The following is a 216,538-nucleotide window of genomic DNA, read 5'->3' as shown; positions in this document are numbered from 1 at the left end:
CCTTAAAAAAAAATCGCAGCAACCAGGTGGCACATTACTATTGGTTGTGTTCATTGATTGTGTAATCCTGCTTATGCACACTCAAACGTGAAGCACACTTTTGCTCTTCAATATAAAGATTTGTTTAGATATTGAGTATTGATACACTTATAAGTGCTTTAGAACTATGCACAATGCTGCCAAAGCTATGGCAACTGCGAAAACATTGTATTCTCAGAACTTTAATGATAGTATTCTATTATGTAATTATGATATTATGAAAACATAAATCTGAAAGGCCAAGCATTCATCTTAGTCAAGTATTCCTTTCTCTGAACTTTTTTGAAAGGCCATAAGCAGAGAAATAATTTAATAAACATCATTGTGTTGAGCAAAAGTCAAAAATGTGTGGGAGGTTGGGAATCCAAGATCTCTGCATGAACAATAGTCAAGATATTCTATTATTTGGGTACCCTCAAATTACGATATTAACCTCACAATTCACGAAACACATCACACGAATTAAACACGGTATAGGAAAACAATGTAACTGTACCCGCTTTCACCTCTGTTTTAGTTATTTTGTCAATGAACGGCTCCTTTTCAAATAGTGGGTTGTCATAGATTTTTTTTGAAAATATAGTAAACTAAAATTAAAATCACACTATTTTCTCGTGGAAATAAAAAGCTCAAAAAATATAAAAAATAAAATTGAAATCAAACTATTTTCTCGGGAAAGAATCGTCTGCTGTGGAGCATCCACACAACAACTCTTACCATGCACAAAAAAATGCTCGGTTTCCATAACTTTTTTCTCTTCTTTTATATTACTATTTGGTATCTACATTAATAAAAAAATATTAAAAGTGGAGTACAATATTATTCTAGTTTATGGTTGATTATTATTTTATTTTTATATGCACCAAAAGATGCCATTTTTATTTTCAATTTATTTTCCATAGTTATAAAATCTAATAGCATTAATTATTAAAAATGTTATAAAATCCAATTACATTAATAAAAAATCTATTTATGCGCTTAAAATTAAATATATTTAATCAATTCTAAAATTAAAATGATTATCTAAGAAGAGTACAATTTGATATCGAAGCATTAAACTAGTATCGTAAAAAAACAACTCTTAAGTAAAATAGTAATTGATCTGAAGTCTAAACAGAGTTGATTTATGGAATAAAAAGCAACTAAAAAGGGGAAAAAGGTAATGCAAACGACGCCGTTTTGGTTCGCTGAGCTGGGGATTCTTGCCCTCTATTTTCTTACACCTACCCGCGATTTGAAGAACAAAAAATGCGTCACAAACTTGAAGCCTAGAATTCTTTTAGTTTTACTTCAGACTTTGTTGAAAAATATATCCAGATAAAAATGTATCTACAAGTCAAATTTATTCTAGTTTTTCTCTTATCATCGTATATTATTGCTTCAGAAATCGAATCAGTGAGAATTCACGTCGGCCTGGATGCAAATTCAGCTCAAACATTCAAGAAAGTTCAAAATTCCACCGATTCTAGCAAAAAGTTGGAATCTTTGCAGGTGATTCTGAGTGGGAACGCCACAATTTCAAGCGAAAACAAGACATTCAAAGTGGGTTTTTTCTCCCTGAATGACGAATTTTGGTATTTCGGGATTTGGTATGCTTCAATCCCGATTCCGGCGTATATCTGGGTTGCAAACCGCGAAAATCCCATCAAGAACTTACCGTTAGCAGCTGCGGAGATCACTGGCGACGGTAAGTTGGCCGTAGTAGACCAAGATTCAAGGAACATCGTGTGGGAATCGAACAATGTCGAAGAAGGAAGTGATTTGAGGCTGTTAGAGCAAGGGGATTTGCTGCTGTTGAGCAGCGACGGCCGGATTGTGTGGCGGAGCTTCGATTTTCCGACGGACACGTGGCTTCCCGGTATGAATTTGACGGCGGAGCGGCAGCTGACTGCTTGGAGGAGCTCAGTCGATCCTGCTCTGGGCAGGTATTCTCTGCGGCTGAATCCACCTTATTATGGTGAACTTGCACTTGTTTATAGTAGTAATAATAATGATATTAGTGTTGGTATGAACAATCCTTTTACGTATTGGACTACTGGAAATTGGAGTGGAAATGCATTTGCTGGTGTGCCTCAAATGACGATTCCATACATATATAAGTTTAACTTCGTAGACCCTTTTACTCCAATGGCAACATTCGGGTACACGGAGGTGCCCTTGGAGAGTGGGCTTCCGTTGACGAGGTTCGTCCTTGATCATATGGGGCAGCTGAAGCAGTTTACATGGTCCCAACAGAGTCAAGTGTGGAACACTTTTTGGTCTCAGCCTGATAATATCTGTAGAGTTTATGCATTGTGTGGGAATTTGGGGCAGTGTAATGGAAACCCTTTGAGTCCTTGTCAATGCTTTAATGGTTTTAAGCCGTTGAGTAGTGTTTCGTGGGGTAAGGATGATTTTGCAGAGGGTTGTTTGCGGGAAGATGATGCTAGTTGTAGTGGGAATGATGAGTTTCAGAAGGTTGGAGGTGTGACCTATGACAGGACAATGGTTGTGTCGTTCAGTGGGAGTAGGAGTGAGTGTGAGAGTGCGTGCTTGAAGAATTGTTCTTGCGTAGGTTTGTATCATAATTCAGATAGTAACTCGTGCAAGAATTTGTATGGTTCGCTTCTGAACTTGCGTAATTATACTTCTGATAATACAATGAGGGATAACGTGTATGTGAGGGTGGAGTCCAGGGGCGGTGGCAAAAACAAGAAGAGCAAGGAGACGGCTCTTTTGATCGGAATGATATGTGGGATTCTTGTGATTTTGAGTGTGGGAACCGTACACTTGTACTTGAGAAGGAGAAAGACTATGAGGAGGAAGGGAGAAGATGACAGTGGGTTTCAAGTTTCGAATCTAAGGGTGTTCTCCTATAAAGAGCTTCATGCTGCAACTAGGGGTTTCTCGGTGAAGCTAGGTCATGGAGGGTTCGGAGCAGTTTTTCAAGGTGTGCTGTCGAATTCTGCTGCCGTGGCTGTGAAGAGGTTAGAAAGGCCTGGTGGCGGTGAGAAGGAATTCAGAGCAGAGGTGTGCACTATAGGAAACATTCAGCATGTTAATCTGGTGAGGCTAAGAGGATTTTGTTCTGAAAGCTCTCATCGTCTCTTGGTTTACGACTATATGCCAAATGGACCTCTTAGCATGTACCTGAAACACACTAGTCAGAGTCTGAGTTGGGATGTAAGGTTTAGGATTGCTGTTGGGACAGCAAGGGGTATTGCTTATTTACATGAAGGGTGTCGAAACTGCATTATACACTGTGATATAAAGCCCGAGAACATCCTATTAGATGAAGATTTCTCAGCGAAGGTGTCGGATTTTGGGTTGGCTAAGTTGATTGGCAGAGACTTTAGCAGGGTTTTGGCAACCATGCGAGGTACATGGGGGTATGTTGCACCAGAGTGGATCTCTGGTGTTGCAATCACATCGAAAGCTGATGTGTATAGCTATGGAATGACATTATTGGAGCTGATAGGTGGCAGGCGCAATGTGGAGGGGCCACCTTCTGCCGGTGGAGGCGGAGAGAATGAGAAAGAGAAGTGGTTTTTCCCTCCCTGGGCGGCACGCCAGATTATTGAAGGAAATGTTGCAGCAGTCGTTGATAAGAGGCTTTCCCATGTGTATAACGAGGCCGAGGCAATGCGTCTTGGCTTAGTTGCCGTTTGGTGCATACAGGATGATGAATCTACTAGGCCTTCGATGGGGATGGTAGTGAAAATGCTGGAAGGTGTGGTGGAGGTGACCGTTCCACCGCCTCCGAAGCTGCTGCAAGCATTAGTATCCGGTGAGTCCTTTCAAGGCGTCCTGCCTGATTCCGGAAGAAGGGTTCCACAGCAGGATGCTGGCAGTTTTGGTGCTAACACCACGATCTCCATGGACTCGAAAGATTCCAAATCGTCACAATAATTTCTCCTTTTTGTGTTAGCATAGGTTGAGAATCAACCTACTGATAACAATTTGAAGATGTGCTTATCAAGGTTCATTGCTTAACTAGGGCTTATCCATTTATGCTTGAAAGACTCGATCGTTCTTTCAATGGTGAAGCAGGGCCGACCCTTTACCACTGGTGTCACATAGGATGAACTACAATCTTCAAGAAGCTGGTGAGACATGCTGTGAACATGGCGACGACAACGATAACTACCTGCAGATGGAGAGATGGTAGACTAGGTGATCTGTTGCAGCTTTTATTGATGTTTATATATTACTTCTTTCTCCTATTTAGCTTCTGCTAAAGATGCTTTTATGTTCGTTCTTTTACAGTTAAAAAGAATAATTAAGGCTTGTAAGAATTTCTTGATCAATGGGTAGTAAGATAATAAAAACCATATAAATTCGCAACAAATGGAAACACGCGCAAGAAATTTAAGCAGATTTTTTAAAAGATTGACTCTTTTACAAATTTCTTAACAGTATTTTGACAGGAAAATACTATCATGCAGGAGGGAAAATTTCAAAGATATTTGGGTTACGGAAAATGCTGGAGGAGCAGCATTGAACAGCAATGGCTCACCCTCTGCAACATCAACATCGTCATGAAAATCGACTGCAATCTTGGTTTCCATAGAAATCAAGAGACCGTTGTCTGATTTTCTGAAACAATCTCTCTTCTGCCGTCATGCTTTGCTTGGAGATCAGGTACTTCATTCAAGGATCCTGTGCTGGCATCAGATCCCTTTCCATTTGGTAAGAACACTTCATCTCTGTTTATCAAGAATTGATTCTTTGGTTGAAATTTAGCTGAAGCTGAGTAAATAACTTAAATTTGTGTATAAGCATGATATGGATGGGAAGGCATGCTATTCATTGGAATTAATGTAGCAATAAGGGATTATCAATAAAACACACTATCCCTGATCAAAAACTAATATTATTTGGCAAAAACTTGCGTACATTTAGATATGCATCCACCCCACAATTAGGGTTCATAAATTACAGTGAGGATTAAGCTAGGTGATGCACCAGAGTGTGCCTCACTCTTTTTATGGGTTATCGCTTATTACCAATTTATGGCCTGTGTTTTGGTTCACTTTGCAATGATGTCAAGACTTTTCAAAATATGCATCAACATTTTTCCAATGCGTATAAATCCATTTTAGAAGTAAAAATAAATTTTCATGCGGGACTCCTAATCCGATGAGCAAAGGTGGAAAATTTGATCTGGTGAAACTTTCTTTTGGGAAGGTGTTGAAACTTGAAAGCTTTTTTCCTTTTTTTTCCCCCATTTCTATGAAGGTCGGGACATTTTTGCAAGTGCAAAACACTTGATTTTTGAGGCAAGGGTTGATAATAATCCCATATTTGAACTTGTCTTGCAAATCAATCAATTTTTTTTCCCTTTTTTACCGCATTTGTGTGTCGGGGGCTGCAACTTAGAGGTGCCCACGGTTCCGGAACCGGCAGTTACGGTTCGGAACCGTTGGTTCCGATTTTAGAAATTGTCGAACCGGAACCGAACCACGAGGGTGTTTCACGGTTACAGTTCCGGTTGGCTATTTTATTACGGTTTTCCACGGTTCCGAACCGCCAGTTTTTGCGGTTCCGGTTTGGATTCACGGTTTTCCGGCGGTTTCGGTTTGGAACCACCCAGAACCGGCGGTTCCGGCACGGTGTCGGTTCGAAATTTTTTGAACCTGGACCGAACCACGGTTCAAAAATCAACGGTTTCGGTTCAAATAAATTCTCACAATTTCGGTTCGGAACCGTAACTGGCGGTTACGGTTTCGGTTTTAACCGCCTCGGTAAACCTTGGGCAGGTCTAGGGCTGCTAAGTTCTCAGTCCATGTGACCATCTTTGAATCCCTCCTCATAGGTTGTTTTGCATAACAGGTTTCCCATCCTTTTCACCAACAGCAAGCCGATTAAGAAAGCAGAAGGCGATTTGTCCATCTCCTTGCTTTGGCCATGTTGCTCAACTTCAATCAAGTCAGTCATCAGTTTTTTTTGTTGAAACTGGCGATTTTGTCAAGGTTTTCTGCTAATCTATGCGACTTAAGTTGAACAAATTCTTACGACGAACTGGCTTTATTCTTGCAGGAGGAGGGCAAGATTTGGTTGCTTTCATTAATCTCACTTGTTACGACGTTATAGGTCCACACTTCTCTCTCTCATTGTAGCATTGATGCAGAAAATTTGGATGGGAATGATATTTGAGACTTATCTACAAATCCTTATAGGTCCATATTTGTGCTTACATCTTGTGTTGCGTGATCTCTATTTGATTTCGTGTCGGATATCATGCTAACAAGAAACACATCATTCACATCGAAGAAAATTGGAGATCAGATGATGATTGTGTGAATTACTTTTATCTTTAGAAAGAAACAAGAATTGTGAGAGTGAAATTTGCTTGAAAAGGGGGACACAGTTTTTCTAAGTCGAGAGTCTTGTGTGCGAACGTTCAAGATTCTTTCATGCAAGTATGTAATCTCTCTCTCTGCCCAATGGTAGTACAAGTAGTTGTACACTGCACAGCACAGCATAGCACAGTTCTTTATTTGCTTAATGTTGAAGTGATATTTTAGATGAATAAGCAGTTTAATATTCAGAGAATGATAATAGCAGTGGACGCATGTGCCAATTTATGATAATATACCTATAATTCAAATTAAAGTCATATAAAAGGAGCTAATGGTATGGGGAGTCTGGTTGAAAGTTGATTTCATTTATTCATTCTAGTCAACACGACACAACATGATTTAGCACACAACAAACAAATAAAAAATTATTAAATTCATTCATAATAATGGTATATCATAAATTCTGAAAAATAATACTAGTAGTAGAATCACAAGCAATATCTTGCACCTAAGAACATGAGTACAAAAAAAAATGTCATATGGTGATGGCTTAAATTGGTTGATATAAATTACTTGTGCGGCCATATTAAAAACTTGTCATCGTAATCAATTATGACCTACAAATTTTAATCTAATTCATGTATGGTTATCTTTATTTTTATATTTTCCATTTATTTTGAATTTTAAAATGTGTTAATTTTTTTATATGCAGTGTTTGCGGGCTATGTCAAGGATTTGAGAGGCAAATAATAGAGCTAGAAATATACAACATGCAAAGCTTATAGTTTGAGATTTAAATAAGAAGTTTGTTTCTCAATGAATAAGTGTCCAATTTTTTTATAAGTAAATAAATTTCCTACTTTGATTTATTGGGTACTATTTATGGATATTAGTTTTCTACTAAAAAAAGAAAGAAAGGAAGGTTGTTTAGAAAAGAAAAATCAAAGGTTTGAGAAAATGAGTGAAATTAGACAAAATGTATAGAATAAGGTCAAAGTAATTTGGATAATGAAAGAAAAAATGAAGTTCATTTATGCTCAACTTGGGATTTTTATTTTTAATCACTTTTTTAGTTAAATATTCCTTACCTACCAAAGAATATGTATTACAACAAAAAATAAAGATTTTTTTGAATTTTTTATGTTAATTCACAACAAGTAGAGGAGAGATGAGACTTTGAGTTAAAGAAAAATATAGAGAATATTATTTTAAGTTTGAACTTAGTGTAAATGGTAAGAGTAAAATCACTATTTAAGGTGACATTTATACTAAATGGGTTTGAGTTCAGTGTAAATATTTGGATATGCTCTTATACTCATAATACCTTATACACTTTGAGAGTGAGTGATAAACACACTTCTCATCTTTGGAAGTTGAAACACTTGTGAGTACATTATTCCAATGTGATAAACGAGTTAGTAATGAAAGTGTACTAATAAGCCTTACTTGGTTTGATTATTTTATATCTTGCTTCATTTATCTTTTCCTTAGACAACAACAAAGTTTAGTCCTTAGACAATTTGTTTGTTTTATTTATGTTGTTTTCTTGTTTTGTTTGAGGACAAACAAATAGTTAAGTTTGAGGGAGTTGATATGCTCGGATTTTGCACTGTTTTAAGGCCTATTTGGTATATTTTGAATGTCAAACTCGCATTTCATGTCTGTTACTGCATATTTTATACATTTTGGTATTTTGACGTGTTTTGTGAGAAATGTGTAAAATTAAGCTGAAAAGGGACAGAAAAATGTCAAGTTCTAGAAACTAAAGATTTAGCATCGCCCAGCAGTCCGCTGACACTATGTCAGCGGCCGTCGAAGAGTCAACGGTCCGCCTCGAAAATTGAGCCTAAAGCTGAACACGCCCAACAACCGCTGAAACATGGTCAGCGGTTCGATGACACTAGCGCCGAGAGTCCAGAAGACTCTTTGCGGTCCATTGGGTCAGTTCAATGGTCCGTTGAGATTATGCGGCGCACCAAATTGACATACTTTCTCTTCAAGACTTACCATGTTGGGCTTGGAATCATACCATATAGAAAAACGTCCATGCATGTATAAATACTCCCTCAGTTCCGCGATAGTGGAGTGGTTTCTTTTCGGCACGCGATTTATGATAAAATTGTATTAAATGAGTTAAATAAAGGAATAATAAGTAGGAAATGTAAAAGGGTAGAGAGATAAAAAGAATAAAGGAAGAGAGAGTAAAGTAAGAGAGGAAAAATGTGTTGACTATTACTAGAAAATGAAATTACTCAACTATTATGGAACGTACCAATATGACAAAATGACTCAAATACCGCAAATAGAGGGAGTACTTCATAAAAAATGATCTTGTTTCCTACTCTCCACGTCTGACTTGAGACTTTGAGAGTTCCATCTTCCACCATCTTTCTATATTCATACTTGGAGTTTGGAGCTTGGATCAAAGAAAAGATTGTAGCATACAAGATTCTTCCTTTGGATTTTATCTTTGTTGTTTTTATATTTTCTATGTTTTTCCTTTAAACTAACTATGAGTTTAGTTTGTCTGTCTCTGAATAGCTAAATCTGTAGGATTGTAATGATGTGTTAGTAACTCTTTTGGTTTATATAATTCCAGTTTTTTATATCCGTTTGTAACTTATGTTCATATTTACTTTATTCTAATTTGTTCAATAATGTTTCAGGTTTGAGTGACATTCTATGATGATTTCTTGGCATGCGAAGTAATCAAAATAGTATAGCTAAAGGTAGAGATGCCCAAGGTTTTCGGTTCCGGCGGTTAACCGCGGAACCGTAACCGCCGGTTCCGGTTCCGAACCGGAACCGTGACTTTTTTCTTGAACCGGAACCGCCATATTTTGAACCATGGGCCGGTTCCGGTTTCAAATTTTACGAACCGAAACCGTGCCGGAACCGTCGGTTCCGGACGGTTCCAAACCGGAATCGTGAAAAACCGTCGGAAAACCGTGAAACCGAGCCGGAACCGCGAAAAACCGCCGGAAACCGGCGGTTCGGAACCGTGAAAGCCGTAAAAAAACCGCCGGAAAACCGGCGGTTCCAAACCGAAACCGGAACCGCCGGTTTTCGAACCGGAACCGGAACCGTGAAATAGCCTCACGGTTCGGTTCCGGTTCCATATTTCCCGAAACCGGAACCGGCGGTTCCGAACCGGAACCGCCGGTTTACGAACCGTGGGCATGTCTAGCTAAAGGTCAATACCGGGATATCGAACTCAAGAAATATAACTGCAACAGACTATCATATACTGAGCGTCATATACTATCTAGAGAAACAAGAGTTTTGGGTTTTAAATGAAGAAACTAAACAAAAATAAATAAGATAAAAGGAACAAAGCAAATAAGATAGAATTAGGCAAATAGAAGAACTTCAAGGATAATGATTTCACTAACTTTTTAGTTATTCTAATTAGCTCTACGTTCATCTGACTCAAGTTTTACCACGATTTCTCCCTACCATGCATCAATACTCATGTCACAATTATTGTATGAACATATAAGATAAACCAATCAAAACTATCACCGATCAAAGATTGACAATAATCAAGGTAACAGTCCAATTAGTCGAACAAAAGTTCAAGAAAAATCAAGTGGAACGAGTTCTGAACATTAAACATAAAAAGAACTACATAAAAATTAATTACTATCAAACCTCAAGATTCTATTCTTTCGTAATCCATAGACAGATGAACTAAAACAATAATTAAAGTACGAGACATGAAATAAACAAACAAAACCCAAGGTTGAATCTTGAAGTCTTCATGCTCCTCTTGCCTTGCTTCAATCTCCAAGAATGATGGAAGAATTGAAATATGGAGTGGAGAGGAAGGAGCCTTGGAGGCTCCTCTTTTGGGGCTATGGAATGGTGAATATTATGAATTAGGTTATGGGATATATATAGACTTGAAAAAGATTTAAATTTGGTAAAAAGTTTCCTCCAAGCAATAGTAAATAAGGAATTTTCATGCCCCATAGGTTAAGGAAAAGATTTGGCTTCACAAGGTAATGTCTTCTTTTCTTCTTTGAATTTCCATTTAAACTTCTGCACTTGACAGCTTTGCGCGACTTTGGTAGAACGGTCATAATTTTCTCCACAGAACTCCGATTGAGATGATCAAGGTACCAACGCGAAGCTCTTTCGAAGACGAAAAGAATGACATGTAGAACGCCCTGATCAGACTTCAGGATCGCCGGCAAATGAGTTTGAACACAGGTTGTCGTGCGCGACCGGTCCCAGCGGACCGCTGGACAGCTCCAGAATTCCCTGGACTCGTTGCAGCGACCGCTGATATGGGTCCAGCGGGCCACTGGGTTGCGCTTCAGTTCTAGCTTCCAGATTTGACGTTTTTATGTCATTTTTCAGCTCTATTTTGCACATTTCTCACAAAACACATCAAAATAATAATATGAATAAAATATACAAATAATTGATATGTAATTCAACATTGACACTCAAAATAAATCAAAAAATGGTCTTAAAATAATGCAAAATCCTAGCTTATCAACTGTGCTAGAATTTAATAATTGTATTTTGCTCATCCATGGAACAACTCTACATGACCAAGCAAAATATATCTTGATCCTAAAACTACCTAATGTGACCCCACACCAATCATATAACAAGATATAATAATACCTTCCTATTTTCCAACTCATATATCTAATCTTTCAAAAAAAAATCATAAACTAATGCTTTGTCATCTCCTTTTACAACCCTAATAAATAATCTCTCAATGAATCAATCCACACCCCAGCCAGTCCCCAAATCTCCTTCTTACCCCTACCCCCAAAATCAATGAATGAGAGTAAATAGAGCAAATATGCTACCCCTCAAACCTTAACCCTAAAACTCAATTTCTCAATCTCACAACCCAACCCACCCCCTACCCCACCCTAGTATAAAGGTGAGCATAAGTCCAAAATTTGGAAGGCAAAGAAAAGAAAGAGAAAAAGGAGGGGGTCAAGAATTGAAGAATAGAAGAGTCATCCCCAAATCCCAAATAGCTCGATTGAAAATTGGTTTACTGGTACGTCTCTCTCTTCCCAATGACCCCTCCATACATTTATTTCTCCATTTAATTTTTAGGGGTTTTGCTACACAAGCCCCTGTTTCTGTTCAAATATTCAAAACCTACCCATTCCTTTCTCTCTTTCACTGTTCAACACAGAAAAAAAAGAGCGGGACAAAAAAAAAAACTTTTCTTTTTTCACAGGACCGCAAAAACAAAAATCCAAATTCCCGCACACCTTTGGTATTTTCGCTTCGTCCCGCCCAAAACCCATCTCAAAATCGGAGGTCCGCAAATTCTCTTCTTCTTCTTCTTGCTTTGATTTTGTTTTTATTTTTTTGTTATTCGGAGTTTAACACACACACATGCACCGTCGTTTTGTCTTTCTGGTTTCGATTGCGAAATGGATTTGATTTGTTTTAGGGTCTGAAAATTATAGAAAAAAAATAAAAACAATGGCAGGATGGTTGGAGAGTGAGAATGGTGAAGACAATGGCGGTGCCGAGGTTAAATGGTCGTTCACGGAATTTCTCAAAGCTTTTTTGGAACATGTTTACGGCAATTCCTGCCTGAGGCCGCTGCCGCCGGTTGTTGGTGAGGGGCAGGTTGTTGATTTGCTTAAGCTTAAGATTGTTGTGAGGAAGAGAGGTGGATATTGCAGAGTGTCGGAAAACGGGCTGTGGAGCTCGGTAGCAGCTGATTGTGGGCTTGATTTGAGGTTTTCAGCTGCTTTGAAGTTGGTGTATGTGAAGTATTTGGATGCGTTGGATAGATGGTTGGGGAAGATTGAGAGACATAGAGAGGACGGAGTGAGTGAGGATAGGTGTTTCGATTTTACTCGGTTTTTGATGGGGTTGGAGTCGGGTCCGAAGGTTTTCGTATCGAGTAAAATTGAGAGAGATGATGGGTTTGTAGAGTTGAAGAAGACTGAATTTGAAGTTGTTGATGGAAATCAAGTGTTTGTGGAGTTAAATATAGATGTTGAGGGTTCTGATGAGAAGGGGAGCAGTGAAAATGGCGTTAGTGATGATGTGAATATTAGTAAGGAGAAATCTGTTGACAATGGCGGTGATGGTGATGATCTAAGAGTGGATCAGGACTCCGTTAGTAAGAAAAGGAAACGAGAGTGCTACACAGGCTTGCTGAATTGGATACGGAATGTTGGAAAAGATCCTAGCGGGCCTGCTGTTGAGCCATTACCTGAAATGCAGAAGTGGAACTGTTATGGGAGTGAGCTGCCGTGGAAGCAAATTCTCACTATTCGTGAGGCGATGCTTTTGAGAAAGAATGTCGATGCAGGGTCTCAACGAACTGTCTGGCAGGTCTGCATTTCATTACTCCCATGCTTGATTCCAGCTGATGAATATGAATATATATTTGTATGCAATACCCCAATATAACTGCATCATGACCAGTTTTAGGATGCATGAGAGTATGTTGTAATCTAACATCTACGGTTGATGATAAATCCAATCAAATAAGCAGTTAAATGCCTTTATCTTTTGTGGGCTGAGTTCTTATATCCAGTGGGATCAGTATATTAGCATGCTCTTTGTATAATATTTTAGCCGCTATCTAGGGCTATAAAACTCCGCCCCCAAACTTTTTGACTTATGGTAGTCAACTTTTTACGGTATTGAATATTCATTTGTTGTTCATGTGCACGATGCACAATAGAGGTATCCATCGTGTTGCCTATCAGTGTTTGTGTCGGTTTGCATCTTCATGTGCTAAGCACATCACCACTATTTCAGTATGTCCTCTGTCAAGGATCTTTATGTTCTGAAAAGTTGTTAGTTGCGCATGTTTTCTTATACAAAGACTATTATGTTGATTTCCCAGAAATCATTTAAGCGAGAAATATGCTCAAGCTGACATTCCATTCTATTCTATCTTATTTTTAGTAAATGCAGCAAGTACTTTTAGTTATGTCTTCTCTGATTTGCTTATGTCTCTGAAAATGGCAACATGGTAAGTTTACTCCATAGCTAACTTCCAGTGATAGAACTTCATCTGTTTATTTGTGTTCTATGTTTAGATTTGCAATCCCCATGTGTTGTCAACAGTGACTTGCATGCATTATAGAGGCCAGACATTCTTTAAACGCGCTTGTTGAGTTAAAGAATAGATCTCATGAAATTCTGAGTGATAAATATAATTGAATTGACAAAACAAAAATTCATGAAAGCATCCATGTTAGCTTGCATTGGCATATATTTATCCATTACATGGTATGTCATATATCATCTCTACTTTTAGAACAACTTGGCTTGGAACATATACGTTTCTTAATTAAAACAATTTCTTCGTACTTTTTAGAAGAAGCAAAAGATACACCCGAGCATGTATGATGATGAAGGGTTAAGATGCAGTCAGAGGCTACTCTCCTCCAAGGATCGGAAGTCGAGAGACAGGGGTGGAGCTGAATCATCTTCCTCAGATTTTCAGACCGACGAGGATAATGCTGACAAACAGTCTGATGCTGACTCCCCAATCTATTTGAGCAACTGCAGGAAGAAACGAATCCCCATAGGCTCAAATCATCAAGCAGATTTGCCTGAGTTCCAAGGTGAGGATTATGAAAGTGAAGCTAAATGGTTAGGTACCAAAATCTGGCCTTTGGATAAAGCAGAACAAAAGAAGAAAACCCTAATCGAAAGGGACCGTATCGGAAAGGGAAGGCAAGAATGTTGCGGATGTCAGTTTGTTGGATCTTTTGAATGTGTGAGGTTCCATATTAGGGAAAAGAGGCTGAAAGTGAAGCTTGAACTTGGCTCCGCTTTCTATCTATGGAAACTCGACATGATTGGAGAGGACGTCGCATTCTCATGGACAAAAGAAGACCAGTACAAGTTCCAGCATACAGTGCAGTCCAACCGTCTCTCATTAGAAAAATACTTTTGGAACGAACTTTTCAAGCAATTCCCGAAGAAGGGAAGGGAAGCACTAGTGAGCTACTACTTCAACGTGTTCCTTCTCCAACGTAGAGCCATCCAGAACAGAACCAGCCCGCTCAACATTGACAGTGATGACGAGGAGTCAGAATATGGGCCGGTTACTAATAGGTTTGGTGCTGGTTCAATTTTTTGTTCCCCAAAGAAACCACATACGAGTAGCAGATAGGTTGTTGATTCGAGGTGTGTAAATCGCAGTTTTTTTGGTTCGATAAAAGCTCATTTTGGTTTTGCACAGTCAGACACGCCCGGTTTCAGGTGTACAGATGGCTGAATATGATAGATGAAGCACAGTCAGAAGCAGTGGAAACATACAGTTAGTTACAAGGTTACTGCAATACTTTGCAAGGGCTAATTTCTCTTTTTGGTATGTCAAAATTTATCATCTTTCAAATTCATTATGATTATGAATATCAAGAACTAGCTTTTTTTGTTAAGTTCCTATTTGCTTCTTCGTCATATTAACGTTCTTTTTTTATGTTTTGGCTAGCAAGTCTATTACATAATTTGGCATGTTCGATTTAGATTATTGCATTTTCTTGGTACGAATTCGATATTTGATTAACAAAATAACAACCGACAGCTTCCTAATCCACAAATCAGCAATATTAACAGTTGACATGGAGCCATTTTATAGTGAAACCAATAAAAGTAGGAGTTATATTTTTAGCTCTTTTATAAGTGAGATTTAGTTCATTAATGGATGTTTAATTCTTATATGGAATGTAAATGGTAGTAATATATTTAAGTCAGCCAAAATGATACAGATCTAAAATCTTATCTGTCATTATACATCTAGCCCCTATTCATTAGTTAATATTAATAGAATTTCCTCTGGCCCATTAAAATTGAGTTATTATTATCTCATATACTTTATTCTCTTTCTTATTTATTTTCTAGTAATTTTTTTTCATATCCAAAAGAAACAGTTCAACTCTAATGGAATGGAAGGAGTAAAGAAATGTACATGCATATAAATGGTTCAAAAAATACACTACTCCTAATAAGTCGGATGATCATTGACTCTTTCAAAAATTTAAAGTTTAAAACCCACCTCTCATTAGTTGCAATGAGTATTTATTATGTATACATATTAGAAGATTAGAGATGATTTTTTTGGTTTTTAATATCTTGTCGTATGCTCTTTATTTAATATTCACATTGGAGTCTGAGTCTGCCAAACTCTATCCATACCCGAAAAATTCAAATTTTCATATTTTATCTCAAAAATGCAATTATAGTGGTCTTTGTATTGTAATGCATATTTAATTAGTCTAATTCCGAAAAGTCGCAAGCCACGAACTTCTTCGATTTACATTTGCAAAGTGACTTTATTTTGGTGAGCCGGAGGGAAGACTGTTTGAATTAATAAATAGGATAGCAAATTAAACAGAGCCGAAAAATACATGTACTCATATATTTTAAAATAATGGTGTTTGTCTTATCTATTTAGCAATGTTATAATATGGTTCGGATTAAACTGCGGCAATTGTTTAAATACATGACATAATGATGCAAGGCTCTATTATTAATTAATTTATTTAATTTTTCTATATATTATGTTCATTGGATTAATACACACACATCATACTAGCATATAATAATACAACTGGTTCACTTTTCTTAGTATAGAATCTGATCCATTGTTTCAATACTTCATAGTTATACTTTATAGCCATCTTGTCACACTCTCTCTCTCTCTCTGACTTATGTATAATGCGAATATATATTTGCGGGTATTTATGAGGCGAAATAGGAAATCATAATATTCTCTGTCTAAATACACCTGGTAAATATATGCACGCAATTACTAGTGTTTTTTTAATAAAAAAACACTAGGTTTAATTTGTAAATTTAATCAAACACAAAAATTGTTATACTATAAATTATATAATCTGTGACTGTAGTTATGCAATTCGAAAAATCGGCTATAATTTTATAAATGAAACTGTCGTGCCATGCACTTTCATTTTTTGGGGCATCAAAATGTGTCAATGCAAAAAATTGACACTGCGTATTAAGATTGTAAATTTCGAAATTGCATTTCTTTTTTGTGAATAACCTGCAATTAAATGATACTCCAGTTTTGTACGTAAAAATAATATAAATTGCAGTACTAAGATTTAAGTGAAATTAAATTTTTAAATAATTTTTTAGAGAGAGAAAATGATTAATTTGAAAATCTAAATGCATGAATTATATAAATTCCATTGTTTCTAAAATATTATTCCGCACTTGTTTATACGAAGGATTTATAATTTTTTAGTTCCGAATCTAATTACTTATATTATGATCTTACTCATTTTATAGTGTAGAGTGTAGATAGAAAGGAAAGCAACGTACGTATTGATGGATAATCAGATATGGTGTGCGAGTAATCAACATACTGTATTAACTTCACACCCATCTTGTTATCTTCATTCTGTGAGAGTTGAAAAAGTAGCATCTCTCTCTTCAACCTTTTCTTGTAACCATGTCTTCCCCAAGCAAGAGACGAGAGATAGACTTGATGAAACTGTAAATCTTCATTTCTTGTAGTTTTGTTTTGTAGAAAGCTTTGACATTGTTTCTTGAAATAGGATGATGAGTGATCGCAAGGTGGAGATGAGCACGAGTTCTATGTGTATTTCCATGGACCCACTGAAAGTATTTAAATCTAGAAGAAATTCTATCAACCTGCTCTTGATGAGGAAATTGGAAAAGGACTGGATTTTTTGCTGTAAAATTGAAGTGTACATTCTACTTCTACATTTTCTGTAAAATATGAATTCAGTTTTGCTTCTCTATCCTACTCTGTTTCTGTCTAATTCACTCTCTCTCTTGATTTTCCAATGTAACACGATAGGTCCGTATCATGGCGGTGTGTGGAAGGTAAGAGTCGAGCTTCCTGATGCCTATCCCTACAAGTCTCCTTCCATAGGATTTATTAACAAGATATATCACCCCAATGTGGATGAAATGTGAGTTTCGATTGCGAAATGCTCTCTCTTCTGTCGTGTCATATATCCATGTTTTCAAATTTCAGGCCGGGTTCAGTTTGTCTAGATGTTATTAACCAGACCTGGAGCCCCATGTTTGGTAATAACCAGTCTACTTCTTGGTTAAGCAATGTCTGATTAGAGTCTCAAATTCTTGATTGCTTGATGCTAACTAACCTCCTTTAACAACGATTTTTTGCAGACCTGGTTAATGTGTTTGAGGTGTTTTTACCTCAACTACTTTTGTATCCAAATCCATCAGACCCCTTAAACGGGGAGGCTGCTGCTTTGATGACGCGCGACACAACTGCATATGAACAAAGAGTTAAATCTTCCTGAAAACTTACCTTAAGCTCTCCTCTATACATATGTTTTGGTAGCTTGTGCTCTAGGATCAGATTGAAGTAAAAATAAACAGTTGACTGGAGAAGTATGTCATGAATCTGATTTCATATGTTTAAAACAAAGCATATGATCTTGTTCTTACAGATACGTGATACAAGTGAAAAGGTTTATCTTATTCTTATGACATGTTTATAAATGTGAGGAGTACTAATTTAATCCCATAAACATTACTTCCCTATGGGCAATCCTCAGGGTTATACTGTAACGCGATTGTGACACACTTTACTGTTCGTATTCTAGAATACTGACTGAAATACGCCAAGGAGGAAGATGCGGGGGCTGTGCCGGAAGAGAAATCGAGCGATGAGGAACTGACTGAAGACGAATATGAGTCGAGCGACGATGGTGTTTTGGGGCCTGTGGATCCTTAGTCTTCTCTGTGTCTGTAGCTGTAAGCATGCATATCGTTTCTTATATCATGTTGCTTTTCTCTCCCACAGTTACTTACAATTTAATTACATATAGCAATAACTATTCATTGGAATGAATTCAAAATGACTCAAATGTGGCTTCTTGAATCTGCTTCATGTACATAGATTGTTCTACCAATTACCTCACAACGAGTCTTCTTTTCAGCATCTTTTTTGTGTGGCTAAATACTGAAATATTCACATCTTTTTTGTGTGGTTATATTGAAGAAACAATATAACTACTTTTCGCTTCGTAGCAATATAATCACATTTAATACATTTTGATAGTTATAAATTCCACTCATCTGCTTTATTGCAATAATGCACAAAATGTCGCAGAAACCAAAATGAGATTATGCAACTTAGTAAAACATCTATGCAAAAGGACAACAGATAATATAAATATAGAAACTACTAAGCTTGCCATAATAATGGTAGAGGCCATGAATATGAAGAAACTATCAGAATTGAAGATATCATCACATTACAGATCATATTTGCATTTTTATCATATCATTTCATTTGAACAGAAAAAGAATCCGAGCAATAATTGGAACTGCTACATAATTCAATTCTCATAAATGGCTAGGCCGCCGCCTTCCAGCGTCAGTTCTCATTCTCTTTACAGGATTCGCCCAGCCGACGGAGCCACCGCTGCTGTTCCCTTGTTGAGGGGAAAGGGGCCCCCAGCCATGTTGGCTCGAGCCAATATCTTTAGCGCCTGAGACTGACCCTGGACTCTTCATCACACGTCCAATGCCTGTAGGTGACAATGGACCTGCTGAACCGTTTCCAGACTTCGTACCCGATTTCTCCCTGTCTTTCCTCTTCTTTTTGCAGATAACGAGATCTCCTGGGTGAGTGAAAGGGCGAGCGTCATCTGGTTGGCCAAGATCCCGACTGCTGCTGCTTCCGAGCCTCGAATCCTTGTGAGGCATCAAGTTCCTGGCTTTAGAACTCTCGACAGTGTGAATGGGTGTGCGGGTCTGTGTCTTAGGGAAAGGAGTATTTTCTGAATCCACGTCTTTGACTGATTTCTGGCGCTTCCCCTGAGCAGAAGGAAACTGTCGTGAAGATGGACCGGTGGCTGGCGTGGAAACAGGAGCAGTGAAAGACATGGAACTTCTGGCTTCTCGAAAGTCAGTATCTGAGAATGCTACCCCAATTATATCGAAAAAGAGGTCATGGACTTTCTTCGCCTCCGACCTCACCTGTTGCATTGTATCGTACAGTCCACATAACTAGTTTGTTAAAAATGCATAAATGGCGACAGATTTCATTCAAACTATTAAGGCAGTTTAATTACTCCTAGAAGCCTTTAATTTACATCACAGATTTCATGCGATGCAAATAATGATTCTGAAAAGAAACAATAAGGCGTACAAAATATCACCTAGAATTTATCTAAGGCTTATTCCTATGCAGTTATACCAAAAAATGCAAGATTCAGAGATCACTTGGACAACTAGTACAGGGGGACAAAAAAAGCAAAGTGATCTTGACACCAGCATGTTCACAAAAGCTCCCTATGGACTTATTAATGCTACTTTGTAACTATCAGGGTTGCTGCTGAGTCGAGTATGAACATGGACATTTCACGAAGAATATACAGACAGGGAAGGATTGGGAGAAGAACATCATACCTCATATGAAAAACCGAAATACTGCATGCTAGACTTCAACATAAGCTGCACGTCAGACACAAATCCCATGACTCCACTGTACTCAGATTTGTCAACACGGTTATGAATCTTTCTCAAATCCAAAAGGCAATCACCATCTCCACTGGCATAATCATTTCTTTTCCACAGCTCAGTTAGCTGTGGTATTATTTGATGACCTTCATAATCTATTCTTCTCTGGAGCTTGCTTATAACAGTCTTGCACTGTAACAAAATTATGTTAGAATAGATCTTAATTCAGAAACAGAAAGCAGGAAGGCAAAACAACATCAAAACTGAGTGTGTGTGTGTGCGGAGGGGGCGAGAGAGGAATGTTGGATTAAAACTTGAATTAAAAAAACAGACTAAGCATTTGGTTTAACTTTACACAATAAACAAAGTGAAATCAAATTTCACATTTCCCCACTCCATTTTGCCTGGATCAGAGTCATTGCTAATACACATATACGCAAGTATTTCTTTCTATTCAGTAAACGAGTAACATAATCAAATTGACTGATACAAAAAAACAAAGAGTAACAGAAGCATACCTTTCTCAGAACGACCTCGGACATCTTAGGGCCACTAGTTTTAGGCCCCTTCACAACTTTAGTGTCCAAGTTTTCTGTAAGATGTTCAGAGGAATCATATGCAACAGCAGGCCCATAGTTCACTCTCCCAGATCTAAGAGTACTTTGCACATTAGCTGTATTTCTCCTTGATGGTAGATTTCTTTTGTTCTTGGTAGATGAATCAATTTTCTCTGATTTCATCGAACTAGTATCTCCAAGAACTTTATGGGAACGGTCATCACTTGCTTGAGTCTTGTATTTATTATCCATGTGTACTGGTAACATAGTAGGATCACCAGGACGAAAAGATGACCTGTCACTGGGCTTCTCTTCAGTCCTAACAGGCCGTGGGCGAAGCCGAATACTCCGTTTTCGTTTTATCTTGGGTTGCAAGACCTGTTCATCTTCACCTTCATCACGATCTTGGATCCAGCTACCAGAATGCTGCTGATTCATAGGAGAATCTCCAGATACAGCAATCTCACCTTCTTCTAATTCATCTGCCTGGAAAATAAAAACAGCATGTAAGATAACAATGTTGAGAATCAATAGCATTATACCAAATCATAAAGCAATTGTCAGACATACCAATTTCTTTGATCGGGAGCCGGGCCTGCCATCTAATGCAGAAAGTGATCCAAACTTTTGAGAGGACACGGAAGGTGAGACCATGCGCATTAACTTCCTACTATGCGAAGAGGACCCAGAAGAGCCAGCTTCATCAAGTATGCTATTGTTTCTGACGTTATCCAAAGCTCTTTGGTATTCATATCCATCAGCAGAAACAGGAGCATCTTCTTCTGATTGATCTTTATTGACTCCAGGTGCTTCAGTGGATTCATCATCTTCAAACTCCCCAATGTCTCCATCATCTTCTTCTTGAACAGAATATCCATTTCTATCATTGGAGCTTGCGTCAGAAAATTCTCCATTTTCATCATCTAATTCAGTATAAACAGGAGTCTTTCCCTTAGGCCGCCCTCTCCTCCTCTCAGAAATCTCAGAAGCCACTTCACCAGGAGGTTGCATTCCACCATATACAGCATTCTTTGATGGCTTCTTTGATAACTTAGCAATGGTAGTATTTACTTCTTGTGTATTAGCACGAAGCCAATCAGGGACCTGATCATATCGAGTCATGTCCTCTGCCCAGTCAAGTTCTTCATCCATTTGATCAAAAAGCTCCACTTCTTCTTCACTCCTAGCAATCATACGGTTTACCTCATGAAGAGAAGGAACGTCGTGAACTGTTTCTTGGTATCTTTCTTCATCATGCAAAAGTGTTTCTAAAGTTAGCCGCCTCTCTTCATGTGTAGTCCTCTGGTCAAACCGCCCAGCATTTATAACTTCATCAGCCATGTCAATCTTATACTGCTGAATATTATTCCGAATCAAGCTCTCAATTGAACCCACATACCGGTCCTTTCCAGCAAGGTCATCATCGGAGTCAACTACTCCTCCACTCCCGAATTCATCCTCTTTTTGATGGCTGGATATTTTGCCGACCACAGCTTCCATGTAAATGACTTTCACCTCCCTCGTCTGCCCAATACGGTGGGCACGAGCAACAGCCTGCTCCTCATTTTTTGGGTTTGGATCCGGATCATATATGATCACTGTGTCAGCAGACTGCAGATTGAGACCCCGTCCAGCAGCACGAATGCTAAGTAAGAAGATAAAACAATCGGTGTCTGGTCGATTAAACTCAACGATAGCACTTTCACGGTCTTCCAAGCTAGTCATCCCATCAATTCTTCTGAAAACAAGCCTTCGCCACTGCAAATATTCCTCCATTATATCAAGAAGTTTGGTCATGGTACTAAAGAGCAGTACCCTGTGTCCCGTTCTCTGAAGCTTCATCAAAACTCTATCCAGAACCCACAATTTTCCACAAGACCTCACAAGGAAATCCTTTGAGAAGTCACTGAAATAAGGGTAATTTAGCAATGGATGGTTACAAGCTTTCCGTAGCTCCATGCATCTATTGTTTAGAGTTTTGTAAGTTTTAGCCTGATAATTTTGGTTCTTTTGACACTTGCGATGTTCATCTTCAGGGTCAACCCTGAGAGTGCCAGTTGATTTGATCCAATCATAAATGGCACTCTGTATTGCAGACATTCGACATTTCAAAACAATCGAGACCTGCATTTTAAAATGTAGTTTGAATCAATATATGCAACAACACAACATTATAATCGTAACAACATACCTTTGGAGGAAGTGATCCTTCTACATCTTCAACACGCCGCCGAAGCATAAACGGTTCCAATATTTGATGTAGTCTATGGATAATTATCACCTTCTTCTCTGTCTCGAGCCAGTCATCTTCATGTGCAGGCCCTTCCTTTTGGAATGGTTGAGAGAACCAATCATGAAATGCTTTTCTATTATCAAAAACTTCTGGGAGTAGTAGGTTTAAAAGAGACCAAAGCTCTTTAAGATCGTTCTGATAAAACACAAGAAAGAGCAATTCGAGGTGAGAAGATGTAAGAAACATGTTTTAGTTTAGTTGTGAATCTTGTGATGAAGGAGTACAAGTTACGGCTGCTGTGAATTATGAGAATTCAATAACAATAAAAGTTGGCTAGTACTCGCATCATACTTGTGTACATGTTTATATGTAGCAGATAGATGCTACAGTTCAATGAGACTTATTGTCAAGATAATAGAATTGAATCACACCCTTCTATCCCATGCCAATACTTCATTTTCTCAAGGCATTTATTTTCCAGAAAAAAACCTTCCTACCTAAAAGTCCTAATTGGACAATATCAACTCTAGTCTTAACTACCACTTTTACGGTCAATAGTTTTCCAACTTTCAACCCTTCATTCATCTTTTCTTAAACTCAATTTCCAGTCACAAAAAAAGGAATACTTTCCAGATGAAGTACAACCAGAAAAAGAGTCCATGGCACAGTGAAATTGAATGTATTATTTAACATGATACAAAACTCAAGGAAATAGCTTCATTGTAGTCCAGAAAAGATAAGCACAAGCATAACAAAATCACACCTGCAATGGTGTCCCTGTAAGAAGCAAACGCCTTTGGCAGCGATACCTATCAAGGTCACGAGCTAATACTGACTCTCTGTCCTTCATCCGTTGTGCTTCATCAATTACAATATATTTCCAATCAATTTTTGAAAGTTTTGTACGATCATACATGATGAACTCATAGGTTGTCACAAGGACATTAAACTTCATGGCTAGCACTTCCTACACGATCAAACCAACGGAATTGATAACATAGAAGAATATTTATGAAGCAAAGAGTTAAGCTATGAGAGTCTTCTTTTCTTACTTGAGAAAACAATTTCGCCCTTTGGTCTTTCCCACCAACATAATATATACAGGAAACGCTAGGAAGCCAAGTATGCAATTCACTCTAAGACAAAAGCCAGAGATGTTAACGTTAGATGCTTATAAGAATTCAAGTAGATGCCACAATGAACCCTTACCTTCCAGTTGACAAGCACAGCATTGGGAACAATAATAAGATGAGGGCCATAATTTCCTTTGAACTCCATCAAATGAGCAATCAAGGCCATCACCTGCATAAACATAAATTTGCTTAGGTTAGGTCTCGAATCATGAAATTCCACAAACACAAATAAGTATGGCTGTTTGTCAAAGGGACACAAATAAGTTTGAAGGGCAAAAAATGAACTGGTCCAATAATGTGCTTCATGCGTCTTGATTCGGGGGAAAAGAATTATAATAAAAAAGAATCCTGAGCCAAAATTCAACCTTTTAATAAACACCAAGAATGAGACATATTTCAAGCTTGAAAGATAAGCTTGAGCCCCGAACTATCCAATCTGTTATTTCTCAGACTTGATGTTTGTGAGCCTCTTACAGCGTTTGAGTTCAAGTTCAATTAGTTAATTTAGTTTATATGCCTTTGAGCCTATCCATAGGTTCAAACTTACAAAACTCATTTGGGTTTGTTTCCAGTTTGTATGCTTAATAAAGTCATATCCATCAAATTAGATAATTACAATCTGGAGCTGTGGGGCATGGACTCAACTATCTTCTATTATGCTTAGTGAGCCAAGCTCAAGCAAAGCTCATTATAGTTGATAAATGAGTCGTTTACAAACCCAAATCAACTTGACTATAAAAGCTAGAAAATCGAGCTTGAACCAAGCTTGAGTCCACTTTAGTCCTACTCATCAGCTCAACAGCCTCAGCTCAGCTCATTCCCAGGTTATAAGCTCCAGAAAATTATATAATATCTTGTGTGGAAGACATTAGGCATGAGGAGACCCAAACTTTTTAATCAATGTTAATCTGAACTACCTCACCTGCACAGTTTTGCCAAGACCCATCTCATCTGCCAAAATTCCATTTAATTTATTATTGTATAATGATAGCATCCACTGCAGACCAACCTGCATAATTGAGTAGATCCAGGTCAATAAATAGCGGTAATGTGCAGAGAAACTTACATGTAGAGCTGATCAATTGAGGGGTCAAGTACACAGTTCAAACAAAACAAAAACTAACAAGTTGATAGTCTCGTAGAGTTCCAGCTCGTAGCATTGAAGGCTGTCTTATGACCCTTTCATTCACAGCATGTGCCAGATTGTAGTACCTGGTAGAAACCATGAAAAGGGGGGAAATGTAAGACGATTTTATGCTAAAAGCTAACTTAAGTATGACAGGAAGATGTGTTAGGTCATAAACTACAGAAAGATAAACAGCATCCACATGGTATGTCCAGTATGTATAATAGAAACATTAAGCATGTTGTAATAATTCAAGGGAAAACCAAAAAAGTTAAAGCATTTGGTCCAAAATTATTCCCTAACGGCATCCATATATTATGAGAAATGAAATAAAAATAAGCTAGCCTACTTGTTAACAGATTGACTATCTCTTGGTGCATTCATCTCTGAAAACCGGTTCCTTATCGAGACTTCGTCTCTCGCACAAGCAGCGGCAGCTCTAACTTCTTCTTCCGAGAGACCCTTTTATCCAGAAAAGACATAAATGAAAATAATGAAGTATATCTGAAGCCACAAAATAGCAGATAACAAACATAAATACAGGATAAAATACATAAATTACAGGAGGCTAGTGGTTAAAAGAAGGTATTCTGAAATACAGGCCAACAAGACACTCAATCCAATACCTTGATCTTTTGTACAGAAATCATCAGCTTGTGCAATTAAACTTTTATATAAAGAACAGAACTAGCAAACGTCGTAAAGGCCATTATGGATTATGCAGTGGGAAAATGCGTTGTCAAAATAGTATGGTGTACTCAGTACAAGATTGATATATTTTTGGTTGCATCTTCCCACTTTTCCAAAGATAATTCATAAAGAAGGGTGAGAATTTTATTCTCTTCATCTTTTGTATGTACAGATGATGTGAACTGCCATAATTTAAGCATCAACCATCTTGACATCTTCTTTGAAAAAAATTTCATAGATGGAGCTTATCGATTATGATGTTTTATACATAGCAAACACGGAATAATTCCTTTTTAATTGATGTTTTCCAAGTGAAGATGATACTACATTAGTCCAAAAATATGTTTAGTACTGAAGAGCAGGGGAGATAAGAGTAGAGAGCATGCCTGGGCACGTGCAGCAGCAGCTGCTGCATGAGCTGCCTCCTCAACCTCCTGCTGATTTTTAGTGGCTGTTATTTTACTGCCCAATTTGTGTAGATACTCCTCAGTTTGACTTAAGAATGATGAGAGAACAGCGTATCTTTCTGCGGCCTCCCCAGGTACATTAGTCTGTTGTTCCAGAAGCATCTCTCTATATCTTTCCACATCATTATTTTTCAAGGCTTCCATCCTTTTATTACGGTCATCATCCTTCAGTTTGGAGAACTCCCTCAACATCTTTTCATGATACTTATGTACTCCCCTATTCCGGGCAGTTCGAGCATCACGGAAAGCCCAATGTGCCTCGAGAAGCTTTTTGCGCCAATGGAAAATGGATTTTAGTTGCTTCTCCCTAGTTGCCTTCTGATTGGCCTGTGATTGCCTGTTAAGATCCTGACGCTGACGTTCACAAAGTCGAACGAATTTCCGATATGGTCTATCAGGCATAGCCATTATTTCCTGTTGTTGTTGCTCAATCTCATCCCTCAAGCGTGCCTGGCACTCAGCAAGCTGAAGTTTTTTTGACTCAATTTGTAGCCGAGTAACAAGATCTGGTTTAATTCTCTTCCTCTCTAAGTTAACACCAAGTATTTCATCAATTTTCCCAATTCTTTCTGCCCTTTTCCTTTTGTGAATCTCCCTGCCTTCATCAGCAAAAAGATCTTTGATATCATAACCTAAAGTCAAGTTACTATTGTTGTTCATCATAGACGATCCAAGGGTCTCATGTTTTCTAGTGAAAATGGGGAAATCAAATAACGGCCCATGATATTTTCGTGTTGAACCAGCATCCTTAGGTTGGGGTGTATTACTTGCTTGAATGGGTTTCTTGACCTGCACTGGATCTGAAGCACTTGACTGTGTTGCAATTCCTTTACCCCTGTCTACAGCAACATCATTTCTGACAGGAGTGTTCTGATTGCCCGGTTCAGACTCCTGTTCGCATTTCCCAGAACTACCAATATATTGCGGCTCTTCTTTTCCAGGAGGACCCACAAACCTCTGCTCCTTTGCTGCAGAAACAGAGTTCTGCATGCTCGCAGCTGCAGCAGCAGCCCTACCATCTCCTGAACCTTCAGTTTTCATATTAACTACTCCAGCTACTGATTTTGCATCATGAGCCCCTTTCTCACTGAACTCCATATGTTTGGTCTGCTCCTCTACAGTTTCACCAGATAATTTGTCCTTTCCAGCATTTGCAGGAGGTGAAAGCACCTGTTGCATCTGTAAATCAAGTGGTGGAGGAGCAATAGCTTGGAGCAGTTCACGTGGCAAAGTTACATCGCCTTTCTGCTAAGAAAGTAAAGAGAGAACTTGATGTGTCAGTGTAACTGCGTAAGTGTCCACGAAAGAATCAGAGAGATATTGAACAGATATTCATATACAGAGTTTTAAAAACAATTCAGAGCAACCTATATGAAAATCATTTACAGATTTCTAACCTTCAGGCGCCTAAATGCAAGTATCTGTGCTTTAAGAACATGCAGCTGCTGCTTGGTGAAACCAGTGTGCAATTGTCTCAACTGCGAACTGGGTCCACCCTGAGATGTTGATGGATTACCCACATCACCTTCATTAGATGGAGTTGCAGATTGAGGAGACCGATTAGGCTGTCTGGCATTTTGCGCCTGAGAAGATTCTGCTACCGAAGTTTTTGCAAGAAAACTATCAACCCCTTCATTCGGATTCCCTGGTGACTGTGAAGGCTGAATAGGAGGCATTCCATGACCAAGAGAGGATTGCTGCCTATGGGGAAAATGCTGCACAGAGAACTGTTGGGCAGAAATGGTGCTAGAATTGTTAGGTGGAGCTGCATTGGAATTCACACCAAGAGTACTAGGTGAAACTGCCTGCCTAGCTTTAGATGACCCAGATTGTCCTGACACATCACTTGAGGAATTACCATGGGGAGAACTTTCGTTTCCAACTGGCGGTGAGGTAACATGCTGTTTGTTGAAAGATCCAGAAGGCAAACCAGTACTATTTTCATTAGCTTTTTGCTGAGCAGCCATCCTAGACTGCATTAGTGGGATAAGCTGTGCAACCACATTTGCATTTGCAGGGTGTGACAGATCAATATTACGCTCAAGAGCCAGTGCCTGCATTGACTGCATCTGTGCAGCCATAGCCATCTGATTGTTTGTCATGCTCATGATATTTTGCTGAGATTGTGGAGCTTGCATAGGTGCAGGTTGGATTCCCTGACCACCTAATGGAGGATAGTTCGGTTTGGTATCACTTCTCTGATCGAGCAAAGGGCGATGACTGTTATCTGCATGTTTGTCACTCTGAGCAACCTGCTCAGAGGGTTTCTTGGAGGAGGAACCCTGAGACTGATTTGCTCCTTGCATGGATATCAGCTCTTGCATTTTCATGTTTGCCATCCTCATTTCTTGATCTTTGCCAAGAGAACCAAACATCGCTGGTCTCACCTGCTGCTGTGATTGCATCCCCAATGTAGATTTCTGTTGGGCTGACTGAAATGCATACTGCATATAAGCTTGTTGCATCGGATTCAACATTTGTAGCTCAACACCTTGACTTCTATTATGACTTTGATCCGGATTATTAGGGGAACCATGCTGCTGGCCCAAATCAATGAACTTCCTGGGCTGTTGAGGCAGCTGCATGGAGCCAGATGCGGCAGAAAAATTGCCCGCCCCCAGGGGTCCATGTATCGTGCCAGCTTGGTACGCTAGAAGGGCATCATTCCCTTCAGGTCTCTTCATAAACTGTTGAGACCTTGACTGCAACGACATTCAAAGTTGGTCATATACATCTAGAATTTATGAAAAGCTATACAACAGAAACAAGTAAAGACAACGTGAAAAATTAACAACACATACTTACACAAAGATATAGGCAAATAAAAACCTGTTTAAGTTAAAACTCTAGAGCATATAAAAAGGCAATCTTGCAGCTTGAGAACATTGCAAGGAATGCCCATAAAAAGAACCAGTGCCCAAGAAGCTGAAAAGTTTAGCTTGACAAGACACTATAGAAGCATAAATTGCCAAACCAACAACAAATGCATTTACCCTCAAGACGAATAACTTTTAGTTCAAGCCACTCTAACCGGAAAGAAGTGGTAGAATTTTATCAATTGGGATGGGCACACAAAATGTGCTTGGGTAGATAAATTGTGTAGTACTTAAGTCAAAATATAACTTCAGCAAATAACTTTTAAATTTCTCAGGTGTGCAATAAATCGTTTGCATCTACTTTACGAAAATTATAAGCCAATAAATATGTTTCATTTGCTTTCTTGGATAAGTGTCATCTAGTCTACGTTAATAAAATTTTATGAATACATCCAAACAGAAGAGAAATGAATAAAGACAAACTATAGGAAAAAAACCCTCTTCTAAATACACTAAACGAACCAATCAATTCTCGGTATCAGATAGAAAAGTCGTGACTAGCAGCAAAAGATATGTCGGTAAACAGGGGGCTGACACATAAATAAGTCGGTTTAGACTCGTCATCAAAGGGAACTGAAAATTACTTCACGCATTTAAAAATTAAAACAAATTCTAATGTAGCAGGGGAAGGATGGAAGAAAGAAGTACGCGGGTTTTCACCTGTCTCTGCTGTTGATGTTGCTGCTGCTGTCTCTGCTGTTGATGCTGCTGCTGCTGCCTCTGCTGTTGCTGCTGATCAAATGCGGACCCGGCGGAGGACGATGGGGACAGAGAAGCAGAGGCCGATGCGGCATTAGTCCGGCCATGGCCGCCGCCGCCTCCGCCCTGTTGGGCCCCACCACCGGATTGCATGCGAGAAATTCACACAAAAGCCCACTGAAGAGAGGGCGCACCTCTAAGCAAAGAATACGTTTCACCCAACCCCCGCCCTTCGAATGACAGAAAAATCAAACACCGTTGTCTCGAAGCCACTGCCTGTAGAGACAACAGATTCCGCAGAACACACCCTTTAGCTCAGCAATTTCAGCAAACACCTTAGATCTTCCCTAAAGAGAAACCAAGAAAATCACAAAAAAAAAAAAAATCAATTACTCGAAGTGAACAGGTGAAATGTCCTTTGCGGCAATTGAACCTTTGCTACGAAGACAAAACGCTGTCGTGCTGCAATTCCGATCCCAAAAATTCAAATTACAACGCCTACGACACATGTCCCGCATTGAATGGCACGCATCCTCACATATATTCTTCCGCCTAAAATCGCATCAAACCATTCTCTCATCCAGAAAACTTTGGGATATTTGGCGCGATATCGAAGCCCCCGGATCGATCTGATGGCCGGCGATTTTCCGAATTTGCCGGAAATCTTTTTCTCGCACTTGAATTTCCTCACTTTCCAATTTTACTTTGGGTTTTTGGGGGGCCAAGCCCTAAGGGCATTTTTTATAGAAATATTGTTTGGAGCTTCATGGGCTGAACGGGGGTATTATTGTAATTGGTCATATCTTTGGATTATCCGCGTTAAATATGTTGATTATGTAATCAAGACTCTGATCATGTGATTGTGAACATTTTCTATTTCTGCATTTCAATGTAAATGCAGAAACATATCTATATTATGCAGTTTGTTGCTCTTATATAGTAAGTCACATTCTATAATTGAAGTTAAAGATAATTTAATCAAATTTGTTGTTCGACAGTTTTTTCTGTCAAACATTACCATACTATTTTGTGATATTGACATTAAATATACCTATTTTTATCTGATTTATGAATTGGACATAAGTTTTTATCTGAGTTATGACAACACATTCATGTTCACTTTGTTTTGATTTTACACATTGAAGTTTTTGAACTATCTCTTCAATTTGACATGAAAAAAAATAATGACAACACATTCATGTTCACTTTGTTTTGATTTTACACATTGAAGTTTTTGAACTATCTCTTCAATTTGACATGAAAAAAAATATTCCTCTGACCATGAAAAATAGACAAAAAATTTTGCCATTTTAGTATATCCACAAAAAATAGACTAAGTTCAAAAATGAAAGTTTTCAACCAATACTAACCCTACACATCATGTTAAATGTGGATCTCACAATCCACTAACACTTATTTCACTACCTTTTTCCTCCCTCTCTCTTATTTTTTCCATATCTCTCTTACTTTACCAATTACTCCATCCGTCCACCATTAAGAGTCTCATTTCTAAATGGCGCGGGTTTTAAGAAATGTTAAGAAAAGTGGGTGGAAGAAAGTTAGTGGAATAGGGGTCTCACTTGTATATATTAGTTTTAAATGATATGTGAGTGGAATGTGAGGTCTCTTTATCATTTATGGTAATTATCAACCGGGCAATGACGGACCCAGAAAGTCAAATTCGTGGGGTCGAATAAATTAAATAAATAATATTTAAATAATTATTCTTAAAAATAAAATATAAAAATATAAATAATTATATTAAAAATATGTATTTAAATTGAAATAGTATTATCATCTTAGAATTATAACGAACATATAATATGATTTAGTTGTTTGCTATGTTCAAAACTTGGTACTATTTCAAAATATATTTATTTTAGATTTATAATATACTGTTATTGTTATTTTTTATCATCATTATTATTATTTTAATTATTTTTTTGTTAACCTTTTTAGTATATCATCTAATTTTATTTGTTATTCTACCAATAAAATTATTATTATTTGTATTGTAATTAAAACATTAAAATAATGACTTACAATAATTAACTGTTTTTTATGTTTTAAGTTTTAATACGGTTAAAAAAAATTAAAGAAATAGTTCAAAATAAACTATTAAAATCCCTAAATAATAATGTGAGAAATTACAAGAAAGTGTTTTATTTTACGTTTATGAAACTAGGAATAGTAATAGGCTAGAATTCCTTGTTACTTTCTAAAAGTAAGCGCCCCTCTTCTTCTCCGATATACTCCCTCTTCTGCAATCTTTTTTTCAGATTATATTTTTATGTTCTGTATTTTGTAATCTACCACTCCTGTAATTCTCTTCCCTCTCTATTCATCTAATATTTTCTTAGCCTCCCAAATTTTCTTCCCATCGGTCTATCGTGGGGTCGAAGGCGTGGGTCGGCGAGCAAAATATGTTGTTTCCGGCGGCACTTGTGGACCAGCGGTGGGGCTCGGCCGACCCCACCCGACCCCACTTGGGTCCGTCAGCGGAACTGGGACTCTTATTCGTGGACGGACAAAAATGAAAAAAACGGGACTCTTATTCGTGGACGGAGGGAGTATATATATTAAAACCCGTGTCATTCACAATCTTGTCTATTTTTCGTGGACGAATGGAGTATTTAATTAGCGTATGACACTATTGATATTGACATGTTAAAAGTTGGCCAAATAGTACTCCCTCCGTCCCATTGAAGATGACTCGTTTTTCTTTTTTGTTTGTCACAATTAAGATGACTCATTACTAAAATTGAAAACATCTTTTATCTCTACTTTATTCTCTCTCTCCTACTTTACTTTCTCCACTTAACACATAAAATAAAGCTGCATAAAATCTCGTGACGCCCAAGGAAGGGGTCATCTTCCTTGGGACAGAGAGAGTACTCCTATGTATCCCATACACTATTTGACCGGTTGGAAGGTAAGCAAGTAGCATGTGGTGTTGCTGTGCACAAACTATCGTTTGAAAACCTATCATTTCACCCGCTAGACGATGAGCAAGTCGCAACAAAAGGCAGAGGGGAATTATTGTTTAAAACTCTAGGCAGATGGCAATGTGGTTAAACGCTCCAATGCTACTGTCTAGCAGTGATAACGATCTTGTTACTCTCTCGTATGTTGATGACTAAGGTTGTTGTTTTGGCGTAGGTCGACACCATGAAGAAATGGTGCATCGTTAGCATCGAGTTGTTTGTTGTTGAACACAGATAGGGTTCAAGCAACAAGTTTCTGTTTACGGGGATTCTAACCTAGCAGTAGGTCTTCAACGGTACAAACAACGACATTGGACAGTCTCATGTGACTTGTGAGTTGTGAGACATTGTGCAATTTGGTGTGCCTCGTGTATATTTTTGACGAGGCAGACATGTTTTCAACCTTGGATTTTGTAGGCTGCAGCAACACGACTATCGGATGTCATTTGACAAGCAAGACAGTGCAATACAGTAAAATCATAGTCTTAAAATAAACTAACCAAAAATTAATTAAAACCAAAAAATGATGTCTTCGTTGAGTTTGGAACGATACCATTTTCGTACATGGGACGAGGAGTGACGTAGGCAATTTCCGACCTCCACATCATCTTAAATTTATGGGATTTTAATTGTGTTAGAATAAAATAATCAAAGTTGTTGTATTGTTATGTTATTTTAATAAGTTTATGTGCATTTCATTAATTATGTAAAAGTTTTATCATAATAGAATTTCATGTATAATATGATTATGTCGTCAACCACTGCAATTATTAAATATCCCCATTTAAAATCTTTTTGGGGAAAAATGTACCATTTGTAATTAGGAGTAAGTATTTTGCTTGGTAACAAATGTTTAGACGAAATCTGAATATATCTACAGATTCGATTTTGAGTCTTGTAATTGATAAATACTATGGTTTATAGTACGGATTTGATACAATTGTGAAGTTATTAATGTACATTTATGCGTACTAAAAATCACTGATAATAGGTAAATAATTAATACTCCGTACACGTTCTTCCGAATTGTGTAGAGATTATTTTCTATGAGTTATTAATTACAATTTCAATTATATAACGATTCTCATCTCATAGTCTTATGATTCCATAACTAAAAGTGAATTTATCAAAATTGACTGTTTATAATAAATAAATAAAAAGAATCTTACTATAAAAATTTATAGTTATCGCAATCAAAAGTGATTGTTGTTATTAGTCAATAAAAGTTACTCAGATGCAAGACGATGGCCTAGGTATCCACGAATCTTTTTTATTATTATTATTATCTTGGTATCTCACTCTCAGTACTTTGTCCAATAACTGTAGTTAATAGTAATAACAAAAATAACATAAAAGTTAATAAATAATTAAATCCATTACATACACAATATTCTAGCAATTTAAAACATGAGCCTTTAGAACATCCTCATCCGTGCTCTTAGCTAAGAGCACGGAAGTGGACCCGGACCCACTTTTATTTATTGTCCTTAGCTAAGAGCATAACACCGGACACCCACATCCGTGCTCTTAGCTAAGGACAAGCTCAAGGGTCCCACCATTCCATTATTTAATTTAAATACTTCAATTACTAAAAACATTTCTACATTATAAAAATACATTAAAAAATAAAAATTACATAATTAAAATCCTAAAAAATAAAATTTACATAATTAAAATAAAATTACAGAATTAAAATCCTATAAAATAAAAAATACATAATTAAAATCCTATGAATTAAAAATTACACACGTGGAAGACTAGTCCTCTATCCCCAATTGCCTCTTGAGACCCCGGATCATTCTCTCATGTGTTGCAAGTTGCTCCGGAGTCATCTAAGACGTATCGTTCATATAGAGTTGACCCAAGAGGGTCCACAACGAGTTGTTCGGGGGTGGAGACACAAAGGGAGCGGGAGCGGGAGCGGGGGCGGGGACGGATGGAGTCGGGGCACGACGGCGGGTGGCCATCGCCTTCTTCTTTCCTTGCGGCGCGGGAACTGCTCGGGCCAGCGTCGGGGCTACCCAAGTTAGTTCCGGCAAGCTGGGTAGCCACATCATCGGAGGCGCCGTCGGATAGGGCTACCGACCTCGACCGTTTGCTAGAGGAGCTGGAGGAGGATGCTACTATGCCGCCCCTATACTTCGGATGAAGGCACCCCTCCTTGCCAACAAGCGAGGTACTTGAACGCTTTGAACTCCAAGCTTTGTTAGGTCGTCAAGGCGGCACTGATGATGTCGAGCTCGCTCTTTCCGCTCCCCGCCGCCCGCTTTTCCTGTTGGAAGTACCCCTGGAACTTACCAATTGTCTCGTTGCATCTGAAGATGCAATTGCGCACCATACTATCATTGCGATAGATGGTTCCCCCCGGTCGGGTTTCATTGTAAAGACGAGTGATGCGCCACCAATACGTTTCTCCGGTTTGGTTTGTGCCAACGTCCGGATCTTCGGAGACTGCCAAGTAGGCTTTGAACATCGCCATCATCTCACCCGGAGTGTACGGGGTGCGGGTGCCACGAGTAGGAGGAGTAGGAGTAGGAATAGAAGTAGGAGTAGGAGTAGAGCTGCTGCTCCCTCCCGATCCGGGTTTGGGTGCCCACTCGACCCCGGAGGCATTTTGGTCGTCCACCGGGTAAGGGCGGTAGCCACCCGCAACTTGCGAACCTTGGGTTTGAGAGGGGCCGTAAATTGCCTTTCCGGACTAGGGAATGAGTCGGAGTTGAACCAATCGTGGTTCCAACCGCGATTGCCGGAGGGGTGATCGTCGGAGCCGAACATTGTGTAGTGTAGTGTGGTGGGAATTTAGATGAGAGAATATGAGAAAAAAGATGAGAGAATGTAGATGATAGAATAGATGATAATGTGATTTTTTTTTTGTTGAAGTGGGGGTATTTATAGATGAAAATGTGAATTTTGGAGAAAAAATTTAAAAAATAAATTAAAAGTGGATAGAAAACGGATATAATTTTTTGGAAAGTGGAAAAATATATTTTTTTTATTTAAAAACTTTTTTAAAATTAATTTCAAAATTTAAAAAAAAAATTAAAAAAATTGAATATGCCAACGGCTATGCCGTTGGCGAATCAGAGAACGCCTCGTGTGCTGCTCAGCGGCACGGACGTGCTCTTAGCTAAGAGCAGCGCCGTGTCGCTGGCACGGACGGACAGCTCGCAGCGGCGGACGAGCTCGTCCTTGCCGCTGACACGGACGGACGGACGCCGTTTTCAACACCGCTACGGATGCTCTTAGACAAACATGATGATTTAGACCAAAATCAGAAAATGCTCACAGTACAATAAAACTCTAACACCTTCAAAATTTAACAACTCTATCATTTCTTTTGCAATTTTTTTTCAGTAATTCTAAATGTTTAAGACTTCGTAGTTAACAATAAAATATTTTTGACTGAAATTGCAAAATGCTCATATGTTTAAAATCAAAATGGACCTTAGTTTTATGTTTACATGTTTAACTAGTAGTGTTTAATTTACTAATTGAGTCAAAACCGTTTTGATCGTCAAATTTAACAATATCATAATTTTTAAGACAAAAAATGGAACAATTCATAATTTAAGGATCCGAAGCTATCAAACTTAATATTCTAACCCAAATTTATGAAACGTCATATGTTTAAAATTTAAAACATTACTCTAAATTAAAATAAATTTGTTGTATTCGTGAAGTATGCCAAGAGTTTTAGAGTTTTACTTAGTCTCAATATCATTATAATCTACATCTCTTTTGTTTTTCACTTATTTATTTGAATATTGAAAATGTTGCAATAAAACTTAATGCACCAAAATCATTCTTTTTCGGTGCGGCCCATTGTTATAATATGGATCTACCAACACATGTTTATAACCTTTGTGATTTTGTTTAATAAAGTATATTGAAAATGAGGTATGGGTTGTTTTGATCATGCACATATGTAGAAATTATCTTACGCGCGATTGTTGTTTGATTTATTTATTGGGATGGGAAGTATTAGCGAGAGCATCTCCAAAAAGAAAGGTAAATAAAAGGGTAAGTTAATATAACTATCGTATTTGAGAAGGTAGGGTCATGATAATCTATAAACCCTCTAAGATACAAACTATACAAACTCTAATCCTACCCACTACTTATAAGTAATCTACGGTTAAATATCATTGGGCTTATGAAATGTCAATATATCCTATAACTCAATCAACAAAGGGTAATTTGGAGACAAATGTAATCCGCTGAAATCATTAATTTCGGTATGATTATGAGATCCCGTTAATTCCATTGTTTCACTTCTCACTCCTCTATTCAATTCTCGTCTCTCTTCTTTCTCCGATTCCATCTTTTCTTCAGCAACACGAGACGTCTTTTCTTCTCTCTGAAATCAATCGACCCTAAATCAATCGACGCTGACATTCTCGTCGCCGTGAAGCTTATCATCTACGGCTGCATCATGAGTTCTGTCCGACAACGAGGGCAAGCATCGGCGGCGTCAACTGAAGGTGAGATTTTCGGCGAAAAACCCTAGTTTTCAAACGTTTTGACATTTTTATTCTGGTTTTTTTTTGTTTTCCCTGACAAAAACTATTCTTTCAGTCTTTGTTGACATTTATTTCTTTTTTTTTTCGTTTTATTGGGCAAAAACCTATCACATGATGAGTGGCCTCCGATTTTGAGAAACCCACAAGATTTTTCGGGGTGATTTCCTCTGTTGATATTTAATTCCTATTTTTGTGTTGCTGACATTATGATTCTCGATTGATTTTTTGTTGCTAACATTATGAATTGTAGACATTCTCGGTGTTTTTTGTGTTGCTGACATTTTGATATTAATAGTTGATTTTGTGTTACTGACATTATGATTCTCGGTTGATTTTGTGTTGTTGACATTATGAATTGTAGACCTTCTCGGTGATTTTGTGTTGCTGACATTTTGTTATTAAAGGTTGATTTTGTATTGCTGACATTATGAATTGTATAAGAGCTTTTGTTGACATTAACAAGCAAGGAACCCTGTTATGATTTTTTTTTTGCTTATGTTTGTGAATTATTGTAGCACCCGATCTGGAATTACTGCAGCTGTACACATAACAGAGAATCATCATCGAAGAATGTCATCACTTAATGTCAGCGGCCGAATTGTCAGAATATCATCGCAAACTATATCAGATAAAACACATTGCTGGCAGGTGGAAATATTGAATGTTGGATACATTGACATTGTATGATGCATTGACATTGACATTGAATGATGTTGAAAAATTGAAACTTGAACTGACATTGTATGATGCATTGACATTGACATCGCAAACTATATCAGATAAAACACATTGTTGGCATATTATGTATATGTATAGAGCATCAAAAATCTACATTTCGTAAACAGATTCATCAACCATTTTGAAATATAACCTAATGCTCATGTCTTCTACTCTACCTACTCTGTCGGGTCAAGCACAACAACTTCTACACTAGATATTCAACAATTTTTTCACCAAAAAATCGTGGAAATTGATATGAATTAGCAAGAAAAATACCTTGAGCTTTGTAAGCCATTTCCATTTCAACACAAACGTTGAAGTTGACTGTACGCCGGATAAGATTTGGGATATGAATTTCAACATGAGATTGAAGTTGATATCGCAATGTTGAATAATTAAAATATATTATATTTTATGGCTGAATGAGTAATGTAATCTCTTTCAAAAAAAAGATAATAATGGTAGTTTGGGAGAGTGGAGATAAATTATGGCCTCGTCATTGACTTATCACACCTAGAGACGGTTACAAACAATTCTGGTTATAATTATACCAGATTGGAGTGAAATGAGGATGTGTATAACTGACCACAAATAACGATTTTCCATATACACTCCCGTTGACATAAATTGTACTACCCGGTGATATCGAATTTGTAACCACCTAACAGCCGTAGATTAGTTACAATGATGGTGTGTGATTAAAGTTTGTAGTTTGTATTAGAGATGAGAGTTTGTATTTGATCACACCTCCGGTATTATATATTTTTTCATTTTGAAAAAGGTATCTTTACTTCTCCATCAATGCAGAGGTACCATATTTGCATTCTTTTCATGAAAAAACATTCTTCAAGGGGAAAAGGTATTCGAGAATGTATTACACTTTATATATTTTTAATGCATTTTTTACTATTATTTTATTTTTTAAAAATAATTTAACTTTCCATATACCTTTTTCCTTTGGAATATGTTACTTTTTAGAAAGGGTACATTTTACTTTTTTAAGAAGGTATACATGATATATCTTTTCTATATACCTTCTCTCCTTTGAGATGCTAGTACTCTCTCCGTCACACCGAAGATGATCCACTTTATTTTTTAGTTCGTCCTACACCAAGATGATCCATTACTAAAAGTAGAAATCCCTTTATGTCTACTTTATTCATTTTTTCTTATTTTATTCTCTTCACCTAACCCACAAAATAAAATTATATAAAATTTCGTGCCGCTCAAAGAAGGGACCATCTTCCTTAGAATGGAGGGAGTACTACTATTTTACGCATAACTATTTTTTGTGCAACTCAATTTGTATTTATAAAATTCTACTATATGACAGTAAAATTAGAGACACTCGAATACACATCACAGTTTACCTATTAGAAAGACAAAAATCTCTTTCATTTTCCAAAATACACTCGATTAGGTTGTTACAAACTTCAATCTATTTTTAAACAATAAATAATGCTGAAAATATATGTTATCCATCATTTCTCACGTCAATTTGTGTGGGAAAATAATTCTATCCGTTTATGGATTCCTTCCTATCAAACTACACATATAATTTATAGTACTACTCCATATATACGATACTACGAAGATACAAACAGATAGTAATTTTGAAAAAAAAAAAGTCAAACCAAATCAAATCAAATCAAATCAATTACAAAAATAGATAAAAATATAATTAATTTACTACAAAAAAAATAAATATATCCATATCATACTTTCCATCTCAAAAAATTCATGAATGTCATCAACTCATCATTACACACACGAATAAGAGCATCCGCAACGCTGCCTCGTTGCGGACTCGATCTCGTCTCGACGAGACGAGACGGCATCGAAACAAACGTTGCGGCTCCCGTCTCGTCTCGACGAGACGAGATGTCTCGGCAAAACTGCCCAGCGTCCCCGGCGAGGCAAGTCTCGAGGTCGCGAGACACGCGCGCGGGCTGGTGGCGTGACGCCCACTCGCCGACCCGCGAGTGGGCGTCGGATTTATGACGTCATAATTCAATTTTTTTTAAAAAAAATCAGATTTTTCAAAAAAAAAAAAAAATGAACATTATCAAAGCCCCGGCTCGACAGTGGTTTATAGAGAATATGGTCGACATCATGTATACGTGCATAATCTTGCACAACATGATTGTCGCCGACGAAGGACCTGAGGCGGGAAATTGGTTCGACCCTGAAACCCCGGGAAGCTCAACCGCAAGTAGTCCGCCTCGAACGGGAGTGCATCCGTCTTTGCAAGAGCGGTTGTCTATTCGGGCAAGGACACGTGATTCTACCGCCCACGCCCAACTCCAGGAGGATCTAATGGAGCACATTTGGGCAAAATTTGGCAATCATTAGATGATCGTCACTAGAGAACTCCTTCTTCTGCTTCTTTGCCTCCATTTTTTTTTATTTGAGTTTAAGTGTGCAATTTATAATTTCTAGTTTTTTAATTATGTCTTTTTTATTTTTTTATGTATTTTAAATTGTAATTTTATTTTATTTATAATGAAGTGTGTTTTTTATTAATTGAATTTGTTGGAATTAAAAATAAAAAATGAAATTGAATGAATAGTTAAGAGATGGTTAAGAGATGGAGGGATGCAGGTGTTGTCTCTTAGTTAAGAGATGAGCTGAAAAGTACAGTGGGGCCCATGAATAGTGAAGAGATGAGACGGTTAAGAGACGGATAAGAGATAGCGTCGCAGATAGCCTAAAGGATAGAGCCTCCAAAAAATTGTGAAACACCTATACAAGTTGATAGTTTTGCAAAAGAGAAAACCTATGAATTTTTAAATAATTTATTCATTAGCATTCCTTCTTTTTAATTATCGAACTCGAGTGTGTATATTTCTTATACAGTAAATCTGAATTCATCAATCATGATCTTTGGCTTGCTCCAAGTGCGCACGTTAGACTCCGTGCGCACCCTCAAGCAATAAATACTAGCCATAAACTCCGTAACCAAATTCAACTCCAATTCCAATTCCAATTCCAATTCCAAACCCACAGAATGAGAAACCCAACCGCCAAATTCCACCACCACCACCACCGCCGCCGCCACCTCCTCCTCCTCTTCCTCTTCCTCCTCCTAGTCGCCGCTGGAAAATTCCAATTCTACAAATTTGCCGACGCAGCTCAGCGGAAGATCCACATTACGGACGATCTGGACGACGTCGTCGACGACGAAGAGGACGACGAGTGGAGAGAATGGGGCACGGTGAAGGCCCGACCCGACTTCGACCCGCCCCCCACCGACTTCACCAAGATGCAGGAGCAAAATATCAAGGGCCCTGTTTTCGGATTCGTTAAACTCCGACCCGGAAATCGTCGGACTTCGGTAATGACCTTTACTCAATTCGAATTCCCATTAAATTGTGGTGTTTAGCTTTACCTGCTTCCTCTCCTCTTTGATTAAATTTCCTAATTTGATAATGGAAAGAAAGAATGTGAGCACGTGCGGGATGAAGAATTCTTCTCCTAAAATGATAAGGCGTGGAATCTTAATTTATTAGGACGTTGGGGAGTTAAGGTGTTCTTTTTTAGTTTATTACATTTTTTTTTAGTAATACTGATTCATGAAATTGTATTTTGGATCCAGATTAGTATACTACTGCTATTTTACTATTTCTAAATTTTGTCTTATGCATCACATCTGAAAGGAGATGGTATCAGAAATAGCCATGAAATGGACCAAGGTGGCAAGAACCGGAGCAACTGAAGCCAGGTTCAGCACCGTTGATCTCAGCACACTAATGTTCACCATGCCCAAAGCTCTAAATGTTTTCGAGGTTTGTTCCCACAAATAGTTATCTATATACATATATCTTGCAAACCTGTTCATTCTCTTTATTGACCATCTTATTAGTTAAAGGAATACCTGTTGAGCCAACCAGAGGCTTATGAGATCAAGATAGGCGATCAGCTCTTCAGAAGACCTGGGGATCCTACGTTCGATGAAGTTTTTCGCAAGCTCCAGATGGAGAAGGCTGAAAGCTCTGATTCCACGCCCAACGACGAGCTTTAACAACAGAATTACTACTCTCTTACTAGATGACTGAATATTCTTGTATGACTCATTTCATCTTCACTTTCTTGTAAAATGTTTACATTTTCAATTGTACAACACTTTCCTCTATTTCTGTCAAAACTGCAGATATCTTAACGTGGTTAATAAACTGTTTCTATTCAGTGATGCATACATTTCTAAGTTTTTTGAGTATAACATGATATCTACACTTTGCACTGTCATCAAGAGTGTCATCGGGTATTACAGGGAGATGTAATCATACAATGAAGTGTTTCGAGAATTCTGTTCAATGAAGAGGTTAATGTGTTTGAATAACGAATTAGGAGACTAACCCCAAAGAAGATCAGATCACTTGAGCTTAATGCTGAAGTCTGACAGCTGAAGAAGTTCTTGCAGCCTCATCTCGCTCATTTGAGTGTTATAACCCTAATCCCCTGCTTCAATTACTTGAATTAGGAATCGAATAATGTCGTGGAAATCAAATAATCTCGCTCTTTTGAGTGTTATCAATCACCTAAATATAGGTTCCATTTGTTCAACCCCGGCTCTTTGATAACATTCTTCAGAGTTGCATATCGATCTTTAACAAAGCTTTTCAACATAGATAGCTCATATTGTTTGCAAGTTTTATTCCAGTAGCAGTAGATAAACATCATGATCCAGATATCTTATGCATGAGGATATTAGTAGACTAGCAATGTTACTTCACATTTATGTTTGTCTATAGAAAATACTCACCCAGTTCCCAACCCATAGTAACTCAAGCAAGCTCTTGAAGCAGACCATCTGCTAAACAGCCATGCAAAAGAATATAGCCGAAATCAGTAAGAATCAGGCTACTTTCCCTCACTACCAAATCTCTCACCAGTTGTGCAATTAGAAAATTGAGAACATAAGGGTCCATTCAATCTTAACCTTTCCAAAAAGATCTATTAGTGCATCCCTGTCACTCCCATCCGGCCATCCCATTCTGCCATGATCACGGGTTTTATAGTCGTCCTGTTCTCCATCATTCCGGCATCCGTGAGTCCAATGGCGGAGGGAGGTGGTAACCAGGGGGTTCAAGTGACCCCCCAAATTTTTTTAATTTTTTTTATTTAGTACTATTATGTACTCCCTCCGTCCCAGTTTTATAGTCACATTTTGTCATAAAAGTCCGTCCCACATTTATAGTCACATTTATAGTTTTTCATATTTGACATAAAATTTTACCCCATCATTCACTAAAATTACACTCAAATGTCATTATCAACACAAAAATAAACCAAAACAAAAATAAAAAACCAAAAAGTCAACAAGGGACCCACCTTCAACCAACTCACTTCATTTATTACACACTCCACTATCTCACTTCATTAATTACACACTTCACTTATTCCTTAAAACCCGTGCCCTAACTAAATGTGACTATAAATTTGGGACGGAGGGAGTATATATTTAGAAAATTTTAATTTTATATTAAAATGTACCCATATTCCTATTTGACTACTCCTATTCGACTACTCGTACACCCGAATATAAATTCCTGGATCCGCCACTGTGTGAGTCCCTCTGCAACCTTACGCAAATATATATGGCTAGGTGCCAGGTAAGAAGGCACAATCTGCAAGCCTTGTGTAGTTGTGTTACATCTCCTCTTACTTTTAGAAATTCATTACTCCCTCCGTCCCTCATTAAGAGTCACATTTTTCCGTTTCGGTCCGTCCCCTATTAAGAGTCACACTTCATTTTTACCATAAATAGTAAGTAGGTCCCACATTCCACTAACTCAATTCACTCACATTTTATTATAAAACCAATATAAAAAAATGGGTCCCACATTCCACTAACTTTTTCAATCAACTTTTCTTTACATTTCTTAAAACCCGTGCCCGGTCAAAGAGTATTTTCTACTACATGAAACGTATAGTACCATTTTCATGAGTTCCTATTATCAAAATTTGAATAATATCATAAATGGGGCATTTCAAATTTTAAGCAAGCGACGATAAAAAGAGCTCGAACAATGCTCAAACTTATTCATAAAGAAAACTGTGTGCATCTGATCAACTATTCAAACTTATTCTTTTGACCATCATACTTTAGCAGCCTTAAACAGGTATAATAAAAACAAGTAAATTCGAAAATTTGAAAGAGAACACACACTCGCACACAAAAAACATGTAAATTAGATATATTCAATTTCCACAGAAGCAGATAATTCGATATTGGGGGAAAAATTAGCATCGCTTTCGTGCAATATAACTATACCAAACCCCATAAAACATTGATAACATCAAAAGCAAAATCGAGTGGTCGGAACAAAGTGAATGCGAGTGAAGACCAAAATTCTGAAGCAAGACGCCAATATGATCTCAGTTCAGCAAAACCTTGAAAGCTGAGAGGGAGCTCTCTTCGTAGCTGTCGCAGACCACTCCATCAAAATCCTGTGCATAGAATGAGTCCATGACTGTGTGTGATTTTGAATTGAATTGAATTTTGGATATTTCGATCTAGTGCAATATTTCGATCTATAACCCGCCACACCGGAAAGGCGGCAAGATATAATACAGTCATGTTCAATGGAATTGGGCCTGAAAACAAGACACCTCTAATTGAGCTAAAAAGTGCGGGCCCATACTTGTTAGTTTCACTTTGGATCTAAGTATGCTCCTTCCCAACGAGTCAAAACTTTTTAGCAAGGAAATTAAAAAATCTATACATATATGAAAGGCGAGTTTTGACCTTTTTTAAAAATATATATAAGTTTTGTTCTTATTCTATAATTAGTTACTCTTCTATATATTTTTATATTCTTTAGTATTGATGACTATTGTTGTGTATTAAATTTTTTATGTGAGTGGTATTTTAAAGTGCTTGTGTTGTCCATTAATAAAATATAAAATTATGGTTGCTATTTTGTGGTATTAGAGATAAGAAAGTAGTTATTGGAAGTTTTGAATAATTTCATAAATAATGCAACTTTTGTACAGTTACCGAAAATATGTGTATTCACATGATTGATTTTTAAAGTTGTTTAATTTTATGTTTTGACAATGTACATTTAAATTGTTTTACATGTTTGTGATTTTTAACCCTTGCTTACTGATTTTAAGTAATTAATTCAAAATATAAATTTAATGTGATGGAATTAATTCCATCCGTACATCGTACGGGCGTGACACTAGTTTTAATAAAAAGTAAGGGAGATGAATAACATAGTAACGATAAGAGTGTCCTTAATAATGTGGATACTTTGGTGGACAAACCACTTTTTTATTGTCCACAACCACAAAAAAAATGGCCACAACAATAGTGGACACTCCCAAACCACAAATCACATTATTTAATCAATTATTTGCATATTTTAATTCAGTCTAGAATAAAAAATTATCGGACTATAATAATTAGAAAATGAAATAATAATAAAATAAAATAAAAGAATTGGGACCAAATATTCGTTGTATAAAAGATACGGAAAAATTATACAATGAAAATTTTATAAAAAAAACAATTAAAAAATATCGCCACCGTCTACTCGGTGGCATCATCGGAATCCTCCGCCTCTTCTCCATCACTGCCTTTGCCATCTCCCGTTGTCGGCGCTGCCCCCGCGTCTGCTGCACCACACCACCCTAGCTACTCCCTGATCTTCTACATGAACTCGTAGTATATCGCCTTGGTGACTGGGTCGGTCGCGGTCTCGTAATGAACGGCGTTCTCCTGGTGTTATTTCATCAACTATACATCCAGGTTCCTGTTCAACACCGAGGCCGGAGTGGTGACCACGATTTGCGATCCAGACGTGGCCACGGAGAAGCAGGGGAACCTGCAGCTTTAGCGTCTCAGATAATGAACTGTTGGTCCCGAGGACGTGGGCGCCTGGAGTGTGTGGCGGAGGGCTGGTCCGAACCAGCGTCGTTAAGGTCGATGGAACGTGAGCTGCTACTGCTGCTGCTGTAGTTCTCGGCTTTGTCGAGCCTAGTCCGCTTCGCCCCAGGAGCAAGCTCTTTCGCGCGCAGATGGCCTTGAATTTCGGGCAGTCCTAGAGAACCAAATATTCCTCCCAGTAGCCGAACTTAGGAAACTCTTTGGTGTTGAACATGGAGAATGACAATGCCTTCACGCCGGCTTCGCTGCGGCCACTCTCAGCAGTGCGCTGGTTGTTTTCGTATATGCCCGCGAACCTCTTGACAGCTCTTAGAATCCTCCCCCACTTTTTGTGGATCTGGTCCGGCTCACGCGGGACGGCGCCTCTCGGCTTGAAGTCGTCGTAGGCCACCAGGACGCGCCTCCAGAAGCTTAACTCGGTATGATTGGTGCCAACTGGGGCGTCCGACATGACAGCATCCAAGGCCCTTGCCACAACAATGGACTCCGCTTTGGTGTAGTGCGTGGACCGACGCTGCCGCCGACACCTCCACCGCCCCCGCTGCCGGCGCCTACCCCCTTCCACCGTCACCGCCGCCTCCTCTCCCACCGCCGGCGCCGTCGACATCTCCACTCCGACCGCCGACTCTCGTTGGAACCGGCATGTCCACGCATGCTGGCAGAGTCTCCGGTAGGCCCAGACTCATACCCATCATCTGCTTCAATGTGAATCTATCGTAATCAGACAGAGGAGATTGGGTGGGTTGGGAAGAGTGAGAAGGGGTATCCGGACGCCAATTGGGGACGACCTATATTCCTCTAAAAAGAGGAGGATTGGCCCGATATTGGGGTATATGTTGCCACGACGGGGATGTCGGCGCCCACAACTGGGATGGAGGGGGAGTAGGACTCGATCTCCACGGTTGGGTAGGAGGATAGTTGTCGTATCCCGAGTCTCCGGTGCCGGGGAAATCACTGTCTCCACCGTGCATATTAACGAAAATATAGAGTAAAAAAAGGGGTAGAGAGTGAAATTACGGTATAGATATGTGTGAGGTGAAAAAAATGTGGGAGGGAGTATTTATAAAAAATGAACGAAAATTAAAAAAATAATACTAATTGGGCGGCGCTGTGGCAATAACCCGCAGCGGCTAATACCCCCCTCCCCCGCGCCCCATCCACGCCGACTACTCGGCTGAGGGCTGTCCGCCCCTCCCCGCTCCGGCGCATCCATCCAGCACAATAGGGAGCCGCGACTGCCAGGACTCCTTTATTGAGGACACTCTAAAGAGGGAGTAAAATAGGTGATGGACTAAAATAAAAATGATTGAATATTTTATGTTTTGTTAAAAAATGAAATGACTCAACTTAATTGGGACAGACATCTTAAAATGGAATACGACTCAACTTAGCTATACGGAAAGAGTAGTAATTAGTATGTATTTTTAGGTTTAAAAAGTACTCCTACTAGGGAGTTCTATTTTAGTGGATAAAAATTTCGATTGCAATTCAACTATATTGAGATACGGCAAACATTAGCTAGTATTGCAATTTGCACATATGATACTTCAAAATTAATTGATTACAATAATCAAACGGCGCCTAATCGGCCTTAAGGTTTCTATATTACAAAACTTTATACGTGCGTATTGTTAATGGATTCTATTTGTTTGTTTTCTTTTTGACAATTATTTTACATTATTAAATATGTACGTTATACTTATTTACATTACTGTAACTTTAAAAAATTATTAGAGATGAAGTGAGTCATGCCGATCGTCACAAAGAGAAATAATAAAAGGATACAATGTACGTATTTTCATTGTTATATCATTGTGACCGTTGCACTGATAATATATTAAAATGGCGTAATCTATATTTAACAACAGTAAGGGATAGCAATGTATTTGAGTCCTTTTTTGAAATATTATTTATCTAACAATCATCCTAACCAACCAAATCAATCTTTAATAATCAATGATTATATTATCTTTTGATAATAGTATTATTATTTGAAATATTTTATTTTTTGAATCGCAAACATACTGACTCAATGAGCTTGATCATTATTTTTATCGTAAAAAGATTTTCGCATGCGATACTTTGTTCGGAAAAATCGCAGAAGATAAATTGTATCGTCTCATAGCTCTTGTAGGTTGTAAAGATAGAGTTGTTGCACAAATGGCTACATTCTTGATGATCGATTTGCCGATTTTGTTCAAAAATTATTTCTTCCCATTCATCAAAATTAAAACTTTATGTTATTTTTGAGAAGTGTTGAATCAATAATTGTGAGAGGATTTGTTATCTAAGAGGTGTTAAAATGATGCCACGTATCCAGCAATATTAATAACGCTACACAACAATAGTTGCTGTCTAGCGTATTGGATATTGCTGGCCGAGAAAATTTATCCTAGAGCAGTTTTTATAATTGCCACATGGCAGCTGATTATTTGTCCACATGTACAAACGATTGACTAGGAATAGTGGTATGATGTTATTTTAAGAGGTGTTGTCATTTTAACGCACACATATAAATAAATATATAGAAGTTGTTTGTTGAGCATATGATTAATTCCACCGTCACTTATGATATTTAAAATTTTATTTAAAAATAAATTTTGAAGTAATTTACATATTTAATAAGGACTTTTATATTACTCCTATAATATGTACTATAAAATATGAATAAATTTTGGAACTTTATAATAATTTTTTTAAAAAAGTTGGATTCATTAGGGGCTAAAGCCATTCCCATTTACATGTAGTTCTGCCCATGCTTATGAGAAAGAATGACTTGTTATTTTTATTGATTTATTGGTTTTTATGAGCATGTGAGATATTCCATCCGTCCCAAGATTAGTGACTTGTATTCTTTTTTGGGGTGTCCCACTACAAGTGACCTATTTCTATTTTTAGCAAAAAATCACCTCTCTTACTTTATTCTTCACCTACTTTATTCTATCTCTCTCCTATATTTTTCTCTCTCTCATACTTTACTCTCTCCTCTTTAACTTATTTAAATACTATTCCTTAAATCACGTGCCCAAAAGAAGTAAGTCACTTATCTTGGGACGGAGGGAGTACTATTTGTTAAGTATACAATTCTATCTTTAATTGAGAGAAATAATGACTTGTCATCTAGGTATCTTTTGATTTTCGTAAGCACGTTAGATGTTCGATAAACATAGAATTCCACCAACGTTTATAGTGATCGTTTGATAGAAGAACTCGTGACACATCTCAAATAAGAAATAATAAAATAAAAAAGAAAAAATAAATACTACTCCAAATGATAAAGCTTAAGTAATAGAAAGACAGACATCGTTATTTAAATTTATAAACGCTAGAAATAAAGGATCAACCAGCAAATCATAAACATACATTTACTTTTGATAAAGATTAGAAAATTATTGAATATGATACTTGTCCAAATTAAGAAGACATTAATAAATACACCAAAAGATAAAGCTAAAGTAAAAGGAAGGGGAGTAGAGAGAAAGGCTAAATAGCGCTCTCCCCTATCTTAACATTCACATTTTCCGCTGCAAGTCAGTTATTCGCGGTAAGTGCGACCACTCATCGTGATTGCTTTGTTGGATATATTTGTTACTTGAATTCCCCAGTTGTTTATTTGATGGTTTCCCTATTCAAATTTGGTGTGTGAATTTATTTGAAAGCGCATATTTACATATACATATGCATAGACGACTGATCGCATCGAATTAGCTGTAACTGTTCTTTTTTCTGGAGATCTCATGCTTTTTTTGGTTATATGCTTTGTGTAGCTATTCGTTTCTATCTGAATTTGGTTGGGATGTTTTGGAACTGGATATGTTTTGATTAGGTGGAAAGTTTTAGGGCTTTATGTTTATGAGTGAAGATTTTTCAATAGGAAGAAGGCTTATTCCTTATTAGCTATTAGGTCCTGGCTAATTTTACTTTGAGTAATATGATGCATAGAAAAAAACAAAAACAAAAACTAAGCTAATCTACCATTTATGTGATGGATTGATTAGTTTTATGCTTTTTTGACTATTTTGTCGTTTAAATACTCAATCCTACATTTTATCAATCTATACTCTCACTTAAGTAAACTCTTCATAATAGTTTTATTGTTGAGATGTTGGAAGAACATATCAAAAACTTTATACAGTTATTGGGTCACAGTTAGTTGTTGCTACAATTGATTACATCAAGTTGCATTGGACCATAAGCTGCGTATGGAAATTAAGCTTCACACTGGTCCAATTCGATTAGGGTAGTGCTATTAGAAGGTTCTGTGATGAACTGATATGTTATAGCCTTAAATGTGTTTATTTTACTCAATCCTGATATTTTATGCTGATTTTGTCTTAGTAAATATTTCCTTAGATGTCAGAGAATAACAAGAGAGAGGAGATTTCACAGAAAGGAAATGATTGGGAAGTTGTAGCGCTCACAGAATCTGCATATGCTGCTGCTCCTGGTCCCAAAAACATGCTGGATATTAGTGACAGCAACAATTTAAGTGGGGATGTTGATTCGGAGACTGCTCGTGCCATGTTCATGTCAGGCCACTTTGGACTTTCGCCTAATGTGCACGAGAACTTTCCATTAGAACCTGAATGCAAGGAGAAGTGTTCTGGAGAGGTCCATGACCATGATGTCCATCAAGTTACGGAGCAGCAAGGTAATAAATCAGATTTAAAGCAAGACGATAGTTTGAATATAGAAGGGCTCATTTCTGATGAATTTTCCGGAGTTCCACAATTTGACAAAAAATATGGTTCTGACTTGGGCGACATTGCATCCTCAAAATCGATAGACAAAGAGCAGGGCATGTACGTGACTGGGAAGAACTCTTATAATGATGCTGTTGCAGCTGGCACGCCTCTCATTGCTGATGAGGACATGGGCACTGCTGAAGAATTTGAATCTCCAGATGATGCTGCGAAGTCAAAAGTGCATAAACATGTTGAAGAAGATAAGTTTAGTGAACCGACTGATCTTCCTTGTGACACTTGGTGGAGAATACGTGCTGCTTCCTTGTATGGCCACGCGAAAAATTCAAATCCATATTGGTCTCTCGTTGTTGCTGCAGCTGTTATTGGGCTTGTGATTATTGGTCGCAGGTGGCAGCGTGATAGGCCGCAAGCTTTTCAACTCAAGTCACAATTGACTATAGCCAATAAGGTACTTCACCTTTTGTTGCAAAAGTTTGTGTCTGGTTTTTTCATAAATTTCTATACTTTCACTGGTAAGTAGTAACTGCTCGATCACTGCAGGGGTTTTATGATTGAAAATCGACAATTTTATCACTAATTATATCTGCTATATTACAATCTCTGGTGGTATTGAGTCATTTTAGTTTCACTCTTTGATATACCCCTACTTCAGATTCATTTCTCGTTCCACAATCTTCGTCGCTTTGAAAACTTGCTTCCCTTTTATGCAGGAGGGTCACTGGATCCCTAGTCCTGTGGGACGAGTTAAGGGTGTAAATATAGGGGGTCGACACGGTTCATACATTGGACTGAGCTCCGTGACAGAAGGCTAACTATTGAAAGGAAAGAAAACATAAGTGTCCTGTCCAGTCTACCAAGATTTGTGAACATATTATATCGCGCTTTTTTACTGCATTTGCTCGTGACGAGGTACGTTTGGGTATAAATATGTACTGTAATCGACACTAGGAGCTCATACCTATCATATTGCCCGTGTTTAGTTTGTCTTCAATCGTGCAAACGTATGAACGAGGCATCATAGACGTGGCTTGTTGGAAGCTGGTGATTTGTAACTACTGAGATGTAAATTTATAAACAGTGTGTACGGTGACATGTTTTGTGTTAATGCAAGCTTTGCTGGGATATTGATTATGAATCGTGATGTGAGATTTCATTATTTTAAGCTTGATTTTATTAATCCATAGTCTGATAATACTTGTCATATGGTTATTGTCTTTTTCTTTCTTCTTTCTTCTTTCTTCTTTCTTTTCCATTCATCCTCGTGTCAATGACCAAAACCAATTTTATGCTTTGTGTTTGGGGGATCAATACTACCTTGTGAATGTAATCGAACAATTCCGATTTATTTTGTTATCAAACATTTTATCTTTTCAGTAAAAAGGGCTTTTGAATATATACAATATTTCACTAACTTATTGTAACGCTAAGAATATAAATAATTCGAATATATACTATAGATTTCCCGAATATGTAACTCAGTCGAATATTTATACGTTTGCATATAATGGCCACGAAATGAATAAAATTTATTGTACAATCTATTTTCCATCTAAAATCTAGAGGAAAAATACCACTAACGCATAAAATAGGATAATAGGAATATTACAAAACTGCCATTTCGTTCTCTCCCTCCAAAAAAAACCCTTCATCCCCACTCCCGCGCGCGCTAAAATATTGAATTTGGGCAGCCGTTCTGATTCCTTCCTGCTCCACCAAAATCGAACAACTGTCGTCTGCATTGCCTTCCAAACTCCTAAATCAAACGATAACTCGGTAATTCCTCATTCCAATTTGTTTGCTCGTTTCGATTTTCAATACACGTTCTATGATGTACATCAACTGGTAAACCCTAACGTGCAATTGGATTTTCTGAAATTTTTTTTAAGTTATGTCATATGTTCTGTATTATTCCTTATCATTCAGGTTCTTCAACCTTAGATCTGCCTCTTCCACCACAGTTTGGGTTCATTCGCACATCTGTGTTGGTAATTGCTCGAGTATTAGCCAAAATGTCATAAATAATGATTGATTGGAGTTGATTGTTCAATAAACTGCAAGTTGCAATACTTTGATTTGCTTTTTTCTTCGAGATCAGATGGAAGAATGAATTTATATGTGGAATTTGCATTTTGTTTGAAGGAACATCTGATGCATATAAACTTCTGTTTTTGATATTAATAACTTCCGGACGTGTTATGGTAGTTTTGATAATGCAGTTTTTGAAGTTGAAAATTCAAATTTTAATTGAATCCGTAAATTAAATGATCATGAATTCACATGCCTAAGTTCCGTGTTTCTTATTCAATTCATTTTTCTGTTCAAAGGATAACATGCATAAAACTTGAAAGATCTAAATCACCATTGGCGGCAAATAAAGTAACTATTCTTTCTCTATATAGTATATATGTATAATTTAATAAATGTAAGTTTTGTTCAGTTTAAACAGTACCATTGTGTCGAGCGCAAAGTATTGGTTAAAAAAATGCAAAAAAATATTGATTCTGTCATTGCAACAGAGATGGCCAAAGTTGAAAGTCCACAAGTTAGTAGAAGAACCACAAGAGCATCTCTGAATTCCACACCAAACTCAAAAGCTCCTCAGGAGTATTCGAAGGCTACTAATCCTTCACGGCCATTGACTATCAAAGACCTTGTGTTCTGTGGTGAATCAATAAGCCTTGATGAGTTGATCAATTCTTTTCCAGGAAGAAGAGCACAGATTCTTGAATTGGTCCAGTTTTTGGGCCCTTTGAATTCACCGATGATTCCATTATTTGTCTATGGAGGTGCTTCAACCGGAAAAACAAGCACTGTACTTTATATGTTCAGGCACTTGAAGCGCCCGTTCATTTACTGTAGTTGTGTCTCTTGTTACAGTCCTAGCATACTGTTTGAGTCCATATTGAATCAGATTTTGCTTCATAGGAAGAATGAGAGTGGTGGTTATTTGAGTGCCAAACGGTGTGAAAGACCCTCTGATTTTGTCAATTTACTAGGTGAAGCTTTGACTGCTCTCATAGACAGCCTCAAAGGGAATATGGGAAAATCAAGCCCTAATGGGAGCATGGTTTACTTAGTATTTGATCGTCTAGAGCTCGTAAGGGAATGGGATAAGAGTGATAGTATAATACCCCTCTTGTTTAATTTGTACACCCTTCTTAAAATCCCTGAGGTTGGTCTGATTTTTATCAGTAGAGCTTCTCTTGATACATTTCAGTCGGACACAGGTTTTGTTGAGCCTTTCCCTGTCTATTTTCCTGATTACACGGATGATGATTTGAAACAGATATTCATGAGTAATCAGGCAAATCCAAAGCTATATTCATCTTTTCTACGGTATGTATCACACTTTATATTTTCAGTGCTTAAAGCATACTTCTGGCAGAATTAACTCTATTCCTATCCTTGCTTTATTGTTGGACAGTTCGGTGTTGAGTCAATTCTATAGGATTACAAGACGGGTTGATGAATTATCTACTGCATTTTCTCCATTATTTAAAAAGTATTGTGAACCGCTTGGTGATTTGTTAGCAGTCCCCAATGGAGATATGGAGAGCAAGTTATATAGACATCTTCAACCATTTATCTCATTATACCAGAATGAGACATGTACCATTTCTTCTCAACCGCTGCTTAAAGACAGGAACTTGAGGAAGAGTGTTTTTAAGAAGTCTGGAGTTTGTGAAACTTTAGATGAGATTGATTTCCATATGTCCACTTCTGCCAAATATCTGCTCATCTCAGCCTTTCTTGCTTCACGGAATCCAGCAACCCTTGATGCCTCACTCTTTGATTCAACAGGAGGAACTGACAATCGGAAAAAAAAGCGAAAGTAAGGGATTAAAACAACAATTTCTTTATCATGCAAAGAGTTATTCTAGAATTACAACTGCTCCTGGTTCCTGGATAACAAATTTCTGCACCATAATGTTATATTTCAGGGTCTCTGAAAAATCAGTTGACCAGAAGGAAGCAAAAGAACAAGAAATACTCATGAAAGGACCTGGAACTTTTCCGCTAGAGAGGCTGTTGGCCATACATCAATGCATCGCATCAGTTGGAGAATATTCACTTGATGATGAAGAACTACAAAATGATGGATTGAGAGCTGATGGTTCTGATAGTGGATCAATGTCTGACATTCTCTTGCAATTATCCAGTCTATGTAGTGCCAATTTTATTACCAAAGGTGGAAGCTGCCCACTGGAAGGCTCAACACGGTATCGATCCATAGTGTCTGAAGATATAGTTTTGAAGGTAACAAATTCATCAAATCACACATTTGTATTCTTTTCTGCCTCTCATTTTAAGCAGATACTGTAGTCCGTACTGTGATGTTATTAAATGGTTTACAGGTTGCTAGGAGTCTGAAGTTCCCCTTGTCAAAATACTTGTACAGAAGATAGCAGATTTGAACATTTGACTTCATGGCTGAAGGCAATGATCAATTGGCTTCATACAAATGTATACGTCAAGTGGCTGCTCTCGTCCTTGATCGGCCGAGCCTATGATATAGTTCAGTAATTTAATGTACTTGTTCACTAACTACCATCCTGTTTCTTTCTACTTCTTAATTTATGTTTACAGTTTAAACTTAAGAGTTTCCCTTGACTGTACGCTTATTGTTGTGTTTATGAAATTAACATTTTGCAGTTTCCTTGATCTAACGAGCAAAGTACTTTCTAACATGCTAACAGCCTTTTCCCTAGTCACTCAGAAAGTGATATTTTCGTAACGTATAGTTTGGGATATCGTTTATTGGTTTCTTTACCCGTATTTCTTTTATTGCAGAAGAGAGTTAATACAGCCCCAACCCTCAACCAATGTGATCTCCAAACTTATGACCATCATTTTATGAGGAAGTTTGATACTACTCGAATGATGTCTTAATTACCAGATTGGCAAAGGCCCCAAACCATTAAACATCGTATTCATGTCATCTTTCTCATTTATTTTGGACGAGGAAGAAAATCTATGGACTAAGGGATGGGGAATGGTAGATTAAACTAGCTGTAGTCTTTTTTATTCAGTCTACCTGTTTTTCACCCAACTTGCTACGCTACTTGCTGATATTTTTTTTATATTATTTGATGGGTGGTTGTTGAAAAATAGGCTGGTTATTTCGTGTGGGAGATAATGAAGATTAGTGCAAGTTTCTTAGTCATTTTTGGACTCTAACATCTTGCAGTTCAGACGACTCTGAGTTCCACTTTACTTTGAAGTCTCTTGGATTGGTATGACAAAGAAAAGGGCTCAAATTCCAAAATCAGTTAAGAATTTGTTTTACCAAAAAAATGTGACAGAAGCAGGGTTGACTTTTATATTGATCTTATTGGCAGGAAATTCTTGCAGAATGGGGGTTGACTTTTGTTTGCTGTTGCAACCCCTTTGCATTGAAGAAGGTCAAACTCTAGTTATGAAATTGAGTAAGTCTGACTTGGATTTTAGTGGGGTTATCATTTTTCAATGTAAAATCTGAGGAAGAGGTGCAAAAATAAAGATTATATTTTCATTTTGTTAATTTGAATTTTGCTCTTTGATATGTTGAGTCACGTAATCTTGGCCTTGTGCTATAAAGTGTTGGTGGGTTGTTCACCGAACTGATAACTAGCCACAAGCTACAACCCATGTTACATTTATGATCATCATAAATTGATAAATTAATCACGTATGATTTGGGGGAAAAAAGGAAGGCAAACAACCATATCATATTTTCTTTGTTCTCTGCATTTTGGACTCTTTCCATCTAATTTCTTTTCACCTCATAGCTTCTCAACTAATCTCATTTATTTCCCTTCATTGAATGCTAGAAATAAAGGCCCCAGCTCCTCTCCCTGCAGAAATTGGTTGGAGAGAGAGAAAGGTAAAAGGAGATGCACTTTGGAGTTTGGAGAGATAGAGAGAGAGGTGAAACTATTACATGTTTTTTCAGTTTCTTTTCCTTTCCACATATAATTTGCTGCTGGTTTTTTATGGTTTAACAAGGGTGGTTTCCTCTTTTAGGGTTGAATATTTGACTCCTCCTACTTAAATCTTCAACTGTCTCTAAAACGCATTTATGGTAGTAGCATCTGACTGTTGAAGTAAGATGGTGTAAATTCATGGCACACACTGGCCTTAGTTATTACCCCTTTTTCTTCCATTTATTTCCTTCATCTATAAATCCCCCTTTTTCTCCATCAGAACTCTTCAGACACACACACACACACAGTTTCTTTTTCCTCCTCTCTCAGACAAAAAACACCTCCCATAGTTGTTGATGCAAGAAAATAGTTTCTGGGTCTTTTGTCACATCTTTAGGTAAAGCAAAAAATAAAAAGGGTGGTTTTGTTTATTGTCTTTAAAAATGGACATGTCCATGGCATTGTTGTTGTTCTCTGGTGTGACATGCTACCTTCTTTGGTTCACCTTCATCTCCAAATCTCTAAAGGGCCCGCGCGTTTGGCCCGTTCTGGGCAGCCTGCCCGGCCTCATTGAGAATGCCGAGCGCATGCACGACTGGATTGCCGACAACCTCCGTGCATGCGGCGGCACCTACCAGACTTGCATCTGCGCCGTGCCCTTCTTGGCCCGGAAGCAAGGCCTCGTCACCGTCACCTGTGATCCCAAGAATTTGGAGCATATATTGAAAACTCGGTTCGATAACTACCCCAAGGGTCCTACGTGGCAGGCCGTCTTCCACGACCTTCTAGGCCAGGGGATCTTCAACTCCGACGGCGACACCTGGCTCTTTCAGCGGAAGACAGCGGCCCTCGAATTCACCACGCGAACGCTGCGCCAGGCCATGGCCCGCTGGGTGAACCGGGCCATCAAGAACCGGTTCTGCCCTTTCTTGATGTCGGCTCAGCTCGAGGCCAAGCCGGTTGACTTGCAGGATATTTTGCTCAGGCTGACGTTCGATAACATTTGTGGGCTGGCTTTCGGGAAGGACCCTCAGACTTTGGCTCCTGACTTGGCAGAGAACGGCTTCGCGTCGGCTTTCGACAATGCCACGGAGGCGTCGCTGCAGAGGTTTATCCTTCCTGAGGTGATGTGGAAGCTGAAGAAATGGCTCCGGCTCGGGATGGAGGTCAGCTTGAGCCGGAGCCTCGTCCACGTGGATGAGTATTTGTCCAACGTCATTAGCTCGCGTAAGGTGGAGCTGACAGGTCAGCAAAACAAGGATGCCAATCCCCACGATGATTTGCTGTCAAGATTTATGAAGAAGAAAGAGTCCTACTCGGATAAGTTTTTGCAGCATGTGGCGCTCAATTTCATCTTAGCTGGCAGAGACACGTCATCGGTGGCGCTTAGCTGGTTCTTTTGGCTGATCATTCAGAATCCAAGGGTGGAGCACGAGATCCTGCGGGAGATATGCACCGTCCTGATCGAGACACGTGGCACCGACGTGGAGTCCTGGCTCGATGAGACTCTTGCATTTGAGGAAGTCGATCGTTTGGTGTATTTGAAGGCTGCATTGTCGGAGACGCTACGGCTGTACCCTTCGGTCCCCGAGGACTCGAAGCATGTGGTGGCGGACGACGTCTTGCCTGACGGGACTTTTGTCCCGGCTGGATCCTCGATCACGTATTCAATCTACTCGGCTGGTCGGATGAGGTCCACGTGGGGGGATGACTGTCTCGAGTTCAAGCCGGAGAGGTGGCTGTCGAGTAACAGGGACAAGTTTGTTGCCCATGACTCTTACAAGTTCGTGGCCTTTAACGCGGGGCCGCGGATATGCCTCGGGAAGGACTTGGCCTACTTGCAAATGAAGTCGATCGCGGCGGCAGTGCTTCTCCGCCACAGGCTGACGGTGGTGCCCGGCCACAAGGTGGAGCAGAAGATGTCGCTGACGTTGTTCATGAAGGATGGGCTTAAGGTAAATGTGCATCAAAGGGATCTTAAATCACTTGTGGCGAGTGTGGTTAAGGAGAGGGAAGCAGGGGCGGCGCTCGCCGGAGATTGTTTGGATGGGGTGGCGTTGGCGGTGGAGTAAGGGTGGTGGTTGGGGTGGTTTAAGGCGGTAGTTGGAATGAGTTAAAGAAGAGTGTACAATTCTTTGTAGGGTGGGCGCCCATTAACTACTGAGTGTTTTAGGCCAACTCAGCTCAGTGGATGGCTGAATTCTCTTACAAAAAAGAAAAAGAAAAAGAAAAAAGAAATTATGTGGGACAAAACTCACATGGTGATATGGATGCCTAATGATGCTCTTGAATGCATGTAAATGAGGGAGCATATGCATGCTATTCATGTTTTGGAGGTACAACCATTCATTCTGAGATGGTGAGAATCTCTATAGTTAATATTTCTTGTTTTTTCTTCTTTCCCCTATGTCTCTAATTCATCATTTTGGGAGTATTTTGGGTTTCGTTATTGTATTTATTCTTTGAATTTCTTGTTTTCTTTTGCCATATTTCCCAGTTTAATTTAGTCTCTTATTGAAACCTTTTAAAATGTCATCGTACAAGTTAATAATTCAGATAAGATGACTGTCCATGGCTGTATAAGACTAATAACCTACATAGCTTCTAATAGGAAAGTGTAAGGAAAGGTACAAGGGGTTATACAATTATATCTCTGTGAATAATTTATAAAATTAATCATCTTTAAATTGAATGTTGGAAGCAATAATACCTCAGACCTAGAAAAAGTTCTTCCAAAATTTAGATCTCTAGTATTTGAGTTCAATATCTCAACTACCAAAACCATCCAAATTTTGAAGAAACGCCTCCTTCTCAGGACACTCTTCCCTAATCCAGAATTTTCTCTCCGGTGGCGAAAAGGTTCCATGTTAATGTGCCGACGAAGTACAGAGCAACGGCAACTTTAAACACATCATCCCAAGAACCTAAAAATTATAATTCAAAGAATTAAACTCAAATGCATTGTAGAAGAGAAACTCCTGCAGAAAATAGTACTCCATTTGCACAAAGGACAAGTACAATTTGGACCCAAAGTATTAGCATAGTTTTGACTGTAAACTACACTTGTAGAAATTGCAGAAAAAGAGTTCATGAATATGACTCGGTTTAAATCCAGAATTATGATATAGTTTTATCTTTATCTACCTTTTGAGACAAAAGGTATTGTTCTAGATTTGAACGACCTTTTTTGAAACTATATATATGTCCAGAATTATGCTTTTTGCAGAAAGTAAGGTACTAGGTTTGGCTGTACCCTTTTGTAGTATGTATCCAGTAGCAGCAGTTCCGAAGACACCAGCAAGTACGCCAGCAGTGTTAGACAGACCCAAGAGAACTCCCTGAAATAGATAAAGCAACATTTAGATAAATGTGTAGGAGAACTTCGATTCTAACACCTTTAATGTCGTTCCAATTCGAGATGTGAGAGGCAAATATCTCACAGCATAGCGTGGCCCAATATCTTGATGATTCGAGTAGAGTCCGGACTGAGAAAATGCATCCGAACCCTGCAAGAAGAATTGTGTTAGTTGTACTATTTTATCAAGTTTTCAGGGCGACATGCGTCGAGAATGTCTCAAACCTGACTGCAAGCCATGCACAACACTGCTAGAGCAGGTGTCTTCACTTTACTAAGTTGTGTTAAGAAGAAGGCGGGACCAAGAAATCCAATCGACTGCATAATCTGTGTAAATTTATATGCAAAACATTCGGAGTTATGCTTCAGCCATATTTTCCTTCTAAACAAACTGAAGAGAATAAATCGAACAGCACTTGCCTTGCGGACTGAAGTGATGGAGAGACCTCTGCTTATGAGGGTATCAGCAATCCACCCGCCTATATTAGCAAACACGGCCATCGTGAGCCACGGAAGTACGCAGAGCAGGCCGGATTCAGTGAGGTTGAATTTCAAGACCTACGCAAGCAATAAGGAAAAAAGATTAAAATGACTGCTTGTGTAGCTTTTATCATTAGACTATATCACTTCGTTCTTGTCTGCATACAGAATTAAAGGAAAATTAGTTGAAGATATTATCCAGCGATGGCTTAAATACCTGGTTATAGTATGTTGGCATCCATGTCAAGAGAATAAATGTTCCCCAGTTATGGCAGAAATGGGAAACAATTAGAGCCCAGACAGGGGCCTTGGTCAGAATTTTCTTCCATGGAATTTCCGAGACGGGTTCCTTAGATATGCTGCCACCTAGAATTAGTTCCCTTTCCCCCAGACTAAGACCCGGGTCATCTTCTGGTGAGCTGTGTGCCTAGAATCAGTAAAATTCAAAGATTTTCAAAGGTATTTTTCTAACAGTGACACCTACATTAATTCTAACACTAAACATGTGAGTTTGAAGCTTATATTGGTAAAACAAGACCCAGCACTTAGTAAACAATGAAGTGCCAAGTCTCATTAGCATGCTGGAAAGGTGAATACATCAATTTGGTAGCTATACACTGACATGGAAGGAAAAAAGTTAAATACAGAGGCCTTTTATTTATCATAATCTCCACCAATCAAATGATGGATCTGCTTGACCCAGTTCATTCGATCCTTGGATAGTGAAGAGGTAGTAGCAAAAAGAAGCAGGGCCTTACTTTTTTCCACCAAAGTGCAAACCAGATAATCCCAAGGGATCCAAATGCATAGAATATAGATGGCCACCCATACTTGTGGATCATTACAGGTGAAACAGCTAAACCTGTAACTGATCCAAGATACATGCCGCTGTATACTAACGCAAGAGACCTACTTCTCTCGGAGACAGGAATCCATTTCGACAACAAATTATTCATAGCTGGCATAGCAACACCCTGCAATAGAATAAGACTCGTTAAATGGTAAAGTATATCTACACGGCAGACTGATTTTTTTATCAGAGAACGTCTTATCAACAAGTCATGCCTGCAGTTATCTAACTAGCTTCTTTAAGTTAAATTCAAGTGCGAGAATCCATAGTCAGAGCACCACTTTAAGATGGATGGATATGCTACTAAGCTGAGAAGCAAATCACATTATCAAATATTAAAAAAATATGATTAGTTGGCTACTTTCCCTCAGATATTGCAACGATGTACAAAAGATCTACGAAGAACTGAATAATTTACCTCGCCAATTCCCATGAACGCACGCATAATGAGTAAGCACGGGAGCCCGACTCTTGCAGCAATAGGTGTCAATACTGTTGCAATAGACCACCAAATTACTCCAAAACCAAGCACTAGCTTCCCACCTATTTTATCAGCCCATATACCTCCAAGAATCTATACCACAAAAATGTGAAGAAGTTTTAGCTAGAGGAGGAAAACTATAATGCCTGAAGTGACTCCAACGAGTCACAAGTCAACATGCATTGAGAGTTTTTGATGTATTATACTCAAGCAACAAGTAGATAAGGAACAGAACAATCTAGGACACCACATATAGCTCAAAGAGTAATTTTATTGTATTTCGAGATAAACCAATATTGATGGAGCTTCAAAAAACTGCATCTAGCGAAATATGCAAGCGGTAAACACTACCAAAGTAACTTTAGCAACGACGTAGGTATGTATTTCAATAAAATTTTAACAATACAAGATTACTGAAAAAAGTCTAGCTGAACCACATTTCTAAACTGGAGATAATCCTTTGCAAACAACTGAGATTCTCCAGAACATGAGAAAATACCTGTGTAAGCAGATAACCCCAGAAGAAAGAAGACTGAATAAGACCAACAGTGGCACTGCTCCAGTTGTATTCCTTGGACATTGGGAGTATTGCTATGCTCATGTTCACCTAATGACAGAAAGCATAAAATCATACGAAACATTACTTCTGCCAGTCAGTAACAAACTTAGGCAAGAATCATAATCCATAATCATATCAAAGCGAAATATAAACATTAACAGAATGTGTAATACATGAAGAACCTTACGCGATCCATGTTGCACAGCAGAAAAGCAGTAAAACATAGGAGCACCATCACCCATCGCTTTGGTAACTGCTTCCACCAAGGTACTACTTCCCCAACTTCTGTAACCAAAACTGCTTCACTTGCTCCATCTGGTGATAAGATGGAGTCCAAATTGGTTCCTGTTATATCATACTCTTCAGATGTGAAGTCAGCTGTAGTCCTAGCCACTGTTGAATACTTTGACATAGGGTTTTGGCCATCAAGAAAGCTATGGTTACCAAACTTCCTTGCTGGAAACAGATTGCCATCAGTGTAGGCTGAAGAAAGGCGGCACTGACATAGTCCTCTAACTCCTCTCCTTGCATTGATCACTTTAAACTTTCGGCTCAGTTTGTGGGACGTTAAGAGAGGTGGATCTACCCTAAAATGTGACTTTAATTGGCGAGCACATGTATAGCTTGTACGTGGAAGATTTAGCTTGCTATCAATAATGGTACATACATACTTTGCTGCAGCAACACTCAAGTGCTGACCTCCATGGTGATATGTGGCTGTTTCTCCATGATGTAGTCGTCCTGGTAATACAAGCAGATAACAAGATGCATCTATCACATTCCAAGATCATATTAACAAATGAATATACATGTACAAGATGCCATATGAATAAAAAAAGTTTCTCCTGACATTATATAACTCCATGGACTTTCTGCATTACACTCTGGACTAAGAAACTTAAACCTTCACAATAAAGACAAAAATAAAGGGGGAAACCACAAAAAATATATTATCGTTCTAATGGCTGATGGCTCTGGTTACTTGGATATCTCAAGGGCTTACTTGAGAGAGTAGAAGCCTCATCCATAAAACTAGTACAGCTTCAGGATATAAATCAAATAATAGGTGAGGTACAAGTAACACCGAGCTCAGTTCTTCATAACATTGTTAAGCCTGGACTTGCAACACAGGATTACTTGCATATTCATATGAAACATTCAACACAGTCTGCCTAATAGAGATTGCTTAGGTAACTTCAGCTACTAGTTAAGCAGGTAGCAACTAAGATATGGCGTATCAAAATAAATCAAACCGTTTGCCAAATAAACGAAATCAAATTCTCACATTGCCCTGTAGTTCAATACTACAACACTAACGGAATCTCCATACTAGCAGATTAAGCAATGAAAGTCAAGCTATCTTATCTTCCTGCAAAACGCATTCGGTGCGAGCTTATGCAAACTCGAATAAAACCTCTAGCGACGGTTCGAAATATGAATCAAAGCAAACATCAATCAATCTTCAACGAAGCGAGTAAAGTTAAATTGAGTAACACGCATTTACCAGAGCCGATAAAGGAGCCGAAATTGCGGTGGGAAACGACGGCGCCAATTGCCATTTTTCTGGATAGATAAATCCTGCTATGGCTTTGCTGTATTATGCTTTCATATCTGAAGCTATTAAGCAAATAAATATAAATCGAGGTGTGATCTCCGTCGTTGAGTTTCTGTGTGTCGATAAAGGATAATACCCGCGCAGCTACCGTAGTTCCATCTTCATACAAATTGCATTTAGCTCAGATATTTTACTTCTGGAAAGCGGGAAATGGTGAGAGAGGGGTTCACAGAGTGCCACGTCACGTCATCTCCGAGGTCGCTGAACGGTAAGTATAATATTCCTCCTAATATTCTACTCCTACTACAATTTTTTTATTTATTTCTAATACCATATAACGTTTAATTTTGGGTACAACATTTTTTGTCCTATTATTTTATGGATTAAGTGAAATAAAATAAAATGAAGATGCAATATTATTTCTACTTTTAGAGTAGGATCAATATTATTGTTGAAAAAGTTCAACAATAAAAATGTTTTACATTTAGTGGAACTGAGATTTAAGAAATTAATAATTAAATATTAAATTAAGAAATAACTTTTTTTAAAAGTATGAGATTTAAAAAAATTAATGCTTAAAATCAGAGAGAAAATAAAGTAAGAAAGATAAAATAAAAGTAGAGAAAAGAAGATGGAATAAAATAGAAGAAAAGAAAAGAATTTTTTCAAAAAAAGAAAAAGAAGTAAAAAATTCTCAAATATGTTAAACTCTAACTGATACTCCATACATTAACTTAGTATAAATAGAGTACTTTAATTTGATAAGCTCGGGTAAAAAAAGACTAATGTTTGCACTATCCCATTGAAAATTTATATTGACCCACAACAAATATACTACTTTCTTTACCAAAAAAAATATTACTCCTATTAAATACTCCAGTTTTAATCATGAAATAGTATAATCCACGTGCGATGTACGATCCATTTTATTTTCTCATATTGAATATAAGGTGATATAGTAAGTGGAAACTAAACCAATGTAATGCTTCAATAATTCATTTATTTTATCGAAATATTTTCGCCAATCATATAAAGTAAGCATATTATATTATTTATTGGATTGTATTTTATATTTTATTCTCAATCAAAGTATTGAAATATGAAAAGACGCTAAAAATGAGAATGAAAATTAAATGATCGAATTAAATAAAATTATATACTACATTATTAATTTCTCACAAATTCCACACTTCATGTTGCGCCAGCAATAGACGTGGAAAGCAATGCTTCATTATTATCAGTTAAATTCAAGTTTTTTTCAATAGCCAATGAAATCTAATATGCCTAAATTTAAATCCACTCAAAGAAATTGGCATCTGTTGATGCACAAAGTTTAAAACTGAGGTGTACTGGAGCTCATTTAACATGTTCTTAGATTCTTTAACTTAGGAGTCAATTCAAGCTTAGGAGAAAAACATACGTGGAAAAAGGAGTGATATGGCTAACGTAAATTAATTTACGCCTCGTAATGTTACTCTTGAAAGCAAGAGAGTAAACCAATCTATCAATATCTTGACTTATTTATAATTTCATGTATATTAAGTAATCGGTGATGTGATAATTCTATGAGTTTAGTAAAGGTAAAATTGAATAGCCTCAAATCTCCAACTAAACGTAACTCTGTCTAACCATAGGATTAATATCTATTTTTTCAAACTAATAGGTTGTGGATTCATATCTTTATGCAAAATTGTTACTTTTGAAGCTTTCTCAAGGCAAAAGTATACCTGCAAAAATAAGTGAAGATTTTACAAAATAGTTGCACATACATTTTTCTTAATGGTTTGCAATAATATAATAAATAGAATAACATACAGTAATAAAAAGAAAGATAAGAAACTAAAATAAGACAAACATAAAAGATAAAATAATATAATTGAAAACATAAATTAGAATATATAGCTGGGAGAAAAAGATAGTACTCCACATGATTTGGTGGACAGAAGCTTCTCCACTGAGAGCGTATTTTTTATTAATAGAATTGGCATTTAACTATTTATAGAAGATTTGATAGTAACTCAAAATTAAAATAATCATAATAATAAATATCTTTCAAACCCTGTGACCTTTCAAATTATTGTCCAAGTGGAAGTGAAGAGACAAAACTCATTTTTTTAGTACTAAGAACATCTCCGGTGCAAATAGGTCAATCATAGGACAACTGCTTTCTTCCTCTGCCACGTCAGCAGCACTAAAAATCCACCTGCCACATTAGTTTTAGGTCAGCCATAGACTAGCCATCGGCCAGCCGCAATAAAAATAATTCAAAATATACTACATTTACGGAATTAAAATTACGATTAAATTACCGAATTAAATTTACGAGACATATACGGGAAAATTCATTAATTTTATTTAAATAAAAAAAGTACATTAACTAAAAATAAAAAAAATTACATAATAAAAAAAATCCGGGCTTCCACACACGAGCCACCGCCCCACTCTACTCCTCACTAATTTATTAAAAAAATACATTAAAAAATGTTAGTATGCCTTGAATCTGTTATAGTTTGCCGCTAGCCCCCGGCCCGACGGTATGACATGTTTCTGTTTTAGGTCTTAATTTTGTATTGGGCTAGAAATTTAGATATTCATATTAATTTTAATAAATAATACTATTATTAATTAAAATGGCATTCTTGTAAATTTTTTCAAAACTCCCCTTTTTAAATATGTATAGATATCAGACTGAACCGTATCTGCAATTAAGTCATCAATAACACATACTTACCTCAATTAATACCCCGTTGATTGAACCGTATCTGTGAAGACACGAGTGTTTGCTAGTGTGCACAGAAAAGAATAACAAGTTTCCTAGATCCAGCAAATCCACTAGATCACAAGGTCTAGGAACTCACTGGTCGTTGGAAAATCTCGGTCGTCGGACACACAAATCACTTCTTCAAAACCCTTAACCACTTATACTAAAACTTAGCACAGGGAAGTAGGGATCGATCCCACAGAGATGGATGCGTAATGAACATGCTCAAGGATTTGGAAATTATTTTTGGGTTGGCTGCTGCCACGCATTTTTGGGTTGAGGAAATTAAACTAGACTTGGTATTGAAATTTGCTACGCTAACAGCTAGATCTAGGCAAAACAGAAAACATGCACGCAAACTAGAACCGAGACAATCGCTAGATCTAAGAAACTATTCTAAATTACCTAGATCTGGGAAATAAACTGACGGTGGGGACCATGACTGAAAAAGCAAGTACGGACGAAAAGCTGAGAAAACAACTAACTAAAGTACTAACTAACAACGACATCATCTTCTTCAAATCAAATTTCACAAAAACTCAGAAGAAACAGGTATGAAACGTAATCGGAAAACAAAGCAGACTGGATTTTAACGATTTAATGAAGAACAATTAAGAACTAAACAGATCTACGGCTGCTAGACGAAGCAAAACAGAAAGTAAACAGAAAACTCAAAATCCATGCACAACTCGACTTCCCCTGTTCAAATCCAACCTCGGATGCTAAATCCACTCCGGATCCAAGCATCCGACACAAACTCCAGCCAAAAACATTCCATAACTTCAGATTCAACAAACAACCTCCGATCAACAACAACACCGCAGATCTACAGCCAAATTCCCCAGATCAAGCACCAAAGTGACAAAAACAGAGATCAACATGCAACTTGCCGAAATAAAAACTTTTAACAATAGGATCAACGTAGATCAACACGAGATAACACAATATAAAAAAAACTAAGAAATGCATAGATAATCAGTAACATCAACAACCAAATCGACTTCCAAAAGTGAAGTTTGAACGAAATAGAGTGCAAAAGAACCGAAAGTAAATAGATTGTATCTTCGCCCTCACGCGGACGGTGTTACGACGGACTTCCTCTGAAGATTGGACCCCTTAAAACCTAAACTACCCCAGAACTCCCATTTCCCAAGTGTGTGTGCGTTGTGTGTGAGCTAAGAGTGAAAAGTTGTATATGTTGTGTGTTGCATGCTCCTCTATTTATAGGCATTGAAGTGGGGCCCAGCGAGGTATAGATAGACTTTGTTGCCCTCAGCTATTGACTCCCTTATTCTAGCCTTCTTTTCATTAAATTATGCTCACTTCTCCTTCATTCCTTCGCTAGTCTGTTTCCTCCAGCATCTCCTGGATCTAGCGATTATGTCACACACCTGGCTTAAAAACTGTGTTAGACCCAGCAAAATATAGTGCTTTTCACCATATAACCGATGCATGAAATTAGTCTTATCAATCTGCAATTAAACCATTAATAACACATACTTACCTCAATTCATACCTCGTTGATTGAACCGTATCTGCAATTAAGCCATCAATAACACATACTTACCTCAATTCATACCTCGTTGACTGAACCGTATCTGTAATTAAGCCATCAATAACACATACTTACCTCAATTCATACCTCGTTGACTGAACCGTATCTGTAATTAAGCCATCAATAACACATACTTACCTCAATTCATACCTCGTTTCTCCCACATATTCATTCTATTTTTAACGTCAAGCTAACTCCTATAATCTCATAAGTCATAGTCATACTGTCATACCTCCACTTAGGGGTGTAAATTCGGGTACCCGCGGGTACCCAAACCCAAAAATTCGGGTACCCGAACCCGAAATCTCAAAAATGTCATACCCAATACCCGACCCGTATGTGAATTCGGGTACCCTAATACCCGATGTGGGTACCCGAACCCAACTAATCGGGTACCCATAAACCCGAAATTATTATATTTAAAATTTATTCTTTTATATAAATTAAATTGTGATGAGAATAGAAATTTTTTACTCCCTCCGTCCCAAGATATTAGACCAACTTTCCCTTTTGGGATGTCCAACATATTAGACTCATTTCCTTTTTTAGCAAAAAGCATCTGTCTTATTTTATTATCCACCTACTTTTTTCTCTCTTCTCTCTCCTACTTTTTCCCTCTCTCATACTTTACTCTCTCCACTTTAACTATTTAAATATCAATTTCTTAAATCATGTGTCCAAAAGAAGTGAGTCTAATACTCCGGGACGAAGGGAGTACTATTTATTGATTATAATTATATATTATATAAAATAGACATCAAATAGACACTACTTAATTTTAAAATAATTTTTTTTAGTATAAATTGAAACATAAAAGAGATTAAAATAATTTTTTAAGACATTAAATGAACATGTAAATAAAATGGAGAAAGCATAACTAATTAACTATATATTTTCAAAAGATAACAAGTAAGAACATAAATAATGCAACATGAACCAAACACGAATGTAAAGAAGTATTAAAGTCGAAATAATAGAACAATAAAATGTCAAAGCAACCAAACATAATCTAAATAATGTCAAAGCAACCAAACATAATTCAAATAGTAAACTAAGAACTTTATAACCCAAAATATTTATCACAAATACATAATAATCGGGTTAAATCGGGTATTATTCGGGTACCCTAATACGGGTTTCAGGTACCCTAAACCCGAAGAATCCTAACAGTAACTACCCAAACCCGTACCCAAACCCATAATTTCGGGTTTCGGGTACCCAAAACCCGTCGGGTATTGGGACTGGGTCGGGAATACCCGAAACCCGCAGATTAAATTTTCAGGCCTACCTCCACTCCACCAATTTTAATTTTTCATTTACATTAATTATAAATATATTTATAAATATAAAATAAATGACACTGTAAATAGCAAAACGACTTCATTAAATTTCTTAAAATGTAAAAAGATGAACTTCAACGGACGAATTCATTGGTGGGTTCTAAACTTCTTTGATGAGATTGGGTTAAAGGCGCGTATGAACTTGTTCACCATAGAAGCACGCCAGTGTGAGAACTCTTGAAATTATGGTCACACATCTCGAGTGTGAATTAAGAGTAGAGATAAAATAAATGTGAAAATATAATTATATTTATACCTTTAAAATTAGATTTACAAAATAGTACCAGTGCTATTAATTTTCGTCACTCTCTACTCACCTCCCCAAACATGAAACACCACGCCATCCCAGCGATGTGGCGCTTCGTTGTTGTCCCCACTACTCATGATGTGAACCCGGGAAGCGTCAAACCAATAGAAGGAACGAAGGCATCCAATGAACCACATGGGAGCTGGGGTCCGTTTCAAACATCAATATATCTATCAAGATGGTACCCATCAAGATGGTGTTCAAATGCTCTTCTAAGACCACCATTGTCTTCATCGTCAAAAGATCTTCGCGTGAGTACCTTACACGCCTCAATCGGAGCCCGGACGAGGAAGTTATGGTCGGTTTACAAAAGCCACGCAGTCCAACAAGCAAAACGCCCGACCACAGAGAGTTTGCCCGATCTGGAGAGGAAAAACGCCCGTCCCGGGCGTTTTTGTGAGACTTGCGATTTTTTCTCCTTTTTCCTCTTTTGTTTTACACTTTTAACCTCTAGTATAAATACCCATGTCTAGGGTTTTTGTCTTTAGCTTTTGAATATTTGTAAGAGACAACTTCTCCATATTTGAGAGCTCACCTTCTTCATCTTTTGAAGACTTATCAAATTCCATCGGGTTGCATTCGATCTTTTGCCGGGTTAAGGTTGATTGTAAACGTATGCTTGCTAGTTCTTGTGTTGCTAGTTTGTGGAGCCAATAGGTGTTTGTATGTGTAAGTGCCTTTGGAATTTCTTTCTTGTTCTTCACCTAAATCATAACACTAATCCATCCTCTATCCTTTTATCCATTTTTCTTGTTCCATTTCATGGTTTATCTTGTTTATTTGTTGGGTTTATTTACAAGAATAAGTTCGGGGCAAGTTCATGAGTCTTTAATCTAGAAGATTCACATTATTTTCATCTATAGTCAGGGCCAGATCTACATGTACTCAAAGAGGGGCAATTGCCCCACCCCATATTTTTCATCCGTGTATATATATACCTGTAACATCCCACTTTTTCGAACCCAAATTTTTTGAGATGTGAAAATTTCGCATTTAATGTTTTTAATGCTATGATATATGGGGATTTAATTTATGAGAAATTTAATGCATGATTCCTTGTGACCTAAATTGCGATATGGAGTTGAGTTTGAGTCGAATAGTCAAACTTGTTGAATATATGACGTGGCTATGGAATAGTCAATATTGTGGAAAATATGACGTGGTCGTGGAATGGTCAAAGTCGTTGAAAATGTGACGTGGCGGTAAAAATTGAATGGTGGATTTGGTGATGCGAATATGTGAATATTTTGATGCGGGGGAAATAATATTGTGGTGAATTATTTTCCTAAGGGATGAGTGAGAATTTAATAGGAGCATTATTTAATTAAGTGGAATTTTCGACCCCTCCTATTTATTGGAAATAAATCCTATTTTTCTTGGATTTAATTATTGCTTGGGATAATTATCCGAATTAAATCCAAAGTCCGAATATTTCTATTTATTCCATGAAATTTTCGAAACCCCTATCATACTATGGAGATTTTCGAAATCTACTAATTTTATGGGAGAAGGGATTTTATTGTTATATTATTTGATCCCTTATTTATTCTCTTCCATAAATAAATTCAAATATCCTAGCATATCTTACCATATCTAAGAAGATCTTGTCATATCCTATTTAAATTAGGATTTTAATTAAATTCCTTGTGGGAGGAATGAAAATCACGCCTATTTCCTTTTAATTGGGGAGAATTATTATTTTATTTTGCTCCGTGATATTTTATTCTACTCCGTGAAATATTCAAATTAAATCATAGGCTAATTAAAAGGCCTAAATTTCGAAATCCCCTATTCGCTCAACCTTTTTAATGCCACTACAACCACCAAATCTCCTCCAAATCTTTATTTATTTAATTATTGGGTTATATCTTGCACTCTATAAATATAAGAGGGAGAATCAAAACCCTAGCATCACAAAAACCGCCCCATCTCTCCCTCACTCTTGTCGATCTCTCTCCCACTCTCTCTCTCAAAATTTTCTTCTACTTTCTCCATTATTTCTTCATCTTGTGTGAGGAATTGAAGTTGAAATTCAAGAATTTGTTGAAGAATCAAGGCTACTACTTTGTTTCTACTGTTCATTCTATCGAAAAGGTATTTTTATTTGATCTTTTCTTCCTCTACCGATCAATCGGTGTTCTTGAGTCCACATGCATTTAGATTGAGTGAAGGGGAAAACAATCGATGAATTTGGGATGCATATGTGTGTGTGTGTGACCGTGTGTGTGTGTGTGTGCACGCCTCGGTGTGCGTGCACATGTGTTGTGTGTGTGTGCGTGTGTTGTGTGTGGAAAACACTCATGCGTGACACGATTTGATGATAAATCTGGAGTTGTTGTGCGAATAAAAACGATATGATAATCGTACTTTGATTTTGGATGATGATATTAAAACTAAACGATGGAAAAAAGGGAAACGTTGGGAACATGCATGATTTTGATCAATGATGGAGACTTATTTGTGATATACATAAATTAAAGGTGATAGCTCGCGTTCTCGGTGTGATAACAAGAAGAAGAACGTGCTTGAAATCTAGGAATCGAGGTGGGCTTTATTCTTAAACTCTCTCTTATGTTGCAAATTTATGAAAGTGGAGCAATAAGGGTGGATTAAACTGTTATGCCATGCCTATGATTATTTTGGTTATTGTGTGTGTCTGATGCCTAGTTTGCGAGTGCGCTCCATTAGGCTATAGGGCTATATAAACGAATTCGGGTCTGAGTAGGGCCGCAAACCCTATCAGGCTAGTGTACACGGGAGATCGGGAGCCGTCCTTGCTAGTCGGCCGGTCTCATGGGCGAAAGTGTGGCCATACTTCGTCGCACCATGATATTGTTGATTGATGAGAAAATGGGAGGTATTTTTTGACTGGCCAGTCCATGAAATATTTTTGTGATACTCGATGCTATCCTTTAAAATAAATGATAAACCTCGAGTTCACTATGGTAAGGGTGGCATAACTATTAAAACGTTTTGGCATGAGTCCACTGAGTATGTTTAAAATACTCAGCCCTGCATGTGTTTTCCCTATGTGCAGGTTGAGCGGCGATGGGCGGTCGGTGGTGTTGAGACAGTTGAATCGAATAAAATGGATGTTTGGAACTTTGAGTGTAGTCATGTCTTCATACATGGCTTCGCTTTCTCTTGGATTGCTTCCGCTAAATTTTTGGAAACTTATTATCTTTGGTCGATTTGAATTTATTTCTTTGAATTGGAATATTGTGAAATATTGCGTTTTGTTGAGTAAACCCTCCTTTAGAGCTTAGCTTATGTTATCTATTCATCTTGATTTTCGTGATTAAGCCGTTGACTTATTACCTTGATAGTTCATTAAACCCTTGGTTAAATCTCTTTAAATGAAACCTTAGTCTACGTTCTTGTTGCCTTTAAGTTCGCCTAAGTATCAGTCGCCGTATTTATTATACCCTAGAAATCCGGGCTGTTACAATACCTATTTTAAATCCATTTCTTTTAATCTTCTAAATAAATTTGCCTCATTTCCTATAAATTCCTAGCTCTGACCCTGTCTGTACTGCCCCATGCCTCCACCACCCAGCTCTCCCCCGGCAACGCGCTGGTGTTGTTTACCATGTCCCTCTAGCGTTGCAGTTACCCTCCCTGAAAAATGCCTCTACTACAAAGGGACGAAGAGAGTAGTAACTCTTTTCTCTCTTTCATACTCCATCCGTCCCTCATTAAGTGAGACATTTCTTTTCGGCACGAGTTAAGTGAATGAGAACAAAGTAAGAGATGGAAAAAAAATAGAGGGGAGAAAGTAAGAGAGAGAATGTATACTAATGAATTAAGAGAAATAGATCAGTAATATTGGTTACTACCTCCGTTTTTTAAAAATAACAACTCTTTTCTTTTTAGTCCGTTCCTTAAATATAACAACTTTCAAATTTTTCATTTTAGGAAATTCTTACACCCCTTAATAAAGTGGACCCCATCATCCACTAACATTAATTTCATTACTTTTTTCTCTCAATCTCTCTTAATTTGCCAATTTTTCTCTTTCTCTCTCTCTATCTTACTTTACCACTTTTTCTCTCATTCTCTCTTACTTTGCCAAATTGTGCATTAAAACTCGTACCGTTTCAAACAAACTATTTTTAAAAAACGGAGGTAGTATAATTTTTATTGAAGTAAAGGTTTAAGGATTAATGATGATATATTATAGATATGTTTTTTAAGGAGTAGTATTATTTAATGCTCAATGTTGTGATTATTAATGGTTTTTTTCTTCAAAGTTTGCAGTAAAAGAATAGTAATTTTTTCATTCAAAGAAACTAGAAAATTGAAGTATTTATTCTTTCGGTAATCTCAGGTTACTCGAACAGGTATTCGGTGTACTTAGGGGGGCAAAACGGGTAGCGGGTAATGGATAATTCTCATTTCGACTTAATATCCGCCGGGTATTGAGACCCATTACCCGGCGATAACAGGAAACAGGGCGGGATCGGGTAGCGAATATACCCACAACCCGCATGAGTATATCTGTTAGTCCCGATAATACTCGATATTATTAGTATTAACTATATACAATATTTTAATACTTTATGGAACCTAAGTGTTTAAAGAGATCTTTTGAAACATTTTTATATTCCAACGAATATTTAGTTGAAAACTCTGAAACTAGCTCTAGAGCTTCCCTCACTTTTATTCATAATCTATTCAAACTTATCATCAAAATTAATAAAGTAAATTAATTAAGAAACATTATCGATTTTTAAGGTTTTCAAAATTCCATATTAGTTAATTAGTAGTAACAAATATTTTATGTCTCATAAATTTATTTTCTTATAAAATTTATTTTTGGATTGGGTACAAGTACCCGCAATGTCGGGTACGGGATATCCGACACGGGTATCGCGTAATCTCGATATATTGCGGGGTGAGTATTGGAACAACAAATTTAGCTAAAATCGGGTACATATACCTAACTTGTCGGATGCGAATATCCGCGGATAACCCATTTCGCCACCCCTAGGTGTGCCTGTGTGAGTACCTGCGGGTAACCCGTTTCCTATTGTACCTATAATAGTATTATATATCTACAATAAAAATTGAGTACTATACAACTTTCTATATAAGGATGATGGAAGTGAATGATGACACCAAATGCAGCTATACTCGGTAATTAAGTGTAATAATACTTCTTCCACAAAAAAAATGTTGACACATTTTACAGATCACTATTTAATCTATTTTTGATTTATGATTTTAATTGGGGAAAAGCAAGTATTGAAAAGTGGTGGCCTTATCCTGATAACATTGTTATAAGTATCTCCTAATGTGCGCAATTATTGTAGCAATTTACAATACAAGTATTTTTTTAATTCGCATATTATTGTAAGCCCGGCCTACCTATCAAACTAATGCACATGCTATATGATAATGTGTAATCAACAAGATAAAGCGCACTTACCAAAATAAGTTGATGAAAAAGTAGGCAATACAATAATAACTCCCAAATCATACAATTATCTTTACATGTGAGCCAAACACAGGTCCAAACTCAGTAGATAAAATACATAAATAAAACTACAATGAACACAATTCTAGATCATCATCAAAGAACCAAGAAACAGCAGCTTCACACTTTCAAGTTGCAGCACAAGTGCTCACAAACACGAAAATTTTAGTGCCCACTCTTGAATGGGATGGCTCTGATGATCACCTGGTGGTAGAGGGCAGCAAGGGCAGCGCCGATGAATGGTCCAAGCCAGAAGATCCACTGCAACAAGGTATAGTAAACGAACGACATAAGTTAGAGATGCAAAAGAACAATGATCACTTCATTAACATTTCTGAAAGATAATTTATTGTGATGAACTTACGTGGTCATCCCATGCGTTATCCTTGTTGAAGATAATGGCTGCGCCAAGGCTGCGGGCAGGGTTAATGCCAGTTCCGGTGATGGGGATGGTTGCCAAGTGAACCAAGAACACGGCGAATCCGATTGGGAGGGGAGCCAAAATCTGCAAATCAACACATTAGATTCATTCCTAAACCAACTCTGTTTCAAGAATTGCTCTTAAATTCCTACAACAAATGAGAATTGTTTAAGCTGATGTTTGCTAACAAATACATTAAGCCCTGCCAACAATGTTTCAAGACTTGTACTCTAAATCAACACTTAATTTGCATACCATATTAAGAAAAGAATTCATTAATTTAAGCGTGCAGCGATGGAGCTATATAAAGTTATACTCACAGGAACATGAGAATCTCTGGCGTTTCTCTTGGCATCGGTGGCGGAGAAGACGGTGTAGACGAGGACGAAGGTGCCGATGATCTCAGCACCAAGGCCGGAGCCCTTGGTGTAGCCATGGGCAACGACGTTAGCACCACCGCCCTGAATCTGGTAGATGGTGGGCTGGAAACCCTTGACCACACCAGCACCGCAGATGGCACCCAGGGTTTGCATCACAATGTAGAAAACTGCTCTGGTCAGAGACAGTTTCCTCGCCAAGAACAGACCGAATGTCACGGCTGGGTTGATGTGTCCACCTGAAAATTTCACCAACATTCACAAATCACTACATGGAAATTAATTCAGAACAGATGCTGCAAAGGTTTATTCGGCTCGAATTTCAACAATCAATTTGAGATGATTGTAGAAACTTGCGCTAGATCTACAATCTCCCGAGCTCAAACATGGAAAGGAGAGCGCTCGAAGCAGAAATTTAAGCTAGAATTTGCAAAATATCAAAATTCAAGCTAACCATAAACGTACGCACAAATGCAAGCAAATTTGCTAATTCGAGAAAAAAAACAAAATTAAAGTGAATGCATGTCTAGATCAAACACTGATTTCACGACACAACCACAAATTAGCTACGCAAACAACAAATTACAAGCTGAAACCGTCACCCTGAGGTAAAAAAAAAAAACAGCAGATCCACAAAATACACACACCAATAGTGCTAATTTGAGTAAGAAAAGTTACCAGAAATTCCAGCTGTGCAGTAAACTAGGGCGAAAATCATTCCACCGAAGGCCCAGGCGATTCCTTGAACACCAACGCTGGCGCACTTGGAAGTCGACCTGGCGTAGCCCATGACAGTCAGAACAGTGATGTAGAGGAACAAGAAGGTGGCCATGAACTCAGCAATGCCGGCTCTCCAGAAGGACCAGGAGGTGAGCTCGCCGGGCTCGAACAGCGGAGCCGGTGGAGGCTCCTTGTAGTCCTTGGTCTGGGCGGAGGTGCCAATTGGCTGCCTCTCGTTGAACTTGTTCGCTCCGAGCTTAACATCCTCCTCTTTGCCTTCCATTTTCTCTCACTCTGGTTTTTTTCCTCTCTCTAGGTTTGGGGTTTGATGAGATTGAAGTGGTGCGGTGAAGTGGAGAGGATACAGACTGATTTATACTCACGTGAAAGGATAAGTGCGAGGGATATACACCATATTCTCAAATTCTTTTTAGGCTTCGTGTTTGTGTTTTAAGTCCTTGGAGTTTTGTTTATTCTCCTCAACCCACTGTGTTTCTCGCTTTTTGATTTTTGAGCAATGATTAATTTGAGAATAAAACTACTTTCTTCCGTCTCACAAGAGTATGAATTTTTTATTCGACACAGATTTTAATGCATAATTAGTAAAGTAAAAGAGAAAAAAAGTTAAGAAGAATAATTAAATTATTGTTAATAAGGAATGAGGCACGCCTTATTAAAGAGAAAAGAAATTTAGAAAGTGTATGATTTTGTAGGACGAATTAAAAGGAAAATTGTGCATGCATATTCTTGTGGGAAAAAAGGGATACAACTTTTACTTTGATTTAATTTTATAGCTCGAAAGTTAATTACTCGTTTAATTACACTCTAGTTTTAGTCCGGTTCAAACTATTTTTGTAAAATAGTCCGTTAGTTATTTCATTTCAATTTTTGAAATTAAATATCACTCTCTTAGCATCTCATTCAGAAGAGATCATTTTTTATATGATATTTTATGCTGTATTATTTTGTATAAAAAAAATAAAATAAAGTAGTAGATGAAATTATGGTTCATTTTTTAAATATACTAGTACTAGGTATTATTTTAAATAAAACATTAAAACATAAAAAATATATCAGAATCCAAGTAACTTCAATCAATTACTATGATTACGGTTATATATAAACATGGAGTATACAAGTTTCAAACTTTATTTTCTTATATATGTCATTGACTGCTCGTTTATAGCTCTATATTTAGAATGAAATAATGAACTTAACAGAAAAATATAAGGTAATTAATCACAAGTGAGGATCACCTACAACTTTTTCTATAACACCTCCTATTTCACACTTACAAACATGAATACTGGACTCCACCATCATATTTTATATTTGTGAGGAGTGGAGTAAGAGATGTTGTAGGTGATCCTCACCGATCAATCACATACTCCGTATAATATTAATTCGGTGAGTTTTGAGTGGAAGAAAGAGATATATATATATATATATATATATATATATATATATATATATATATATATATATATATATATGCGAGACTAAGAAAAAAAATTATAATGTGCAACAATAATGAGACCTGCATTTTTACTTTTACCATAGCATGTTTATATGCTTAAACATAGGTCCATTTCACTTAAACTAAGTAGAGTTTTATCTAAATTTAAGCATGCATGTTTTTATATTCATTTTTTAATACTTCAACCAACGTGATCAGTTGATCAATCCAATATTTTATAAACTTTACATTTATGGCTTCGTATATTATTTTTAGACTTTAATTATTAGAAGTACATTTTCTATTTGAGTTCCAATAAAAATCTTAATTTAGTTTTGGAAGAGCCGTTGTAAACTCGAACAAGCTAGAAATCATATTGTAAGGACTAGCAGGCAATATATTAAAACAACGGGGTTTGAAATATAATTTTTGTGAAAGTACAAAAAGGAAAGATGTTTCTGGAGAGAGCGAAAGAAGACAAACCATAGCCAATGAATGTGCTCCGCTGTCTGCCCCCTTTCTTTCTGCTTTTTTGCTGTATCATAATTCATAATCCGTTAGATTAACTAATTCATCATGAAAGTGCTTTATTAAACAAGGAGTAGTAGTATAATTTAATAATGCATTTAACAGAAAAAAAAAAAAAATTCCAAAAATTTATTATCCTAGCGAATAATCCAGCGCCCACTTCAATGATTATTTAAGAATTATTTTATTTGGAAGTCTATAAGTTTAGTGTATCGAGAATATCGATATTTTTTTTTGTTTTTAATTATCAATATATAGGTGGAGATTTTGGTTGATAAGGGTGGAGATTTTGGTTGATAAGCAGAGGACTTATTGAGTGTAATTATTAGTAAAATTGAAAATATAAAGTTTCAAGATACCTTCTGTAATAAAGTTTATTGTGTAGACATATCTGTAATAATTGAGGTATTAGTAATCCAACTTTGTGTTACACCTACACATTTATGATAAACAATACCTAATCATAAAAACTATCCAAATTCATGTAAAGTTGGATTTTATAAACTATGCTTTCAATTTGCATGGTAATTGTGTACTAGTACTAAAAAATAAATATTCATATATAAATTCAAAATTATACCATCTAATACATTCACTTTTATACGTATGATTTTTGACGAAAAACATTGTTTAATAAACGGAAAATATTACTCCTAGTATTAGCAATATTTTCAATTTTTAAGATGATAAGAAAGTTGTGGGGTGTAATATAGAAATATAGAATAATTAAAGATGTGGATGGCGTGGTTTTGACGGCTTTCCGACCGTTGTAGAAAGAACGTGCCTCGATATAATAAAAAAAAGGACACGTGTCATATGCTGCTTCCCTCTCTTTCGTCCACATTATTAGTAGTTGCCAAATTTCTTCTACATTTAGCACTAATACACACAATTCACATCAAATAATGCACGCATTTAGTGTTCCCTAAGTGTTAATAAAGTTACTTAGTAGGAGTATTTAATAAATGGAGAAAGAATTCTACTCCAATTCATTACGTTTTATAATAATTGATATAGATAAATCGATAAGTCATGTTTAATTTATTTATAAATAATGGAAAAATGAAAATAAAATTTATATAAAAATAAAAAAATGTATACAATATTCTATAAGACATTCCAAAATGGAAAGCATTTAGTACTGTATTTTTTGTGCGAGGAAAAGTAACGGTAATGAATAGATGAATATACATAGGCCTAGAAGAATCCACAAGCTTGTGAAAAATAATGAACCAACTTGTGTCGTCATCAATATATATACCCACATTTATCCGTTGATATCGTACTTCTATTTGTATGGATGTGATCAAATAAAATATCTAAATATTATACAAACTCAAAACTATGATATGAACCATTGAAAAATGTCAACAGATTACAAAAAAACATTAACAGGAAAATGTCAACAGAATTTTAATGGTAGTCAATGATTGATGTTGTGTTGATATTGTGTTGATACTATGTTGACATTAAAATCTTGAAATTTTACACTGTGTTGAAGCTGTGTTGAAGAGTTTTGAGTTTGTACAATATATAAGTTTGCATTTTATCACTCCCCTATATCTGTATATACTACGTTACTCCAACTTGCATTCACTTCCGTCGTTGTATCCCAATTTCACCATCAAAATAATATCCAGGCATTTATGCACATGCATGTACACCCAAAAAAAGAAATGAAATCTAAATTTAATTTACTAGTAGTATTACTTTACGAAACACATAAATTTTTGACAGGGTGGCATATTTTTACCAACATAACTGCCATAATTTACATTTGCGTTTATAATTAATATATACTAACAATGTTTTCCCCAAAATAATTCTGTTTTCTGAGTTAAAAGAAAATTATGTCTAAATATGATGATGACAAATTAATTTGTTCTTGACCCCAAAAACAGACAATAGTTGGTGGTGGGTTGGGACCATGTGAGTTGTACTTAATTTTTACACTCTTTTTTACGTATTTCTTGGTGGACCACCTTTTTATTCCCTTAAACACTTTATTTATCTATTTTTCAAATTTGGGCCTTCCCCAACGTCTTTTAGTTTCAAATTAAACAGCATGACTAGACTACCTTATCATAACATTAGAATTGGCAATTATATTGTTCAACTTATTTACCAATGGATTAATTGATAGTAACTGTTGTTTTCTTATTTTATAATTTATAAGTTATGGACATTAAGCATTAGAATTTCTATATCACTTATTAAAATACAAAAGATTTCATATGTGCATGTTTTATGTATAGAAAGTGTAATAGATGATCCATAGTATATACTTATATATTATTTGTGAATTGTGAACATAGTGTACGAACACCACTCACGTCATAACCTTATAATTTATGACTATGATCATGAAAATTATGAGCTATACAAAAAACAAATTTGATGCATTTCCCCCATTGACTTGTGATTGATTAATTTATAAGATTATATATTTTTATATAATTTGAAAATTTTACGGTCTCTGTCACAATTTTCAAGGATTATATTAGATGACAAATAAAAATTTCAAATGGACAACACATGAGTGATTTTCGCATAAGTGTTCAAAAACAATGTGTAAGGTAATCATTTTATGCATATATCTGAAGAGAGGTTCAAGTAAAAATATATTATTAGCATTGAAAATTAATTACAACTATTCGATCGTGAAGATTTACAATGAATGCATTTCTTTGTTAACAGATAAAATTTGTTAGTTTAATTTTTTCTAATTAATTTCACTTTAAATATTATGACTTCATACATACAATTAATTTTATTTCATTGACATAGATATAGAGTAATTTTTACATTAGCTCTATCCTATATATACATATAATTGTGTGGTGTGTATGCATTTTGAGAAAATTCATACTCCCACCGTCCCACATTTAGAGTCACTTATTGTCATGGCTCGGGTTTTAAGAAAGAGTGGAAGTGTGTAATAAATAAAGTAAGATGGTGAAGTGTGTAATAAATGAAATGAGATGGTAGAAGGTGGGTCCCTTTTTGACCTTTTGGTTTTTATTTTTGTTTTGGTTTATTTTAATGTAGATAATGACATTTTGGTGTAATTTTGATGAACAATTGGGTAAAATTGTATGACCAAATATGGAAAATTCTAAATGTGATTCTTAATCTGGGACGGACTTTTATGGCAAAAAGTGACTCTTAAACTGGGATGGGGGGAGTATATATATTTCTTGGAACACTTAAGCTGTATTCGATTATATACATAATACAAAAACAAAAAGTTAGGAAGTCCCAATATAGAATATAGTAGTAAAATGACAACTCATAGAAACCTATGGTCCCATGTCATCTTTTGTATGTTTCAATTGGCCCTCATTTCAATCATGTGAATAATGTAAATAGAGAAAAAAAGGTTACCTTCTTTCTACTTTTCAAAAATGAAAATTGGAGGTTTGGTCACCACTACCTACTCCACCACCCAACACAATAAATATAGTAATGTTTTATTCATACTAAAAAAAATAAAATGAATGATTAGCTAAGTGCACTAATAGTTGGCCATGTGAATAGCTCAAATCCTGCAAATTTTCTCTGTCATTTCGAATGTCTACTTTCCGCTCAATTTTTTGTGGTGCGTATCGATTCTTCAATATTATAGCATATTGACATATGTGGCGTGACAGATTTAATTGGAATAACATACTCCTATATTGTATCAAAATATATTATATTAACTAGAAATAATAGAATATTTATAAAATATAATCTATTGTTTAGATGGATGTATTTGAATTATATACATAAAATTTCAATTCCTAAGATGTCCTTGTAATTAAATAAATTTTTGTATTTCAATATATTTACTTTTCATATGCATTTTTCTAGATCTGATGCAATGCGACACAATATACTCCATGTTTTAAATCAAAATTTTTGTTGCACTTTTATTGCATGAAAAAAATGTGCACTACCAATGATACTACTAATCTAATAAATGAAATCCTAATAAACACTCTAACTGATCAAATTGAAACAATTACAAATCAAACATTATTTTCTAAAGTAAGAGATATGAATACGTATGAATTTTTAGTACCCCTAGAACTTTTTCAACGGTAATATTTTACCGCCATTATTTACCCTCCACAATTATAAATTTCAGCTCAATTCTACTGTATTTTCTCTAAATGCGATATTTTTTTCTTACTGTATTTCTTTTCATCTCTATTTGTTTATAATTTTTTCTACCTTCACCCGGATATACATATATAAAATTTCATGTAAATACATAAAGATATCCCCAAAATATGATTTGTCATCAATTCAATTGTTTGGTAGTACATGATTTATTTTGTAGTATGAATTTGGGATGATCCTAATTTTGTTGAGAGATTATGCAAGTCAGATGTAACATTCAAAGATACCGTTAAAATTTATAGATAGTAGTAGCAGAATTCTAATGATACATGAAAGTTGTTGTTACAATTATTTAGAGCATCTTCAATGGTCGGCTAGCCGATTCGCGGCGCTGGCCGATCGGCTAGCCGAACCATTGGAGGCGGCTAGTCGGAAATCGGCGAGCCGATCGGCGTGGGCTGGCCGATCCTTCAGCAGCTGGCCGATGCGCTGGCCGCCATTGTGGCGGCCCGATCGGCTAGCGACCGGCCAGCGCGCCGAATTTTGTTTTATTTTTTTTTAAAAAAAAAACCTATATAAACGCGATTTTCGTTTCATTTTCATTTGCACCACTTGTTTTAACGAGTTTTCTCTCTCTAACTTTCTGTACAAGAGCATCATCGAGCGATGGATCACAACAACGAGTCCAGTCCATTGACGAGTGGATCTTAGACTCCCACGGTACTGTGGAATCTGGATGGGGCCGATGGGCGGGCGAGATGGGCCCAGGGTTTAACGTCCCTTGGGGGCAGTTGATGGGGATGATGGCCGGTGCACCGGGGGGATTGCGGGGGGGAACCAGGGGGTATGCCGGGGGGGATGCCGGCCGGGGCGGGGAGCCAGGGGAGTGGCGGGTGGGGAGGTATGCCCCAGATGCTGCAGCAGATGATGGGGATGATGTGGCAGGGGAGGGATGCAGGGGGGATGCAGGGGTCACCGGGGGAGGGGGGGACACGGTCTATCGTCCCTCTATGGATTTTTGACGGCGTCGTCCCACACGTCGACCCCGGTGGAGACGCAGTTCACTGGCGATGATCTTTTGTCATTGCACGACATGGGGATCGATCTCGGCGTTCCGGACAGTCCCGTTCCAACGGGGCGGGCCGCGACGAAGAAAGAAGAAGAAGACGAGGGGAAGGCCAAGGCGGTCGGTGAGTCGTCGCAGCCCGTTGTTGACGACACCCCCGGCCGGAGGAAGTGGACGGAGGAGGAGTACGCCGGGGTGGCCGGGGGTGGTTGGAGGTGTGCGACGATCCGCCGGTTGCGAACAACCAGGCGGGTCGTCAACATGTGGGCGAAGATTAGAGCTGCCTAAAAGAGGCATTGCCGGCACGGGAAGGACTTCAGCGGGGAGGAGGTCCGGAAGGGTGGGAGCGCATCGGGGCCGCGGTCGGCCGTTTTCGGCGATTGTACGCCAACGCCCTCCGTCAGCTCACTAGTGGGTAGAATGAGGAGGACGCCCGGAGGATAGCCGAGAGTCAGTTCCCCTTGGCGGGGACGTACAAGGAGTTCCACTTCTCGGGAGTGCTTTTTGTTGCTGAAGGACTCCGAGAAGTTCCGTGCGGGGTGCGACGCCGGGTGGCCGAAGAAGCGAGGCGAACTATACCGGCGACTACAGGGCGGGCTAGCCGCGGATCCCATGACCTCCCCGGATGCCGAGGAGTTTCCATCCCCTCCTTCATTTTGCCGGTCGCCCGCCCGGCCGTGGGACGTAAGCGGGCGCAACGGGCTGCGAGGGGCGGATCCCCCTATCGCCCGCGAGGTCCAGGTCCTCTCCGCCCTCCCACCCGCCGCCCCACTCGAGTATACTCTCCATTCGCGTAACCAAACGCGGGCTCAGATGTACAAGGTCTTCCAAGATTGGAGGACCGCCACTGACCCCATGGAGAAGTTGTTTCTTCACTCGATGCTCGAGAGCATGCGGGTTGATTTGGATGTCGCGAGGGCACGGCTAGGTGGTTCCGACGTGGGCTCAGATACCACGGGTGGCGGCAGCGGCGGCGGCGACGGCGATGGCGAGGACGGCGGCGATGGCGATGAGGAGTAGAGAGTGGCGGGGCTCGTGTGTGGAAGCCCTTTTTTTTTTTAAAAAGATCATGTACTTTTTTTTTAAATCTTTGTACTTTTTTTGAATGGAATGGATTAATTTTCCCGTATATGTGTCGTAAATTTAATTCCGTAATTTAATCGTAATTTTAATTCCGTAAATGTAGTATATTTTGAATTATTTTTATTGCGGCTGGCCTATGGCTACTATGCCTGGCCTAAATCTGATGTGGCAGGTAGATTTTTTAGTGCTGCTGACGTGGCAGGGGAGAGAATGGCTAGCCTATTGCTGGCCTATATTATAAAAAGTTTTTAAGTTAGTTGACAATACAGTGATAATTTTTATTACACCTTATAAATTATAAATATTAATGTTATAAATGTTACTCCAGTTTATGTGTGGGGGACTGTAGTAAGTACTCCTCTCTAACTATTAATTAAACAAATTAAAGTATAAGAATCACAAACTCAAATATCTGGATATGTTGATGACGGGCAGTCGAATTGAAACTTGATGGGCCTGCATTGATTTTGAATTTTTGAGGCCGAACCCCTTTTTTGTTTATAATTTTGCATGCCATCCGATTCGATAACACAATTGTAATTTGGTGGTAAAACTTATCTAGATGTCCTTATATTAATATATTCTAGTTTATTAGGTTTTTCTACAAATTCATAAGAATATACTTTTCGTTGAAAAGAGTGTTATGGAGAAATGTTAAAAGAATTAGTACCATTTTAATTGAAAAGTTATTTATTAATAAAAACTATTTTTTATTAATGGTGAGTAATATGAAAGGTCAAAAAATTTAAGTATGAGATATTAAGCTCACCAAAAGTGTGCATGTCAGTTTATGAATATTTTAGTATAAATTTGAAGATTGAATGTATCACTATTTCTGAGTAGTACTTTGGTAGGAAAAAATATTAATCTTTACCCCTCACTCTTCCATAACGTTCATATATGTCAGTATTTTTTTCAGTATAAAAATGGGCAAAACTAAGCAATAATTTTAAACTATTTTATTAATGGACTCTAAGAGTAATATGAAAAGGTCAAAATAATTATGAGATATTAATCTCACTTAAAAATCATTCAATACCAAACACTACAAATCCACTATAAATATCAATTCAAAGGGTCATTACACTATTAGATTGGACAGTGAAGCAGTACGTTCGCATGCAAAATTAAACAATAATTTTAAACTACTTTGTTATTGGACCTCTAAGAGTAATACTACTCTATTTCATGCTACTCGCGCTTTTTATTTTAGGCTGTAAATTAAGAATTAAATAATTAGTGTAATTAAATTAAATTTTAACTTTTAAGTGTAATAAGGAAAATTAACTCTAATATCTTAATAAACTACTCAATTTTTTACTTAAAATAGAAATAATGACAATAGTTCGAGGTGGGTCGAATCAGAAAAATGCAAATAGCATGAGACGGAGAGAGTATGAAAGATCAAAATAATTATGGGATACTATTTATTAAGCTCACTTAAAAATCATAAAGCTGAAAAGAATACCAAACACTATCAAATCTACGATAAATGTCAATCAAAAAGTGTAACTACACTATTAGGTTGGACAATGAAGCTGTTAGTTTTCCAATCTGTTATGATTTCATTCTCTTGCAAAGTTGCAATTAAGTTTCGCTATTCATATTTTTGTCGATTTTGTTGAATTAAACATTTTTCATTTCTTTTGAGGGAATAAAGCAAAAAAGGATTCAGAGCTACAAGTACTTCGTTGTATGTTCTTATACTAACACAAGTTCAGAAATGACTTATCTTAGTACACCTTTGGACATTGTTTAAGTGGGAACGATTTCGATCCAAATGGCAAAAGTAATATATACTCGCTCCGTCCCTCATTAATTGTCCATTTTGATTCTGACACGGGTTTTAAGAAAGGTAAAGAAAAGCGTGTTGAAAAAGTTAGTGGAATACGAGTCTCATTTTTGTATATTAGTTTTATAATAAAATGTGAGTGTAATGAGTTAGTTGAATGTGTGATATACCTATCATTTACGGTAAAAAGTGAAAGTGGACCATTAATAGGGACGGACGATATACTGAAATCAAGAGATTTTACGAGAGTTTTAGTATCTATTTTCATCTTGGTGCTAACAGGGTAATAAGTACTCTCATTCTCTGCATTTGTTGTACAACTTCTTTTATACTCCTTCCCTAAAAAGTATTTAGTAGACAATGTTTGAAATAATGCGAATTTTAATGCACAATTAGTAAAGTAAGAGAGATAGAATACACAAAAAATGGTAGGAATATTGTTAGTGGAGAATGAGACTTGCCTTGTTAAAGAGAAAAAAATTTCTGTAAATAGAATTAATCTATTTTCATGGGACATCCAAAAGTGATAAATATGATTTATTTTTAAAATAATAATTTAGTTGTCTCTCGACTATACTTCACCTTGTTTAGGATCTTACTTTTGAGTTGTGAGGATATGGGCATAGGCACTCGCGAGGTGGGTTTCTGTCACGCCCGCATTTTCTAAGGATAGAAAACACGATTGATCGCAACTAGGAGAGGATTAAAGAAGCGGGAAAGAAAGGGGGAAACAACAAAACTCGACCAAAGCTCAATATAATAGAAGTAGCTCGAATAAAATCAGAGTATCATTTCGACAATCAACAACTAAAATGATATTATCTCAACTTATACATTAACTCAAAAGAAACAACATTCAGCGGAAGCATTTCGAGAGTAGAATAATGCTATGTATGAAGACACAACATATTCCGACCATTTGATAAACATCTTCTTCACTTTTATGCTCAACACCTACCGCGCTAGTCACCGCTCAACCTGCACATTTTTTTTAAAACAAATGCAGGACTGAGTACTTGATGTGAGTACTTGATGCACTCAGTGGACTCATGCCGAAAACATTTTTATAAAAATTGTTTATCATGCCATTAACGAGTGACCTCGGGGTTTTAACTTTGAAAGGACCCAAGTCACTAAAACATTTCACCAACATCATCATCACCATCAACCTCAACATCATCAACATCACCATACCATATCTGAACTACATGACAAGGAATGTGGCCACATTCCAAGTCACTAGACCGGCCAACTCAAAAAGATAGCGCACGATCTACTGGGTGTACACCAGCCTAAGTAGGGACTCACTCCCTAGTCAGACCCGAATTCGATTAACCATACATGGCAAAAGCCACTTCAGATAGGTCCCACATCAACACAAAAATATGGCATGAGAAACATATTTTGCACTCTTTGAAGTAAACATACTTAGGACATAGTCCTTATTTAAAAAGAAAGCCAACCTCATTCGTTTATCTCCTCAAATTGACTTTCAGTTCCGACCTCAAAAGATGTGCATGAAATTCACCCTTTTCAAAGAACATGAAATGCTAAAATTAGACTTTGCAAAAATAAAACTTATATAACAATGCATGCATCTTATATGATATTCATTTTATCCCAACTCTTCGTTAGGATAATTTATAAAGCTTTCGTATCTCAATTAAAACGGATATTTAATTAATCTCGCTAAGCAGCCCAACGATCAAGCAACATGTCCGACTCCCTTCATGAACTAAGCTCGCTGCCCCATAATTTAAACTAGATCATAAATATATAAAATCCTTAGCCGAACAAAATTACACTAGCCCAACACTTTATTTAGAAAAAAAAACCAAAGGCTATTTCCCTTTCCCTTCATTTCAATTCCATAATGCTCGAGACTAAAAAAAAATAGATGTGCTCATCAAACAAGTTAAAATCTAAAAGAGAACTTACCCACTCCATTTCCATGTGCTCAACAATGGATTAGATGCTCAAGCAATCCATTAAATTAGTCTCATTCCTAGAGGAAAGGAAATGCTCGATCAACGCATCTCCATTCTATCTCAACAACAAAAGTAAATGCCCGCACCCGCGTCCCCTCTTCATCGATCAGCATCGTCGCCAGCATTCAACAGTGCCTCGTCACCGCTGTTCCAACTCGTCACTTATCCCTTCTCCCTTTCTCTTTCTAGCTAGTTCTCCGTCTGTCTCTTGGTCTCTTGAAGACATTTCGCCGCTGCTTCAAGGTTGCCGCTGTCTCCTTCCTTGCTCTCGTCACCGTCGCTGGTCGAGCCAGCCAGCGAGCGCCTGCTCGGAAGTCCGCCGCTGCCTCTGTCTCCTTCCTTCCCCAATTCAAAACTGCCTCTATCTTCATCTCTCAAATTCTCAAAGCAGCTTTATTTCTCTCCCTCTCTCTCACTGTCACTCGCAGCTGCCACCTTTGATTCTCATCCCAACCGCCGACTTCTACGTTCAGAAGCAAAGTCGCTCCGTCTTCGATTTGTGACCACCTCTCGATTGCTGCCATCTCATCAGACTCTCTCTTTCTCGATCAGTTTCAGCACCGGGGAACCGTCAATCCGTTCGGTGTCCGGTTGCTGAGAATTTTCGATGCCTAGACTCCGCTGCTGCTGTTCGAGGTTCGTCGAGCAGCCTAGCAGTGCTGCCGCCTCCGATGCCGCTCGATTTTCGTGATTCCAACGATGCTTGCTGAACTGATGAAAGTATGTGTTGTATTGATTTTTCTCCTCTTGCAGCTCCCAATTTCAGAAACAAGGTAAACGTATTTCTTCTCTTCTTTTTGCTCTCGGTAAGGTAATTATAATGTGCCTAACTAAACTGAATAACGTATGCGCACGTATAGGTGGAGATGGTTTCGGTTTGAGATTTGGTTTCCTCTTTTCCCGGTAACAAGAATAAAGGTGGAGGAAGAACGTGGTACTGCTTATATCTACGGTAATATTTAAACATCACTTGGGTTTGGATAAAAATATCTATGTACTTGGATTAGCCCAAAATCTATATTTAAAATTCCTCTGATTTGTAGAAGAAACGATGTTGATAAAATTGGAGATCGAGGCGCTTAGGAAAATAAAATGAAATTCTTCCTCACTCAGATTTGAATACTTGGTCGAAAGATTATGGGCATGGAATAAAAAGAATTGACTACAAATCCGACGTGTCTTCAAATCAATTAAAAAGGCACAGAAAATCGGGATGTTACAGTTTCTTATATGGACAATACAAACATATTACTCTGGGAATGGACCTAGCACCTAGAGTTGATTGGTTTGGCATTGACCTTAGAATTAGAGTCATGTCTTTTGGATTGGTGATTAATATCTACATATTTGGTTCGTGCACTTATATTTGCCGCTAAACTATATCCTTTTCCTATTTGCAGGTAGGAATATTAGTGCCGCCCGCATCAGGTGGGCTTATCCACCGCTAATTTAAGAGGATTAGGTTTAAAAAATTCCCAACCTGATAAAAGTACAATTCGATTAGCCCGTGACTCAAGTGGGCCAAAACCAAAATTCGATGGGTTGGACCAAGGTACGACTATTGTCTATTATTTCTTCATGTTTGACATCTAAATGAAACATTTCTAAAAACGGAAACATCAATCTGTCAACTTTTTTACCTCTCTTACTTTATTCTTTCCACATAACTCACAAAATAAACTACATAAAATCTCGTGGCGAAAAAAAAATATTCCACTTCGAATGAACGGAGCAAGAATATATTAAATATTTATTAATATAATCGGAGTAGTAGATAAATACATTTAAAAAATTCTAATTAACTATAGGAAATATTCTAGTTTTTAGAATATGCTTCAAACTTTTTTAATATATGTTTAATTTTTATTTTATTTATATAAATTTTAAATTAATATTTAATTATGTTTGAGTTTAAACATATATCACAAAAATATCATAACTAAATGTTTTACCTTCTATAAATATAACTTATTTTTATTATTATGTAATAGATGACCACATATTAATTTAATCGGTAGCAGCTTGGCTAGCCTGAAACTCGAATATTTAGGGTTAGGATTGAATCTTTATAACCTGAAAAAGTCACAATCTAATTAGCATGCACTTGATTAACCCGCAACTCGAGTAGGGTTGGCCCGAAACCCGCTAGCTTTATCTGATTGACATCCTTATTTGCAGACATTCTTTGTTTATTTAGGGCATGATTGGTAGCAATATGGGGCTTTTATCAATTTCGCAGATAACTGATTTACAACAATTTTAGATAGTTAATCTTGTTTTTAATGGCGTTTGGTAGCAACCGTTTTTGGCTCAATCCATTGTTTGGTAGCCCTAAGTCATTATATTGGATACTAATATTAAAACAAAAGATATGAAAAGGATTTGAATACATCCCTATATATATATATATATATATATATATATATAGAGGTGTATTCATATACTTTTCCTATATTATATGCTTTTTCCTTTTTAATCCCAACCATTCATTCTTATCATCTAATGGCCGAAATTAAGGCCTGATCATGCATTTTTTATTAATTAAAAAAGTGGAAAAGGGCTTTTAAGGGAATGACAATGTTGGTGGTTATGGAAAGTCCAAGATTTTCTCCTCACAGAATATTGCGTCGGTTTTTTAATTCTTCTCCCAAAATTTTTTCTTCTCTTTCACCGTGAAAATAACCTCTCTTCTCTTTCATCTTTCAACGTTAGTTCTTCGTTAAAAATCAAATCTTGCGAAACGTGCCTTGGTTATAATTATCGTATGCAGTTTGTGCGTTTGTGCGTTATTTTTGGGAGTGTTCCTGGAATATTATCGTTAATACAATGGAAGAAGGTGGTTCCTCAACAATGGACGAAATGATTCAAACATGGACGAAGGTAATTAATTTCGAGAAGTCATAGTTTTTTGTATCCACGTTTCATTAATTTCCAAATCACACATATTAGCGCAAACTTCTTTGACATTCTGTATCTGTTAATTAAAGGGGGTCGCCTAGGGTTTAGAATTGAGTTTGCATGGGCTAGGGTTTAGGGACGGGCGGCTTGGATGTTGTATTATTTGTTAATCTTAATGTTCATTCATTACTGGATGTAAAGTTGTGAATAAATAATCCAACTATTAGTTTGTCTTGTTTATGGTTTAGAAACGTTGATTCATCTAGGGTGTTGTGGTACTAGCTACAAATAATGTAGATTTAGTACTATATAATTTACATTATTAGATAGATAATGCACGTTTTATGTTGTGTTAAACGCTTTAATTAAACTAGGGTGTTGTGTTATTAGATACATATAATGTAGATTTAGTTTTGGATAATGTAAATTTGTAGATAGATAATGCAAGTTTTATGGTTCATAATGTTTGTGTTAGCTGAGTTTTGTTTTTTGTGATTGTGTGCAGTGGTTGTTGTACCTGAGTGTTCGAAAGAGTTGAAGCCTGTGGTTGGCCAGAAGTTCAAATCACTGGATTTTTGTTTCGCGTTCTACGATGTGTATGCGCGGGCTGTTGGTTTTGATACTCGCAAATCACAAATGAGGAAAACTGATGGTATAATTACTTGGTACAACGTGGTATGCAACAGGGAAGGCAGCAAGAAGTCGAGCGAGGATGACCAAGCAAATGCACGGTCTGGTTTTTCGTTAAAACGTCGACGTTTATCCAAGCGTTGTGGTTGTAAAGCCAGTATCTCATTCAAGTTCTTCTCCGACGAAGGAGTTTCAGGTTATACTGTTGAGGAGTTTAACGAAGTTCATAACCATTACATGGTTGGGACCGAGCATCAGCAGTTTATGTCAATCAATCGAAAGTTGGACGACGTACATCACCAATTTATCCTTGATTGTTCAAAGGCTAACATAGGTCCCACGCTCACGTTTAATGTGCTGAAGGAAATTCTGGGTGGTTTTCAGCTCGTTGGCTGCAATGTTGGGGATATAAGGAATGCTTCACGAGACATCAAGGCATACGCTCATGGTTTTGACGTACAAATGGTTTTGGATGATATGGCTAGGAAGAAGGAGATGTCTGAAGCATTCACATACGAGTACGAGGTTAATGCTAGCAACCAGCTTGTTGCTTTGTTCTGGTGTGATGGTTTGATGAAGAGGAATTACCACATGTTCGGTGATATTGTGGCTTTTGACACCACCTACAACACCAATAGGTATACCTGTCGTGCATTATAACATTTCAATATGTACATTATTGTATGCATTACAATGTATTTTGCATGCATTACATATGCAATTTTCTTGAATTATGTTGGCTTATGTTACGCAGGTATTGTATGATCTTCGCGCCATTCACGGGAAAGGACAATCATGGACGACCAGTGACTTTTGCTGCTGGTTTGGTAAGCAACGAGAAGACAGGCGCTTTTGCATGGCTGTTTAGACATTTTGTCCAATGTATGGGGTTTGCTCCGAAGATGATTGTTACAGATCAAGATTTGGGGATGAGATCGGCTATTGAAGAGATTCTTGTCGGGACTCGCCACAGATGGTGTATGTGGCATATCATGCATAAGTTGGCCAATAAAGTTCCTGGTCGGTTGTTGCGGGACGAAGATTTCAAGAAAGAGTTCAATGCCTGCGTCTGGTCGGATCTGCTTGAACCCGACGAGTTCGAAGAAGAGTGGAATGGAGTACTTGAACGTTACGACCTGGAAGACCATGGTTGGTTGAAGACATTGTACGACTACAGGCAATTATGGATACCTGCATACTTCAGAGATTTCCCGATGGGCTCGATGATTAGGACCACCTCTATTTCTGAGTCAGAGAACAACTTCTATAAAAAATTTCTCAAGCCACGCAACAACATTGCCGAATTCTACTTGAATTTCAACCAAGCTGTGGATTTTCAGCGGAATAGTAGAACAAAGCTGGACTACCAAGACGCGACTGCCCTGCCTATATTGGCCACTACTCTGCCTTTCGAGAAACATGCTTCTACTCTGTACACAGATAGTATGTTCAAGAAAATACAAGAGGAGATCGTTGAGGGAAATGACAGATGTCGCGTTTTGGGGTTCTCATCTGCAGACAGTGTTGACACCTACAAACTTGGAGACAGCCTTCGCCATTCCTACTTTGTGAGACATGATAGGACTGACGACTCATATTCTTGTGATTGCAAACTATTCAGTAGGCAGGGCTATCTGTGCAGCCATGTCTTCTTTTTGTTCCGTAACAATGAAGTAAAGAAGATTCCTGATAACTACTGTGCAAGTAGATGGATGAAGACTCCGCTGGTTAAGGCTGTCCATGGACATGTTGATGAGACTTTACCTACACAGTCCGTTGTTGATGAAAGGCAAAACGTTTCAAAGCAAGGGATCTCACTGTTCTATGGATTTCTTCGTCGATTTGAGACGGACATTGATGTGCTTCGTGCATTCGTAGGTGGATTGGAGGAACTTGGTAATTCACTTCATGCTGGAACTCCTTTGCCATCCGCTTCCGAGAAGAGGCGAATGATTGAACAGTTTTATGGAATGGAAAGGCCGGAAGTCGTCGAGGTCCACCCTCCGGATGTGGTAAAGACGAAGGGGCACGCGAGCAGCTCCGCTAGTCGTCTGATTTCGAAGAGAGAAAAGGCTATCAAGGATGCTACTAGGCCCCTTAGACGGTGTAAGGCGTGCGATGAGTTGTGCCATCACGACTCTAGAAATTGTCCTATGCTTAAAGAGCTTGAAACGGAGAATGAGCTGCGTAAGGGAAAGAGGAAATGTTGATTAATTTTCATTATAACAGCATTATTGTTCTTTGTTTTGCGTTTTATGCTCAGTGTTTTAGTCTATTTATTCCCACTTTGAACTAGATTGTGTAAATGAATATTCATTATAAAAGTTTTATTGTGCATTATTGTTATCTATTTGTTACATTAATTGAATTGAGTACTTGTTTCGTTTTCAGAATTATTACAGGAACCGGTCGTTTGGAGAAACAGTATTTTCTATAATTTGAATAACCTTGCATTACAGGCATATTTACATACATTATGCATGTATAAGTGTTACATTATTTGTTATATGCACTGGTATGTCACTTCATTAACATCACGGAAAATTGCATTATAAATCAATTTATTTACATTATTTGTATAGTTATATGCATTGTAGTTTGCATAATGTATAACATTAATATGTTCGATAGCTTTGTTATACATTATTCCCTGTATATTGTTCATTATTAGGCAATATTTTGTAATTATTAAGTTATCTGAAGCAATTACCAGTTTTGTGGAGCAAACATTTTGTACCTACATATCCAAAACATTCTAAATCACCTAGTTCAGGAGTATCCAAAACATTTAGTTCCAAAAAATCGAAAACATTTCAAGATATCCAAAGCATTCGAACCCACAAATTCGATGTTCACCCTTCCCATCCTAAAAAAACATCTAGTTCATATCCAAATAAAAAACCATCTAGTTCACTCGAGCCCATAATTCTCGACCCACTTTTCAAAGCTGAATTTAGGCGGCCTATCCATCCAATGCTTCGTGGCTTGTGTTTGGTTGGTCCCAGTCTTCGAGTTGTGTGGAGAAGTTAGCAGCACCGTCGCAAACTTCATGCGCAACAATTCCAGGCTCTTCGTTCCTTTTGCAGTTAGACCGCAGTCCCAATCCTTCTCCTTCTCTCCGAAGTACGTCTCCATATGCCTCATCACATACACCCCCGTGTCCACGGTGCCACTGTTGTTCCTCCACGGCATTGTCACGACATGCGCACTACATTTTTTTACTTGAGCCGCCATTTTTGAAACCTTGGACTTCGTAAGTGCTGCTGCAAAGAATTTTTTCTACACGCCAAAACCAAAAAAATTTGAACAATTGAACATAATGTACAATTTGTGATGTATAATGCACAAAATATAATGTGTAATGTATATTACCAGAACAGAGGGTGTGTCCCCATATTTCTCTCCAAATGTCCCGTGTGTCTCAGCCAATGTGTGATCAATGATGTTCATCTTGGAATCACCAAGATCAAAACAGATCACATACTGATGGGACGCCCCCCAAACTGGGAAGAAAAACTGCACAACGGAAGCAGCATTAGCAAACACAATTCTCTCCAGTACATATAAGAAACGACTACATTATTTAACTACAACTCACCATTTCATACTTGTCCCACTGATAGCTTCCCGTTCCAATTGTTTCCTCCAACACCCTGGTCCAGAATGTATCGAACTGGAATTCTTCCGTCCATTCGGGTTGTGCGTCCACCATTGACTGAATCTGTAGTTTGTTTGTGTTAGCCGTTACAAACTTTAGATAATTATAGTAACGAGACATAAACATGGAGAGAATGGTGTTCACTCACGCATGGTCTTGTTGAGAAGAAAAGTCTGGAAACTGTCTCCGGCGCCTTGTTCTTTTCCATTGTATTCAGGTAAGAGCTCCATGTGTCGATAACATCGGGGCTCACAGGCTTGAATGGCGCTAATGACTGCATCTCGATCTGCACAGTACTCTTCCAGTTGTCGTGGTAGACAACTTGATCCCTGTACATGTTTAACCAGTTAAAACAATTTCATATGTCCCAAAAGTAAGAATATCTAAAGTATAAATTTTACCTGTTCTTTTCCGCCGTGCTAAGAACCCAGTAGTACAGTTGCTTGTCCACTGTGTGTGGCTTTGCGGTCAGTCTAACAGCTCTCTCGTGGAATGGAGACCGGGTAGCCAGACTTGGCTTCTTCATTCGTCCGGTTGCTTTCTGCAAAATAATAAAGACACATAACAATCATTTAGTAGATCTATTACTTTAGTCCTTGTATTAACTACACTATTCGATACCTCATCCGCATCCGACTCCTGTGCGATCTGTTTCCCTCTTGCCTTTTTTGATCACCAGCCTTTCCACCTACATGTTTTGGATCTACAAGTTGCGGTGGCTCACTTGTTCGCACAACACCAATCACTACGCCCTTACGGGGTGCAGCAGCCTGTACCTTTAAACAATAAATAAAATAACATTTCAATAATGCATGGCTACAAACTAATAATGCAGAAAATGAAGGCTTCCTTTAGATACTCAACCTCCTGCCGAATGTCCATCTGTTTGTCCATTGCTGCCTTTGAAGGTCCATCCCTAGCTGGCTGTTTTCTCTTCGCTGCCGGAACCTCAGCGCGTTTCCCTTTAGTTGTCTGGTTTTTTTTCAAAAATTAAATAATCTAAATGCACTGAATAATGCATACATATATACATATAATGTACAGAAGTTCTGAAAATAATGCAAGTTATACTTGAGATTATATTATTACACAATGCAAGTTGTGATTGAGATTTTTTTACCTTGACGGTGTCCCCTACGGCTGCACTCTTTGTTTTGTCTTTATTTTTCTCGGCTTTACTCTTTGCCGCTGCATCCACCCTATCCTTCACTTCATTGTCACCACTGCTTCTAGGCACCTAGAAACAAACGACCAAAAAAGAAAAGTTGTAATATTGTTACTAATTAATAACACTTAATAATTTAGTATCTTACAACATACCTCAGTCGCTGCTAAACTGGAAGTTTTCTCATGCCGGCCACCACCATCTTTTGCTGCTGTGTCCCCACCCTGGTCAGCAGCGCCACCCGGTTCATCTTGTGTTGTATCATCAGTGGTTTTAGTCCCTGAACCACCAGCCCCGTCTGTCGTCTGGGTTTGTTGTGTAGCAAACGGGTCAGGACATTCAAATCCGTCCAGCACAAAAGATGGCCTATCGAAGCCTCTTGCAATCGTCTTCTTCTTGTCGTATGCCGCCATCATTTTTTCCATCTCATCAATCCACTCTTGACTGTACTCCTCTTCATCCTCCCTCGCTTGAGTCAAACGTGTAACAATCTCTTCTTGCTCAACCACATGTTCCTCCTCCAACCCCAACAACTTCTTCCCAATTTGACTACCTACTCGTACGCAGTCATCCTCCATCATTTCAATAGGAATCATTTTGAAATCATCTACCCACGTCGAAATCGCGTAGCCCAAGAGAGTGCTTGACTTGATAAACTTATCTCTTATACGCTTAGCTCTGTTCTGGCTGGGTCCTGCACCGCCTCCTCTGTTCACATCTTCCAGTCTCCTTGCTTCCTCTCTTCCACCAATCTCCCAGTACTGAATTGGTCGCGCTCAGCCTCCTCTCTTTGTTTTAAGTTTTCCATCGTCCAGCCTTTTACTGTTGGCCAGGCCCGGCTGACTCGCCTCCGGATGTGAACCACGCGGTCCACATACGCCAACTGGTAAACACAGAGGTACTGAAGGTCAATAATCCATTTTCTGGTATGCTTAATGCATGAATACATTATTTTTAATGCAAGAAATGACGGACAGTAATGCATAAGTAAAACAAAATATGAAATATGCTTCAATATGACCAAAATTCACTTTTAATGCAGAAAGGGTTTCACTTACCAATAAAAAGTGCATAGGCCCGGTGAAATATACAGTGTCACCTTTCTTCCATGTAGGATAGGTGGCCTCCAATACTGATAAGACGTAGCCGCACCAGTTGAGACTCCTAATCTCATCAACATCGTCGATGAAATGTAGAATCTTCGGCTTCAAGTTACCGTCCGCCGGCGTCTCAATTACTGCATTTTCTAGCATGAAGATGAACATCCGTTTGAAATCAGGACCACCGTTCACCTCCTGCTTAATCACTTTCGCAACATCACCCGTTGTCATTTTGTAACGACTCTTTCCACAACGTTCTGCAACGTAGTCGTTGAACTGGAATTCGGTTTGCTTATCAACTGGCCTTGTGATTGGTGTTGGCCCCTTTGGAAAACCTAACGTCAGATGGACATCGTCCTCATCGATCGTCAAGCCTCCACCCCCACACAACGGTATCTGGCAGCGTGCAAGATTCAATGAGTTGAGAACCCAGTAGGCGATGTACCCGGGGATCTCGCTGATGTTGTAGTGTAGCATGGCCCCGAATCCAAGTTCTTCCACTGCTTCCTTTTGCCGTGGGGTCAGCTCTTTCAAACAATTCACAAATTTTGTGGTGCTCCTGGTGTATAAATGGTCAACCTTTTTCCCTCGAGTCTTCCTCTTGTCCGCATCTTCAGTTGAGGTACTAGCCTCTGCCCTCTGCTGTTCCTTAATTCTATCTCTAAACTTTTGTGCTACTGATAAAGGCAGTACATCATCCACAGCCTGATCTATATCCAATCTTGGGTGTTTGGAAGCTGCAAAAAGGAAAGTGCACAATTACAATTAATGCATAATAATAACTGGATAATGTTAATGAACCGTATAATAATGCAGAAAATGTACTTAATAATGTAGCAACCACGTTTACAACGATTAGCAACATTAAATCAGCTATGGAATATAGTTGTAATGCAAAAAAACATGACCAAAATGCACAAAAAATGTTAAATAATGTTGAAATCTTGACTGCACCAAATAAGCACTGCAACTTCACACCTTCATCAACAAAACTAACACAAACACAAAGAATGTAGAAAAAGAACTGGATAATGTAAAAAAAAAGGTAAACCACTTCTAGCAACATTAAAGCAGAGATGGAATACAGTTGTAATTCAAAAAAACAGGAACAAAATGCACCAAAAATGTTAAATCATGCATGAAATTTTTCTCTACCCACATTGTAGAATAATAATGATGCAAACTAAACAAATAATTCAGAAAATTTAATGAATAATGTTTAAAATTTGCAACCAACTTCAATAATGTTGATATCCAACCGAATAATGCAGAAAAATAACTGCATAATTTAAACAAAAGGTAAAACACTTCTAGCAACATTATATCAGATATGGAATACAGTTTTAATGTCAAAAAACAGGAACAAAATGCACAAAATTTTTTGAATAATGTATGAAACTTCTCTCTAGCCGCACTGCAGAACAATAATGATGAAACCCAAACAAATAATTCAGAAAATTGAAGGAATAATGTTTAAAAATTTGAAACCACTTGGAAGAACAACTACCCAGCTATGTGAAAGAGTTGTAATGCAAACAAATAACCATAAAATGCACAACGAACGTTAAATAATGAACAAATCAATGAAAAAACACAAAATCGGTTTCTTATAATGGCGCAGCATTCTCACCTTCGGTCTGCGTGGGCTGGCTCTTGTAGGGGCGGCCTCTTTTCGACATCGCAAAACTAACACACACAACAACAACAACAGAAAGCGCGTTAAAAAATACACCAGAACCACAAAATTCGAACATTTAAAGCAAAGTCGACAATAATCGTCAAATTGAGGATGAATACAACCGAAAACCCTAAAATCAAACCAAATTCTACTCAGAAACCAACAATAAACATCCAAATATTGATAACCCATCATCTAATGCTCACTATTTCACATTTTTCAAAGAAAATTTACTAAAAAACGAGACTTAATACTCATACCATACACGAAGAACGGAGATGTATACTTGACCGACGTCGCTCGCGCTCTTAAAACTGAACTTTGAGACTCGGAATCGTCGACCCACGTCGCTTTTCACTGTCAAACCCTGCTTCGAAGTCGCGGCCGGTTCAAAGCGATTTCAACGGCGGCGGCTAGGGTTCGGCTTGTTTGGAAAAATGAGAGAATTGTTGTTGATCGTGTTTGATTTGATAGAATGAGAGAGAGAGAGTAAGAAGTTGGAAGGTGTATCAAAATCCCGCTTAATTATCGGAACTGCCGTTTTGAAACGTGCTCCAGGCATTATATTTTTACTATTATAACCTTATAATGCACAGAATGCTAATCATAATGCAACACGGGATTAATTTCAGAAATCTAATCTTGACCGTCCACTACTATAATCTAATGGATGTGATTAAAAAGGAAATAGTACTCTAAGGGGTAAAAGTAGTTTAATGCTCCCATATATATATATATATATAGAGAGAGAGAGAGAGAGGGTATATACGTATATTACATAACTATTGAAAAGTATAAGCGTGTGTATGTGTAATAATGTGAATTTGTGTATGGAAATATTGTATTACACGTCAAAATGTGCATGGAAATTTAGTGAGTATATGTACATGTTGTTATATAAAAGTACAAAAGTGGACGTGACTAGTGTCCTAACTATTAAGCTATGGTTATATATTTATACTTAATATATGAAATGTTTTTTTTTCAGTAATCATTACCTCACCACTAAATATATAAGTGACACGTAGCACTAAGTACTTAGCTAAGAATATGTCATTTGGAGTTAAATTATCAAAATTTACATGCATGAGTCAGCTATTGACCGACGTGAATGTTTATAAATTATTAATCATATTATAAAAATTTAAAAAAATTAAAAAAATCTATAAAAAAAACGTTTTTATTTAATAAAATATTAAATTAATTGTAAATTAATCATAACCATAATATTAAGAAAAATGAGTGGCCCTAATTTGGTCTCTAGTTCGGTCTTTAAGAATGGATTTGTGGTTAATAGGACTCTCTTTATATATATATATATATATATATATATATATAAGAATGAGTGTCCAAGTCACTTCTTTTTTTGTCCAAGTTGCTTTTCTTTTTGTCGAACTCACTTCCTTTTTTCTGTGTGAGTTTCGGGAATATCCCCATTCATGGGTCCGAGATCTACATCTATGAATTGAAAGGTCCGAATGATCAACTCTGCAATCAGTTGTTAGAATCAATAGGTCTTCAAATTGTTCATTTGAAAAAATGGAAACCCTTCTTATTGGATGATCATGATACTTCCCGAAAATGGAAATTCTTGATCAATGGAGGAACGCCCTTTTTGTTCAATAAGATACCAAAGTGGATGATTGACTCATTCCATACTAGAAATAATCGCAGGAAATCCTTTGATAACGCGGATTCCTATTTCTCAATGATATTCCACAATCAAGACAATTGGCTGAATCCCGTGAAACCATTCCATAGAAGTTCATTGATATCTTCTTTTTCATAATGTTATGACATAATTATCTTTCAGTTGAAGTAAATTCAGTATATAATGAATGCGAAAAATTACTTCATAACATACATTCATTTAGTTCATTATGTAGTGAATATAGTTCATTATTTACTCCAGCAAGTTTTTATCGAATAAAAAAAAATTTAAAAAAAAAATACTAAAAAAAAAAAATTTAATTTTTAAAATTTTTTTAAAAATTTTTAAAAAAAATGAAAAAAATTAAAAAATAAATAAATTAAAAATGTTTTTATTTAATAAAATATTAAATTAATTCTAAATTAATCATAACCATAAGATAAAGTAAAATGAGTGGCTCAAATTTGGTCTCTAGTTCGGTCTTTAAGAAGGTTTCGACATTGATCACAACTCTATATATATATATAAAGAAAAAGAAAGAGATTTTTAGGAGACTTCAGTGGAAGAAAAATAAAAAGAACGGGAAGGGGAAGAAAGCTTTCGGAAAATAGCATCACATGTTGTGGAGCGAGAAGCGGGAACAAGTTCCTGACTAGATTAATTATCGTAAAGGTGTGTATAAATCACATTTTTAATTTTACATGTTTTATGTGGTTAATTGCTATGTATTGAGTTAAATTGAATAATTGAATTATACGATGTTATATTGATATGATATGTGTTTAGTGGTGATGATGGAGATAAATGCTTGGTGCAATAAATATATTAATAGTATATTATATTGGAATTATGTAGTGGAATATGATATGGATATGTGATTAGATATGTTTTGCATATGGTATTGGAATTAATTGAATCATTTGATTAAAGAGGATCTGTGATAGTCATGTCTTGGATCTGAAATCATAGTGGACATATTGGGACCCTTGGATCAATCATAGTGGGACCTTCGGGTCAAATCATATTGGCATATTGGAAATCTCGGGCACATACCAGGCTTGAACTATCACAGCATAATGAACCGAACAATGTGGCATGTGCATATGTGTATGGAATTATTTGTAATATTTGTTGTTAATTGTTATATATATTGGTTAAAGAATATGTTTGATTTTTGAGCTGTGGAATTAAAGGTAAGGTTTATATACACTGAGTTGTGGCTCATATAAACCACTAATATTTTTTTCAGGAATAAGATATGAGTGAAGTATTTGGTTGAGATGAGTCGTAGGAATTGCACATGTTATCAGGGTCGGCGGCTGACGCGTTTTGGCAACCTTCTCCTCCTAATCATTTATGCATGTAAATAAGTGTATTGTATATAGAGTGGTGAGAGGGTCCCACTATAGTTTAGAATGTTTGAAATATGTACTTGATAAATGTTGGTATTGAAATTATATAATGTGTGTTTTATTTACTTGACGTGTGGATTATTCAAATTAAATTTTGAATTTATTTATAGTAAGTGTATAAGTCATAAGGGTTGAGGTGTGACAGTTTAGGTGGTATCAGAGCGGGGATAGAATCCCGCTGGGACATGACACTCATAAATATCATACGATACATATTAGTTATAAGTCGCACATGCATTTGAATTATCATGAACATTTGTCACCAAGGAGAGAAGGGTTAGCCGCCCTACATTGTCTATTAATTATAGAGTGCATTTCGTATACATGTTGCATCATATGGGGATTACTCAGACTTTTAGAACAAAGAGTACATGGATCAATGATGAGGTAAAGAGGTAGAAAATTTAAAGAGTTCGGAAGAGTAGAAGTTGTTGATTTTATGTGACTAATCTGACTGAGGCTGGGATATAGTTAAAAATGATAGAATCGGTGTTCAATCAGATGAGTTGTGTGGCAGAAGAAGGTAGGGTATCTCTTCTTTGAAGCAATACTTACTCTTGGTGGGGAAACAGTCCCACAAGCTATGATACAACATCTGGTATTCAGTTCAGATGATTTGTCTACAGAACTCAATGCTAAATATATACGAAGAAGTGTATGATAAGAAGAAGAGAAGGTTTTGTCTTTAATCAAAGAACTATGTTTGTTGATTATGAGCTGACATTATTTCAATATACACGGTTTTCTAGAGAATGTGTTGCGAGTTAATTCAATTGAGCTGCCAGCGGATATTGATTCTCTTGTTCATACACAAGTTTTGATATTATTATGGGTATAGATTGATTTTCACTTCATTGAACCAAGGTAGCTTGTCAAGTAAAAGAAATGGTAATATAATCATCGAGACGGCATCGAGTGATATTTTACGGTAATCAATATATTGTTCCAAGTTTTCTTATATTATCTAGATCGACTTTATGATTTATTGGAAGTGCAGATTTATTTGGATTTTCACCTTATCAGGAGACATATTTCTCTATTGAGCACTGCATTTATTTTTATATCTACTTACCAACCGTCTTCATTAGAGTTTCAAGAATTTAAGAATCAGTTACAAGAGTTGTCTAGTAGGAGATTTATATGACCCAGTGTTTCATCTTGGAGTGCACCAATATCATATTTGAAGAAGAAAGACTGCACATTGCGACTTTATATACTCTATTGAATGTTGAATCAAATGACAGTGAAGAATAAATATTCATTATCGAGAATCGAAGACTTTTTTTTATCAGTTTAAAGAGTCTCTCAACCATTACTGGAATGGTTAGTAGTTCGTTTTATTAGCGACTTGCTTGTATATTCATGAATTACAGATGAGCATGTATTTCAAGTTCGGCGAGATGAACAACTCTATGCTAAATTGAGTAAATGTGAGTTTTTGCTAGAACATGTGGTATTGTTGGGACAAGTGGTGTCAGGTCTTGGAATAGAAGTGGATCTACAAAAGATTGAACTGGTTTTCAACTGGAAATATTTCTCGACTATTATTCAATAGATAATGAAGTTAGTACGACAGAATTCTTCTTTTATATGGAGTGAAGCATACCAAAAGAGTTTTAATGAGTGGAAGCATCGGTTGAATATGTCACCTATTTTGGTTATCTCCGCAGGTACAAGATATTATGTTATTTAGAGTAATGCGCTGAAATATGGATTTGATTATCTTTTGACTTAATGGAAAGTTTATTGCTTATGTTATTTAGAATGGCTATGAATCTTCAGCCATACACAATCTAATCGTGTGGCTATGAATCTCTCTACCAAGAGAAAGAGTTGATAATTCACCACAAGATGAGAGCACACTAGCAACTATCAAAGGGTGAGGCTGAACTCGAGCACTCTGCATATGTCGAAAGAGCTCCAAAGCCGCCTCCTCTCGCCCCTCACTAAAAGCAAATCCGCCTATCACTGCAGTCCAACTCACTACACTAGGCTTCACCATGTTCGAGCTCTCCAACCTTAGAAACACAGAGAATGTGTCGTCACACAAGCCCATCCGAGCATAAGCCAAAATCAAGGCGCTCCAGCTCACTAAACTCTTCGAATCAAGAGATGAGAAGAGAATCAGGGGTACCAGTTGATAACACAAAAATTCAGGTTATGGAAATTTGGGGGATAATTTCACCGTTAAGACTACCGACTTACCTGTATCGGAAGGTTGAAATCGCCACCAGCAATTGTGTGTTTTTAGGTCGAAGGGATGTCGATCTGTGCTTGTAGTTGGAGAAGGAAAGAGGGCAAATTAGGTATAAAACTTGCTTTCAAATTTTCAGAGAAACAGTGAAAAACTTATACCACAAATTTTCCCTGATAGTGAAATGCCTCAACCTCTGAAACTAATCTCAATTCCTAAGAGATCCGCCACTTTTGTATCGGGTCGTCTGAAAAATTCAAGAGCTACCAAACGTTGGAGAAGGAAGTCGCACAGTGCATTTTCTTATCTTTTATGGGTTTTTACCCCCTACCAATCATGCCCTTAATATACTTGCTGATATGGACAAAGATGTGAAAGGATTGAGGTCTAACTATTAGTGGTTTTGTTACATTGTCATTTTTCTTAATATTTTCTCTTCTTTTTATCATTTCTTCATTTCTCTTTTTCAGATGTGCAATTAGTGGTTTCGTTAAGTTATCGGTGCGCACTTGAGAAACTTATTGATTTTGGTGCAATATCAGTAACAATTTCTAATTATTTTTACCACACAGGTGTTTGGTTGATGAGGTTGGTCTTAATCCACAAATATTCTTTGACAAGGAATATATAATTAAATCTGAAAAATGAAGTTTGAGGTTTGTAGACAGATATCAGTGTACTGTTGTACACATTTTTCATTGCTTCCTACAATTGAAATAAAAAATGTTAATAGTAAGATAAAAAGTGTCAATTTAATAAGATGTAAAAAGTTTTGAAAAAAGCTTGATGTTAGTGGCTCACTTGTACTTTGGTTTCAAAGTCCTTGAATAAACAATTTAGCATTCGCATTTTTAATAAAAGTCTCTAACTACAATCTCACCACTTCTGGGCCTTATGGCAGCAATAGATGAAGCCATTAACACCTTACGTCTCTTTAATTCCTCAAGAGCTTCAGGCGTACAACATGTTTGATCATGTACATATATGATGTGCACATAAAATGCAATATTACATTTACATTTCATGACTTCAATGCATCAAAATACTTTGAATGCACATATCTAGGACATCCTGTAATAACAGGAATAATCATGTCCACCGGTTCAGACACTTTTCTAACCAATATATCGAGCACTCTCGGTGAAACCATAACACATATCGACTTCAGTATGATGTTGAGAAGGTAAGATTGTATGTTCACCATCACCGCAATTAAAAAGAAAATCACCAACAAGCTTTCTAAATATCACAATCTCAGTCAGCTCTCTCTCTCATCACTTTCGCCCGTCATGTGATATAGATGCCACAACTTCTCAAACCATAGCAAAGAACATAAGTAAATAATGAGATAAATAGAGGCAACGAAAAAACAATTACTCTCTTCGTCCCTCACTAGGTAAATAATGAGATAAATAGAGGCAACGAAAAAACAATTACTCTCTTCGTCCCTCACTAGGTAAGACATTTCTTTTCAACACAGAATTTAAGAAAATAAAATGAGGTTTTGTTAGTTAAGTGGAGAAAATAAAGTAAGATAGATAAAAAAGTAGAGGGGAAAAAGTAAGAGAGAAAATGCAAAAAATGACTCACTTAGCTTAGATGTCCCAAGAAGAAATATGAATCACTTAACAAGTACAAAATTATACTTACAACCATCGTTGTTAAGGATGCAATAGTGTTCATTCCCACTTTTGCACGTCTGCCCCGACGGAGTGATGTATGTAATTGTTATTTTGTTATACCGCTCCATATAGGCCAAAATTCTGGCCATGCTCCAACTAGTAGAGATGTTTCAAGTAATGATCAGTCACAAAGTCCAACCTTCTCTCCCATGGTTGAATATATATCACGTACCCAACAACTCAATCCTTGTGCTTTTTCCCTCGATGGTATGAACGAAACGCTTCCAAACTGTCGCACAACTCGTTCGGCCTCATGTGGTTTGACAATAGCCCAACATATAATATACTACCTCCGTTCCATAATAGTGGAGTCATTTTGCCATTTTGATAGTTGTATGGCAGCAGAGTCATTTTCCTTACTCTCTACCTTTTTCGTTTTCTACTTTATTCTTCCTTTACTCAACTCACTTAACACAATTATTTTCTTAAATCACGTACCGAAAAGAAATGTCTTCACTACCACGGAACAAATGGAGCATACAGTATCAGTTCTCCAACAATTGTTTATGTTATGGTCCGGCAATGCTCGACCCATATAAGACTAATTTTATAATTATTTGAAATTTAAATTATCTACTTTTGACATGTACTTCAATTTCAAATCCAAATATTTTGCAGTAGATCCAATTCCATGATACTAACGAAACCTCACTTTAATTAGCTACCGAGGAATGAAAACAGCACTATAATACTACTAATACTAACTAAAACACCGTAATAAAGTACTCACTTTGTCCGCGACAAGAGTTCAATTTCTTTTCAACACGGAATGTAAAAAAGTTAAGAAAAATTGGTGAAAATAGTAAGCAGTATATGATTCTCACTTGTATTTATTAATTTTATATGAAATGTGAGTAAAATGAGTTAATGGAATGTATAGCCTATTACTCCCTCCGTCTCTGAAAATTTGTCACTTATTTTCATTTCCGTTTGTCCCTAAAACTTTGTCACATTTCACTTTTACCATTTTTGGTAGTGGACTCAGTGGACTCCATATTCCACTAACTCATTATCACTCACATTTTTATTATTAAAACTAATATACTACCTCCGTCCCCTAAATTTTGACACAGTTTACCATTTCGGTCCGTCCCTGAAAGTTTGACACATTTCACTTTTTACCATTTTTGATAGTGGACCCCATATTCCACTAACTCATTCCTACTCACATTTATTATAAAACTAATACTTTAAAAGTAGGACCCACATCCCACCAATTTTTTCAACACAGTTTTTATTACATTTCTTAAAATCCGTGCCGGGTCAAACCGTGTCAAAATTTGGGAAACGGAGGTAGTATATAAGTAGGACTCGCATACCACTAACTTTTTCAACTCACTTTCTATTATATTTCTTAAAACCCGTGCTGAGTCAAATGATGACAAATTATAGGGACGGAGTACCATATATAGTATAAATGAACTCAAACTTGTATTCGCGGTCGAACTAAAATGGAAAAATTGGACTCCGAGGGAGAAAGTAAGTACTAATAACGAAGTTATGACGGCATATATCAGCAATATGACCTAAGCATGTCCTGCATTTCAATTTTCACCTTAACACACATCTAATCACACACACACGCAGAGCGACAGATATACCATCTCTTAGCGGCTAATATCCATAGATTTCATTCACTCTGAAACAAGTAAACATCAGCCAAAACATTGTCCCGTTTACATCTATAACTCTATGTACATCTACGTTTTGTATGTAATTATTGATCAATCTCTTGCCCACCGCCATTTCCACAATTCAAAGCTTCGGTTAGCACCAACTGTTGTTTCTTTTTTTCACCGCTTCACAATTTTCAGGTGCGGGCATAAATTATCCCCTCCGTGTCTGCGTGAATAACGAGGCAAGTTCTCTTCTTGCTTTCTTTCATTTTCTCCTATTTACATTTTGCACGTTCGAATTTGATTGGGGGCAGCGGCTGTTATTTTTGTAGTTATCTTTTTCAAACATCAATTCTTTGTTACGGGTCATGGAATTGATTGTTTGTTATTGTTGTCGTTTCAGTGTTACTGATTAAGGGACGGAAAATTGCTGGGGGTTAGGAATTTGAATGGGATGGGATTGGGAATTAGGGCTTTCGCGGACCAGCATTTATCTCTTCATGATAGGCTCTATGTTATCTCTTAATGTTTTGGGAGTTTAAATTGTTTGGTGAGCCTAGAATTTCGTTTTAAGCTGTGCAGTTTGATAAATATGTAGTCTTGGTAGGGCAGTTATGCTCCCAGGGTTTTGTTAAATTTTGTAAGTTTTTTTGGGGGCTTTTGAAATTGAGATATTAGATAATATGAAGTGTACTTCAGCGTAATCATTGACTGTATCATCGTTTTCGCTCTGTGAGGAATGCTCCGTATCCAAGTTTGCATATTTGAGTTTCCGAAAATCAGAATTGTAGTAGTAATTTTTAATCCAAGTTTGGTTGGTGATCTCAGTACTTGGGATTTTGGTATATATGTACGTGTAGTAATTCAAGGAAAAATATTCCACATTCATTCCGTGGATGCCAACAATGAGAACTCACCAACTTTAAACCTATCACTTGGGAGATCACATTGTTTGAGATACCCACTTATCATAAACTGCTTACATATTGCATACCTCAGATTCTCACTTTAGATATGTTTAATTGGCTAATTTGGCTTATATAACGAGTTTGCACGAGTGAATAACAATTTCAATCCTGCATATTATTTCAACTTACACCAATAATTTTAGTATGCGACAATGTATTTTTCCAAAGCACTGGTTTGGCTTCCAAAATCGATACAGGAGTGATATTATCATTCTTTGTGGTTGTTGTAAGGACATTGTCATAACTCTTTCCAACCTTTCCCGCAGGTTTATAGCTCTGAAACTTATTATCTTGACTTCCTGTAGTTGCAATTTTGAGTGCAATGACATAAGTTGATAGTGAAATTATAAAACCGGAGGTATGCTTGTTATTTTTGCGCCCAAGACATCTCAGTTATCTTATGTGTGCATTTAATCTTATACCTTAACATATTTTACCCCACACTCTTTCCATATCATGTGCTATATGCTTTGTAATAGTTCTGCATATTCATACAACTTAATGACAGTGCCTGTTCATGGTCATAGTTATCGATTTATGTTGGCTCTCTAATTGATGCTGATTTATATTACTTGCACGGTGTGTGCATTACAGATGCTAAAGGCATATGTTTGGCTTCAAACTTCTGTTCTATCCAACAAGTAGAGCAAGAAGTTGCCATGTATTGCCCATTTATATGTCAAGAAATACATGCTGGCATGGGATCTTCCAAGAATTATCCCATCATCTCTCTTCCTTCACGTGTCAATCCTTCCATGCTGAGCTTGATACTTGATTACTGCCGATTCCATCAAGTACTAGGACGTTCCAACAAGGTTGTATTGGTGATCGGCGAACTTTGCTTTTTCATGTGACCTGATAACTTTTTAGTGAAGAACACACGTCATCTGATGATATGGAAAAATAAGTTCTTGGTTTTTGTTATACTTGAATGCAGGAGAGGAAGTCATTTGATGAGAAGTTTGTTCGAATGGATACTAAAAGGCTTTGTGAACTGACATCTGCTGTTGACAGCCTGCAGCTGAAGCCATTGGTTGATCTCACTAGTAGGGCTCTTGCACGGGTAATTGAAGGAAAGACTCCACAAGAGATCCGAGAGATATTTCATCTCCCTGATGATCTTACAGAGGTGTTCTATCGTTGCCAGCAGTGTACATGCTTAATTTCTTTTTCATTCTTGGGGAGAATCCTATTATTCTTATCTTCCTTTTCTTATATGTTCCATTCCTATTGATACAGGAGGAAAAGTTGGAACCTATCAAAAACACCATGGATGATCCTAGGATTCGGCTTTTGAATAGATTGTATGCTAGGAAGAGGAAAGAATTAAAAGAAAGAGAGAGATTGAAGGTGATCACGTTATTGTTCTTACAGTGTCATAATTCCACCTATATTACTTTAGGTTTCTATACCACAGTGAATAGAGATGTTCAGCGTCTATATACTGCTTGAAAGTGGTTATTCAGTATTCGATACTTGAGACTGAGACATTCTTTAATGTGTTCTTTAGAATGTTGAGACTGAAGAGGATCGCGGGGACGAGCGTTCAGTTGATGACTTATTATCATTTATTAATGGAGGTGGTGAAGATAATCATACATGAATCATTGAGAAAAAATAATATATTTAGACCTCTATTCTAGTGTATAATGTGAAGGTAATTAGGGTGTGATGTAAATACTAAATATTGTTCCTAGCATTTTTGTTTGCTTGTTGCGCCTCAAGTTATGATGAAATCAAATGAGCTCCCATCCCTTTTATCATTCTAGGGTGGGCATTTAATATGTATCTTTTTGCAGATTCTAAGGGGACTAGAACTTCTAAGAGTAAAAAGAAGAGCCGTAAAAGGAAAGATCTCAAGACTGCTTATTCAAACTGCACAAGTACTTCAAACAATACCTCTTCTTCAAATCATGATGTAGATGTGAACAAGAAGGTGGGAGCCCTTTTAATTTGCATAGCTTTGCATATGGTACATGGATTCATGCTGCTTATGTGACTCTTTCAGCCGTGACTGAGGGAAACGGCTGTAGGTATCAATACCTCATTTTTCTAACTTGTCTCAGCTGACTTTGTTATGTGCAGGAAACAAATGAGCTTCACTCTGAGTCTGGTAATCCTTCATTACATAACAAGCTTCTTAATGATGTTTGTAATGCAACTAAGTTGCTCGACCTTGAAGATGACGGATTAGCAGCTGAAGATGAGTTTGATGGGATTGATCCTGCACTAAAAGAAAAACTTGATAGGTACAATTATTGTCTTAAGTGCTTTTTATTGGTCACAGTGAACTCTACTCTAAAAGCTATGTGGTCACAATGTTAAAGAGTTGGAAGAATATAATGACGGGTGTTAAAGTATTTTGCATCATGCTTGGTCGCTCGTCTCTATCATGAATCAATATATCTGAGTGGTGCAGTTGCATGCGGCTGTTTATCTGTTTGCAATTTGCATATATTTAATTGTCGGACAAACATCTCATGCAAAGCTGGCCCATGCTTATAATCAAGAAATAACTTATCCAACTACTTAGTTATAGGCTCTATCAAGTAGAAAGAGAACTTGCCCCAATTCACTCCACCCATAATCTAATGCAAGATTGGTACTTTTTTTTGGAGTTATTTGAACCAAAGAGTGCACACATGTATGGGCATTAGGTTATCAAACTCCTTTAAACTCCTTATGAGACATGCTTTACTGTCCCAGTGTTCTTATTCACTTAACCTTTGTTATATGTTTATTATCTTGGCAACTTATGTTTCTGCTTTGATTCTATCAATTGTTTTAACTTAAAAGGCAAGTACTAGTATTTATCTGTCGCATCTTGAATTCATTCACCAACGTTTTCAATATTGCTGCCACAGACCTCTGTTTCATGAAAACTAGTAGCTTTTGTTAAAATGTCAATACTATAAATTCGACAACAGGTACAACTTCACATTTTTTATGTGTAGTACTTCTTAGTGGACTGCATTTTTATTGTCTCCCGGAAGATTTGGAATTCACTGAAAACTAACTTTTTATTGTCAAGTGTGGTAAATCAAACTTGCTCAATCTACTTGTGTCTTGGACTCTTGTGCAATCTTGGAAGTTTATATATTTTTTCACAGTAGATCAAATTGTTTTGATAGCCTTTTTGTACTTCTCATGATACTAATTCAAATGCTTCTTTCAAACACTTATTCTGTAGACTGCTGCAAATAATGAGTGGGGCAAATAGCTGGGAAATATAAATTAGCACGGCTGTATATTCTCCATGCTCGTATAACTGTTTTTTGTTTTGTAATGTCTGACTGATCAGGGAAGTAGAAGACTTCGCGAGAAGGTTAAATTCAGATTGGCCAGAAATAATGCAAGAAATTCTTTCTCGAGGTCAGGAGAGAAGACCTTTACCGTTAACAGTCAATGGGAATGGTTCCTTGAGGAGATATACAAGTAGGTCTCTTTCGTGTTACTAATGTCTTCCACGTCAACCAAAATATGGTCTTCTTTTTTGTCATTTATTTTAGTGATATGGAAATGTTGCTATTACGCCCTTGTAACAATGTAACTCAAAATTATAGGAGCTTTACATGCAGAAACATCAGCTGAAACTCTTTGCTTGGTGCATGATGCATGATGCATGATTGACAACTCACATTTGTTTCATTCCCCAGGCTCGGATCAGCGCCACAAATGATACCCCGGAAACACCTATGAACTTCAAACTGGACAATTTGACCAGAGAAGTTAATGGTTAGCACCCGACTGACAGGTTGGTTATGGCATGCAAGCTTCGACCAGAGCATACATATCAGAATGAGATTGGCATTCAATTTCACTGGGAATTTTTTGACATTGTTAGAGATTCAATTTTGACACTTGACCTCCACAGCAAACAATAAGGGAAAGAACACGCTTTCAAGATGCCGATACCAGCCAATTTTGCTCCTCTCATCGTCTTTTTTCTTCGTCTGTTCCCTTTCCTTTGCTTTCAAGTTGACGTATTGACTGTTGGTTGTTATAACTTTCTCACTTGTTGTACCAACCAATTTGGATTAGAGATCTTATTGCTGAAAGTCAACAGCCACGAGAGTTGAAGTGTTGTAAATATCAACAAGTTTGATGCTTTCTTCTATATTTAAAGTTGAATCCAGTTTGTATTCTTCGGTCAAATTTTGCAAAATTTTTCCGACTTCCATTTATTATGATTCTTAAAGACTCGTCTATCTTGACTATCTCTATATTGATGAATAAATGCATGGAATCATCGTCAAATTGCAAATAGCTCTTTCTTCAAGTTAGAAAACAGAATCATACAATCTGCAGCACTTCATTCTCAGTTTGGCTTCTAATATGTATCTACATAAACATATTCTCGGAGGAACTTCTTGGCGCCAGATGTTACATGGCATAGCTCAATTATTGTTCGTCTGATCGGAGACGAACATGGGAGCACGGCCTATCAGGCTCACCCCGGGACCACAGATGCTTAAGATCACCTCTCTTCTTCCCTAATGAGATCAATGTGCCTGAAACAGAAATACAGAAACAATCACCCAGCTTAAGCTCCTGACCGAATGCAGAACCAAAAAGGTCGATGCTTTTGTAGTCTAGGGTTCTTGTAGGTGCCTACCTAGCGTGAACGGCACAATGTAGAGCAGTGCAGGTTGGCCATGGCCATCCATCAAGTTGAGAGCCACATATGTTATCAGAAGCCCTGTGATGAATCAGAAAACATGTAAATCCCATCATGTGGAAGATGTTCATGAGAAAAACAATGATGTCGTGTGGAATCGAGCCGTACCTAAGCCATAAGCCAGCATTGCCCAGAGGAAATATCCAGCCTTCAGGCTTTTCTTGGACAGCCAATCATACCTGCAGATACGATAGAATATAACGATGCACGACTGCATGCAGCACGATAATAGGCATTGCTAGTGCGTAGATTCAAACCTTAGGGAAAAGGTGACGAGTAGTCCGGGCAAGATGATATCACCAAATCCAATTATGCTATATCCACCCCAAGGATCAAACATACGAGGGATTTTGAGAAGCATCGGAATGCCATCTTCCCCACTTCCATCACCACGAGCCACCTGCAAGATTAGGGAGCCAACATGTTCATATATGAAAATTTACTTGTCCAATCTCTAGGGACGAGGATGGGTGTGTCGTACTCACCACTATCATCACACTCTTATGGAACCACCACTTGGAGACAAACACCCAAAATATATCATACAGGAAGGCACAACCGAGGAGAACCGTTCCCACCTAGAAAGACGAAGATGCATTCAGGTGATGTCAAGAATATCCATTTCGAGAATTTAATACAAACTCAAGTGTCCTGTAATGTTACAGCAACAAACAATGGGGCTCGAGCTTAGATCGAGGCTTCTTGTGTATAGCCAAAAGATCATGACAAGGAAATATTCTAAGTGAACTGCGAGCTTCTTCCCCCTATTGAATGCCTGTTTATTGAAGCTATCATGAAGCAGTAATCGAGTATAGCACAAGTATTAGCAATTACCTTCAGATTTGGAACTCGTATTATCTGGAGAACGGTAATTATCAATGCAATACCCTGTCACACAGAGAACAAAGTCAGTGTTCGTGCATCCAACCAGAATCCATACAATTATCAAAGACTGGTAAAAATTTTCAATTTTACTCCAACCAGTATCTAAATAGAGATCTATAGGTAACTACAGTGTGACCAAATCCAGATAGCGGAAGAGAGCAAATGTAAATCAGTATTTGTGGTAGAGTGGTGTTAGAAATGATGCAATTATGTCAATAATCACAAAGAAACAAGAAAGAGTTGATTCTTACGAGTATATCTTGACCAATCCAAGCATAGGAGGTTTTGCGGTATACAGCCCATAAGATTGCAAAGGCTACGCAGAATGGAGAAACACCAACAGTTAAATATGACACAGCCCCCACAAAAGGTACTTTGACGAAGGTCTCCGCAGCATGTTCAAACCATCTGAAACTATATAGAATTCGGCAAGTTAATGCTTTGACAGAAAATCATAACCATGGACTCGTTAAGTAAAAGATGTATGAACCTAGATGGAAGTAAAGCAAGAGGGGGGGGGGAGAGAGAGAAATAAATTATAGTGGCATATGGCACTCTAAAGAATGAATGTAGAAATGAGAACGATGAATGATAATAGAACAAATGTATCATAAACTCTTTGAGACCCAGTACATTTTTAGGCAATACTTTGCATAAATAAACTGAATTTGAAGATAAGTTTGATGGATATTTTTCCTTAACACCCCACGTCCTATTCTTCTATGAAAAAACAGGAAATACCGAGATATTGTAGTTTGAATAATAGGATAAATACCATGATAGTAGAGCCACCAGACATGTTTGCAAACCCTGCAGTACAAGACAAATGAATTCAGCATTGTCTAGAATCTTCAAGTGATCCAACTAGTCAATTGATTTACATATATAATAGTAGCGACAAATACAACTTAAAACATGATGAGTAGCCAAGTATGATACGATTCAAGCTCCAGAAACAATATGAATTCAAGCATAAGAAACAGAATGCAATCACTCTCACTCAAGCTATTTGGTAAAAGAAACTAAATCGTAAGACAAAAACGTAAATTGGATTAGACTGCCTTGTATAAATACAAAGAACATTTCCATCAACATAAAGCTAGCAGAAAAAAAGAAAGAAAAGCATGGTGTGCTATCATACCTCTACACCACCTATGCAAAAGACAACCACAAGAACCTCAATGAATGCTGACGACATCAACTTGTAGAGCATAATCAAGAAACATGAGGCGATCACAACGAACAAAACAGCTGAAGTTGTGTTGATGTCCACAACACCACTTGAGTGGCCGGTTTCATCAGTAAGGAATTCATCAGCACCGTCCTGCTAGGTTGCCATTACATGCATGTGAGATGACCTGATCTCCCCTGAGATTCATTTACTGGAGTATGAATATGTGTTACCTTTACAAGCTTGTCGTGTTCTATAGCTGCTTCTCTGGCACTCCACGCAGACCAATAAGATGCACATAAAATGGTACCGACAGCCATTAGCCATAAGAACACTTCAGCCACATCAACCTCCGGTCTTTGTGGCGAGTACATCTGAATGGATACTGGAAATAAGGACGAGCCCATCAATAACAATGCAAGGAAATGACATATAGGTAGGATGAGGAGCATGACTAAACTACGAGGATGTAGCGAATTTAGCACCAGAATGGCATAAATCTAAAAGGTGAAGAAGCCAGTTTGATCTTCAACTGATTTGAGGCACCTCACAAGCTTACCATGCGAACTGTTAGTCATACTTTCTTTCAAGCTTTGTCCAGCATCTTGTGGGAGCATGACAACAGGTATACCAACACGTACATCAGTTTCATTTGCTTCACAGACCATCTTGAATAGTTCTGAAAATCAAAAAGCCCGTTGAGGGGTGCCATATCAAACCAGTGATGATATCATGCTAAACAATTTGTTGTATCATGATAAAAACAGGGCCAATGATTACATCCATATGCATTGTTTTCAGTTGGACAATAGGTCCAACCCTAGTGATTCCTTTTGAAAATGTTTTGCAATAATAACTGACGAAAACTGCTACCAGAAGAGAGAATAACTCCAGATAGAAAGTCATGTGGTTAAAAGAAGCCTACTGGACAGCAATACTACAATATAAGCTTTTCTAGAAAGAAGTGAGACTAATGATGACGAGAGAGCATTTACCTTTTTCATTGTTTATGATAAGTAAAGCAGAAGCCCCAGCATCTTCAGCAACGTTTCCTTTGGTGACAAAGCTACAATGGCCACGGTGTACCAAGATAACCTCACCCGCAAGCTAAAGCACACAAAAAGAAGAAAGGTCAGAAGCAGTATGAATGTCGACTCTTCACAAAATCCAGTGAGAAGCTGTGACACTTTTACATTAGACTCATTTTTGGTGAAAGTAGAGTGAGAAATGAGAAGGGAGAGAGAAGAGACCTTATTCCTAGGTGTACTGCAACAATCAGGAGGGTCTGCAAGAGCAAGTTTAGTCTGGTTGGCACGCTTCTCTTTTGATTCCAAGGACTTCCCAAATCGCGCTCCAACACCCACAAACTCAGCCACTTCTTTGCCATCTACCCAAACTGGTACTTTAACCTAACAAAGAAAACGATAGAATTCAATGCACGTGAAATAGAAACCGAAACATGGCATGATATAAAAGTTCGCAAAGAGGAAGGATGGAGCTTGACATAAGAGGGGATTCCACACAACAAGGAACTGCACCAAGATGGATATGATACAAAGCATCAATGAATTATTTGTAATGTAACGAGTGAAAAAAATCCAGGATACAGGCACAGCCAAGGCACACTTATAGCACATATACAATCGGCTTAGAAATTCCATAATTACGCTTCTATGGTGAAGCTAGCAAAAGAAGAAATATATGCAAGTAAAATTTTACAAAGAAACAGTAAAGCAAGCAGGAACTCAAAATTAGTGCAATAAAACCAAAATCCCTTTCCTAATGATATTTCAAGCAGCCAAAAAAGGAGACGGTTATTCCAATTCAACGATAAGCCAATACAGCATAAAATCCATTGATATCTGACTTGTAATGCCAATTAATAGATCATACCCCTAAAGGTCAAAAAACAGTAATGACTTCAAAATAATCCTTTCAAATACACTTCACTAGAAAAGAGGATTTCTAGATACAGAAAACTAGGAAACTCTAACAAAACCCTATCCCCAAAAAAACCTTAGATAACACGAAACAGTCAACCCAAATCAACCTGTGAATAAACAGCAAACCACAAATAACTATGTTCAACATATAGGAAAAACTGAAATTACAGAAGTGTGAATGAAAGCAGAATATCTAACTTGAAAATAAGGTATAAAGAAAAAAGATAAGAATTTTACAAGCACGAAATTGTTTTCACAACCGGGCCTCTTCGGGGCAGTATCGTCATGGTGAACTATATCACCTGCGCAAACCACGGAGCTGCAAAGCAAAGCTGCAAAGAGAGAACTGTAGAGACCACCGTTCCTCAACTCCATCACAAACTTGAAGAAATAGTAATTTATTGAAGATCAAAGAAAAAGGGTTGGTCAATTATCAAAGTCCCCCTTGCCAATTCAACTTGAGGGAACATTAAAACTTATCAGATACACAGATAGATGTACGACGAAGGATGCAAGAGAAAGGAAATGAGACTTGTTTGGCTTTCCCCTTTTCGTTTAATTTTACTTTTTACACAAACAACCCATGTTTTAGCCGTTCAACTGAGCTTGGCCCGCCTAACCATGTGCTCATTGAATTTTAGTACAAGTCGGTGCAAAATTGTTTTAGTGTATTGTTAAAATTTATTCAATTTATAATTTTTTATCTCGACCGTGATGACACTGAGGTGTGATGTTTAACTACCTATCAACATTCATGTTAATGTTATTAAGTTAATTATAAAATAAAGTTCATATTCTAACTCATCATCTAAAAATTGTAACATCCATGTGTTCGTAGTATTATGAGTTGGAGGCTGGGAGCTTTGGTTTGAAGAAACAAAACATGAAAATAAGTATTTCATAAATCGAGATTAATTTTATCAATAAAAATGGATTCATGTGTTTCAACAAATTTAATTGGAAACAATGTTTGTTATACGAGAAACTTTGTTATAGAGAAACATAATTTAATTTAGTTGCATTGGAACAACTAAAATTATCTAATACAAAACTAAATTCTTCAATAGTAAAATACATTTAAAAATCATTAAAATTGGTAAACGAATATTTGTTGGGGATAAAAAAAGGCGTTATACGAAACCTGAAACCGGCTAGGTCGGTCATCTACATCCGTACCGATGAGCTGGGATCCGATGCGGCATTTTCACATATGTTGCTTCGACGCCATTGGTTGCTTTCAACATATTATCGTGATTTTTTCTTTTTTCCCAATATTGTGAAGGCCCAATATTTTGTAGGCCCATTAAGCACTCTAGTCGATTCTATATTTCGAATCTGGTGTTTCTCTTCTTTTCAATTCCCATTCAATTTCGATACTGCGTAAAAACGACGCCGGCGATCCTCAGCTATTCTTTATCTCTTTCTCGGGTTATTTTTCTTCTCTTGTTTTTCAGAAATTTTAGTTTTTTTTTGCTCTGTCGAATTTCATGGGTGCAAGGAATATTCTCTTAGTTTCTGCAGTGGTATGATATTTAAAATTATGGTATCAGCTGAATTGGATATTTTGATTTTCATTTAGAGTTTTGGTGTTTTTGCAACTAAGCTTTGTCTTTAATTAGCATTCAATTGAAGTTTATTTTCCACATTGAAGTTTATCTACACCTGCAACTTCAATATGTGGAAGATGATGTGTTCAGTGGAATGATTTTTATGAGATTTTAATGTAATATTGTTGATTGAATTAAGTTGTACCTAGCTTTAGAATATGTTGGGTTGAGTATTAGTAACTAATTGTATATAAGGGTGGTGGCTTTGTTTTCGATTTTGCTGATTAATTCTAGTCGTTCGCTTCGCAGGTTGAAGGATTATGTTCTTCTCGAGGTTTTGTAAGCTAGGAGTTCATGCTATCGGGAACTTGGAAAAATGTATTCTTTCTTGACCTTCAGTTTATGTGATTTTCTCATTGTACTGAAAATCAATGTACCCTCTTAGGCATGTTTCTCAATGTCCTTGACTCGCAGTTCCAAACTCTTTCTCCATCCATTAATTTGATTGAAGTTGTTTGCATGGAGCTGTGAATATCTATATATATGAAGGTCTTGTAGATTGTCCAGTGAGAAGTAAAACTCAAAATGACATTGCTTGCAAATTTGACCTTGAACCTCTTTTGCTTTGATGAGGTTCTGTTGATTGTTTTTTGTTGTTTTGCAGCTGCTACTCTAACAGTGAGGACTTCATACGCCCCCAAGGCTCATAATCAGTATTTAGGCTCAGTGGTTCGTACATTTTACCTTTTCCATAAGCTTGAGCTTCTCTTTTTGCCACTTTTTGCCACCTATAAGTCAGATGCCTATATATGCATATGATTAGTGACGGCTACAATCAAGTTAATGGACTTATGCATATCTTTGAAGTTTGAATTAGTAAACTCTGAAGGTCGTGATGAAATATGCAGCCTCTTAAGTGGAAAGGAACTTGTAGCTTCACGAGGCCTTGCTCTTTTTTTCTGTTAATGGTTTTACTTAAATCAATAAATTATGTTAAAACCCACAGCCACAGGCCTAGAATCACTGACAAGGAGTTGCATTTAAATTGAGCGATGGAAGGAAGGGGTGGCTATAGTTTTGTGGTTTGTGCATTTAAGATCATATCATGAAACAATTTTTCTGAAAAGACAGAAACTCATTGTTCAACTCTAGAATATTTAGGATCAAAGTAGAGAACAAAATTTGTCAAGAATTTTTAATGAATTAAATACAACAGACTTCAACTGAGAAAGCATGACATGTTTCCTTTTCATTTTGCTATCTGGGATTTACTATTGATCTGTCCATGTTATTAACTCTAATGCATACCCTCTTTCTATCTATGTTTCAGAGAAACAAATTTTTTTGCAGTACAGCACCTCAAGACAAGGAAACGTAAGTCTTACAAACCTAATATCATTCACCGCTTTTTTCATCTCCTTCAAATGGCTAAGCTGAGCCCCTCTGTGGTTCTCTAATGTAAAAGTCTTATTAGTTGAGCAGCCATGTGATGTTTGAAGGGTGTTAATTTTAATGTAACCTCATGCTCTTTATTTTGAGTTTACAGAATAAATGTAATATTTTGCGACAAAGATGGAGAAGAGACGCATATAAAGGTCCCAGTTGGGATGTCGATGCTAGAAGCTGCACACGAGAATGACATAGAACTTGAAGGTAACCTTTGTATATTTGTTTTACAGCTAAGTCATTGTTAAAAAGACACTAGTGAGAACTCCAAAAGAGTTAACTTCTTCGTTTGTTTTAGCAATCTCATAAGCTAAATTAACTGAACTATCTATATCATGTGAATTCAATTCATCACAGGGGCATGTGAAGGATCTCTTGCATGTTCCACCTGTCATGTAATCGTGATGGTGAGATTATCAACCTACTTTCGTCTTTCATTATGATCACCAGTCCACTTCATCTTCCTGGTGAAATATTGTGATGCCCATGGAACAATCAAAATTTTCTAACTCTATTATTCTGATTTGGCAGGACGTGGACCAATATAACAAATTATCTGAGCCAACCGATGAGGAAAATGACATGTTAGATCTGGCATTTGGCCTGTCAGAAACGTAAATCTCTTGACTGGCATCAATCAGTGATATTTGGTCCATGTATCCATTTTTAATCCAATTATTTTTCCCACAGATCTCGTCTAGGTTGTCAAATCATTGCCAAACCCGAACTTGACGGACTGCGTTTAGCCATACCTGCAGCTACACGGAACTTTGCTGTTGATGGATTTAAGCCAAAACCTCATTAGATCATATTCTTGCATATAGAAGATGGAAATAAGTCCCTTCGGTGGCTGGTGAACTGTTTCCGAGTGGTTGATGTTTCGCCGCCTTTCTTTATGGTTGTATCTCCGGAGAAGGCTAGGCTTCTGAGTAACTAGTGGTGTAATGAGCGTTATGTCACAGTAAACGAGATAATTCATTTTTGAAGGAGAGCACAGCTTCATTGCTTGCGTTCTTAAGTTCATTGTAATAGTATTAAAATTACCTATTTATTGCTCTCAAAAGTCGAGAGATTAGGTACTAACCAAAATTTTGGGGTTCCTGTATCGAAACGAGGTGTCGAGATTTGCGATTGCAATTTCAAGAGTAATTTGCGATCACACAGCATATAATGATCTATATGTATAAAAAATTGTATAGGATCTTGAAGAATCAAGAGCTTAAACAAAATTTGAGTTTTAAACTTTATCTAAAGAGCTAAACATTTATACTACGAAGTGAAAAGCTTTTCCACTGCCTGCTTCTGCGTCAAAGTATGGCGGTGCAGGAAAAACACGATACAAAGAGGAGACAAGTTTTACAACAAAATGTGTGTAATAAGCCTATAGAGTGACATTTACATAGTACTACTTATATTTTAAAGGAGATGACAAGGCTTTGGCAGCTTCACCGTCGGTGCAGCCAGTCTTGTATTGCAGAACGGAGAGTGTGGTTAGGCACCATATCGGAGTGTGGAAGCTTTAGGTCAGTCATAGGTGATGTATCATGCCCATTCTCCAGCCATCCTTTCAATGCTTCCGATTCATACGTATACCCATCGGCTGCAACAACAGGATCTTGCATTATTTCCTGCACACAATGATGGTGAAGTTAGGACAATAATGCATAGATTTATAGCCAGTTGTGGTAGGAAAAAGACATGTGGTTGATTTCAAGATTCTTGCCAATATCTATGATCGATACTGTGTAAAAGCATGTGTAAACAGACCTGGAAGATGGGGCATATGAAGTATGCCGGAATGTGGCTTTGCTCTTCAGAACCAAAGCGGAGGGAAGCCCCACAGAATCTTTTCATCGGTTCGAGCACCCTCCACACCTCAGAAGCAAGATCTGGTCGACGGCCACGGTTATTGTAGGCGCAACTGAGAGCGAGATGGGCTAACTGTTTTGCTTGCACGAATGGCCAGTCGCCAGCTGTTGGGTCGAGTAGATCTTTCAACTTACCATTATCCAATGCATATCGGACTTCCCTGGTTATACCCAGTGCAGGTCTTCCTGTTAACAACCGCAATAATATAATTCCAAAGGAATACACGTCGGACTTTGAAGTGAGCTCTCCTGTTGTGAGGAATTCTGGATCCATGTACCCAAGCGTCCCTTTCGGGTCAGTCTTCCAACATCGCGTCGAATGTACTGATAATTCATCATGAGGGAGATTGCGGCATATTCCAAAATCACTAAGCTTGGATACGAAGTTGGCATCAAGAAGTACATTAGCAGGCTTCAGATCACCATGGACAATTCCCTCAGGGTGGAAAGAGTGCAAAAAGATTAGCGCAGAGCAGAGCTCTGCCGCTATACGGATTCTAGTTTTCCACGACAATGGCGGTGTATTGTTTTTGCAAGCTAGACGGTCTTCAAGGCTTCCATGCGATTGATACTCATAAACGAGTGCCCAAGCTTCCGGGCAGGCTCCTACCAAGGTGATTATGTTTGGATGCCTCAACGTACTCAGGATATTTACCTGAAACAAGAAGTGTTAAATTAAAATAGTATATTCGTTCACCATATATTAGTTGAGGAGATACTGGGGCGAGGGGGATGTCGGGACCCTTGTATGAACGAGCAGCGCACTAACTTACCTCCTGTTGAAATTCCAAAGGTCCTTGCGAGCTATCTGGATGCAACATTTTTATAGCCACTTGAGTATGTCGAAGGTTCCCTCGATATATACTTCCATAACCCCCTTCACCAATCTTCAAGGTTTGACTAAAGCGAGCTGTTGCCTCTTCAATTTCGAAGAAAGAGAATTCAGAAAAGAACTGAGATACAGATGAACTTGACGCTTCCTCGGTTTGTCTTTTCCTCAGATCCTCTGCCACCTTGAGGATGTCATCTCTCTGAACCTGTAATTCATCTCTTTCTTTTTTGTACTTTTGCAAAAGTTCAACAGCAGCATACATTTTTTGTTCCAGCGTCTCCACCATCTTATCGGAATCAGTAATTTGACGCTCTAGGAAAAGCTTCTGTTCCTCAGCCACTCTGAGTGCTTCCGTGACCTTACCGAGTTGCCATTTCATATTCTCAGCTTCTTCTCTGGCACTTGCAAGTAATTCTTCAATTTCTCTTCTGTGTCTTTGCTCCTCAGCAAGCATTGCGTTAGATTCTTTGGCCTATAATGTAAAGTCAATATGTATTAGCTATCTCTCAAGTCATTCCTGATGAAGGCTTTGCTTAAAAGATTAGCAACCAGAAGTTAGAGAGCCAAGACTAGAACTGCATGAGCATTATTAGTTTCAATATTTTATGCAATTCTTTTCAAAAATTTAACAGCTCCAACGAACTGATAGAAAAGTTTGTACTAACAAGCAAAAATAGCACTAACTTTTAAAAAATACTATGGCTATGAGACAGAACAAGTGCAATTTAAAATCTATATAAGTAACACAATACATGTCTGTGTATGAAATTGATCCTTATTGTATGAGGAAGAAAATAAGAAAGCCGTGCTAACGACTTACTCGGCGAAAAGCATCAATGGCTTCTTTTTCAGCTTTTTTACGCTTGACTGATTCCTCATAAGCTTCTTTCCGAGAATTTTGTGCTTCCACTGCAAATTGCTCAAGCCTAGTATAAAATTCATCATCCATACTGCTATCCTGTTGAAGATCATCAACTAGTCAGAAAAACATTTAAACAGCTTCTGCTGAGAAGTGTCTGCAAGTTCAACACATTTTGGTTGACGTATATCTACAATTAACTTATTGCATAAAATTTTCAGGAATTTTATAGATTTCATGGAATAGCAATGTATATTGTGTTCAGATTATTATTGGGCATGTAGAGTTAGTTGCCAATGCTGCTTATATAAGACAACTGTTTTATGCTTAAGTAATATACTTACCCTGGATGCCACTGAGGACGAATGATAGTTCTGAGAGCTTGAAACGTGGTCTGCAGCTGAATTGTCAATTATTTCACCAGACGAACCAGAAGAAAAGCGTGAACCTACTGAAGGAGTTCTCCTTGTTTGGTTGTCCCGGTCAGAGTTACCTTCTTGATTCAAACTGCTACAAGGAGAACCTCTTCCGGGGCTGCTAAAATGCATGCCATTATTTTCAGACGTGAACCTCCTATGACTTATTGCTGATCTTTGAAGCTCCATTCGACCCCTTTCCCCTTCAGCAAGTGAACGCGATCTCCAGGTCTGCACAACTTCAGAATTTGGACTTGCTTGAACTGGTGGAGAGTATTCCTCTATGTTAACACCATCTAATTTACTTTCCCTTGATAAAAATGAATCATAGAACTGGTCAGCATAGAGTGGAAACTGTATGAGACTATTCACTGTTTTAAAAAAAAAATATTACAGAACAAATCACAACAAGAATGAACTTGATTCTCAACCACAAATGATCATATTTATGCACTCTATCTAGTTCAAAAGTTAAACACATGGTTTCTATACTAGGAGGCAGGAATTGCAAGATCCTCAAATAATTCGACACTAAATCCATACCTTGTATAAATGCGGTTTCCTTTGCATATGAACCAAATTTGGCAGAAAGTAGGTGCCTCCAAGCGCACATGGATTGCTTTCTTAGACTTTGGCTCCTTCATTTTTCTGAAAAGTATACATAATAAATCACGACTCAAAAAATAAAGTCATGATAGAAAGTTAAGAAATTATGAAGCCAAGGGAAGGTACATCACTAGCTGCCATAATCTTCCAAATGATGAGGCAGACTAGCAAATGGTAAATATTCACTATTCAAATGATTAGGAATGGAATATGCAGACTTAGCTGACTAGCAAAAATGATTAGGAAGATACATAAAAGCTTTCACCCCCAACTCCATTTGGCTAGAAGATTTGCCATATACTAATAAACTATGCAGAGACATGTACAAGATAGTAAATTATAATCTTAATGGGTACATGATCTACATTGTTCAAGAAATTCCTGATTGTTGTATTGTATGGTGAAAATTGTTACAATCTCTCAATTTTGTCCCACATCGACTTGGGGAAGATCCCATCTAATCTATAAAATTGTAGACAACCCTTACCCCTAATGAGGCCTTTTAAGGTGGTGAGTGGCCCATTTCAAATAAAAACATTTCGCAATATACCTTGAGTAAGATTTATCAGCTGCTGCTCCCATGACAAGCCATTTTATGTCACGTTCGTGTATGAGCTGGACTATGCCTTTCTCAATAGAGTCCAGTTCTTTGCATAGTTTCTCAGCTTTCACCTAAATAAGCAAAAGAAATCAGAACCAAGCAGAAGCATGTGGATGGAATTCTCTCCAGATGAATGTGAAACAAAAGACAAAATTTCAATAAGTATATGAATATAGTAAGAGCACAAAACAGTCTGTGTCTATCATAGGCTACATTTGGTGCAACGTTGAACATCACATGCTCAAATCATCAGTTGTCCTTTTAGTTATATTTTCAGGTTGCAAAGACATATAAATGGAATACCTAAATTAGAATTTAGGAAAAAACAACGTTAAGAAAACAAAGGGAACAATTCATACCCCTGATTGCTCACAAATCTGGATATACTTGTCAATAATCTTAAGCATCTCTTGTCTCTCATTTTCATGATACGCGTTTACTTGATTTTCTTCCAGCCTACTAATTGCAACCTTAGTACCCACTGCAACCATTAAGAAAGCAAGATAAGTCTGGCATTATATACTTTATATCTTTCCAAAACAAACAAAACAAAAACCAAAACAATGGCAGGAAGGCAGTAGAATAGGATGATAAGTTCAAACTACAATTAGATCTGTTTGATCGTTAAGGAATCATAACTATCATAATGCTACATATTAAGGACTTACAAATTTATTCATGGAAGAAAAAACTATAATAAAAACAGGAAGAGAAAAAATTCAACATAGAGATTAACACTGATTTCCCCAGGAGAAAATAAGAACAGCCCCAATATTCCCATTCTCACTAACACCAAACCACTACAAATTTCACCAACTGCATTCACAAAAGATAATATACTGATCAATCCAATCAATAATTCCAAAACAACTAACTCTGAAGCTATCCTGCAACAAACAGCTGATTAACAGAAACCACACGCACAAACACAGAGAGAAAGGAATTAATCAACAATTGAATTTGAATACTAACACAATGGTATTTTCTGAGCAGGTTGATGAATGTGAAGAACACAAATCTTCATCCCTCTAGAATTATGCAAAGCCCAAATCAGCGTTGCCTCACTCCCCTTCACATCTTTCCCCAAAGCCACGTACATAGTCTCCTCCCTGTGAGCCGGAGACGGCGCGGTTCTGGGCTCCAATTCCTCCACAATTTCCCGCTCGCGACTCATATTTCCTCTGCTCCTCGAACTAAAACGCGCCAAATTGATGTCCGGGAAGCGGATTCTGTTAACAGCCCCCGGAATTTCCACCAGAGCCATCACAAAAGCTCAAGTAAATCCATCCAAAAAGTGTGCATTTTATATTGATGATGAAATGACTGAACAAAAATGGACGTTGGATTTTAGCTTGCAGAAATGGCGGTTGCATAAAGGGGTTACTTGTCTGGAATCATTTGACATATGCGAAAAAATAATGGAAAAAAAATTGAAGATGTAATATGAATAAAACAAATTTAGATTTTTCATTATTGAAAGTGTTGGGAAATTAGGAAGCTTGGGTTGACTGAGACTTGAGAGAAGTCACCTCAACTTATTATTATTGCTGCAAGCTTGCAACACATGATAATATCTTGACAACTTACATACTACTCCTCCTAGTCTCCTACCATAATATGGTTTAATTAATAATTTTATATTCTTTGTATGTTAATTGTAAAAGTTGCTACTACTTTTTTACCTTCTACTAGCAATTTCAGCTTAAAGATTACACGTTTGATTTTTTAATTTGAAAAAATAATTTTTACTTTTTTTCAATTACCACAATGCGCTTAGCAATCAAGTTGTCATGCCTTAGTATATGTATCTTCAGTCGATTTAGGTTACAGTATGACATATTACTCCTAATTAAAGTCATTAAACTATAGATATTCATTGTTATCATTGTAAAAATAAAAGATAGTAGTACTAATTAATTAAGTAAATCAAGAGGATGAAAAACACTCAATTAAAAGAAGATAAAGAAAATCAGTATTCCTAGAATTCTATTATTGTATTGCCATCGAATATTGAGTTACTGTTAAATTCTTCAAATTATTGTCCCACATCTGCTTGGTGATAATCCTAACTTCTCTATATAAGTGTGGATAACCCTCCCCCTTATGAGGCCTTTTAAGGGGTGAGTGGCTCATTTCTAATATGGAATCAGAGCAGGGCCCAAGTCGATGATGGTTTATCTCTTTATCTCTTCTCTTGCCTACCCACATGATGGAAGTCCGATGTGTCATTCCGGCCCACACGTGAGGGGGCGTGTTAAATTCTCCAAATCATTGTCCCACATCGGCTTGGTGATGATCCTAGCTTCTCTACTATATAAGTGTGGGGGCGTGTTAAATTCTCCAAATCATTGTCCCACATCGGCTTGGTGATGATCCTAGCTTCTCTATATAAGTGTGGATAACCCTCCCTTATGAGGCCTTTTAAGGGGTGAGTGACTCATTTCTAATATGGTATCAGAGCAGGGCCCAAGTAGATGATGGTTTATCTCTTTATCTCTTCTCTTGCCTACCCACGTGATGGAAGTCCGATGTGTCATTCCGGCCCACACGTGAGGGGGCGTGTTAAATTCTCCAAATTATTGTCCCATATTAACTTGGTGATGATCCTAGCTTCTCTATATAAGTGTGGACTCATTTCTAATAGTTACCATGAAACTCTTAGGCTTGACTTGCCCTGACCATATTCTATTAAATTTTTTGGTCATGAATGCGTATATTTTGCCAGTGCCAACAATTAACAATTCCCTTAGTTTCACGGTACATAGATATTATATTTTTCATTTTAATTTAGGCAAAACACATTCTTAGGTCCTTATACTTTAATCAAAATGTTCATTAGGTCCTCGTACAATTTTTTGGTTTTAATAGGTCCTTATACCTTTCTCATAAATTTCATCACATCCTCGTACAATTTTTTCGTTTTAGTAAGTCCTTATACTTTGATTATAACTTTTATTAGGTCCTTATACAATTTTTTATTTTAAAATATCTTTTACTTTTATCTTTATAGACTATGCTAAGTTAAATAATGGAATATTAAAAAGTTCATTAAGTTTAATTAAATTTAGATTATTATCCAAGATAAATGTAAAAAAGTCCCTAAAATAAAAGATTGTACAAGGACCTAATGAAAGTAATGATAAAAGTATAAGGACCTACTAAAACGAAAAATTGTACGAGGACTTGATAAAAATATTGTGAAAAGTATAAGGACTTATTGAAACGAAAAAATTGTACAAGGTCCTAATGAACATTTTGACTAAAGTATAAGGACCTAAGAATGTGTTTTGCCTTTAATTTATCACATAAAAGCTTAATATGTAAAATTATATTTTCTTCCTCCGTTTGATATAAAACAATATTTTCCTAAAATCTTGTATCTCGAGTGTGATGCTACATCGGGACGGGAAGCAATACATAATTTTTTAATTAGTTATGAATCAAGAGAACTAATGCGAATCTTAAAGCAAATAATTAAGTGAGAAATAACAAAAAAAAAAGTTATTTTATTCCAGTAGATATTTTAATTATACAGTAGTAGTTGTGATACTACTTTCGAATACGATGGATATTATTCTAGATTATCTCTTGATAGAACATACAGCCGCAAACTGATTTGATGCTAAACGAATATTCCTGCAAGTCAAACGAGCGGAAGACTTCGTCGTCGGTGGAGATGTGCAGTCGTAGGAGTACCCAATAATTTCTTCAAATCACATTACCCAGAATAGAGTAATTACCAAACTAAATTTAAATGCATAACCAATACAAAATTTAATGGTCAATAACTTACATGTGACGACAGAATTTTTAAAAAAAATTAATAGTACTACTAATAATTTGTTGAGGGTTTATATTGGACAATGAAGTATGTTACTTATTTTTTTACGTATAATATTGCAAATTTAATGTTATAATACTATAAATTCAACCCCAACCTAATTCATTCAAAAGTTTATGTGCTTATTACTTATGCAGTTGATTTTTTTTAGGGTATCTTGTCAATTGTCATACTCCATCTCCTCAAAATTCTTAAAAATCATTAAGTCATAAACTTAATTTTCACGATTGGACCACTTTTCAACACTCAATTGTTGTATAAGATAGACAAAAATGAGCATTTTACACGAACTTTCTTATCTTAGTTTTTCTATGGGGCCAATTTCTTAGGATTTCCATTTATCGTGAGTGGATTATAACTATAATTAATCTGAAAATGTAGAGTTTAAATCTATTAGGTCTAGCAATTTATATATTTGAGATAACATATGTTGTGATTAAATGTCTCAAGTATTATGTCGTCAATGAATATATTGAGATTTATAATTGTATAAGAGCAACTCCAAGGGAAGAAGGTAAATGAAAAGGGTATATCATGCTTATACCTTCTCAAAAAATGCAATATATCTTTCTAAAAAGCAATCAACTCCAAGGATAAAAGGTATATAGAAAGGTATATCATTTAAAAAAAGTAAAATAATAGTACAAGATGCATTAAAAAACATAAAGTGTAATACCTTCTCAAATACCTACCCCCTTGGAGAATGATTTTTTATGAAATGAAGGTAAATATGGTGGTTATATGATTTTACCTCTCCATTGATGGAGAGGTAAAGATACCTCTTCAAAATGAGAAAAGGTATAATACCTTTTCAAATACCTCTCCACTTGGAGAATGATTTTCATGAATAAAAGGTAAATATGGTAGTTATATGACTATACCCCTTCATTTACCTCTCCCCTTGGAGATGCTCTAAGAGCATCTCCAAGGGAGAAAGGTAAATTGAAAATGTATATTTCTCATTTACCTTCTCAAAAAAGTAGTTATACCTTCTTAAAAAGTACTGTACTCCAAGGAAAGAAGGTAAATTAAAAAGGCAAATAAAAATAACTAACATTTTACTCTTTCTACCAAGAAGAGGTAAAGATACCTTCTCAAAATGAAAGAAGGTATAATACCTCCCCATATACCCTTTTCATTGGATCATGAATTTTTTTGAAAAAAAAGGTAAATATGATAGTTATTTCTCTTTACCTTTCCATTTACCCTTTCCCTTGGATATGCTCTAAGTCACTCTCCATCAAATACTAGAGGCACTGGCCGAAGGGAATGCATGTTCCCACTAGATCACTAAAGAATAATGTATTATCTCAAAGAAATTTTATACTACTCCCTCCGTCCCATAAAAGTTAAGACAAAACTTTGGGCACAGAGGTTAAGAATTTATATTAAATAAATAAGAGAGATGAAAAAAGTAGGAAAGATAAGAGAGAGTAAAGTAAATGATGGAATAAAAAAAAAAGAGTGATTAGATGTTTTGTCTTTTGTTAAAAAAGAAAATGACTCAACTTTGTTGGGACGGACTAAAAAGAAATACAACTCAACTTTTTTGGGACGAAGGAAGTACTATTTATTAACTATTTAATATATAAAAAATGTATATCCATCTACTATTAAAAATTTTTGACCTTTTGATAGATATAATTCTTAATAAAAAAATAGTAAAATATATAAAAAAAAAAAAGTAAAATAGTATAAAAAAATTATTATATGGCATAAATAGGAGAGAGGGTCAGAAAAAAAAAAGTAGGAGATATAGTGAAAAAGTTGTTGTTGTCAATATTATAAAAATAGAAAGAGATTCATTTCTACATATAGGGCAAAAAAAATAAAAATAAAATACCCCATCCATCCTCCATTCTTAGTCTATTTTGTGTTTGACACGAGTTTTAAGAAATGTAAAAAAAAGTGAATTGAAAAAGTTAATGGAACGTGAGTCTCATTTTTATACGTTAGTTATGTAATAAAATCTGAATGATATGAGTTAGTTGAATATGAGATCTACTTACCATTTATAGTAAAAAATGAAAGTAGACAATAAATAGGAGATGGACGGACGAAAATGAAACAAATGAAAAAAATGAGTATATAGAGAGTAGATTACTTGTTGTGGATGAAGGTACTGGAATTTTGCACTCACAATTTTAATTAAAAAGCCAATAATTTTTATAGACGATCAACTGAAAAATAATTTATGACTGTAGACAAAGATAGGAGGAGTATAATTTTGCACATACTATTTTTATTCAAAAGCCAATCAATTAGATAACGTGAGTGTAATAATTTAGTGGGATATAGAGTCAATTGTCTATAATAAAAAGAATTAAAGTGAGATTTTAAATTATAGAAGTCTCAAAACAGTAAATTAAATTGTGTAATTATTGTTCAAATATAACTAACAAAATACAGAATGGAGTAATTATGTAGGGTTCAAATATCACTCCTCCAGCCTCAGTTCAGACATTTCATTACTTTTGCCGACAACCATTAAATGATGTCATAATGAAGTCTAATTTAACTGATCAAATTAGAAGATATTTCAATATATATGCATTTCTGGAGGTAAAATATTTAATTTGATTTTTAAAATATTTAAATTAATTTTAAAAATATTTAATTTGATAAGCATAGACAATCATATTACCAAATGTCCAAATGTCGAGTCTCTGACACCTCTGTCACGTTTTATAATTTCTACATTAAAATAACGATAAAGCATATTTTTATGTAATTAAGAAAACTACTTATAAACACATAATTTACACTTTTAAAATACACTCCACTTATTTATTAATTATTTTTACTGTCTCAACTAAAATTAAGTGGGGCAAATAAATGCATCTAAAAGAGCAAAAGATTAAAGTTTAGTGCACAATTTATCTTCAATCTGAGGATAATTTTCTTCATACCCTAAAATCATTTTATAAAATATTTACAAAGCAATTATTATATCTCTAGTTTTGTGTCATAGATACGTATCGCGTTTAGCTTTTGTACGACTAGGAAAATAAATTGAAAATAGATCTTAATAAAGTTAAAATGTTTAATTATAAAAACTTAAAAACAGAATACCTATTAAGGTTTGTGTTAAAATGACCCCTCTTAAAATGACACTATGACACCACTTATACAACAATATTATAAACGCCACACAACACTATTCAATACGCTAGACAACCATCTATAGATTGCTATATAGTGTGTTGGATATTGCTGGACAAGAAAAATTGCTGTATAAAGAGCAACAAATTGTTGGCCGAGTTTTTCAATGGTATGATATTATTTTAAGGAGTGGTGACACCCTAACATGTCCATACCTATCAATTTAAGACCCGTAAGACAAAAATATTACTAGTCCATTTGCAATATCAAATTTAGCAAGATACTAACTGATATACTCCATACTCCCGAGTCCTGTCATTCAATTTTAAATAAAAGCCACTCCTGTCATACAATCGTGGTATAGTCAAAAGTAAAATTGGGTTTTAAATAATTACATATTGTATACTCCATATAATTGATTCGAGAATATATCAAGAATGACTTTTCAACGAAGACGCGTTCATTTAATGCATTCACAAAAAATCAACATTTGCAGATACATGATCCGTATGACTCATATTTTTGGGGCGACCTTATTTTTTTTTCTAAAATCATGGAACCATATGTAACGTGGAGAAACTACAGACAATAAATGTATGGATAGATTCTATGCAGAACATAAATCCTGACTAAATAGATGATTACGATTAACTTTCATATTGAGCAATACATCTTTGTTTATTATACTTTATATAATATAGTGCATATAATATATACGTAATTGCATTATGAAAGTACTACCTTTTAAATACCACAGTAACACATCATTTATGATACTACAACGACATCCAGTAAATCCCAAAAAAGTTGTTGAATTATAGTGAAAAACTTCGCATAAAATTAGCACTGGCAAATCGGAAGGTTTCATGAGTATATTTTAAGTTTTGTTAGCAATCTTTTAAAATAAAATCGGATTAATCGCGGTATATATATATATATAGGGATGTATTCAGGTCAGAACGCTAAGTATAAGTAAAACTCAAAACACTTGCAGTCCATTGGATCTTATGATCTAACGGTTAGATTAATGCCACGTGTCATCTAATGATGTAGAATTTTAGACTAATAATGTAGCTCGGATAATAATGTAGCATTTTAGTTTAATAATGTACAGTTTTAGTCTTACAATGTACATTTCCATTCTAATAATGTACCTCGGCGAATAATGTACATTTTTAGTATGATAATGTAGCTTATCACAGCCATCCAATCTAAGGATCTAAGGGCTGTGATTAGTGCTGTGTTTTACACTAAGATGCTGTAAGGACCCTAACACACCCCTATATATATATATCTTTGGAGATTTTTTCATTTTTAATTTTAAGCTTTCAAAAGTTAGCCATTCATTATTAGTTAAAACAAAAAGTTAAAATAAATAATCAGCCATTTTGGAAGTATTCGAGCGATTGCAGAAAGGGCCAGCCCAGCTTAAAGCCCAAATCTATATTGGGCCAAGTTGTTTCAACCCAAATCCCGCCAACTTCTCTCAATATAAACCCCACAAACGGAACTTTTTTCCCTCCATTTCCCCCCAGCTCACGCACACGCTCACGCAGTGTGTTGCAGAAACTCTCCGCAAAAGTTTAATTGATTGGAAATCGGTTTGATCTCGAAATTCTGTTTTCGAAGTTCAACGGCTTTGAATCTGCGAGTTCGCGCCGAAGCTGGATTGCCGATCTAAAAAATGAAAATGAAGATCAACAAAGCTTGCGACCTCAGCTCCATCTCTGTTCTTCCTCCTCAATCTAGGTTTGTTTTCTTCCTCAGTTTGCTTGTGTTTGTGTACTTAACTCTAATTTTTGGAATTAGTTTTTAGATTTGGATGAGTATCTATGTGATGCACGTCGTAGTGATGAGGAAATGTGAAAGATGAGTAGATCAATGTATAATTTGTGAAAAAAAATGCTGGAAATGCTAAAAACGTTACAATGAAATACTGCTTCGATGTTGATTTTTATCCCGTGGTGTTTTTCCTACATTGTACTATCAATTAGGAGATCGAGTGGAGTTTCCAGTGGATTAGAGTCTTCTTCTATCTTCGGGAGAAGCCAAACAGCATCACAGCTTCGACCACAACAACCTCAGCTGTCACTTTCACAGGGAGTTTCTTCTCAGCATGGCCTATTTTCTCAGTTTTCACAGAATTCTCAAGATGAAGTCCTGACTAATGAGGTGATGATGCATATGATGTTTGTTATTTGTTGAATATTTAGCCACATATATGCATGTTTGTATAGTATACTTACACTTAGTTGTGTGGTTTGGATTAGAATGTCAGAGAGGATACTCTCTCTGAGATAGTTTAAAAGCAGTGTATTCTAATATATTTGAATGCACCTGTTTATTCACTTGCTAAGTTCCTTTGTTTTGAAATATAGAAAATAGGATCTCAAGATAGAGAGAGTTCAGCGAGGAGGACAAGCTGCTTGGCTCTAGTTGATTCTGCACGAGATGAGAATCAGATGATTGCATCTAGAACTTCCAATCACTTGATGCGCAAGTGGTCTGGTCAAGAATACAAATGTAAGACTTGCACCTTGACTATTAATTGAACCTGGAGGTAGAAATCATTTAGCTGGCTAAAGCATTCTTTAGTAGTTTAAAACATTTGACAAGAAGTTGTTCTGGAGTTACAAGTTAGATAATGAAAGTAATAATAACTCCATGAAAATCTGAAATACTTTAATTTTGAATTTTAGGTGGAGCCTTTCTGGAAACAAAGTTAAAGCATTTCTTAGTTAGATTAGTAAAGATGAACCAATAACAAAAAATTTAGTCCTTGTCTTGTTAGAATTAGTTTCTGAACTTCCTATATAAACAGGTCATATTAACGAAGAGCTTGAACACAGAATTGGAACGATAGAAAATTCGTTGAGCAGGCTTGGACTGATCTTGGACTCTGTTCAGGGTGACATCATGCAAGTAAACAAGGGCACAAAAGAAGTAGCATTAGAGAGTAAGTATACCAGATCTCCTCTTGTTGTTATAGAAACTAAATGCTTCCATGTTAAAGGTTTTATTTAGAGAAAAATCCATAAGCTTCCTTCTCCCAATACCAGAAATTTTGCATGTGAAGTGATTGTCTTAAGTCTCTAAGAGCTACCTGATTGTTAGTTGAGTAAAATTTGTCATAGCTTCACTTTGTAGAATTTGACAAAGGATAAATTATGGAATTTAAAGAGTCAGGTTTCTTATTAACCATCAGCTCGTAATTCATATTCATTACTTGTTTGCCATGCTTGTTCAGCAAAAGACATGCGGCAGAAATTGAACTCCAATGAGGACTCACTGCAGCTGCTGGTAAGAAGTTTTCAGCAGACTCTCAGAAAAACTTGGTACTTTCATTAAAGGACATGCTATTGAATTTTAAGCATGTTAAATTACAATTACCAGAACAAAGGGCAAGAAGCCATCAAGAGTTGCCTGGACATGGGCTTAAAATCTCTGTATGATCAACTTAAGCAGTTTATGAACCAAGACAATTCAGGGTTGACAAAGTCATCTCTGTCAGATCTATCTGAGAAAATTGACAGTCAAATGGTGAAATTACAAAACAATCTGCACAAGGATTTCTGCAAAGAAATACAGGCATGTTCATGTAAAGCACTCTATAGTATATCTTTAAAGGACTGGGGTTAACTTTTAAATAGAGGGGGTCAAGTGGTGCTGCCCTCTATATCAGATTTATTTGATCATGTCTTTTGTTCGTATCTTGTAGGCATTTTCTTGCAGTATGAAGATGATCACTCAAAAACAAGTAACTTCCTCAACAAACGGGTCAAAAGCACTTTTCTCTGCAACTGTAAGCCCTTCAAGTATTCATTAAGTGCTTGAGGTATCTTAAATTGCCATTAGAAAACTTCAACATTTTTATTATGCTTGCGTAGGCTGTCCCCTGTCGCCCTTCTCCTCAGGAAGTTCCTTTTCCACACAAGTACGTATCAGGCTTCTTTTGATTGGAACTGGTGTATAATCTTGTATCTTCCTCTTCAATAACACATACATATTTGCTGAATTTTCTCCAAATGCTAGAGTTTTGATTTTACAGACAGATTAGAGTTTATACTTTGTGGTATTAAGTCTTCTGGACCATACATTTTGTGTTTTCATCCCAACAGTGTCCTAGTAAAAGTGGTGCGATGACTACAGCAATTAAGTGTGATTATACTCATTCAAAGCTAAAAACAACATTTCAATGATAACATAAAGTCTGGCAGAATGCTTAAACAATAATTATGTACGTAGAAGCTGGCCATATTTTCTTATTGAGTCTTGACATGCCTGTATGACATGCACCCATCTGCATTTATGGCCTAGAGTACATCAAAGTCTGAATCCCTGCCTTAGTTTCTAGATTATATGGAGTACCTGAATTAAATCTTCTCTTTGATTCATTTCCTTATTCTTTTACAAGCTTGCCTCCATATTTCGTACGGACTGTAAGTTTCCTTGGTTGCAGTACAACAGGGCATTTAAAAACACAGCAAACAACTCTACCACCAAAGATCAAATTGGGAGGCTGGACATCAGTAAAGCCAGAACTTACATCCCCTCAAGCTGGAAAATATAATAAGAGAAGTGAACAAAAAAAGGTTGTAAGATTGGTAGCTTTTAATGCCTTTACTTACTTTCTTTTCCGTGCACTTGTAAGATTTACCTATACTTTTAAGGTATATGTAAGCTTAATCGGCATAGGTTGCTAGTATTAGTCGACTATATGCTCTGCAGTAGTCTCAGATGCACCTTATTCGCAGACTGCATGTACATGTGCAAAATACTTGATGGGCAATAATTAATGAATACTGATCTGCTAACAGGAATGCAATATTGTTATTGAATCAGATGAGGAAATTGATGCTGGTTTTTCCTGCTTGTTCAAGGAAAAGGGAACAGGTAATATTTCAGTTGATTCATCCAACTATAGTTTAAGAGATTCTGTTTGCTGCATAATTTTGTCTACTCAGTACATTTATAATATACTCATTCTGAAGTCTTCAGAGTAGCTTTTATAGCCGAAACGAAGACTTTTTGACAGTCAGTGCTATATGAGTAGTCTGCAAAAAAGCCACAAAAGTCTTGTTAACATTCATCATAAATACATGATCTTATGAAGTTGTAATATAAATTCATTGATCATCATTGTGCATTAACCATTTCAGTGGCGATACCGATTCCAACTGTGACTTCTTTTTTCTTGTTTTAGATATAGTTAAATATTCAATAGATGAAGTCAAAAATGAAACTGCGCGTATCCTTAGGAAAGCCCGGAGGAGAAAGAGAAAACATTGCAACACCATTATCATAGACTGAAGGTATTCCTTGCTACTACTATTAGACAGCTCTCATTTGTAGCTCATAAAATTATCCATTGCTTGACAAATATATTCAGCTATTACTTGCACAAGAAGCTCTAATATATCTAGTTCAACATTTCATTTTGTAGAGCCGTTAACCAAAATTTGCATCTGACTAATGTGCTAGTGTGGTTGTTTCAGTTAAGAATACTGAAGGAGCTCAAATAATGTCGGTGGAGTCTCATGATAAGGCAAATGGTTCTTGGTCAGAGCACTTAAAATAAATAAAGATTATTTCTCAACAGCAGGTATGCTCGCCCCTCATATTCCATGATGGACATACCTTGTATCCCACTGCATCATCTCTCGTTCAATATTTTAGTAGTTTGAAACTCTTGAGGAAGTCATTTATGTATAATCGTGACCCTTAGTTTGATCTTTATTCCTTTGCTGTAAAGGTATAGTTTTCATCAAGAATTGATTCATTGTAAAAGGTATAGTTTTCTTCAAGAAGTGATTCTTTAATGTTACCATAGCTGGATAGAATCCCATCCCTTGCTAAGATCACAAAGCAAATGTGCCCTTGGAAACAGTCTGACAACAACACACGCACACGTTTGTGAATTTTCTTTTTTCGTGGAGAAGCATAATTCAATTTTATCTATTTGAATATATGCAAGTCAAATGAGGGAAAAAGTTGCAAATGCCACGTTCATGTTAGGCTTGTGTAGACTTTAGTTCATCACATATAATTTGATGCATGGTCATTGTTAGCTGGAAAGTGTGGTAAATTAATTATAGAGTATATGGGCTATATCGACAGATTCGACGCCGATAGTTATAGGATCTCAGTTTGTTGTTATTTTAGAACACAACGGTCTAGGTTTATTTTGCTTTCCAAATCACATGTGCTTAATTAATCATGGATATTGCTTATTGCGCACTATTTTGGGATTAGTTTTCGATGAGAAATAAAAGGAAGCACTTGAGATTGAATACATAATTATATATTCCATCTTGGACTATACTAGATTATGTATATTACTATTAGAATCCGATTTTCGTATCATTCTTTTGGAGGATAAAAAGAAGGTCGGTTTTGTCTTAATATTGCTCGAGTGATTCGTTCGCAAATACGGTTGGGGACTACACACCTCTGTCATCCATTATCTTATACAATGGTGAATGACTATTATTTCTTGTTAGGAAAATATTGTTTTAATTATCGAAGATTTCCACTTAATATTATTATTAGCTTGTAAAATAGTTTTGTAGGATAACACCCCAGATGTGTGGTACTTTGTTTTAAATGATAATAAATAAATAATGAATTTGAGTAAATATATTAGTTCAATTTAGGTGTGTAACCTTTTATACATTCTTAGGAATTGATCATAATATTCCTTACGCAAATAGTGTCCAATTATACTAACTTTCTCTGATAGATTAACCACCCCCAACTTTACTCTTCTTATTAACACTTTATTTTCTTTTGTTTATTAGTTTTGGGCTTCGAATAAAACGTTTTGTTAAAAGACAAATGGTTTGGTGGTTAACTCCTAAGTTAAAGTAACAAGTGTGGATCATTTTGATCCACCGGGGAGACAAATTTGGATCATTAACATCTCAATTAGACATCTACTTTTCACTTTGCAATTTAACTTTACAATTGTCAACTTTCAAATTTTCAATACTTTTATAAGCATTTTTGTGTATTACAGCTTACATATTTTTTAATTGCTTAGATAAATTAAATATTTCTAGTGGCTCAACTCGTGATTACTTGTATTCTTATTTTCTGAAGTGCTTCAGTGTCTCGAGTCATGAGGAAATGATCTAATATTGGATGTGACCTAATTTGATAATTAAATCTCACCAAATTACACTCAAATTAATTAATTTGGAACTCTGTTGTTTCGAAAATATTCCTTTGTGCTCTAATCAACTTATTTTGAGAATAAGGTCATGTTTTTGACTATTTATATATGGATCGTTCTTATTTCAATTGCAAAGCCATCATTACCAGATTTTCATCACTAAAGAAATAAGCTGTATAGTATAAATTTCCGATAAAAAAAAAGTTGAAAAAAATCAATACCGCCAAACAGCCCCCCACCCACCATGAGTTCCTGCAAGCTCAAGCTAATAAATTATAATCACCAAATTCTCTCCAGGTAAGCTTATTAAATAAGTTGTTCAACCAATTACGACATGTCAAAAGTAGTTAAAATGTTTATAAATTTCTTCTCATTTCCCCCCTTCTTTTTGGGACTGCGTAGTAATTTGAAAACATGTCAAGTCATGCAATATTGGATCGCATGTGTGTGGGGATAAATAATTAGTTGGTGGTGGATATAATTTAAATTTCAGACATTAATGGGTGCTAGTGCTTGGTTGTGTGCAAGGTTAATCACTCTCTCCCACTCCACACCATATGATATGTTACTATCCTTTCATTTTTTATTTTTTATTTTTCCAATATTCCTACTTCTCTTCTTTGATACGCAAGTGAAAAAAAAGGGTGAGAGAGAGAGATTTTAGCTTCAAGGAAGGAATTTCATCATCATCTCCTTCATTTTATCTTCTATCCCCCATAAGCATCAATATATACAATTACATTTCTGGTTTCTCTCTCTATATTAATAGGAATAATGTGATCAGATGAAAACTTTAAATATTGTACAAACTCAAAACTATGATCTGGACCATTAAAATATTACTAATATGTGTACCCTCGTGTGAGAGGATCCATGAGATAGTGAAACAACACGAGACACCTAATATTGCATCATTTGCTCAATCTATCGCTATCTTAAACAGAACATGTCCCCTGTTTGTAACGACGTCGTCTCGAACCAAATACTTCATTAGTTTCATCACCCAAGTTGCGAGAGATCATGAGATGCTAATTAATTAGACATTTATGAACCATAAGGACATATGTATACTGTAGTTTCTTCAGAAAATAACAATTTTGTGTACCCCATTAACTAGTTCTATCAGGTTCAGTTCAATCCTCAGTAATTTAGAATTTCTATTTATGTGTATAGACAGTAAATTCCATGATAATTTAACTTTTTTTCATAAAAAACTTAAAATAAATATGAATAAATCACTCTAATTAGATAGCGGTAAAAGATGTCCATATAATTTCACATGATGAACTACGATTTAATTGATTGGACATTTCCTTTAAACGATAGATCTATATAAGTAATTTTTCTACGATTATTATACTCACTTTTACATGACTACACGAGTATTTTGAAATTGTAACGATAAATAATATTACTTCAAATATTAAAAAAAACTAATATTTTTATATTTTTATTTTCATTTTCAAAGGTGTGTGAGAAATTATGATATGGTTGTGTTGAGCTGGTGGATGCTTAATATACATACAACCGTATATATACACATAATGGGTTGATTCATTGTATAGAAAGTAGAAGCACAGAGATATACATGCGGTGAGATACACTATCTTTGCGAGGAACTCATCCAAAATTGTAAACGCGAAGTTGTGCGTTTGTTGATTGAGTTCTTGAGTGTTGTTCATGTATGTGATCTTACTGAATTTGCGTATTGAATAAAGTATCATAGTCTTCTCTCGTGGATGTAGGCTTTTATGGCCGAACCACGTAAACCATTATCAACATTTACATGTTTAGCATTGCTTAATAAATTCAGAGTGTCTTATTTCTATCTATTTTGAATGTTTTAAGCTCGATAAAGAGTTACAACGAGCTAAAACTGTACTATAGTGTAGAACAAATTTTATTATACTATATACAAAGAAACGATAATATAACGAAGCTGACCTCTATTTATTCTCCTTTTAACTGTCCAACAAATATAACAATGTACTAATGAATAAATGATACGTAATTTATAGTGTTAACTAATTCAATATATAAAAAAATTAAACAATAATTTGCAAAAATTCCATTAATTGGCGAAAATAATAAATTTAATGTCTGCAATTAGATAATATAACCGCTAAACAATTTAAACCAAGCCACATTATGATGTGGGAGGGCCGACCACTGAATTATTAGTTATGTACAGTATTTTTTAAATCTTTTTTACTTGTGGAGCCAAACCTTATTGAATTCAAATCTCAATTGAAAGTTGATCAGTAACAACAATCACAACTTTCTTTATTTTACTATATGGAGTAGTATTTATTTGTTATAATGGAATGGAAAAAAAAAAGTTTTTTTCCCACTATTATGACTCAAACCTTTAACATAGTTATAGAGTAAATATTTTACTAACTAAATTATCGGTAAGAACAATACTTGAAGATACATTGATGAAAACTCTCAAAGTATTAACTAACAGGGACAAGTTTGCAGAAATGATATTCTCCCTCCATCCTATAATAGGAGTTACTCCTATTGTAGACACGAGTTTTAAGAAATTGTAAATAAATATTGGACTGGAAAAGTTAGTGGAATAAGTGACCCATTTTTTTATATTGATTTTATAATAAAATATGGGTGAAATGAGTTAGTGGAATGTGAAACCTACTTGACATTTATGGTAAAAAAGAAATGTGACTCTTAATATGGGACGGGGGGAGTAGTTATTTGAGAACTATCCAAAGCACTAAGTCATTGAATCATACTCCCTATGTTCCAAAAAAGATGACCTTTCCTTGGGCGACACGAGATTTATGCAATTTTATTTTGTGTGTTAGGTGGAGAAAATAAAATAAGTGAGAAAAAATAAAATAGAGATAAAATGGTTTCTATATTTAGTAATGGTTTATCTTAAAAGTGAACAAACTAAAAAGGAAAGTGTATCGTCGATAGGAGACTACAAATGAATCATACAAATATGCTTACATTCTTCAATTATCAGCAACATATTCTATTTAGCTCAGCCTCCTTTAATTAGCTAGTGAGATGACATCGCTCCTGCAAACTGGCATGTAATCGTACGACGAAACTGTTTCGAGTTGCATGACTAAGTAGAAAACAACAAATATACATTTACATGACTAAGTAGAAAAATAATAAAATATGTAGATTTTAAGTATAAGAGAATTTTATACTAGTCAAACTATAAATCTAACAATAATAAAACATACTATTTTTAGATAATTTTCAATATTATTGCTATACGAATGCATGATCCACGTCATTCAGTGAAATAGGGAGAGTATCAACGAGCACTTAAAACTCAAAACTAAGAAAAATGTGTGCCTTTTAGATTGATGAGAATATTTTCAAGTTTTAACCAGTAAAATTAAATCAAGTGCACAACAAGTCTTTCAATTTTCTTAAATAATTAGTACATATACAAATTAATATCCTTAAAACGACCAACGGAAATACGGAATCCCATTAAAAAGTTGAATGCTAAAAAAAAAATACTTTGAGACTATTACTAACGCATAGTAAGAATATGTATTTAATGTACTCGAAACATCTATAATTTCATGAATCATTAAAATAAATAAATTAAAGGAAAAATAAAAATTAGTGTTCGCATACAAAACAATGGGCTATCTATATTATTACAAGATGTTCGAAAGAAGACACAAATACATGATGTAACACAGCAAGTGTTTTAATATGCAACCGTATACAAATAATAATATCATAAATTGTGGTCCTACAAAATATAAGTATGACAAAATGGAGTAGTTATCACAAGCAAGAAGACAACGATAGTTAGAGTAAGCAGTCTTCTCTCAATTTCTCATACATTACTAAAATCTAACTATCCTCCAAAATCTAACAAAACAAAGAAACATGCAACAGTCATTCGTGTATGTTTAGGATTTCATAATATTAGCAAATCAAAACTAAATCAAACCAAATTGCAATAATTCGATTGGGTATGATTTGATTTGTTTGTGTATATTTTAATTTCCGCATATTAATTAATATAAATAATAACAGTTTTTTAAGGAAATATTAATAATAACAGTTGAAAATTTAAGATCGTACAAGCACAGCAACATATCATTAAAGAATAAAATTGAAAAAATCGGAAATTTGGGTTTAAATTAGTTCTTAATATCAAAATCCGGGTTATATACTTTTTTTTAGACGATACACGTAAGTTAACAATATATTTTTTATTAGATAAAAATCCAAAAAACTATTAATAATCATAATTTAATATATTTCGTTTTATGGTTTGGTTTAAGTAGTAATTTTTTGTAGATATCAAACCTAAGCTACAAACCATAACCATCAATCATAAATTTTAAATTGTAAACTACACTATACTTTTCATATCGTAAAGTAAATTAAATCAAAATAAATCCGATTGATCCGATTAATTTAGAATTACACTGAAGTGTGAATACTTAATTAACTTAACCTAACTTCCTTTAGATGAAAAATAAAAATTCAGACTCGGTAATTAAAAGTTAACCGCTGAATAATTACAACACTTATTTTTCTGTTTCTTAAGCAATCTCTGCACTAAATGCCTTTCTTAAATAATCTCCCTGTATCTTAATTAATCTCCTCTGTTTCTTAAATAATCACTGCTTTTCTCTTTCCTCTTCCTCTGTTTCTTAAATAATCACTGCACTAAATGCCCTCTCCCTCGAGAGAGCTGTCTCTCTCTTCTCCCACACTTTCCAACCTTTTCCTTTCTTTTATATCCGTGTTTGCAGTCGTTAATGGCTGCCCCACACATAAGTTTTTCGTTCCAATTTCTTAATAAGTGGGTGGGTGATTTTTCCCTCTGCCTCTCTCCCTTTTTGGTCGGTGTGGAATTTGATACTCTTCCACTCCAGCGAGCCTCCCTTCAGTTTTTCTTCAATTCGATTCACCCTTAAACTTTTCTTTGTTGAATATCTGTAAATACCTGTCAAAGACAGGAATTTTGTTTCTGGGCTTTTGTGATTGTTTAAAAAAAAAAGAAAGCTTTTTGGAGGGGTTTTCTTGATTTTGTTCCCTTTGTAATCGAGTAATCGGATCTCATTTGGTGTTTCCGTCTGGGGCTAGTCCAGAATTAGTGTGAAATAATATTTTTTTTGAGAGACTTGCTTTTGGTGTTGAGAACTGAGGCTGTTTGATAAATTGCCTCAACGAATTGATATTTCCCAATTTCGTTTATAACGGCAAAATCTTTGCTTGATTGAGTGAGCAGTCGTCTGATATTGTCTTCATCTAACCTCCAAGGCAAGGTTAGATGACTTTGATCTAATCTTTGAAGAGGCTGTAAGATTCCTGAATAAAAGGATTTGCATTTTCTATTTCTGGATCAGCCGCATTTCAGGCAATAATTGTTTCTTGAATGGGAAGACCACATTGCCATTATCTTAACCAACTTCCGCTTTTCCAATCTTGCTGGTAGAGAGAGAAGGTAACAAAGGTGAGAGAGAAAGTTGATTCCTTACCAACCAGAGAGGGCAACATTGATTTGGGGTTTTAGTGTTAACTCGGACAACAGTTGTTGGATAGATTCTTCCGAAACAACATCGGGCTGCATGTTTATATAATGTTATAGGTAATAATAAATCCTAACATTTTTTTTGACTTGGCAGTTTTATTTGTTATCTACCCATTTTTTCCTTAATTTGCCTGTTTTACTTTTGCCCTCCAAACATATTGAATCTAGTTCCTCCTTATCTAAAGAATCAGTATGCTTGAAATGCATTTTCTGAGATTGCATGTGTCTCTCATTCTTCAAAATTATGTTATATGGTAAAATCTGAATTAACCTGTGATTCACTCATGAAGCATGGTCATTTTTTATTCAATTGGATCATTGGATCCAAATTACTATTCAAAAGTCTTCTCATTTAAACATTACGTTTCAACTATTTAAGAGTCATTTTTACAGTTTTGAGGGCTTAGTTATAATCATTCTAGTTTCCTTCTCATCGTGTATTCAGGAATATGCTAGGTGTTACTCCCTCCGTCCCCCATTAGGAGTCACACTTCCGTTTCTGCACTCGCTTTATAAAAATGATAATAAATACTTAAAGTGGAGAAATGGTAAAGTAAGAGAGAGAATAATGTGACTCCTAACTGGGGACGGATGGAGTATTCATTAGCAGTTAAGCATTTTTAGTTTTTGTTCCCAACTAATAAATTGACTTCCTATTGGCTAAGCTTGCAATTAGAGGAGTGTGAGAACCAGAGGTAAATCATTATGGCAAAGAAATCACAGAAGCACCTTTTGAGACAAGAAAGAGGCCAGGCAGGTTGTATATCGGGTTTTATTAACATATTTCACTTCCGCCATGGGCGATCCACCAAACGTTTGCTTTCAGATAGAAGTCTTGCAAACAAGCAAGTAGTCGGTAAGACTGTTCACAGAATTGTAATACATGCCAGCTTGATGTTTCATAGACCAATATTTTTAGATTTAAGGTAGTTTATAACTTTTTAATGGGTTTCTAGGTGGTGAATATTCAGGCAACCAAACTGTTTTACTTGATCCGACTGAAAAATGCGAAAGCATCGAGGTATGTGGCTCAGTCTGATGGTGGCTTGTAATTTAGTTGTTTATTTTCTTCATGGTAGTAATAGTCTCTAATGTATCAGTTCACTGAAGAAAGTAATGTGCTTATGCTTGATGCTGCTAAAACGAGCATGAAGGAACTCATGGAAGAAGAGATGTGTAATGAGTCTGGAAACCCCAAAGATTCTGCTACTGGTTCGGAACATAGTAACTCAAATGATGGAAATCATCTCAAAAAACGTCAAAAGAAAAGAAGCAGAAGCCGCATCAAGTCTAGTGATCTGGATGTCATTGAGCTGGGCACGTCTGAACAGCTGAGGCCTGAGAATGGTAACCAGGTTCAAGAGCAAAGATCTCTAGATAATCTCGATCTGGAAATGATAATGGAGGAGTTGGCGCAGATCAACCAGAAAAACGTGAATGGCTCAGAGAATGATCTTCATGGTGGTCTTGATGAACCCTCTGGTCAGACTGTTAATGTGGTTGAAGAAAAGTTGGTTGCAGCTCTGATACTGCTTGCACAGCAGCGGCTGAACAGCAGTAAACATTTTGGGGATGACGGGAATAATTGTTACTCAAAAGAGTTCATGGATACTTTGCAAACAGTGAGTTTAAATAAGGGCTTGCTGTTGAAGCTACTAAAGGATCCAGACTCGAAACTGGTTAAACACGTGCAGAGTTTAGAGGATGCTCGGTTAGGCAGAGATACAATAACCAATTCACTGCCAGCATCCACTTTGTCTGAGGATAAGCTGGGAAAATTAAAATGTGATGAATCCAGTAGCCACAAACAGAGAAACTTCTTCCGGAGACGTACCAAGTCGCAGGAGAGCGACCCTGTGGCAGGTGATAGAGATTTTCCGAATCATAAGAAAACCGTCATACTGAAAACCGGGCAAGCAGGGGCACAGAGCCCTCAAATCGATACCAGAGTTAGCAGCCTTCGTTTGCAGTCTCCCGGAATGGACGATAAGTTTCAGAACGATAAAAATACATCTCAGTTCTCTTTCACGGAAATAAAAAGGAAGCTCAGGCATGCAATTGGGAAGGAACGACATGGCGTCTCTCCCGATAGACTTAATCTAAAATTTAGTCAAAAGCACCAAAATAGCAATACTGGTGACAAAGGCGGTACTGGAGAAAATCTTTGCTGGAGCTCTCCAAATAGGAACCATTTCTATACTGAAAGATTTTTAACAACTTCTCCTAGTTTGAAGAAGGGAGAACAGGTTGGACAGTTGAAGGATCTGGGTACAGTGGCCGTGAGTGAAACCAGCCAATATTCAAGACTAAGGGGTTCTAGCATCTATGTTGAGGCTAAAAAACATCTCTCAGAGATGCTAAATAATGGAAGTGAAACCCCGGAGTTAGTAACTCGGCAGGTGACAAAGTCTCTTGGTCGAATCCTCTCTCTTCCTGAGTATAAAAATGGTACGCCTTGCTGCAGCCCTAGAAAATACGGTGATGATATCTTTATGACGACCCAGATCAAATTGTCTCCACGTGGCATAGTGAGGAGTGACTTGAGTGGTCTATTGCAAGAAAATCTCAGCAATCAACCGATTCCGAGAAAGCAACATCTGGAGGGTCAACCTGGCATCTCTAGTAGCAATTGCGAAGCCAAAATACAGTCTCTGGCTACTAATGATAAAATCACACTCATAGATGATCAAGAACATTTCATTGAAATTCAACCTGTCACCGAAGATATTTTAGATCCTGAAGGTAATAATATACTTCTGTTTTGTGAAACATAGTCTTGAAGGTGTTACTATTTGATCACACTGAAAATATTCTACTTTTTAAACGACAGCTCGAAGGTCGCCTGGAATAGTTGCAGATACTGTAGAAATGGCTGAATCAAAACCTCGGGAAGAGGAAAAAACAGTTACCAATTTCTCTGAATCATCTAATAATTTGATTGGTGGAGATATCGACACCGAAGACGATAGAGAAGTAGACAATACACAAGTTCCTTCTCAATTATCAGTAGACTCTTCTCCTAGCTATAAATTGGTGAGTCTCCATTCTTTCATTCTTTTTTAACTCAGAAGACAACTCTAAGCCTGAGCGGTACTAGGTCGAGTCCTCAATCCATGCGTGCTATTCTTCTCTTGCGTTTCCTAAATTGGAATTATCTTATCATGTTTTCATTCTTTTATTTTTTCAGTCATTTTCTGGTGAAGATCAATTACTGCAATCTTCAGAGTCTCCTCCACATGGTCCAGTAAGCACTGAAATTGAAGATTCTGACTTCGTAATGGAAAAATTGGAGCGACCCAGTCCGATATCTGTTCTTGAGCCATTATTCACAGATGATGACATCAGTCCTGCAAGCACCACTTCGCAACCAGGTTAGATTGTTGATAAAGCACTGAAACAGTCTCATGTTAGGACTTCTTCGTTTATCTCTCATACTGAAATATCATCCTTTGTGATTTTTAGTTGGAAAAGAAATCCAGCCATGTCATATCCATTTTGAAGAACAATCTTCTGCTAGCGACCAAGGAATTTGTACAAGAATTTCTCTCGAGGATGAGGAATCTGCATTCGAGTATGTGGAAGCCGTGTTGCTGGGCTCAGGTTTAAACTGGGATGAATTTCTCTTGAGATGGATTTCAATGTATGAAATCCTTGACACGGAGTTATTTGATGAAGTCAAGTTATTCTCTAGCCGACCCCAGCATGATCAGAAGCTCCTCTTCGAGTGTGCGAATGAAGCTTTAAAAGAGGTGTGTGCGAAGTACTTTGGATGCTTTTCTGGGATATCACATTTCAAAATGAATATACAACCGGCTCCTAGAGGGATGGATCTGATCCTAGAAATATGGCGACTTGTCGAATGGCATCTGCTTCAGCTTCCACAGCCACATTCTCTTGACAAGCTTGTCAAAGCAGACTTGGCAGGATCTGGAAAATGGATGGACATCCAATTAGACTTTGAGTGTATTGTTTCAGAGATGGGGGAGACCATTTTCACAGAACTGGTAGAGGAAGCGGTACTGAACTTTTCCGATGGCGCATTGGAGTGTGAGTTTGCAGTGCTCCAAACTGAATCCAACGCCATTGAGGCAACCAACTTGTAGAGTGAGGATAAGCATGGGCTAAATCGGTTTCAAGCTGATATCCTCTTCACATGATTGCTGGAAGACGAGGGGCGTCTCCATACCAGGCATGATGAAGGTCTCAAACATCTACATTCGGCATATCTCAATAAAGCTCACAGATGGTTTGGATCTCTCAGCATAGTAGAGTCGTGTGTAGTTATTTCGAGTTAGGAATCACAAAAGAATGGACACTTTTACCGCACAAAGGCGTCCGTAGGTACTTGTAGGAAGTCATTTAGTTTCGTTTGATTCCATGCCCATTTTTATTGCAGGTTCAGCGGGGTCTAACCTCATAATAGAAGATCAGGGTGTATGATCATAAAATAATACAGCAAGGCTTCTGCATATTTGGTGTGTGCAGAAAATCCTCCGCATGTTTGCAGTATTTGTTTGTTTCTTGATTGCACATAGGTGCTTTGATTTGTAAAGAAACATGGTTGTGTTGAGTTCTCATCTAATGTTTCCATCCACACCTGTAATTTGACTTGTGCAGTAGATGTATTTGTCTATATGCCATCACCCCAGTTGCATCAACTGTGTTCACTGTGCTGCTCGTTGTTTTTTAGAATCGTCTCGTGCAACATGAGAGTATCTGCAGGTTGATTTTTTTAGCAGTTTCTGTGGTCAAGTGTTTGGGCCGCTTTTACACAACAAATTTTTAGTGCTCTTGGCACGTACCCGCAAAATGGAACACGAAGATCCTTCTTCGTGAAAGCTTTGGTTTTTGCTTCCCGGATTCCTCTCCTTCCTCGGTCAGCATTTCCAATTCCTGCAGATGGAGTCCTCTGTGTTTCCAGTGGAGTTTTCTTCATTGTATAAAATAAGGTTACCAATGTGAAGTAGTGATATCGATCCAAATTCAGCACCTACATTGGGACTTGTTTTTTGAATGATATTTGATGACTTCACATGGCACAATAAAATATTAAATCAAGCTACAAATTCGAATATCATAGAGCTAAAGTAATCTTTTTACTTGACCATATTACTAACACAACAATGTCACATCTTTTGCAAGATGAAATACCCATCAAACTGCATGATCTCAGGTGGACTTTCATCAAACACAATGTAGTCGATTTGTAACAAAAAATTCCAAATGTATAAATATGAATATATCAGCTTTATGTAACAAAAAATTTACTTCGTATTTTACATTAAACTCGTAGAGTTATATTGACTGAATTTTTGGTAGTATTACTGATATAGGGTATAACCTTAAAAAGAATATAATAAAGTTGACAATGATGAATTCATAGTTAGCGGTATGCTTCCACTAAAATAAATAGATTGGAGATTCGAGTAACCTTAAAGAAAAAATGATAAATAATCATTGATCATTTTTTCAAAAAAGAGAAGGAAATAAAAAAAATATATAATTTTCAATTCAATAAACATATAGTGATATTTATCGTGCGTCATGTGAAGGACGAATAAAGTAAGTAGTAGTACCAAATATCAAGAACTATTGTAAATGTGGATAATTAAATTAAAGATCACATGTATTAATAATTTAGAAAACAGATATAAGAAAAATGGAGCTAACTTCTACTCCCTCCGTCCCGCTTTAGCAGTCCCATTGACTTTTCTGCCCTCTTTTGTAAAAATGATAAAAAATAGTTAAAGTGGATAAATGGTAAAGTAAGAAAGACAACAACGTAGATAATACTCTTCTCTATATTATTCTCTCTCTTAATTTACTATTTCTCCTCTTTAACTATTTTTTATCATTTTTACAAAAAAAGACAGAAAAGTCAATCGGACTACTAAAGCGGGACGGTGGGAGTAATTAAATCCAAATTTTAATTTAGTTAGAACTATAGAATATTTCCATAAATGCCAATTTTTAGATGACTTTTCTAATTCATTGTGTATTTTGGAATAGATGCGTAAATGTCCATCCAACGCCGAAATTTCAGATTGACGGAAGATTTTTAATGTCCTTTATCCAATGTTGATTTCATTGTCGTACATCCATAAGCGCAACTCAAGTTGTGGCGAAATGCTAACTCCATTGCGCAAACCCAGGAATAGATTTACTTAGGCCATCCGCAACGCTATCTCTTATCCGTCTCTTAACCGTCTCATCTCTTAACTATTCATGGGCCCCACTGTACTTTTCAGCTCATCTCTTAACTAAGAGACAGCACCTGCAACCCTCCATCTCTTAACCATCTCTTAACTATTCATTCAATTTTATTTTTTATTTTTAATTCCAACAAATTCAATTAATAAAAACACACTTCATTAAAATAAAATAAATATTACAACTTAAAAAAAGCCTAAAAAATAGAAAAAAATACATAATTTAAAATCCTAAAAAATAAAAAAAATACATAATTTAAAATCCTAAAAAATAAAAAAACTACTCCGCCGGCGAATCATCATCCCCCGAAGTCGGCGGTACAACTATACCAAGTTGACGTCTCATATACTCAATTCCGGCCATATGGGCTTCAACTTGGCCAGGATTCATTTTTGAGAGGTCCGCCATCGTGGCGACTAGGTACATGGACATTAGGGTGTGCGAGCCCGTGCCCGTGCCGGAGCCCGAGCCCGAGCCCGCCTGGCTTGGTCCGCCGCGTCCCATCCCTCTCGCTCTCGCTCTCCCCCTGGCTCTAGCCGCCTTCGCCGCCTTGGTCCCTTGCGGCCGACGTCGTGCACCGGAAGAAGACCCCCCTACATCATCGGTTGGCGTGCCCTCACGTGAGGTGTTGCCTTCGCCGCCATCACTAGACGAGTAGTGGCCACGCGCCGTGCGCTTCGTGCGTTTCGAGCCCGAGGCCGACTCGACACCGCCAGCCCACCTGTCAAGGTGGTGGACTTGCGACCAAACATCGACAAGCTTGAAATCTTTGCCGACGTCGTCTTTGAAGACCCGCAACGCCGCTCTCAGAATGTCGGCTCCACTGGCTCCGCTCTGATAATTCGCCTCTTCTCCCCTGTATATCGCGCAAAATTTTTTGACATCTTTGTCCGTTCGGTCCCAATGACTGCGGAGCATCTTCACGTTGCGGCGAACGGTAGTCGTCGGCCTTCGGGCGTTGTAAAGGTCGGTGACTTTTTCCCAAAAGCACTTGTGGGTTTGTTGATTCCCGACGACAGGATCGTACGAGACGCTGATCCAAGCGTCGTACAAAGCCAACGTCTCGGCTTGGCTGTATGCATGCCGAGTGCCGTCTCCACCAACCTCTGCAGCCGCTGCCTCCTCTTCCTCCTCGGCATTGACGCCGAGACTCGAGGTTGATCCTGCCGGAGCCGGAGCCGGAGCCGGAGCCTCCACCGATTGGCCAGTCGGGCAAATTGCGATCAGGCGCCAAAAAATTCTCCGGAATTTGGGATAATCCCGGCGATTGCCCGTACCTTTGGGGGGGGAGGGGACGATAGTATGCATCCACATCAAAATGTGGTGTTTGGTACGCCGGCGGGGTGGTCGAGCCTTGGGTGCCCGGCGACGAACCGGGAGTACCCAAACAGTTGTACATGCTCGCCCAATCGTCGAACGAGTTCAAGTCGAACCCGACGGAGCGCCGCCTGCCGGAGCCGCCGCCGCTGGAGTTTCCATCGCCGGACATTTTTTCAACAATTTGAGAGTAGTGTTTGTGTGTAAAATGGAAGAGGAATGAGGAATGAAAGTTGTGTTTGTGTGTAAAATGGTGAATGGAGTGTGGAGTATATTTATAGAAGAATAAAAAAAAAAAAAAAAAAAATTTGAAAAATTCGACCGTTTGAAAATTTTTTTTTTTTTTTTTTAATTAAATTCGATTTTTTCGAATTTATAAAAAATAAATAAAATTATTACGTCATAAATACGACGCCCACTCGCGGGCCGGCGAGTGGGCGTCACGCAACGCTCCAGCGCGCGCCACGTGGGCGCGCGCGTCGTCTCGCCAGCTCGAGGCCGGCCTCGCCGTGTCGCGTCGCACGACGAGATGTCTCGTCTCGTCGAGACGAGACGCGCCTCGCAACGCTGACTCGATGCTGGCTCGTCTTGTCGAGACGAGACCGAGCCAAAATCGAGCCCGCGTTGCGGATGCTCTTAGCCTCGTTTGTCCCACGCATTAAATTGACTACACATACCGACAATTCAATCACTGATCTTGAAACTACTTCAATTAATTTTTGAGTTTTAGCATTATACGAATGATCGAACGCCGAATCCACAAATCTAGTACAATTTGAAATATTGGATCACAATTTGAAATGTTTTAAAAATTGAACCAATTTTGCAACAATTATTTTAAAAATAATTGGTAATTAATTTGAAAAAAAAAAACATCACAAAACTCTTGAAAAATATTATTTTATGATACAACTGGGAATGGGATAAAACTACTACATTGCAATGTTAACAAGAATGATCATATTTAAACAGAGCAATTACAAAGCAATCATTTTTTTCTTAGATTTTGAATTATACCCTTTGAATTTGCCTAAGAAACCCAATTGTACAAACAATAACCCAAATTAAATTTCTCATGTCAGCATAAAAGTCAACCCCGCATACAAACACAACACACAACCAATCCGAAAACCTTTAATTTATTTTCACTTCATACCCCCATAAAAACATAGATATATGTTTCACACCCCTAAATTATTACGAGTAGTGATTATTTTCAAGACATTAACGCAATATTCTGCATTGAAAGTATAATTTGTTTAGCTTCATATCGAAACTTTAATAACAAGAAATATACGATGATAACTGTGTATTATATATTCATGACATCTTTAAAGCACATTTTTTATATAAAAATAACTTATTAAATATATGCGAGTTTATATATACGACCTTCTAAATGAGATATATTATACTACAGGAGTACTACTCTATTAATAGACGAAACTACCATAAATCATAATCGTAGCATCCTAGTAAAATAAATCAACCAACCGACTATCATGATTTTAAATGCATACCACAATTTAGAGGGAAACATGCCAAAATAAATCTCAAACAGTGTCTAACCTTTTCAATTTTTAGAATAAAAGACAATTACGCACACATTACATTACTATAACATGTTTATATTTGCAAGAATATTAAATTTCATAAGTTATTTGCACAAAAATCACATCCTATATAATTTACATGCATGTCAAAATCTCATTTGTTAATTAATTTTAACTTTCGACCCGCCCATCGAAACAACTCATTATCATTATAGGTTGATCTTCTCCAAAACGAATTGGCAAAAACAAAAAACCTAATAACCAATAAATTCACGTTCCAAATGAAAAAAAAAACAAAAAAACCTAATAACCAATAAATCCACGTTCCAAATGAAAAAAAAGAAAGTTTATATTAGAATTAAATTTCCACTTCTTAAAAATAGTGATAAAAATGAGTAGTTCATGACTTATTTTGTAATTTTTTCTATGTTTGTAAATTATTCATTGTAAAAAATTGATATTGGTATTATTATATTATAATGCAAAACATGTCAAGCATAAGAACCTCACTTTAATCTTATCCAATATTGTCAGTTAAATTTTATCCAATACTAGGATGCATTATAAAATTTAAAATAAATAGGGTAAAATATATCAATGTGGATTTTAGTAAAAATGTTTTCACGGATTAGTTATAATTATTTGTATTCTAAGAACGAATAAAAAAAATTAAGCTTAGGCGATTCGTTATTAGTTTTGTGGCATGAAATATAAATTATTAGTTATTAGGGGTTGAAAAGGCGAATATAGGATAATGCTTATGGGTGCAAAATTAACTTCCGTTGCTCGTCTAAAAACTCAGTTCCTTTCTCTCTCTAGAATTTCTCTGTCTGTATCTTGCAACCTATAGATACACCAATACATACAGGTACAATAAAACAACTACGTAATCTAGAATTCCCCTGAATTTGATTCCACCAACACGATTTCAAATCCCTAATCTGGTAGTAAACTTCCTGTTATCGATACTTGAAATCTCTCATCGTTCCCTCTGTTTCCGCAATTTCTCTCTCCTCACTTCTTGATTTAAGTTATATGTGAAAAACCCTAGCTTTTGCCATTTTCTCCTTTGAACCCTAGTTTAATCCTGAACTCCCAATACTTGGCAATCGTTACTCGCGGGATTTTGGGATTCGATTAGTTTTAGGATTTCTGACTTTGTTTATCAGGTATGCTTTGATTTTGATCTCGTTTTGGGAACGTTAAAAAATGTAACTTTTTTAATTATGTGCTTCTGGGTTTGTTGCATCATTGCCTATTGATTAGCTCATTTTGAGTTATTTGCTAGTTTAGATAAGTGTTGATTCCGTAAAAATATATGGTGTATGAGCTTTTGGTGTAATTGAGTTTGATGTGCTGAAGCTGTTAATGGCAAGTTCTTGGATTGTTATTTGATAGTGATGGTTAGGAATTTGAATAATTAAGGTGAAGGGTTGATTGTTGGCATTTTATTCTGGGCGAGGTGGGGGTTAAATCTAAAATGAGGGATGTATTGCACTAAACTTGGATTAATGGATATTTTATGTTATCTTGTTAACGCTAGTTGGAGATTTATTACATAAGCAAAATTGAAGTTAAAAGAAAGAATTGAATTGACATCTTTGTTCTGCCTTATATCTTTTCTTACAGTTTATCTGAATGGTATACTACTTTTGTGTCAAAAGTTAATGGTGGCACGAGCCATATTCACTGTTCTGCTATACCTTATGGATAGGGCCTGTCAAGCTCTCTTGGGTATAACATTCGTGCTTTGTAAAACTACTAAATCGGTTTTCTACACAAAAATGTAATTTTTTATAACTATTTATACCTTTAGTTGTTATTTTCAGATGGAACTTCTCTTATTTATTTGATCTATTATGTCCTGTACGATTAAACTTGCTACTTTTCATGGATTATGGCAATTTTCTGAATAGATTGTTCTGGTAGATTGTCAAGCATACAATTCCTTTTGCTGCTCAATGCTGGCGGCAGCATGCAGATGATTGTTAGAAGAGATGCAAAGGTATCATGCTGGCAGCTGCACTAGTGCAGTCAATAACGGTGCAATTTCTGGATTACAGTCAAGGGATGCATCCCGTGCTGACCCATCAACTCTGCCTACTAACTTCTCACTAAATGCAAGGTAGCTATCCACTTGCACGTAATGTGCCAGATTCTATTTTATGAATACAGGGCTAGAGCAGGTCAATTTTCTGTCACCTTAATAAAAAGAATTCTAATGTTCTCATTGATAATCTTTACCCTTTAAGAAATAAGTTACTTTGTAATATGTTAATGGTATTCTAGTTTTCACATCAGACTTAGTAAGTTTTAGTTTCCCTTTAAAAGGTTCCTGTAATGAAGGAGGTACACTTTTGCTCCATGATCATCAATTTGTAAAAGATAAATCCTTGATCTGCTTTGACATCATTCTTGATAAAATATTTGGATGAAACTTTAGCATGGAAAACTGGATTGAAATGGAACGTTCTGAAATAGAACACAATGGTATTAATGTAACCACAATTAAGATTTACTGGACGTGAATTGATGTTAGATTATTGCGTTCATGAAATATTAGTAGTTAAAGCATAAAATTTTATAAATTATCATTCAGCATAAAATAGTTCACGTGGAAGGGTTTAAGCGGTCCTTTTTCTCAGTTATGGGTTCAATGCAGATGTTACTGATTTGAGATGGGCTTTATGGTATCATACATGTAATATGCAATGCTGCCCCCTCTCTTGTTGTATCTTGTATTTTCTTAAATATGTTTGGAATATGTATTCTGGCAATTGGATGATTCTGTTACTCTTATCACCCTATAGATATTGTTTCTTTAAATTTTTTTGCAGATGCTCCTAGCTATTTCACCCTTAGGCAAATTTTTTATTGTTTATATTGTTCATTTTTAGTCAATGTACATAAGCTATGCAATTAAAATCTAACTTGAGTGTCCAATATCTTCCACCAACATGCAGTATGTTTATCTTGGTTTATCAAACTTTTGAAGCTATTTCCCTTAACTGGTCTATTTACCTTGTTTTCACACCCAGACGCACTGCACAGCCAAACCAATACAAATTGAGGTGTGACAAGGAACCGTTGAACTCCAGGTAATTTCAGTATCTCCTCTTTATTTTTTAGTACCTGGCCTACTACATTCTTCACTTGATGGACCTTGGAGGTCCTCGGAACAAGAGGCTCTTTTGATTCTTCCCCTCTCGTCCCATTACTTACTGACTATAGTGTCAGAATCTCAGGCCATATGAATATCTTGATATCCCAGATTGATCCTGATTTTCCATTTTACAACTTTTTTTATCACCCTTTCCTTGAGTTGGCTGTACTTTATGGTTACAGAGTTGGGCCACCTGACTTTCACCCACAGACTCCTATTTGCCCCGAGGAGACACTTACCAGGGAGTATGTGCAATCTGGTTACAGAGAAACTGTTGAAGGACTTGAGGTTGTCTTTAGACCTTCTATGTGTCTTCCTATATATACTTGGCATATGACTCTCTTATCACAATTCTTTTGCATTTGTTACTTACAAATCATCATATGATCAAATTGAACTCAGGAATCCAGAGAGATCCTTTTATCTCAGGTTCAGTATTTCAACACTCCAACTATTGCCAAGTCCAAAGAGGTGCGCAGTAAAATTTAACCAGGAACCTTCTCTTGTTTTTGATGAATTTAGAGAATTGCTCATGTTTGCTTCGTGGTATAAATGAAGTTTTTAACTTAAAAATTGAAATCCATTTGCAGGCAATCCGAAAATGTCATAGAGCAATTAATGAGTCTCGCGCCCAAAAGCGAAAGGTGCTTTGTTCTTCTTTTCTCATCCTGGATAGCGGAGAAAAAATACAATATCTTTTTACTTGAAAATGGATCAATTTTATGATCCTTGTTTTTACTAAAGACAAATCTTAGTTATGGTTATGCCTTGTGGGTACTGATGACAAGCTTTGACAATAATAAATATCGTTTTTATGCAGGCGGGTCAAGTTTATGGCGTGCCACTTTCTGGTACACTACTGACCAAGTCTGGTATCTTCCCTGAGCAAAGACCATGTGGAGAAGACTTCAAGAGGAAGTGGATTGAGGCATGTCCTTTTACTTTAATGCAAATTTCATGAAGTTGATACTTGACTTCTAATACTTATCCTTCGTATAATGGATTGCCTTCAAAAGTTCTTCTTGTGAATTGAGACAGGATTGATTTCGGATATTAGGTTGTGTATGCTCTATATTCTTCAACTATGTAACATCCTTTTTCTTTCATTTGTTGATTTTTCATAAGATTATTGATCGGGATTGAACTACATTATACATTACTATATGTTGGATTAGTACTGTACAACCATAATGAAAACAAAATTATGCTGAATGTCGCTGCATTTCCATTCCAGGCTTGTCTTTCAGCTAGGAGATCCATCTATGATAATGAAATATTCCTAAATTTTCGAAGTAGGCAGCCGAGATGTTCTGCATTATTAGTTTGACAAGTGAAGACTTTTTTGACACTTAGTCCCTTCTAGCTTCTATAAAGTTGTCCATGCAGTTGTGTTAGTGTAAATAGTAAGACTATGGTGCAATTTGAAGGAAATGTCGCAATGAAGGTGGAAAATTTTGTGATATGGCATTTAATGTTCATTAGTGTAGTGATAATCTTTTCATAATGGCTAAAGCAACTAAATTGCTGAAGTGCTTTGAGCTTTTTCTCCAGGGTTTATCACAACCACATAAAAGATTGCGGTCGTTGGCTGACCTTGTCCCTCATGGTAACCGGAGGAAATCTCCATTCGAAGTTCTTATTGCAAATAATGTTCCATTATTGAGAGCAACATGGTTCGTCAAAGTAACGTATCTTAATCAGGTATGGATATCCAGCTTAGAGAATAAGTGGCCGAAGTCTTTTTACAATATAAACTGATTTTTTCTGTCCTCAACTTTGGGATTAGTGATCTTATATTCTATTTCAGGTTCGCACAACCTCTTCTAATTCATCTTCTGGGTACCATGATAAAGCTCAAGTTTCACGTTCAGAACAATGGACAAAAGATATTATAGAGTACTTGCAATGTCTATTGGATGAATTTCTTACAAGAAACAATACTCATTCAGCATTGTATGCACGGGGTCGGTCTTCACAAATGATCTTTACTGGCACAGTGCAACAAAAGAGTGATTCGTATTCATCTCTTATTGATGGTGAGGAACCTTCCCTGTATAATAAGTGGTGGTATGTGGTGAGGATTGTTCATTGGCACCATGCTGAAGGGCTGGTCATTCCTTCTCTCATTATTGATTGGGTTCTGAATCAGCTACAGGTACTAATCTTCTTTTGTTTACCTCTTCATCTTCTTGAGGTCCATCTACAATTTTTGCTGATGAATGTGTCATCCTTTTATGGTACAACCCCAAAATCATGTCACTGCAGGAAAAAGAATTGCTCAATGTTCTCCAGTTGCTATTGCCCATTATATATGGTGTCATTGAAACTGTTGTTTCATCTCAAACTTATGTGCGTACACTTGTGAGGATTGCTGTTCGATTCATCCAAGAGCCTTCTCCTGGTGGTTCTGATCTTGTCGATAATTCTCGGCGTGCATATACTACTGCTGCTGTTGTTGAGATGCTTCGGTATTTGGTACTAGCTGTGCCTGATACTTTTGTGGCTTTGGATTGTTTTCCCTTGCCAGCGTGTGTGATAAGTAATGCAGTAAATGATGGAAGTTTCTTATCCAAAATGGCTGAGGATGCTAAGAAGGTGAAGGGTGGTCAAATCGATGTATCCAGTGTACTCAGGGATAAAAACCATGATGTTCAAGCTGACTCCTTTTCATTCCAAAGTGTTGTTTCATCAATTCAAAAACGTTCAGAGACTCTTGCAAGAGCAGCCAAACCCAATCATCCTGGTTACAATGTAGCAAAATTCTTGAAGGTGTTGGACCAAACTCTCATGCATGGGGATGTTGGAGTTTCTTGCAAATTGCTCTTAGAAAATACTTGGGATGAGATTTATACTGAACATTGGAGTGCTGAAGTGTGTCCCTGTTTACTTACATCACTTAAGCATATTAGTAAGGCTACACCGTCATTACTTTACTCCATTTTCCTCATTTGTGAGTGGGCAACTTGTGAGTTTAGGGATGTTCGTGCTGCGCCTCCTCTTGGTCTGAAGTTTACTGGCAGAAGAGATTTCTCTCATATATTTATAGCAATACGACTTCTAAAACTGAAGATGGCAGCCTTACACAGTTCAAATCCGAGAAACAAAGATCTTGTAGATATCTTTGAAAGTCCAAGCCTTTTGCATGATGTTATTGTATGTTGGATCGATCAACATGAGGTGCATAACAGGGAAGGTTTTACAAGAGTGCAACTTCTAGTAAGAGAGTTGATGCGATCTGGCATTTTCAATCCTTTGGCATATGGCAGACAGCTGATTGTAAGTGGAATCATGGATGGCATTGGACCTATGGTTACCCTGGAAAAGCGTAAGAGACATTACAAACTCTTGAAGCAGTTGCCTTCTCCCTACATACTTGATGCTCTGGAGGAAGCCAAGTTTGCCGAACCTCCAATTCTTTTGGAAGCAATGAATGTTTACTCAAATGAACGCAGGTTGCTGCTTGATGGGTTGTTAGGAGTCAGTAAATTTACTTCCGTTGCAAGAAATGTGGCTAAGAAGAAAAAGTATCTCCACATGTCTGAAAATGGAGGTGGCTCTCCATCTTCTGTTGATCAGTGGTATTTTCAAGCAGCATCCAAATTATCAACAGATATTGACATGGATGTTAAGCTTGGGGAATTAAAAGCTTCAATTTCGGCACTGTTGCAATTTCCCAATCCTTCTTCATCAGCTGATACTGCCGTTGATGAATCTCAAGTGAGCTCTAAGAGGCCTGCTGGGGTCTATAATAGAACTGATGGCATCGAAGAAACATCTGGCTGTGAAGAATGCAGAAGAGCGAAGAGACAAAAATTAAGTGAAGAAATGAGCTCAATCCTGCAGTCAAATCCAGCAGAGGATGAAGCAGTATGGTGGATAAAAAAGGGGCTCCAGTATATGGAGTCATATAAAGCAGAACCACCTCCTAAGCTTGCCAAGCAGACCTCAAGGAGCAGGCAGAAATCTGTCCGAAAAACTCAAAGTCTTGCACAATTAGATGCTGCTCGAATTGAAGGTAGTCAGGGAGCATCTACGAGCCATGTATGTGAAAATAGGATAGGATGCCCGCATCATAGAAGTGTTTCTGATGACATCACAAAACCAGTAGATGTGGTCAGAAAACCGCCCTTGGGAGATATTGTTTCAGTTGGAAAGCTGCTGAAGCAGATGCGATTTGTAGAAAAGAGGAAACTCTCTGTATGGTTGATATCTGCTGTTAAGAACCTAATCGAAGAGGCTGAAAGGACTGTGCCTAAGGTTGGTCAATATGGTAGGACATTTCCTGCTAATGATGGTCGAAGCTCCATATACTGGAGACTTGGCGAAGATGAACTGTCAAAAATTTTATATTTAATGGATGTTTGTCATGAATACACTTCAGCAATGAGGTTTCTTCTTTGGTTGTTACCGAAAATACCTAATAATCCTAGTTCTGCCATCCCCAGTAGAAGTATTATGATGCTTCCTAGAAATGCGGATAACGATGTCTATAACATTGGGGAAGCATTTCTTCTGTCATCTATTCGCAGGTATGCTCTTAATTTCAGTCTTAGTTTTTTATCATCTCATTTGTTGATATTGTTTTGGGGCATACCTGTCCCTCACTAGAATCTTGTCTATCATTCTTTCATTATTTTGCACTTAAACTGTGGTGTATATTGATACACCTGATTAGTTGATTCTGAAAAACTTGTTCTTGTACTCCCCTGAGAAAAGCACTGCATATATATACATTTCAGACTCATAAAATTACTGAATTGTGTTGATTTTTAATATTGTCTCACGCGCCTAATTTTCTCTGTTGCAGTTACGAAAATATAATTGTCGCAGCTGACCTTATTCCTGAGACTTTGTCTGCCACAATGAATCGTGCTGCCACGTTTTTGGCATCTAAAGGCAGGGTGGTTTCCGCTTCACCTGCCTTATCTTATACCCGCCAAATCCTAAAGAAGTTTAGTAATTTAACCAGTGTTGTTGAATGGGAAAAGACTTTCAAATCCACATGTGATAAGCGGCAAATTTCGGAAATAGACTCTGCCAAGTCCTCAGAAGGGGACTTTGGCTTTACCCTTGGTGTCCCAAATGGAGTGGAAGATCTTGATGATTATTTCCGTCAAAAGATAACTGGTGCAGCACGGGTTTCTAGAGTGGGTTTGAGCATGAAGGAAATAGTTAACAAGCATGTGGATGAAGCTTTTCAGTACTTCTACAGCAAAGATAGAAAACCTTATGGTGCTGGAACAAATAAAATCCCAAGTCTGGAGAAGTGGGAAGATGGATATCCCTTAGCTCAGAAAATAGTGCAGGGATTGATCGACTGCATGAGACAAACTGGTGGGGCTGCTCAGGAAGGTGATCCTTCACTGGTATCTTCTGCAATTGCTGCTATTGTTAATAATGTTGGACAAGTAATTGGCAGAATTCCTGATTTATCTTCCAGCAATAATCAATCAGAAAGGACAAATGTCACTTCCTCTTCTGGATCCTTAAATTTTGCAAGGCGCATTTTACGTGTTCATATCACCTGCCTATGTATATTAAAGGAAGCACTTGGAGAACGGCAGAGCCGAGTCTTTGAGGTCGCTCTTGCAACAGAATCTTCTTCCGCTCTCATGCAAACTTTTGCACCTGGAAAGGCTCCTCGCAGTCAGTTTCAAATGTCTCCTGAATCCATTGACTTCAATGCCAATTTACCTAATGAAAATCACTCCAATAAAGCAGCTCTTGGGAGAGCAGCAAGAATAACAGCTGTTTCTTCACTTGTCGTTGGGGCAATTCTTCAGGGAGTTTCTAGCCTGGATAGAATGGTTACCCTATTTAGGATTAAAGAAGGACTGGATCTAATGCAGTTTGCAAGGAGTTTGAAAACTAACATGAATGGAAATTCACGCTCCATGGGAGTTTCGAAGATTGACAACTTGATTGAAGTTTCAGTGATCTGGTTCAGGGTTCTTGTAGGGAACTGCAGGACAGTCTGTGATGGACTTATTGTGGAACTCCTGGGTGAAGCCTCAGTTGTAGCTCTCTCGAGAATGCAGCGAATGCTGTCTCTGAACTTAGTCTTTCCTCCAGCCTATTCTATGTTTGCCTTTGTGATATGGAAACCTATGCTTGATGCTAGTGTTGGAGTACGAGAAGAGTCACATCAGTTGTCTCAGTCACTGGGTGCAGCTATAGGCGATGCCATAAAGCACCTGCCATTCCGTGACATATGTTTCCGTAATGCTCATGGCCTTTATGATCTCATAGCTGCAGATACCCTTGATTCGGAATTTGTATCAATGCTACAATCTAGTGCTACGGACAGCAACTTGAAGGCAGCTGCCTTGGCCCCTCTTCGTTCTAGGCTTTTTCTAGATGCACTCATAGATTGCAAAATGCCAGAACCTGTATTAAAATTGGATGGTGGGAATTGGATCTCTGGTCAAGGTGAGTTGAAAAAACAATGTGCAGAAAATGTGAAAAAGCTTATGGGTAGGCTTGTACATGTTTTGGATACCCTGCAGCCTGCCAAGTTCCATTGGCAGTGGGTTGAGCTTAGGTTCCTTCTAAATGAACAGGCTGTTAACGAGAAGATTATGGAAAACGAGATCTCCTTGACTGATGCAATAAGATCTCTCTCACCCCATCCTGATAAAAATACTGCTTCTGAGAATGAGAGCAACTTTGTCCAAATTATTCTCACCAGGTTACTCGTCAGGCCGGATGCTGCTCCCTTATTCTCTGAAGCTGTGCATCTATTGGGGAAGTCACTCGAGGATTCAATGCTGTCGCAAGCAAAATGGTTGCTCAGAGGTGCAGAAGTCCTGTATGGCAAGAAAACAATTTGGCAGAAAGTTATGAATATTGCTGCCGACATCAAAGAACTGTCTGTTAAGCCTCAGTTCTGGAAGCCATGGGGATGGTTTCATGCTGATACTAATTCAGTGAGTAATAAAGGTGAGAGGTTGAAATCCGAAGCTGGTGCCCTTGAGGAAGGAGAAGTTGTTGATGAAGGGTCTGTTGCTAACCATTCTGGAAAAGAACATGGCCTCTCGTCAACCGAAGGGTCGGTTGTGAGTCAGCAGCATCTGACAGAGCGAGCTCTGATTGAGTTGATCCTTCCATGTGTGGATCAAGGCTCCGATGACTTACGTTATAGTTTTGCAAGTGAAATGATCAAGCAGATGAGCAACATTGAGCAACAAATAAATACAGTTACTCGTGGAGGTGGCAAGTCTATGTCAACCCCTTCTCCTGCAATTGGAAGTCCTGCCAATAAAAGTGGCAGCCGCAAGAGTGCAAAAAGCAGCAGTCCAGGTTTACCCAGACAAGCTAATGTATCCGCTGACACTGTTCCACCTTCTCCTGCAGCACTGCGAGCCTCCATGACTTTGCGGTTGCAGTTCCTGCTGAGATTACTCCCTGTTATTTGTGGAGATAGGTAATTTTGTTTTTTTCTGATTGTTTTTGTCCTATTCTGGTCCTTTTTAATTTAATTGATAAAGTCGTTATGGTTTTAGCCTCAACTGATTTGCCAATCTTAAATATTAGGAGTATGAATGTGTGGTTTAACTTAAAGGCGTTTATTACTGTGTTGCGTTCACATCAGTTTACTTTGATACGAGCATATCATTTTTGTCTGGTTAACTTTGAATATTGCTTGCTGGCTTTCATTGTAGCATGGTATTTATTACTAATACATACTGCTGTATGTAGATATTGTGGAACATCCTATTCCTAAGAATTAAATAACGCACGTTTTACTTATTTTGGCTACAATAATATGTAATCCGACACATGTCACTTTTTGCAGGGAGCCTTCAAGCCGTAATATGAGATACGTTCTTGCTTCAGTGATTTTACGTCTTCTCGGAAGCAGGGTCGTACACGAAGATAGCTCCCACTATGTAAATACTGCACTGACTTCTTCAAATAGGGATGCAGGATCTCTTATGGAGAGTTATACATCTACGACATTTCTGTGTGGTGAAAGTCTTTTTGATTGTTTGTTGCTCGTGCTGCATGTGCTGCTGAGCAGTTACCAGCCAAGCTGGTTGAAACTGAAATCTGATTCAAAGTCCACCGAGTCCGGCAAGGACTATGCTGCTTTTGATCGGGAAGTCGCAGAAAGCTTGCAGGTTTGTTCAACATTTTTCGAGCTCCATATTTCTTTCGAAATCCATATCATCATCGTTAGGAGGGGGAGTGTATCGCAGTTCGATTTCTTTTCTTCGTTGTGTCAAGATCTTGTCGTAATTATGCAGAATGACTTGGATCGCATGGAACTGCCTGAGACAATCCGGTGGCGTATTCAAAGTGCACTGCCGATTCTAACACCACCTGCTCGTCCTTCACTCTCGTGCCAGCCTCCGTCAGTACCATCTACTGCCCTTGCCTGTCTCCAACCAAGCAACCCCGTGACAGTGTTAAACCCTTGCAACTCAAATCCACCTCAGAGGAATCCCGGGCGTACTAACATGAAAACAAAGTCACAGATGTCGCATCCGGACCTTGACATGGAGATCGATCAGTGGACCATTTTGGAGGATGGGGCTGGGGCGGGCCAGCCCTCGCCCAGCTCTACAGGCATCGGCAGCAGCGACCATGCTAATTTCAAGGCTTCCTTTCTGCTAAAGGGGGCCGTGAGGGTGAGGCGAACGGACCTCACATACATTGGTGCAGTAGACGAGGACAGCTGATACAAAGATGCACAGGCTAGGCTTCCTCGTTTTGAAATTGTTTCCTGTAGGTCGCCTCCTTGATGGTCTAATCCCGCGCATCACCAGTTGTTAAGTGCCTCTGTGAGGAGACAGGAGGGGGTGCGCGGGGCGAGGAGACTGCGCGTGAGACTCATTCTTTACAGGTGCCAAGGCGGTCGGGTTGAATTCGAAAACAAAAATCTCTATCTGGCTTCCTCGGGTACGTGCGTGCGATCTGAGGGCCTGCTCATCACTAACCCCTTTTGATTGTTCCAAATTCCTGGATGATGCATTTCCGTAGTTATTGTATATATAGATACCATTTATTTTTCCCCTTTTTTTCTCATCGTCTGAGCTGAGAAGTGGGGCTTGTAGCTTGTTTGATGCTCAGCGATATTTTGTTACAAATATTATGGTTTCCGATTATCATTATGTGGCGATTTTTGTCCACCTTATAATCCCCCCAAATTGATACTCACCTTTTAATATCTTCATAATGATGCAAAGTTTTACCTGTTATGTGTTGGTGAAAAACAATACTGTATTAAACACCATCTAGAACACCAAGAAATTTACTTTCTCAACCAAAACTTAAATAAAAAAACCATTCCGAAAACAAGCATATGAAAATTGCCAACAAATACACAAACAGATGAAACAGTCTCGTGACAGTAAGAAAGGGAAAAATGCTACGAAATACAAAAACCAGCCGGAAGAACTTCCAGACTGTGAACGACGTTCTTTATTCTGCAGAGCAACATCCGATACAATAGTTCTTATAACTGCCTTTATTCAGCGAAGAAAACCAGCAGATTCTATCCTCCTCTCTATCCATTAGAGATCGTCAATCCAGTCACCATAGATCTTGCTAATCTTATCAGGGCCTTTCCATTTTTGATTAGGTCTCTGTCCGGTTCTCTGTATCGCGCTGGACAGTCTCTGGGGCGGGATTCCCATATGATAGCCCTCGGTGTGAGGAAGACCTGCAGCGACAGCATCAACTGATGTCCGCACAAGTTGTTTGGCGTCGGGAGTGGATGGATCTTTAGCATCTGAGTCTGTTGCTCCTCCACCGAAGTTGTGTAGTTCTGTTATTTGTAAGAATTCGGAGCTCATCATCAATATAGAGAAATACATAGAAACACACAACAACAGAAGTAAACAACATGAACACCATACCAATTATCAAGATTTTTTTGTGACTGAAATGGTGTAGCATTCTTACATAGTGTGTAACATTCATAATCATTGTGAAACTAACACGTAGACGCACAAAAACGTAAGTGTTTATTCAGGATGACAAAGGGATAGGTCATTGCTAGGATAAGGAAAACAAATTAACACGAGAACAGGTTAAAATGGAACTTATGTAATCGATGTTAGCATTTGTATACCGATCTCCTTTTTCCTTTTCGGTGCATAACTTAAGTAATGAAATATTGAGCTAACTACTGAAAATAAGGGAGTAAATCTACAAGCATACTTATAAATGCAACATAATAAGATTGAAACGAAATAGATGTAAAATTACAACATAAAACAAACGCCATACCTGCAGCACCATGAGCAAAGTGGCATTTGCTTCCAAAAGGGCAGTATCCAGTAAGCTCCCATTTGTTACAAATCCTTGTTTTCCAATTCGAAGGTTTCAGGGTAGGCCCACTCGTGCTGCCTCCATACCCACTACCACCGCCATTGCTGTTGCCAGTGCCAGTGCCACTGCCTGGGCCCAAGCTTATCGCCACACTTTCTCTGGCCTTGGACTGCTCATCATGAAGGAAAGTGCAGTTCTCCCCATATGGGCAGCCTTCCTCGGTGTAGAACTTCTTGCAGTGCCTTCCTTTGTAAGACCTCTGTGTCTCATCACTAACCCCAACAATCGGGATCTGAAACTCCTCCCTTGGTTCAGCTGATGATGCTCGTTCCTCCTCATGTGCTGCCACGATTTCTTGCCAATTATCCGGTGGTTTTCTGAGCTCCTCAACACTGTGCGCGAAATTACAATTGGTGATGTACGGACAAGTCCCAGCCCGGAATTTGCAACACAGTTTAGTTTTGTAAAACATCTTTCCAATGGCTTTTGACCGGTTAGAAGCTGCCCCGTCTCCTGAATTGGAACCCCTTGATCTCTTATTCGGTGGCTCACTTCCTGCACGAGCCCCATCATAGCTCGAGTTTGAATTGGTGTCGAATGAGGCTTCTCCGTTCCACATCCCATAGTCATCCTCTGTGGCCCAAACTGCTTGATCAACGAGCCCGGATTCCCAAGTCTCGTTGACAGGATTCTGAGAGCTCCGGGATAGAACATGGACCACATCGCCACTGGATAATCGATTCTCACGACGATAATCCATTTCCAGGAAGATAAAAAAAACTCCCTCTCAACAACAAATGTTTCCCCAAAAGAAAGTATAACTAACTTACACCAAGAAATGTTAATCTCCGAATCCTAACCTTTTTGGGGAGCAGAGAAGAGAATCATAGCTAATCAAAGTGAAACACAAAAGAAACCCTAATCTTGCATTCCTTTACGGAGGCAATACCCACAAAATCACTTAAAAATACAAACTTGAGCTAGAAATAGCAAGAAATTAGAAGAGTGCAAAACTAACACTGAAAATATCCAAAACTAATCTACTTTGCTCATCTCTAATTTCACATACAAACATCATCAAGAAGCTGCTTTATTTACACCACGGCAAAACAAGCTAAAATCCTAATACAAAATGGCTAAAAATTCAATCTTTACTTAGAAAAAACAGCAAACACCAGGATAAAAGGGTAAATTGAAGATTTCTCACCAAAATTCAAAGTGGCCTCGAGATCTCGGATGCTGAAGGTTGAAGCTACTAATTTCAAGAAAGTAGTCCCTATACATATTCTAGGTAGTAGATAATGTAGTGAATTCAGATAAATTTATCAAAATAAAGATGGGAATAATTGTGGCGAAGTTAAAGATTTGATTTTTGTTAATTGATCAGACAGTTGGAGGACAAACTAAGGAAGTAATCAGTTAAATAATCTATTTGTGTCTTAATACATCTATTTACTCGGATATTGCAACTTGCAAGAACTAAATATCTATGTAAGCTAAAAAAATTATAAACATTTGGTTGGACACATGTTTAAAGCTAGCATAATTGATAACGTGAAAAGAAAAAAAAATTATATATACTAGTAAAAATAGTATTAATGGAGAATGAAATCTAAGTACATTAATATTAATGTAATGGAGTTAGAAAGTTTATACTACTATTACTTCTCAGAAATAAATTAAAAAAATAATTTATACTTTTTAAGGGACGAAGAAAATATATAATAGTAATTATTTATTTTATGTGAAATGCCGTCTTTGTGTGTGTTATAGATTAATACAGAAAATAGTTACTCATTATACATGTAGAAAGGTACTTTTATTCGTATGATTAAAATAAGGCCGTAATAATCCGGACATACAATCTTAAATTTATTTCACTTTGTCATTTTTACACGTCCATCATTATTTTATTTAATTCCATTTTTATTATACTATATATCCTTAATTCTATAATTTGGAACTCTGTAATTTTTTCTGTACGAATTTAAAAAGATTGAACAAATATGAGCCGTGTTATTTTTCTCTAATATTCATTCTATCCAACGACACAAATCCATTTTAATTCCATTGTATATGTTTAACTTTTTTTAAATATAATTTTTATACATTCATTCCACGTTGCATTTTTTTTCAATTCCACAATATAAGTACTAGTTTTTTATGCAAAATAAGTACTAGTTTTTTATGCAATTTCAATTGGAATTATAAATTGAAATTTAGGATGTTTGATGGGCCAAAGAAATTGTTATATTTGAGTCATTCAAAATATAGTTTTTTTTTTGGTAAAGAAAATATACTGAGTATGTATATAATTGTTCATTTCCGATAATATTATCGTCGATCAATTAGAAGTAACTGGGCATTCGTCTTCAATAATCATATTGTGCAATCAAATACACACATATATGATGTCGACAAGCACTTCCCGAAACCACGAACACATCGTATCTTTGATGATCAAAAAATGTGTTTGCAGAACGTTAAATGCTCGTTCTAAGTCTTTACACTCCTAGTGTTCATATCTTTTGGTCCAGACTTTAGGAACCAATGGATGTTGGATATAAAGTAATCATTGGTTCGTTAAATCAATGAAATGAGGTGGTTAGCATCATCATCGTCTAAACTGTTATCGTCGAAGCCATAGTTGAGATTAGAGGTAGCGAATCAAGTATCCGCGAGTACCACCCGATTCGTGTACCTACACTAGAAATGCAAATGCAACCCCACCCCAACTCGATCCGACTGTGCATTTGGATTACCCAAATACCCGATGCGAGTGACCGTATCCAATTAATCAGTATCCGAATATCAAAAATAATTATTTTACAATATTTTTTTTAATATTTCTTCTAACTTTACACTTATTATTCAAATCATTAAATCAGTATGCCATTAGGCCACTTCATACACGGAGATATATCCAAAAACTTTTTTCGGAAATAACATTAAACAATTCTATTCATGCTCAAGAGTATTATGTCCATGTAAGATTGTGAAAATAAGAGGTGGGGCAATAGTAATTAATAATAAATCTAAAAATGAAAAAACAAATCATAGTGCTTTCAATACCGTTAAATTTGAATCTTCAAAGATAGTAATATATAAAAGGTAATAAATCAATTGCAGATGGCTGATATATGTTTACAGGGACCTCAATTTATTAACTGTAGATTCTTCACTTGGATTACAGGCTTACTGCAATTAATCTGATGTGTATTTCTTCCCTATTTAAACTGCATCATTGTAACCCTACTTGCTCATCTCTCTCTGTCTGTTTTTTATTCTATTTTTCAATCGCAAGAATAACTTTTTATTCTTTTTTTTCGATTGCAAGAATCTGTTTTTTTACCTATGTTATGTGCTAGAGTTGCCTTCCAAGTGTTTTTTATCGTCTCATGAATTATGACATACCATATTTGCATCAGATTTAAACCATTTATAGCTATCTTCCTTGTTATAGAACTAAAATTTCAAAAATATATTTGCTGTCGCAAGCATTCTGCTGGTTTACATGTCCAAGACTCTCCTTACTCACAAATGATAAAATTTAGACCTGACTGGATTTCTTAGGCAAAAGTTGCAATGCTGGGTGAGGTTTAGCTAATGTAGTTTACAGAATACGTACAGTTTTCATGGTTAAGAGAATTGCTTCTTTATCCAAACAGTTCCAATTTCTGTACGTATTTCTTTACATTAGCTATGTTTTAGCCACCTTTGATAAGTTTTGCCTAAGAAAACCAGTCTGGTCTATCTATGTCGTCTGTGAAGGAGGAATCATGAGTCGTAAATGCTTTATAATATATGAGGAATCAGTTTGAGTCGTAAATGCTTTATATGAGGAATCAGTTTATGCTGTAACATGTGTGGTATAAAATCTTTCAATTGTTTTTGCTTCCTGCTACCCCTGAAATCTGACAAAGCCATGGTCAAATAAATTAATTTCATAATTAAATTATAGTAGTGATTTCTAATTTTGATAAATTTGTTCTTAATTCACTCTTTATGTAAAATTAACAATTTTTATTTATGGAGTTTATGGTTTATTTCTCTAACTTTAAACTTTTGTAAATATAAGAAGGGGACATATTGTTCAAAGTGAGCTGCGATTCTCAAGCTACATATTTTGACGCTGCATTCAAGCAGAAAAAATGAGAGTTTACTACGAAGATGATATTCAAGATGCGCAGTTTAATTAATTTAGTAGGAGCGACGTAGGAAGCAATGAAGAAGAGGCATCAGAGTTGAAATACGACAACGATATTTATTACTGTGTCCGACCCCCAAATTCCTTTTTCTGGATCCGTCACTAGATGTCGGCAAGCACTTCCTAAATCCACAAACGCCTCGTACCTTTGATGATTACAACTTGTGTTTGCAGAACGTCAAATGCTCGTTCTACTTATTTACACTCTTGGTGCACGTATCTTCCAGTCCGAACTTTAGGAATCAATGAATGAAGCATATAAAGTAAGAGAGAGGTAGAAGGAAAAAGTAATTGTAGTATTTTAAGTGTAGAATGAGGCTCAACTCATTAGAGAGAAATAATTATAAAAAAAATAAAAGTGTATTATTTTTATGAGGCGAACGAAAATGAAAAAAGTTTATATTTTTATAAGATAGATGGAGTACTATGATTTTTGATTTCATATAAATCAGGTTTTATTATGTTACATGTAAACAATTATATTAAAGAATATGATGATTCATTATTCTCTTTTTTTTGAGTTCGAGTTCACCCATAATAAGATTTTTAAAATTCTATTTATTTATTAATGAAAAATCATTAAGTTCGTTATTATCTACAGTTTGCCCTATGATTTTTGTAATTTAAAGTGGAAATTTCACTAAGATTGTCAAAATAGAAATGGGGCAATTGTAATTAATTGTTAATCAACAAATAAAAAATCAAATCATAGTGCTTTTAAGAAAGTAGAAATGGGGCAAATGTAATTAATTGAAGCTACTAATTTCAAGAAAGTAGTCCCTTCACATATTCTAGGTAGTAGATAATGTAGTGAATTCAGATAAATTTATCAGAATAAAGAAGGGTTTGTAAATCAGACAGTTGGATGACAAACTGAGGAAGTAATATGTTAAAAACTTAGGGCGTGTTCACCTTTTTGTTATAGCCAGATAAGGCCTCATTTCTGTCCAATTTAGAGCGTTCACCTTCAATGTATTTAATCTTGCTGGCCCTAGAGATACACCAGGCCCGCACTGTACCTTGAAGAAATAGCCATTTTTCAATTCTTTCAAAAAGGGTGGTAATTATATCTCCATCGATCTATGAGTCCAGAATTGACTGTGAATTTCCTTCTTTACCCATGCATTTTGGCTTCTGCAACCAGCCACCGCCACTCTCTCTCCACTCTTCTCTCTCTGATTTCTTCTTCTTCCTTCTGTTGCATGCATGAATTTATCATGAATGCAACGAGCGCGACCTTGCGTGGGTGAGGGAGCGTATTATCTTACGTAAGCAATAAAGATGAGATGGAGTAATAAGGCACATGAAGGCACATGGTGTTATCCCAATCAGCTTGCTTAGGTGGAGGGTGACGTGGAGAAATGCAAAACGCATGAGGAGTGAAGGGTATTTATAGAAGAGGCCACCACCTTTATCGGCATGTTGAGAGTGTGATTGCTCGTGAGCATTGGGTCGTGGATCCATCGCATCTATCCCATTTTCATATCTCTGTTCTTAGATTTCCTCTGTTTGTTATCATTTGCTGATCGTTGTTGCTTGTTATCGGAATTCTCATTAATATAGCTCATTTTCGTTGTTTATTATCCATCAATTTGTGTGATTGCTTATTATTATCGTTGGATTTACGTGATATCGATCAAAATCGGGAAGTCTCGAGCTAAGATCGTATCAAGTGGTATTCAGAGCCCTAGATTCCGGGCGGGTTCGGTGACACGGGGGTTAGAAATGGAGAAGAAGATGGTAGACATGATTGAAGAACGGATGAGCGAAATGATGGATCAATTCGCGGTGAAACAAGGGGAGAAAGTAGAGGCGATGATTCAGGCGAGCGTAGAGAAGATGACACAAGCGTTCACTGCAATTAGCTTGCAGAATCACCATAATGCGTTGAAATCAAAGGGGGAAGGATCTGGTAGTGGTGCGACTGTGATTCATGGAAATACTGTGAATTCCAATGAGGAACAGGATGAGTGGGATCGATCCACACGCTACGAATTTCCCAAATTTGATGGCGTTGGGTTTGAAGGATGGGTAATGCGTGCGGAGTACTTTTTCGAAGTAGCAAGGGTACCAGAGAGGAAGCGGGTGAAGGTAGCGGCGATCCACCTTGAGGGGAAGGCGATGCAATGGCATAAGGGGTTTGCAGGCTTACATGGTGATGTAGCAAATGTTGACTGGGGATATTATATCTCGGCATTATCCGCTCGCTTTGGTGAGCATGCTTTTGAAGATCCGCTGGCTGATTTGAGAAACCTGAAACAAGTGGGCACCCTACAACAATACATGGATGAGTTCGACGAATTGTATCCACGGGCAGAGATTAAGGAAGGTCAGGCGCTCAGTTTCTTCTTGTCTGGGTTGGTGGATGAGCTACAAATGCCAGTTCGTATGTTCAAGCCAAAAAATCTGGCAGATGCTTATTCCTTAGCTAAACTCCAAGAGCTCATGGTGAAGGCCTTAGGAGGGAAAGCCAGAGGAACACAGAGTGGAGGATCATCATTTGGGAGTCACTACTCGAACACTAAGCCATTGGCTGTGACAGCAACAAGCTCTAAACAACAAGGTGCAATTGGAAGTTGGAGTAATGGGGGTAACAGAGAGGGAAATCGTATGGGAGTCAGAGCAAGTACCAATCTCTCACCGAAGGAAATAGAGGAAAAGAAAGCGAGGAAGGAGTGTTTTTGGTGTACAGAGAAGTTCATTCCGAACCACCATTGTGCTAGGAGGAAATCATTTGTAATTCAAATGTTGGAACAAATAATGCAAGAGGATGAGGAGAAGGAGCAGCCGGATGAAAAGGGTGAAGAGGAGGATGATGGCATTGATCTACAGCTTTCTCTACATGCAGTATGGGGAAGAGAGGGCTCCCAGATCATGAGAGTAAGAGGAGTATGTCAGAAAAGACCTCTGAGGATACTGATTGACACTGGAAGCACACATAACTTCTTAAGTACCAAGGTGGCTGGGAAGATTAAATGTGAATTGGTGGAGGTGACTCCTCGAGCTGTAGAGGTGGCAAATGGACAAGTCTTGCAATGCACTCACAAATGCAGTGAACTGGAGTGGGAGATGCAGGGGTACTTATTTCACTCGGAGGCCCACATCATCACACTGGAGTCTTATGATTTAATTCTTGGGGGGCAGTGGTTATCTACATTGGGGGAAATTAGGTGGAATTTTGATAAGATGAGCATGAAGTTTGTGTTAGAAGGAGTGGAGGTGGCTTTATAGGGAGAAACGTGGTCTTCAAAAAATGAGCAGTTACATGCTTTACACGTTTTAAATCCTCAAGAGGATGATATAGTTGATAGCAAACTGAGCTTGCTCATACCAACTGTGGAAGGAATTTCTGGTGGCTGTTGTGAGCTAAAAATGGAGGAGAGTTGGAAGGAATTAGATCAGATCTTAATGGAGTTTGAGGAATTATTTAAGGAGCCAAAAGGCCTTCCACCACAAAGGGAACAAGATCACAGAATAACACTCAAGGAAGGGGTTGATGCAGTGAATATCCGGCCTTACAAATATGTTGCTAAGCAAAAGGACCTTATAGAGACCATGGTGAAAGAGATGTTAGATTCTGGAGTGATAAGGCATAGCAGCAGCCCTTTTGCAAGTCCTATTGTGTTGGTCAGAAAGAAGGATTCATCTTGGAGACTCTGTGTTGATTACAGATCACTCAATGCCATGACTATTAAGGATAAATATCCCATTCCGGTTATTGAGGAGCTACTGGATGAGTTAGGGGGAGCTCAGTGGTTTTCTAAGATTGATTTACGTTCTGGATATTGCCAGGTAAGGATGGCAACTGAGGATATTCCTAAAATAGCTTTTAAAACACATGAGGGGCATTATGAATTCCTAGTCATGCCCTTTGGATTGACTAATGCACCGGCTACCTTTCAAAATCTCATGAATACGGTGTTCAGAGAATTCCTAAGGAAATTTGTCTTGGTCTTCTTTGATGACATATTAATTTACAGTAGCTGTAAGAAGGAGCATGAGCAACACCTATCCATGGTTTTTACTGTAATGAGGCAACACCAGTTGGTAGCTAAGCGGTCGAAATGCACATTTGGCTATAATAAGGTGGAGTATCTAGGCCACATAATATCTCAAGAGGGTGTATCTACTGATGGGGGAAAGGTGGAGGCAGTGAAGAGTTGGCCTCGGCCTAAATCTATCAAACATGTGCGTAGCTTCTTGGGCCTCACTGGATATTATAGAAGGTTTGTCCAAAACTATGGTGTGATAGCACGACCCTTAGTTAACATTATTAGAGGTGAAGGATTCAAGTGGTCTGAAGAGGCTCAGTCAGCCTTTGAGCAACTAAAATTGGCTATGATCTCTGCTCCTGTGTTAGCACTCCCTAACTTTGCTAAAGATTTTGTAGTAGAAACGGATGCTTCTGGGGTTGGTATAGGAGCTGTTTTGATGCAAGAGGGGCACCCGATAGCATATATCAGTAAAGCCTTATCAGTAAAATATCAATCACTTTCAGTATATGAGAAGGAGCTTCTTGCTATCTTGTTGGCTGTTAAAAAGTGGTATCACTATCTCCAATGTAGGAAGTTTGTTATCCTCACTGATCATCAAAGTCTAAAGTATTTGTTGGAGCAGAAACTCACCACACCAACACAACAAGCATGGATGGCAAAATTAATGCACTTTGACTATGAAATAAGGTATAAAAAGGGGATTGATAATTCTGCAGTTGATGCTCTTTCTCGAGTACCTGAGCCTATGGTGTATGCACTTGCCTCTTATATTATTCCCTTGGAGCTCATTACAAAAATTAAGGCATCCTGGCCTAAGGACTCTCAAGTGCAGAAGCTGATTAATGATAAACAGCAAGACCCTGCCTCTCATTCCCACTTCAGCTGGAATAATGGTGAGTTACGAAGGAAGGGAAAGTTGGTGGTAGGGAATGACTTACAACTAAAAGCTCAGATACTTTCCTTGTTCCACAACTCAGCCACTGCAGGTCACTCCGGTTCCTTAGGAACGTACAAAAGAATTGCAGCTGTTCTCTATTGGCCAAAACTGAGGAAGGATGTTAGAGAGTTCGTGCGATTGTGTGTTACTTGTCAACGGTACAAGCCAGGGAATGAACCACCTGCAGGTTTATTGCAGCCACTACCCATTCCAGCTGCCATCTTCACAGACCTCACCATGGATTTCATAGAAGCTCTGCCTACTTCAAGAGGTAAAAATACTATTTTTGTGGTGGTGGACCGGTTAAGTAAATATGCACATTTTATGGCGTTGGCGCATCCCTTTACAGCAAAAGATGTGGCTGAGGTCTTTCTCAACTATGTGTATAAACTACATGGGATGCCGGTTAAAATTGTGAGTGATCGAGGGTCTGTTTTTGTTGGGGTGTTCTGGAGGGAGTTTCTGGGTCTACTTGGTGTGGAGCTGTTATATTCCATGGCCTACCATCCGGAGACTGATGGCCAATCCGAGGTTGTCAATCGATGCCTTCAATGCTACTTGAGGTGTTCGGTGGGAGAGAAACCGCATTCATGGAGTCAATGGTTGGGGCTTGCAGAGTATTGGTATAACACATCCTATCATTCCAGTATTAAAATGACCCCTTTTGAGGCTCTCTATGGGTTCACTCCTCCCTTACATGTCCCTTATTTACCTGGTGAATCTAATGTAGAAGCTGTGGACATTACTCTTCGTGACAGAGAGGAGATGATTGCTATATTGAAACAGAACTTGCAGAGGGCGGCTGACCGAATAAGGAAACAGGCAGACAAAGGCGAGAGTGACAAGGAGTATGATATTGGTGATTGGGTATGGTTGAAACTACAAGCTTACAGATCTATTCGAGGTCAACACCAGAAGTTCGAACCAAAATTCTTCGGGCCCTACCAGGTGATCGACCGCATTGGGTTAGTGGCATACAAATTAAATTTACCACCTTCGGCCTCCATCCACAATGTGTTTCATGTCTCTTTACTGCGCCCGGCGTCGGCCCCAACTGATCCAGTTCCAGACCTCCCACCTATATCCTACATTAAGGACGATGTTCCCCAAGCTATTCTCGATAGGAAGATGGTTAAACGCCATAATCAAGATGTGACGAAATGGCTCATACATTGGGAAGGTAGGTCCCCGGCTGATGCTTCGTGGGAATTCGCGGATGTGATAAACGAGCGGTTCCCATGGTTCCTTGAGGACAAGGAACCTTAAGAGGAGGGCATTGTTGCATGCATGAATTTATCATGAATGCAACGAGCGCGACCTTGCGTGGGTGAGGGAGCGTATTATCTTACGTAAGCAATAAAGATGAGATGGAGTAATAAGGCACATGAAGGCACATGGTGTTATCTCAATCAGCTTGCTTAGGTGGAGGGTGACGTGGAGAAATGCAAAACGCATGAGGAGTGAAGGGTATTTATAGAAGAGGCCACCACCTTTATCGGCATGTTGAGAGTGTGATTGCTCGTGAGCATTGGGTCGTGGATCCATCGCATCTATCCCATTTTCATATCTCTGTTCTTAGATTTCCTCTGTTTGTTATCATTTGCTGATCGTTGTTGCTTGTTATCGGAATTCTCATTAATATAGCTCCTTTTCGTTGTTTATTATCCATCAATTTGTGTGATTGCTTATTATTATCGTTGGATTTACGTGATATCGATCAAAATCGGGAAGTCTCGAGCTAAGATCGTATCACCTCCCTGATCTCAATTCCTCTCTCAAATTAATGCTACCAAATTCAAAGAAACAAACGAAGGTCGCCACCGTCTCTGCACTCTCCTCGCACGCCCACGCCGCACCAGTCGTTGCCCACACACCGTCAGACCGCGGACGTATTTTGCTCCGGTTGTGAAACAACGATTTGGCTACAGTTTATGTAAATTACATGGTATGCGATTGTATGAATGCAAATGGATGTTGAGATCGATTTTTGTAGTTTCTGTAAAATAAATGCTATGAACAGCCTCTTATGTGTCATGAAACAAGTGAGGAAAAGTGGCTGACATTGGGGAACTGAGTGAAGAAGATGAGAAAGCTCCTTGTTGGCTTCTGATAAAGAAAACTTAATGGGTCGATTTACAAAACTACTAGTAATTTAGAGATTGCAGATGTTTGTTTGATTGGAAAAGGAAAACAGGAATTGAAAGGGTAGGGGTGGGGTTTCTTCTTCTCGTTGAAATCTGCCAAGAACTTCCATGAGGCAATTTTTCATTCATTAATTTCCTTTTTATTCCACTACTAGTTTGCATAGATCTCAAATTAACAAAAAATATGCTCTAGCACACTCCGCCGTTAGACTATTTTGATTGGGATAATTTTTTGATTTTTTGCTATTTTTTGTTTCAAAGAGGAGTGAGAGAGACAGAAACACAGAGTAAGGGGTATTATCGGCCACCAAAAATTGAAGGAAAAAATTAAATGCAAAATTAAATTTCAAAATATCAAAACTTGGGCTATTTCTAGAATACTGAACAATGGGTTATTGGTTTAATTATGTGGGCCACCCAGCCACATTTCTCATCTAGTTTCAATTCTAGACAAAAGAAATCAAAGAAGGTGAACACACCCTTAAAATTGTCGATACTGACCGATCATTGATTGTTTGTTGTAAATTCAGAGAAGATGATTATATTTACCTAGAGAACTAAATTCTCTATGTACGGTGAAAAAAAAAACAAACTTTTAGTCGAGCACATGTTTAAAGCATAATTAATAAGAGCATCCACGGTAAGAATAGCCCAGTCATAGGCCAACCACTTTTTCTCCCTGTCACGTCAACAACACTAAAAATCCATCTGCCACGTCAGCATTTACTCAAATAAGAATAGGTCAGCCACTAAAAATCCACCTACATTTACGGAATTAAATTTGCGATTAAATTACATAATTAAATTTACGAGACATATATGGGAAAATTCATTCATTTCATTAAAAAAAAGGTATATAGATAAAAAAAAATACATGATTTTATTTTTAAAAAAGGGCTTCCACACACGAGCCCCGCCACTCTCTACTCCTCGTCGTCGCCGCCGCCACCCGGGGTATCTGAGCCCGCGTCTGAACCCCCCACCAGTGCCCTCGAGGCATCCAAATCCACCCGCATGTTCTCGAGCATCGAGTAGAGAAACCTCTTCTCCGTGGGGTCGGTTGCGGCCTTCCACTCTTGGAAGACCGCGAACATCCGTTCCTCCGTTTTTGCACGTGAGAATAAGGTGTACGCGCGTGGGGGGGGGTGCCGAGATGACCTCCCGGGGCGATAGGGGGGATCCTCCTCCTCGCTGCCCGTTGCGCCCGCTTTTGGCCAACCGGGCGAGGGTGACGAGTAGAGGATGGAGGGGACGGAAACTCCTCAGCATCCGGGGGGATGTCGTGGGATCCGCCCATGGCTGCCGCCGCCGTAGTCGCCGGAATAATTCAGCCTCTCGCTTCTTCGGCCACCCAACGTCGCACCCCGCTCGGAACTTCTCGGAGTCCTTCAAAGCAACACATAGCATTCCCAAGGTGAACTCTTATACTTCCCCGGCAAGGGGAACCGACTCTCCGCTATCCTCCGGGCGTCCTCCTCATTCCCGCCCACTAGTCACCTGGCGGAGGGCGTTGGCGTACAACCCCGAAAATCGGCCGACCGCGGCCCCGATCCGTTCCCACCCCTTCCGGCACTCCTCCCCACTGTAGTCCTTCCCGTGTGGGCAGTTCTTCCTGGGGCAGACCGCTCTAATCTTCGCCCACATGTTGACGACCCGTTGGTTGTTCGCGCCCAGCGGATCGTCGCAAACCGACAACCACGCCTTGGCCACGCCGGCGTACTCATCCTCCGTCCACTTCCTCCGCGTGGGGATGTCGTCAACAGCGGGCTGCGATGACTCGCCGACCACCTTGGCCTTCCCTTGGCCTTCTTCTTCTTCGGCGCAGCCCGTCCCGCTGGAACGGGAGTGTCCGACTCCCCGAGATCGATCCCCATCTCATGCAATGACAAAAGGTCATTGCCAGTGAACTGCGTCTCCATTTGGGTCGACGTGTGAGACGAAGCCGTCAAAAAATCAAGAGAGGGACGATAGACCGTGTCCCCCCCCCCCCGGTGGCCCCTCGCATCCCGGGATGCATACTGGCTGCATCCCTCCCTCGCCACATCATCTCGTTGGCCGCATCCGGGGCATACCTCCTCACCCCGCCGGCCGCCCGCCACGCCGCCGCCGCACCCCGCCCGACATGCCCCACGACATCCCCCCTGGTTCCCCCCGTGCATCCCCCCCGGCGCTCCAACCATAATCCCCATCAACTGCTGCCAAGGGACGTTAAACCCTGGGCCCATCTGCCCGTCCATCGGCCCCATCCAGATCCCACGGTACCGTGGGAGTCTGAGAGCCGCTCGTCGCCGGATCGACTCGTTGTTGTTGTCCATCGCTTGATATTGCTCTTGTACAGTAAATTTAGAGAGAGAGAAAACTCGTTAAAACAAGTGGTGCAAAATGAAAATGAAACTAAAATCGCGTATATATAGGTTTTCAAAAAAAAATTTAAAAAAAAAACGGAAATTGGCGCTGGCCGATCGGCACGCCACAATGGCGGCCAGCGCATCGGCCATCACCCTCAAATCGGCTAGCCCACGCCGATTTTCTCGCCAATTCTCGGCTGGCCGGTTGCAATAGTTCGGCTAGTCGACCGGCTAGCGACGCGAATCAGCCAGCCGCTATTGTGGATGCCCTAAAGTAAAAAAAAAATAATCTAGTGAAAATAGTGTTAGTGGAAAATAAAATATACTACTGCTAAACTTAAAAAATACTTCATCTGGCACTGTCACTCTTGTTGTGAGCACGTATTTTAAGAAATATAAAGAATAGTGAGTTGGAAAAGTTAGTGGAATATGATTCATTTTTTTATATTAATTTTATAATAAAATGTGAGTGAAGTGAGTTTGTGGAATGTGAGACCTACTTACCATTTATGGTAAAAATAAAGTGTGACTCTTATTGTGGGACATACCAAAATGATAAAATGTGACTCTTATTATGAGACGAAGGGAGTAATTTATATATTTTTAGGGACAAAGAAAATATATAGCATTTGTGTATGTTATAAATCAATACGGAAAATAGTTACTCATTATACATGTAGAAATGTACTTTTAACATCTATTGATTCGGCTATCTAAAATAAGGCCATAACAAGCCGGCCATACAATCTTAAATTTATTTCACTGTCATTTTTATACGTCCATTATTTATTTCATTCCATTTTTTTAGTACGAATTTTTTCTATAATTTCGAACTTTTAATTTTTTCTATATGAATTTTTTTCAAATTGAAGAAACACGAGCCGTGTTATTTTCCTCTAATATTCATTCTATCGTACGACACAAATCCATTTTAATTCCATTGTATATTATATATCTAATATTTTTAAATGTAATTTATATACATTCATTCCACTTTGCATTTTTTTTTCAATTCCACGATAATAGATAATGTATAAGGTCATTTTACAAAATAAATACTTAGTTTTTTATGCAATTTCAATTGGAATTATGAATTGAAATTTAGGATGTTTGATGGGACAAAGATATTTTTATATTTGAGTCATTCAAATATAGTACTCCCTCCGTCCCGCTTAAGATGACATGTTTTCCTTTTTAGTTTGTCCCAACTAAGATGACACATTTCCTTTTTTGGAAACTTTCTCTCTCTAATTAACTAGTTTTAACCCACGTGCGATGCACGACGGAATATTTTTTCGTCATACGATTTCAAATACCTAATTGATTAATTAAAATGAAAAACAGTATAACTATATAAGATATAGAAATAGAAAAATATATTATATAATAACAATTCAATAAATATATACTCCTTAATTCATTTTGCACCTCAGGACATAATATTAAACAAATTTAAAAGGGAATCAAGACAAACATAATTATTTGGATAACGATCAAGTGTTGACACTTTTGAAAAATATGTTTAAAGCAATCATTCATATCTCTCTACCAAAAAAAGTGTAAATCACACTTTTAACAAAATAATAAATTGATAACTCATAATATTCAAGACGTCAAAATTATAACCATAAAAAAAATTCAAATGATTACTACACAAAAATGTACCTAATATTTATTAATTATAATATTTTACTCAACATGATTGCCTATAGATAAACCATATAAAATTCTAATTTTAACAATAGTATTATTAATAAACCAAAATTTGGTAACAGACTATTTTATTTTGTTTGAAAAACTAATTGTTTGATCAACTTGATTTTCTAGGTTATTACAAATATACATATACATGAATTTATATTATAACGCCAGTAATTAATATACAAAAAATAATATATTGAGTAAATATGAAGATAAATAATATGCATGTTTCGAGTTAAAGTTGTTACAATTCTTCCTCTCCAAGAATTGTTAGAAATATAGGAATAAAATTCTCGAATCATATACACACGGTACTCTAACTATTACAATAAAAAAAAACAACAACAATAATTGAAATGTAAATTATAATGAAAGTTATCAAATAAAGCGAACTATAAGTATAGTTGAGATAAACCTCATTTTTGCAAGACAAATTACATCACAATTATTTCTCTCGTATTGACGTAATATCCCCAAAGATGAAACAATTTCCTACTAACGTATATAACATCTCAAATCTGCTAGGCAACGATGAACTTGATGGGGCTCCAAAAATCAAGCAATACAATGTTCCTAAAGTGTACAATAATGTTTAGAGCTTGATATAGAATGGAGATGCTTTTGTTGGTGTATAATTTATCCACAACTCTATGCCTTTTATAAGCATAAAATTAGGACATGAGAGATCATGATATTAAAACATCATAAATTATAAAATTAAGATTATAGATGTTACAAATGTGGAACATCAATTATGTGTGAATTATATTTTGAATTATGGTATAGTAGTCTCGAAAATTTGTTATCTCATTATTCTATTTTAATATTTGTAACCTACGGTTACTCATTTATTAGCTCTTACATGATTATGAAGTTTTCTGTACATAAAACTGTTGATATAAGGTATTGACCAATGATTAAACAAACGGTTAAAATGTGCAGGAGTATAAACACAATTTTTATTGATTCATTTCACAATTCAACAATAATTAAAGAAACGGTCAAAATTTATAACCTGCTGAGTGCTAAAATAGATTCCATGTCTCATAAATATTCAAAATATAATTCAAAACTTGTAAATATTTCAATTCATGCCCAAAATTTATAAATATTCAAATTAAGGCCAAAACTCGCCTTTTATATATGTATAGATACACCTAACCACTTTTTCTCACACCTTTTCTCTCTCCAATTAAAACATTCATCTTTCTTTCTTTCTCTATTTTAATACTTATACCCACATTTTCTCTCTCAAATTAAATACTTTAACCAACAACTCCTAAAATTCCGTGCCGGCTAAGAAATGTGTCATTTTAGCCGGGACGGAGGGAGTACTACTATTGTTTTTTTTAAGTAAAGAAAATATAGTGGGTATGTTTTTAACGTTTATTCCCGATAATATCATGGTCGATCAATTAGGAGTAATTGGACATTCGTCTTCAATAATAATTTTGTGCAATCAAATACACATATATGATGTCGACAAGCACTTCCCGAAACCACAAACACATCGTACCTTTGATGATCGAAAAACGTGTTTGCAGAACGTTAAATGCTCGTTCTAAGTCTTTACACTCCTAGTGTACAAATCTAGTCCAGACTTTAGGAACTAATGGATGGTGGATATAAAGTAATCATTGGTTTGTTACATCAATGAAAATGAGGTGGCTAGCATCATCATAGTCTAAATTGTTATCATCGACGCCATAGTTGAGATTAGAGGTAGCGAATCAAGTATCCACGGGTACCCAACCTGAAAATTTCGCGTACCTGCACTAAAAATGCAAATGCAACCCCGCCCGAACTCGATCCGATAGTGCATTTGGATTAGCCTACCCGATGCGAGTACCTGTACCCAATTATTCAGTATCCGAATATAAAAAATAATTATTTTATAATATGTTTTTATTCCTATATTTCTTCTAACTTGACAATAATAACTCAAATCATTAAACCATGTATACCATTAGGCACTTCATACACGGAGATATCCACCAACTTTTTTCGTAAATACCTTTAAACAATTCTATTCATGGTCAAGAGTAAGGTAAGATTGTGAAAATAAGAGTGGGACAATTGTTATTAATAATAAATCTAATAATGAATAACAAATCACAGTGCTTTCAATACCGTTAAATTTGAATCGTCAAAGATAATATAGAAAAGGTAATAAATCAATTGCCGATGGTCGATATCTGTTTACAGGGACCTCAATTTATTAACTGTAGATTCCTCACTTGAATTAGAGGCTTACTGCAATTAATTTGATGTGTTTTTCTTCCCTATTTAAACTGCATCATTGTAACCCTACTTGTTCATCTCTCTCTGTCTGTTCTTTATTCTTTTTTCAATCGCAAGAACAATTTTTTGTTCTTTTTTTCGATTGCAAGAATCTGCATTTGTGATTGAGTTCTTCTTTGTTGGAATTTTCTGGTTTTATTAGATGTACTTATTTGTTATATACTTGAAAGAATCAGTTTTTATTCTTGTTGCTGCAGCATGACTTGAATCTATATTATTTTGTATGGAAAATCAGGTCAAGAGGGAAAAGGTACGAATTTGTTCAACATAACTAGTAATTACTGAACATGGAAATAAATGTTTTATTTGTTTCAGGATCTAAATTGTTAGTTATTTGAAATTTGCTTTGGCAGCCTCAGTTTCTATCTAAATGACCGACTCTAAATGAATTTTAATGAGGTATAATTTGGTGGTTTCCCTAATTTCTTGCCCTTCTTAGCATATGGTATCTTGTTGTTACAGAGTGAATCTTTTTCCTTCATAACAAACTCACCTATGTGTCCTAAGATTTTCCGGCACCAGTTGGTAAGTTTCCCACTTTGCTATGTGCTAGGTGCCTTCCAAGTGTTTTTTTATCGTCTCATGAATTATGGCAACACATATTTGCATCAGATTTAAACCATTTATAGCTATCTTCCTTGTTATAGAACTAAAATTCAAAAAATGTATATGTTGTGGCAAGCATTCTGCTGGTTTACATGTCCAAGTACTCTCCTTACTCACAAATGATAAAATTTAGACCTGACTGGATTTCTTAGGCAAAAGTTGCAATGCTGGGTGAGGTTTAGCTAATGTAGTTTAAAGAATACGTACAGTTTTCACGGTTAAGAGAAGTAAGATATCTTGCATTGCTTTTTATCCAAACAGTTCCAATTTCTGTATGTATTTCTTTACATTAGCTATGTTTTAGCCACCTTTGATAAGTTTTGCCTAAGAAAACCAGTCTGGTCCATCTACGTCGTTTGTGAAGGGGGAATGAGTCCCTTGGATATTTTGAACCAGTAAATGCTTTATCTGAGGAATCAGTTTATGCTGTAATATCATGTAAACGTGTGTGCTATAAATTCCTTCGATTGTTTTTGCTTCCCCCTACCCCTGAAATCTGGCGAAGCCAGAACATGAATATCACTTCTTATTTACAAGTTGTAATATGTTCATTTTGTTGTTTATATCATATTTATTTATAATCCATCCATATTTAGGATCTTAACTTGGTTTGCCGTTTGAGTGGGAAGACTAAGATGTGAAGTTTCTGTTTCTCCTGATCTTATTCGAGCCTAGGGAAATATGGAAAGCATGTTTGACGTCGCAGGTGTCAAGGATGGAAATACAATTAATTCACCATGTACAAATACTTTTTTGGAGGAGCTAAACAACAGGATTCTTTTCGAGCTTCTGAAGAACTGAAGAGTCAGAACGTCAAACCAAATCTTTTTCCCTCTACTACTCAAAGAGAACGGCAGACTCAGTTGTGAAAGGTTCCATTTTAAAACGCTGGACAAAGATTTTAAAGATGATGTTCATGGAATGAGAGATTCTTTATTGGAATGAAACTCCAAGAAATTTTTCGGAGGAATAATGAATGGAATTGCTACATGCATTTACATGAATTAGTCTAAACTTGAGGTTTTTCTTTGTTAATATTTTACCTAGTTCCCTAAACATAATAAAGTATTGCATTTTTTTTTTCCTACTGAGAGAGAGATAAGGAAAGACTTGATTTGTAATGAATGACTTATTGCCGTGGCAGAAACTTCAACATTGATATGGTTTTTAGTTCTAGGATGACTAAAACTCATGAATCAGTCCCTGTACATGAAAAATGACTGCACATTGGATGATTTACATATGATAATTTGGCTCCTTCATTAGGAAAAGCAAAAAATATTGTCTATGAAGGGGGCTTCTCTTCTTGTCTATACTAAAACAAATAATTGCACTAAAAAATTTCCTGTTTCTTCAAATTAGCTGCTGCTACTCTTGACTTTTCATCGTTTCATCTACGAACAGTACATCATCAATCCAAGCAATGATGTTAAATGCCAAACCTTCAAGTACTCTTGAATAGCTCTCAAGCACCGCCTGTCCTACATCCTGCAAAATGACATTCGTAGACATGTTAAATCCAGCCTGCACTGTATATGAAAATTTAATTCATCTTATGATTTGGAAAGAGAAACTTGCCTTGTTGTATTGGATTTTACTTGTATCCAATGTAGTTTGTGAAAGCTCGGGGTATCTCTGCTTCAAGCAGAATAAGAGAGTCTCCGCTCTTGCAGCCAAGATATGGTTCTTGTCATTCCTATCTATGTCAGACATGAGATCTTTAACCACTTCCCATGATGTTTTTGAGTGAGCGATGCAAATTTTCCTCCGCCATGTGTGCATGGAAGCCTCGACTTTGTCTGCCAGCTCGAGGGCTTCGTGCTCGGAGCTTATGTTGAGAGAATCAAGCAGATGATTAGGTGAGAACTTCTCCGCATTGTACATGTAGCGGTAGATTGTATCTCCCACAATTGCTTTTCCACTCTGAGTAAAATTGCAGAAACAGTTAGCATTTTCTTCTTCTTTTCATAATATATACAACCAAGAATTTAAACATCACTACCTTGGGCAGGGTAGCCATGTATGATTCTGGGATCTGCATTTCAGAAAGAATGCCACTGTTTATTGCCATTGCTGCCTTGTGAATCTGGCTAGCACGGTCGTGCTTCTGCCTCAGATGTTTCTTGCTTTTCTCGGAGAGGCCACCAAGGGGGACGCAGGGAACAGGTAGCCACCATTTCTCCTCGTTCCGCTGTGTCTGTGGCTGAACGATCCTCCTGAATGATCCAGAACGGGTCGAGTTCCCTGACATACTCCCCTGCTCAGCATACCAAAACTCATTATCCCGGAAGCTGTCAAGAACATCCTGGTCCACAGATCATCATCATCATCAGAGTTTAAATTTTCATTTATTACTCCATCATTTAGTATTTTTTTTACCAGGAGGAGTGCGTCGAGTTTCTTCAAAGCTGGGAGGTTGATGTGAATGTCTGATCTTGGCCTGCTTGCCATCACCTGCAAATTGGATCTTCACTTTAGTACATGAAACTGTGGCAGCAAGTAAATTTAACAAATTTTGCCTCATTTTGTAAGATTTTATTTATTTATGCATACATACCTCTAAAGTAGTCCCATCTTTTAATGTCTGCAATGAAGGTCTGAATTCTAGTATGTAATCACACACAGATAATAGACAGTTCATTTCTCTCTTCCACATCATCCTTTTCTCATGATGCAGTGGCTCTAACCTCTGCTGCTGACCAAACACAGAAGCTGCATTCCATAATGAAAAAAGTCAGACAGAGAGAGAGAGAGAGGGTGGGAGGAGAGATACACAAAAAGAGAGAGAGAGAGAGAGATATACCATAAAGATTGGTTATGGCATTTGAGATTGCAACAGCAGTGCAGACTCCTTTACCACTTCCAGACATATCCTCTCCCAGCAACAGCCTTGAAAATCTCTCCTTCATCAACTCCAGCTCTGTAAAAATTATTTCCCAATCATTACAATTCAAAGCAAAAAACATGATACATGATACATTAATCTCCCCCACACACACCTAGATCCATGATCTCATCATCCAAGCCATGCTTGTGCTGCCTCATGCCTAATCTGGAGAGGGCGGCGCGTGCAGGGGACTTGAGGCCTTGCCAGCTGAGAGGCGAGGCGGGTTCAAAGCAGCTGTGATCTTCGGAGAAGGCCGAGGCTTCAGAGTTAGTCCGGCAGTAGGCGAACGAGTCAAGCGAATGATCTGCTGAAGAAGGAGAAGGCTGATATCCTGCATCATAACTCTCATCACTGTTTGATAAGCTCTCCATTTCTCACAATGTGCAACTTTTTTTCAACGCTTTGGGACTGATCACCTATCAAGAATTCAGATAATATACATAAATTCCAGATTCAAATTTGAATCCCAAACCGGGAAAATCACTCTTACAACAAAGGTTGAGGAAAAGAGAGAGGATAAAAAAGCTAAAAAAAGGAAGTAAATGTCACTGTTTATGTTCAGACGTTTGAATAAATTCTGCACAATGTAGCAAAGTTTTATTGCAAAGAGTAAAGCAAAATGGTGAGAATTAACAAAACTGAGCTTTTTATATAAACAACAACAACAATAATAAAGCTAACAACGGCAGTTAGGAAAGAAAGCAACGGTATATTTTCTTTATTTACCTTTTAATTGTGACAAGATTTTGAATTTGAACAGTGGGAATTAAGGGCTACCGTTTGAAACATCTCTCTCTATCACACTTTTTCTTCTCCAAAACCAACTTTTTTTCAGATAATAAAACCCAGAATTTCTCTAACAATTTGGAAGGAGAGGCAATAAACTTGGATTGAGATATAGGGAGTGGGATTGGCTGGGATAGTGGCGTGATATGTGTTAGTTGCCAATGAAATAATTAAGATGGGGGGTTATATTAGTACAATATATCACCTAATAACTATATAATTATAGAAATAGTTAATTACTCCTTTTTATAAAATAATGTTAGGTCGTCTTGGATGCTTCCACGAGCTCAAGGGCTGCTTCATTTGGAATTTATTGTAATGGTGTTGCAAAGATAAACATATAAAAAAGATGATGACTTTAATGTAGTCTACTCAGAAGTAATTATTTTATTAGTATAGTTCTTGCCGACTTATTTTTTATATAGAAATTATGCAAGTCTAGTGTATTAGTTGGTTCTACTCATATGCTCAATACTTTCTAATTTGTGAAGGTATAAATGAATTTGAGTAAATCGATGTAGAAGGACTTGGTGGATTTAATCTTGTGGTTTTTTTATTTTTAATTACATGAGATAAGATTGTTCGCTTTATACTATTATAAAATAGAGGTACCAAAGCAATATGAGTAAAGATGTAATTGGAATTCATGTAGAAACGTTTTTGAAATCATAAAAAATCAAAATGAAAAAATGTGTTGATTCTTGCTTAATATTTTTATAAAAAAAACATAAAGAAACACTGCTGAATTTTTAATTAAATAAATATAGATTCTTTGAACCATACTTAGGTGTTGAAGTGATAGACGTGCACATCATGATTTGCCTGTTATTAGGTTCACAAATGGGTCTTAACAACGTGCATGAGTTAAAGGAGTGTTTCAATGATAGCAAAATAGTCAATGGGTGGCATAAGAAATTAATTAATTAAAGAAAGTTTTCAGAGAAAAATAAGATCTTTGTTAATGCAAATCGGCCAACTCCGGCCATCACAATTAAATTTTCCTTGTTATTTGTGCTTACTGTCAATCATAAACTAAATCAATGCATAATTAAGTTACAGTGATTATAGATAGATGTAAACCGTTTTTTAATCTATTTGTACAGCTAAAAAACATTTAAAAAGAAAAAAAGTATAGTAGCAAGGGGACATTATGTTTGAACAGCTCTATATTTTGGCTTCCTTGTATGTTTCTTGAAAAGTCTCCAACATCGAAATGTGGCAGTATGAATCGGATGATTAATTTAGCAAGTGCTCGTGTAGATTGTTTTTATAATTGATTTTGTGAAAGAGTAATGAATTTAACTCTAATTATGGGCATAAACTAAAATAAAAACAAAATCAAAATGAATTTCTCACATATTTTAGATTTTATATTTTTACATAAATCTCTACCATTCTTGAAGACATAATTTCGTAAGGGTCATTCTACAAGTGTATTACGATATCAGCAAATAAGTCATTGAGCACGATTTGGATTTGTATTAGGTGGAAAAGCATAAGCTTTGTTTGGTATTTATAAGAAGAGAAAAGACTGTGTTGAAAGAGCATATCGATCCACCTACATCACGCATTGCCCTTCCAATCCAACGGTCATCTCGCCTTTGTAAGTGTCGTATCCATGCACAACGATCGAAAGGGAGGATCTCTGTCAGCCTCTGTACTGCCCATCCACAATATTCCTTTTGAGGACGATTCTGCAAACAAGAACAAATTGCATCTCTTGTAATACTAAAAACACCGTATAATATAAGGTCATGCACACTCCAAGCAACGGTATCTTTCCAGTTGAGATGATCGAACACATTCTTGGCTGACTCAACATCTCCAAACTTAGCATAGAGTTGAAGAAGTTGATCAGTCACCAAAACAAGATTAGAAGTAAATCCCCATTTTGCATACAAGAAGACTATGAAATGATTCTCATCCAACACTTTATATGCTCCAATTACTTCTTGGATGGATGATAAGCTCATCAGCATCTCCATTCTTCACCACACAAGCAAGCAGTTCCAAGGCTTTCTGCGGCCTCTCATTTTCAACACAACCACGTATTACGATCCTCCAAGAAACGATATATAAATAAGAAAAAATAAAAAGAAATGAAAATTTGATGTGAGAGTGGTTCGTGAGATCTATGAAGAGTGTTAAGGAATTGGTATTTTATGGATGAATGAAAAGGTAACATACGCGTTCCACTTGATGATCCGTCCAAGAACAAGCGAGTGATTTTCTTAATTCCTTCTCTTTTCCGCCTGAGTGTTCTGATGAGGGATATGAAAATCGAAAATCAATTGTTATTAGAAGACGAGGAACGATTTGCTGAGGCTGAGAGTTACATATTAATATGAAGTGGTATTTAGTTAGAACTTTTATGTTGTTCTACTTTAGTGAGAACAGAATTGTGTTACTAATTGATTAATTGAAGATTAGTTAATGAGTTTCTCTTTAAATCAACTTCTGGAAAGCAAATGCAGAACATGGAACATAAGCAACCACTGCCACAACTAAGTGATCACTACTTGTGTTCATGATCTAAAATAGCTTTACTCTATCTTCAGTGGATTTGTATAATTCAGTTCTAGCCAACAAATCCACTCAACCATTGGAACAACAATGGTAACATTAAAGATGAATGCATTGGTGTCATTTTTTGTTAATTTTTCTTTAAATTGATTTTTTTTTTCTAGTGTACATATTGCAACTCAAGTAGTAACACTGATTCAATTTTGAAATAGTTGGGACACCTCAATATGGATAATGAGTTGGTTGATGCTGATAACTTGATAAACCAACTAAGAATGCTTAAATCGATTAATGTTGATAGTGTCATGGTTGATTGCTGGTGGGCCATACATGAAGCACATAACCCTCAGCAATACAACTGGTTGATGGCATTTTCTCACAATTTTCTTTCACTTACTTTAAAATTCATACTTCTTCAAATAGGTAGTTGTCTCATAGCTAAAGTTGACTTGCCAAAGATATTTCTTACGGGCTTAGGCCCAATTCTATTTATTAGCAGCTAAAGCCCATGAACTGATGAAAGCAGAATATGATTAAAAACTTTTTTTTTTTTTTTTTTAATATAGGAACTGCTAAAATTGTGAGTGATAATTGAAAGTTATGTAGGCCGGCGGTGGTGGTGGTGGAGCTGCCAAAATGCCACAGCTGCTAGCGATGACAGCTTCCATGCATTACGCGCCGTCCGGTCTCCCCGCGCGGAGGCTCATAGGTTTGATATTGTGGTGTTTGATTGTAAAATTCGGAAACTCTACATACTTTTTTGCTTGTTTACGGTTTAATAAATTCTGAAGCACCCTATGCATAATGATCGCATAGAAATCCGGTGGAAGGAATAACCAGTGTTTTTTTTTTTTTTTAATTGCTTTTATTTTCGTATAGCGGCATGGATAATTTAAAATCGTATGGATACATGGTGGGTTTTGATAAATTGTATTTCGTCCTTGATGCTGAAAGGGGTTATTGGTTTCATTTTTGTGATTCTTTCTGTATATCAAGCTTCCCATTACTAGGATCTAATTGAAGTAAAACTTATGTGTCACTGATGAAAATAAAACTGCAATTATTGATATACTTGAGGCCTCTGTTGTGACATAAATGGGAATTGTTTCAGCTGAGTTCCCCAGAAATATTTTCCACTCAGAGTAGGTAACAGTAACACTTTGGGATGATGGTGCCTGGTTAAGCATATTAGGGATTTTCTTGATTTTGTGTTGACATGGAAGCCGTGCTGATTCCCAGTTCTTTCTGTAGTTCTTGGGATGTGTAGTGTGTTTTTTTGTTATCGAGTTTTTCATCTGATGATGCTTTCTGCTGTCATACTCCACATTTCATCTTCAGTTTGCATATTTCAATTTAGAATTTGTCAGTCCTGTAATTCTAAAATTTTCAGCACATAGAACCCCTCATATCTGTAGCAGATTCTCATTCTAGCCTCATCACGGGCTCAGTGAGGCTTTCACTTACATGTTGGTTATTAATATGCTGTAAGATGTAGTTTAGCGTAATGATTTGATAAAATGTGTGCAGAGACATTGAATAGAGGATTTTCCAATGGAGAGTAAGTGTGGAAACTTGTCCCAAGATGCCAAATGAAAGAAAATGCTATATAGAAGTAACCATATAATTGTCTTAATATGCTTGGTTATAGCTAGCTCTATATCGAAATTGTGAATTTTGGTGATATGAACTTGCATCTGTCCATGAGTTTGAAAACAACAGTTGCAAGTGAACCAGTAATAACAACCAAATCGTTTACTTTTTACATGAAAAAAAATTCAATTTTAGTTAATGGCATTATCTTTTGTTGCTGTCATATCTGATTGCTTTCAAACAAGCTGTGGATTGCAAGTATTTCTGGGATGTTGTATTCATTAGAGCTACATCTCTCTCTCTCTAATTTGGAACTATTGATTGGTGTTTGGTTCTTTTTCCTATTCAGTTTCTTCTTATTTTGCAACATTAACTATATTGAGGTTCCTTGAATAAATGTGGCTGAGTTGGCTAAAGGAGGTGCGCGAAGAATATTTTATCGAAGGGGCAAAGTTGTCTTCTTGCTTCAAAATTCTGTACACATGTATTAAAAATACCTCCTTTCTCTTTACCCTCCTCCCCTTGGCTCTATATATTCTCAGTCAATTCGTCTAATAGAGGGTTAGGGTTTCCTCTTTAGCTGCGGCGTCTCTTCCATCCTTTGGAACAAGCCGAATGACAAACAAGGTATGTGTGAGTTGTACATTTATTTGCTGCTTCCTCTCAGTGTGATGGCACAGATTGCTATTTAATGCCTATTTTCCTGCCTGTTTGAAAAGTTGTGTTTTTCTGCAATCAAATTCTTTCCACACTTCCCTTGATTTGAATCCTGATATTTGTAGGTGTGGAAACTGTTGTTTGAGTTCCTTGTGATATAAAACTTGGGGATAATTTAGTATATCTGTTTTGTAATACTTATATTACTTGGAATTGTTTGATTTATGAAATTTTATCTGCTTATGGAATGTCTCAGGGAGTGGATCTCATGTTGCAGATGAAGTAAGGTTCCAATCTGAAAACCCATAGAATAGTGTCAATAAAAGTTGTTTCTTGGGTCTATTAGTAAAGCCAATTGTGGTGCCATGGATGATATGAGTGAAAAGGAGCCTCTTGACTCTAATTTAACGTTAAATCGTAGCGAAAGATCATTCCAATTTGATGTGGAAAGTGATCCACCAAATAAACGAGCAAAGAAGGCCATTGAAAAAGTGCTTTACAAGACAAGACCGTGTTTCCAATTCCGTGCTGGCTCTTGTCCATTCGCTGAAAATTGTGAATTTGCTCATAGTATGGAGGAACTTAGGGAACTGCCTCATAGTCACAAGGAAGAACCGATGCGCTTATCAGAGCAGCCAAGGGAGGTATCTCAGATACCAGTTGTGGGTTTAAATGAAGTTAAACATAGACGTAGTCCGAGGCAGCACTGCAAGGGTTTTTTGTCTACGGCTGGTTGCCAGAATGGTGAGAAATGCCTTCTCATTCACAATGAGCATTATATGGAAAGAAAATCTGCAGCAATATGTGTGCTTCCTGGCTCTGGTGGTGGATTTAAGAGCAATGGAAGTACTTCAAATTGGAAAGCAAGGCTTTGTACCAAGTGGGACTTAACAGGGATGTGTGGTTATGGAAAGAACTGCATTTTTGCTCATGGATTAGCAGGTATCATTCTTTACCATTCTCAGTCCCTAGTTAATGCAATTCATATTCTGCTGTGATATTGTTTGGGTTGCATTTATTAGTGTGCGTGATATTTCCTTCTTGACATTACATTGCAAATGTTATTATTGTTTCTTTGACTTTGCATTTTGCACTGGTATTGAATATTTCATCAAGTGTGTTAAGTATATAAGCTAACTTGAATTGACTTTGTGCTATATATTATAAAATGTTGGTGAAGAACGCTATGCTTGCTTCTTCCTTCCTCATCTTATATGGTGCCCCCATCCTTATCTCTCCAGTCTGAATATCTATTAATGCCTATTGCCTGGGCAGAGTAAGTAATTTCCAACTTCAGCTCCAGATTAATACAGCTGAAAGATGGACATAGAAGCATTAGGAAAATTTAATGTTAATGATTGTTCATTTGCTTGTTTCTTTCTTTGAACAATTATCCCATATCAAACTAGCAATTTTTGATAGAAATCCTTGTCTATCTTTTAAAGAAAAGGGATTGTAACCTACATTTCACTGTTCTACATCCAGACTCTTCGCTTGAGTTGGTCAGTGCAGAATTGGTTTTGTCCAAAAACATGATCTTCGAAGCCACACTAGAGCTTGCAAAACAAGGAGTTATTAGTTACTAAAATTACATTTCTCCTGTTCTTTGAAAATTATAAGTATTTCTGTTTGATTGATTTTTGACTTGATAACGAGCTCAAGGTCATCTTGAACAGAGCTGCAGCAATACCGTGGACGGCAAGTGAAGAAAAAAGATAGTGGTTCTTCAGCCTTGGGTGCCAATCAGGTGGCGTCAGTACCAGCTAAAGCTTCTGTGGGTCATGTTCCTTACTCATATCATATTGGAGCTCCACCAAGAAGGCTGTCTGGTGAGGTACCGAGGACTGGAGAGGTAGCTATCCGGAACTGGAAAGGCCCGGACAAAATTAGCAAAATTTATGGAGACTGGATTGATGACCTCAAGTAGGCTTCCCAGTCAGGCAAGCTCGACATTGAAGGTGATTCGTGCAACCGGATTGTTTTTCATGCTGAAGTCGAGGCTTTTAGTTTGAATTGTTATGTTATTGTCTTAAAATAAATCCCTTTTAAACATTGAGGGAATGCACTACAAACTACAGTGGTCGCGGCTTTGGATTAACGTATTTGATTGTTCAACTGTTTATGTTTGCATGTGCAATTTCTTTAGTTTTACTGAATGGCTATTCGTTTATTTGTTGGAGGATTGAATATAGGTTGTTCTTGAAACAATTTAAATAAATATATGGTATGTATACGGAGTTGGAAATGTACCCTTTTTATTCAAATTTCAACATATTTATGTACATGAAAAATGTTCACAAGGGCCTGCAAATCCACTTCGTATGAATGAGAAAATGAAATAATATTAAAAGATGAAAGTCCGGCCCAAAAGTAGTGGGCCTAAACAAATCCGAAGCCCGCAAAAATTCAAATAGCAACTCCTCAACGCACGAAAGCGTAGTTTCATTCATCCATTTGCTTTTCATTCATCCATTTGCTTCTTCCGTGATTCTCCGATGAGATTAAATTGATATCTTCAGAACCCAGGCGTTTCCTCACAAGTCAGAATCACAAGGTAAACTATCGAGTTGATTGATTTTGCAATTTGGATCTGTAGTGTAGTAGCATTATTGCAATTTGATCCGGGTGTTTTCGATTGAATTTGGCTTCTCTTTGAGGATTGAATTGAAGTTTCCCCCTTCATCTTAAGGATTTTAAATTTAATGGTTTCCATGCTAGGCCTTGTAGTTGAGTGATACGGATGGAAGATTGGAATTTGGATTATACTTTATATACTTCATTTTATGAATTTCTATGTTTCCAAGTCAGTCGATCATGATTAAATAGGAATGCGGATTGGTTATCACATGAGGATTGAGTCGGTTTTCTGATGCCACTTCATTTTCCGGTGGTTTTTGTTGAGCTCCTTCGATTTTGAGTTATCATTGCAAAAACTGGTTAATTGTTTTAAGTCAATTTAGGTTAAGATAAAGAGTATTGAATGATTTTTCGTATTCTAAGTTTATATGATTGTGGGATTTTTGTTGATTATTCTGATTTGGTTTTGGTATTTTATTTTTTATTCTGATATTATAGAGTAGGAAAAGTATGGATTGTGTGGAAAGCATTACAAATGTGGATTGCTCAAAAATGGAGACAGATTCTCTTCTGAAGTCTCTTGAACAATCTCTGATACCTGGAATTCCAGACGATGTTGCACTTTCTTGCTTGGCAAGAGTTCCTCGAAAGTATCATGCAGTTCTCAACTGTGTTTCGAAAAGATGGAGGTATTTGATCGGCAGTGAAGAGTGGTTTAGGTACAGGCTGAGTCATCACCTGGAAGAGACATGGATTTATTCTCTTTGCAGAGACAAGTCTGAGCAACTTTGCGTATATGCTTTAGACCCCGATCAATTTAGAAGAGGTTGGAGGCAAATTCATGGCCCCCCAGATAGCTTCCTGAGGAGGAAAGGTGTTGGGTTTGAAGTGTTGGGAAAGAAAATTTACTTGTTTGGAGGCTGTGGTTGGATTGAGGATGCCACCGACGAAGTCTACTCTTATGATGCTTCCACGAACACATGGGCTAGAGGCGCTCCCTTACCCACTGCTAGGTATTTGTTTCATTGTTAACATTGATCATGAAATGCATCTCATTAGTTGCTGCAGGAAATTAATCACTTTACAGTATGTTCTTGTTTTTTTTTTGTGGTTATAATGTTTCCATTCATGTGAAGATTATTCGAAATAAGAGCTCATGATTTAAAATATGATCTTGTCACAATACTATCTCTGTTTCCCTGTTGAATTCTGGATATTATTTAATATCCAAGACCCCATTAGTAACATCTTCTTTTGGCTTGTGTTGTAAGATTATGCGAATTCCTATTAATCTCTCTCTCTTCTATACTCATTTTTATGACTGCAATCATGGAATTTGAAGCTAGCATAGCCACCATTGAATCCCTTACTAGGAATTACATGTGATTGGTTGCTGATATGAGGATGTTCCGTGCTCTGCATTATCAGGTGTTTTTTTGCACATGAAACACTAGATGGGAAAATTTATGCTATTGGTGGGCTCGGATCGGAATCAAGCGATCAGCATTCCTGGGATATATACGACAGCCAGACGAGTTCTTGGAGTTCTCATGTGGATATAAATGTCATACCAGACATTGAAGACTCAGCTGTCATGGATGGCAAGATTTACGTACGATCTCATATCTCAGCTTCATCATCCCAATTGAATGCTGCTGTATATGATCCCTCCAGTTGGACATGGCAACAGGCTGATAGTGATGTGGCATGTTGGTGTGGTCCTATAGTTGTGGTAGATGGTATCTTATACATACTAGACCAAAACTCGGGAGTGAGATTGATGATGTGGCAGAAGGATACGAGAGCGTGGATTGGTCTACGGAGATTCTCCGAGCACCTTGTACACCCCCCCTGCCGACTCGTGGCAGTCGGGAAGAAGATGTTTGTTGTTGGGAGAGGACTAAATACTGTGATGTTTGATGTTGAGAGTGCAAGCTGTGTAGATGGTGTGCTAGTGAGTTCTTCTGTCTTGAAACTTGATTGCGTTGATGAAGTGATAAGTTGTAAATCATTGGCAATATGAGTTTTTTCCCATAACCAAATGTAATCTCTATCTTTGTAAAATTGTTGCACATGTTATTTATGAAACATAATTTGATATCTCATAATTGTTGAATGATCTTTCTTGCCAGAAATTTCTTAGTACTATTTAAAGATGATTGCAGAAATTTTTGCTTCAAAACTTGGACTATATGTAGATCAATTTCCACTGCCCCTTCCTCGGCTTCAACACAACAAAGAAACTTGAGCCAGACTGGGCAATATGACCGGGTAGACTGAAAATGGGTGGTGAGACCGGTTTAGGTTTAGGTTTAGGTGAGTTAGATTGGATTCATACGAATTGGAAGAACCAGCAATTGAAATAAAAAAATTTAATGGAGCAGTACTAAATAACTCAGCATCCGCAATAGCAGACATTAGACGGACTAGCCATAGGCTAGCGGGAAGGGCGTGGGGGACGTCCGCTGTTGTGTTAGGCTAACGCGACGGACGTCCCTAAGATGGACGAGCTCTCATCCACAGACTAGCACGGTTAGCTGATTGCTCGTCCGCTATTGCGCGAACAAGCAATTGGCTAGCCGAATTTTTAATTTTTAAAAATTTTCTTTTATTTATACTCTATATTTACAACTCGTTGCACTTTATTTTTATAATATTTGATAAACACCAATAATTAAAATGAACTAATCGTATTTGTCAATTTATTTGTTAGGCTAGGCCGTTGGTTAGCCTATTACTAGGTTGTGGGAAGTTGTTCATGATGTGGCAGGAGGTGTTTTTGACTAGTCCTAGTGCTAGCTTATGGGAAGGATAGAGTAGAGTAATAAAGGTTCACTTTTGCTCCATCTTTTAGGGCACACAATCGAAAATGTTTTACTATTTAGATAATTGTAAGTATCATTTAGTAATCATCATTTTATTTTTGGAAAGGTCTTGCATTCCGATAACCAGAATATTTTTTCAGGACATTTTGTTCTGAAAAATAAAAGGATAGGTATTAACTGGAGTAGTTAATTACCTAAATAAGGTGATACATTTTCGAATAAACACAAACTGGCTAAAATCGACCCTCAAAATTATACTCCATCAACGGAAAACATATTTTTCCCATATTTATACCCATTGGCTCGTCTGCTGATATTTCTTCACTGAAATGGAATCCTAAATTTTGAATTATCACCAGCAATATGTATATTCAAACGCTCCTTCTTCCAATTCCCACCCACACTTCCCACAATCCATTACTTAACTGCATACACAGTCTAACCATCTCCCCGAAATCAAGATTGGGGCTCTGCATTTCTAAGAAAAGGGTGTCCAAAACGAAAATCAGTTGGGGAAACTTGGGTGTGATCAGGTGCGGTGAGATTCAAGCAGATGAATTTGACGATGGGTATTACATGAGGCGTTGCGTTGAGCTGGCGAGGAAGGCCATTGGCTGCACCAGTCCTAATCCAATGGTTGGTTGTGTGATTGTCAAGGATGGCAAGATCGTTGGAGAAGGTTTCCACCCAAAAGCTGGTCAACCTCATGCTGAGGCAATCTCCAATCAGTTTTTCTCTCTTTTTTTATTGCATTTTTGTTGAATATGGAGTTTTCAATTCTATTTTCATTATTTTGAGCTGCCAAGTTTGAGTATTTTGTGCATTTTGATTCTTGCATTGTTGTTTTGAAGATGATGATGATGAGAGCACTACAGTAGTATCCTTTAAATGTTGTAGATAATGTTAGTATATTTTTTGGAGTTTTTTGGGGGGTGTTTGTGTTTTTGTTCTTGTATGGAAAGTAAGTTGGTTTGCTTATTGGTGTTTGTTCTGTCAAAGGCTTGATTTTTTTACCATCCGGCCTGAAGTATTGGGTTTCTAAAAACCGAATTTTATCGAACTAATCTATGCTGCTGTTTGTATCAAGAAACTAGTGATATCTACAAAAACAATTAGGTTGTACAACAGCAAGAAAAATGGTGTACTGATTTTGACTTGGTGTTTAGAAGTTTGGATGATTTATGCAGTGACTTTTCTTCTTTCTGGAGATTTTTCATGTTGATTCCTGATTTATCAACCTTCTGTATGTTTTTATGTATATATGTTCTTGTAAAGATTCTGATTAAGAAAGGTATAGGTTTTTGCATTGAGAGATGCGGGTGATTTGGCTGAAAATGGAACAGCATATGTGAGTTTAGAACCTTGTAATCATTATGGAAGAACTCCACCTTGCTCAGAAGCATTGATCAAAGCTCGTGTGAAAAATGTGGTGGTCGGCATGGTGGATCCTAATCCCATTGTGGCTTCAACAGGGGTGAAAAAACTGCAAGATGCGGGTATTGAAGTGACAGTTGGAGTCGAGGAGGAACTCTGCAAAAGGCTCAATGAGGCCTATATCCATTATATGCTTACAAGAAAACCATATGTTACGCTGAGGTACTTTCAAGAAACTTTCTTGATTGATTATATTATATAACTACCCTCTCCAGTGATCAATGCTAGTAGTTTTTACAGAAGAGATACTTGCTAAAAATTGATGTGTGTGACAGGTATTCCATCTCACTTGATGGGCATTTGCTAGATCAGCTCGGTGAAGAAGCTGAGGAGTGTGGCGGATACTATTCAAAACTGCTGCAAGAATACGATGCTATCATAGTTTCTTCTTCTGCATTGGCTGAGAAGTCGTCTATTCCCATTTCCAAAGAACCCGGAGCCAATCAGCCTCTTAAAATCGTGTTGTCCAAATGTTGGAATCCCCTGATTAAGATTCCTTCTCTCGAAGATGATGCAGCTTCCAAACTGTTGATAGTCACTGAGAAAGACAGTGTTGTGCAAGAAGGAATCCAAACACTATCATTTGAAAAGATAAGTTTACTTGAAATTCTTGAACACTGCAAGAATCAAGGACTCTGCAGCGTCTTGCTGGATTTGACGGGTAACACTCTGGATTTTGAGGATACACTGAAAGAGGGATTTGAGCAGAACTTGTTCCAAAAGGTGGTGGTGGAGGTGCTGCCAATTTTGGGAGGTGATCACGAGAGATATCTGAGTAATGTGGACCTAAAAGGAAAGGTGAAGAACTTGACATCATCTGTGTATGGTAAAAGTGTTCTACTTGAAGGATATTTCTGATCAAATTCTCCTCTTTGCGCTGATAATCTTGTTCAAGAAGACGCTTTGGTGTTGTGACAATGATGTAAGTGGAGGCTGCTACCTACAAGTCTGATTGCTCCATGCATCTGCTGCTGCCACCGGTAAAACTCATGGCTCCGAGCTTGTCATTGATGACTTCATTGTTAACTGCTGCATCTCAGATTGTGGATCACCATGCTGGTGCTGCATTGTTGTAAGCAGTGTGGGAGCCTTGAAATAAACTATAGCGATAAAATGTGGTTCTTCTTTATGTTGTTGTACCTTGGCTTTTGTTTTAGGCCCACTCTACTTTACTTATAAATTCTTATTGCAACAAGATATGCCCTTCCGTTGCCGACTGCACTACGCCCCCGCGGGCACTTATAAATTCTTATGTATTTGTGTTGTGTGGGCAGAGAGAGAGAGAGAGAGAGTCCTTATATTGGCAATTAGAATCCTGACATTTTCACCAGAGATAGAATCCTGCCCTTTTTTACCAAAGAAACAACGAAGAACTTATTGTTTAGATAGAGAAATAAAATAAGAGTAAGTTGACATGCTCTTTTTCTGTAACTAATACTATAAAATGGAGTTTTTAAATATTCCCTCCGTCCCTATATGAGTTAAACGAAGAGAATAAACTAAGATAAATAACGTCCCTATATGAGTTAAATGAAGAGAATTAACTAAGATAAATAAAAAGAGAGCAAAGTATGAGGAAGAATAAAATGAGAGAGGGTAAATTTACTTTTTAGGGCAAAAAGCAAAAAAAAAATCCACAAAATTTGGTCAAATTCTGATTTATCCCTTGGAAATGGGGATAAACCACTGTATATCACTTTTGATGCTACTTAGACTTGAATCAACCAACCAGATCTGTTCGATCTCCTGCGGCGAGTGCTGCGGAGCCCGAGTGGCCGGCGAGCGAGTGGTTAGTGGTCAAGATCTCTACGTACTTGTTCCAGTCCAGGACAAGTGAAATCTTCCGGAGGTGGGTTCTGTCGCCGCCTGATAGAGGCAGAAGCGGGGGCCACCAAGAGCTATCTGCATCAAGTCTTTCGATTGAAAGAGGAATTCATCATTAAATTTATATTTATAGATGAAGATAATAGTAAAAATGAAATAAAAAAAATGAGGGATTGTCAATTTGTAATTCTAATTGAACGGGGTAACACTGAAACTCAAAAGTCATATTATTTGGGATTTGAGGACAGAATTTGTGATTAAATACATTTTAGAGGGTGAATGTGAGATTTTAGAGTTTGAGTACACAGTGTATCATCTATAAATATTCCCTTGGTTCACGAAAGTCGAAAATTTGACCGAAAATTTGAATTTAAAGTATCAAGATTCACACAAAATTGGTAGCTGAAGTGAGTCTGAGAAGGAGCATCAATGGACGAGCCGAAACTCGTGAGCAGGAAGAGACCTCTTCCGCATTCTCCCTATCACAAGATGCGTCAAATTCTCCAAGACCTTCGCCCCCATTTCATCCACGTCCGGTTTTTCATTTTATCGATTTCTCTTCCCATCTTTCTTTATCCGCCCTCTACTTTTCTATTCGTGCTGAAATCATTTGTCTCCTACGCAATGGCTATAGTAGTTCGTGTGTATCTCGATGTGCTATCCTATGGTTTCTTCACTTTCAATTTTCCGCATACACTAAATTCTTTTTTCAATTTGCTTTCTCGGCTTAATGGTTAATAATGAATCGACTAATTGACTGTGGATGAAATGTTAGATTCTTAGTTGAATCAGTAGACAGATCATTCAAGAACATTACCATATTGTACAAACTCCCTTTAGTTTTCCCCTTTCCACATATACATACAATAACAAAAGTTAATAGTGCTTGTGTGTATCTGCAATGCCTCAGTGCTTTGGGACACACAGATTAGGAGAAAGTTTTTCTGCAACTATGTGTTTTCTTTCGATATGGCTTCTTTTACTCGAGTGCATTTATCTTTACAGTGAATCCTATGTATGATTATGACAACAAATGTTGATCTGGACTTGGTTATTTCATACTATTAGAGATTGATAATTCGGAATATTAATTGGAAGTTGCTCCCTCCGTTTAGCCATTTTCTTTGTTCAATTTTATCAAAGTGGTTGCAGTGGTATGGAAACTGCTTATTATGTATGAAAAAATGGAGCTTAATTTTTATGAGTATATTCAATAAAAAAAATTGCTGGCTATGGTTTGTAGTGTTTTATATTAAGAGAGAAAAAAATTCACATTAAGTTTGTTGTTGCTAACTAAGCTAGTTCATTCCATTTCTAATAGTACCTCCTAATATTCTTGTGGAGAGTGGGCTCATTAAGTACATGGCCTCATAATTTTGTTATGTGTGCAATCTTGCAGGTGCTTAAGACTCCTGACTTTCGAAATTGCCAAGCAGCTGATGAAATCCGTCAAGGTATGGTTCTCTTTTTGGTGGGTGGATTGATTGACTTTTTTTTTACTGAGTCGAACCCTTCCTTTTTCTTGCATCGTCACTTTGATTTCTTCAACTTGTACATGAACGAGTGTTGATTTTCTTCATAGCCACGAGTTTACTTCCTACTAGTCATTTTCAGAGAGTTTGGTGTCTTTTCTTTTTTCTAAAAAAAAAAAAAGAAGTTCGGCCGTCATTATTCATGTTGTTATGACGTCTTTCTGCATTCTGTAATGTGACAAATCAATCATTTTTTTATCTTTACTTCTGCGTCTATATACTTTCAATCCAGTCTAGTGCAACTGAAATTAATCTGTCTGTACACAATGGTTTTGTCTCCACGGTATGGTTAAGCCTGACCAAAACATGCTACATTGCTCAAGAGACAGCATTTATCTCTAATGCTGACAATTTGTACTTCACAGTTCACACTACTTAGTCTCCTTAACACATGTATTATGCAATAACAAAAGAAGATGCAGATTTATTATGCTTTTCCACATTGGATCTCGTTATCATCTAAAACATGCTTTGCAGGGATGAAGCTTCTGATGGAACTATACCAAGAGACGACAGAAAAGGCCGTTAAGCTGGAAAAATGCAGCAACAGTGACAATGCCGATGCCAAGAAAGCAGTGAAACATGCTGACAATCCTCTGCTGGACGATGTTATGTCTGCCCCGCCTCCAGAAACTCAGGAACAAAGAACAGTCATCATTGGGGGTTCTGCTTTCGGGTGGAACTTCATAACATGCCATAGCAGAAGAGCTGTCTACTACGGGCGAACAAAAGAAGCTTTTCGGGCACTAAATCCCAAGTCTAGCTGAATGTGGAAGTAACATGTTTAGGATTATGTACCAGTTTATGTCAGAAGCTGTATTTTGCAGGTTTCTATCTTGAATGTAGAGAAAATTGTTGGAAATTTGTATTGATGTATTCTATGTTCATTCTTTGCATATCTGGTGGGCTCTAATCCCCTACTCCATGAATTATTAGATAAATAATGCTTGACCTGTGTATATATTGGTCATTATACTGAATTGCAAATGGAAACATATACTCACTAATGAAGAAGAAAAAACTAATGGGTTTTTGGCTTTTTAAACCAAAACCTTTCCCTGAATTCCGGTTTTTCCAATGAACTATGAGATTTGTTTTTAAAACCACGAACTTTCATTTCATTAGGGTTTTCCCCTGGCGGGTCAACGATGAAACCCGGGTTGTCTACATGTTAATTTTAATCCTATTTGTCACTAAATTGATTACTTGGATATTAATACATACAGTCACAATTATTACATAACAAATGACAACTTTTGAATAAACAAAACACAACTTTAACATTTTGAATTATGCTATTCGAGTCGGAAATGTGCTATTCGGGTCGGGTTGGGAAAATCCTAACGAAATAAAAGTTCGTGGTTTTAAAAACAAATCTCATAGTTCATGGGAAAAACCGGAATTCGAGAAAAGGTTTTGGTTTAAAAAGCCAAAAATCCAAAAATAATTCACCTAATTCTTGAAACCTATAGAAACGTATATTCACTTGTACTAATGAGACAACACTTAGAAACGTATATTCACTTGTATAATGAGAAAATATATATTAACTTTATAAAAGTATTTAAAAACACGAGATAACACTTCGTAATTGGCAACCAAATAGTGATAATTAGTTCTATATCATCACAATATGTAAACAATATCATCTATCATCAGGAATGAAACAATTCTAATGGGTAGACGAAAGTGTCTGAGATCATGGGAAGATGTCTCGAAAATTATTAATTTTGTAATAATTGCCAATTTTACGTCTTATGGTGATATTGAGCAATGCAGTATACTATATTGTGAATATCAGATATAGGAAAATTATTTTAGTTTGGACTAGATTTATGGATCTGTCTCACTTATATTATATATGTACTTGCATCAAGTAACATACGAGGGTCCATAGCTCAGTGGTAGAGCAATTGACTGCAGATCAATAGGTCACCGGTTCGAACCCGGTTGGGCCCTATTTTTTTTGCAAACTCGTTTTATATTTACTAATTTTTGTGTAAACTGATTTAATATGTTTTTCTGTTGTGTAATTACTACTATTAAATGATCAATAGGTCCATTGATTTTACAACCAAAAACTACTTTTCTGGATTGTCACAGTCAGTCGGAAAGTGGAAGGGATAAAAAGCGTTTGAGGGAAAACCAACATTTGGAAATATAGGTGGCAAAAGTTACATAAATTTTCCAGACATAACTACAAAAAACTGTAATTCAATATTCCACTTTTGATCAAATTTTAATTAGATCACCTAACATAGAGCTGATAAGAATGAACAGCCCAGAATTCTACAATTAACCTTGCAGCGATTGAGCTTTCAAAGATGGGAAGGGCAGTAGTGTAACTAGCAAGTCCGAAAATTGATGCAGTAAACGCAATCAGAAGCGTCGCATGTCTCTGGGTGGCTTGAAGTGCAGGGGATGAGTTTCTGGGGTTGCCGTCTCATCTTCTTTCCACATTTTGATTGTTTTGTCTGCCTCGCAGGTGATAAGCCTCGACCCGGTTAAATCGTACATGATGGAATAAATACCAGCTTCACTCTCCAGCGAACCTGAAATAAACGATCCGTTAGGTTTGATGCTCCGATCAAAAAGATTTAATAAGTGAAATTGTAAGTTATAAATGTGTACCAGGTTGAACAATTGTTTGTGCTTGCTGAAAATTGTGACCACTATTCCAGTCCCAGAACCATAGACTTCCGTTATCACCTACAATGATTTAAATGGAAGGAAATAGTTAAAAAGAAAAAAAAACACGTGTCGTGTCATCGGACTATTATAGGAAATGGGAAAGCTGGAATGAGCTGCTGCCACAAGAAGAAAATCATTCGAGGAGAGAAAAAACATATTTTCATGTTCGGTAACTCACCTGCTGTGGCCAGTACACCCTCCTCATTGACTGCTGCAGCGTTAATGATCGTTTTCTGTTGCGAGCTGCATGAAGAAAACACGAATAATTAAAATGTCCACTTAATGCAATGCAAATATGCAATTCCACGGTAACTAGGCAATATTTGGAGGGAGAGAGTTTCTAACTTTCTACTGAAGACAATTACCATCTATATGCAACCATCTACTCCAGTCCCCAAGCATTAAAATGTATACTTACTTACTGATGCGGTTTAAAATAACTTCCACACAAAGGGTTCCAAGAGATTGGGAGGAAGATCAAATGACTTCATTGACAAATCTCAAGCTCAATCCAAACATCAATACAAAGAATCGTAATATTTCATGAGACAAGGGAAGTACAACTGGACTTGATTCCACCAAGGAAAACTAATTAGATCTCACTTATAAAATGGTCAAAATAGGTAGCAAGCAGTCACTAAAAGCTTTTAACTTGGCATACAACAAACATATCGAAGATGGTTTACAATAGAGCACAGCACTACTTTATATACACATCAAAAGTCATGAGCTTTAGTACATAACTAATGCAAACATCATATCGCATTTTTTAAATTCACATAGTAAGGTCGTGATTCTAAAATCTTACAGCATGTTGTGCATGAATTCTCCTCTTGGAAGTCTAAACTTCTTAATATTCTCAGCAGACGCAGATACAAAACAGTCCCTGGAAAGAAATGTGAAATTAGGCCAGTATAGGGAAAAACGAAAAAAAGGAATAAGTTAACTCTCTGAAAGTTGCTACAAAACTAAGAATTTTAATGCTTACTCTGTAGGATGTGGAGCCATAGCTCGTACAGATTTCTTGTGATGTGTCAAGGTTGACATTGTTTTACCTGACAGGACAAACACTTTGACTTTAGAAAAGAGAGATGAAACAATTGTTATGTCAAAAATACAAGTGTTATAAAAGAAATACCAGTTCTAAGATCCCATAACTTTATTGTTGAATCATGGGAACCGGTAATGACTTGTGGATCCTGCAAGAACAGTCATGCCATGAGTTAAAACATTAACTTTTTGGCTTACAGCAGATACATTAGACAAAATAGTGATGCTACTTTCCAAGGTCCTACAAATAAGCACTTACTGTAGGTCGTGTGAATACTGAACAAACAGTATTATCATGCCCAGGAAGTGTACGAATTTGCGCTTTGCTGCGAATATCCCATACCTAAAATCATCATGGAATCTAAATTAGTACATCATCACTTAAAGGAGCTACCATACTTGCATTAAATGTATTACATACCCGACAAACAGAATCACGTCCTCCTGTGAGCAAAATGTCAATAGTAGGATGAAGAGCCAAGCAATAAACACCACTAAGGTGACCATGATAAGAACGAATAACCTAAAAATAAAAGCAAGCAGCATTAAAACAAGCATCACAAGCCAATGGATGTACTCAGCTGAAGCAGCTATTGGAATTGCATAAAACACCTTATTCTGCTCTAGGTCCCAACATTTAACTAATTTATCATCACCGGCAGAAAACATGTATGTATGCTTGTTGCTAACAGCCAGACCTGCAAGAAAATTTGGTCCATATATTAATATAACCGAATGAAAAAAAAATTGAACAACACAAAAAGGAAAGGGAGAATTGAACTACCTCGTACTTGGTCGATGTGACCAGTAAGAGTTAGTTTCAATCGGCCACTTGCTAGGTCCCATATCTTCACAGCAGAAAGAAAAAAAAAAGAATTAGCGAACAGAAAGAATACAACATAATGAAATTGAGCACATGGCTTGAATGCGTTGACTTTTCTGGAGAATAATATACTATTTCATGGCAAATATAACAAAGTAAAGATATGAAGACTTGCGAAAGGCAGTCAGACATGATATGACCTCAGTATTAGCACGCAAGAAGTTACTGTCCTCGGAAGTGTATAGTATCTATAAGACCTAACTAAGTATTGAGTAATTGTAACTATTGTGAGTCTGTGACTGGTTTTTCTGGAAACAAAGTAGAACATGAATGTCGAAACTTCAATCACAGAATGTGTTAATCTAACCTTGATTGTCCGATCAGCAGATCCAGTGCAAAACCAAGTGTTACTTGGGTCGATGGCTACAGACCGCACCCATCCCAAATGGCCACTGATTACCTACAGAGATCAAAGCTTGCAATTTAAGGCAGGTGAAAAGGCCAAAAGGAATCACTACCAGCATATCAGTTAGACATGGTAGTAGAATCTCACTCTGTAATTCTTCCAGGGTGCACGCCAAACAGGACGAGGCCATCTGCTTGGAATTCTTTCCATGATGGCAGAAGTTGACATGTTCCTGTTCACCAGCAGAACAGAACAATATTTATCACACAAATGATGGTGTGATCTAAATTGCGACAAAGTTCAAGCTTAGTGCTTCTTAATTCGAAACTAATGACATGTTGCGATATCTGCTATTATCTCAATCAAAGTCCTTATATCTAGTTACTGATCCCCATGCTTCCAACTGCACCATTTGAATGTTAAGAACATGAAACCATGACCAGGCAATCATGTTTAATATATTCCCTCCATCCTGCTTGAAGTGCCGCATATCTTTTGGTCGTGGGTATAATGAAAAAGGACTAGAGTATAAAGTGTATGCCCCACATGTATTAAGAGAGGGAGAGAGAAAAATGATTGACAAGACAACTGGATTGTTGGTGTATTTAAGCCAACTAATTACACAATTAAAATCACTTATTATAATGAGACACTTCAAACGGAAACTGGGACAATTCAAATGGAACAGAGTGAGTAATAAGTATCACCACATTTTATTATTACTCAAAGAAATCAATGAGAATTATAAATAGAAGACCTTTCAGATGAGACATTAGATGGAATAATAGCTGAGCTCCTTTGACCACCAGCATCCGCTCTATACCAAACATTTACAATATCAACATCGTTATGTTACAGAAAGATGCAGCATGCAGTGAGTGAATATTTTAAATATGGTGCATTGCGAAATGCTATAATTAATTTTCAAATCCTAAATCTTTGGACTGATAGGTGATGAAGGTGTAGTGGTACAGTGTAATACTGTGTATAAAAACAAGATTTATAAGATACATACGAGCCCCTCGGTTGCCCTGTCGAGCTAATCACCAAATCTTTTGGTGGCCCTCCCATCTGCGTATCATTTGATTGTTGAGGACCTGTGGATTAGTTTGGCAGCTCAATCAAGACTAACACGAAAGAGAGAGGTAATCATGATTCATGAAAGTGTTAATATGAACAGGCCTGTGTAACTGCAACACTTCTTAACATAATCTGGAGGTCCTCAACAAACTAATAGCTACAGGATTCAAATATTGGTAATACCTGGAAGTGCAAGGGCGTTGGAGGGAGTAGGTTCTTGCTGTACTTGACTTTTTGCAGCATTAGTAGCATGTTCAGATGATGTGGTCTTCACTCTTACATAATCAGAATTGAGCTACAACACAAAATACACGAAAATGAGAATCTGAATTCTTTGAAGAAACCAAGACATTTGTATTGTTACTATTATATGAGATGGATGGAGGGAGATAGTTACTAGACATTCAGGAAAATGGTGTTCAACAGTTTCTACGGGAGCCTAAGTTGTATGCAACCACATTGCAGTTGAACCACCAAACATAACTCATCCAATTCTTGACATCTACGCCACTACAAGCAGGTACCCAACGAAGGCATTTCTCTCCTCTCCATACTAAAATAGTTAATACCGTAAGGCTTTTGTCTCTAAATTGACCCTGGTCGACCCATTTGATGGCAAATCCAAGTAGTTGGTAATGGGGGAGAGTGGCTCGTGGCGTTGTCAAGCCAAGTGCACTTAGCCTACTCTATAAAGAAAACATACAACACCCAACTTTTTCTAAAACTTGCAATACTTTCCACTCTTCGGTTTACGAAAGACACATTGATACACATCTAATCTCTCCTTATACTACTTCCGTCTTTACAAATTTAAACTATTTCAATTTTGTTTGTCTCTTAAAAATAAAAACTTTCTATACTTTCTAGTTTCTATTCAAAGAATGATTTTTCTCTCCGATGAGATGAGACTCATTCACCACTAACAATACTTCAATCAGTTTTTCATTTTATCATTCTCTTACTTTACTAATTATGCATTAAAACCCGTTATGTTCCTAAAGTTTCTATTTTTCAAAGACTTATGGAAAAAGAGGGAACAAACATGGGTTATTCACGACTGACCTTATGACTTATTCGAATCTTTGAGCTGCAGGACGAGAAAAAGAAAAAAACCAGTGAGTAATTAGTTATTAAAGTAGGGATATAGCGCCGAATTATCTAATGAAACTCCGCAAGCAGTAGGGTAATTTAAAATTTCCATAAACCTTTCAGCGTCGGGCGGCGGAATTTGACCGTGGGTAGGAGAGAATAGATCGAGCGACCGCTTTAGGGATTTGAAGCTGAGCTTCTTTAGCGACTGCGGCTCTATGGACAGCTCGGTTTCCATGGCTTCTCCCGGCACTCACTCAATTGTAAAGTCTGATCAACGGTCGGCCACACGACGACAAATCAGTATAGCAATGCGTATGGGGTAAGGAGTTGGGATTTATATAATCTCCAATGGTACAACTAAACCCAATAATACAGTTACAAATCTCCTCCTGTCGTGCTTGAAAACCAATTGCATAAACGCCAAACAAATCTGGAATTGCAATTGCAATCAAGTTCACATTATATTGTTTTAAGAAAACGAGAAAAGTAAAGAGAAGAAGAATGAAACTTACCTAAAGAAGAAGAAGAGAAAAAATAAAGATACAATAAGGAAAGAAGAGGCAGCGAGGAAAAAGGAAAACCGGCAGCGGCGTAGCAATTCTGGAGTATGGCAATGGGCTTTTTGTATGGATTGGGTTTAAAAATATAATAACGAAATTACATAAGTTACTAATATTTTTAAATTTTTATTGATTTTTTTTTTTTTTGCAGTAATTAATAGTGTTCATATGTTCTACTATATGTCATGAATAAATTACGTCTAGTTAATCACCTATATTTACCTAATAATAAATACAATAATTGTTGGATTTGATCAGTAGATAGGTTAAATAGGTCGATATATTCTACAACAAATGGTTTAACATACATTTGGCCAATAAATTATAGGCTAATGATTTCAGTTTTATTTTCTTGACAAAAATAATTATAATAACATTAATAAACATAACACAAAACGCCTAAAACAAATCATGGGTTCAAACCCCACCACCGCTTGGAAACTTTTGACCTTAATCCTTAAAATCTGATTTAGTCGGATTCCGCCAAAGTTGGGTTCAATACCCCTTTAGTAAAAAAAACATTTAAAATATATGAACTATTAATAATCAAATTTCAATACTATACTTAGTTAAAAATGAATAGTAAGGTTAACGCGTAATTGATATAGAAGAGATGTCATTGAAAACGCATAAAAATAAGTAAAGTATAAGGGCATCCACAATGGGACGTAGGATAGCCCGCCCTATGCTCCGCCACATCAGCATATTATCCTCCTACTCTTCCACCTGCAATGGGGCGGACTATAGCTCGTCCTATAGTTCGCCCTAAGCATTTTATTTATTATTTGAATATTTCAACACTACAAAAATTGAAAAATAAACAACTTCATTTCATTGAAAATTCAAACTACAGTATGAAATAAAAAACAACTACAAATTCTCAATGGTTTCAATCATGTCGTTCATGAGCTGAGCATGGTCTTGTTGGCTGCGCATTGAGGTCTGTCTAGCTAGAACCTCACTGAAGCCCATCGTAATCCTCGAACGTAAGGCGGGGTCACCGTGCTGGAGCTAGATCCACCTTCAACATCGGCCCAATCGGTGACATGTCCAACTTCCTTGTTCGACTATCGTGTTATGCAAGATGATGCACACGTACATGACATCAGCGATGACTTCCTTGAACCAAAAACGCGCCGGACCTTTCACTATTGCACCCCGCGATTGGAGCACACCAAAAGCCTGATCCACATCCTTCCGCACAGCCTCCTGCTTTGCCGCAAACGACACTCTCCTCTCACTCATTTGGCAGCTGATCGTCTTCACAAAAACAGGCCACCTTGGGTATATGCCATCGGCCAAGTAGTACTCCATATGATATTGGCGTCCGTTGGCAGTGAACTCAATGGCGGGGTCGCGACCCCTGCATTGATCAGCGAAGAGGTTGGACGAGTTAGGACGTTTACGTCGTTGTTCGACCCGGTGATAAGGCTAATTTCATGCATTGGTTATGGGGTTTAATTCAAACAATTTTCTGGGTCTAACACATGTTTTAAGCCAGATGTGTAGAAGAAATCGCCAGATCCAGGAAGGAAGGAAAATAATCGCATGGTGAAGGAGTTTGGCGAGAAAGTGAGCGGAAAAGGAGAAAAAAATTACAAGACGGAGGAATCGCTAGATGGACGGCAAAGAAGAGAATTCAAGCGAAGATTCTAGAAGATCACATCCACATCTATAAATAGAGACCACGCAACACACATGAAATGATCATCTCTCGCATTTTGCTCTTAGCTCACTTTCACACATTTCTACACACATTTGGGGAAATCAGAAATTCATGGGTTTTGGGGTTCATTTTTTAGTGTTGTTGTGTACCACCGTATCCACGTGAGGCGAAGAAACAATTTACTGCTTTCGTTTTACTTTTCTGTTCGGAATTCTCCTGAGTCTTCGCTATTCGAAGCTCGGCGCTGGTTTATTTTGCTGAACTCACTTATCTATCTATGAAATTTCTATTTTGTGTCATGATGGTGTTTGATTTTGAAGTTCTGATGGTTGATTTTAAGTTTGAAGTTAATTTACTTGCTATGGATGCTTTTCGCATTTGATCGATAGTCTGGAGCTGAATTGGTGTTGAATTGTAGTTGATCGGAGAAATTTGGTTAGATCGGAGTGATCAGAGATGGAATTTGCGGTGGTTTGTTGTGGATTGCTTGGATCCGGAGCGGATGAAGCATCTGATGTTTAGATCTGTTGAATTATGCATGGTTGTTTATTTCTGTTTACCGTTTTTAGTTTACTTCGTCTAGCTATCGTAGATCTGAGCATTTTCTGGTGAATCGCGTTTTCCGACGTTCGAGTCGTCGTATTCTGTTTAAATCTGGGTTGTTGCTATGTTTTATTCATGTTTATGCTTGAATCGGTTGAAGGTATGAAGATGAATGTTAGTTAAATTCATAGTTAGTTATTTGCAGCTTTTCATTCGTACCTTGGCTGTTTTTGGAAATGGTCCCTGAAGCTACTCGGGATGTGACAGTACAAGTGTAGTGTGTGTGCAGTGTTGCGATATTCAAATAAGGCAGGTTCCCCAGATCCAGCAAGTCCACTAGATCACTTGGTCTAGGAACTCGTAGGTTGTGCGGAATCCCGGTCGTCGGACACACAAGTACTTCCCCGCTTCAAAAACCCTCAACCACTTTACTAAACCTAGTATAGGGAAGTAGGGATCGATCCCACAGAGAAGGATGCGTAAGACTCGTAATCAAGGATTTGGGAGTATTTTTGGTGTTGGCTGCTGCCACGCATTTTCTTGGGTTGAGGAAAATTAAAATTAACTTGACTTGGGAATATTAGAAAGAAACTTAACCTAACAGCTAGACCTAGGAGATAATTCTACGGTGGGACCACATCTAAGAAAAAGCAGAGTACGACTGGAAAGTGGCAGAATAACTAACTCTCGTACTAACTGACAGTGACATCGTCTTCTACAACCAAATTCGCATAAAACTTCTTGAGAAAACACATAAGCAAATCAAAAACAGGGCTACTAACTTGAAATCAAATCTATGGATAAATAACGAAGAACTTAACAGATCTGCATACCTAGACGAAGTGAAATAGAAAACAAAGGAAATAAAACAAGTCTATCAACTACTGTTTCTTTCACACGCCAAAACCAACTTCAGACGCTAAATCCACTCCGGATCTAAGCGTCCGACACGGACTCCAAACAGAAGAAATTCTCCATCACGTTAGATTTACAAATTTAAGCTCCGAACACTCCGGGAGCCAGACTGGGGTGGGACTCCGGGGCGGGTCACTTTCACCTTCTTCCTAGCTGGCTGCTCCAGCTCTTCTTCCTTCTGCTCTGGGATTTCCGGTACTGACTTTCTCACGATCAATTTTGATTTTGGTGGGGCTGGAACTTGCACGGGAATGGTCGGGGAGATCATCTGAAGCGACTGCTGTGGTCGCTTGACGGAGGGACTGCTATGGGTGGGCTGTGACTTCACTGCTGGACCCAGGAGTTGTCCTCGACTGGGTCAAGGGGAGCGTCTGCTGCATCCACTTCAACATTTTCATTGAAAGCTCCACCGCTTCCGTCATCCTATCATTCTGTTTGGCACATTTCACTGCCAAATCAGCAATATTTCCCCTCAGGGTCTGCACTGCCTCCCGATTTCCCATCAATTCGTTCCTTATCCCACCGAGTTCCTTCATCATATCCTTCCGCATTATCTGCATCTCCTTTTTCATGTCCTGGACTTCCTTCCGCAGCTCCTCGATCTCTTCACTTGGCATGGCCTCTTC

The 216,538-nt window shown here is 37.2% G+C and overlaps 26 protein-coding genes and 1 non-coding gene across 54 annotated transcripts; 18 read left to right on the top strand and 9 right to left on the bottom strand.

Moving 5' to 3' along the window:
* The first annotated feature begins 1,301 nt into the window (after nucleotides 1-1,301).
* On the top strand, nucleotides 1,302-4,540 carry LOC125222587 (G-type lectin S-receptor-like serine/threonine-protein kinase SD2-2). Its single transcript, XM_048125287.1, has 2 exons — nucleotides 1,302-4,191; nucleotides 4,435-4,540. The coding sequence occupies exon 1, from the start codon at nucleotides 1,363-1,365 to the stop codon at nucleotides 3,925-3,927; it is 2,565 nt and encodes an 854-aa protein (XP_047981244.1). The 5' UTR covers nucleotides 1,302-1,362; the 3' UTR covers nucleotides 3,928-4,191; nucleotides 4,435-4,540.
* A 6,532-nt stretch (nucleotides 4,541-11,072) lies between these two features.
* On the top strand, nucleotides 11,073-14,806 carry LOC125219036 (AT-rich interactive domain-containing protein 1). The gene is made up of 3 exons (XM_048120884.1): nucleotides 11,073-11,346; nucleotides 11,752-12,650; nucleotides 13,648-14,806. The coding sequence occupies exons 2-3, from the start codon at nucleotides 11,784-11,786 to the stop codon at nucleotides 14,449-14,451; spliced, it is 1,671 nt and encodes a 556-aa protein (XP_047976841.1). The 5' UTR covers nucleotides 11,073-11,346; nucleotides 11,752-11,783; the 3' UTR covers nucleotides 14,452-14,806.
* A 1,817-nt stretch (nucleotides 14,807-16,623) lies between these two features.
* On the top strand, nucleotides 16,624-19,236 carry LOC125222241 (ubiquitin-conjugating enzyme E2 4-like). 5 transcript variants are annotated; one of them, XM_048124752.1, is made up of 6 exons: nucleotides 16,624-16,799; nucleotides 16,862-17,012; nucleotides 17,128-17,153; nucleotides 17,308-17,360; nucleotides 17,463-17,584; nucleotides 17,906-19,236. In XM_048124752.1, the coding sequence occupies exons 1-6, from the start codon at nucleotides 16,756-16,758 to the stop codon at nucleotides 17,915-17,917; spliced, it is 408 nt and encodes a 135-aa protein (XP_047980709.1). In that variant the 5' UTR covers nucleotides 16,624-16,755; the 3' UTR covers nucleotides 17,918-19,236. The 5 variants fall into 5 exon arrangements, 3 of the variants coding, with proteins under 3 accessions (XP_047980709.1, XP_047980708.1, XP_047980710.1); XR_007176501.1 differs by having other exon boundaries at nucleotides 16,624-17,014; XM_048124751.1 differs by having other exon boundaries at nucleotides 17,463-19,236.
* Nucleotides 18,526-30,303, bottom strand: LOC125222240 (ATP-dependent helicase BRM). Of its 3 annotated transcripts, none has more exons than XM_048124748.1 (15): nucleotides 29,944-30,303; nucleotides 29,512-29,826; nucleotides 27,373-28,677; nucleotides 25,895-27,223; nucleotides 25,168-25,280; nucleotides 24,817-24,904; nucleotides 24,615-24,701; nucleotides 23,769-23,861; nucleotides 23,612-23,695; nucleotides 23,323-23,526; nucleotides 22,518-22,754; nucleotides 20,897-22,450; nucleotides 20,288-20,812; nucleotides 19,719-19,961; nucleotides 18,526-19,286 (listed from the first exon to the last, which is right to left on the bottom strand). In XM_048124748.1, exons 2-15 carry the CDS (start codon nucleotides 29,701-29,703, stop codon nucleotides 18,651-18,653), a joined length of 6,690 nt encoding a protein of 2,229 aa, XP_047980705.1. In that variant the 5' UTR covers nucleotides 29,704-29,826; nucleotides 29,944-30,303; the 3' UTR covers nucleotides 18,526-18,650. The 3 variants fall into 3 exon arrangements, with proteins under 3 accessions (XP_047980705.1, XP_047980707.1, XP_047980706.1); XM_048124750.1 differs by having other exon boundaries at nucleotides 25,895-27,220; XM_048124749.1 differs by having other exon boundaries at nucleotides 29,512-29,897; nucleotides 29,984-30,303.
* A 10,392-nt stretch (nucleotides 30,304-40,695) lies between these two features.
* On the top strand, nucleotides 40,696-41,963 carry LOC125219820. The gene is made up of 3 exons (XM_048121893.1): nucleotides 40,696-41,108; nucleotides 41,431-41,559; nucleotides 41,637-41,963. Exons 1-3 carry the CDS (start codon nucleotides 40,782-40,784, stop codon nucleotides 41,793-41,795), a joined length of 615 nt encoding a protein of 204 aa, XP_047977850.1. The 5' UTR covers nucleotides 40,696-40,781; the 3' UTR covers nucleotides 41,796-41,963.
* Nucleotides 41,964-49,095: 7,132 nt separating this feature from the next.
* LOC125223333 (ATG8-interacting protein 1-like) lies at nucleotides 49,096-51,509 on the top strand. 4 transcript variants are annotated; one of them, XM_048126439.1, is made up of 4 exons: nucleotides 49,112-49,212; nucleotides 50,007-50,319; nucleotides 50,455-50,822; nucleotides 51,085-51,509. In XM_048126439.1, exons 2-4 carry the CDS (start codon nucleotides 50,022-50,024, stop codon nucleotides 51,184-51,186), a joined length of 768 nt encoding a protein of 255 aa, XP_047982396.1. In that variant the 5' UTR covers nucleotides 49,112-49,212; nucleotides 50,007-50,021; the 3' UTR covers nucleotides 51,187-51,509. The 4 variants fall into 4 exon arrangements, with proteins under 4 accessions (XP_047982394.1, XP_047982396.1, XP_047982395.1 ...); XM_048126438.1 differs by having other exon boundaries at nucleotides 50,007-50,677; nucleotides 50,762-50,822; XM_048126437.1 differs by having other exon boundaries at nucleotides 49,096-49,212; nucleotides 50,022-50,822.
* A 514-nt stretch (nucleotides 51,510-52,023) lies between these two features.
* Nucleotides 52,024-55,100, top strand: LOC125219378 (origin of replication complex subunit 5-like). Of its 2 annotated transcripts, XM_048121349.1 has the most exons (6): nucleotides 52,047-52,147; nucleotides 52,699-52,750; nucleotides 52,891-53,710; nucleotides 53,799-54,206; nucleotides 54,316-54,631; nucleotides 54,730-55,100. In XM_048121349.1, exons 3-6 carry the CDS (start codon nucleotides 52,893-52,895, stop codon nucleotides 54,778-54,780), a joined length of 1,593 nt encoding a protein of 530 aa, XP_047977306.1. In that variant the 5' UTR covers nucleotides 52,047-52,147; nucleotides 52,699-52,750; nucleotides 52,891-52,892; the 3' UTR covers nucleotides 54,781-55,100. The 2 variants fall into 2 exon arrangements, with proteins under 2 accessions (XP_047977307.1, XP_047977306.1); XM_048121350.1 differs by lacking the exon at nucleotides 52,699-52,750 and having other exon boundaries at nucleotides 52,024-52,147; nucleotides 54,730-55,099.
* A 419-nt stretch (nucleotides 55,101-55,519) lies between these two features.
* LOC125219377 (cytochrome P450 86A2-like) lies at nucleotides 55,520-58,744 on the top strand. 2 transcript variants are annotated; one of them, XM_048121347.1, is made up of 3 exons: nucleotides 55,520-55,643; nucleotides 55,714-55,800; nucleotides 56,185-58,744. In XM_048121347.1, the coding sequence occupies exon 3, from the start codon at nucleotides 56,721-56,723 to the stop codon at nucleotides 58,347-58,349; it is 1,629 nt and encodes a 542-aa protein (XP_047977304.1). In that variant the 5' UTR covers nucleotides 55,520-55,643; nucleotides 55,714-55,800; nucleotides 56,185-56,720; the 3' UTR covers nucleotides 58,350-58,744. The 2 variants fall into 2 exon arrangements, with proteins under 2 accessions (XP_047977304.1, XP_047977303.1); XM_048121346.1 differs by having other exon boundaries at nucleotides 55,556-55,608.
* Nucleotides 58,745-58,914: 170 nt separating this feature from the next.
* On the bottom strand, nucleotides 58,915-63,638 carry LOC125219376 (ascorbate transporter, chloroplastic). The gene is made up of 11 exons (XM_048121345.1): nucleotides 63,507-63,638; nucleotides 62,190-62,743; nucleotides 61,943-62,050; nucleotides 61,381-61,536; nucleotides 60,871-61,086; nucleotides 60,330-60,539; nucleotides 60,053-60,190; nucleotides 59,858-59,959; nucleotides 59,718-59,783; nucleotides 59,531-59,615; nucleotides 58,915-59,201 (listed from the first exon to the last, which is right to left on the bottom strand). The coding sequence occupies exons 1-11, from the start codon at nucleotides 63,559-63,561 to the stop codon at nucleotides 59,104-59,106; spliced, it is 1,788 nt and encodes a 595-aa protein (XP_047977302.1). The 5' UTR covers nucleotides 63,562-63,638; the 3' UTR covers nucleotides 58,915-59,103.
* Nucleotides 63,639-74,957: 11,319 nt separating this feature from the next.
* LOC125218055 (aquaporin PIP1-2) lies at nucleotides 74,958-76,872 on the bottom strand. The gene is made up of 4 exons (XM_048119652.1): nucleotides 76,473-76,872; nucleotides 75,738-76,033; nucleotides 75,361-75,501; nucleotides 74,958-75,257 (listed from the first exon to the last, which is right to left on the bottom strand). The coding sequence occupies exons 1-4, from the start codon at nucleotides 76,795-76,797 to the stop codon at nucleotides 75,162-75,164; spliced, it is 858 nt and encodes a 285-aa protein (XP_047975609.1). The 5' UTR covers nucleotides 76,798-76,872; the 3' UTR covers nucleotides 74,958-75,161.
* A 14,195-nt stretch (nucleotides 76,873-91,067) lies between these two features.
* On the top strand, nucleotides 91,068-94,333 carry LOC125217606 (protein FAR1-RELATED SEQUENCE 5-like). The gene is made up of 3 exons (XM_048119135.1): nucleotides 91,068-91,411; nucleotides 91,935-92,697; nucleotides 92,814-94,333. Exons 1-3 carry the CDS (start codon nucleotides 91,402-91,404, stop codon nucleotides 94,267-94,269), a joined length of 2,229 nt encoding a protein of 742 aa, XP_047975092.1. The 5' UTR covers nucleotides 91,068-91,401; the 3' UTR covers nucleotides 94,270-94,333.
* A 13,836-nt stretch (nucleotides 94,334-108,169) lies between these two features.
* Nucleotides 108,170-113,328, top strand: LOC125185320 (SKP1-like protein 21). Of its 2 annotated transcripts, XM_048081843.1 has the most exons (10): nucleotides 108,622-108,765; nucleotides 109,450-109,541; nucleotides 109,778-109,998; nucleotides 110,121-110,312; nucleotides 110,423-110,533; nucleotides 110,694-110,763; nucleotides 110,983-111,119; nucleotides 111,269-111,432; nucleotides 112,472-112,618; nucleotides 112,840-113,328. In XM_048081843.1, exons 3-10 carry the CDS (start codon nucleotides 109,843-109,845, stop codon nucleotides 112,880-112,882), a joined length of 1,020 nt encoding a protein of 339 aa, XP_047937800.1. In that variant the 5' UTR covers nucleotides 108,622-108,765; nucleotides 109,450-109,541; nucleotides 109,778-109,842; the 3' UTR covers nucleotides 112,883-113,328. The 2 variants fall into 2 exon arrangements, with proteins under 2 accessions (XP_047937799.1, XP_047937800.1); XM_048081842.1 differs by lacking the exons at nucleotides 108,622-108,765; nucleotides 109,450-109,541 and adding an exon at nucleotides 108,170-108,457.
* Nucleotides 113,329-113,438: 110 nt separating this feature from the next.
* Nucleotides 113,439-118,425, bottom strand: LOC125185319 (signal peptide peptidase-like 4). Its single transcript, XM_048081841.1, has 14 exons — nucleotides 118,098-118,425; nucleotides 117,168-117,326; nucleotides 116,913-117,024; nucleotides 116,477-116,596; nucleotides 116,151-116,302; nucleotides 115,888-116,070; nucleotides 115,522-115,556; nucleotides 114,998-115,160; nucleotides 114,696-114,749; nucleotides 114,347-114,439; nucleotides 114,119-114,261; nucleotides 113,970-114,040; nucleotides 113,799-113,882; nucleotides 113,439-113,694 (listed from the first exon to the last, which is right to left on the bottom strand). The coding sequence occupies exons 1-14, from the start codon at nucleotides 118,233-118,235 to the stop codon at nucleotides 113,585-113,587; spliced, it is 1,617 nt and encodes a 538-aa protein (XP_047937798.1). The 5' UTR covers nucleotides 118,236-118,425; the 3' UTR covers nucleotides 113,439-113,584.
* Nucleotides 118,426-119,162: 737 nt separating this feature from the next.
* On the top strand, nucleotides 119,163-121,871 carry LOC125221759 (adrenodoxin-like protein 2, mitochondrial). Of its 2 annotated transcripts, none has more exons than XM_048123990.1 (8): nucleotides 119,163-119,288; nucleotides 119,717-119,785; nucleotides 120,072-120,136; nucleotides 120,738-120,781; nucleotides 120,954-121,060; nucleotides 121,211-121,260; nucleotides 121,385-121,467; nucleotides 121,544-121,871. In XM_048123990.1, exons 2-8 carry the CDS (start codon nucleotides 119,728-119,730, stop codon nucleotides 121,656-121,658), a joined length of 522 nt encoding a protein of 173 aa, XP_047979947.1. In that variant the 5' UTR covers nucleotides 119,163-119,288; nucleotides 119,717-119,727; the 3' UTR covers nucleotides 121,659-121,871. The 2 variants fall into 2 exon arrangements, with proteins under 2 accessions (XP_047979947.1, XP_047979948.1); XM_048123991.1 differs by lacking the exon at nucleotides 119,163-119,288 and adding an exon at nucleotides 119,300-119,383.
* Nucleotides 121,872-122,017: 146 nt separating this feature from the next.
* Nucleotides 122,018-127,448, bottom strand: LOC125221758 (U-box domain-containing protein 33-like). Its single transcript, XM_048123989.1, has 9 exons — nucleotides 127,008-127,448; nucleotides 126,395-126,516; nucleotides 125,985-126,106; nucleotides 125,372-125,476; nucleotides 124,757-125,138; nucleotides 124,374-124,511; nucleotides 123,495-124,025; nucleotides 122,621-123,376; nucleotides 122,018-122,481 (listed from the first exon to the last, which is right to left on the bottom strand). The coding sequence occupies exons 1-9, from the start codon at nucleotides 127,297-127,299 to the stop codon at nucleotides 122,299-122,301; spliced, it is 2,631 nt and encodes an 876-aa protein (XP_047979946.1). The 5' UTR covers nucleotides 127,300-127,448; the 3' UTR covers nucleotides 122,018-122,298.
* A 7,144-nt stretch (nucleotides 127,449-134,592) lies between these two features.
* LOC125220943 (putative recombination initiation defects 3) lies at nucleotides 134,593-138,691 on the top strand. Its single transcript, XM_048123069.1, has 12 exons — nucleotides 134,593-134,727; nucleotides 134,973-135,150; nucleotides 135,357-135,501; nucleotides 135,800-135,934; nucleotides 136,226-136,278; nucleotides 136,372-136,566; nucleotides 136,697-136,780; nucleotides 136,866-136,912; nucleotides 137,438-137,570; nucleotides 137,796-137,871; nucleotides 138,182-138,290; nucleotides 138,474-138,691. Exons 1-11 carry the CDS (start codon nucleotides 134,663-134,665, stop codon nucleotides 138,286-138,288), a joined length of 1,218 nt encoding a protein of 405 aa, XP_047979026.1. The 5' UTR covers nucleotides 134,593-134,662; the 3' UTR covers nucleotides 138,289-138,290; nucleotides 138,474-138,691.
* Nucleotides 138,692-144,791: 6,100 nt separating this feature from the next.
* On the top strand, nucleotides 144,792-150,365 carry LOC125221761. 4 transcript variants are annotated; one of them, XR_007176426.1, is made up of 8 exons: nucleotides 144,792-145,751; nucleotides 146,360-146,550; nucleotides 146,651-146,715; nucleotides 146,795-148,436; nucleotides 148,525-148,727; nucleotides 148,882-149,065; nucleotides 149,157-149,894; nucleotides 150,091-150,365. XR_007176426.1 is itself a non-coding variant. In XM_048123994.1 (7 exons), the coding sequence occupies exons 2-7, from the start codon at nucleotides 146,400-146,402 to the stop codon at nucleotides 149,795-149,797; spliced, it is 2,886 nt and encodes a 961-aa protein (XP_047979951.1). In that variant the 5' UTR covers nucleotides 144,792-145,616; nucleotides 146,360-146,399; the 3' UTR covers nucleotides 149,798-150,365. The 4 variants fall into 4 exon arrangements, 3 of the variants coding, with proteins under 3 accessions (XP_047979951.1, XP_047979950.1, XP_047979949.1); XM_048123994.1 differs by having other exon boundaries at nucleotides 144,792-145,616; nucleotides 149,157-150,365; XM_048123993.1 differs by having other exon boundaries at nucleotides 146,371-146,550; nucleotides 149,157-150,365.
* LOC125220942 (glutathione S-transferase T3-like) lies at nucleotides 149,816-153,212 on the bottom strand. The gene is made up of 2 exons (XM_048123068.1): nucleotides 152,502-153,212; nucleotides 149,816-149,905 (listed from the first exon to the last, which is right to left on the bottom strand). The coding sequence occupies exons 1-2, from the start codon at nucleotides 153,210-153,212 to the stop codon at nucleotides 149,816-149,818; spliced, it is 801 nt and encodes a 266-aa protein (XP_047979025.1).
* A 2,362-nt stretch (nucleotides 153,213-155,574) lies between these two features.
* On the top strand, nucleotides 155,575-167,096 carry LOC125221756 (mediator of RNA polymerase II transcription subunit 12-like). 4 transcript variants are annotated; one of them, XR_007176425.1, is made up of 14 exons: nucleotides 155,575-155,943; nucleotides 156,704-156,899; nucleotides 157,813-157,872; nucleotides 158,120-158,225; nucleotides 158,340-158,408; nucleotides 158,528-158,581; nucleotides 158,758-158,865; nucleotides 159,489-159,638; nucleotides 159,745-160,092; nucleotides 160,203-162,466; nucleotides 162,745-165,360; nucleotides 165,733-165,826; nucleotides 165,958-166,057; nucleotides 166,184-166,322. XR_007176425.1 is itself a non-coding variant. In XM_048123985.1 (13 exons), the coding sequence occupies exons 2-13, from the start codon at nucleotides 156,772-156,774 to the stop codon at nucleotides 166,616-166,618; spliced, it is 6,663 nt and encodes a 2,220-aa protein (XP_047979942.1). In that variant the 5' UTR covers nucleotides 155,580-155,943; nucleotides 156,704-156,771; the 3' UTR covers nucleotides 166,619-167,096. The 4 variants fall into 4 exon arrangements, 3 of the variants coding, with proteins under 3 accessions (XP_047979942.1, XP_047979943.1, XP_047979944.1); XM_048123985.1 differs by having other exon boundaries at nucleotides 155,580-155,943; nucleotides 165,733-166,057; nucleotides 166,184-167,096; XM_048123986.1 differs by having other exon boundaries at nucleotides 155,580-155,943; nucleotides 156,691-156,899; nucleotides 165,733-166,057; nucleotides 166,184-167,096.
* A 146-nt stretch (nucleotides 167,097-167,242) lies between these two features.
* LOC125221757 (zinc finger CCCH domain-containing protein 12-like) lies at nucleotides 167,243-169,610 on the bottom strand. Its single transcript, XM_048123988.1, has 3 exons — nucleotides 169,420-169,610; nucleotides 168,171-168,940; nucleotides 167,243-167,706 (listed from the first exon to the last, which is right to left on the bottom strand). The coding sequence occupies exons 1-3, from the start codon at nucleotides 169,494-169,496 to the stop codon at nucleotides 167,453-167,455; spliced, it is 1,101 nt and encodes a 366-aa protein (XP_047979945.1). The 5' UTR covers nucleotides 169,497-169,610; the 3' UTR covers nucleotides 167,243-167,452.
* Nucleotides 169,611-187,630: 18,020 nt separating this feature from the next.
* LOC125223774 (rop guanine nucleotide exchange factor 3-like) lies at nucleotides 187,631-190,260 on the bottom strand. The gene is made up of 8 exons (XM_048127069.1): nucleotides 190,065-190,260; nucleotides 189,451-189,754; nucleotides 189,255-189,371; nucleotides 189,009-189,163; nucleotides 188,831-188,905; nucleotides 188,454-188,756; nucleotides 188,030-188,374; nucleotides 187,631-187,939 (listed from the first exon to the last, which is right to left on the bottom strand). The coding sequence occupies exons 2-8, from the start codon at nucleotides 189,707-189,709 to the stop codon at nucleotides 187,820-187,822; spliced, it is 1,374 nt and encodes a 457-aa protein (XP_047983026.1). The 5' UTR covers nucleotides 189,710-189,754; nucleotides 190,065-190,260; the 3' UTR covers nucleotides 187,631-187,819.
* Nucleotides 190,261-193,218: 2,958 nt separating this feature from the next.
* LOC125219947 (zinc finger CCCH domain-containing protein 56-like) lies at nucleotides 193,219-197,009 on the top strand. Of its 9 annotated transcripts, none has more exons than XM_048122049.1 (6): nucleotides 193,219-193,356; nucleotides 194,655-194,721; nucleotides 194,818-194,864; nucleotides 195,151-195,181; nucleotides 195,466-195,836; nucleotides 196,571-197,009. In XM_048122049.1, exons 1-6 carry the CDS (start codon nucleotides 193,284-193,286, stop codon nucleotides 196,819-196,821), a joined length of 840 nt encoding a protein of 279 aa, XP_047978006.1. In that variant the 5' UTR covers nucleotides 193,219-193,283; the 3' UTR covers nucleotides 196,822-197,009. The 9 variants fall into 9 exon arrangements, with proteins under 9 accessions (XP_047978006.1, XP_047978002.1, XP_047978005.1 ...); XM_048122045.1 differs by having other exon boundaries at nucleotides 195,316-195,836; XM_048122048.1 differs by having other exon boundaries at nucleotides 194,804-194,864; nucleotides 195,151-195,176.
* Nucleotides 197,010-197,122: 113 nt separating this feature from the next.
* LOC125219946 (F-box/kelch-repeat protein SKIP4) lies at nucleotides 197,123-199,587 on the top strand. Its single transcript, XM_048122043.1, has 3 exons — nucleotides 197,123-197,448; nucleotides 197,970-198,484; nucleotides 198,900-199,587. Exons 2-3 carry the CDS (start codon nucleotides 197,982-197,984, stop codon nucleotides 199,492-199,494), a joined length of 1,098 nt encoding a protein of 365 aa, XP_047978000.1. The 5' UTR covers nucleotides 197,123-197,448; nucleotides 197,970-197,981; the 3' UTR covers nucleotides 199,495-199,587.
* Nucleotides 199,588-200,522: 935 nt separating this feature from the next.
* On the top strand, nucleotides 200,523-202,943 carry LOC125219054 (riboflavin biosynthesis protein PYRD, chloroplastic). Its single transcript, XM_048120916.1, has 3 exons — nucleotides 200,523-201,010; nucleotides 201,594-201,892; nucleotides 202,006-202,943. The coding sequence occupies exons 1-3, from the start codon at nucleotides 200,660-200,662 to the stop codon at nucleotides 202,586-202,588; spliced, it is 1,233 nt and encodes a 410-aa protein (XP_047976873.1). The 5' UTR covers nucleotides 200,523-200,659; the 3' UTR covers nucleotides 202,589-202,943.
* Nucleotides 202,944-203,886: 943 nt separating this feature from the next.
* Nucleotides 203,887-205,995, top strand: LOC125223812. The gene is made up of 3 exons (XM_048127107.1): nucleotides 203,887-204,085; nucleotides 204,954-205,008; nucleotides 205,564-205,995. The coding sequence occupies exons 1-3, from the start codon at nucleotides 203,984-203,986 to the stop codon at nucleotides 205,851-205,853; spliced, it is 447 nt and encodes a 148-aa protein (XP_047983064.1). The 5' UTR covers nucleotides 203,887-203,983; the 3' UTR covers nucleotides 205,854-205,995.
* Nucleotides 205,996-206,973: 978 nt separating this feature from the next.
* TRNAC-GCA lies at nucleotides 206,974-207,045 on the top strand. Its single transcript has one exon. It is a non-coding gene; the product is annotated as a tRNA-Cys (tRNA).
* A 174-nt stretch (nucleotides 207,046-207,219) lies between these two features.
* On the bottom strand, nucleotides 207,220-212,832 carry LOC125185301 (protein pleiotropic regulatory locus 1-like). The gene is made up of 18 exons (XM_048081818.1): nucleotides 212,741-212,832; nucleotides 212,342-212,658; nucleotides 212,199-212,223; nucleotides 211,320-211,431; nucleotides 211,072-211,153; nucleotides 210,814-210,873; nucleotides 210,204-210,288; nucleotides 210,018-210,110; nucleotides 209,612-209,675; nucleotides 209,440-209,525; nucleotides 209,249-209,350; nucleotides 209,087-209,170; nucleotides 208,916-208,976; nucleotides 208,766-208,832; nucleotides 208,586-208,663; nucleotides 207,956-208,020; nucleotides 207,718-207,795; nucleotides 207,220-207,638 (listed from the first exon to the last, which is right to left on the bottom strand). The coding sequence occupies exons 2-18, from the start codon at nucleotides 212,461-212,463 to the stop codon at nucleotides 207,466-207,468; spliced, it is 1,437 nt and encodes a 478-aa protein (XP_047937775.1). The 5' UTR covers nucleotides 212,464-212,658; nucleotides 212,741-212,832; the 3' UTR covers nucleotides 207,220-207,465.
* Nucleotides 212,833-216,538: the final 3,706 nt, after the last annotated feature.

Source organism: Salvia hispanica, chromosome 4 (genome assembly GCF_023119035.1).
Source record: "Salvia hispanica cultivar TCC Black 2014 chromosome 4, UniMelb_Shisp_WGS_1.0, whole genome shotgun sequence".
NCBI lineage: Eukaryota > Viridiplantae > Streptophyta > Magnoliopsida > Lamiales > Lamiaceae > Salvia > Salvia hispanica.
This window is presented reverse-complemented; position numbering and strand designations above follow the sequence as displayed.

Bases quoted from the DNA above. Each gene is read 5' to 3' on its own strand.
- LOC125185301 (XM_048081818.1), bottom strand. From the start codon at position 212,463: ATGGAAACCGAGCTGTCCATAGAGCCGCAGTCGCTAAAGAAGCTCAGC. The intron at 212,224-212,341 runs GTTTATGGAAAT...CTCGTCCTGCAG, and splicing joins CCGCCGCCCGACGCTGAAAG to CTCAAAGATTCGAATAAGTC. The intron at 210,289-210,813 runs GTCTTCTATTTA...GCTGGTGAACAG, and splicing joins TCTAATGTCTCATCTGAAAG to GAACATGTCAACTTCTGCCA.
- LOC125219378 (XM_048121349.1), top strand. From the start codon at position 52,893: ATGGCCAAAGTTGAAAGTCCACAAGTTAGTAGAAGAACCACAAGAGCA. The intron at 53,711-53,798 runs GTATGTATCACA...ATTGTTGGACAG, and splicing joins CTATATTCATCTTTTCTACG to TTCGGTGTTGAGTCAATTCT. The intron at 54,632-54,729 runs GTAACAAATTCA...AATGGTTTACAG, and splicing joins CTGAAGATATAGTTTTGAAG to GTTGCTAGGAGTCTGAAGTT.
- LOC125221759 (XM_048123990.1), top strand. From the start codon at position 119,728: ATGTTCTTCTCGAGGTTTTGTAAGCTAGGAGTTCATGCTATCGGGAAC. The intron at 119,786-120,071 runs GTATTCTTTCTT...GTTGTTTTGCAG, and splicing joins TATCGGGAACTTGGAAAAAT to CTGCTACTCTAACAGTGAGG. The intron at 120,782-120,953 runs GTAAGTCTTACA...TTGAGTTTACAG, and splicing joins GCACCTCAAGACAAGGAAAC to AATAAATGTAATATTTTGCG.
- LOC125220943 (XM_048123069.1), top strand. From the start codon at position 134,663: ATGAAAATGAAGATCAACAAAGCTTGCGACCTCAGCTCCATCTCTGTT. The intron at 136,567-136,696 runs GCATGTTCATGT...CGTATCTTGTAG, and splicing joins ATTTCTGCAAAGAAATACAG to GCATTTTCTTGCAGTATGAA. The intron at 136,781-136,865 runs GTAAGCCCTTCA...ATGCTTGCGTAG, and splicing joins AAGCACTTTTCTCTGCAACT to GCTGTCCCCTGTCGCCCTTC.
- LOC125221756 (XM_048123985.1), top strand. From the start codon at position 156,772: ATGCAAAGGTATCATGCTGGCAGCTGCACTAGTGCAGTCAATAACGGT. The intron at 158,582-158,757 runs GTGCTTTGTTCT...GTTTTTATGCAG, and splicing joins CTCGCGCCCAAAAGCGAAAG to GCGGGTCAAGTTTATGGCGT. The intron at 158,866-159,488 runs GCATGTCCTTTT...CTTTTTCTCCAG, and splicing joins TCAAGAGGAAGTGGATTGAG to GGTTTATCACAACCACATAA.
- LOC125222241 (XM_048124751.1), top strand. From the start codon at position 16,756: ATGTCTTCCCCAAGCAAGAGACGAGAGATAGACTTGATGAAACT. The intron at 17,154-17,307 runs GTAAGAGTCGAG...TTCAAATTTCAG, and splicing joins ATCATGGCGGTGTGTGGAAG to GCCGGGTTCAGTTTGTCTAG. The intron at 17,361-17,462 runs GTAATAACCAGT...GATTTTTTGCAG, and splicing joins GACCTGGAGCCCCATGTTTG to ACCTGGTTAATGTGTTTGAG.
- LOC125222240 (XM_048124748.1), bottom strand. From the start codon at position 29,703: ATGCAATCCGGTGGTGGGGCCCAACAGGGCGGAGGCGGCGGCGGCCAT. The intron at 23,862-24,614 runs GTGAGGTAGTTC...ATGTTTATGCAG, and splicing joins GTCTTGGCAAAACTGTGCAG to GTGATGGCCTTGATTGCTCA. The intron at 19,287-19,718 runs GTATGATGTTCT...ACAATGCAACAG, and splicing joins ATTTCGGTTTTTCATATGAG to GTGAGGTCGGAGGCGAAGAA.
- LOC125219947 (XM_048122044.1), top strand. From the start codon at position 193,284: ATGCCACAGCTGCTAGCGATGACAGCTTCCATGCATTACGCGCCGTCC. The intron at 194,722-194,803 runs GTATTAAAAATA...ATAGAGGGTTAG, and splicing joins CTTCAAAATTCTGTACACAT to GGTTTCCTCTTTAGCTGCGG. The intron at 195,177-195,315 runs GTAAGGTTCCAA...GTTAAATCGTAG, and splicing joins GATCTCATGTTGCAGATGAA to CGAAAGATCATTCCAATTTG.
- LOC125185319 (XM_048081841.1), bottom strand. From the start codon at position 118,235: ATGGAGTTGAGGAACGGTGGTCTCTACAGTTCTCTCTTTGCAGCTTTG. The intron at 117,025-117,167 runs GTCTCTTCTCTC...TGTGTGCTTTAG, and splicing joins GCAGTACACCTAGGAATAAG to CTTGCGGGTGAGGTTATCTT. The intron at 116,303-116,476 runs GTAAGCTTGTGA...CCTTATTTCCAG, and splicing joins TATGACTAACAGTTCGCATG to TATCCATTCAGATGTACTCG.
- LOC125221757 (XM_048123988.1), bottom strand. From the start codon at position 169,496: ATGTATAGGGACTACTTTCTTGAAATTAGTAGCTTCAACCTTCAGCAT. The intron at 168,941-169,419 runs GTGAGAAATCTT...TCGATTATCCAG, and splicing joins CGAGGCCACTTTGAATTTTG to TGGCGATGTGGTCCATGTTC. The intron at 167,707-168,170 runs GTATGGCGTTTG...TACAAATAACAG, and splicing joins CTTTGCTCATGGTGCTGCAG to AACTACACAACTTCGGTGGA.
- LOC125219054 (XM_048120916.1), top strand. From the start codon at position 200,660: ATGTATATTCAAACGCTCCTTCTTCCAATTCCCACCCACACTTCCCAC. The intron at 201,011-201,593 runs GCAATCTCCAAT...AGAAAGGTATAG, and splicing joins CTGGTCAACCTCATGCTGAG to GTTTTTGCATTGAGAGATGC. The intron at 201,893-202,005 runs GTACTTTCAAGA...TGTGTGTGACAG, and splicing joins AAACCATATGTTACGCTGAG to GTATTCCATCTCACTTGATG.
- LOC125223812 (XM_048127107.1), top strand. From the start codon at position 203,984: ATGGACGAGCCGAAACTCGTGAGCAGGAAGAGACCTCTTCCGCATTCT. The intron at 204,086-204,953 runs GTCCGGTTTTTC...GCAATCTTGCAG, and splicing joins TTCGCCCCCATTTCATCCAC to GTGCTTAAGACTCCTGACTT. The intron at 205,009-205,563 runs GTATGGTTCTCT...CATGCTTTGCAG, and splicing joins AGCTGATGAAATCCGTCAAG to GGATGAAGCTTCTGATGGAA.
- LOC125219377 (XM_048121347.1), top strand. From the start codon at position 56,721: ATGGACATGTCCATGGCATTGTTGTTGTTCTCTGGTGTGACATGCTAC.
- LOC125222587 (XM_048125287.1), top strand. From the start codon at position 1,363: ATGTATCTACAAGTCAAATTTATTCTAGTTTTTCTCTTATCATCGTAT.
- LOC125219376 (XM_048121345.1), bottom strand. From the start codon at position 63,561: ATGGCAATTGGCGCCGTCGTTTCCCACCGCAATTTCGGCTCCTTTATC. The intron at 61,537-61,942 runs GTATTTTCTCAT...TTTGTGGTATAG, and splicing joins GGGGTTATCTGCTTACACAG to ATTCTTGGAGGTATATGGGC. The intron at 59,202-59,530 runs GTACAGCCAAAC...TATAATTTTTAG, and splicing joins TGGATACATACTACAAAAGG to GTTCTTGGGATGATGTGTTT.
- LOC125221758 (XM_048123989.1), bottom strand. From the start codon at position 127,299: ATGGCTCTGGTGGAAATTCCGGGGGCTGTTAACAGAATCCGCTTCCCG. The intron at 125,477-125,984 runs GTATATTGCGAA...TATACTTTTCAG, and splicing joins GCTGATAAATCTTACTCAAG to AAAAATGAAGGAGCCAAAGT. The intron at 122,482-122,620 runs GTCTGTTTACAC...CATTGTGTGCAG, and splicing joins TCATATGCCCCATCTTCCAG to GAAATAATGCAAGATCCTGT.
- LOC125218055 (XM_048119652.1), bottom strand. From the start codon at position 76,797: ATGGAAGGCAAAGAGGAGGATGTTAAGCTCGGAGCGAACAAGTTCAAC. The intron at 76,034-76,472 runs GTAACTTTTCTT...TGAAATTTTCAG, and splicing joins CTGCACAGCTGGAATTTCTG to GTGGACACATCAACCCAGCC. The intron at 75,502-75,737 runs GTGAGTATAACT...GTTGATTTGCAG, and splicing joins CCAGAGATTCTCATGTTCCT to ATTTTGGCTCCCCTCCCAAT.
- LOC125220942 (XM_048123068.1), bottom strand. From the start codon at position 153,212: ATGCATACTATCGTCCCCTCCCCCCCCAAAGGTACGGGCAATCGCCGG. The intron at 149,906-152,501 runs GTAGGGGGGTCT...TGCCGAATGTAG, and splicing joins AGGGCACGCCAACCGATGAT to ATGTTTGAGACCTTCATCAT.
- LOC125217606 (XM_048119135.1), top strand. The intron at 92,698-92,813 runs GTATACCTGTCG...TATGTTACGCAG, and splicing joins ACCACCTACAACACCAATAG to GTATTGTATGATCTTCGCGC.
- LOC125221761 (XM_048123994.1), top strand. From the start codon at position 146,400: ATGGCAAAGAAATCACAGAAGCACCTTTTGAGACAAGAAAGAGGCCAG. The intron at 146,716-146,794 runs GTATGTGGCTCA...CTAATGTATCAG, and splicing joins AAAAATGCGAAAGCATCGAG to TTCACTGAAGAAAGTAATGT. The intron at 148,728-148,881 runs GTGAGTCTCCAT...TTATTTTTTCAG, and splicing joins CTTCTCCTAGCTATAAATTG to TCATTTTCTGGTGAAGATCA.
- LOC125223774 (XM_048127069.1), bottom strand. From the start codon at position 189,709: ATGGAGAGCTTATCAAACAGTGATGAGAGTTATGATGCAGGATATCAG. The intron at 189,164-189,254 runs GTATATCTCTCT...TATGGAATGCAG, and splicing joins TGCCATAACCAATCTTTATG to CTTCTGTGTTTGGTCAGCAG. The intron at 188,757-188,830 runs GTAAAAAAAATA...TCTGTGGACCAG, and splicing joins AACTCGACGCACTCCTCCTG to GATGTTCTTGACAGCTTCCG.
- LOC125219946 (XM_048122043.1), top strand. From the start codon at position 197,982: ATGGATTGTGTGGAAAGCATTACAAATGTGGATTGCTCAAAAATGGAG. The intron at 198,485-198,899 runs GTATTTGTTTCA...CTGCATTATCAG, and splicing joins GCTCCCTTACCCACTGCTAG to GTGTTTTTTTGCACATGAAA.
- LOC125219036 (XM_048120884.1), top strand. From the start codon at position 11,784: ATGGCAGGATGGTTGGAGAGTGAGAATGGTGAAGACAATGGCGGTGCC. The intron at 12,651-13,647 runs GTCTGCATTTCA...CGTACTTTTTAG, and splicing joins CTCAACGAACTGTCTGGCAG to AAGAAGCAAAAGATACACCC.
- LOC125185320 (XM_048081842.1), top strand. From the start codon at position 109,843: ATGTATTGCCCATTTATATGTCAAGAAATACATGCTGGCATGGGATCT. The intron at 109,999-110,120 runs GTTGTATTGGTG...ACTTGAATGCAG, and splicing joins TACTAGGACGTTCCAACAAG to GAGAGGAAGTCATTTGATGA. The intron at 111,433-112,471 runs GTACAATTATTG...TGTTTTGTAATG, and splicing joins CTAAAAGAAAAACTTGATAG to TCTGACTGATCAGGGAAGTA.
- LOC125223333 (XM_048126437.1), top strand. From the start codon at position 50,022: ATGTCAGAGAATAACAAGAGAGAGGAGATTTCACAGAAAGGAAATGAT. The intron at 50,823-51,084 runs GTACTTCACCTT...CCTTTTATGCAG, and splicing joins AATTGACTATAGCCAATAAG to GAGGGTCACTGGATCCCTAG.
- LOC125219820 (XM_048121893.1), top strand. From the start codon at position 40,782: ATGAGAAACCCAACCGCCAAATTCCACCACCACCACCACCGCCGCCGC. The intron at 41,109-41,430 runs GTAATGACCTTT...CACATCTGAAAG, and splicing joins CCGGAAATCGTCGGACTTCG to GAGATGGTATCAGAAATAGC. The intron at 41,560-41,636 runs GTTTGTTCCCAC...CCATCTTATTAG, and splicing joins AAGCTCTAAATGTTTTCGAG to TTAAAGGAATACCTGTTGAG.